General features: G+C 40.2%; 5 protein-coding genes and 1 pseudogene across 6 annotated transcripts in view; 4 read left to right on the top strand and 2 right to left on the bottom strand.

The window, feature by feature from the left end:
- Positions 1 to 2,549: 2,549 nt before the first annotated feature.
- Positions 2,550 to 24,228, top strand: LOC132110984 (collagen alpha-1(IX) chain-like). 2 transcript variants are annotated; one of them, XM_059518137.1, is made up of 27 exons: positions 2,550 to 2,688; positions 3,325 to 3,441; positions 4,085 to 4,208; positions 5,192 to 5,585; positions 11,640 to 11,717; positions 11,801 to 11,902; positions 11,981 to 12,034; positions 15,703 to 15,756; positions 15,834 to 15,887; positions 15,981 to 16,034; positions 16,204 to 16,257; positions 16,361 to 16,414; positions 16,511 to 16,564; positions 17,100 to 17,153; positions 17,237 to 17,281; positions 17,366 to 17,419; positions 17,512 to 17,565; positions 17,987 to 18,040; positions 18,184 to 18,255; positions 18,340 to 18,375; positions 19,865 to 19,909; positions 20,003 to 20,035; positions 20,325 to 20,471; positions 21,403 to 21,579; positions 22,452 to 22,542; positions 23,648 to 23,725; positions 23,855 to 24,228. In XM_059518137.1, the coding sequence occupies exons 2-27, from the start codon at positions 3,378 to 3,380 to the stop codon at positions 24,118 to 24,120; spliced, it is 2,346 nt and encodes a 781-aa protein (XP_059374120.1). In that variant the 5' UTR covers positions 2,550 to 2,688; positions 3,325 to 3,377; the 3' UTR covers positions 24,121 to 24,228. The 2 variants fall into 2 exon arrangements, with proteins under 2 accessions (XP_059374120.1, XP_059374121.1); XM_059518138.1 differs by lacking the exon at positions 11,801 to 11,902.
- A 5,561-nt stretch (positions 24,229 to 29,789) lies between these two features.
- On the top strand, positions 29,790 to 115,373 carry LOC132110985 (collagen alpha-1(XXI) chain-like). The gene is made up of 30 exons (XM_059518139.1): positions 29,790 to 30,075; positions 34,597 to 34,727; positions 35,008 to 35,568; positions 37,077 to 37,242; positions 37,331 to 37,559; positions 37,755 to 37,928; positions 40,379 to 40,456; positions 41,000 to 41,008; positions 42,004 to 42,087; positions 43,020 to 43,082; positions 50,247 to 50,300; positions 50,389 to 50,442; positions 50,954 to 51,007; positions 57,464 to 57,517; positions 58,097 to 58,150; positions 58,245 to 58,298; positions 59,224 to 59,277; positions 80,487 to 80,531; positions 80,727 to 80,780; positions 83,224 to 83,277; positions 85,016 to 85,069; positions 85,171 to 85,242; positions 87,925 to 87,960; positions 89,617 to 89,661; positions 90,453 to 90,485; positions 90,567 to 90,713; positions 90,872 to 90,926; positions 99,570 to 99,770; positions 112,101 to 112,178; positions 112,566 to 115,373. Exons 2-30 carry the CDS (start codon positions 34,628 to 34,630, stop codon positions 112,751 to 112,753), a joined length of 2,904 nt encoding a protein of 967 aa, XP_059374122.1. The 5' UTR covers positions 29,790 to 30,075; positions 34,597 to 34,627; the 3' UTR covers positions 112,754 to 115,373.
- A 1,089-nt stretch (positions 115,374 to 116,462) lies between these two features.
- Positions 116,463 to 140,732, top strand: LOC132110989 (bone morphogenetic protein 5-like). Its single transcript, XM_059518143.1, has 7 exons — positions 116,463 to 117,339; positions 120,766 to 120,958; positions 127,404 to 127,552; positions 137,957 to 138,154; positions 139,264 to 139,340; positions 139,446 to 139,556; positions 139,806 to 140,732. The coding sequence occupies exons 1-7, from the start codon at positions 116,886 to 116,888 to the stop codon at positions 139,953 to 139,955; spliced, it is 1,332 nt and encodes a 443-aa protein (XP_059374126.1). The 5' UTR covers positions 116,463 to 116,885; the 3' UTR covers positions 139,956 to 140,732.
- A 7,483-nt stretch (positions 140,733 to 148,215) lies between these two features.
- Positions 148,216 to 195,544, top strand: LOC132110272 (3-hydroxy-3-methylglutaryl-CoA lyase, cytoplasmic-like; annotated as a pseudogene).
- Positions 195,545 to 201,140: 5,596 nt separating this feature from the next.
- Positions 201,141 to 207,687, bottom strand: LOC132111215 (GDNF family receptor alpha-like). Its single transcript, XM_059518371.1, has 8 exons — positions 207,599 to 207,687; positions 206,908 to 207,045; positions 205,711 to 205,863; positions 202,832 to 203,159; positions 202,066 to 202,313; positions 201,765 to 201,962; positions 201,590 to 201,674; positions 201,141 to 201,468 (listed from the first exon to the last, which is right to left on the bottom strand). The coding sequence occupies exons 1-8, from the start codon at positions 207,627 to 207,629 to the stop codon at positions 201,387 to 201,389; spliced, it is 1,263 nt and encodes a 420-aa protein (XP_059374354.1). The 5' UTR covers positions 207,630 to 207,687; the 3' UTR covers positions 201,141 to 201,386.
- A 1,301-nt stretch (positions 207,688 to 208,988) lies between these two features.
- LOC132111214 (orexin receptor type 2-like) overlaps positions 208,989 to 227,998 on the bottom strand; it is a 64,673-nt gene continuing 45,663 nt past the window's right edge. Inside the window, exons 6-7 of the mRNA XM_059518370.1 lie at positions 210,778 to 210,899; positions 208,989 to 209,749 (exon numbers count right to left, since the gene is read on the bottom strand). Coding sequence (XP_059374353.1) covers positions 209,580 to 209,749; positions 210,778 to 210,899 — 292 coding nt within the window. The 3' untranslated portion in view covers positions 208,989 to 209,579. The remainder of the gene's footprint in view (positions 209,750 to 210,777; positions 210,900 to 227,998) is intronic.

The following is a 227,998-nucleotide window of genomic DNA, read 5'->3' as shown; positions in this document are numbered from 1 at the left end:
CTATTAGCTACAACTTCTTGCCTCAAACTTCTAATTATTCCTTATTAATAGTTATAAAGGCAGTTGTTAAGTTTAGTTATTGGGTAGGATTAAGGGATGTAGAATATGGTCATGCAGAATATGTGCTTTATAGGTACTAATAACGAGCCAATATGCTAGTAATATGCATGCTAATAAGTAACTAGGTAATAGTAAGAAATGGTCCCTATACTAAAGCGTTATTAAATTCAACAACTGCAATAAGGTAAGACGTGTTCTCTAAATAGAATTACAATAATGAAGTACTGTACATCACTGGGTGGAAGAACTGATTATTCTAATTGATCTAAATTTCTTCAATGTAAAGTGACGATATAAAAATTCCCGATTGGCTGGTTTCTAAGCAATTTCCAAAAGCTGCAGTGCAAGGTACTGTGATGATTTAATGAGTGCTTTTGAGGAGGAACTAATCAGTGGATTGGTAAAGTTGGCCAGGTTAGTGACATCAATGTGTCTGCAAACATCTGTAGCTCTAGACTCGGAGCACCCTGCTTGAGGCTCACGGTGGAGGGGTAAAGCCAGGCATTTACTAATCACTCCAAAAATGAAAAAGAATGTCTAGCTGCAGTATGGGGATGTGACAAGGTTTTTTATAGAGTACTCATATTCAGTTCATTTCAATTTTATTTATATAGTGCTTTTTACAATACAAATTGTTGCCAAGCAACTTTACAGAAAATTAATGTTTCTATAATACACTGAAAAAAAATTATAATGGCCCAAATTAAATTAAGTGTAATTCAATTTTGCCAGTTAAATCCATTTAAATTTAGTTTTTGATTTTAATTAATAAATATTAATTGGTTTTATATATGAATTAAATGTGTTTTAAATCCAAGCCATGTGAATGCAAAATGCACATTTTCACGGGCGCCAAAAGGAGTTTCATGAATAAGTAAAAATTGTACATTTTTCACTGTTTTCGAGTTGTATTTACACTGTTTTATGGTTGCTTGTGATGTTAGGTTTATTAACATACTTTTATGTGACACCTGGAGTTCAACAAATTATGAGATGCATTATTTGAATGTCTGGCCAAAGAGATGCGTTTTTAATCTAGATTTAAACAGACAGTGTGTCTGAACCCCAAACAGTATCAGGAAGCTAAACCATACTGTTTTTCCATGCAATCCTAAAAACCTCCAAGTTAGATTTTCTCCATTTGCGTTCAAGACTATGATTTTCTTTCTTGAGAGAGTGAGTATTACTGTTATTCCATGGCACAGTACGTTTTTCTCTAACCTTTTTCAATTTGATGGGGGCAACAGCTTCTAATGTATTAGAGAAGATAGTAATATGACATCCAGCTTTACTATCCAGACAGATCTTAAACTTCGGGTTGTTGACTAACAACAAGAACGCTGATGTGAAGCCCCTCTCAACACATGCTGCTGAGAATGATGCCGCAATGCTGCAGGAGAATATGCATCAGGAAAACTCCTGGTTTTTGGTTACAGTCACCCCCGTCATCTGTCGCTAGCATCACAGCTGCAATAACAACTTACAAAAAGGCCAAAAATGAATCAACGCATCTCAAGGCCTGTGTTCCATTTAAAATGATCCATGTTCAAAAGAAGATCCAGTGCTACAAATAGTGATTCATTATGTGAATACAGGCTGGCCTAAGTATGTCACCAATTTAGGGTTAGGGTTAGGGTTACCCTTCGTCGATTGCAGGTTCACATATTACTTGCCATAAGGTTCTAATAGCTACCTTTTAGGGGTAGATAAAGTGTAGAATTGATTTGAGCTCATAACAGTTTGATGACTGAACAAATATTTGAAAAATATGTTCTGATTTTCACAGTGAGCACACTTCATATAGATTTTCCCTTTAATTTGTGAACAGTTAATAAATGCCACTTTTAAGATTTCATTTAAAAATAGATAAAAAAGAAGAAAAGGTTAAATAACTGTAAGGGGGTTTATATTGCTGTTATAAATACTGCTATAATAAATAATATCTTATATACAATAATTCCCACTGAGGCCTTGTTAATAGTTTAGGAGAGCAGGTCAGTTTGTGGCCTGCAGAATGTTTGCAGAGCTCTACTAGTGCCTAACTGTGACATACTACATCTGTCTCCTAGTGCACTATGTAGACAGTGATCCACTGTCTGCTGTAAACTTAACAGAGATAGTTTGACTGTTCTTGTTGCTAGTGCCTATCCTATCTGAAGGTTCAGCAAGCAATTATTTTATTTATTTTTTATTTTTTGGTAAATAATGATTTTATCAGTCTACTGTTAACAATAAAATACAGTTTGAATACAATCTGTATTGAAATCTAGCCGTCATTTTTGGGGCAGTAGCCATAGAATATGCAAAAATTTGCATGATGCAGTTGCCTAAAACTGAAATGACCATAAACACACCAACATGCTAAAAACATCCCCAAATGGCAACATCTGACTGCAGAATGATTGTGTGAAGAATGTGGAGGTCAGTGTTTGCATAGGATAATGTGCTGCAGGGATGAAGGCCTGCTGGGTCCGAGGGTGGAGTGGAGCTCATGGATCACGCTTTCTTCTAATCAGGTTTAGACTGAAAGTCAATGTTGGGACCAGAGATGCTTCTTTAAAATTGCCTTTATATCACTGCAAGAACAGCCAAGGAACAATCTGCAGTGAACTTGCTTCAGAAGAATATGTAAGTAAAGGACGTATGTTTACTGCAGATAGAAAACTAAAAGTAAATGCTTTTAGGTTCATTTAAAATGTGAACTTCTGAAGGTGGATTATCACACTCAGTGTTAAACCATTATTATTTAGTGTTTGTTCTGTGCATAAATGATTTATGGCTTATATTGAGAAGTTGAATACAAATATACTGTACTGTTTATTCCATCAATGTATATATTGGTGTTTTTTCAGCACTGATTGTCCTAGATTTTCAAGCTCCTTTTAAGAAAAACTAAAATATTTACACTAAAAGAGTGCTTACAAAGAAATAATTTTGTGTGTTTAATCATAACAGAAATTCATGTAATGAGGTACAAGTAAGTTTTGGAGAAAATGTGAATTGCATCTTGCATCTTGTTATTTGACAGCAGAAATCTCCTCATTTAAAATGCATTTGGAATTGAAAATATCACATTTATGTTAATAGCAGAATTTTGCCTGTGCTGTATACTGTTGTTTTCCATTTTGTGAAATTTGTATTTTCAGTGGGCATTTACCAAATGTAGCAATTTTGTTGTCCAATTAAATAGTCTACTTTATATTGTATGTCAGTGCTATAAAGTTTGTGTGTTCAGTCTTTTTTGCAACCTTTCTCCCTTTACAGGCACATTTAAATTCCAGCCATCTTCATTTTCCAAAGATCCAGTTTTAAACAAAATGCTGGTTATTACAGTCCTGCTGGCTGTCTTTGGCCTTGTCAGATGTCAGGAATTACCTACAAGTAAGAATCTAACAGAATGCAAAATTCAGTACCATGTCAGAATATTGGTTTCATCGTAAATGAAATGGACCTCAGATTTGAAGAGAAAGTAAGATTCTCATGGCAATCAGACAGCAAGGTATCACAGTGAAATCAATACGACTATGAAAGAGTAGGGTTGCTCCTCTTATTGACCAGCAGAGGGAAGCATGGACAAGTTTACATCATTTTCGGCGCAGTAGGGCTGCTTGATGAAGATTGAACTCTGTCTCTGTCATTTTTTATTTATTTATTTATTCTATTTTTTTTGTGGAAACTGATCTGTCAGTTTAATTCCTAGTCCAGATTCAATATAAATATCCAAATGTTTCCATTAGGTTTTTCTTTCCATTTTTTTCTCTTTAGTGCCTATCACTAGAGAAAAAAAATCATGACTTAGACTTAAATTAATTTATTGCAGTTTTTTATTTTTCATTTTTACTGTCAAATGCCATCAAAGTTTTGTAGCTTAAGTAAATCCAAAAACTCTGTAAGACCACTGTAAATAATGAAAATCTTGGCCTCAGTTGCATTTACTGGTTTAAAATTCAGTTCGTAATATTACAGAGTGAAATCGGACTTACATTTTCCCACTTTTAAGCAGCCCATGTGCTTTTATTTTTAGCATATGACCTGTTGGAAGAGTTTGGCTTGTCCAAGTCTAGAGGGGTGAGAAGGGTCAATGGGTCTGAACCTGACGCGGTGGCGTACCGTGTTAACCCGTCCCTCCACCTCAAGAGGAGCACGAGGTATTTATATCGTGCTTCTGACATAATACTTTTCCACTCTTTCTGCTTTTCCACTGAGTGTAATCATGCTCGCCTCCAAACAATATCTCTCATTTCCTGATCCTGCTTCCCAGAAACTTCCACTACTATAATCTGAGGTTTGATTTGAATTTTATCAGATATATGCTCACAAGTTATATAGCATGGATACACCAAGCTGTCTATTCCTTTGTCCTGAAATGTTGCCATTATATGCACTTCTTTCTCAAGCATCAGCATCTGTTCCTGTGTGTCAGCTGTGGTTACAGCATGTGCTTGGTCTTTCCTTTTGTGCATGTGGGCCAACAATGCTATACGCAACTACCTCCCACTTACATCCCCTACTTGACCAAATAATCATGAGAAGTACATGACTGTAAAACAACCACCAAATGTCGAAGCAAAATGTGATCAACAACATCAAAAGAGAAAACGAGAGAACTGTGGAACCACACTGTGTGTAAATTAACATTGTTCTTGAAAACATTAACCTCTAATTTCAATAAACCGGTTCTTTTTAAAAACAAACAGGGGTAGAAAACTAAATTGGAAACAAATGGACACCATTTGGTTAAAATTAATGCAAAACTTCAAATAAGGTCACTGCGAAAGACCACTGTTAAACATAAAACGTACCAACATGTATCAAGTTATTACCATGTATATTAGCATAGTAACAATTCAGTATGGTACCTAAATATATATCACCATGTACCATGGGGTGTTTTGATATGTGTTTGCGGATTTCAAACATACTTTACACTAGTGTTGGGAAATTTTCAGTGACTCTTACAACTTAACGAGTGACTTAGTGAATGATTCACATCACTGCTTTGTGTTGTTTGGAGATGTTTAGCAGTTGATTCTTCTTTGACTTTGTTTGCCCTGAAATATCCCTTTTATTAATTTCTCTTTTCCTGTTTTCTGTGAACTGCACATACGTTCTCACCCATCTCTCCATCCAGCAACATCTACCCAGGTGGCCTACCATCTGACTACTCTGTCATCGCCACATTTAAAGTTCCCAAGGACACAGCTAAAACATCCTGGAATCTGTGGCAAGTCAGCAATCCTGAAGGCCGGGAGCAGGTGGGCCTTCGTTTTCAGGGCGACACTAAAACCCTGGACTTCTTCTACACCAGCCCGCAAGGCACACAGATGCTGCGGACCTTCCAGAGGGTAAAAAAACTCTTTGACAGTGAGTGGCACAAGCTGGCATTGAGTGTAAAAGGAGAGCGGGTGAAGCTGCTGGTTGATTGTGAGGTGGTCAGCGTGGAGCCTCTAGATGAGCCGCGGTCCGTGATCCATCAAGGCTTTACCTCCATCGTCAAGAGGGCAGTAGGTGACCGTTCTGTTTCGGTGAGTACCAGGGACAAGCTCAGGTATACCAGGAACAGGTTTACCAGGAACAGGTTGAGGGGAAATCCTGTCATTATTTACTCTCAATCGATCCAATCAATTCTGGGGAATGCAAAAATACTTTTTTAAAGATTTATTTGTGTCATTTTTGCCTTTATTATGATAGGACACTATGTTGACAGGAAGTGAAGTTGGAAAGGGAGAGAGAGAGAGAGAGAGAGAGAGAGAGAGGTGGAGGGGAGGGTGGGGTGGGGGTGATGGATCGGAAAAGGTTCGCGAGCCAGGATTCAAACTCGGGACACCTGAAGTGCAACAGTATATAAAAGAACATATTTAAAATATATATATATATATATATATATATATATTATTCCGCGTTTCCACCGAAATTACCTGGAACAATTGTACCAGGCACTTTTTTCCCAAGGAACTATTTACCTCCCAGACCTGTTGTTTCTGTGTTTCCACCGCGGTCTAAAGTACCGGGAAGATTAGGCAAATAGTCTGGTGACATCTCAATACAAAGTACGCACATTTTGGACTTGCATCCTTGGTACTGTAGTTCGGACTTTGCACATTCGTCTCAGGACTGTGATGTCCATGACAACGCAAGCTGATGCCGCACAGCCTGCATCAGCTTTTAGTACCATCAAGGAGTGCCGGGGGTATGGCCCCGAGCGCAGCTCGAGGAACTAGGGTTACATACGTAACCTAGAGACATTCCTCTTAAGGCACTCGAGCTGCATCGAAGCGCTACGGGGAACGATGTACCCACGCTGCCAGACTACCAAATCCCTGCCTAGTGTGTATCCAAAGAGCACAGCATAGGACTAGAGGACTGCAGCGCCTGGAGTGACTGGCATATCTAAGCCATAGAACTTTGCAAAAGTAGAAGGCGTAGACCACACGCAGCATTGCAGATGTCCAGCATGGACACACCTGCTAGAAAGGCCTTGGAGGCCACCATACCCCGTGTAGAGTGAGCCTTGGCTCACGACAGTGGGGACGACCAGAGGACTCATAGGTGGCGTTGATAGTCTCAACTATCCAACGACTAACAGTCTGCTTAGAAGCGACGTATGCATCCAGCCCTCAAACTTGGCACATACAATTTAGCTTCTCTTGGTTAGGCTCCCGAAAGGGAGGAGGACAGAAGGCATGCAGCACTACAGGTTGTGGTGTGATAGAGGGAACCTTAGGAACATATCCTGCTCAAGGGTATATGAATGCTTTGGTCATGCCAGATGCAAAGTCAAGATAAGTAGGGGCCACTAAGAGGGCCTGAAGATCTCCAACTGTCCTCAGAGAGGTAATGGCCGACAGAAAGGTAGTTTTGAGGGTTAGATGTCTGTCTGATATATGTTGTATTGGCTCGAATGGAGCTTTACAAAGAGCCTCTAACACCACAACCAAGTCCCACGGGGGAATACGGGACCGTACTGGAGGTTTCAGCCTCAGCGGACCGTGGAGGAAACGTGTAACTAAGGAGTATCTTCCCAAAGACTGACCATCAAGAGGGACATAGTAGGCCGCAATGGCCGCCACATAAACCTTCAGTGTGGAGTGGGTCAACCCTGCAGATAGCATGGCTTGTAGAAACTCCTGAACTGTACCAACTAGGCAGTGTGCTGGGTCAAGCTGGCGGTCTCTGCACCATGAGGTGAAGAGTTTCCACCTCAGGACATACAGTTTCCTCGTTGAGGGAGCTCTGGCTTGGAGTATGGTCTCAACAACCTCGGTTGAGAGACCGGATGCTATGAGTTGTGCCCCCTCAGGGGCCACACCCACAGCTTCCACAACTCCGGGTGAGGGTGAATTATCGTGCCCTGAGTAGGTCCCTGCCCTGACCAGGTCTGCGAACCATACTCGGCCCGGCCAGTACGGGGCTACTAACAATAAACGGACCCCGTCCCGGCGTACTCTCGCCAGAACTCTCGGGAGCAGAGCAATAGGGGGAAAGGCGTACAGACGAAGCCTCTGTCAGGTCTGTACCATAGCGTCCAGTCCCAGAGGAGCTGGATGAACTAGAGAGAACCAAAGGGGACATTGTGATGTCTCTTGAGTCGCAAAGAGATCTACTTGAGCTCTGCCAAAAATTCTCCATATCTGCTTCACCACCTCGGTTGAAGTTTCCATTCCTCGGGCCTCGGCCCCTGCCTCGACAGTCCCATATTTAGTTTCCCAGGAATATATACTGCTCTTAATGAGAGGAGTTTGCTCTGGGACCCCACGAGGATCTGGTGCGCCAGCTTGAACAAGGGGCGTGAATGCAGACCTCCCTGGTGGTTGATGTAAGAGACCACCACTGTGTTGCCGGTGCACACCAACACATGGTGACCTCTTAGGTCTGGGAGGAAGTGCTTTAGTGCATGATAAACTGCTAGCCACTATAGACAATTGATATGCCATGTCAGATGGCGACCACTCCACAGACCACGGGCAGGGTGGCCACTCATGACCACACCCCAACCAGTGAGGGATGGATCCGTCGCTAGTATAACACGGCGAAAAGGAGCTCCCAGCAACCCGCCCCCTGATTTAAGAACCAAGGTTTCTTCCACATTTCCAAGGCACGGAGGCAGCGCCGCGTGACCTTAATAGTTCGAAGTGGATTGCCCCTCGGGGAAAATCCCTTGGTCTTGAGCCACCACTGTAGGCGTCTCATTTACAGCAGGCCAAGAGGTATCAATCTCTGAAATTGTTTGACATTGAGTGACCTTCTTTGACTCTCTTGACTGAGATGAGGATCGATTCGATACGAGCGGGGGACAGACGTGCCTGCATCACGGTCGAATCCCATACTACGCCTAGATAGGTGGTTCTCTGAACTGGAGAAAGTACACTCTTCTTGGCGTTCAGTCTCAAACCCAGCTCCCCCATATGTGCGAGAACGACATCTTGATATCGAGCCGCAACCTGCTGACTGAACTAAAATCAACCAATCGTTGATATAGTTGAGAATGCGGATGCCCTGCATGCGCAGAGGAACCAGAGCCACATCTACACATTTTGTGAACGTGCGGGGTGAGAGTGCAAGGCCAAAGGGAAGTACTCAATATTGGTAAGCTTCGCCCCCGAAAGTGAACCTCAGAAACTTCCTGTGTTGTGGAAGGATGGATATGTGGAAGTATGCATCTTTGAGTATGATAAACCAGTCCTCGGACCTGATCTGAGCTACAACATGCGTGATCGTGAGCATTTTTAACTTCAGTCTCATAACTGATCGATTTAAGACCCACAGATCTATGATTGGACGCAACCCCCCATCCTTCTTTGGAACTATGAAATACCTGCTGTAGAACCCGGACTCCCTGTCTTGAGAGGGACCACCTCAATGCCCTATTCTCCTAATAGTGTTTCTACTTCTTGTTCCATAATCAGAACCTGCTCTGGGCCGACTAACATCGGAGTAACCCCATTGAATCTCGGCGGTGGAGAGCCGAACTGAATACGGTAGCATTTTTCTACTGTAAGCAGGACCCATTGAGATACATTTGGCAGTAGTTTCCACACTGCTAAATAATCTACTAAGGGAATCTGTCTCTCGAGACTGGTGTAAGAGGTCCCCGAAGGGGCGGCGAGCATCTCAGCTCCGCTACGCACGCGGGCAGAAAGAAAATGCTGAGGACATTGCTCGCTGGAGGTCGCTCCGCCCTGGAACTCCTGCCCCCAGAGGGCACTGAGGCGAGACGGGCACCGTGTAATGCGGTGTACGCCACTCTACTCCAGTAGGGGCCGCCCTGCAGTCGTGACCGAAACGTGTCAGGACTTCTTTGCAGAGGACCTCCCAGCCTGAAGTACGGCCCTCAGATCCACATTAGGTTGGGAAGACCCTGGCTCAGACGATAGACTGAGAGGGCTGCTCTCGCCCAGCAGCCCCTCCAGTATATATAATTTCTCAGAGTGAGATAAATGTCATTATATTCCTCATAATTTAATGCAAATAAACAATCAGATGAGTAAACACGGTCTGCCTTGTTGATATAATTCATATCTAACTTCTCATAGTCAGATAAATACTGAATTTAATTCCTCAGAATTAATGCAGTTAACCAATCAGAGGAGTAAAGACGGTCTGGTTTTGGTAAGATTCACATCAAAACTGAAAATGTTGTAATACACACGTTGCCTCGGCAGCACGCGAGCCGCTTAGTCACACAAACAGTGTTAATCTCCTCGGAGATTAGTAGCTGCAGCTGGGAGTTCACAGAGGGGGAATGAACCGCTGCGCGTGCTTCCGAACCTCGAGAACGAACTCTAGATCTAGGGAACACGGGTGGAGATAGGCAGAGCCGTCTCCAACCTGTCCCCAGATATGCGAGAAGCACAGTCACTCCCCTTATTTTTCCTTAAGTTTAGGCATAATATGCTTGTGAAACTGATGCTTTTGCAACTGTTGTCTGAGCAACTGATGTTTATGCAACTGCGAGCTCATCGACGCCCTCTGTTTCAATCTCCTCGGAGGAAAAAAGGCAGTGCGTCATGGCCGTCACTTGGGGGAAGGACCGCAACACTCGGGCTTCCGAACCCGGAGATCGGGCAGATCTGGCGGGTGAGATAGGAGATAGGGACGCACCCGTCTCCATACCCTCCAGCAGATCTATCTGCGAACCCAGTGAGTGCTGGCGCCGCTCTGCCTCGGCGAAAGCGGGACTGACAACGCGAGGAATGCTGGCGAAGACTCCCTCTCGAGAAGAGTCCTCCGGGATCAAAGCGTCCACACTGGCTTATACCAGTGCAGGCAGTTGGCTTCCTCAAGAGCTGAAACAGCGTGCCTCGATCCCAGGCAGACTGCGCACAGACCGTGTGTCACACTTGTGATGTAGCATGGAACACACAATCTGAAACGCGATCTGGATCTCGTCTTAGCTTTGCTATTTGACTATTGCTTACTCTTTGAGGAGCTAATAGTGACAAACAACAATAAATAAGACTTACAAGACAGAATGACATGCACACTGGGCGCTTGGTGAAAAAAAAGCTGATGCCAGCTGCATGGCTCGTGCCTTTATAGTTTCCTGGTCGCTTACGTCACCCCGCTCGTGACGTCACGTTCTTCTATAAAACAGATTAGATATGATATTCAGAGTCGCTCACGCTAAACGCATTCCCCGTAGCACTTCAATGCAGCTTGAGTTCCTGAAGAGGAACTTAAGTTCAAGTATATTTTCCAAGTATGCTTTATGTTCAAAGTATACTAGTAGTATACACAAGTGTACTATTTTTATTTTCATTGAGACTAAATTGGCCAACTTTTTTAGTTTATAAACATATTAGTGCTGTTAGATGATTAATCACATCCAAAATAAAAGTTTTGGTTTACATTATATTTGTGTGTGTACTGTGTGTATTTATTATGTATGTATAAATATACACACATGCATGTATATGTTTAAGAAAAACATGTTTTGTTTATATATAAAACATTTCTATTTATATGTAAATAATTATGTATGAATATAAATATATACATACATTTTGTAAAATATATACATGTTTGTGTATTTATATACACATAATAAATATAAACAATACATGCACATATATTATGTAAAGAATTATTTTTATTTTGTATGTGATAAATCGCAATTAATCGTTTGGCAGCACTAAAACGTATACATTTATGTGCAACGGGAGCAGACTTTGAATACACAACTATTTTACGTTAAATATGTACAATTGCAACTATACAAGTGAACTCTTAAGGCATACTGTTCATATTGTAATTGTAGTTTACTCACACTGTGGAATTGTAAATAAAATAAACCAAATGTACACTATAAAAAGAGTAAACGCAAGCCAAGTATACTTAAAATACTTAATTATACCTAGAATATCTCGATCATAAAAAACTGAGAACAGGTATAGGTCAAATATACTTTGACTTTTTTGTATACTAGTGTAAAGTCAAGTAAATATAAGCGAAGCATACTTAAATAAAAAGTAGACAATGTATACTCTCTTATTTTTAGTTTAGAAGAATTTTTGTTTGCAAAGGCGCACTAAGTAAAAGAACATTGATAGGCTATACATTGAACCTCTGTGCTTGTGCAGGTGGATCTGCAAAAGATGGAGGTCTCCTGTGATGCTGATCAAGCATACTCTGAAGGCTGCTGTGAACTTTCCAGTGTGGTGAGTCAGCTGCCCCGTGTGTGGGCTCTTGCCCCCTTCTGCATGAGCTTTCAGCTTGTTCTCATCAGCTTGTTCCTCAACAGTGCGGAGGATATGCTGAGATTGGTTTAACTGCAGGAAGAGGAAGAGCCACTTGTAAATGTGTAAACGGACAGCCGGGTGTCCAGGGACGCCCAGGACCCAAGGTGGCCAAAGTCAAAGTTTACTCTTCCTAACATCAGCCTCTGTTATGCAATCTCAACAAGTGTGTCCTTCTTCCGTAGGGTCACAGAGGCCTGCCAGGAAATCCGGGAGATCCAGGCAGAGTGGGAAACTGGGTAAGAATTCTGTCTGAAATCTCTCATCGTAGTGTGGAACACTGTAGTGTTTGAGTTGGACGAACAACAAGCAGTAGTCAATGGTCAATAGGGTTTAATAAGAGGGTATTAATGGACAAACATGCATAGTCAGTAATGAAAGCAAGCAGAGAGGATCGAAAGAAGAGGTTTAACGTGGAATAGATCCAGCCTGTGAAGTGAAGCTGTGGAAAATAGAAGTAGAAGCATTACTGAAGTAAAGAATGGTGGAAACAAGATTCAGGACTTGCTTGAGAAAATGGTAAACACTGTGGCTTGTCTCAGACAGCAGAGCATCCTGTGACAGATTTTTACTGACAGCAGCGGTAATTACTGTCAGTGATAGGCTGTTGCTGCAGTATGCTAGCTAAAGCCCATCATACATATTTTATGTGTTATAATTACGTGAAAGAATTAAGAATGTAAAAAGAACACCTGTGCACAGCAGGAGTAATTAAACCGATGAGGTCTATAATACCTGGTGAAAACTATGTTAGTATTGCCATTCATCTAAATAGTATTTGCTTGGATGGTGCAATTACAATTCGAAGCATGACATTTTAAACCTGCCATCTTCGGTCATGAAGTAATGAAGGTTTTCAGCCAATAATTTGAGCTGTAAATGTAATGTGCTTAATCACATTAACATGACATAGTAACAATGCCTATAGATTGATGGCACAAGAAGGTGGCCATTTCACACTTTTAAGAACCTAAAAAAAATAGATAACGGTAAAATATCTACTATGATAGAACTGATTAGATTATATAACCAGACTACATTTAATGGATGACTATAGAAAAAGGGTTAGCAGTAGCATACTAATCAGCCAAAACCTCCACACTTTGGGATAAACTCAAAGGTTTCTTGTCACTTATCTTAAATATGTCTAAATTCTAAATTTCTTGAAAGGTTCAACCATCTTTAGTTTTCTGGGAAGGTTTCTAAGTGCTTGTCTTGGCTTTGTTCAGAAAAACACTTTCAGCATATACTGACTCAAATCCCTTTAGCTGATTTTAGTCTGAACAGAAAAATACCACATAATATCCCAATTTTACAAACCTGATCCACACCATATCCATATGTGGCTTGAAATCTGATTAAAATCAGTCTTTTGGAAATCCTTCATGTCTTAATAGTTGGGTCAGATTTCAAACACACACACATCTCATGAGTTTAGCAACACTGTGAGATGTCATGATGGACAAAAGCAGAAGCAAAATTTACATTTAAAATTTAAGCAAAAATGTCAACTTTGACAGTGTCCCCAAAACAATTTGGATCAAAAACTGGAAATAGGAGCAGGAAGAACAATGCTACGACTTTTTTAATTTACTGTAAGCACTGTAAGCACATTGTAAATACTACTCATCCCATGCATTTGAAAGAACCTTGGTTTGTGGCTTCTAAAACACTAATTTCACAACTTAAGAGTTAATAGCAGTTCTTGAAAGGTTTGCGTTTTATCATACTAAAACAAATTCTATGTGGAAAAATATAACAGTATTTTATTTCCGGAACCCTACTGTTGCACTCTGATGGAAAAGTTATGACACACCATGTGTAACGTGAGAATAAAATATTTAAACAGCTTCCAGAATCATTATATTTATGGTACACCCGCTTGCTTTTGAGTAGCAGTGGTATAAATAAATAAATGGAAAATCAGTTGTGGCGTCAGTCTCCGACTCTCTGAGACAAACTCAAAGGGAGCAAAGCCATTAGAGTTCAAACAGGCCCTGCAAATATACAGTACAATTTCTGCCGATCAGCTTAATTAAAGGACATGGCATAGCGCATCAGGATCCAATTACTTGTATACATTTGGGCTATGTAAGCAAAGTTCAAGTTCGTGAGTGACCTTGGGTGGTAAACTTGAGTCTTTCCACTCCAGAGTTATGACTACTTTACATCTTTGATCTAAGTCCAGTTCTCAGTGGTGTGCTGGAATAATATATTTAAAAGTCAGCCCAGCAAAGTGTAACAGAGCTCTTTTTCAAGTATTAACATTGAAGATGCTTCTGTCAGTCAGTCATAGAATCTATTCTCCCTCTCTAAAAAAGCACATGCTCGTTCCTTCTTTTCTTCCTACATTCACTCACCCAGATACATGCCCACAACTTTGATAATCTAGTACAATTAGGCCACTGTAGGCATGGATATGTCTGATAGAATATGCAGCCAAAGGGCCACCATTGTGTTTACTACTGGGGGTTACTGAGTGCGTTTCCCCCTGCAAACACACTGTACATCTGCTGCCGTGTGTGGTCTCTTATGTACCAGGAAGAGTTTGTAAAAGTCTTAACTGTGTTTTGTGGACCCCTGTTCCCAGAGGTTACTCCACCAATTGCTCAGTGTGGCTGTAGCACAGAATGTAACGGAGTGAAGGAGCTGCTTGCTTATTATGTTAAGTGACTGAGCATTTGATAATGACCAGTCATTAGCAAAGCAACTTCAATGCAACAAAGTTCAGCCTTTTGCAAAAGAGCAGTGACAGAATGTGGAGACTAATGGAGACATATCACCCTGCAAGACTGAAGCTAAGCAGGGTTAAACCTGGTTAGTACCTGGATGGGAGACCTCCTGGGAAAACTAGGTTGCTTCTGGAAGAGGTGTTAGTTGGTCCCAATAACCCAGTGTAGTGACGGGGACACTATACTGACAAAAAGTACTTTCTTTTGGATGAGACGTTAAACCGAGGTCCTGACTCTCTGTGGTCATTACAAATCCCAGGATGTCCTTCAAAAAAGAGTAGGGGTGTAACCCCGGCATCCTGGCTAAATTTGCCCATTGGCCTCTGACCATCATGGCCTCCTAACCATCCCCTTATCTGCTGATTGGCTTCATCACTCTGTCTCCTCTCCACCAATAATATTGTGTGTGGTGGGCGTTCTGGCACAATATGCTTGCCATGGCATCATCTTGGTGGATGCTGCACACTGGTGGTGGTTGAGGAGATTACTATGTAAAGCGATTTAAATGCCCAGAAAAAGCACTATATAAAGGTAAAGAATTATTATTATTATTACTAATGGGAAGTGTGTGAACAGGTCTCACTCCCGAGCCACACTGGAAGCATAAGCAGAGCTGAGCAGAGCTTTCACACTGGCAGCGTTCAAGAAATGTATCCCCCATGATTCGTTCATAAAAAGCAGCACTTGATAATGGCTTAGAAAAGAAGGGAATTAAGTTATATTAAATGATTAGACCATATAAATCTCACTTCTGTAGTGCAAGAGCAGCTGTTCTGAAGCATAAAACATGTTGATAATACACTGTTGCAATTTGTGTTTTTTACTTTTTAAGAAGTAAATTAGCAAGGAAACAAACAGGGCTAATGAAGTTTAGACTTCCACTGTTTGCCTTTTAAATGTCTCCTGGCAGTTGTTCAGTTGTGTGACTAAGGATCCTGTTTTGTCAAGTGCATTTTTATACCAACATGGAGGGAACCATTTCCATTCTGCCATTCTGTAGCTCCAGGCTGTCATACAGTGGAACACATGCTGCCTTTTTCCAGCACCATAAACCAAGTTCTTTATGTCTTGGGACAACATTATTGGCCAATTAAAGTCTACATCTGTTGCCGTTGTTACATATTATTTACAATTACAAGCAATTGTGCAAGCATTCATCTCAAACCTTGTTGCAGGGGATACGTGGGAAAAATGGAGATTATGGGCATATAGGAGAACCTGGGCCTAAGGTAAGTGGCTTCATTGTACAGTCCCTTGGTTTGCATTGTTGTACAGACCCACTCAATGGATAACTTGCATTCCACAGGGTGAAGGCGGCATCAAAGGAGAAAAGGGCATGAGAGGACCTCGAGGCCGGGAGGTAATACATCACACGACTGCAGAGAACCATTTTGATGGCCTCATAGCTTTGCATTCAAAGGTTTGCCATAACAAACCTTCTTCTCTCTCACAGGGTGACAGAGGACCCGAAGGCCTGAAAGGGCTAAAAGGAGCTTCAGGTCATAAGGTAAAATCAGCATTAGTGTAGTCTACTAAATCACAAGTTGGTTGCACAAGCTTGCATATTGTGGTTTGTGTTCTAAGTAATTTTTTCAGAATTAAAAAGTAATGCAATTGCTCATTGCTTGAGCACATCAAGGTAACCAATGCAATGTATGTTGTGAATCTTATCAAAGGGAGTGCGAGGGTCACCTGGAGAGAGGGGTGAAACTGGCCAGCAGGGGGAAGTTGTAAGTTCTGTTGGAAAACACTTTGCTTCAATAAAATATATGTGAGATGGACTGTGTAATTGGGGATATGAATGACTCTTTCACTCCCCACCACATCTCCCAGGGTGCAGCAGGTGAACGGGGATATGAGGGGATTGTGGGCTATCAGGGCGTGAAGGTATGTTTTCTCCCTCACACTGGTTTGGTATTGTCTTTAAAACATTTGCTGCTGTTTAGTTGGAAATCTCACAATTCCCATTCATTCTTGGAACAGGGAAATGAAGGCTTACCCGGAGCTGAAGGATCTCGAGGGCCACGGGGTCGCCAGGTAAAAAAAAAACAGACTGGGGTCTTCTGCATTGTGCTGCGTGACATTTAAAACCCATGGACTTATCTTAAATGTAATGTGCGCATTTTTCTATTCATGGAGGTCAAGGTGAAATGAACTTGGTGGGTGAATCTCATTAAAAAATGTTTGGGTTTTATTTGATCTCAAAATCAAAAGAGAAAGGGGGGAAAAAACTTTGTAAATAAACAAAATAAAGACTATTATTATTATTATTTAAAAGTTACAGGCTGGTAAATGGAAGAAAAACTTCAGGGAAACACCACAAGTTTGAAATTCCTAATCTTTTGGGGTTTGAGGAGGAATGAAACTGTCTGCAAGGACACAATTTAAACATCAACAACATTGTTTACAAATGCCAGCTTTGAACAATATGGTGGTTTGAGGAAAATTAAAGCTCAATTAAATATTTCTAAGGTCACATACATATTCTAATTTATTTATTTATTTTTTTAAATCATACAAACGTCATGGGAATTTGACTGCATGTTTATATTCTTTCTCTGATCTGTGACAGGGGATTGGGGGAAATCCTGGAGAACGAGGAACACCTGGAGAAAAGGGAAAGCTAGTAAGTATTCTAGTTGTCACAAAATCATGTTGCTTTAAACAATCCTTTGGAAGTACTGTACATATCTTTTTTACTCTTCACAGGGTATTCAAGGCCCAAAAGGAAATGTTGGTGGGATAGGGGGAAAGGTTGGTTACTTGTCAACCATTGTGACAAATACTTTGTTGACCAATAGGTTAAAAGTCTAGTGCTGATTGTGTTGAATGTTTCAGGGTATAGTTGGTGATCCAGGTTTGCCAGGACGAGATGGAGATCCTGGAATTGAGGTACAGATAGCCCTTTCAGTTGAACATTTGTCGGAACTTCAGAAATAACTTTCCCACACTTTCATATGATCTCATGGTATTACCACGTGCAGGCTTATCAAGGACCACAGGGACCTGAAGGAAGACATGGACAAGTTGGTGAAAGGGTACCCTAACACTTGACATATATATATCCTCTGATACACACAATTGCATTTTACACTGCTATTTAGCTACTAAATGTACAGGACCACAGCAAAATTATGTTTAAGTTTAAAGTTTTAAGCCTGAATTTGATGAAAAAAAGACTGAGCAACACAGAACTCAAACTATCAAACAGTTATCTCCAGTGAAAATCAGTTAGAACAGTTCTTCACTTACTATATTGAAAATCGTTATTTTGTTTGTTTAAGTTTAAGATATGTAATATTATTAACTACATTTAAAAAGCTGAAAGAATCATCTAAGGAAATCAGCAATGGAAAAACTATTGCTAAAGTCCTTTATGACTCCCATCTCTATAGAAACATCTGTCTGATTAGGTGTAGTTGTGTGTGCTTATATAACATGCTTGAATATTTCAAACAGGGTGAAAAAGGTGAACAAGGGCCTCCGGGGGAAATGGGCCCTCCTGGACTAACAGTAAGTGCTCATGTGAAGACATGACCACTGCACTGAGCTATATGTGACTTCTGTAAATACCACCTTAATATTTTACCTTAGACTTTTATGACATAAAAAAATCCACCTTGCCTTCTGGTAGATTTAAGTGCTATAATCTCCAGGGGCTTCAAGGTTACAAGGGCTCCGCTGCAAAACCAGGAAGACCAGGATTTATTGGGCCCCCTGGAAGAACGGTGAGCTATATTCCAAATATTCCAAAGCTTTTGAAATAAAAGTTCAGGCCCTCCAAAATGCTAAAACATGCCATGTCTTTATAGGGGCACATGGGAATACCCGGCAGGCCTGGCCCCAAGGTAATGATCTCCACTGAATTATGAAACCCAAATATAATATAATTTTATCTCATTAAAAGGGCATTTTGAATCCTGCAAGAGGCTGCAAACAGATATAAAATGGCTACACATGGCTGGGGATGGGGTGTGATGTAAATCATATCCTATAGATCCTTGTCTTGCAAATCTAAGATATTTATATATCAGTTCAGTGCAGAAAACTGTGGATTTATAAGATCATGTGTCAGTATTGGCTTAGTGTAGACAGATATCCCAGGATCCAGAGTCTAAAATAAATTTGGGGGGAAATGAGGCATTTTCGGAGTGCTTTTGGCATCTATAGATATTGAATCACTGTGCTATGAGCATTCACAGTGACCAGAAAACCCTCTGATGTGTTGGACAACCATTTAAATACTTGTAAAATGTATACTAATACAACGTGTCATCACATTTTTTTAATCCTTGACAAATTGCTGCAACATCCTATTGAGAATGGGGAACTGACCCATTCACAAAAAAAGTGAATGGAGAAAAGCCATCACGTACCCATCGTCATCTGAAAGCACAGAACATGTTTTCACACTGTAGTCATGTCTGAGCAGCACAGCTCTTAACTGGTTAGCACAGCAGTCTTTGGCCTCTTATACAATGTCTTGGCTCTGGGTGCAGTCACACTACAAAGTGTGTTAGACTGAAACTGTTGGCTGCTCTGTTCTCATTCCAGCATCAGCCCTCCACTGATATCTAAACTTCTGAGAAGATCTCCACACTTCATTTAAACCTGTCACTGCAGACAAGACTTTTCATCAACATATATGAAAATAATTAAATATTCACAGGGGCATTAGTTGGTGAAAGATCACATGCCTTTTCCTTTGGTGGTCATCTGTTATCTAAACATTAGATAACCACTAGACATTAGATCGCCATAAGTACAGATGACCCTTAACTGCTGTAAAGACACATTTACCAGAACATATTTTGTGAAATTTGAACAACTGGCCATCAAGGTAACATCCTGATGCTGTATTAACATGTTCTATTATGTAATATGTAATATACATGGTTAGAAAATGGAAAGTATTGCTTTTGTTCCTGCCACTATTCTTTTTTTTGGGAAAAGAAATGGGACCTTCAATCTAGAGTTCAAATGCACACCCATCCAGAAAGAATTATAAAAATAGTCATTAGTAGCAGGAACATTGTAGAAAACACTTTGAACATCATGTTGTTTAGAGCATCTGTATAGTAGTTGAGAGCCAGAGTGCACAAAATTAGATCCCAGGCTAATGTGTCAAATTCCAGGGCAATTTTCCGATTAGGAAACATTACACCAAATGGTTTTCCTCTGAGTTTAACAGCTTTTGTTTCACACAAACACAGAGTGATGAATAGCATAACCATCATTTCAGGGTTTCCTCTCTCAACAACTAATTTTGAACTACAAATCACATTTATTGGATCAAAACCACAAGGCAACTGCAAATGTTGCTTTTGTATCTTCCAGGGTGAAACTGGCATTCCAGGGGTCCAGGGAAGCAAAGGGGAAAAGGTAGTTGTTGACTCAAATGCATTTCATTTCCTGTTGACACATTTCCATTATCATATGGTTCTAGTTTCTCACAACGCCACATTGTTTCCACAGGGTGCAAAGGGAGTCAAAGGACCTAAAGGCAGGGTAAGACCATCTCAGAGATTGTTCACATTTCTGTTTAATTAACACCATGGAGATGACTTCTAAGCATTAGCAACGATGGGTCTGGTATGTCCACAACAGCATCAAAAATCTAGTTGGATTACATTTACAAAGCTGGTTTTGGAAAGATGCAACTGATTGCCACATCAGTGTATTGTTTAAGTTACATATTGTATTTCTTTCCAGATGTTCTGTTGAGATATCATTGTGTACATAGTATAAAAGTGAACTTGCTTGTTTATGGATGTGTTTGTATTTGTTTGTTTTCCAGACAGGAGACGCCGGTGTTCCAGGGCAACAGGGAAGTAGAGGAAAGCGAGGCCCTGCTGGAGAATCGGGTAGAAAAGGCCCTGTAGGCTCCAAGGGAGTGAGGGGAGACGGTGGTCCAGTGGGCTTTCAGGGCCCACCAGGCCCACCAGTAAGTCTGAAAATCCAACTCACAACACATAACAAATCTTTTTCCTGTTGCATGCTATGGTCGGAAACAGTACAAAGAGGAAGAGACTGACCTTGTTAACTAGAGAAAATCTAGAGAAGACTTTACATGCATGAAAAGAAATTCTTGTCCCTTTTATTTCAAACAGCCAGTAAAGGCACTGCCTCATCTTACTGCTCTACAGTGTATAAGGGCTGGACAGTCTGGAGACAAAATATGTCTTTTTAAGCCAAATAAAAAATGCAGCCTTTGATGATATACAGCATTGGTAACTTTAGATGTTATGTTAGTGAAACAGAACCAGGGCTGGGTAGCGCCAACACGTTGTTATATGTCACAATACACTGCAATGCATTACAATATCATAAACTAAATTATTATAGTATACAATTCTCTGACTAAACATATTATTATGTTTCCACATACAGCTATCTCTTCATTTAAACAGATATATGGACTTACTCTATGGTCCACAAGCAACTGAGGGTGCATAAGAAAGCGAAGGTCCATACGAAAGACGGAATTCAACCTTTCCTCCTTATTTAAGATTAATTGAATGTCTATTTACGTTTGAATTTCACCAGCCGACTAACAAGCATCACCTTCAGACAAAACCTTCAAAACTTCTGGGAGATTCAGCCCTTGTGGCACTTTGCGTAGCATGCATGAAATATGTGGTAACCATTTTGGTGTCAAGATCGCTAGTAAACGCTTTCTCATTAGTGCGGCCTTCTCTGCAGCTCAGGGCAAGGTTTTCATTTAGTGTGGTTGTTAATCCATAATGAGGCTGGTGAAATATTGTTGGCCGTATTTGTTTCTCCTTCATTACACAACCACCCATTTTCAAACTACTACAGGCGAGAAGTGCTCTGATCTGAGCTCCGTGTTTCAATGGTAATGATCTCTTTCTTAGGGCCCCACTCTTCCTGCTCAACATGTTATCGAGGTCTGCAAGAGGGTGGTGCTAGAGCAGATGTCCACATTTGCCAACTCTGTGAAAAGGACTTGTGCAGCTGTGTGTCCGCTCTATGGAGACGTGCCAATGGGCGCTCCAGGTCCCCCAGGACCAAAAGGACCACCTGGACCTCCAGTAAGTTACCCACCTCCGAGAAGAATCCCCTCATAACAACCCGGGAACAGTCTCAATTTTCGCTAGACCTTGGAAACAAAAAGCATTTTGACGTGGTTTCTTTTAGACATCTCAGTTAGCACACGTTAAACCTGTTTTTGCCATAGTAAACTAAGGAAGAACATGGTCTATACATCATCTTTCTTCTAGGTCAAGTCTGATATGTACATAGTGTGAAGGCCTCTAGAGAGCATGCAGCAGTGTTTGGCAGTATAGGTTGGAATTACAACATTCAGAATTTCCAAGTCTCCGTGAAGACAAATAGGAAGTCACAGACGAGGCACTTGCTCTGTGTTTAATGGTTTTTGGAGAGAATCCCACCTTTACCAGAGTGGAAAGCCTTTCCATATTACTCAAGCAGACCTATTTTCAGACTTCTCGAACATTTTTTCTCAAGAGGGCCAAAGGCGAATAAAAGTTCACAGAGCCTCAAATTTTAAATATGCAAAATGTAAAAGGTTGTAAAATTTAGCGTTGTGAGAGAAAAAAAACAAAAACGAAACCTGCACAGGGTGTAAAGAGGTTTTCCTTTTTCAGAACTTCAGGATCAGCATAGCAAAAAATCTACTGACATTTTGACTCTAGAATTCTTATGGGATCATTCACCACTATCATTCACACATCTTCATGTCGTTCCAAACCAGTATGACTTTATTCCTTGGAACGCATAAGATGTTTTGCAGAATGTCTAAGCTACTATTTTCCAAATAGCAAAAGTAAAAAAATAACAAATTTTTCACAAAAGTCTCTTTCTATCCAATGAACAAGGCTGCTTCAGGGGGACTGCAAATAAGAAAACTTTGCAATTATTTCTGCAAATACCATTATTGTAGGGTGATCCTGGCATTGATGGTCTTAAGGGGGAAATCGGGCAGCAGGGATTCTATGGAGAACCCGGTGACCAAGGAAGACAGGGCTCAACAGGTAAACCATCTTCACACTTTAGTCCAAACGGTAGCTTATTGTACCAGTAGGGTGGTCCACCATGTTGGTGCCTCCACATTAAATAAATGCAGTTGCACTGATGTCAGATGGCATAATAAGTCACAAATTAAGAATGTGCCAAGATACAGATGAACAATAATGCTATGAAGGGTATTTGCCTGTTTTGCTCTTGGCTGTGTTATCGCACATCAGCACTAATTTGCATTGTAATTCATTGTAAATGCTGCATTTCTAGCAATTTCAGGATATTCTGTAATTGGCATACAAAGTTAAATCTTTGTTTATTTTTTATTATTCTTATTTTTCTTACTCAAATAATTCTTATTGAATTTTCTATTGCTCAAATAAATCACTTATATGATGTATAAGTTTCTGTTTCGTGTTTTATAATTGAAAAAAAACTATGCAGTGGTATGTTTAATGACTAAATAGTTTGTAGAAGCCTTCAATACAGTTGGTAAATATTTTGTTATATTTAGGGGGGTCGGGGTGTAGACAGGGTCTCAGAAAAATATTTACAGGAGTCTCATTTTTCATGATATCATATTCAGATTTGAAATAGAAACTCATGAGACATGTGACTTTCAACCCATTACTTTTCTAGATTGCTCCAGGACTCATTTCAAGTATTTTTATATCAAATAGAAAACTAGTGTGTTCAGTAATAAGTGTGTTAAAAAAATTATACGTGTCTATAACTTTTAATTATCAAATCAGCCCAAAGTGTCTTCTTTCCAAAGACACCAAAATTATATTTGTAACACACTGAAGTAGGAAACTGTTACAATTTTAAGTTAGGTAGAGCACTTTCAGCTGTGAGTCCCATAATGGGGGGTGCTGGCTAACAGGTTAAAACATGTGTCCTGTGTGACAGTGTCACACATTTATTCAGGAATGACCTCAGCACACACATTAAGTATAAAGAACGATTAATTAATTGTTCAATACGAATCACATGACAAATGAACAAAAGATTTGCTCACATAAAACAGTCAGTTAAATGATCCAATCTTCACATCACTTCCACCAACATCTATTAGCACTTGAGATGGTTGTTCATTTTAATTTAATTTGTTTGCCACAGGTGACAGTGGAGAACCAGGAGACAAGGGAGCTAAAGGCTATGGCCTTCCTGGCCATACTGGGGAGCAGGGACCAAAGGGTAACAAATAATAAAAACAAATTAACCTCTCCTGTCATAGAAACATTACATGAGATAAAATGAGAGTCTCGCTGGCATGTTAGTAGACTATGCAGCATTTCATTCATTTTTTTAACATATCATAACTAGGTCAGCGTGGGCGACCTGGCCGGGCATTTGATGGCCAACCAGGTCAGATGGGTGAGAGAGGCCATGTTGGCCAGCCTGGTTTGAGAGGCCATCCTGGACTACGTGGAGTTCCTGGAGTCTGTCTTACATCTGGGTGTGCCTTACTCAATGCTACTTCTAATGCACAACCACGACAAGCACCTCAGCAGACGCCCCTACAGGCACCTCAACAAACACCCCAAAGTTCACCTCAATGGGCATCTCAGAGGTCTAGAGGACGACAATGAATGCACCCTAGAAAGCTCAGACAGGGACGTGTGAATAGTATTATGGCAGAAGAATTAGAAACTGAAACTGTGACATGAATGGTAATTAATGTAAATATAAAACTGAAATGTGTCTGTAATGATAAACACTCCATAACTATGGGAAGAAGGAGGCGGGAACCGGCGGACAATCAACTGATATTTAATAATGACAAAATAAATACAAAACAGCGCGTCAGCCCCTCACGGACGACTGACGCACACAGATAAAAAGCAAAACACAAACTAAAACCCAGGCCTGGTCCTCTCTCGTCCTTCACTGTCGTCGCTCCTGTTTTATATCCTTCCATCTCCTCCGTGGGACTCGAGACCGGTGGGTCGAACAGGTGTCGTTCATCTCCAATCACTCCACCGGCCTCGCTCCTGTTCCCACGGCTCTCGGCCCCAACCCACTCGTCACAGTGTCCATCAAAAGAGACTGAAACACTTATTTAACTTTGAAAAATGCTGAGTTATAACAAACTGCAACAACTTGAAATTGCTAAGTTTCATTAGGCTAATACAGATAAAGTATGCATATATTATATTAGGAACAAATGTATATGTAGTTTCAAAAAGATTGGCAAATTGCTCAATTTTATTTTCAATAAATGCTGTTTTTATTAAAAATGAAACTAATTCATATAAGCACAATTCTCTCTCACTCTCTCTATATTGACTTATGATTGTAGTGTAACAGGTTATGTGCATTTGGGTCATTTGTTTATGGGAGATTCAGAACTAAATTTACCGAAACCATAAAGTTCAATATGCTGTCTGTAGTTCCATTGGTTTATATTTTCTTAATCCAGAACATGCTCCTTGACCGGATTTGAAATAATTCAACATTAAATGGGTCATGAATTGAAAAATTTTAATTCATCAATTTGCCATGACATGAATAAATTACATTTTTAAATATATTGAAATAGCAATTTTAACATCACTTCACAATATTACTGTTTTACTGAATTTTTTTTTTTTTTTTTTTACAAATAAATACAGCCATGGTGATCATAAGAGACTAAATAATTATTCCAAACTTTTGACCAATATTGTATTAACATGTATTATTAATTCCCAATTGTGTTACATGGTACAGTGATATACCTCAGACCCATATTTATATATAATGGTAGGTACACCATATTCTTATATATATATATATATATATATATATATATATATACAGTATATATTAGGGCTAATTATATTAGCTTTAATCTAATTAATTACATGATGTGGTGATTAATTAATCGCACACCAAATTTGGGTAAATTACTCTGAAAAGATCATTTAAAGTCATTGTTGTGCAAAACATTACAAAATGAGATTCAGCAAGAAATATTTTGTTTAATAAAATTTATTACATTATACTCTTTTGAACCATGTGACTAAATGATGACAGAATTGTCATTTTTGGTTGGGTGAACTATAACTTTAACAATTTATTTTCTTAATTGTGTTATTATTACTATGAAAATATTAAATTATTTCTGTAATGAAATGATACTCTAAATAATAAACTAAAACTATAGTTGATGGTAAATGTCTTAATGATTAAGTCATCGAGTCATTCATGTGATTCATGCAGGAGTAAAGTAAATATTTCTTTATGAATGGCTCACTGAATCGTTAGGCTTGTTTGACTTGAAGCAGATCATCACCATCAGACCGATCGGTGTGTAATATCAAAGTATGTCATACACCGATCGGTCTGTGCAGTGCCACTTCAAATTCAATGCACCAAATGGTTCACCCAATTGGTTCAAAACGTGAATTAAGAAATTAAATGTCGCTGTGGGTTGCTCGAGAATGAACAGTTCTGATTTGTCTTTATATTTTGGTTGGCAAAATTGAGCAAAACAGACAACATTTTGTCTAAAATTACAATATTAACTTCTTAATGAACTGATGTATAAGATGACTATAACATTTGCACTCGTGTGATATTGCACTTAGCCTACTTCTCATGTGATATTTCTTAACTAGTGATGTAAGTATGAGACAGAATTTCAAACAGTGCCATTTTGCCCCATATCTTAAATTTTAAGGATATTCTCTAGGCTCCATCATGCAGTAAGTTGTTGCTCTGCCTCATATTAGCTATCAACGGACTGTATGAAATGGCAGATGATCCACATAGGTCTGGGGCAGGGCAAGTGCGTTAAATGCATTAATAATTTTAACATGTTATTTTTCTCCATAATTAATTAATCTAATTAACGCGTTAAATTACCAGCCCTAATATATATATATATATATATATATATATATATATATATATATATATATATATATATATATATATATATATATATATATAGTTTACTAGAGCTTCTGGAAGAATGTATATAAATACATGTAACATTTATATACCAATGTACAGTATCAGTACAAATGAACAACTATATTTACCTACGTTACAGCATGTACATTTTGCTGAATTAATCAATTCACAGAAATTTACAAAATAAAAAGAACTGATTCACATTATCAGTGTTTTTTAAAATGAGGAAATTAAATAAGTGGTCTTAACCAGAGACCCTCCACAACCTTAACACGTCCATAATGTCTTGAATGGCAAAAGCAGTACAATCACACCACAAAACGTGTGTTACACATTCTATTTAATGATGCACAGAGACCAGAGTATGTGAGTGATGCAAAGTAGAAGCCAGGTTTTTTTCCCCCTGTTAAAGTCAGAGCGTCTGTGTTTTCACTTGCTCCAAAGATCACTCTGATGCCGTTCCATCACGTGCAAAACACATGTTAACAGGCTAATGTTAGTTTCAATAAAGCATAAGACTTTTCTTCAAGAAGTGCTTATGTATTTTGTTTTTTCAATCAATTATCTTGTGCTCAATCTTTCATAGTAAATAAATAAATGATGTTACAGTGAAGTAATAAATAATATTTGCTGACGTGAACACATATATGACACAGAACACAGATTCTTCCTGTCTGGCGTTAATATTTGTAATGACATAATTGTGAAGCAATAATACACTGGAAACTACTTGAATGACAAATATTTTCCTAAAAACAAAACAGGCTTTTCTCTTTGCGCAACAGCCGTTTCTCAGTCTACGTGACAGAGTCTTAGTTTTGTCTTCCTGTGGTGTTCCATTGCCCTCTCTCTGCACATGAGACCGTACACGCTCATATGGCTAGATGGTGTTCCCTCTCAAAACATTTCACCAATTCTTTCCATGGAAATTCTTATTGCCTCTGTCCTTCCGTCACTCTGTCAGCATAATCACTTGTTGCTACTATACACACCACACTAATCTCCCAGGCACACCACAGAAGTGATCACGTTAATTGCATGGAATTGTTAACCATTACAGTGCTACCGACAGCCTGCCAAAACAAAGAGAGCTCATTTATGTTCAAAAGTTCCAAGTGGTTCAACTAAAACAAAGACATAAAAACAGCAGACTGTTTTTCAGTGTTTTCCACAATTTCCTCATTTGATAATAGTTGGCTGGAGCATTGCAGACTACATAACCACACTGCAGTTCATCAAGCTTGCAATGACACCTCACTGCTGTTTTTTTTCCCACTCAGGAAACAAACATAGCCCTCGCCTCATGGATGTGCCTTTGTTTCTATTTTCCAAACCCAACCAAATATGAAATATTAAGAGTCCAGCTGTACCTTTCAATTACAAGAAGCCCTGTGGGATGATACCCATTACTTACAGCAGGATTCCCCCAGTCTTCCAATTGTTAACGCATCAATTATGGCCAGGGGATTCCCAGATGCAGTATTTTTCAAGCTAGGGACTGGTCTGGCATGTAATTATCAGCAGGTGGGCTTAGTCTATATTGTGTTTCCTAAAGAACTGGCTGAAGTTGAGGACCTAGATCAAGTCCAGATCAAATTTTCTTCACTTGAGGGTTTGATTACATTGTGGGTGTTGAATAAGGAGACATGCTTAATTTGCTTCCTGCGAAGCTTAGGTGGGTTTGAAGAACATGCTGACAGTGATGAGAATCAATCCAAGAAGATGTGGGAGTATACTTCTCAAAATTACAGATGTTGGAATCTCTGAAGCTCTGTGGGTGTAAAGAACAGAGCTTGATCATTCAAGACCTACCTACCAAATTGAAAAGGAATCGTTCACCTAACAGTAGTCATCATTCATTCTTCCTCATGTTGTTCCAAACCTGTATGACTTTTATCCTTTTGTGCAAATTTGGTTTAACTCTTCATGAACAATATAAGGTCATTATGCATTCGATTGCTTAGCTTTGACTCCTTAACTCTGACACTAAATGACATTTATCACAATTACATTATAATAATCAAATGTTGTTGTATATGCACAAAAATAATAACTTATTATTATTATTATTATTATTATTATTGTTTCAGATATGTATACTGCTGGAAATAAAAAGACTATATTTGGGGTTTTGTGAGGGGTTCATATATTCTTAGATAGCTTCATTATTACCTGAAGCTCCTTGATATCTAATGTCAAAATCATACTTGTACAGTGTGCAAAATGCTAAATTTGACAATAAATATTTTCAAGAGGTTAGCAGGTCTAAATTCAGTCACACACACCTTTACTCATGGTTTTCAATTCGGTTCAGTTCGGCTTGGCAGAGTTTTTTGTTTTTTGTTTTGTTTTTGTTTTTGTTTTTGTGCAATTTCACATTTAAAAAAGAAAAAAAAAACTCCAGTACACTATCATTGTCAGTCTTCCGTGCTTGTTATTTGGGGAATGAACCCAGCGCTCTGACTGGCCAAACTCTTCTTCTTTTTCTGTTGCTTGATTCGCGTGGACAGAGGCATCACCAGGTTTTTGCATAGTTTTGTGACAAATCGTACCAGCTTGCTTTGAAGTCAAAATGTGTACCTGCTACACAAAATGCTTACAGGTTGGCAGGTCTGTTTTTGATTAGATTTGATATACAGTCCTGCACTGTTCCACATAAAACAAACAAAACAAAAAAAGATTGACATGGTTGAAATAACCTAGTTTAAGGGAGTATTTAGAAGATTATACCAAGAAAGCATTATGCTTGACATAGTAGAGAAAAGCATAAAGATGTTCTGCAAAACCACAAAACACTAATGATTGTGAACAGCACACAGGTTACGTTTAGTGGCAAAAGTACAACATGCAAATGTTCAGCTTTCAAATTCATGAGTAACTCAATAGTAGGCATTTCCTGTTTCCAGTAACTTATCCACTTCAATAAATTTCACATTTAGGAGAGAATAAATGTTGTGTCTTCTATGATGGATTGCATAAATCTGCTTCCAATGTCTAAATGATCTTACAGTGGACAAGATATGTCCTAAACATATAAACTGTTTCACTAGCCTATATTTGAAATGGACTTTGTTTCAAGAAATGCAGTTTACAAGCAAAAGCATAGAATTTCTCTACCAATATGAATGACTTAAGGAAGTCCAAACATACTGAAAAAAAAAATGTCCAAGAAATGAATCTGAAAATAAAGAAAATATTGTATGAAGCAAAAACAGGCAACAACCTTCTGCCTCGCAAGTTAGACTCAGAGAATGTGAAAGTATTTTCTCTTATCTAATCTTCTGGCTCATTCCTAAAACCCCACTTGCAATATTTATCCATTCAGCTGTCATACACAATCCCAATTGGAAGAATATTGGAATTACTATAATTTTCCTTCTGCTTCCACAAAAAGGGGGCTGACTCTTCTATTTAGTGAAGTTCTCCTTATCTGCATCTTATTTCAACCTCTGTAACCAGGAGGGAGAGAGAGAGAGTGAGTTGGAAGGTGAATGGAGAGGGCAGGCTCACATCTGCAAATCTGCAGCCTCCTCAAACCCAGCTCCTCCAAGTCTGCGCTTTGCACAGCACTGACCATGAGAGACCAGGCAGTGTGAGTGAGAGGATTTTATTCAATAAGAGTCCAGCTCCCTGCACACCAAACTGTGGTAAATCTTTGTCTTTTCTCTCTTTAACCGGTATAATGCATTGATTCTCATGACTGTTGTATTATTTGTACTTTTTCCTTTGGCTCTAACAAGCATGCAGAAAATACTGTTTCACATCTCATTATCTTACGGGCTATCCCAACAGATGAGGTCATTGTGAAAAAAAAAATGGCTTGTCTGAAATTCATCCAGGGCTTCTTGAATATGGCACTTTTTTATTTGACGGTGGTGTGCTGTTGTCTGTTGAGGGTTGGGTTGATGTGTTCCTTTTTGAGAACATTTAAAAAGTTAAAAGTACATGCATAGACCGTCACATGCTTTGTTCTTTCTTGTCTGCAAATCTTTGGTCATGCAGACAATGAGCATGGTGAATTTATTAGTAATGGTTATCAGTTCCTGACTTGTGCCACTGTCATGAGTGAGGAATGAATGGAATTATTTAACAGGGCTTTATCCAGCACTAATCCGGGGTAAATGTGCGAATAAGTTATTCAGTCTAACTGAAGGAACAATGTAGCCTTATTTAACTCATAAGAGGTCTCTTCCCTTGTTGGTGATTAAAAAAGGCTGGGCAGACGAGCTGGAAGAGTATCAAAAGGGAGATTCTCCAACAGACCATTTGAGTAAGACATGCATGTTGATCATGTACGTAACTTGGTGGAAACTCCCTTGTAACAGCTCTGTCCTCGGTAGACTGCAGCCTTTACGGTCTTGATTATGTGAAACAATTTTAGTGGTCTTTCTGATATAATGTTTTGGCTCTTCCACTGAAGCCTGAGGAACTTGGCCCCCCATTTATTTTCCCCTCATGTTGGCAAACTAATTGAACATGCCTTACAGCAGTTGTTGATTTTGGTATTGAAAAGCACCGCATTACAATAGCACATTTATAGCTGTGCAATGGAAAACAAGCAAAAAGGGACAATGGCTGCCAGTTAGAAAACATGAAGATAACTGATCCAAGAAAAGCCATACACAACAAATCAAGAGTAACTACAGATGTGAAGTGAAATGAGAACCTTTCCTGGGAAACTGACTAAATCAAGCATACATATTTGGCACCCTTCCCGCATAGGATACAGAGAGGTTATCATCTCATCTGGAGGACAGGGATGAATCAGCTGTTCAACAACTGTTTCCTGCCTCCCACATCCAGTTGGACAAAATCCATCGATGTGAAATTAATCTTAAAGTATCAATACAAACACAACAAATTACTCTGAAATTCCACCGAGATTTAAATGTCATGTTTTGGAAGACACATGCTGAGGACACATTTGGCTAAATTTAAAGGGGCAATTCCTTTTCATAGTGTAGAATGTTTAAACATGGCGCATTCCAGCTACATTAATGGTCCAAAGCCTCCTTAGTCTTGACCTGGGACTGGAACCGTAAACTGTCTGGAGGTCCCCAATAACTTCCAAGGTCAATGAGAAGGTCATGGCGCAGAGAAAAGCCATATGGCTAAAGGTACAGGCTGGCAGACACACATGTCTTTCCAGTTTTTGTGCAGGACCTGTAGTCATTAATTCCATGAGAGTCATGGTGCATTATTTTTTTGGTTTAAAGTTGCTTTGGCTTTGTCACATGGATATGAGCTTGGTCACTGTCCACAACAACAATTTTGCTGGCAGAAAAATTTCCACTTCCAAGGAATAGTTTGTGTGGGGGCGTGGGTTTGAGTGCTTAGCATGCAGACAAGCTCATGAAAATCATGGAACGTTCCATATACCCCCCCTTGTGCTGAGCTTTGCAAAGCACTGGAGTGAGGGCTAGTTCCACCATGGCTGTCTTATGATACACCTCCTGGTCAAAGATTGGAAAACCTCAGTCATATAACTAGCCAAGGTCGCAGGATGTATAAAAGTTTCACTCGTGTTCCATTCATGCTCAGATGTCTCAGCTGGTGGAGATGGTAAATTGCATTGGGAATCTCTGTTTGACCACAGCAATCAGTAGGCCAAAAAACACCCCCACCCCTTCCAAAGGGAGCATTTCTGGTCTTCATTTATTATGGTAATTTTTTTTTAAATGTCTGCAGTTCTTTCTCTTTCTGGAAACAGCACACAGTTTCCAACAGCAGACAGAATTAGATGAAGAACTATTTCAAAATGTGACATGATTCATGTGAGAATCATGAGATTGTAAAAAAAAATATATTCTTATGACAGAAATATATTTTGTGTTCAATATAAGGAAAGTTCAATTATGATCACTTGTGGCATAGTGTTGATTACCACGAAAAAAATCATTTAAAAATAATCAATAGTATAGCAACAACATGCATAACAAGATGTTAGTGTGAATAAATACTCACCTAAAGGATTATTAGGAACACCATACTAATACTGTGTTTGACCCCCTTTCGCCTTCAGAACTGCCTTAATTCTACATGGCATTGACTCAACAAGGTGCTGAAAGCATTCTTTAGAAATGTTGGCCCGTATTGATAGGATGGAGTTGATGGAGATTTGTGGGATGCACATCCAGGGCACGAAGCTCCCGTTCCAACACATCCCAAAGATGGACTATTGGGTTAAGATCTGGTGACTTTGGGGGCCATTTTAGTACAGTGAACTCATTGTCATGTTCAAGAAACCAATTTGAAATGATTCACGCTTTGTGAAATGGTGCATTATCCTCCTGGAAGTAGCCATCAGAGGATATGTACATGGTGGTCATAAAGGGATGGACATGGTCAGAAACAATGCTCAGGTAGGCCGTGGCATTTAAACGATACTCAATTGGCGCTAAGGGGCCTAAAGTGTGCCAAGAAAACATCCCCCAAACCATTACACCACCACCACCAGCCTGCACAGTGGTAACAAGGCATGATGGATCCATGTTCTCATTCTGTTTATACCAAATTCTGACTCTACCATCTGAATGTCTCAACAGAAATCGAGACTCATCAGACCAGGCAACATTTTCAACTGTCCAATTTTGGTGAGCTTGTGCAAATTGTAGCCTCTTTTCCCTATTCGTAGTGGAGATAAGTGATACCCGGTGGGGTCTTCTGCTGTTCTGCAGCTTATCCGCCTCAAGGTTGTGCGTATTGTGGCTTCAAAAATGCTTTGCTGCATACCTTGGTTGTAACAAGTGGTTATTTTAGTCAAAGTTGCTCTTCTGTCAGCTTGATCAGTCGGCCCATTCTCCTCTGACCTCTAGCATCAACAAGGCATTTTCGCCCACAGGACTGCCACATACTGGATGTTTTTCCTTTTCCCTTTTCCTGTCCCTTGCCGCTGTCGCCTCTGGCTTGCTTAGTTGGGGTCACTTCATCTACAGAGATATCGTTGACTTTGACTATTGCAAATAAATGCACAGACACTATTTAACTGAACAGAGATGACATCACTGAATTCAATGATGAACTGCCTTTAACTGCCATTTTGCATTATTGACTCACTATTTTCCTAATGAATGTTGTTCAGTTGCTTTGGCGCAATGTATTTTGTTTAAAGCGCTATATAAATAAAGGTGACTTGACTTGCCTTTTCACACCATTCTTTGTAAACCCTAGAAATGGTTGTGCATGAAAATCCCAGTAACTGAGCATATTGTGAAATACTCAGACCGGCCCGTCTGGCACCAACAACCATGCCACGCTCAAAATTGATTAAATCACCTTTCTTAACCCATTCTGACATTCAGTTTGGAGTTCAGGAGATTGTCTTGACCTGGACCACACCCCTAAATGCATTGAAGCAACTGCCATGTGATTGGTTGATTAGAAAATTGCATTAATGAGAAATTGACCAGGTGTTCCTAATAATCCTTTAGGTGAGTGTAACTAAATAATAATAAATCAGTTACTTTCCCTGTTCTGTGTAAACCTATATGCATTTTTTTTAACTTTGTCATGTTGCCATGACAACAAATCATCTTAAATTGAGAACTGACCATAAAAATGATGAGAACCTTACACCTCAAGTAAGTAAGCAAGTTTTGATAGAGCAATGAATGAAAGTGCTTTAATAAAAATGTAAGCTTCACATTTCTGCTTTTAAATACTCCAAATCCACTGTGACACCGCTGTAAGCTCAAGTTTTTCTTTAAAGAAAGGAAAGCACAGGGTTTTAATTTTTTTTTTTTTCACAAATGCTGCTTATTCTGCTTAACTTGTATAGGATCAGTAAAGGCTTAATGTACAATTATGCCATTATTTGAATTTAGATGTTAAAATTATGAAGTATTGCATAATATGTTTGTTTCTCATTCCAGTTATTAAAAAAAAGGTGCACACATCCTTCATTTATGGTACATTCTCTGGTTTTCATATCCAAGCCTAGAAATGCACAACCATCTTCATTAGCATGGACCAAATTAACCACATTGTATCCTGTGTCGCAACCAATGCAATAAAATTGCAGTTCAACTGTTTTGGTTGAGATGTTTATATTGATTATGAAAAGCATGCCATTCATTTAACAAAACTATAAAAACTAAACATCTGCAAATCCAATGGCATTCATATGAAGACATCTATGAAATGCATGTCTTATCTTCATTTCTCTTCAGGTGCTAAACTGGAGCTTGGTACTTCAGGAACATGGGTTGCAAAATGAGATCCATGCATTTTGTGCTTTGGTGTCTTTACTTCATGCTCCTTCACTTGTTTTGCACAGCACAAGATGAGGACATGAAATTAAGTAAGCGTGCTTCTCTCATCTTCATTAGTGTATGTTGCATGAAGACTATTGACTATCACCTAATGATGCAATGTTCATTGTGGCTGTCTTAATACAGAGCAAATTTAACAATTTCTGAAGCTCCTTTAGACCAATTTGTTCATCCAATTAGGAACACAAGGCAGACTGTCAATAATTTTGATAGAACTTTGTCAAGGGTCTATACTGTGCCTTGCAGTGTGAGAAGGTCAAATGGTCAACTTATGCAGGACAAAATCTCATCTTCGTTCCTCAATTTCAGGTTGTAGGACAGCACCAAGTGATTTAGTATTCATACTCGATGGATCATGGAGTGTGGATGACATAAACTTTGAGATTGTCAAACGGTGGCTGGTAAATATTACCATGAGCTTCGACATCGGTCAGAAGTTCACCCAGGTTGGGGTGGTGCAATATAGCGATGACCCCTTCTTGCATATACCCCTAGGAAAACATTTTTCAAGCAATGACCTCATCAAGGCAATGGAGTCCATAGAATACATGGGTGGGAACACAAACACAGGGAAGGCCATAAAGTTTGCCAACGACAAACTCTTTGCCTTGTCTGAGCGAGGTCCGAATGGCATTGCAAAAATTGCTGTGGTTCTGACGGATGGGAAGTCACAAGATGAAGTGCTAGCTGCTGCAGAAGCTGCAAGGAAAAAAGGGATAATTCTTTTCGCAATTGGCATTGGTTCTGAGATTGAGGAGGCAGAGCTCAAGGCCATTGCCAACAAACCATCCTCAACCTATGTTTTTTATGTGGAAGACTATAAAGCTATTGTAAAGATCCGTGAAGTTATTAGGCAGAAGCTGTGTGAAGGTAAGTCTCCATGTACTGCTCCTCCATGTCTTTAAGCTTTCATATTACATTTTCAAATTCATTTGTGTAACATTTTTCACACGTGCAACAATGAAATGACACTGTTTTATGGTCTCGAGGTTTATGGCTTCTCCATGTTTGAGTTGCATGCATCGTTTTGGGCCTCACCAACGTGGCTGTAAATTGTCCAAAAGTGCGAAATCGGGATCATTGCTGAGTGTGTTTCAAAGATTGTGACATCAATTTCCAGCAAGCTTACAAACAAGCCAGTTCGATTGTTTGAAAGTTCTGCAAAAGGCCATTAATTATGAGATGTTTATACACTGCTTATCCAATTTTGGCACATATTTTTAACTCAAACCCTTGCAGACTGTCAATCATACAATGTAAGTGGACGGGATTCTTGGCTTTGAAACCAAATTAAACCCTGCGGCTCGTGACGATACATTGATTTGTAAAGACATAAAATGATCTGTCTGTGCAAGAAACTGAACAGTATTTAATTGTTTTTTACCTCTGATTTTCACTGCAATGTCTGAACTGTCCTGAGCACACACTGAGTGCATTGTCACTAGCTGGTGCCTGATGCGTCGTCTTCTTCTTCTTGCTTTACAGTGGATCGCAGACTTATAAGTGCATTACCACCACCAATCTCTCAAATGGGCAATTGACACTCTATCTACAATCTCGATTAGATAGGTGGCGGTAATGCACAAATAAAAGTATGCGATCCACCGTAAAGCAAGAAGAAGAATTTGTTTTTGTTATGTTTTTTTACTCTCTAAGCCGTGATTCCCATCCACTTACATTATATGACTGACAGACTGCAACAGTTTGAGTAAAAAACTTAATTTGTGTTCTACTGAAGAAACAAAGTCACTTATATCTTGGATGCCGTGGGGGTAAGCAGATAAACATCAAATTTTTAATTTTTGGGTGATCTGTACCTTTAAGTCTGAAAAGCAGAAGTAGCAGAAGTGATCAAATGCCAAACCTGATCATCATCGAGTCATGAAAAGGGGAGGAAGTATTTCTCAATGCACTTTTCTGATCTAATAATGGATCACTCTAATAATGGAAAAAAAACAGCCCTCCATAAACGTTTGCTAAGACTCCTGAAATTTAGGATAGAAAGTTCTTCTGGACACTGGAAAAGTTAAGGATTAAGGCACTTTATGAAAGAAGAGGTCATCTTTTTTCTGGTTTTTGCAATGGTGGGGACATTCTTTAGTTGGGCTGCATATTTGCACAATGTCCAGTGTTACAAGCCAAGGTCTTCCTACATTTTTTTTAGGCTAGCCTCCTAGCCAAATTAAATAAACCACTACATTCCATAAATAGTTAACCCTTTCCAGTCATTTTTCCCCTCACCATTGCACATGTTGATGTAATATTAATATTAAAGCTAATTAAATGAAGATAAATGCTTGGTTAGACTTATTTAGATTCATGCATTTTTTTTTTTTTTGTGGCAATTTATCTCGTTTTCTCCATTTAATGTATCATAGAGACTGTATGCCCAGCAAAGATTCCAATCAATTCTCGAGATGAGAAAGGATTTGACATTCTCCTCCATCTCAACTTGGCTAAAAAAGCTAAAAAGACACAAGGATCTTTTGATGGCAGCAATGCCTACCAGGTGACATCCCGAGTTGACCTGAGTGAGAGCACTAGGTAAAATTACTTTTGGTATCAAGCCTCTCTGTTCTAGGAAGTATACTTTGTTCAAAGTGAAACAGTGTCTTCATCTTTATCTCCATAGGATGTTATTTCCAGGCGGACTTCCACCATCCTACGTTTTTGTGGCCACGCTGAAGTACAAAGGCTCTGTGGTTATGGAGGAGTGGGATCTATGGCGAATACAGACTAAGGATGAAAAGCCTCAAATGGCTGTTACTCTGAATGGTCTGGACAGAACAGTGATTTTCACCACCACAAGCAACACACCAAGTGGAACTCAAACTGTGGTCTTCACTAAAGCACCTGCTAAGGTAAATACACCTTGTCAGGAGAAAAGTGAAAGAATTCATGAACTCTCAGTGCAGTGCTACTGATTGAGTTTACTGAAACATTCTTATCTTCCTCATAAAGTCACATTTATAATATATTAACTTAATGTAGTAATGTAAAAATTTGTTAATGGTATAAAACTCCATCATCTGCATTCTGCTTTATGTATTTTACAGAAACTATTTGATGAAAAATGGCATCAGCTGCGTCTTCTAATTACAGAGGAAGACATCACTCTGTATGTTGATGATTTGGAAATTGAAACTTTGGCACTGGAGCCTCCTGATGGTATTTTTATCAATGGAAAAACACAGGTTGGGAAGTATGTAAGCAAAGAAACAACTGTACCTGTAAGTACATTCTATAGACCAGTTATTTTTTGTTACAAGCACCAATAATATATACTTGTTTACTGAACATCTCACCTAAATCTCATTGAATAAAGTTATTGGTGTTATGGAGATGTGATGTTGAGATGATGCGTGCCCTTTCAGGGATACTGAAGAGTAATCAAATTTTTATATTTATTTGGATTTTAATAGTTGAAATTAGCTTTCTCAACATCATTATAAGGGAAGGGCAACATCAACCCTTTACACTTTGAGTACATCACTTGCAGATGCGACTATATTTCATGCACCATTCCTAGTGATCTCAGTGGATGCGCAATGTATTTGATGCACCATAAACTTTACTGTGTTGGTGCACGATTCACCAGTGCTCTTTGTTTCTCACACGCACACTACTGAGACCACATTTTACCCATAGGGAGGTGTCATGTGGAGATACTAAAATGGACTGACCCCTGAGGGGCAGTACTACATATGGAATAGGTCTCTGAGTTAGGTCCTACCTAGAGATGGAGTTACTACCAACCAAGATGGACAGAGTGGAATCTGTCCAGGGGAAGACATGGGTTTGCACAAGGAAAACCTTATTGTGGAAGAATACACATCTGGCATTACCCACAGGGAATCACACAGATGGGACACCTAGCCCAATACAGAGCCTGAGTGAAACTCCAGGCATGCTAAAACAAATACTGGGCATAACATAAAACTGACTGCCGGGGGAGCTGGAGGATGCACAACCAGGGTTCGCCTTCCCAGGGACTCTACAGTTTGAGAGAAAGGTTCTCACATCCCTTGTAAGGGTGAATGGTGAAGCTAGCATGACACCGAGAGAGTTCTTCTCACCACTTACCTATTAAGCATGGGAAGAGACTAGCTCTGTGTTTAGGTTGTAGAACCTTGAGAAGGTGTTTGGTGTTACTCCATACCAAGAAAACAGATTCTATTCACAAGAGAGAGTTTGCTCTTTTCCTATGTGACCAGATGCTGCAATTGGCTGATGTGCCAGAACACCAGGTAACTGTGAACAGACAACTGTTCTCATGACTCAGCCATGATAAGGATCCTAATGCTCACTTCCCGTAATGGAGCGAGGGTTCCCTCATTGACTTTGGTAAAGACACAGGCTGAATTAAGACTCACTGATCCAGGATTGGCCGAAGGCCAAGGCTGTTTTGGGCAGGATGAAGTAAGGGCGTAAAATGCCTGCTTCCTCTTGGCTGGACGGACAGGCTTGATTGCGCCTTTTGACAGTAGGATAGCAGTATCCTAGTGCAGCACAGGGGCATCTTTGAGGAAGTGGTGCATTGCTCACTGTCAACCCATGAGCCATATAACCCAGAGGAAGATGAAACTGTTCTTTTAATGAAAATGTGGGTACCACTGGCCGTTGAGCCAGTGGAGGAACAGAATGAAGAAGAAACAAAACATTATCCGCCTAGCCCACCTGGACAAGGAGTGTTGGTTTCCTCACCTCTGGTTTGCCCATGTCAGGGCCACCTCTTTGTCTTCATAAAGGATTTAGCAGCCTGGAACACGGGGGACGCCACTTTCCTGGAGCTCGACATGCCAGCTTCATTGTAGTCTCAGTGTAGTCCTTTTTTTTCTTAAACTCAGAGGTGATTGAGGCTCCCAAGTAAGACCCCTAATGTCGTTATGACTTAACTTGTGACCAACAGATAGGGAACCCAGCTTCCTTACTCAACAGTGCCAACCTTCTCAAAATTTTCAGCTAATTAGTTTGAGTTAACACAGACATTTTTAGTAGTAGTAGAATTCATAGTATTTCATTGTCAGTGTGTCGGTCATCACTCCTAGCTTATAAAAAAATATCAATCAGTTTGATTGACTGATGTTTGTAAAAAGTTTAGTTATGCTTTCAAATCATCACATATGAATGTATCGTTTTGAAAAGCTGTCATTTTGTGAAGAGGAGCACAATCCAAATAGTTCTTCATATATGAATGTATATCATTTTTCATTCACAGAGGCTGGTATAAAAAATAGTGATTCTATATTTACAAGGTGTGCCAAGAGGGCTGAAGAATAACATAATTTTGTGTATGTATCATGTGTAATTTAAATGTTAAATTAATTCACTATTCTTTCTTTGGACTACAGACATCACTAATTCAAACAAAAAAGTAGTAATATTATACAATTTTAGGAAGAACAATTTTTGGAACGGAAAATTTGGAATGAAACATTTTTGTAATGGAAGTTTTTGGAATGTTTGTGCGTTTGTGATATTTTGACAAAGAATAAACATAATATTGAATATTTTCAACATGTGCAGCTCAGCAGTGTTCCTGTGGAAAAGCAGACAGCATGTCATGTTGACACCAAATGTGTTTCATATGTAACAGGGAGCACCTTTTCCCCAGTCCCAGACCTTGATATTTTTTTTAAATTACCTGCATTTCTCTCTCTTTCTCTTTATTTCTGAACAGTTTGAAATACAAAAACTCAGAATCTACTGTGACCCTGAGCAGAATAACAGAGAAACTGCCTGTGAAATACCTGGAGTTGTGAGTACCAGAATCTTGGATGTTTCTGTTTTGGCCTATTCAAATATGTTCCACCAATTAATGTCATATCGTATTAAGAGTGACTTTATATTTAAAATATGAGAAGTAAAATAGTAAAAATATAGGTTTGTTCATTTTTTTTTGTGTGTAATTCCTATAATTCCAGTCCAACATGTTTTGGAATGATTTTAATGTACTTATCTTATCTAATCTGGCAAAATAAAATAATCTTTTCAATTTCATACGTAGCATGATATTTGCTCAGAAACGTTTATTAGAAAGTCAATCACATCTTTACGCAACAATGGCTTTGTCATTGTTCTCAGTTCACTAACTCAATTTGCTTGACCTGGCACTCACTTTTACCACTCTCTTTGATACACTGTTTAGAGTTGTAGGCCATTTATAAACACTGTGGCAAACACTTTATTTCACATCATTTTCCTTTTCTGCTTGCATGTTGCAGTAAAGCCTTGCAGCTATAAGCTAAGTTATGGTTTTTGCCCTGGCTCCTTCATGTATTTTTGCTCCTTTTATTTTTAGGATGGAGAGGTATGTACTTTTGAAGATGGCTTTGCTTGCTTTCAAAAGTTACTTCTAATCTCATTTTGAATCGCAGAGGTAAGATTTGCCTCATGTTTCTTTGGAGTGTCTAAGTATTGTCATACAGTAGCTTGAAAAATCTTTCAATGGACTGTCAGCAGCTTTGAAAATGTATGGCTGAAAGATGCTGTGGTAAACCTTCTCACTGACAAAAGCATTCAGTGAAACTGCTTGAATAAAACTACTATAGCAGCGCCATGCTACTCTACTGTACTTTAAAGCATATCATAGTACTAGCAAGGTACCATGTCCAAAAAATCATATAAATCATGATATTTTTTGGTGTATCATATGATGACTGCAAGTTGGCATGAAACTTGATATTCTTTTCTTCCCTATTGTGAAATATATTTCTGAGTCAACTGGCTTCTTGAAAGAGAGAAAAAATATATATAGGGCATGACTTGATCTTGTCCATCAGGAATTGATTGGATCACTGTTGTTTGTCAAATGCTGTGATCTCATATCAGTTACATTGCTGGAGGGGAGGGATTATTGTCCTGCCCTAATGCCAGTGCAAAAGTCATCAGAGTCAGAGAAGAGATGTTGTTGTGAAGGGAAGGATACATTATTTTTATTCAAGATAATGTGGTCACATTAATAAAATAATTATTATTTAAAAAAAATTATTTGTACATAATAATGTGCATGAGTAAAACATTTATAATAAAGTGCAATATTCCATTAAAATTAAAATGGTTTATTTTAATTTCATGCTGACCTTAAAGCTCCTAATGCCAATGTCAGGTTCAACAATTGTGTTATGCTGTATTTCAACTGCAGTTATTTGGCTATTTTAGAACTACTGGGCTGTACTGCTGAATGATTGACAAAAAAAAAAAGACAAAAAAGTGTGCTATGAACACAGAGAGGTAATTATGTCTGATGATTTATGTTTTATGAAATGCATCGTAGTAAAACAAGTTTTCTTGGTTTTTCTTCAGTGTACTTATGGACCAGGTGACATTGATTTAACACCAGAGCCATGCATCTGTCCACCTGGGCCACCTGGTACCCCAGGAATGAAGGTACAATAGTCTATTCCTCAATCCAATTGGTCAGTTTATACAACAGAACAGCTTTTGTAATCTCTTCATTACATAAAATGTCATTGCATTGCACATAAAAGTCTCCAAAAGTCAAGTTTAAGGTTTATTAGGTCAAGCCAATGCTTGAAAACACATGCTGCTTTTCAGCAGGTGATCACAGTAAAACGTCCCTGAACAGAATTCTAAATAGTTTACGGAAAGATTTCCTTGACTACATGTGGAGATTAAAAGAGTTACAGACAGATTGAGTACATAACTGTACTGTAATGTATACATTTTCATTTATTCAGTATTATTGTTATACTGTTAGTTTTCACATACATCATTTTCACATAAAAGTTATTACATTATGCAAAGCATTTATGAAAAAAAAACCTTAAAACTGTTCATGCAAAGAAGATTTTTCACAAGGTTAGTTTATAATGTTTCCAAAAAAATAAAAAAATAAGAATTTCTCCATCCTCATTTTCAACATGTATTTCTAATGCTCTGAGCTGCATTTCCCAAAAGCATTGTAAGCCTAGGTAGATCATAGAGATCACTGGTGGCAATGGATCTACAATCAACTTATCTCACGATGCTTTTGAGAAATGCTGCCTTGATCTTTAGGAAAGCTATGCAAAGTTTTTGGAGATGCGGTTTCTTTACATCCACTGACACAATAGTGTCTGAGTTTAATGGTCTTCACACGTTTATCCAACAGCAGTATTGCTCTTGTGATTGATGGACAAACATGAATTGTTCAGAACACACCTCGTTGATTACATAAGATGATGCATATTTAAGGGTGTGTTGAGGGGTAAACTGTGATGTCTATATATAATTATTATATATTTTTTTGTAATGAATCATAATTTTGCAATAAAATTATGTTAATACTATTTACAATGCATAATTTGTACATTCTCTAGGGAGAACAGGGGAAGACAGGAGATCCTGGTATACCTGGCCCAGCTGGTGCTGATGGTAAGCCTGTGAGTACTACACAGTTTAATACAACCTCAATTTAACTTGAGCACATATCGTGTTCAATGAAGTATCAAGGACTGCAACATGCATTATCTTCTCCAAAAGTGTGTTAGGATAGAAGAGCCCATGGCATTCACCATACAAGAACTCTGTCTGCTGTTTTTATTCATTTCATTTCAAAGTAAGAATGTTCAACATTTTGATCAAAGGTTGATGCTCTTCACTGTGTGGTCACAAGTCAATAAACACAGAATGGTGCCCAGATGTCAGAAAGCATTATTGAAGAGGTTTTTTTTTTTTACACTCTTTTCTAATTTACTTCAATTTCATATATTTATTATTGTTATTTAAATGTGCAGTATATTGTTAGAAATGTTTTGGTTTAATGAGTTAAAATTGAGAAATGCTGAAATGTGATTAATGACCTTAACAAAATCTTAAATATTTATTTCTCACTTTGTACAAACAAATAACAGGGATGTTATGTCACAATTTGATCCAATACACACAATACTGATCTCACAATTATATTTTTAATTATTAAGACATATCATGATGAACAAGTAACAAAAGTACTGTTTATAAAAATGCTAGATTTCGTATTACATCAGGTATGAACTAAAATGTACTTGGCCCTTCTCCTGGTCACCAAATAAACAGGGCAATGTTGACACCAGTATAAAATATTCATGATTCTGCTTAGCTAAAAATACTGAATTATGTTAAACACATATTCTCTGTTACAGACTACGTACATTTTAAATAATATACAATTTTTTATATAAGTATGGTTGCGTGTTGTGAGCCAGGAAGAACAAATCTCATGGTTTGAAGAAACCAGGTCAAATTGGACATTGAAGAATCTCAAAAGTATTAGGTGTCGACCATCCAGAAACTTTGCAGATGTCTGCTAGAGACGCACAGTGCGCCAATGCCCAGGAGGCAGATGGGACACAGCAACTGCGACTGTGCAGTCCTGTCTAGAAGCCACACATGGAGGTTCCAAAGATCTGGACACGGCTGTTGAATTGTACCCTGCCCCTGAAAAAGAGGGTTTTTCCTCAGGGGGATTTGCCAGGAAGGGGCTGTCAGGAGGAGCATCAGGTCAAAAAAAAACTGATCCAGGTGGGCCAGTAGGACACAACCATCAAGACCTGCTCCTCGTCCTCCCTGATCTTGCACATATTCCCAGAATATCAACTGTGTGCAGTGATTTGAGCCACTTCTGACTCCAGAGGAGGAGATGGCAGGTTAGTTGCAAGTTGCGACAGCAATGTAGGCCTGATCTGATGCAATGGTCAAAGGCTCTACAGCATTTTCCCAGTTAACCTGAAGCCCCAACCAACCAAGGTGTCAGATCACCAGGTCCCTGTCCAGAACAATGGGGCAATGGTGGTCTCTGGGATTTTGGTAAAGTGCGAGAAGACAGGAACAGCCCAAAGGGTAGGACCTTGTACTGGTATGCCCAAACCTCGAGGGAAACCAAAGAAAGGAGAATCGATGCACCCATAGAAGTGCAGTGTGATGGAGTGCTGAACCATGACCCAGGAGGCATAGTGTCCCGATTAACTTACCTGGCTCCATGGATCCTGCGAGGGAGTGGCTAGAGATTTGGGCTGGGAGTGATGAGGCTTTGTGTACCAGGTGTGACCCAGAGACTAAGGGAACTGCTCTTTCTTAGAGAAACTGGCTGTTAAGACAACAGCAGAATAGAATGAAACAGAAGACTCTCCACACAGCCCTCCTCTGGGGAAAGAAGCAGTGTATTCAACAAACAGCCCTCTGTGGCCTGGTGGTGGTCAAATGCTAGGGGACAATGGGTTTAATGGCCTCCTCCAGTTTTAAGTCTGCCAAGAGGTGCTGGGAAAGTCCTCCCCATAAAAGGCAGCTTGGGAGATGGGAGCGTCAAGAAAGAGCAATTTGTCCTCACTGCACATCTCTGCAAGGTTCAACCAGAGATGCCCTTCCCGGACAACCATAGTGTACATCACCTGTTCCATGCTTTTACCTTAGTCACCAAGAGGCAAAGTCAGTCACACTGCTTATACTTACTATGATATACCTACAGGATGGCCATCGCATGCAGGGCAGAGTTTGCCTGTTCAGTGAAGGACAAGTCTGAGCAGCTAAAGTTGACATTTGCTCATCTGACCTGGATCCAACTGAGCAATCAGCTAAGAGAGGTGATGCTCAGCTCAGCCTTCTTCCTCAGGACACTGACTCACCATCCGATGCAGCAATTGAAATCCGATCTTCCTTGGGAGCCCTGAATATCATGCTACATAGGTTTTGAGATGGACAAGCGGCATCACTTCGGAGAACAATGGCACATGTCACGCAAGAGGAGTGGGAGGTCAGTGGGGACGGGCCCAACAGAAAGCTCAGACAATAATCCTCTGGGTAGGGTTGCACCAGCCGTTCGTAAGTTCTTACTTAAACTGGAACGTAAAGTCCAAACTAGAGGCTTAGTAACTACTAGCTAGTTTATAACTAACTCTGTACTTTATTCGGTTGCACCATTGATTCTTAAGGCAGAACGTAGCTAGTAGGTCGTAAGCTCTCCGTAAAGTAATGCGTTGTCGCATAGAATGACGTCTATTTTTCTTAACCCAATCACAAGCCTTCTAATAGGTAAATAGGAAATAGTCTGAACAGCGCGTAATTTGAAACTCATTCTTGACTGGCCTAAACTGAAAGTTAAAAAAGACATTAAAGCACACGTTATCGAACTCAAAACATTACACTTTTAATTGAAAATATCTATCCCACACATGGAGGAGAAAAGAAACAGGAAGAAAAATTTCAGTCATGAAGAAATTCTTATTTTAATTGATGGATACAAAGAAAACAAAACACGACATCATCATAAATATCCAACGGATGATGTCTGTCTCGTAAAACTCGTTGACGAACTTGCGGCTCTTCATGATCAAATACGAGCTCATCAATGTGATCTAATCTGGCTGACATCTTATTCCGACCGTTATTCATGGACAGAGGCTTCCGTAAATATTTAGTTACAACGTATAGTTACGTTTAAACTAAGTTTAATGGTGCAACGCAAAAATATTTAGTAGTCTGTAAGTCGTAACTTAGTGTCCATTTACGTCAAAACTAGGCTAAGTTATAACTTACGCACAGCTGGTGCAACCGGCCCCTGATCTCCCAGAGGGATAGCAAGTGTGGCCCTGTGCATTGCAGAGGGATCGGGCTGAGTTGTGGCAGAGAGGACTCAAGTTTTCAAGAGGAAGCATTGGCATATGCTTTCATAAGGAGAGCATAAACTATCCATTAACACCATTTCAGATGATGGAGAGACATCTTTAAAAAGACGTTCACTGCCCATGTTGCTCTTTTAAGGAAAACTGTTTTTATTTTTTTTTTATTTGCTGAAGCGCCTGGGGGGAATTGCAAATACCGGCAAAACACTGCTTAAAGCACTGTCATTATCACAAGCATCAAGACAGTGTCCACTTTTCTTTTGCTCTTTTGCTCTAGAGGTGAACGGGGGAGTGATCGCTCAAACATGGGCAACCATTTGGCTCCGAAGCAAAAATCACATTCCATTCGCCAATGTTCATTGGCCTTTTTTTTTTTACTTCTCAGTGGTGATCGGGCCTCCCAAGTGAGACCCTTAACATCAGTGTTGACATAACGTTGAATGTGACTGACTGAAACATAACTCCTGACATCTGGAAACCCCAAGCATGAAAAGTTGCAGGGGTCTTATTTATTTATTTATTTATTTGTTAGAAAACATAGAGAGATTTAGGATACAAAGACTTTTTATTATTTAAAATACAATTTAAGTTTTTGTGATTAATATTGCAAGTTGATATAGCCACATTTTTCAATTATGTAGGTAAAATTAAATGCATTTTGCATTATGCATTTTATTTTTCATATTCCTTTGAGTATTAATTTCTAGTACTGGGGCTCAGTTACACAAGTTTGAACAATGGAAGCTTTTAAAACACTGGAGGAGAACACAGTCATTGTTTCCATAATAGTGCTACAAATCTTGCCAAAGGGAGTGAACTAGATAAAGCAGGAAGGAGTTGTAAATGGGTTTGTGGGCATTTATAGGGTTGCAATTTTGTCTCCAGATGAAGTTTTTCTAAGTTAAGTTGAGTTAGTTTGACTGAAAAATGTGTTGAGCATGAATGACGAAAAACCCACAAAAAAGCTCTGAAAGTTCAGTGAATGTGCAATAACGCAACACCTGGATGCCATACTTGCAAGTCTTCATGTCTTTATGAATGTGTCCACATTATGCACATATGCCTGTTCATCTAAACCATAAACAGCTGGTGTTTAGTGATGCAAAACAAGTTTCACCTCATATATTTTTATGATACGGGTAGCATTTAAAAAATAACCAACAGTTAATGCTCCTAACACAATGTTAAAGTAAATATTACTGTTCAAGCTACCTAAATCTAAATATCTTAAAGAAGCAGTAATATACAGCTTTTGGTACTATCCACCAATAAGGTAGAAGTAACTTTTAATTATAATTTTTTTTTTTAAATCAACTAATGTTCAGTCAAAGGATGTGTTTTACCTATACTCAGTCAACAATATTTTTTCAAAATAATGAGAAGTTTAATTTTATGTAAGGAAATAATTTTTTGAACAATTACAAATACTCACATCAAAACATGGCCTTTAACGAATAATTCAAGGGACTAAAATAAGTCAAGGGACACCAAAGTACTGAATAGCATGTTTGTGGAAAGATTTTCACTTTCTTTTGTGCCGATGTTTAAGATCACTGTAAGGTTAACGGTTTAAATAAATAAAATAATTCTATTGAGGAGAATCTTATGAATATAGTGCCCTTTCAGTTTTGGCAACTGTATACAGTCATATCATAAAAAGCAGAGAATTATGCAACATTCTCACATGTCAACAATATTTTTGATTCAAAACAAGAATGAATAAAAAAAACTGTGGGGGGTTATTTTTTGTCTCAAAAACAAAGACACGAGTGTCATCGTCCAGCTGGAGTTTACACCAATCTTTCATGTAGGCGTGTTCAGACTGCACTTATTGTTGAGTTTTTCTCTTTTTCTCATCTTTGTGTAAAAATGTCCTTTTCAAAAGATTTTACAGCAACTTCATAATCCAAACATAACTATTATAACTTTTAATACAGAAATTCCCATACCTTTGAAAAGAACCACTGGGAAATGAGAAGTGGTTATTATTAAGAAATTGGTACATAGAAAAAAAAAAAAAAAGGATATCCTCTAGGCTCAGTTATTCAAATGTGTATGACTTCCACAAATATAGACAGAGCAGTTTCTTGTTCTGCTATTCAGAAGCACCTCCACAATGTCAAATATATAGAACAAGCAGTGTCGTCCAATTCTAAACCTAAACCGAAGTTTCTGTTGACCACAAAATAATATGTTTTGAAGAATTTTGGTAACCAAGTAGTTGCTGGTAGCCATTTACTTCCACAGTAGAGAAAAAAAACTACAGAATTCAATGGTTACCAACAACATTCTTCAAAATACCTTCTTTTGTGTTCAACAGAAGAAAGAAAATCATACAGGTTTGGAACAACATTAAGGTGAGTAAATTCTGATAGAACATTAATTTTTAGGTGAACTGTCCCTTAAAGCTGCATTTCCCAAAAGCATTGATAGCAAACCATGATCTCAAGTTCCATCATTACAAACATAGCTCAACGTTTCTGTAATTTCTAATTAGTTTGATGTGAACCTAAATAGAACATGTTATTGAGCAAAATAAGCAGGATAGCATGCAATATATCTGTTATTCCAATACATATAATGTCATGTCATTATGCATGCATTACAAATACTAAACAAAACACCCAAGAGCACAAGGAAAATGCAGAAGAATAGCGAAACGAAACATATCTTGACAAGAACAGTCAAATACTGAACTTAACATGGGTTTAAATATATATAGGATAAACAAGAACGAAATTAGAAACAAGTGAATAAAATTAGAAACAAATGAAAACATACTTTGAAACCAAAGAAACAGGAAAAGAACACAGAAGCTAAGAACATGGATACCACAAAATACCAAAAAAGTCCTTGAACACAGAAACCTAGGTGCATCTTGGCAATATGCAAATTTACATGAGAGTGAATGCCTTGAGTGTAAGTGCTAAATATGATGAAAGAGACACTGTGTCAAACATCTAAAAGGAAAGGCAAACAACAGAGAGTTACACTGTTCTTTGGGAAATGTACCTCAGATCAGTTACTAAGTTAACCTGACCTGACTTGAATTGGTGTTAGAAGTTTTCTGAGTTTGACTCTTCTTTTGAAATATGTTGGTAATCAAACATTTGGTAACACCCTACCAACAATAAACCTGCCCTGTACAATGGAAGGGTAATGTTATTCAAGTTGCAAAAGTCCCAATAAACATATTATATATATATATATTCAATATAATCATTTTATAAACAAGGTTTGCACAAGGTTCTTGAAATGCTTGAATTTAACTTTTACAAATGTAAGGTCTGATATATCCGGAAAAAAAACAACATTAGCTGAGCAGTGCTTTATATTTAAAAGGAATATGTACTGTATATGCGATTTGCACAGAAAGGTATTAATTAAGTCTCTAATGTTATTGACAATATTGTCAGCTCAAACTGTGTTAAATAGATCACCCCGGCCCACCAAAGATGTATTTTAAGCATGCGAGCTCTTCAGAGTTCATGCTCCACTAAAAGACCATGCAGTTTGAATTTGAATGCATTACTGTGCAGTTACCTGCATGTAATCACATCCAAGATTAGTTAGTTTCTGAAACGAAATAAAATATATGAGCGAATACCTATTATTATTAACCTATACAGCAATTGATTAATGAGACAGCCTTATTTATTTTTCTATGTACTGTACAGTGCAGTTATTTCAAGAACTCAGGAGTGTTTTTTAAAGGTGCTAAAGGCAACTGGTTGTATATTGTATGTTTTATTTGTATAATAGTTAAATATCTATATAATATACTTTATATTAATTCCTTACGTAATGTAAGATTTTTTATATGATCCCTATATGGGAATAATTACAGTGTCGGGGGAAACCTTCTTGTGTTGTGTTCTCCAAACTGACATTTATATTAATTTGTATGACTGTGGGTCAGACTAACATAAGATTCTTTCTTTATTGAAGGGTGTCCCAGGTTTTAGAGGAAGTCCTGGAATTCAAGGCTCTCCTGGCATGCAGGTATGAATGCAAAAGTCAGAAATGGACATACCATATAAAACCTCATACTACACTTTATCATGCTACTTTTCTATCTCTGTTTGAGCAGGGGCCACGTGGAGCTGATGGACATAAGGGGGGGAAAGGAAGTCCTGGGGAAGCAGTAAGAAACTATGATTTTTTTTAAATCTGTCCCTTTAATCCATAAATGTTTACAATTTTCATAATGACATCATACTGAGTCATCATGTATCAAATAATGCTTTAATAAGCATACTTAATATGCAAATTTGTGCATGCAGATTATTTGACAAAACTACACAAGTAAGCTATAAAAATTGAAATTAAAGTTTAATATGAAATACAGCAAATTAATCTAAATAGTTTCAGTATATATATATATATATATATATTGCTTTCTGATCTAAAGAAGTGATATTTAAAACCAAGTTTTTGTCAACTCTATTGTCTTATTGGGAGCCCAGGTAATCTTAGTTACCTGGATTAGTTTAGATTTTGCTTAGAATTTTTAAATTCAGGTACATTAACAAATTATTTAACTGAATTTATTGAAATTATTATTGTTATTATTATTTAACTCTCTCTCTCTCTCTCTCTCTCTCTCTCTCTCTCTCTCTCTCTCTCTCTCTCTCTGTGTGTGTGTTTGTCTTTAGGGTGACAGTGGTATCCCAGGTTTACCCGGGCCACCTGGCAAACCAGGTGAAAAGGTCAGTTAAAAAAATTTGTTAAAAGATGTTTAATAAATATTGTAGATGGAATCGTTCACTAGGCCATTGCTTTTTTTTATTGCTGACGAAATATATATACGAAAAATATTTTTTTTTCTCTGGAGCATTGCTCCAAGATGCTTGTGTAAGTTTTAAAATTGGCCATAATCAGAGATATTTTGCAATTTTGCTTTAATTTAGTGGAAAATCTTTTAGGGGGAATTCTGTAGAATGGATTTAAAATGTATAAAAAGCAGATGATGAGAGTACTACACTTTTAATTCCAGTTCCCTTTCAGCCGACGAAATTTGGATATCGCTTCGATAGACCAATCTACTTAGAGTGTAAACTACTGTAAATGAGCCAATGCACATTGGCATGCAATTATTGCATCCAGCTGCTGCTGATCACAGTGTGAGTATAATAAGGCAGCAGGTGCAATGCATACCAGCTTTTTGCTTCGTCGCTGAGCGTTAGTATCGTTTTGCACAACTGTGTCTGCTGTGAACTACGAGTTCAGCATGCTCTCGGAAGCTTTGTGTGTTTGCGAGATGGCACTTCAGTGGTGGTCGTTCCTAAGTCGCACTAGGCCAAGGCACTGAGGGGGACCTGCACGAGGGTGGTCATGATCCAGAAGTTCTGAAAGACCTCCTTACCGCCAATGACTTTGCGCTCCGAGCGATGGAGGTCACTGCGTGTTCTCTTGGTCGTGCGATGTCCACGCTTGTGGTCCAGGAGTGCCATCTCTGGCTGAGTCTGGTTGAAATGAGGGTTGCAGACAAAGATCGGTTCCTTAATGCCCCTGTGTCCCAGACTGGCCTCTTTGGCGACGTAGTTGAGAACCTGGCCCAGTGAGGTAGCTGCTTTCTGGGGGATGGTGAAGGCACCTCTCCCTCCCCTGTAGGAGGGCCAGGCGGAGAATCTGGAAATCTCGATGAGAGAGTGGTTTTCTCTATCTCTGAGTCCCAGGGGGGAACGGAGAGTTGCGGACGGCCAAGCACCAGATGGCAGTAGCGGGTGGTTCGAGAGTGTCAACTAAGGTCCTCCTCATGCACCTTCTGCCAACCTGAGCAACCCGCTCACAAACCACCCGAGTTGGGTCCATGTGTTCAACCTCGTTGCCACACTGCGGGTACAGCTGTGGTTCTGATGGTCCTGCTTGTATGGTTTCTAAGCCCCTGGTCAGTGCTACCCAGCCTTGCTGGCTTCTACAGACCATCAGCCTCGGCTATGCGATTCAGTTCACCCGGCGTCACCCCAAGTTCAGCGGAAAAGCTGTGTACCCCAGCACTAAAAGAGCATTTCCTAGGCAGTAGCATGGGTGGTTTGACTGGTCAGCGCTTACCAGGCTGTCTCGCTGGCTTCTACAGACCATCAGCCTAGGCTATGCGATTCAGTTCACTCGGTGTCACCACAAGTTCAGCGGTATCCGCTTAACTACAGTAAAAGCTTCTGATGCCCCTGTTCTGCGGGTAGAGATCAAACTCTCGCCGATGCAGAAGATATCTTTTCTCGTTATGGAGTCGGATTCGGTCTATAGAGGAAAGTGCATGGTTGGTGCTGGTCTGCTTGAATACGTTCAAGGGCAGGACAGCGGTCCCACTGACACTTTTTCAGAGGCTCCTGGGGCATATGACGGCTACAGCGGCACTTACACCACACAGCCTGTTACATATGAAACCGCTCCAGCACTGGCTTTATGGCCGAGTCCTGAGGTGGGCGTGAAAGCGCAGCACTCACCAGGTCCAACTTACAACGGCCTGTCGCCAAACCCTCACCCCGTGGTCAGATCTTATGTTCCTCTGGGCAGGGGTGCCACTAGAACAGATCTCCCGTCATGCTGTGGTTTACACAGATGCCTCCACCACCGGCTGGGGGGCCACGTACAATGGGCATGTAGTCTCAGAGGTTTGGACGGGCCCACACCTGCATTGGCACATCAATTGCTTACAGTTGTTAGCAGTGCACCTTGCCTTGAACCACTAAGGTAGACCTGTTTGCTTCTCCAGAGACCTCTCACTGCCAGCTGTTCTACTCTACTCCCTGACAGATGCACTGGCATATGCACTGGTGCATTTCCCACTGGTGAGCCTTCTCACACAGACACTGTGCAAAATCTGGGAGGACGAGGAGCAAGTCTTGCTAGTGGCGGCGTATTGGCCCACTCGAACCCGGTTCCTCAAACTAGTGCTCCTTGCGACAGCCCCTTCTTGGCCAATTCCTCTGAGGAAGGATCTACTGACCCAGAGACGGGGCACCGCTTGGCACCCACGTCCAGACCTTTGGAAACTCCATGTCTGGTCCCTGGACGGGACACGGAGGTTCCAGGCAGTGGTGGAAAGAGTACAGAAAATTTGTACTTAAGTACAAGTACAGTTACATTGATGAAAAAATACTCAATTACAAGTAAAAGTACTGCTGTCAAAACAATACTTAAGTAAAAGTAAAAAGTACTAATTTAAAAAAAATACTCAGAGTACAAGTTACTAGTTACATTTTAGCTGGTGATATTTAATTACCAAAAAGTATTCATATCAAAGATCTATGTGGATGGATAATAGCAACTTTGAACAAAACCCACTTTTATCTTATTGACAAAGTATGTTAATTAGTGGTCATGATACAGGGATTTCTAACTTCAATACCTTGGTTGGATAGGAGTGGTTAAAGGGGTCCTATTATGCTCTTTTGCAATGTCTTGAATTTGTTTTTGGGGTGTACAAGAACATGCTCTCATGCTTGGTGGTTCGAAAAACAAATTATTTTTCACATCATTTACATTATTACAATACCTTTCTCCCCAGCTTGGCACAAATGTCTTGATTAGTTCTGGGTTTGATGAAGACCTGCCTTCCGAAAAACAACACGTGTTTTGATTGGTCTGCTGTCCCAGTGTGTTGTGATTGGTGAAGCAATTGGATATTGTTTTGGATAACAACGCTGCAGTCTAAACAAGCTGTTTATTGTAGTTCTTGAAAAGGGATTTAAAAAAATGAAATATCTCCATTTGGAGTGGACTTTGAGATTTGTAACTTTGTAGATCTTTGTTATGCCCAAACATACACAATACACACCGACTTAAATTCAAAAAGTGAAAAACGCATAGTAGGACCCCATTAAGAATATCTGCTTTTTACGTCTGACATCATCCTTCACCACTTCTGGGACCTAATGTTTTGCCAGACACCCCCCAAAAAACAACAAACTGATTCAGCTAACATATTAGTGTCTGAGAAACTGTGAGCCAGGAGACTGTAGTGTGCACAGCAAATAACGCTTAGCTTAAATACATAATATTAATGAAATAGTGTTAATAAATGGCTGCTGAGATAGTATTCTCAAGTGAAATTATAAGAGGCTAGGATTCGGGAACAGCTGTCCTAACATCATGACTTAACAAGAGGATTCTCCCAAGCCATCAAACTGACTTCATCAGAGCAAGAATGCCATTCTGGAAGCGACGGCAGACAATTTTTTTTCCCAGTATATTGACTTGCATGGTTCAATTGTTTGCTACAAGACTAGTACTGTGCACTAAAAAGTAAGTATAAAGCAAGGATCTGAGGAGGGGTGATGTTTCTAAGTCACAACAACTTCCTACTGGGGTTCCTCAAGGCTCAGTACTTGAACCACTTCTCTTCTCCATCTACATGACGTCATTAGGATATGTCATTAAAAAGCATGGCTTTTTTTTATCACTGCTACGCTGATGATACCCAACTCTACTTCTCATTCCAACCAGATTACCTGACGGTAGCTTCTCGCATTTCAGCCTGTCTGAGTGACATTTCTAGCTGGATGAATGACCATCACCTTCAGCTCAACCTTACGAAGACAGAACTCCTGGTGATTTCAGCTAACCCATTGTTTCATCACAACTTCTCTATGCAGCTGGGTTCGTCAACTATAACTCATTCCAGGACAGCCAGAAACCTAGGAGTTGTGATGGATCATCAGTTAAGCTTCACAGACCACATTGCTTCAGCGACCCGGTCCTGCAGATTTGCCCTATACAACATTAGGAAGATAAAACCCTTCCTATCAGAGCAAGCCACCCAACTTCTTGTCCAAGCTCTTGTTCTCTCCAGACTGGACTATTGTAATGCTTTCCTGGCGGGCCTACCTGCATGTACTATCAAGCCTCTGCAATTGATCCAGAATTCAGCATCAAGGGTTGTCTTCAATGAGCCCAAAAAAGCTCACGTTACCCCTCTCCTCATCAAGTTACACTGGCTACCAGTAGCCGCTCGCATCAAATTCAAGGTACTAATGCTTGACTACAAGACCACCACTGGCACAGCACCAACATACCTAAACTCACTGGTTACATCTTATGTGCCCTCCAGAAGTTTGCGCTCTGCAAGTGAACGTCGCCTTGTGGTGCCATCCCAAAAAAGTTCTAAATCACTGTCACGGACCTTATCCTGAACTGTGCCCAGCTGGTGGAATGAGCTCCCAATCTCAATTTATACAACTGAGTCTTTACTCATTTTCAATAAACATCTAAAGACTCATCTTTTTCGGCAGCACTTAACCAACTAATACTAGCACTTTTCCTTTTCTTGTCTTTCATATTTATAAAAAAAAAATAAAAAAAAAATCTGGCTATGCATTCTGTACTGGACTAACTGAGACTTGCCATGGCACTTGTATACTGTTGTTGTTCTCTTGTTGACCTAACTGCTTCTATTGTTCTCATTTGTAAGTCGCTTTGGAAAAAGCGTCTTCTAAATGATTAAATGCCCTGGCTTTGCTCTGTCCCGTCCGAGCATTGAGATGCTACATAGACCAGACACAAAGCTTCAGGACCTCAGACCAGCTCTTTGTCTGTTATGGAAGACGGCAAAGCAGAGGACGGCCCACTGGATTGTGGATGCCATAACCCTGGCTTATCAGCATGGTTTTGGTCTTGGTGGACTAGATCTGCTATGCTGCTACTGCTGTGAAGCAAGTAGACTTGCATTACATCCAATAAACTACTGTCTTGTCCTTAAAAATGTGCGTCCCTGTCATTGGATTGCAATCGGATAAGGGGCGTTCACAATATCTATTCTCAGTATGGCAGCCGCAATGGATGGATAGACTAACAAAACGTGAAATAGCGATCTGAAAAAATGGCTTAGCATCCGAAAGGGTAAGGATGAGGTGACCAGACGTCTAGTTTTCCCCGGGATTCACAGTTCATTGTCGATTAACTAAAAGTTAGTGTCTTTGTCTTTCGTGTAGAATATCTCACAACAATAAAGCTATGGATTAAGTGAAGGTGAACTGGTGGGTGAAAACCGAACATGTGTCAGTATTCCATGCATGCCTTCTTAAAGGGACAGCATTCTTAATCAAGTACCTATACATGTCATTAATGTTAACCAACAAATACTAAATAAATATTTTAAGTAAACCTAATGTATCTGAAAAAAAGAGTTTAATTTGTATGTATTTCGTATTTGTCTTATCTTGTTCTGCTTCTTTTTCAAAAAATTATACATTATTAAATATACATGAACAACTATAATTTCTTAATAAAGTTGCTCCCTTTTCACTACTATTGAAGGGAAAGTCATTTATTCAAGTTGTTCCAAATTCAATCCTTGATTCAAATTTATCATAGAGTACATAGAAAATAAATGTTGGTAACTGCAGTTTGACTCAAAGTAATGACTAAAAGTCGACAAAAAATACAATGACATTTCGTCAACTAAAACTAGACTAAAACTATATAAGACTCATATGACTAAAATATGAATAAGACTATTAAGCATTTTCATCTCATGATAAAGTCTAAGACTAAATCAAAAATCCCTGTCAAAATTAACACTGGAGCTGCTTAACATGTACCCAGTAAGAGTCAAAGTGCTAGTAAGAGGATATGCATTGCGTGCATGTGTGGCAAGCATGGAATGTGTCAGGTTTATAGGCACACGGTAATTATAATTAGAACCTGTTTGGTTGGGAACATAATTTTGAATGAACAAGTTAGAGCGCTGATAGAGTTTCATGGCTGAACTACTCATTTCTTTCAGAGATTCAGCAAAGAAACACTCAGCCATAATTGAAATAATATGGGTCATTTTATAAATGAAAAGGGAAGTGACACCAACACACACACACACACACACACACAAACACAAACACAAAGAAAAAGAAAAAAATAAAGAAAAAATAAAGAAAAATTAGAAAAATAAAATAAAATAAGGATTTGTGATGCTCAAAAACAAGTTAATTGAGGAATTCCTGGTCTCTCTGAATGATGAAATTAACTTCTTAAAATGTAAATGTAGAAAATATGAAAAAATAATAATAATAATTCAGTCGGGTCAAAAAAGACCCATGTTGTGCATCAAAGGGTTACATAAAGTCCATCCTGATTATTTATATTTTCTAAGGTAAAATAAAACATTAAACATTTTAAGATATTTTCACTGTAAACAAATTGTTTTCATTATGTTTTCTCTCTAGGGGTCTGCTGGCAATCAAGGCATACAAGGACTACCAGGCAAAGATGGACAAATGGTATGGATACTTTCCTCTTAATTTTCTTAACAAAAGCATAAAGCTTCCCATTTTCACTTCCAGTTCTCTTTGTTCTCAAAAATGGATGTTTTGTTTGTTTCTTTGTTTTTATCTTTAAGGATAATTTTGGTCACTGCTTCTCTGTGCATGCCACCACCTGACCAATAAAGCTTTGTAGTGTTATTTTAAGTCTGTTTGCTTAAAAAGTGACTTTGAATCTGTACTGTACCTCAGCTCTTCACTGGACGTCTTCTTAGCCCACTTCCTATCTATATTCCCTCTGGGATAATAGCTACTGAACAGTTGGGGTTTTGCTGATTTATTTATTGATTTGTTTTGCATGACCATGGTTATTTAACCATTGAACCACTTATTGAAGTCCCTGTGCTGAAAAGTACTGATATAATGTTTAAATAACACATGATTTACTATTTAGGGAGTTGCTGGTTTGGATAAATAAAACAATAACTCCACAAATCAAATCTTTTAATGGCTTGAACAGCAATTCAACCTCATTTGTTTGTTATTTTCGAATACTCTATAACTAAAACTCATTAACAGACCTACTGTCTATTTTAGGGTGAAAAAGGGAGTAGAGGCCCTGCTGGTCCACCTGGATATCCAGGAGAGCTTGTATGTTTACCACTCAATCGTTTCTCCACTTCAGTTGTGTAAGTTGCCAGTCATTATGTTTTGATGCCATTTTTTTGTGTGTGTTTTTATCAAGGGAGCACCTGGCAGGGATGGGAAAGATGGAATTCCTGGAGCAAATGGTCTAAAGGTCTGTACTGATACAGCTATTCTCATTGTAAAAGTCTGAACCTGTTTAATGGCTTATTTTAACTGTGAACATGGACCATTGAGAATATTTGGCAAGCCCATTTTGAGGAGGCTACACAGAATCCCAAGATGCAGTATTATTTGACAGAATTACTAACGCATTCTCATCCCAAGGCGTCATATACTGACACTCTTGACATTTCGTCAACATCCTACGCATATGGCACCCTCTAGCGTCAATATGAGACACAGATTATGGGTTAAGGTTAGGGTTAGGGTTAGGGTTAGACCGCTAGGAGGCGCCTTCTGGCCCATTTTTATCTGCTTCTAATATTGACGCTAGAGGGTGCCATGTGCGTAGGATGTTGACAAAATGTCAAAAGGGTCAGTATATGATGCCTTGGGATGAGAACGGTCTGGAATTACATGACAAATATGCTAAAACAGAATCTACTTATGGAAATCTATAAAAAAGGTTTGCCCCATCATTTTCTCTTTCATGCTGATCTACACTGTCTTTTTCCAGGCTTACATATGGCTTTAATTAAACCAAGCTTTTAGTCACCATCATGGTGGTTGCCTTTATGATAAATCCTTTTTATCTTATTATTATCTGATTAGTTTCAGATCTTTAAACATGCACTACTCCTTTAAAATTCATGTTTATTTCTTCAAGCCAGAGAAAAGCAATAAAGGCACCCTGGGCATTTTATCACTTACTCATTCCATGTTTAATAATGATTATGTAAAAAAAAAAAAAATGTTTAAGATTTATTGCAGCTTAATCATAAGTCATGATAAACCAAGAAACACACTGTTTGCTTCCTTAATGTTATTGCCAGCAGATTTAGTGGCATGCCATTTTTGTTCAACAACTTGTTTATTGTAAGTAATTTATTCTGACTATATGATCTTTGTCTCTTCAGGGAGATCCGGGACTGCCTGGAATTCCTGGAGTAGATGGAAGAGAGGGACATCCTGTGAGTATATTTTAAAACAAATAAGATAATTGCCAGGTGTTTTAGTGGGCGGACCACATTGAAGAGCAAGCTGTTAAATAATACCAGAGCGCATTTAAGCAGAGAAACTCATGAGGAATACTCCCTTTTTACTTAATCTAATACAACTCTCCAGTTTGGCTGAATGAAATCACATGATTTGAAGTCTTATTGGTGGTTAAGTCTTTGCACCTGGAATGAGCAGAAGAAAATGTCATTGTATCCTGGGGAAAACTGTGAGTGACTCAGCAATGCAGTTCAGGAGACTAGCAGTGATCTCACCTTTAAAGAAATGGGTCTAAGAGCCATAGATTTGTATAGCTCTATTGGGAGAATGTTTCCAGTATAATGAAAGCCAGCTAACTAAAGCCATCTAGCTGGTTTTGGGACAAATAGCAAACAGGCCAAAACTATACAAGGTATTTTCTTTAACTTTAGATGATCATGTTCATTACCAGCATTTGCTTTAGGACCCAGATTTTACACTTTTAAATTAACATTTTACATTAATCATACAATAGTAGCACAAATGTCCATGAAATCAAACATCTTCTTTATAGAATTATCCAATAATCATCAGCAATATTTTATCATGCTAATAGCCTTGCATACAGTACAAAAGTATTTCTGGAGAGGAAGATTAAAATTTAAATTAGAATATCATGGAATGTTTTTTTGTCTGTTATTAATATTTAATTGGTTCTCCCTTGTTTTTGTTTGTTTTCAATAAACTTTGTGCATATGTTCAAGGTTCAAGGTTTTCATTTGGATTAAGGAGCACTATCCCTTTGCTGGTGGCTTTGTTGTGTGCGTGGTGTGTTTGGGTATGCTGTGTATGACTTTTAATATCCTGTACAAACATTAACTAGTCTTCTTTGGTCCAGTGCTCTGAAATAAAACTGCACACAGCACAACCAGCAAACAAGCAATATCCTAAGTATATTGACCAGATTTAGCCATTTTGGTAATATTCTGCATGGCTGCATGAGGACAGATCTTTCCCCTTGGCCATTTTCACTAAAACCCACATTATAATGTCGATTAAATTAGCTAACACCTCCCACAGGGATTGACTGAATTAAAGGTTGGGAATAATGATGAGTACAAGTTTGTGTGTCAGCTTTTGCATCATCACAAATTAAACAATTGAAATTTGAAGCATTTACATTTAGTTTTACACCCCAAGTTCAACTGTGCAATAGGTTTACAAAACTGAAAACATTTTTAATACGTTTGAATACAGGACTAAGATGTCAGTTTTCCTAAAACAACTGACCAGCCACTGACAGCCATCACTTTTGGCCTCTATTGTACCTACAGTAGCTAGTGAGATTCTATTATGATTAATTTTATTAACTGAGTTTCGGCAAATTTTTATTGCTTAATTGACATTACAGAAGCATAGGAATAAGGCTAGCACTTTATTTTACAGCCCTGTTCCGCATGTATGTACTATGTGCCTATTATAACATTTACAATAACTGGGTAATAACTAGGTACTAACTCTGAACCTACTACTAAACCTAACCTTAACCCACGTAGTTGCCATATACTGCCATGTACTTTCTTGAGGAAGTACACTGGAAGTACACTGTATGTACACATGCTTTAAAATAAAGTAGAACCGAAATTATCAAGTTATCAAAGCATAGACAAGGTGATGATGCCCCCCTTGATTTTCAGACTGAAAAGTTCTGTGGGCTAGGTTTCCGTTTATCTAGTTTGGGAATTAAAATGAAGGCACTTTTTGCAACAAGTTTCCATGGTGTTTTACTGGTTCCTGCAGAACAAACTCAGACCAAACATCTGCTTCCGCTTATCGTGGAAAATGCACCAAGGTGGCTTTTTTGGATATGCCAAAATTTTAAAACATTGTTTATTTTGATGTTCATTCATAAATCACTGGACCAACTTTTACTTTCATATTCAACCTCTGAGGAGGCTATTTAAATGATTACTTCCATTAGTCTGTATAGAAAACAAACAAACAAACAAACTCATAAACACACAATGGCCCCATGTAGTATCTGAGCAACTGGTAACACTTATTGTCGGTTCATGATATCTTCATGATATATAAATTGATCTTGTATCAAAATGATATAAACTGTTACCAGACAATTAACAATTAAACATTTAAACACTTAAATTAGATTAATGTCATTGTATTCTGTGACAAAATATCAAACATATATGAATAAAAAATTTACAATGACGACCTGCTATGTTTTATTTTTTTTATTTTTTATTTTTTATGTTTTATTTTTTTTGCTATGTTTTATTTTTTTTATTTTTTTTTGAGTGTGTGTACTTAACAGACTTTTGACAGACGCAAAACACACACAAAAAAAAAAACTAAAATGTATGTCTGGTATATAAGACCTTTAGTAATTAGAGCTAAAGTGTGGCAACTATAAATTAATCCCATGTTTGTCTTAATAATATGAATTTGTCATATGAGATTATGGGCTATTGGTAGTGCTTGAGACGTTATTGGTTATTCAGTCTAATAGAAAAATAAAATTACTGAAATTTGACAGACTGCTGAGTTCCTGAATATGAGTCCTCTGCTTTCGCTTGAACTGATTTGCAGAAATTTGCTGTTTGTGTATTACCACCCATTACTGAAAAAAAATCACCTGTCGCTTCTGCTTAGCAAAGGCTTAAAGGCTTTATTTTACATGACAGACTAAAATAATGAGTAATTCCAAACACATTCAGTCATTTTAAAGGAATTAACAAGAAAGTAAGAATCTATTGCTTTCTGTCTGTTCACATATGTGTGAGAGAAAGAAACAGAAAACAAGCTCTCAGCTAAGCAACGGTGAGTCAAGCATGTGAAAGCATGAGGAAATCTGAAAATCCTTTGATATCAGTGTGCTGTCAAGACCCCCCCCAAATAATTTACATTTAGAATGAATCTTTTCAAGCCTTCGTAAATGAGCTCATCATTATTTCTTGTCGAAATCCCAGTCAGTATTCAAGTGCAGTGATTCCCAACCCTGGACCTCCACAACACTGCAAATGTTTCATGTCTCCTTCATTTAATACACTCATTTCAGGTCTTGGAGTCTCTGCTACTGATCTGGTGACCTGAATCAGGTGTGTATGATTAAGAAGATACTAAATGTGTAGTGTTGGAGGGCTCCAGGAACACAGTTGGGAAAGCAGTCACAGGACACAACATACACTGAAAATATATCTGCGCTTAACTGATTCTTAGTCACAAACTCAATCACTGCTGACTAAACTCAAAAAATGTACTAGCCAGTGGCTAATGACAGACATCGTTTGGTCTAAATTTAGTGATTTACACATGTAGAGGGTTGAATGAGGCTAGGGCTTTTTTTAGAACTTCTTGTACTAGGTTAATACAGGTTGATACTTGTTGTTTAATGCAATTGCATTCATATATTTTTAACAGTGTCTTAAATGTCCACTCCTCTGTATATTTTACATCTTCCCTCTGTGGATAATGTTCGAGGACCTGCTCAAAAAGTGCCTGCCAATAACAATTTACAGCATCAACATTTGCGGTACTGACATCTAAACATTGTACTTGGCAATAGTTGTCTAAATCATTTGTGCACTGATTCTTCTTTCACTCCAGTAAAACTATGTTCAGAGTCCATTGTTGAATCCTGGCAGATGACATCAAGACAGCTGTTTCTCAATTCATTTTCAGTGGAACTCACACTGCGTCCTCTAGTGGTCACTATGGGGAATGTTTTCATTGTGACCGGTGTCTGAAGCACGTCTAAACATGACAATAACATTGGCCATTGACTGCCATTGACAACACCACTGGTATATACGTGTAGTATAAAAGGGCACTGGAAGAGCATTTCATGTTGTTCGTGATCCCTTTCCGGGGGTGGGGGTCCCCTTTGTTCTGTTCCCAATAACGTTCTGAAGGTGGGGGTCCCCGCTGGTCTGTTCACGATCACGTTCTGGGGTGGGGGTCCCTGTTGTTCTGTTCACGATCATATTCTGAGGGTATGGTTCCCTCTAGTGCGGGGCCCGGTGCGACTGCAGCAGCTGCACTCCCCTAAGGAAGGCCCTGCTACTATGAAACACCCAGCTAAGTGTTTCATGTTTTTTGACACCTGGAGCCCGAAACGTGGAAAGTAATGAATTACATTTACTTGCATTACTATTATTGAGTAGCTTTTTTGAGTACTTCTACTTTTTAAAGTATTTTTAAAAATCTGTAATTTTATGTTTACTTAGGTATATTTTGCTTGAAGTAATGTACTTCACTACATTTTAAAACACATTAATTACTGAGTAAAATAATAATAATAATAATAATAATAATAATAATAATAATCGCTCCCTTGAAACTACTGCAGTAAATAGTGGGCAGGAAAATCACAAGAAATCGCTAAAAATCGCTAAAAATCACAAGAAAGATGGAGATAATGATGGACATAATGACTTTAAAAGCTAAAACTGTAGTCAAAGAACTAGTTAAGTTTCTTTCTACTTTTGGGTTACCAAGAGTCATCCAGACGGACCAAGGGACTAACTTCACTTCAAAGTTGTTTGCGCAGGTTGCAAAAGAGTTAGGTGTTAGTCATGTGCTTTCAAGCGCATATCACCCACAGAGTCAAGGTGCTGTGGAACGCTTTCACCAGACTCTTAAGTCAATGTTGCGTGCATATTGTTTAGAGTCTGGGAAAGAATGGGTTGAAGGCTTACCCTTGCTGATGTTTGCAGCCAGAGAAGCAAAACAGGAGTCAACTGGGTTCAGTCCAGCAGAACTGGTGTTCGGCCATACTGTGAGGGGTCCTCTTAAACTACTGCAGGAACAATTACTGTCTGCAAATCAAAGCCCCGTGTCTGTGTTGGATTATGTCAGCCGTTTTCGTGAGAAACTTCATCAAGCCCGCGATTTTGCTAAAAGTCACTTGTTAACTGCCCGCGCTAAAATGAAGACCCAATTTGACCGCAAAAGTCTAAGCCGCAGCTTCCAGCCAGGGGACTCTGTATTAGTGTTGCTCCCTATTCAGAACTCTCCTTTGCAGGCTAGATTTGCTGGTCCATACTCTATTAAAGAGAAACTGAGTGAAACAGACTATGTTGTTAATATGCCTGATTGTAAGAGAAAGACTAGGGTATGTCATATAAACATGCTGAAAGCATATGTTACATTAGCGAAGTCAAATACTTCTCATGATTCCAGTGTTACCCGTGTTATTGCTGCTGCTTGTTTACCTGTATACTCCCCTGCGCAGGATGGTTTAGGTATGGGCATTGAGAACGTGTCCTGTGAACGCCTCGAAAACTCAGCCATTTTAAATGGTCTACAGACCTATCTTGCTCACCTCTCTACAGGTCAACGTGAAGATATTGTGTGTCTAATTAGTAGGTTCCCTATGCTGTTCTCAGATGTCCCCAGTCAAACTACTGTCATTTGTCATGACATTAATGTTGGAAACTCCCCTCCTGTCAAACAGCACCCTTATCGGGTTAACCACCGAAAACGTGAGATAATGAGAGAGGAAGTGCGATACTTGTTGCAGCATGGTTTCGTTCAACCTAGTCAAAGCCCCTGGAGCTCACCCTGTTTGCTGGTACCGAAGTCTTACACTACGTATAGATTCTGTACAGACTATCGCAAGGTTAATAGTCTTACTAAACCAGACTCTTTCCCATTACCTCGTATGGAGGATTGTGTGGACCGAATTGGTGCAGCCCGCTACATCACTAAACTTGACTTACTAAAGGGCTATTGGCAAGTGCCACTAACAGACCGGGCCTCCGAGATATCTGCTTTCGTGACTCCAGATAACTGCCTGCAATATTCTGTAATGGCCTTCGGGATGCGAAACGCACCAGCCACCTTCCAGCGTCTGATGCACAGAGTGTTATCTGGAGTAGCCAACTGTGAAGCTTATCTGGATGATGTAGTGATCTTTTCAGATACATGGGAAAACCATCTAGACCCACTTACTGAGGTTTTTAGTCATTTGGCTGAAGCTTCGTTGACGTTGAATCTGGCGAAATGTGACTTTGCAAAAGCCATCGTTACATACTTGGGTAAGAAAGTTGGCCATGGTCAAGTTTGCCCGGTGGAGGCTAAAGTGTTGGCCATCCTGGACTTTCCAGTCCCCATAAATAAACAAGAGTTGCGTAGATTTTTGGGTATGGTAGGGTACTACAGAGGATTTTGTGAGAATTTAAGAAAGTCCCTTTAAGAAATTCCTATGGAGTGAAGAGTGTGCCAACGCTTTTGCTGCTGCAAAGGACATTATGTGTAATGCCCCTGTGCTTGCTGCCCCAGACTTCACCCGGCCTTTCCAGCAGCAAATAGATGCCAGTGCAACTGGAGTAGGAGCAGTTCTCCTGCAAGAAGATGCTTTTGGAGTGGACCACCACAGAATTACAGCACCATAGAGAAAGAGACTTTAGCTCTCCTCATGGCTTTGCAACATTTTGAAGTTTATGTTGAAGGTAGTTGTACCCCAGTGTTAGTTTATACTGACCACAATCCCCTGACCTTCTTATCTCGAATGTGTAACTCTAATCAATGCCTGATGCGCTGGTCCCTCGTTGTACAAGAGTACAATTTGGATATTCGTCATAAAAAGGGTTCAGAAAATGTCATTGCAGATGCACTGTCCAGAACCAATAGTGCAGACAGTTGACCTGTGGATACTTTGCCCCTTTGTACGTGAGTACATGTTTTGTTGAATTATTACAAATTACGGTGGTAATCTGTAAATTTATGGGTGGGGGTGTTACATCCTAAGACGTATGTCATTGTTGCTGGTAATACTGTGTGTTAACTCCATATGTAACTGTGCTTCATTGATGCCTGACATCCTGTTGGGAGTTGTAGTTTTTGCTGGTTTTCCTCTGTTCCTCCCTGTCCTCTCACAGAAGACCTAATTGATGTCACCTGTTCCTCGTCAGAGCTGTGGAGAGGAGCTTGTATTTAAACCGAGGGAACGAACACAACACCAGAGAGAGTTTGGCTGGTCTGTTTTCCCAGTTGGTGGTTTAAGCAGTGGTGCTGCTTTAAGAAAGCCTGTTGTATTTGATTGCTATTGTGTGATCAGGGCCTGAAGTGTATCTTCAAGCCTGTTGTACTGGCTGTAGTGATTAGAAATTTGTTTTTCTTTTTTCTTCTGCCTTCAGACGCAGTAAGGAGGTGGGTGCCACTTTTATTTTATCAACGTATGCTTTTCTCCTGGTTTCGTGGAACAGTGAGGAAGTCAGGGAAGAGACATGTTGTTGATTTTGATGTTTTCTTTGCTAGGTGAGTTAGATTACTTTGTATCAGTTAGCATCCCTTTTTTTGTTTGTTATTTTGGCCTTAACCCCCTCCTGAAGCTACAAGCGTCTTATTCTTTCTTTTTGAATTATCAATATTGTTAAACCTCTAATTTCCCCTTACCCTTTAATGGTGTACAAAGACTTTACATTGTAAATAAAATCTTGAAGAGTTTCCATGAGTGTGAGTGCTGGGATTACAGATAGTCAACTCTCTCTCACTATTTTGTTTGCAGGTTCAACGACACAATTGTTAATTTTTCTTAAATAGCATATGTTACTCCCCTTGTCACCCCTAGACACAGAGGGGGACGTAATATATTTGGAATGTGCAATGTATACCATCTGCGATAATATCACAATTGTTGTTTCCACAATGTGCAATTTGACATTATCAGGATTTTGCCAAAAAGCAAATAAAACACTATCTAGTAGACGGATAACAAAAAATTAAAATAAATAAATAAATAAAGATATAGGGGCATTTCAACAACAAAAATCATTCCAAACACAGCCACCATAGCACAGTTTTGCATCTCTGAGCAATGACGGTGTTTCAATCCTGAATTAATCAACTGTTTAAATAATTCGTTTCAACTGCAATGACTAACTTATTCACAGTGACTTGCTGCTACCTACTGGCGGTTTTAATTTCACATTTAAAGTATCTTTTTATTTATTTTTTTTTATTTCAAATGAGTATTCAACACTTAATGTCTTCTATATAAAAAAAAATCTGCATTTGAAACTGCAAATTAAATTTATTCATGTCCTGCGTAAAAAAAAAAAAAAATATATAAATTGTGTCATTAGCACCTTCAACTGACCACACAATATAAAATTGGTAACAGCATTACCTACTGTTTAAAACTGATAAACCATTTATATAATGCCATTAGCCATTAACAATTAAATAATAATAATAAAAAAGCAGTTTTGCGTCTGTTCACAAACATAGTTTGAAAATGGACTGTGTCCAAAATTGTCCAATGTGTCCATGTTCGCGCAGCTTCACCATTGCCATTCAGCAGCTGCAGCTGACGAGCTTTCACGTCAGCAGTCTCGCACTGGGGAATGAAGACTCCACCCCTAGTTGGTTCAGCTGATTTGGGAACGCTTTGGAGATGCTCAGGTAGACCACTTTACCTCTCCAGGGAATTCCCACTGCCAGTTGTTTTACTCCCTAACTGAGGGCACACTTGGCATGGACGCTCTGGCGCAATTATGCGTTTCCCCCTGTGAGCCTTCTTCCACAGACCTTGTGCAAGATCAGAGTGGACGAAGAGCATGTCCTTATGGTTGCACCTTTTTGGCCTGGCCGGACCTGGTTCCCTGAACGTGTACCCTTCCCTGGCCAATGGACTTTCTTTCTCAGAGATGGGGCACCCTCTGGGACCCACGTCCCGATCTTCGGAACCTACATGTGTGGGTTCTGGACGAGTCCAAGGTTTAGGTACCTTGCCACCTCAGGTGGTAGCTACCATCACTTTGGCTAGTGCCTTGTCTACCAGACACACCTATGCTTTGAAGTGGAACCTCTTCATCACTTGGTGTTCTTCACCTCGTGAAGACCCCTGGAGATGCCCAATCGTGTCATTGCTTTCCTTTCTTCATGAAGGGTTGGAACGAAGTAGGGCTGTCAAAATGGCTGAAAAACTAAATTCGAATTTGTAATTAAATATGATCAAAATTCGAATTATATTCATATTTAAAATGCATAATTTTAGTTAGGGTAAAGAAAAGCTTTTGGATTCTCGTCTGAGGCCACAAGAGGGCACATTGGGCAAAATATTACTAATGCACGTTTATTCTAAGCATTAGAAAATATGACTGTAAAAAAGTGCATAATTTTTAAAATAATGTTTATAAACCAATTATAATTATGTAGCTTAAAGAACTATAAACAAAACAGCATCATATGTGCATGCATAGTTTAATAGAAACTGGTGAAAGCCAATCACACAGAGTACATTTTTCATTTAGACACAAGATGCAGTGAGATGGGGGAAAACCCAACATAAAGTCTCGAGATATGTTTTTGAAAAAAATTTAACCCACCTTAATTTTACATGTTTTTCTTGTTGGCTCTGTGTGCTACATTTGGCTCTGTTGTGCTAGACGTGAGTGCAGCTTTGATAGAAGATATCCCTCTAGAAAATGCGTGAAATATGCGTTCTGTGTCAATAGCTTGGTTTTAGTTTTGACCTAAACAAGATCTTCTCCACATTGATGTTCTCTTTTTCTGCAATATTTTGAAAGAACATTGCAGCAGCGCTGCATCTAGTTTCTTCAACTGTATAGGTTTACAAAAACATTATAATGCAATGACACTTATATTGTCATTGCATCTCGTATGCCACTGATAAAGGCCAAAGTATTATTCGACCGTCCGCATCTGCGCGCCATCCGCATTATGTAAATTTTGTCATCAAGATGGCTTGCGGACAGAAAGGAGGACATCTAGTGGAAACCCAGGGACACAACCCAGACACTGTGACAGAACCCCCCCTCTACGAAGCGGCTCCCAGACGCTCCACGACAGACACAAAACAGACCAGGAGGGAGGCGGACAGGTGGAGGCTCAGGGGGAGGGATGGAGGGCCAGAAAAGAAAGACATTGGAAACAGGCACCAGAAAGTAACCACAAAACAGGAAGACCAGGAGGGAGGAGGACTGGAGGAGGTTCAGGGGGAGGGATGGAGGGCCAGACTACAGAGAGGAACAGGGACAGGAGTAAATACAAAAACAACAAACAAAAAACAACATGAAGCCCCCCAGGGCGGGGCAGAAGACCACCACGTCCTTGTGGTCGAGGCCAGAGTCCTCCAGGGCGGGGCAGAAGACCACCACAACCGTGTAGTCAGGGCAAGCGCCCCCCAGGGCGGAGCAGAAGACCACCATGTCCGTGTGGTCAGAGCAGAAGCCCCCCAGGGCGGAGCAGAAGACCACCACGTCCTCGTGGTCAGAGCGGACGCCCCCCAGGGCGGAATGGAAGACCACCACGTCCGTGTGGTCAGAACGGAAGCCCCCCAGGGCGGAGCAGAGGACCACCATGTCCTCGTGGTCAGAGCGGAAGCCCCCCAGGGCGGAGCGGAGGACCACCACGTCCTCATGGTCGACGCCAGAGTCCCCCAGGGCAGAGCGGATGACCACCACCCCCCTGTGGTCGATGCCGGAGTCCAACAGGCCCGAGCAGTAGCCCACCCAGTGACTTGACTTGACTCTGAACGTCCAACGGTGACCCGCCCTGACTCTGGAAGGTCATCAGTGACTGGCCCTGACTCTGGAGAGTCCACTGGGACCTGACTCGACTCTGGACGGTCACCAGGAACTAGCCCTGACTCTAGACCGGTCTTGGGCACCGAATCGGGAACGGCATCGGGCACCGCCTCGGCCTCGGGAACGGCATCGGGCACCGCCTCGGCCTCCGGAACAGCATCGGGCACCGCCTCGCCCTCCGGAACCGCATCGCCCTCCGGAACAGCATCGGCCTCGGGCACCGCCTCGGCCTCCGGAACAGCATCGGCCTCGGGCACCGCCTCGGCCTCCGGAACAGCATCGGCATCGGGCACCGCCTCGGCCTCCGGAACAGCCTCGGCATTGGGCACCGCCTCGGCATCGGGCACCGCCTCGGCCTCGAGCACCGCCTCGGCCTCCGGAACAGCATCGGGCACCGCCTCGGCCTCCGGAACAGCATCGGGCACCGCCTCGGCATCGGGCACCGCCTCGGCCTCCGGAACAGTATCGGGCACCGCCTCGGCATCGGGCACCGCCTCGGCCTCCGGAACAGCATCGGGCACCGCCTCGGCATCGGGCACCGCCTTGGCCTCCGGAACAGCTTCGGGCACCGCCTCGGCATCGGGCACCGCCTCGGCCTCCGGAACAGCATCGGGCACCGCCTCGGCATCGGGCACCGATGATCGGGGAACAATTGATCGGGGAACAATCAATTACCTAAACAAGGAGGAAGGTGACCAAATAAGGAGACAGGAAGTGATAAGGTGACAGACACCGTGAGAAAGGAGGACATCTAGTGGAAACCCAGGGACACAACCCAGACACTGTGACAGAAGTATACCCGGGGCGGGACTTAAAGGAGCCTCCTTAACACATACCTAAAATTCGAATGCAACATTTTTGCATTCAAATGTGGATTTTTATTTTAAATTCTACGAAAATTCGAAATTCAAATTTTTTTGACCCTGTTGATGGTAAGTCTCTGGTCATCCGGTTCCTGAGAGGGGCCAGGAGGCACAATCCGCCTTGCCCTCATCAAGTTCCCTTTTGGGACCTCACAGTTGGTTCTATCCGCACTGCAGAGGGCTACCTTTGAACCCTTGCTCTCACAGTAGAGCTGAAGTTTTTATCATTGAAAACTGCGCTTCTGATGGCTTTGGCTTCAGTTAAGAGGGTCAGGGACCTGCAGGCATTTTCACTTGACAAAGCGTGCCTGGAATTTGGGCCCCCGGCCTGGATACGTGCCCAAAGTTACCACCATTCCTTTTAGAGATCAGGTGGTGAACTTGCAAGCACTGCCCCCGGAGGAGGCAGACCCAGCCCTGGTGCTTCTTTGGCCAGCATGTGCACTCCGCACCTACCTAGACAGAACTCAGTGCTTCAGGACCTCAGACCAGCTCTTTGTTTGTTACGGAGGCCAGCAGAAGGGAAAGGCTGTCTCCAAGCAGAGGTTATCCCTATGGATAGTGGATGCTATTGTCCTGGCTTATCAGGCTCAAGACCTGCCATGCCCCCTAGGGTTGAAAGCTCACTCAACTAGGAAGCTAGCCTCCTCCTGGGTGCTGGCGCATGGCGCCTCGCTAACAGACATCTGTAGAGCTGCAGGCTGGGCGATACCTAACGCATTTGCAAGATTTTATAATCTCTGTGTAGAGCCTGTGTCCTCCCGGGTACTCGCCCCCTCTGGCCAGTAAAAGTATCTGCTCGGTGTCAATCCGCTTGCTGTGCAATTCCATTCCTTGGCGTGTATGTGCGCTATTCCCCTCAGGTGAGTTCCTCAGTTCAGAACCCTGGGTTCCTCCAGCACTGATGATGTCCAGCACTTGTGTGCATGCCCTATAGGTCAGCCCCTGTGTTGGACTAGGTGCCTCCATATGTTGTGATTCCCCTTTTTTTGGGCAATCCTACATGTGTATTTCCACAGCAAGTCTCTTGGTAGCATGTCTCTTTCCCTTGGCAAGCACCTTGCCAGTTCTGTCGTTGAAACATTCCACCCTGCGGTTGGGTACCTCAGATATTCATGTGTATCACCATCAGAGGGTTGATATCTGCCTTTGTAAGTCTTCCGTTACCTACTTCAGGGAACGAGGGTTACATAAGTAACCTAGACGTTCTACTCGCTTCTACTGCTCTCACAGCGCCTCCTGCTGGCAGACAATTAGTTAGCATTTTCAATAATAAGCCCGTCTCCAGCAACATGCTTTTGTTGTTGCTCATTTTTTTGTTTTTGTTTTCTAAAGCAACTCGGAGCATGTTTCATACTCTTTATACAGGTTTAAGAACGTTTCAATCTATAAGAATAATCAGCCTACACTACCAGTCAAAGGTTTTTGAACAGTAACATTTTTTATACATATTTTTTTTATAAATAATTATTTTCTGCTCACCAAGACTGCATTTATTTCATTTACCCCAAAAGCAGTAATTAAAAAATATATATATATATTTTTTACTATTAATAATAATTGCTTTCTATTTGAATATATTTGAAAATGAAATTTATTTATGTGATCAAAGCAAAAATTTCAGCATCATTACTGTAAGTCTCCAGTGTCACATGATCCTTCAGAAATCATTCTAATATGCTGATTTGTTGATTGTCAATATAAAAAACAGTTAAGTAGTTTTTTTCAGGATTCTTTGATGAATAGAAAGATCCGAAGATCAGCATTTATATTAAAATAAAAAGCTTTTGTAAAATTATACACTATACCATTAAAAAGCTTCAAAAGCCTTTTTCCCCTTTATTTTTATATTATAGAAATTAACATTATAGTAACTATTACTTTCATTTAGCAAGGATGCATTGAATTGATCAAAAGTTATGATAAAGGCATTTACAATTACAAAATATTTTTTTTCAGATAAATGTTGTTCTTCTGGACTTTCTATTCATCAAATATACCAGAAAAATTCCACTTAGCTGTTTTCAACATAACAATATTTTTTTTTTTTTTTTTTTTTTTTGAGTATGAGCTGTATATTTGACAGTGATTTCATATTTCTTGTTTGTGTGAAGGCTAAATACAAATAATAGGTCAACATTTATTCATTTGTTCATAAGTTTATAGATACAGACATCTGTTGTGCCCGTTCTTGGCTTTTTCAATAGTGTTCATATTAATATCGGAATTATATCGTATTGACCGAAATTAAGAAATATATCTTGATATAAATTTTGGCCATATCGTCCAGCCCTATTATAGTCTACATATTTTATTTAACAGTAAGCTTTTGTGTAGGCTAATGGCCAGCACACGTCTCAGTTTAAACACTGTCCTAAATGAGAATCACTAGCAATTGCATGGCAAAGTCTGGCAAAGTCATCAGTGTACTGAATCACTAAGGCATTTACCATTTAAAACACGTCATTGTCAGAGAAAAACAGCAGCAGACCAGCCCATATCAACTGTACACATTTTGCATCTCTCTCTTATCTTAGTAATTTATTTCAGATCTTGGAATCTTTACTAACAAGCTGAATTGAATCCTCTGTTTTATTTAGAAGAGTTTGAAAATGTGTAATGTTGGGTTGGGAAATCTTGGGCTTGAATCAGAGCTTGGAAAACAATCACTTGTAAAATGTAACAGATGTAATGCAGTACATTATAATTTAATAAACAGTTATGACAAACCATTAAAGTCGTTATCATTTAACTCTATTACTTTGACAATATCCTCTGAAAACAGAAAAAACGTCTCTAGGTTACGTATGTAATCCTAGTTCCTCGGGAGAACGAGACCTTGCGTCGAAGCGCTTTGGGGAACGCGTTCAGCGTACGCGACTCTGAATATCGTGTGTAATCAGTCCAATGGAAGGGCGTGATGTCACCGACGTGGTGACGTAAGCGACCAGGAAGCTATAAAAGCACGTGCCACGCAGCTGGCGTCAGCTTCGAGTACCAGCAAGCGCCGGCAGGGGTGCCGGGGGTATGGCTCCGAGACGCAGCGTCTCGTTCCCTCGAGGAACTAGGGTTACATACGTAACCTAGAGACGTTCCTCTTCAGGAACTCGAGCTGCGTCGAAGCGCTTTGGGGAACGAGTCCTAACGCCGCCAGACTACCAAACCCCTGCCTGGTGTGTATCCGAAGAGCACAGCTCAGGACAGGAGGACAGAAGCGCCTGGAGTGACTGGCATATCTAGGCCATAGAACCTAACAAATGTAGAGGGCGTGGACCACCCCGCAGCGTTGCAGATGTCCAGCATGGATACACCTGCTAAGAAGGCCTTAGAGGCCGCCATACCCCGAGTAGAGTGAGCCTTGGCTCCCGACAGCGGGGGACGACCAGAGAACTCATAGGTGACGTTGATAGCCTCGACTATCCAACGACTAATAGTCTGCTTAGAAGCAGGAGATCCCCTCTTGGGGGGACCGTAGCACACAAGCAATTGGTCAGTTTTTCTCCACAGGGCAGCTCTGTGGACGTATGCGTCCAGTGCTCGAACCGGACACATACAGTTTAGCTTCGCCTGGTCGGGCTCCCGAAAGGGAGGAGGAAAGAAAGCCTGCAGCACTACAGGTCGTGGTGTAACAGAGGGAACCTTGGGAACATATCCCGCTCGAGGGTATATGAACGCTTTAGTCATGCCTGGTGCAAACTCAAGATAAGAAGGGGCCATCGAGAGGGCCTGAAGATCTCCTACTCTCCGCAGAGAGGTAATAGCCAACAGAAAAGAGGTTTTAAGTGTGAGATGTCTGTCTGAGATATCTTGAATAGGTTCAAACGGGGGTTTGCACATAGCCTCTAACACCACAACCAAGTCCCACGGGGGAATACGGGACCGTACTGGAGGTCTCAGCCTCAGTGCACCGCGGAGGAAACGTGTAACTAGGGGGTGTCTTCCCAAAGACTGACCGTCGAGAAGGGTGTGGTAGGCCGCAATGGCCGCCACGTAGACCTTCAGAGTAGAGTGGGTCAACCCTGCAGAGAGCCTAGCCTGTAGAAACTCCAGAACTGTACCAACTGGGGAGTTTGCTGGGTCTAGCTGGCGGTCTCTGCACCATGAAGTGAAAAGCTTCCACTTCAGGGCGTACAGTTTCCTCGTAGAGGGAGCTCTGGATTGGAGTAGGGTCTCCACAACCTCAGTTGAGAGACCAGCTGCTACCAGTTGTGCCCCCTCAGGGGCCACACCCACAGCTTCCACAACTCCGGGCGAGGGTGAATTATCGTGCCCTGCGCCTGTGAGAGTAGGTCTGTCCTGATCGGTATCTCCCACGGAGAGCCGTCGAGGAGCGAGACTAGATCTGAGAACCATACTCGGCCCGGCCAGAACGGGGCTACTAATAACAGACGGACCCCGTCCCGGCGTACTCTCGCCAGAACTCCCGGAAGCAGAGCGATAGGGGGAAAGGCGTACAGACGAAGCCTCGGCCAGGTCTGTACCATAGCGTCCAGTCCCAGAGGAGCTGGATGAACTAGAGAGAACCAGAGGGGACATTGTGACGTCTCCTGAGTCGCAAAAAGGTCTACTTGAGCCCTGCCAAACACTCTCCATATCTGATCTACCACCCGTGGGTGAAGTCTCCATTCCCCGGGCCTCGGCCCCTGCCTCGACAGTATGTCTGCTCCCATATTTAACTTCCCAGGAATATATACTGCTCTTAATGAGAGGAGTTTGTTCTGGGACCACACCAGGATCTGGTGCGCCAGCTTGTACAAAGGGCGCGAACGCAGACCGCCCTGGTGGTTGATGTAAGAGACCACTGATGTGTTGTTGGTGCGCACCAACACATGGTGACCTCTCAGGTCTGGGAGGAAGTGCTTCAGTGCACGATAAACTGCTAGCATTTCTAGACAATTGATATGCCACGTTAGATGGCGATCGCTCCACAGACCACGGGCAGGGTGGCCACTCATGACCGCACCCCAGCCGGTGAGGGACGCGTCCGTCGCTAGTGTCACACGGCGACAAGGAGCTCCCAGCACCGGGCCCTGATTCAAGAACCAATGTTTCTTCCACATGTCTAAGGCATGGAGGCAGCGCCGCGTGACCTTGATAGTGCGAAGCGGATTGCCCCTCGGGGAAAATCCCTTGGTCTTGAGCCACCACTGTAGGGGTCTCATGTACAGCAGGCCAAGAGGTATCACGTTGGACGCAGCTGCCATCAGACCCAACAATCTCTGAAATTGTTTGACAGTGAGTGACTGGCCTTCTCTGACTCTCTTGACTGAGATGAGGATCGACTCGATACGAGCAGGGGACAATCGTGCCTGCATCGCGGTCGAATCCCATACTACGCCTAGATAGATGGTTCTCTGAGCCGGAGAAAGTACACTCTTCTTGGTGTTCAGTCTCAAACCCAGCTCCCCCATATGTGCGAGAACGACATCTCGATGTCGAACCGCAATCTGCTCTGACTGAGCTAAAATCAACCAATCGTCGATATAATTGAGAATGCGGATGCCCTGCGTGCGCAGGGGGGCCAGAGCCGCATCTACACACTTTGTGAACGTGCGGGGTGAGAGTGCGAGGCCAAAGGGAAGTACTCGATATTGGTAGGCTTCGCCCCCGAAAGCGAACCTCAGAAACTTCCTGTGTTGAGGAAGGATGGAGATATGAAAATATGCGTCTTTGAGATCTATCGTGACAAACCAGTCCTCGGACCTGATCTGAGCTACAACATGCTTGATTGTGAGCATTCTGAACTTCAGTCTCATAACTGAACGATTTAAGACCCTCAAGTCTATAATCGGACGCAGCCCCCCATTCTTCTTTGGAACTATGAAATACCGGCTGTAAAATCCGGACTCCCTGTCCTGAGGAGGGACCACCTCGATGGCCCCCTTCTCTAATAGGGTTTCCACTTCCTGTTCCATAACCAGACCCTGCCCGGGGCCCACTATCGTGTGAACGACCCTGTTGAATATAGGCGGCACGGAGCCGAACTGAATGCGGTAGCCTTTTTCTACTATATGCAGGACCCAACGAGATACATTTGGCAGTAGTTTCCACGCTGCTAAATAATCTACTAAGGGAATCAGTCTCTCGAGACTGACCTCTGGTGTAAGAGACCCCCGCAGGGGCGGCGAGCGTCCCAGCCCCGCTACGCGCACGGGCGGAGGATACTGAGAACGATGCTCGCCCGGGGCCGCTGCGCCCTGGAGCACTGGCAGGGTTGGCAGAACGACCCCTAGAGGGCACTGAGGTGGGACGGGCACCGTGGACTGCGGTGTGTACCGTTCTACCCCAGCGGAGGCTGCCCTCTGAAACCCCGGGCCGTTGGCGTCAGGGTTTCTTGGCCGAGGACTTCTTAGCTTCGATAACCGCCCTTAAATCTAACTTGGGCTTAGAAGACCTCGGCCTAGAGCGTCGCTGAGACTCTCGTTCCCGACGCGGAGGAGCACGAGAGGCGACGCTCTGTTTCTGGGACTCGCGGTGTGAGGAGCTAGGGTGCGGCTGGGGCATCTCCTTCCCAGATGCCCCGAGGGAGCGACGAGGGAGGAACTTATGGAACGCCGCCGCCTGTTTGCGGGCCTCCTGGAACCTGTCGACGACAGAATTAACTGCGTCGCCGAACAGGCCAGTCGGCTGGATCGGGGCGTCCATGAGGCAGACCCTGTCCCGTTCTTTCATATCGGACAGGGTCAACCATAAGTGCCTCTCCGCGGCCACCATAGCTGCCATGGACCGCCCAATCGCTCGGGCGGTCTCCTTGGTGGCGCGGAGGGAGAGATCAGCGGTCCTTCTTAATTCAGAAATATCATGGGACTTGATCTCCTCACCCTCATCTAGCTCCTTGAGCAGGTCGGCCTGGTACGCCTGTAACACCGCCATGGTGTGCAGACACGCACCAGCCTGACCTGCAGCCGCATACCCTTTGCCCACCAAAGCCGAAGTTGTTCTTAGTGGCTTTGAGGGCAATGCCGGGGCCTTCAGAGACGATGCCGCGCCAGGGGACAGATAGCTCGCAAGCGTCTGTTCCACCCGGGGCATCGCTCTATAACCGTGCTCTCCCATCCCCACTACATTTCCGTAGTAATCAGACGAGGGGATGTAGAGGCGGGCCGAGAATGGACGTTTCCACGACCTGGCGATCTCATCATGCAGGTCGGGAAAAAATGGAAGGCCCCGGCTGGGAGGTGGCTGACTCGCGCGCAGGAAGCGTTCACCCAGCTTGCTTCTCTGCGGTTCGGTAGACTTTTCGGCGGGCCAATCGATACTTAATTTGGCCACCGCGCGAGTAACCACCTCTAAGAGCTCCTCATACTGTAGCGAGTGGGGTGGCGAATCCCTGTCGAGCGACTCCACATCGACCTCCTCAGAGGAAGAGAGGCGGAGCGTCGATCCCTCACCCTGAGTGGAAGGAACCGCTGTGCGTGCTTCCGACTCTAGGGATTGGGTGCCGGATCTGGCAGAAGTGGAAGGAGATAGGGACTGGCCCGTCTCCATTCCCTCTACCAGATCGACTTGCGAACCCCACGAGTGCAGCCGCCGTTCTGCCTCGACAGAAGCGGGACCAGCACCGCGGGGAACGCTGGCGAAGGCCCCCTCCTCGAAGAGGGCCCTCCGGGAACGAAGCAGCCGCACCGACATTCGCTCACAGTGCGGGCAGTCGGCCCCCTCGAGAGCCGACTCAGCGTGCTTCGAACCCAGGCAAACCACGCACAGGTTGTGTGTATCCCCACCCGTTATATATCTCGGGCAGGGAGGAACACACAGCCTATAACGCGATTTGGAATCGCCATCTGAGTGCTTAACTTTCGCCTTGCTTTTTGGCATGTCTAGGAGCTCTTTTAACTAGACAGACAACAGTAAATAAGACTCACAAGACGGACAAATGACATTCACACACAGAGCGCTTGCTGAAAGACGCGAAGCTGACGCCAGCTGCGTGGCACGTGCTTTTATAGCTTCCTGGTCGCTTACGTCACCACGTCGGTGACGTCACGCCCTTCCATTGGACTGATTACACACGATATTCAGAGTCGCGTACGCTGAACGCGTTCCCCAAAGCGCTTCGACGCAGCTCGAGTTCCTGAAGAGGAACAACTATTAGTCAAATGAAGCAGTTACATTTAATACACTGTTACATTACATAATAATAAAAATAATAATAATCTGTGCACAATGAAAACTCTTCAAAAATAGTTAATGGTTAAGATAAGCCTGATGTTCACAAATCACTGTCAATATGACATTTAAACAATTTTGAACATGATAATATTTTTTTCTTTATGTCTTTAAAAAATGTCTTTAAATGGCTTACATTTACAAATCTGATTCCAAAAAATCAGAAACTGTACAAATTGAGAATAAAAACAGAATGCAATGATGTGGAAGTTTCAAATTTTAATATTTTATTCAGAATACGACATAGATGAAATATCAAATGTTTAAACTGAGAAAATGTATAATTTTAAGAGAAAAATAAGTTGTTTTAAATATCATGGCATCAACACATCTCAAAAAAGTTGGGACAAGGCCACAGAACAGTTTTCCACTTTGCCACAGTCAATTTTAAATGAGCCTTGGCCCAGAGAAAACGCCTGCGCTTCTGGATCATGTTTAGATATGGCTTCTTTTTTGACCTATAGAGTTTTAGCTGGCTATGGTGAATGTGCTCACGACAATGTTTTCTGGAAGTATTCCTGAGCCCATGTTGTGATGTCCATTACAGTATCATTCCTGTATGTGATGCAGTGCTGTCTAAGGGCCGAAGATCATGGGCATCCAGTATGGTTTTCCGGCCTTGACCCTTACGCACAGAGATTGTTCCAGATTCTCTGAATCTTTGTGTGATATTATGCACTGTAGATGATGATAACTTCTTGCAATTTTTCTCAGAGAAACTACTTTCTGATATTGCTCCACTATTTTTCACCGCAGCATTGGGCTAATTGGTGATCCTCTGCCCATCTTGACTTCTGAGAGACACTGCCACTCTGAGAGGCTCTTTTTATACCCAATCATGTTCCCAATTGACCTAATCAGTTGCAAAATGGTCCTCCAACTGTTCCTTATATGTACATTTAACTTTTCCGGCCTCTTATTGCTACCTGTCCCAACTTTTTTGGAATTTGTAGCTTTCATGAAATCCAAAATGAGCCAATATTGGCATGACATTTCTAAATTCAAGATTTGATATGTTATCTATATTCTATTGTGAATAAAATATAGGTTTATGAGATTTTTAAATTATTCCATTCCTTTTTTACTCACAATCTGTACAGTGTCCCAAATTTTTTGGAATCAGGGTTGTAACTCCACATACCTCATTTAGTATAGAAAGAAACCATTAATATGCTAATTAGTCCTTGCTGCAACTCAATCACCCCAGCTTGGACTAGCTCCACTTTTACTCTGTTAACTGAAGAGTAAACATTACACATTGGCAATGTTGGGTTAATGGTTACTGTTATGACATTCCTTGCAGTTTCGAGAATAATCCTTGAGTAAGTGAGCTGGTCCCTATATTACAGTAGTATCCGAATTTAACAACATCCTGTAAAAACTATTATTCTTTCTGGCTGACAAAACATCAAGATGGCAGGAGGGATGTTCTTCATATGTGATTAATCCAGACTGCCCCATGCATGTAAGAAGCCCACTCATTTGTGTCTGTAGAGCTGAAGTAATTAATGAATGTTAAAATCTTAGTGGTATTTCTTGAATATGCACATTGTTAAACAAAAATTGAGAAGCAAAAATGGCTTTTTTTGTCTTTTTTTTCAGGGCATACCTGGTATACCTGGAAATGATGGTCAGAGGGGAATGAAGGTGATTCTTTCTTTCTTTCTTTCTTTCTTTCTTTCATCCTTATGTGGACATTTTGTATCTCATTTGTTGTTATGCCTCATGCTCTTTTACAATTTTTTTTGAGCTGCATGCATTTTGTAGTTTATGTCTCACTACTATTATAACTTAAACTACCCTAAATATATTGATAATTTAAATTTGTTGGTTCCTTTAAAGGGTGAAACTGGCTTGCCAGGACCGAAAGGAGCCAAAGGTACACCTGGAGACTCTGTAAGTAAATCTAAAAATATAGTAAGTCCTTGAAAAATCATGATACAGAAATGTCACTGGGTTGTGTCCTTAATGGTTAAAGAGTCGGACTTGTGACCCAAAGGTTACAGGTTCAATTCTTAGTACCAAAAACAAGTGTAGGTGGGGGGATTCAAAGGAACAGTGCTCTCTTCCACCCTAAATACCCTTTACTGAGATGACCTTGAGCAAGGCACCTAACCCCGAATTGCTCCCCAGGTGCCGCAGCAAAAAAATGGCTGCTCCAGGTGTGTGGGTGTTCACTGCTGTGTGTGTGCACTTGGAGCGGTTAAATGCAGAGCACAAATTCTGAGTTTGGGTTTCCATGCTCGACTACCACTTAATTTAGAGAAAACTATTAAAAGGTAAAATAAATGGCATAATCTGTAGACTTGTCAAAGTGGACAAGATGCAAGTTAGCTAAAACTGTGGTGGCACTGAACTACACTGCTGCTCAAATCGCTTCCATTTCATGCAAACATAGGAGAGAGGAAACACAAGCAAATGTCTGAAGTCTGATTTTTGAATTCATACAGTATGGTAAAACATGTTTTAGCAATAGAAAATGTAAATGTCACATATTGACCTCTTAACTCAATACTCCTAATATAGACTTCAAATTTCCATGGTTTGCAGTGTTACAGGAGAACTGACTAAATGACTAAACTGACTGAATTTGTGATTTATCAGAGTATGCCATTCAGTTTCTGAAATCTATTACAGGGTGACCATGAATGCACAAAGTTAGTGTGCCTGCCTACCTAGTATTTATTGTTCAAAGCAATGTGCTGGTTATTGGTTCAGTCCCCAATAATAGGCTTAGTTGTGTATAATGTTTAAAGGGAAGGTGACTGTATTATGCACAGTGACAAGCTCAGTGAAAAAACATGTTTTATTTGGTGTGTTGGAGATTGTTTATGCAATTTAAGTAAACATGAAATAGAATTCACAACCTATTGTATTGTATACAGGTATTTCTGAGTGAAGCAAACTATTCAACAAGAAAAAAAATACACTGTCAGGAAAAAAAAGTACCCTTAAAGGGTTAGTTCACCCAAATAGCAAAATTATGTCATTAATAACTTACCCTCATGTTGTTCTAAACCCGTAAGACCTCCATTTATCTTTGGAACACAGTTTAAGATATTTTAGATTTAGTCCGAGAGCTCTCAGTCCCTCCATTGAATTTTTGAAGCATCTAAAATACATTTTGGTCCAAAAATAGCAAAAACTACGACTTTATTTAGCATTGTCTTCTCTTCCGTGTCTGTTGTAAGAGAGAGTTCAAAACAAAGCAGTTTGTGATATCCGGTTCACGAACGAATCATTCGGTGTAACCAGATCTTTTTGAACCAGTTCACCAAATCGAACTAAATCATTTAAAATGGTTCGCATCTCTAATACGCATTAATCCACAAATGACTTGAGTTGTTAACTTGGCTCGGTCTTCATCTTCAGTTCTCTCTTCACAGCAGTTCAGTCAGTGTACTGTTTGAGTAAATGAATTACTCCGGGATATTGGTTTGTTTTAACTCCGAGGGAGTGTCAGCCACATTAAAAAAGTTAACAGCTTAAGTCATTTGTGGATTAATGCGTATTGGAGACGCGAACTGTTTAAAACGATTCAGTTTGATTTGGTGAACTGGTTCAAAAAGATCCGGTTACATCGAATGATTCGTTCGTGAACCGGATATCACAAACTGCTTTGTTTTGAACTCTCTCACAACAGACACGGAAGAGAAGACAATGCTGAATAAAGTCGTAGTTTTTGCTATTTTTGGACCAAAATGTATTTTCGATGCTTCAAAAAATTCTAACTGACCCTCTGATGTCACATGGACTACTTTGATGATGTTTTTATTACCTTTCTGGACATGGACAGTAGACCATACACACAGCTTCAATGGAGGGACTGAGAGCTCTCGGACTAAATCTAAAATATCTTAAACTGTGTTCCAAAGATAAACGGAGGTCTTAAGGGTTTGGAACAACATGAGGGTAAGTTATTAATGACATAATTTTGCTATTTGGGTGAACTAACCCTTTAAGGTAGTAATTTGGTACTATTATGAACCCTTTAGGGGTAATCGAGGTACAAAGGAGCCCCTTTGAGGGTACTGTCCCATTGACAAGCCACTGTATCTGTAAAGGTACAAAAAAAAATATTCTGAGGGTGTAGGGCGGTATTTTATCCATCGGGAACTGATTCTTGAAAAGTAGACATTCCATACCAAAATGGAACCAGGCAGTTAGAGTCGTCAGGTTTTGAGGGCCTTTTTGTGACGTCAGCTTAAAAGTAAAAATGACTATGGTTCAGAAGGACTACATAATTTTGATGAAACATTACAAAGACACACAATGTGGTAAACTTTGATTTCATTTTAAAGTTCAAAACATCTTTTTGACTGTGTCTGTCTTTCTGCAGGGTGAGATGGGATTGACTGGAATGCCTGGTTCAAGTGGACAACCTGGCCCTAAGGTTTCATTTCTTGTTTTTGCCCTTTAAATACAAGATGTCCTTTGTAATTTTGAATTCATATGGAAAACATTATAGGTATTGATTTCTGAGCTGGAGTCACTAATTCGTTATTATAGTGATTTTAAAGCAATTACAAGACAGATGGTGAAATCCTTTTGTTCTGTCTGCAGTTTTTCTCAGTCGCCTTTCATCATCTGTGTAGACATGAATGTGGATTGCTACATGTGATGTGTATTTGTGCAGAACAAAAGCCATATCTTATAAATGGTTACGAGCCTTCAATTTTTTTCCCGCTTCAAATAATGTTTTTTTAGTTTGTTTCCAAGAAAAGAGACAACAGAGTATGTCCATATTTAAAGTCTAGTGCAGTTACCTTCAAACTTCAGAATGCTATCCATCAACGCTATTCTTTATTCTCATTGGCCACTTTATGAGACAAAATGGAAATTTTTCATAAAACAATGGCAGCAGAGGGAAGAAATATTTGCACTGTTACGTTGTGCACATAACATTCTGAAAACATCATATTCTTAGTGACTTCTAAAGCGAGATTTTGTACAAGACCAACAGAGGTCTGTACAATTTGTCAATGTTTTTTGAAAATGTATCTTCTGTTCTTCTTCAAAGCTGCATTTATTTCACAGTAAAACATTATTATTACAATTTAAAATAACTCTTTCTGTTACTGCATCATTACTCCAGTCTTCAGTGTCACATGATCTTTCACAAATCATTCAAATGTGCTGATTTACTTCTTTTTGTGGAAACTGAATTGTTTTTTTTTGTTTTTTTTCGTTAGTTAGTTTTAGATGGTCTCTCAGCCTGATCATCTGAGAAGTGGTCAACCCCACCCCCTCCACACACACACACACACACACACACACACACACACACACACACACACACACACACACACACACACACACACACACACACACACTAAAACTATCAAACTAGATGTAACTAGAACTGGAACACCAATCAACACCAAATCATAGAAACATTATCTGTTCTGCTTTAATCTATTTTAGATCCAGTTTTAGTAAAATATTTAATTAAGCAGCAGAATAATTAAAAAATGATTTAAAAATAAAATAAGCAAGACCTTTGAAATGAAGACTGGCAAAATCTGCATGAGTAAAACATGCTCTAAAAAGCAAGAGAAAACTGTTTACAGATTGAATATTTGTTCAGTTTCCATGCATGGACTCAGAGCCTGTCAGACTGTTTTATGCATCAATATGAACAGTAACTTTGAACCTTTCTCTTGTCATTAAAATGGATTTGACTCATAAATTGACAGTGCGGTGAGCAAACAATTAACCTGGTTCACAGATTATATCACCATCTGCAGTTGGAATTGCTTATCCTACAAATGCATGAACATACAAGGTCCTTGATTAAGATTTGAATATGTGTAAGAATTTTACAGTGAACAATTAAAGTCTTGTTAAAATGTTTTGCTGTTAAATATTAAGATCATGGTCAACAAGAAGTAATCTCTGAACTCTTTCAATGATCAAAACCAGTAGTTATTTATTAATTTGTTTATTAAAATTAAGGTAACATACTTTTTTCATTAGCAGATAGCAAAACCATGTCTGTGACATGAGATAAAAGCTTTGATACGTCCCGTCCTGATTTCCTGAACATTGTTCATCAAGTCTTTTCATGTAATCTTTAAAAACAAGTTATTACTTGCTAACTTGGACACTCCAACTCAAATTTCCATTAATAGGGCACTAAAGGGGACAGTGGAGAACCAGGTCAACCAGGACCTCCAGGACTAGAGGTAAAGGCCTATTCAAATTAATCAGATGATTGAAGGAAGAGAAAACATGTAGGATAGCCTGCAAGAGTTATTTACAAGTATGTATGCTTTTCTTGATCAAGGGTAAGCCTGGAGAACCTGGGGCAGCTGGCCAGCCAGGACATCCAGGAATGCCAGGATCACCAGGACAGAAAGCAAGTCTTTACTCACGATTCCATAAAGATTCCACATCATATTATATCTGGGGTTTGGATGTCTCATACTAAACTTTCAGAAAATGTTATGTCACTTAATCTAAATTAAATGTATTTCTTCTGATCCAACGGGAAAGAAAACTCTGACATTGCATTTCTGGTCAAGTCTTGGAGGTAAAAGCCCATGTAATGATGAGCATATTTTCCAAGAGTAGCTCTATTAACTTTAACCAGGTAATGAACATCGGCCAACAAATAAATAAATAAATGAATGAATGAATAAATAAATAAATAAATAAATAATAATAATGAAAATGTTGCTTGTGGTTTACAAGCAGTTGGCTGCTTTCAGTGAAACTAAATGAATAAATTAAAACAGCTGTTTTTAAATTTAGAGCTAAATCTTAATTACTATTGGTTTGCTCTCTCGGCAATTTTGTTACGAATCTGTCATTCAAAATTACCGTGTATAGTTTAGGAAATAATCTCAAATACGGTAAAACAGTAGCAGTAACTGCCCAACACATGGTACTGTACACGTGACAGACTTCATAGAAACTCATTTCTTCTTTTGAAGGTTTTCAAGTTTCAATTTAATTCAGTGATTTATGACACAAGTTAGATATACACAAATCATATGTATGGTTTGAAACCACTAGTGCAAAGGCAATATGTTTACATGTACATTTATTCATTTTGAATACTTTTGCCAAATACAACAAGCCATAATCCTAGGCAATAATACGTAAATAAATAAAGAGACGTGCTAGCAATATAAAGTTCCAGACACCATTTGAGAATAATGCAAGATAAAACAGGGAGGAATTAAGAAATGGTTATAGGATAGAAGAATGTGTTTTTTTCAGCAGGATTCAAGTGTTAAGTGCTGACAGTAGAGATAAGTTTTCAGCTGTTTCTTAAATATTGTCATGGATAGGATTAAGAAGATCATTCTATCAACAAGGAGCAGTGAAAGAAAATTCTGGAAAATAATTTAGTGCCTCTCTATGATGGTTCTATCAGGCGTCACTCACTACTAACCTCAGGCTTCTGGAGGGAAGGCAAATTCGTAAAAGTGAGTCAAAGTCAAAGTCAAAGTCACCTTTATTTATATAGCGCTTTAAACAAAATACATTGCGTCAAAGCAACTGAACAACATTCATTAGGAGAACAGTTTCAATAATGCAAAATGATAGTTAAAGGCAGTTCATCATTGAATTCAGTTATGTCATCTCTGTTCAGTTTAAATAGTGTCTGTGCATTTATTTGCAATCAAGTCAACGATATCGCTGTAGATGAAGTGTCCCCAACTAAGCAAGCCAGAGGCGACAGCGGCAAGGAACCGGAACTCCATCGGTGACAGAATGGAGAAAAAAACCTTGAGAGAAACCAGGCTCAGTTGGGGGGCCAGTTCTCCTCTGACCAGACGAAACCAGTAGACAACCAGTAGACAAATATTAGCGTAGATGCCATTTTTCTAATGATGTAGCAAGTACATAGGGTGTTATGGGAAGTGTTTCCGGTTCCGGTTTACCTAATTAATGCAGCCTAAAAATCCTTTAACGGATTTTGATATTAAAAGCATATTAGTATGTTATGTGTATGCCAGGTTAAAGAGATGGGTCTTTAATCTAGATTTATTTAAACTGCAAGAGTGTGTCTGCCTCCCAAACAATGTTAGGTAGGTTATTCCAGAGTTTGGGCGCCAAATAGTAAAAGGATCTGCCGCCCGCAGTTGATTTTGATATTCTAGGTATTATCAAATTGCCTGAGTTTTGAGAACGTAGCGGACGTAGAGGATTATAATGTAAAAGGAGCTCATTCAAATACTGAGGTGCTAAACCATTCAGGGCTTTATAAGTAATAAGCAATATTTTAAAATCTATGCGATGCTTGATAGGGAGCCAGTGCAGTGTTGACAGGACCGGGCTAATATGGTCATACTTCCTGGTTCTAGTAAGAACTCTTGCTGCTGCATTTTGAACTAGCTGTAGTTTGTTTACTAAGCGTGCAGAACAACCACCCACTAAAGCATTACAATAATCTAACCTTGAGGTCATAAATGCATGGATTAACATTTCTGCATTTGACATTGAGAGCATAGGCCGTAATTTAGATATATTTTTGAGATGGAAAAATGCAGTTTTACAAATGCTAGAAACGTGGCTTTCTAGGGAAAGATTGCGATCAAGTAGCACACCTAGGTTCCTAACTGATGATGAAGAATTGACAGAGCAACCATCAAGTCTAAGAGAGTGTTCTAGGTTATTACAAGCAGAGTTTTTAGGTCCTATAATTAACACCTCTGTTTTTTCGGAATTTAGCAGTAAGAAATTACTCGTCATCCAGTTTTTTATATCGACTATGCAATCCATTAGTTTTTCAAATTGGTGTGTTTCACCGGGCTGCAAAGAAATATAGAGCTGAGTATCATCAGCATAAAAACAGTCTTTAAAAACAGTTTAAACTTTTCCAGCCTGGTGTGCATGTTTGGTTATTTGAAAACTCTTTATCTAGTTATAATAATTAATTGATGGTTTTATCACTAAGCACTTCAAATGCAGTATGGACTCATAATATTTCTATTGTTATTGTATTTATTGTATTATATAAAACTTTTTTTGTCGTTGTTGGTGTTTCTTTAAACAGTTTTCTTAAACCCTACTGTGAAATGTTTTACAGGGTCAAAGAGGAGATGCTGGTGAAGGAGGAGTAGATGTAAGTTAACATTTACTGTAATAATGAACTTTTTTTTCCCCCTTAACTCTATGTTCTTACACTGAAAGGGACCCTTCACTTGTAACTAACGGAAAAACACTTTCTTACTCTTAAGATGAGTTCAGAAAACCATCTTACATTCCATGTTATATGTGATTATAGTGAATGTTGACAAATGACTTTTGCCTTGTATTCCCATTGAAAATGTGGCCATTTTTGAGTTCTACTTTGTAAAATTAAAAACACATCTGAAATGCAAAAATGTAAACTTTTGTCAGATTTAATTACAGTATGCTAAAAAATACATGCTATGTCTAAAATATTGCTTTGTGTAGCCTTGCCTTCATGTCACTGTAGTATAGCCCTATGATTTCTGATATGTGGAAATCCACATATCATCCAGTCAATAATAATATGGAATGCCATGGAATTTGACAAATTTTGACTGAATTCATCAAACATAGGGCTGTACACTTCAAATCATGAATATGAAATTGTGTTTGTCAATATTAAGCTGCAAAATAACTGCTTTTCAAAGATTAATTCAATTTTTCAAGTCTTATTCATTCATTCATGTGATTACAATATTTATAATACATTTTTATTACATTTTATTAAAACACAGAATCTAGAAGAAAAAAAAGAAGAAAAAAACATTAAATTGGGCCCAAATATAGTTAGAAGAACTAAAATAAATAAATAAAAGAATTTGAGAAATTTTAAATGGATTTTCTAAGACCCTACCATATCTTGAAAATGCTGTATAACCATAATAGAATTGTTGGGTATCTATGACAAGAAAGATTTACATTTATTTAAGAGAACTTGGTTTCAGTGAGCAATTGGCTTTTTTCAAAGTTTAGTCTGAGGCCACAAAAAGTCTTAAATGGTTGCCTACGGTACATCATGTCTTAATTATGATTCCAAGAGGTCTTACATTTGGGGATGGAAAGAATAGATTTTGCGATATAGCTTAATGTGATGATTAAACTTAAAAAATCTGTGATTTCACTGAATAAATTTGAGTGCTGCATGTCAAGTGTTGCACTGCATTGTTTACAGCCATTACCGGGGAAACCACTGTATTTCTAATGTTGTAAAAGTGCCACCTGCTGGCAGAGATTGAATGTGCATTGTTTTTGTTCAGAACCAATATGAAAATCAAGAGATGGTCCTCACTGCAGAACTCAAGATCCACAGGGCGTGGATGGATCCAGACCCAACTCCTCCCACCTAACATATACCTAAACCTACCTGTCTCCATCTCCTCCCCTAAACCTCTCCACCCACTAGATGTGGATTTAACCATGCCCCCTGGATCTTGTATTCTGCAATGAGGGGCTTTTGAACTGAAGTGTGAAGTTGGTCATTTTATAAAACATTTTGTTTTTGTGAAAACCCATATCTGAAGTGTAAATCATGAGTTTATAGTGACTTTACAGTTTAATATGTAACCAAAGACACTGCTATACTGTACTCATATGGTACTAATTGCATTTGTGCAGGTCTTAAAAAAAGATCTTAAAATTCTTAAATTTGAGCTTAAATTCTGCACATACCCTGTATTACAGTGTAAAATACAATGCTATGGATTTTTTTACAGCCTAAAATAGACCAATTCAAATTTTACTTAAACATGTTTTTGCAATTGAACAGGGGATGAAAGGTGAAAAAGGAGACTCTGGGCGACCTGGTGTTCATGTAAGTTAAGTGTGTGTGTGTGTGTGTGTGTGTGTCTTGTAAATAAAACCTACAGTACATGCAATTTTGCACAATCAAATAGATAAACTCTTTAATACCAAGGAATATAATTATTTTTTTGTATCTGTAATTATAGAATCAACCACAAGGTGGTACAGTTCTTCTTCATAGTAACAGAGTGCAAGCAACGTTTAATATATAAATGTAGACGTTTTTGTGTGTGTGTGTGTGTGTGTGTGTGTGTGTGTGTGTATGTGTGTGTGTGTGGGTATGTACATGTATAACTTATCAAAGTTAAAATATAAAATGTCAAGTTCCAGTAAAAGAGTTGTCCAGTATGTTTTAGGTGATAAAGTACAGTACAGAGGTCCCAAAACTAGATGTATAATATGACAACATTATTTCACTCAGTGGCTAAGTATTTTTTTTCAGGTATACGGAATTACAATGACTATACAAGATACTATACACTTTTTGTGTACGTACTAAAAAATGGTTATGTTTAGATGTATACGTTTTATTCAGTATCACTGAATAAAAGTCCATTTAAAATACTTTTTAATATGTCCTGTACAATCAAAATACAAATATATACACACTGTTTACTTTTCCTTGCATCACTGTGGCTATCTAGTGCATTTGCAGCATTTTACAGATGTCTAAAGTGTTTAATCACATACTGATTTAATGGCAGTTCTAAGAATAATTAGCATAATATTTTCGCAAATCAAACAGTTGCCTTGCAAAATATATTGTTGTTTTATTGATGTGACTTCTCTCTTCATAAACAGGGTTTACCTGGGCAAGCTGGGCAGAAAGGAGAGGTGGGCATATCTCTGATCTGAATGTACATTCATCATTAGCTGTACTGTGAGTGTGTTGAGTTGTGTCTGTGTGCATGTCAGGAAGGGACAGCAGGAGAGCCTGGTCAAAGGGGTCAGATCGGCCATCAGGGGCTCCCTGGACAGCAAGGACAGACAGGACCCTCAGGGCCCAGAGGACAGAGCGGCGAAATAGGCCCCCCAGGACCACCTGGACCTGAAGGACGACCTGTGAGTGTTGTGTTTCCATATAAGCTTAAAACTATTTAACACTGTATTGTACTGTAGTCTTCTTCTCCAATAAAATAATCTAGTCAGTGGTGGATAAAATGTTGCATATACAGTTAAATAGAAAATTTTCTTCCTATGATGGTATGCGTTTTTTTCAGGGCAGAGAGCTGTCTGAGCAACATATACAGCAGATTTGCAGAGATGTCCTTCGATGTGAGTACCCAAAGTGATTTCTCAGTAGTGCACAATAGAATTTTTAATAAATTATCTAAATAAATATGTGATAAAAAAACCGAAATATTTAGCTTTTTTTTTTGCATTATTTTCCTGAAATGTACACACGTTTAAATTTTTGTTCAGTATGAAAAGTGTTTAAGACACTGAAAACAGTGAGACTACATAAATACTGATATTACATTATTATTTTTATTATTATTTAGTAAAATTTCGAATCCATGGATAATATATACAAACATACTGTTTACACACAGTTATAAACATATACATGTATACATTATACAGGATAAATGAGTACACCCCTTCTGAATATAAAGTAAATAAATAAATAAAAATAAATGTAATAAACATCTACTTAATAAACACACACACACACATTTTACCGATGGGACAATAGTGCAACAAATGAGGAGAGGGTGGCATCTTCTCTCAAGTCAATGCAAACTGATTGACTTGGTGTCATGAAAATGGACTTCCCAATAGTCTATATTTTTGTAAATATGGGCTCTGGAAATAGTCAAATGAGTTTACTGTGCTTTGGCTACAGGAGGTACTTCCTGTGTGGATAAACAACTAGGGTTGTGCCAGTAGATGACAGTATTGTGTATCTACGATAGTCAGAGATATTAATAGTAATTAATAGTAGGGCTTATTTGTTTATCATATTTATTTTTCTGCATTTTTACAGTTTTGTGCGTTATAACCAATCACACAATATTCTGTTGAGTTTATGAATGCAGTGGTCAGTCAGAAGCGTTCAGATGAGTCATCGTTGAAACCCCAGAGTTTTAGCTAGTACATTGTTTTTTATTGTTTACTCGCCAGACTGATATACAGTACTTACTTAGTACACTCTTAACATCAGTCAATCAAGCATTATAATATGATATCTGGATAATCAAGTACTATTTAATGATATAACTTTAGTAATTATAATTAACTTAGTAACCATGTATGAATGCATAGACATTTTAACTGAATTTAGGACTGCTGGTGGTGCTTTGTTTTTCATTCAGTGTTTCTGTAAAAAAGAAAAGGGAAAAAATGAACAATAATTCTGATAAGATGATAATTATAATAATAATAATACAAATTTTACTATTAAGAACAGTAAAAAAAAAGGTTGAATGAGCTGCTGGATTTATGAATATTAATCAGGTTCTGTCCGTTCTGGGGAACTGATTTGCTGAAATCAAAACTGAGATGATAATAAGTGACCACCAGCCAATAAGACTGCTGTTTGCACATTAGTTCCGCCAACTTTGTGCATGAGAGAAAGAGACCGAGTCGTGTGCCTTCCTTCACACTAGTTTAAGGTACGCCAAATACACAAACACAGGTGTGCTGCCTGTCCATTGAGATGAACTGTAAAAATATCACAAATCGATTGACACTGAAGTGAAACTCTGCGCTTAGTCAGTGGGGAGTGAAAATGTATCTGTGCTAAACTTATACTTATCATCCAACTAAAACACTGGCGAGTAAAATCTGAGAATTTATTAGCCATTGGCTATTATTAGACATCATTTAGTTGTCAGAGTGAAGATTTAGTTGCATACGTGAGAGATTTACTCGCAATGTAGAGGGTTAGGATCTCAATGTGGTGTGACAACTGTTTAGAATCGGACCATAAGGCACTCATGTGAGTAGTGAAAATTGCCCAGAAGATCATTGCTGCTTAATTGCCAACAATAAAGGACATTTATATGAATTGTTTCTTTGGAAGGGAGAATAGCTTCATCAAAGGTGCATGCCATATCAACCATTATCGGTTCCTTTTCAGTCGGTCACATTCTACGTTACATCAAAAAGAGATTGACAAATGGGGTCTTGCCCGAGATCCCAATCACCTTAGAGTGGTAACAAAATGAGCCAATGTTACACAGTGTACCTTGGTCTGTGGGATTTGCATCGTGAGCTCCACCCCGCTGTGCGGGTATATAATGAGCAGCAACAGCAACTTTCGCTTCAGAGCCGTGCACATCACTTGCTGCTTTCACTGGAGTGGTTACAATGCCATACGAGTCAGCTGGTGTTGGTGTGAAGGCGCGATTCAGTGGCTCGTCTGAGCTTCATGCATTCTGAAAGAGCTTTTTTCTCTCTCTAAAAGATTAAATGGGTTTGCATCTTTTTAAAGATGTCATTCCGCCCGTGTGTTTCTGGGTGCGGACGATATATGGCTCCTCATGCCACGATCGCTGTGTCACGTGTCTGGGATTTCAGCACGCTGAGACTGCGTTCATGGATGACTCATGTTCTCACTGTGGGGACATGACCATCTCGGTGTTAAGATCGAGACTTCATTACCTTAAAAGGTATAGAGTCCCCTCTGCCACACCCCGTTCTAGCTTCTCTTCTCATAAGAGGGCTACTTCAGCTGGTGGCCAGGGTGATCTGAGGGTTACCATGTGGGCTTCCCCGACGAGCCAGCCTCTTTGGGCCACACCCCCCTCATAAACGCCGCAGTCGGTTGAGTTTGCGGATGAGTTCGCTGTACCCTCTCAGGCCCTGACATCTCATCCGGGGCTCGGAAGGAAGACCTAATGTCGATCGCCACATCACAAGGCGGGCTTGAGTCCTCAGCAGATGAGGATTTGGCTGCATTGCCTCCCTCGGGAGTGCCAGCGTTGCCTTTCTTTTGGGGGGAGAGGGGTGGGGTGGATCAGGAAGTGACCAGTTCATGGAGGGCACCTTTAACAGCTCAAAACTGTTCTGGTGCTTCCTTCGCCTTCACTGCCCCCGATGGCGGAGTGGCCAAGGGGTATGCTGGGATTCCCCCAGTGGAGCATTCTGTTGCACATTCTGTGTCCTCAGAGCACCTCTGCATGGCGTGGTGGTCCCAAGCTTCCATCCACGCTTGTAGCCAAGGCTTACAGAGCTGCGGGTCAGGCTGCTTCTACCCTGCACGCCATGGCCACCCTTCAGGTCTACCAGGCCAGAGTGCTCAAAGAGCTGCACGTGGGCAGTGCTGATCCAGGGGTTTTGCAGGACGCGCGAACTGCTACTGACCTCGCTTTACGGGTGACGAAGGTTACTGCGCGCTCCTTGGGTCAGTTGATGTCCACTTTGGTGGTCCAGGAGTGCCACCTATGGCTAAACTTGGCAGACATGAGGGAGTCTGATCAGGCTCAGCTCCTCAACTCACCGGTCTCCCAGGCTGGCCTCTTCGGTGACGTGGTGGAGAATTATGGCCAGCAGTTCTCTGCCGCCAAGAAGCAGTCTGAGGCCATCAAACACATCCTGCCCTGGCGGCCCACTGCTGCCTCCACACTGCCGCTGGCGCAGCCACCTCAGCCTGCCCGTCGCCGAGGGTGCCCCACTGCGGTCTCCTCCATTGCCGCTCGGCCACAGCAGCAGCCTTCACCCCGGCTGCAGCGAGGAGATGGCCGCAGATGGGCGGTGCAGCCCGTCTCTGCCCCTAAACCTGCCAAGCGTCAGCCCAAGCGGTGTTCCTCAGACGGGTGATCGGAGTTGGGGATGTCAGCACGTCAGGAGATGGTAGCAGGACCATTCGTTCCCCTGGAGGAGGGTCAGGGGAGAATCCTTTGTTTTCATTTTCTTTTCATTGACAGTTGACGACGTGCTTCCTCGCTGCTCTCGTCCCCCTCTCCCCTTGCCAGTTTCCACGCAGAGCCGGCTCGAGAACGCATTGCCTTCTCATGTCCTCTTTGTCACTCAGAATCAGACAAGTGCTCGCACTCTGCCCCCGCTAAGGGACGCTATGCTTCCCATGCCGGGGCTGTCTGTTCCACCTCACTGCCCCACTGTGGGTACACCTGTAGTTCCCTTGATCCCGCTTGATCGTTTTCTGGGAGCCTGGCTAGAGCTCCCCAGGCCATCCCGCTGGCTCATGCGAATAATCGGGATCGGCTATGCAAATCAGTTCGCAAGGCGTCCCCCCAGGTTTCGGGGTGTTCACGCGACAATGGTGGGCAAGGATTCTCCTGTCATGCGCGCAGAGGTTGCTACTGGCAAAGGGCACGATCCCTCCAGCAGACATGAAGCCCGGGTTTTACAGCCCCTACTTCATAGTACCCAAGAAAACAGGTGGGTTACGGCCAATCTTAGACATGCGTGCATTGAACCGAGCTCTTCACAGACTTCCGTTCAAGATGCTAACACCAAGCACATTTTCGAATGCATTTGTCCATTGGATTGGTTTGCAGCAATCGACCTGAAGGACGCGTACTTTCATGTACCCATTCTTCCTTAACACAGACCGTTTCTTCGGTTTGCTTTCGAGGGGCAGGCATTTCTGTACAAGGTTCTCCCATTCGGGTTGGCCCTGTCTCCCCGTGCTCACTCGTGCTGGCCTCACGACAGGGTGCTGTCACTCACACGGGTCACGGGAAGACAGCCATGTGCTTTTTTGTAAGGGACCCCATTCGTCAGTCTCTTTTTGACGTACTGTAGAATGTGATTGACTGAAAGGGAACGTCTAGGTTACGTATATAACCCTCATTCCCTGAAGGAGGGAACAGAGACGTTATGTGCCTTTGCGACATCGCTGTTCCACTGAATGGCCGGGTCACTGGGCTCGGCTCCTCAGCGAAGACTTAAGTGCGAGTTGCTCGTGCAGCTCCTTATATACCCACACAGCAGGGCGGAGCTCGTGATGCAAATCCCGCAGACTAAGTTACACTGTGTACCATTGGATTGTTATGTTACCACTCAAAGGTGATTGGGCTCTTGGGCGAGACCCCATTCATCATTCTCTTTCTGACGTATTGTCTCCTTTCCATCCTTTCAGGGAACGAAGGTTACATACGTAACCTAGATGTTCTTTCTCCTTCTATCTGGCAAGTACTATAGGGGCCTGTGGTCCCACACCAGCTGGCTCAGGAAGAGTTTCTCCCCCTGAGGCAGTGACCCTATTAAACTGTTTACCCTGAGACATTATTACCACTTACCACTGTACTAAGCATTTTTTTTTTTTTGCATTATCTGGACATCATGGTATCCATAGTATTTATTTATATTGTCAATCCATCCAGCTGGATTTTAAGTAAACCATGGGTCCTTAAAGTCTTAAATTTAGTTGTAACAAATTTAAGGCCATAAAAAGTCACAAGATAGTATAGTTCAGAAAGTTTTTTTTTTATTTCAAGATGTCTTAAAGGGTTAATTTACAAACAAATGAAAATTATCCTGTGTTTTCCCCTCCTATAGCATCCTACAGTAGATATATGTGACTTTCTTCTTTCAGATTAATCCAGTCAGAGTTATATTAAAAATAGTTCTGGACCCTCCAAGCCTTTCCATGGGGTAAGCAGGTGTAGGTTGTCAACAGTCCAAAAGATCTGAAATAATGTGCGCATACCTATAATAAAATGTCCCTCATACAGCTCTGTGGGATGAATAAAGGCCTCCTGCAGTGAATCAATGAACACTTTTTCTCACTTCAGCTGACTCTCATAAGCTGGGGGATGACATAAGATGTTGGCATTGCGTGATTAGTGACGAATGTGGAGTCAAAACAAAACAAGGATTTGTAAAGAAAATGTCTTAGGATTCTGATATAAGCCAAGAGGAGAGTGGTTGTCCTTTGCTAAAGTAAGGAAATTTTGTTTCCTTTGAAACAATGACTTATACGTTCTACGTCATCCACCTGCATGACTTCCATGAACGACAGTCAGCGGAAGTGAGAAAAAAAGTGTTTATTACGTTTGAAATATGGATATTTATCTTACAAAATGGATGTATTCGCTACAGGAGGTTTTATTATGGATGCACACAATTTATTTCACTTGTTCTGAACTGTTGATAACCAACACCTGCTTACCCCCATTGAAAGGTTTGGAGGGGCCAGGACAATTTTTAATATAACTCTGACTGGATTTGTTTTAAATAAGAAAGTCACATACACTTATGCCCCGTTTCCACCGCAGGAACTTTACCCAGGAACTAGGGACTTTGGCCTGGTACTCGGTGTGTTTCCACCACAGGAACCAGGAACTAAATAAAGTTCCGGGTAAAAAAATGCCCCTCAGAAAGTCCCTGCTGGCGGGGTGGTACTTTTTAAAAGTTCCTGAACTCTCGGGGGCGGGACTTTGGCGCTAAACATCCTGATTGGTTGAGTTCACGCAGCATTGGTTGAGTTCAACCACCATTTATTCGGATCAACATTTTCAAAATATTACTGTTATTTTGTCATGAAATGTAATTTTAAAAGTATTTTAGGCGAGAATGTAGTTGTTTAAAACTCAAATCTGTGGTTTATTTATAAAGACAGCGCCTATTTAAAAATGTGTTTCACCGATCTCAGAGACGGTGAACTCCACGTGATCAGCGGGAGCTCAGTGCTTATGTATCCGCCGAGAAGCAGCCTCTCCTCGGCTAGACCTTCTGATGTGTGCCGCTGGCTCTGATGTCTCTTTAGTGGTTAAACATAAAATATCATTCGTTTTGGGTAAATCTAACAGGTTTTCTTTGGTCTGTATTCATTTTATCTATATGCTAAAATGAAAATAAAAAAGGCAAATCTATATAAAATTTCGTTTCATTGTAATGGCTGTATATATACACATATCCCTGAACTAAGTACATTTCTGCAGCTGTTATTATGCTTAAATGAAAACGAAAGGAGGCAGTGGTATTTGATATCCTATTTCGTTTTATTGTAAATATACAGAGAGGAAAATAGCAGTAGCCATGGTCAGCTGACTGAAGTTATCAAGTACGCTGCTGTTTGCAGATTTACTGGACTTGCTTCGTCGCGGACATCACACTCCCGAGACGAATGCACAAAGTCTGAACTACAGAGGATGCACGTCCAAAATCAGTGTACTTTGTATTGAGAAACGCGCGCAGACCTACGTCACCAGTCTATTTGCCTAATCTTCCCGGTACTTTACACCGCTGTGGAAACGCAGAAAGCAACAGGTCTGGGGGGAAAAAAGTTCCTGGGAAAAAAAGTTCCTGGTACAAATGTTCCGGGTAATTTCGGTGGAAACGTGGCAATAGATTGCTTTGAGAGTAAAACACAGGCTAATTATAATTTTTGGGTAAACTAACCCTTTACATTTTGTCATGGAAAGACGATAATTGTGGCTTACTGTGACAATTAAACCCCAGAAGGCTGTAATTTCATTAAATAAACACAAGCACTGCACGTTTCAAAGTCTTGTGTTGTGTTGCTTTGTGTCCAGTCATTACAGAGGAAACCGCTATATTTCTGCCGTTCTAAAAGTGCCACCTGCTGGAATAGAATGAATGTGCAGTTTCAATAAGCCCTGCTTGTTTTTGTTCAGACCAATGTGAAAGTCAAGCCATGTTTTTACACAGTAAACATGCAGAGTTTTAAGTGTGAACTGGTGGATCGACAAAAAGATAATGCAATCTAAAAATCTAAACAATTAAGACTGTTAAATATGTTTATATGTTATTTAATTATTTTCATAATAAACACTAAACAATTGTGTAAATTTATATAATAATTACTACTTTTGACTCATTGATTTTCTTAATAATGTTTTAAAGACATTTTATTAAACTTTTTGTTTTTGTAAAAAGTGAAAGTGACGTGACATACGGCCAAGTATGGTGACCCAATTCGTGCTCTGCTTTTAACCCATCCAAAGTGCACACACACAGCAGTGAACACACACACACACACTGTGAACACACACCCGGAGCAGTGGGCAGCCATTTATGCTGCGGCGCCCGGGGAGCAGTTGGGGGTTCGGAGCCTTGCTCAAAAGCACCTAAGTCGTGGTATTGAAGGTGGAGAGAGCACTGTACATGCACTCCCCTCACCAACAATTCCTGCCAGCCCGAGACTCGAACTCACAACCCGATTGCGAGTACGACTCTCTAACCATTAGGCCACAACTTCCCCCCAAACCTGTATCTGAACTGTAAATAATGCTTTTTACAGTCATTTTATAATTTAATTTGTTACCATAATGTTGCCCTGCACTCATGTGGTATAAATTTTATTTGTGCATTTGAGCTTAAAAATCCTGCAGATACCCTGAAATCAGATAACTATTTAACAGGTTATGTAACATTTAAATGTATAAAAATAATTTTTTTTTTATTTATTTTAATAAGTAAATTTTTTACTTATTTTTGCAACATAACATTTTAGCACTTTAATTGGTCAGCCAGAGTTGCTGGAATATAATATATTCAAAGAAACTACAATATGTATTTTATGTAAAGAGAAATACGGAATTGATTAAATATTAGAGGGGGTTTACTCATTTATGCTGTGTACTGAATGTAAAATATACAATGTGTTTGAAATTAACACCTGCCAAAACAGTAAATGCGGGTGAAAATCAACTGTGGCGTGTTAAACTCACCAACCAAGTTGTGATTTATAAATTATGTCCTCCAACCAGAAGCATCCAATATTAGCAAAACAAAGAGCAAACAAGGATTTTTTTTTATAGTAAAAATGAAAACCATTCAATCTTTCAGAAGCAGAATAATAAATAAAATGTTAATAAATACGGTATGTTTAAATATAAAAAAATTATATGTAAAAATTTCTGATATTTGATTAAATTGGCTGGTGGGTAAAAAACAAAACAAAAAGTTAATTTCAAACCTAAAATGTACATATTCATGAGAAATAAAGGCCTGCCTGTATCTTATTATGTTTTTGGGTTACAGCTGAGATTCCTGCTCTTCTATTGAGTAGCCAACACAATCATCACAGAAGCTGTGAACGATGCTACACACAGGTGGGACCCCCAGGGCCTCCAGGGCCACCAGGCCCTCATGGCTTTCAAGGATTCCCAGGTTTATCTGGTTCTAATGGGCTGCAAGGTCCGCAGGGTTTATCTGGGCGGCCAGGTGTCCCTGGCATGAAAGGTATAGGCATTCTACACACATCACACCATGTCTATAGGGCTGTACATTGCCTCAGAAAGTTCACAGAAATTCATTGTTTTACAAATTTGTTTGTCAATGTAACAATTGTTCCCTGAGAAGGGGAATGAGATACTATGTCCTCTAGTTTTCAGTCATGGTCCTGGGGACACATTTTGTATGTCTCCCTTATATAACACACCTAATTCGGATCTTGTTAGGAAAGAGCTCCATGGACTGCACTACAATGTGAAGGATAAAAGAGATGCAACATGTGCAGAGTGGTGGGTCCCCAGGACCAGGATTGAAAAACTCCTTCCACTCCTTAGGGAACTATGGTTACATGCATCATCTAAGATGTTCCCTTTCAAATGGGAATTCACACTGCATCCTCTAGTGTAGGGGTAGGCAAGTTTAGTCATAGAGAGCCACTGCCCTGCAGAGTTTGGCTCCAATCCTGAAAAAAAAAAAAACCTTTACCTGTCTATAGCCTTAGTAATCCTGAAAACATTGATTAGCTTGTTCAGGTGTGTTTGATTAGGGTTGGAGCTAAACTCTGCAGGACAGCGGGTCTCTAGGATGGAACTTGCCTACCCCTGCTCTAGTGGATACTATTAGGAGCTAAATACCCACTCATCAAGTCATCTTTATACAAAACAGTGCACTTATACAATGCTCTTTATACAATACAGATTGTGTCAGATCAGCTTTACAGTATTAAATAAGAAAATAGTGTGTCGATAATACAAGCGGACAATAGTAAACACTCTATATTTCAGTTAATGTCAGTTCATCATTGATTCAGTGATTTGATTGTCCAGCTCAGTTAAGTTCATATAGAATCATATAGCAATCAAGTCAATAATATTGCCAGAAATTAAGTGTCCCCAACTAAAGAAGCCAAAGTTGGCAAGGAACACAGTGGCAAGGAACCAAAACTCCACTGGTGACAGAAATGGAAGAGAAATCCGGCTCAATCCGGCGCCAGTTCTCCTATTGCCAGACGAAACCAGCATGGTGTGGTTTAATTCCAGGCTGCAACACAAGTCAGAATTGAGCAGAGAACTCATCTGGTTCCTGTGGTCTTGTGCCGATGGCCAGTGAGGTGACGAGGTCTTCACAGTGGATCTGTCTCTAGGGTTTGTCTAGTTGACATTGTCTCAGCTGACATTCAGGGCTGTAGAGGTCATCTCTAGGTTCTCAGAGGTGTCTGCAGGTGTATTGCTGTATGCAATGTGCATACCATGAGCACTCAGACTGACCTGAGATTTGCCCCGCACATTTTTCAGCAATTATTACAGGCCTGTGTGTCCCATATTTAAATGTGACATGTATTGTGGAGAAGGTTGGCATAGGTGGGAGTATTACACTACTCGTGTTCCACTTTTTCAGTCCTCACAATATTATAGATTTTTATACTGCTTTAAGAAGATGGGCAGTATCGTCTCTTGCGTTCCCACTTCTTGTATATGTCATGCGGTAATATAGAGTGGATTACGCTTAGATCTGTGAGTTGGAAATTAAGAAGGTGGGCTATTCCGCTGCGTGCATTTCACTTCTTCCGCTGTGTTCCTTGTGTGACTTGTATGTTGGGTGTTAGGTGTCAAAGTAATGCAAGCTTTCCCACCAGTAGACCTGGCTTCTGGCCTCCAAGATCTGAATTTTGGAAATGAGATTTGGCCCACTCAAAGAAGCCTGGGTTTATACTGGGACATAAATCAGATACCTTCACCTTCAAAGTTACAACTAACAACAGCCCTACACTCACAGCAGAGTGCTCTCCACCGTGAACAGCATCTCCGACCCTTTGGGCTTGGTGGCACCTGTGACAATCCAAGGCAGAACGTTAGTACTGAGCTGGCTTAAAAGGTGCATGATTGGGACACAGCCCTTCCTGAAGAGAAAAGAAGTAAGTGGAAAGAATGGAGAACCTCACTTCAAAAGCAAAGCAACATGTACATCACACGCACATACCTACATCATTCACTCTTTGTGTCTTTTCAGATGCTTTAAACTGGGCCATAGGGGCAAATCTCAAAGGTGGATGCAGAAATCAGACCTTGTGTGATCAGCTTCATTACTCAAATTGACAGAAGCCACTTCTCAGAATGGTTTCAACACTTTTCAACCTGGGAATCTTTGCTAAGAGCTGTTTCCTTTCTGATTCATCAAGCATGTTCTCACTCGTCAGTTCCATCAGCACATCACATGTGTGCAAAGGATGGCATCAGTGCAGCGAAATATGCACTCCTGAAGAGCAGGCAACCGCAAAGAAACAAATTCTTTTACACGTCCAGAAAGACCTATATCCAGAGGAGTATGCTGCTCTGAGGAGAAACGAACAAGATTTTCATTCAAGTGGGCTGCGGAACCTCGACCCCTACATCTATGATGATCTTTTGAGTGTTCTTGGATGTCTGAGACACGCCTCTCTTGAATCAGAGGTGAAGAATCCAATCATCCTCCCAAAGCAAAGTCATGTTGCCAAACTGTTGGGGAATTACTACCATTCCAAAGTGCACCATCAAGGCGGACATATTACAGAAGGAGCAATCAGATCAGCCGATTTTAGGAGGAAAAAGACTGATAAACTCCATTCTTCATCGTTGTGTGACATGCCTCAGACTCAGATGAAAGCAGGAAGTCCAGAAGATGGCAGATCTGCCACCAGAGTGCCTCAGTACATCAACTCCATTTACCTACGTGGGGTTAGATGTTTTAGGTCCATGGACTGTGGTCACTCGACACACCAGAGGTGGGGTAGCTGAAAACAAAAGGTGGGCTATACTCTTCACGTGTATGAGTATACGAGCAGTACACATATAAGTTATAGAATCCATGAACACTGCCAGTTGCATCAAGGCTCTGCAACAGTTTTTCGCTTTCAGGGGATCTGCAAAACAGCTCAGGTCGGACAGAGGAACCAACTTAGTAGGAGCTAGCCAGGAATTGGGCATGGAGCCAACAAAAGAGAACCAGCCTAGTCTTCTGAAATACCTCCATGAGAATGGCTGTACGTGGGAATGCAATCCTCCACATGCTTACCACATGGGGGGAGCATGGGAACGCATGATCGCCGTGAGTTGCAGGATTCTAGATGGTATGCTGTTGCAGAAGAAACATGCTTGCTTGACTCATGAGGTACTTTGCACTCTGATGGCAGAGGTGTCCACAATCATAAATGCTAGACCTCTGATTCCCATCTCTTCAGATCCCTATTTTCCATGCGTACTCACTCCAGCAATACTCCTTACCCAAAAGCCAGGAGTACCTGTCCCAATTGAGAACTGCACTGAAAAGGATCTTCTAAGATGTCAGTGGAGACAAGTAAATGCATTGGCCAATGAGTTTTGGAGCCGATGGCGAAAAGAATACATCAGTACACTCCAACCTCGACGGAAGTGGCATGACACTCAACGAAACTTGCACATTGGAAATGTTGTGTTGTTGAAACAAGTTCAGTCTTCATGGAAGGGCTGGCCTTTGGGCTTAATCACATCCATCTTCCCGAGCAGTGACGGAAAGGTCCGCAAGAAAGAAGTTAAAACAAACTCAGGTGGTAACGTGAAAACATTCTTACGACCTATTTCTGATGTGATCTTACTCCTAGCTAAAGAGGACTAAGATTAAACGCAGACTGTTATTGTGGCATTAATAATGCCAGAGGGGGAGTGTTCTGCCTCTGTTAGAGGCTGTGTATAATTTCAGATGGACATTTACATTTATAAATATTATAATTTCGTGGTTGTTTAATATTATGTAAAAGTTTCATTTTTACCTGCCGTTATTATGCAAGTCCTATGTGAGGACTTTTATTTTGACATGTTTCCACGAGCAATGTGCAGTGGGTAACAGCAAATAACGAGCTCATGGTGCAGTGAATGCTTGAGAGATGTTTGTGTTGCATTTGCGTCAGTTTTTCTTCTAATCCCTGCCGTAAGCATTGGCCTTTTGCTCGGTTCATTGACCTGTGTTTTTGCCCATGTAAACTACAGTACCATTAAAGGAGCAAGACGCTCATATCCTGGCTCTTGAACAGAATTTGGCATGCTATTTATATATAACCACGCTTCAAAAGCAAACTTAAATAGAGAACAGTACATTGGTTGTATAAAACGCTTTGCAATAGAGTGCAATAGAACGGTGCAGCTTTCCTGTTGTATTGAAATTAAAGCTGTGAGATGTATTTGAAGAAGGTGGGCTATTCCGTGACTCACATCCCACTTTCTCAACTGTTACCCTCACAATGTTACAAAGTTGTATTATGATTTTAATAAGATTAGCAGTATCGCCTCTCGTGTTCTCACTCCTCATAATCTGTTGTGTTAAAGGACAGAGTGGCTTTAACTTTTTACTTTGCACTTAAGACTGTGAGGTGTGTGAAGAGGTGGGCTAATCCGCGACTTGTATACCACTTCTGTTGTGATCCTCACAGTGTGATTAATTTCTAAACTGTTTTTAGAAGATGGGCAGTATCGCCTTTCGCGTTCCCACTTTTTTGAATTTGTTGTGCAGTTATGTGGAGAGGGTTTCCTCTGTATTAATGTGTTTAGATCTGTGTGATGTATGTGAAGAGGGTGGGCTATTCTGCAGCTCGCATCCCGCCTCATAAACTGTGATCTTCACAGTGCTATGGATCTGTATTAAGAAGATGACCATTAATGCCGCTTGCATTCCCTCTTCTTATAACCTTTTGCAAAAAGGATAGAGTGGTTTTCCCTCTGTATTACGCTTAAGACTGTGAGATGTATGTGAAGGAGGTGGGGTAATCCGTGGTTCGCATCCCACTTCATCAATCATAATTTTCACATTGTTATGGATCTGCATTATGAAGATGGCCATAATTGTCACTTGCATTCCCTGTTCTTATAATCTTTTGAAAATAGGATAGTGTTTTTCCCTCTGTATTGCGCTGAAGACGAAGATGAGCTATTCCGTGACTCGACTGTTATACCGTTTTAAGAAGATAGGCAATGTTGATACTCGTGTTTGTACTTCTTATAATATGTTCTGCAAAAGTGCAGGGAGGATTTTCTCTCCGTATTGTGCTTAGAGCTGTGAGATGTACTGTATGTGAAGAGGGTGGATTATTCCGCAGCTCACATTCCCACTTCTTATAATCCATTGTGCAATAAGACAGAGGGGTTATCTCTCTGTATTTGGTTTAAGATTGTGAGATATATGTGAAGAAGGTGGGCTAAATCGCAGCTCACGTTCCACTTCTTCGGCTGTGATCCTCACAATGTCATGCTGTTTTAAGAAGATGGGCAGCATTGCCTCTCACATACCCACTTCTTATAATATGTTGTGCAATAATCCAGGGAGGTTTTTTCCATCCCTGTGATGAATGTGGGCGATTGTACAACTGGTGTCCCATTTCTTCAGCTATGATCCTCACAGTGTTATGGATTTCTGTGATAGCTGCCGATGTGTACCTAGGTCTCCTCTTTTTTGACTAATGCCAGCCAATAAGGCATTTATCTCTTCAACATGGTGGAGTGGGTACTCATCCCTCAAAGTTTCCTCTAGGGATGCAGTGTGAGTTCCCAGTCGGCAGGGAACATCTCCTGTTACGCATGCAATCGTGGTTCCCTGAGAAGGGGAATGAGACACTGTGTCCCCTGGCCATGCTTCAGGTATTCCTGTGCATGTCTCCTTCAGACAAGGAAGCTGATGATGTGTTTTACAGGTGCCCTTTTATACTCACGGTTGCACCAGTAGTACATCATAGACAAAGTGCATTTTAGTGTTTGTAATTCATTAAGTAAAAATTACCCCACAAGTGACCTACCATATTTCACTGATGATTCTGTCTTTTTCTTTTCATTTGATTAACATTATTAACATAAGAAATGCACGGGTCCATAACATTAATGCACAGATAAGATATTTTCGTAAACAATTACTTTCACTTAAGATATAACCAACCGTTTTTACTTCATATGTCATTGATACTGCCATTCTGACATAATTTGGTATTTGCTTACTGTCTGAGAGATGGCTTCAGGTGTGGGCACACAGTGCCAATTGACAATTGAACCCCAATGAGTTCGCTTTCATGCCGTCTTGCACTTGAATGGCTTAAAATCACTTTAATATTTAAACTGAACAACCTTAAAATACATGATAATGAAAAACTTTCTTGAGGAAGCATCACTGGACTAATTGTTCAAATAGTTTTAGGGGAGATGAGATCACAGATCTAAAGGGTCTAGAACTGCTACGTCACTATATACCATACAGATGTACAGTTTGCTGAAAGAGAAAGCTGAAAATACATCTGAAGAGTGAAAACAAAAAGAATAATTAGATGAAGATGGATGACATGTATAGCAACATGTGGTAATATCCGGGAGATAAGTTCATATCCGGGAGATAAGTCAAGTCAAGTCACCTTTATTTATGTAGCGCTTTAAACAAAAAAAATATTGTGTCAAAGCAACTGAACAGGATTAATTAGGAAAACGTCCCAGGTTACGTATGTAACCATGGTTTTCCGAAGGGAATGAGATGCTGTGTCCGAAAACGCTATGGGAACACCCTTCAGCATGACCGGCTCTTAATAACATGTGTAATCAGTCAATGAATGGGCAAGACATCATAGGCGGGTGACGTAGCGACCAGGAAGCTATAAAAGCACGTGAGGTGGAACGAGCATTAACTTCTCGGAATGAAGCGAACTCTGGCAGGGATGCCAGAAGTATGGCCCTGAGACGCAGCGTCTCGTTCCCTGTTTTGTGGCTGGAAGATTTCTCTTAGGGGACCATAGCATACAAGCAGTTGGTCCACCTTTCTCCACAGGGCAGCTCCGTGGAGGTATGTGTCCTGTGCGTTCAGTGCTCCTGGGGACACGAGAACGTACCGGAGGCTTCAGACTCATCACACTGCAGAGGAAACGTGTAACTAAGGGGGTATCTGCCCACTTACTGGTCACCGAGAGGGGCGTGGTAGGCCACAATGGCTGCCACATAGACCTTCAGGGTGGAATAGGTCAACCCTGCAGAGAAACGGGACTGCATGAATTCCAACACTGTACCAACTGGGCAGTTAACTGGGTCAAATTGGCAATCTCCACACCAAGAAGTGAAAAGTTTCTACTTCAAGGCATACAGTTTCCTAATTGAGGGAGCTCTGGATTGGAGGATGGTCTCAACAACCTCAGTTGAGAGACCAGAAGCTATGAGATGTGCCCCTTCAGGGGCCACACCCATAACTTCCATAGCTCCGGGCAGGGGTGGAATATCGTCCCCTCTGCCTGTGAGAGAAGAAATCCCTCCTTATATGAATCTACCATGGAGCGCTGTCGAGGAGAGAAATCAGATCTGAGAACCATACTCAGCCCTGCAAGAATGAGGTTACTAATAGAAGACAGACCCCATCCTGGCGTACTCTCGCCAGAACTCCCGGGAGTACCATCACCATCTCCGCACCATGGCATCCAGCCCCAGTGGAGCTGATTGAGTCAGAGAGAACCAAAATGGGACAGTGTGATGTCATCTGAGTCACAAACAGATCCACCTGATCCTGACCAAATATTGTCCATATCTGATTCACCACCTCGGTGTGAGGCCTCCATTCCCCGTGCCTCGACAGAATGTATGACACCATGTAATGCGGTGCACCTCGCTCTTCCCCAGTAGGGGTCACTGTCAGTGATCCTGGATGTTGAATGTCAGGACCGCTTTGTCGAGGGCTTCCTGGACTGAAGCACGACCCTCAGATCGGGCCTCACCTTGGAAGCCTCCGGCTTAGAGCACGAGAGGTGACACTCACTTTTTGCACCTCCCTGTATGAGGAGCTGGAACACGGCTGGGGCTGCTCCTGCCCAGCAGCCCCCTGAGCTAGAGAACAGTGAGGGAGAAACTGCTCTGCCGAACAGACCAGAAGGAGCAAGCGGGGCGTCCATAAAGAAGACCTTGTCTTTCTCTTTTAAATCAGACAGGGTCAACCTTAAATGTCTCTCCGCTGCCATGGACCGCCCAATCGCTTGGGCAGTCTCCTTGGTGGCGCAGAGGTCTAAATCAATGGTTCTCCTAAGTTCAGAAATATTTTCCTCTTTCACTTCCTTGCCTTCATCTAACTCTTTTAGCAGATCAGCCTGGTATGCCTGCAACACAGCCATCATATGCAGACACGATCCAGCCTGACCTGCTGCCACTTACCCCTTGCCAACCAGCGCTGAAGTAGTCCATAGCAGCTTGAAGGGCAAGACCGGAGCGTTTAACGATGATTCCACATCGGGAGACAGATAGCTCGCGAGCATCTGTTCTACCCCGGGCATTGATCTGTAACCACGTTCATCTAACCCAAAGTACGGGAAGTAGTGCCGAAGCACGATTCAGAATCATTATTTAATATAACTTAAAATGCTTACAAATGCTGCATTGCAGATGTCCTGAAGAGACACACCTACTAAAAAGGCCTTGGAGGCCGCCATACCTTGAGTCGAGTGAGCCTTGACTCCCAATGGTGAGGGGAGGTCAGAGGCAATAGTAATAGCATCAACTATCCACCTACTAAGGGTCTGTTTAGTAGCAGGATGACCCTTATTAGGGAGACGATAGCTTAAAAACAGTTGGTCCACTTCCTCCACAGGGCAGCTCTGATGCAATTAAGCTTCTGCTGGTCTGGCTCCATGAAGGGAGGAGGACAAAAGGCCTGCAGCATGATAGGCTTTGGTATAACTGAGGGAACCTTCAAGACATACCCTTCTCGAGGGTAGAGAAACACTTTGGTCATGCCGGGAGCAAAGTCTAAGTAGGAAGGGGCCACTGAGAGGGAATCTTCTGTGGAGGGCCATCGAGAAGGGCAATCAGGTCCGAGAACCATACTCGGCCCGGCCAGGGCTACTAATAAAAGACCCCAGAGCACTCTCTCCTAGGGCTGTGCAATTAATAAAAAAAATGTTTGATTTTGGCCTCCAACAATTGTGAAAATACAGTTACCGAAATAAAATGATTATTTTGACCATTCTGCCCCCTTTTGTAGCGCTGCACTTCCGTTCCTCCATAAAATCCCAATTTCCCATGCAAACCAGTAAAATCATGTAACATGACATTTGCAAAATACTACGTGCTTGATTTATTGAAGTATATTTATTAATGTTTTCAAAAGCGTTAAAGAGAACTTGCGCTGCTCCTCAGGAAGAGATATGCGCTTAGAGACTGAAAAAAACACAGATATGTAAAGTCATCTTCTAGCTCAAGGTGCGCCAAAATGGCCAAATGCATGAAAAAATGTGTCAAAATGCTGTGCTTAGTGATTAATCATATATACCTTAGTTTGTCATGTAAAAAATGAACGTAAAGACTTGAGAATGAAAATACGCGTGTAACAGAAATTTGGAACTGGATCACTCTTAAAGTGATGGCGGGCTTTGTTTTATTTTAAATTTGATTCTTCATTTCTGTAGTAGGCTGTACCACGCTACATGAACCTTTTCATATACACTCACCTAAAGGATTATTCAGACACCTGTTCAATTTCTCATCAATGCAATTATCTAATCAACCAATCAGATGGAAGCTGCTTTAATGCATTTAATCTCCTGAACTCCAAAAATCCACAATCTCCTGAACTCCAAACTGAATGTCAGAATGGGAAAGAAAGGTGATTTAAGCAATTTTGAGCGTGGCATGGTTGTTGGTGCCAGACGGGCCGGTCTGAGTATTTCACAATCTGCTCAGTTACTGGGATTTTCACGTACAACCATTTCTAGGGTTTACAAAGAATGGTGTGGGAAAACCATCCAATATGCGGCAGTCCTGTGGGCGATAATGCTTTGTTGATGCTAGGGGTCAGAGGAGAATGGGCCGACTGATTCAAGCTGATAGAAGCACAACTTTGCAGGAAAGCATTTGTGAAGCCACAACACGCACAACATTGAGGCGGATGGGCTACAACACCAGAAGACCCCACCGGGTACCACTCAACTCCACTACAAATAGGAAAAAGACGCTACAATTTGCCCGAGCTCACCAAAATTGGACAGTTGAAGACTGGAAAAATGTTGCCTGGTCTGATGAGTCTCGATTTCTGTTGAGACATTCAGATGGTAGAGTCAGAATTTGGCGTAAACAGAATGAGTAATTGGATCGATCATGCCTTGTTACCACTGTGAGGGATGGTTGTGGTGGTGTAATGCTGTGGGGGGTGTTTCCTTGGGGTGTTTTCTTGGCACACTTTAGGCCCCTTAGTGCCAATTGGGCATCATTTAAATGCCATGGCCTACCTGAGCATTGTTTCTGACCATGTCCATCCCTTTTAAGGGAAGTCGTGGCCTAATGGTTAGAGAGTCGGACTCCCAATCGAAAGGTTGTGAGTTCGAGTCCCGGGCCGGCAGGAATTGTGGGTGGGTGGGGGAAGTGCATGTACAGTTCTCTCTCCACCTTCAATACCACGACTTAGGTGCCCTTGAGCAAGGCATCGAACCCCCAACTGCTCCCCGGGCGCTGCAGCATAAATGGCTGCCCACTGCTCCGGGTGTGTGTTCACAGTGTGTGTGTGTGTTCACTGCTCTGTGTGTGTGCACTTCGGATGGGTTAAATGCAGAGCACAAATTCCGAGTATGGGTCACCATACTTGGCTGAATGTCACGTCACTTTCACTTTCACTTTATGACCACCATGTACCCATCCTCTGATGGCTACTTCCAGCAGGATAATGCACCATGTCACAAAGCTCGAATCATTTCAAATTGGTTTCCTGAACATGACAATGAGATCACTGTACTAAAATGGCCCCCACAGTCACCAGATCTCAACCAAAATGGAACGGGAGCTTCGTGCCCTGGATGTGCATGCCACAAATCTCCATCAACTGCAAGATGCTATCCTATCAATATGGGCTAACATTTCTAAAGAATGCTTTCAGCACCTTGTTGAATCAATGCCACAAAATTAAGGCAGTTCTGAAGGCGAAAGGGGGTCGAAAACAGTATTAGTATGGTGTTCCTAATAAAACTGGAACCAAACTAAAACTGAAATGAGACATCAATAATAAATAGTACAGTGAAGACATGAAATAATCATACTGCTTGAGACTTGCAAAAAAAAAAACCCATTAAAGCTCAATTTGTTTCATTTGTATCTTTTTATTCTATTGTATTTGTCCTTTACTTTTTTATTACTGACAATTTAATTATTTTAAATAATTTTTAAGACTTTTTGTTTGTTTGAAATTCCGCTGGTCTCTACAATGTAGATGTCATAGCAACCTTATTTACAGGAAATACATATTTGATATTTATCAAAATCTTTAAATAAATCACTCACATAAAGTTTTGGTCATATGGCCTCCTTATAATCATGTTAAATAATTGTGATAACAATACTGACCAAAATAAACATAATTATGAGTTTTACCATAATTGAGCAGCCATACTCTAGTTCTGGTGATGGGGAAAGGTGTACAGACGAAGCCTCAGCCAAGTCTGTACCATAGCATCCTACCCCAGTTGAGCTGGATGAGTCCGAGAGAACCAGAGGGGACAGTGCAATGTCATCTGAGTCGCAAATAGGTTCACCTAAGCCTGGCCAAAAATTCCCCAAATCTGCTTCACCACCTCGGGGTGAAACCTCCATTACCCGGGCCTTGGCCCCTTTCTTGACAGGATGTCTGCTCCCATATTCAGATACCCAGGAATATATAATGCTCTCTATGACAGGATTTTGCCCTGGGACCACACAAGGATCTGGTGCGCCAGCCTGTACAAGGGGCGCGAACACAGGCCTCCCTGGTGGATGATATAAGAGACCACCACTGAGGTTTTGGTGCGCACAAGCACATGACGATCTCTCAGGCCCAGGAGGAAGTGTTTTAAAGCTCGAAGTACAGCCAACATCTCCAGGCAGTTGATGTGCTAAGTGAGATGGCGACCACTCCACAGACCGCGGGCAGGGTGGCCACTCATGACTGCACCCCAGCCGGTGAGGGATGCATCTGTTGCTAGCGTTATGCGGCGACAAGGAGCTCCCAGCACCGGGCCCTGAGATATGAACAAAGGTTTCTTCCACATGACCAAGGCACGTAGCGTATACGTAACACCAATATTCACATTCAGACATGATACTATTTCTCAGTGGACCACTGAGGGTGTATTCACATGTCTTTTTTTGTTCAATTGAAACGAACTTTGGTTCGTTTCCCCCTTTGGTGCGGATATTTTTGGCAGGTGTGAATACAGCAATCGCACTCTGTTACGCACCAAACAACCAAACCGAGACCCAGGTGGTGAAATTTTTATCAGTATAGATTTACATATTTTTGTTAAATAGTTTTGAATACAGGTTTTTTTTTTTATGAATTATTTATCTTTTTTCTGGCTATCTTCAGGTGATCCAGGAGAAAAGGGTGAGAAAGGAAACCAAGGACGGTCACAAATTGGAGATCCAGGTCTCCCAGGAACACCAGGTAAGCAGATGTAGAACCATTACTAACATATATATATATATATATATATATATATATATATATATATATATATATATATATATATATATATATATATATATTATTTTGGCCCTGAGATTACATTATAATATAATGTTAATACAATTTTTTGTTTGTTTGCAATAAATATAGTTTTCCATAATAATTTCCAACTCTTTCTGGCCTTAACTGCCATGAAATGAGCAACAGTGCTTCACTCTACTTTTGTTGTCATGTGTAATATTTTTCAACTGTTCATTGGAAGATTGTAGTTTCCATAGTGCTTCAAAGTAAACTTGATAAATGAAATGGCATAGTCAAGTAATATAGGCAGTGAGGTTATTTTACAGACACATTATTTTGTTTCAGGTCCAATTGGTCCACCAGGGGTCGGAAAACCAGGCCACCCAGGTAAGCCGGGCCCACCTGGTCACAACGGTGAGGAGGGAAAGAGTGGGCACCCTGGCGAGCCCGGTCAACCAGGCGTCTGCCATCCTTCCATGTGCTACGGTGCAATGTTGCGAAGAGATCCTTTCAGTAAAGGGCCAAACTATTGACAAAGCTTTGGCTGAAGTGCAGACAGTCTGGATGTGGTGCTGCTCAGTGAATGAAAGAAAACGATAACAGCGAATCTTTCCAATCTCAGGATGATCATATTTTTCAAGAGTTTTTCTCACTCATGGACACATGAAGTACCTCTTTAAGTGTAAATAACAAGATGATGTTGCATTAAAGGGGTCCTATTATGCTCTTTTACAAAGTTTTAATTTTTTTGGGGGGGGTGAGAACTAGAACATGCTCTCATACTTGGTGGTTTGAAAAATTCATTATTTTTCACATAATTTACACTATTACAATAACTTTCTCCCCAGCCTTGGCACAAATGGCTCGATCAGTTCCAGGTTTGATGAAGGCCCGCCTTCCGAAAAACGAAATGTGTTGTGATTGGTTAGCTGTCCCAGTGCGTTGTGATTAGCTTAGACGATGTTTCAGTACTGCCACACCTCTTGTCAAAGCAGCAAGTTCTGTCTGCTCCGGTATAATTAAGAATGGCGTCAATATTGCCATATCAATTTGAGCCAATTTCAGAGCTTGAGAATAACGAACCTTTGCACATACAGATATTTCAATACATATTTGACTGTTAACTAGGGTTGGGCCGACAGACGATGGCATCATACATCGCCAATAGCTGATGGACATCACGTTGATATTTTCGGAAAGAAAATGAGGTGTATTCAGAACGCGAACCCCAAAAGGGAATAAATATGTGATGGGAGGAAAATATATATTCCAATATTTTATCTTGCAGTTATATCACTGGCTAATACTGTAGGCCTATATAAATTGAGGGCATCGGGGAGCCACTATAATGTTTGCCAATGAAACTGCTTTTGAGTGCATGATAGCTTTTTAGTTTCACTTTCACTTTCGAGATTCACAATCGCATGTACTCTGTTTATACTATGGAGCATCAGTACTTACCACACATTTAATGAGATTAGATGTTTTTTCAGTGGTTCTCAGAATCTACAAATCTCTCCTACTTACTCTGTTTATGTAGTAATTGAAATTTTATGTACTGTAATGTAACAGGCAACCATTAGCAAACGTTATTTGTTTTTCGTGCTTTCTGAATACAGATTCGCGCTTCAGCACACCCCCCACCTGCTGAAAAATAACTGCATTTTCTATGTTCAGATTAGTGCAATGGTAATATGCATAGTTTATTTCAGAAATTCAAAAGGGACTGTAAATATGCATTGCTGTCTATTTTAATAGTTATTTATGAATTACTTTGTATATTACAAAACATGAAGCACTTCTTCTTATTCGTCGTCTTGTCTGATGCACTCAACCAAGCGTTCTAACCATGAACTCACCTCTCCCCACTCCCATCCATTCTAATTTCCGTAGACGTTAATTATTTTCATATTCTAATGTACCTCTTTGTGATATCACAAAACCCGGAAACAACACTGTAGTCCAAATAAGCCATTTGTTGTAGTTTTTGACAAGGATTTTTTAAAAACGAAATGTCTCCCTTTTTAGTGGACTTTTACATTTAAAACTTTGTAGATCTTTTTTATGTCCAAACATACACACTACACACTAAAATTCAAAAAGTGAAAAAGCATAATAGGACCGCTTTAACACCACCGATTGTCCCTGATTCAATTCATCACTTGTCTTTCTGTGTCACAAGCTGAGATGTGCCATGATTTATTCATGCTGTTTGTCACGAGGCATGAAACACATCTGCCCTAATACTTGTGAAAAGCATCCAGTGTGAAAAGTTCTACAACACTAGCACTGGAAATTCTACCTAGACATCGACTTTACTTCCTCACTCTCTTGCTCCCCCAAGTGGCCTGCATCCATCACCAGCCAATCATCTCATTGTATTTATGATGCTAGATTTACTGTCTATTTTGCATTTGTGTTTATTTTTGGTCAGATGTTTCTTTTGCTGCTTGCAATCTTTTTAAGGGAGGTGTGCGAGTTCTTCTGTAACACTTCATGTTTTCTTTCCTGACTCTCTCTAAGACATCCATGATAATTCTTGTCCATTTAGGTGTTGCTACAAGGGTTCCCACATATTTTGACCAGTGAATTTACTTTTTTTTTTTAGGCATTTGTGTTTCCAGGAAACAATTTTGAAAATCTATCTTAATATTTTTAAGTCTATCCTGTAATATTTAGATATCAAGGTATATTCACTATAGAAATGTTTAAGATTTTATTCATTTCCACACCTTTACCAGGTCTGGGGTCACAATTTATAATTCTCTGATATTCAAGGTTTTCCAAATCTTTACTACACCTAAGTTTGCAAATGTGAGTATGATGAATTCATATCCATATTAAATATATATATAAAAATGTAAACTGACCAAATTTATGATATGTATTTTATTCCACCAGATTGTCATGAAATACACAATTCTGAAAGCTCTTTATCATTAACCCTTGGTTGATAAGGGTATGTAGGAGAGTGTAATAAAGCCCACCATCCCATAAATGTATTTTTTTGTTTGTTTGTTTGTTTTGTTATTTATAAGAACTGATATCAGTTATATATTCTCCTGTGAGAGCGCTTATTTTTGCAGTGATTTTTTTTAGAACTTTCATGTGTTTAAATAACTTTTGATAATATTAAAACTTTTTTAATTATTATTTTTGTTGTTGTTGCTTTGTGTTCTGTAACAAAAAGGCTATTACTTATGATGTGGAAAATTTTAACTCTAGCATGCGATTCGCAGCATTCTTATAATGTTCCTTAAGGTCATAAATTAACAAGTGTTTTATTTAAAAACTTAAATCTGTGGGGCACATTGGATCCTACACCTCTTTTTTATGTAACAGCTGATCTAATCAAATTATTCCGATTTAGTACTACTGTTAATATATTATGTTGAAATAGGAAAAATAAAATTATGAGAATGCATAAACTATCCATTAAAGGAAAATGCTACTAAAAACTAAAAATGCAATTCCACTCAGCCTGAGCTCCAGTCCTAGATGACGCTGTTGCTCTTTATTATATTTTGGATGGTCCCTAATATAAAGACTTTCCCTTTAGGTTTTCACCAGGCTTACCCATTGCATTTTTAAACTACAAGTCAGTTTGCAAACTTGTATTAGTATTACAATAATGATAATAAGAGCTGTCCAAATAATGGCACTGCGATAGCAAACAAATACTTGAAAAAAGTGCACTCGCCAATAGTACATTTTGATTGACAGCTTTTTTTAAAAGCCCGAACCCGTTTACAGCCCGACATTATTCAAATGTGCGCACACACACATCTATTTTTGTCTTTTGTCAAGAATGAATCATTTATACATGTTTTAACAAAATTTATTCATAACTAACGTAGACTAGACCATTAAATAAAGTTAAATAATTAAATTAAGATAAATTTTAAATTAAGATGGGTATTTGGCAATAACGAGGTAAGCCTCCGTTACACCTACTTAACATCCATTTTCGCATCTTTCTCGCGCTAATCGAAACACATTACATGACCGCTCGTTTGACTCGCAAACCGGAGCGCAAGCCCGAGCCCGAGCAACACTGAAATAAAGCTAACAGGTGTTTGCCCGCCTGGACTTTTCCTCTGACTAATCACGAAAGGTCTCATATCAAGTGTCTCTCATTTCATGGTGAGCTTGCATTCGTGCCTCAGGTCAACGATGTTTTATATACGACCGCTAGAGGTTGATGCAAACCCTACAGAGTGTGGGACGGACTAGTGCTTTCGACACTTTTTCAGGGATGTAGTCTTCTGTCGGTGCATGCACAACTTGAGTTAGTTCATGCACTCCAGAAGTTGCGCGTTTCTGCTCCCAGGCGGTCGGTGCTGATTTTAGTAAATGCACATATTGTAGAGTCCTTTGTAAGTTGTTTCTCTCTCTATTTTTACATTATATGTTTGATGCTAAACAATTAAATCCAGAATTCGATTCAGTTTCATTATAGAGAAGATGTTTCCTAAGTTAAGCAACAGCTGACCTGAGGCATCACCTTGAAGCCTAGGCAGGAATTAATTATAGGTTTGAGAGGACATACGGAATAGAGACTCGATTCATATAGATATTAAACAAAGATAGCTATTAATGGACCATGGAGAGCACCATCATCAACCCTGCACTCGCTTGGTGAAAGCATCATCCTGAGAGATAAAGATGAGAGCGCCAACATTTGGACTTCTGTGGAGCTGTCTCGGTTTTCTTCACGGCGTTCAGTGCGGTTTAGGAGACAACCATGTGCATTCGAGTTTTATTTACAGGCGGTTGCGTAACCACGAGCGGCGAGAGATCCAGAGAGAGATCCTCTCCATCCTGGGCTTGCCTCACCGTCCCAGGCCCTTCTCCCCGGGTAAACAAGCGTCGTCGGCACCGCTCTTCATGCTGGACCTGTACAACGCGATGACGACCGACGAGGAGAACGCGATACTCGGGAAGAAGCTCTCTGGTAAAAAGCGTAAAAGCGCATCTGGAGTTCCACATGGATACTCGAGCTCGCCGCAGCAGCCTTACCGCGCGGCGCCGTTGACCAGTCAGAGCCCGCCTTTGGCCACCGCGCACGACACCAACTTTCTCAATGACGCGGATATGGTGATGAGTTTCGTCAACCTGGGTGCGTATAGTTGGGTGGCAGGATTTTCTCTTAATGTGTCAGGTTCATTCTGAACGTGACATATTGTGTGTCATTATTTAGGTTGATTCTGGTGTTCTGTTCAAATTCACCTGAATGTTGTACGTGTAAAATATTAATATTTGTACTTTTCAAATTTGTTCCACTGACTTAAAAGCGCAGGGGAAATGGATATTCACCGGTTTTATTTATCTCTATACACTGATGCAATTTTCAGAAAGTGATTACTTTCCAGTAGCATGCTTTTACTTGGTGTCACACTCTATAAAAATAAAGGGAAACAAATACAAATATTTAGCTGGAATACATCTCTACAAGGTTTGTGCCAATCAAATAATTGAAGGATGTGAAAATGAATCGTTTTATGTTTTGAACCTACCTAGGAGTCTCAGAGATAATGAGCATATATATAGTTCCTGCGGGAGAATGTGAACTTTTGATTATAATTATTAGTTTTTATAATTATTATTAAGCAAATTAAGAAATGCCAATCTGATGCGTTAATAACGCGTATATTTTGAACTAAGGGCCTCAGACAACAGAACACGTTAAAACTTAAAATATGTGCTCGTTTAGAAGGAATGCAATTACAGCCTTGCTCCTGATTTTAAGTGGTTATTATTGATAATTGCCAGCTACCGTTTCGTTTGTCACAATATTACAGATTTAGTGCCTCACCAAGTTTATAAAATGTAAAATTATAGCCTAGTGAATTTAGTAGACGCACGGGAGTCTAGAAGGGCTGAGCTGAGTAAAAAAGCTTTTTACATGTTTTGTTAAAAAAAAAAAAAAAAAACTATATATATATATATATATATATATATATATATATAGAGAGAGAGAGAGAGAGAGAAGGGGGTGTCAATTTGCTGGTTATTGAAGTGAAAACATCTCATTGGAAAAATAAATGAAAAATAGATATTTTGAATGAATACATTATTGAAGTACATTGTTCAACAACAATGCTCTCAAAATGCCATCGATATAGCCTGTTTTTACTTTGAGGCCTTCTGATGATGTTGTGCACTTATGTGATTGTTCATTTCTAGCAAGTCTTATGAAACAGTTTTACACTATTGCTATGTTCTTGCAGACATCTGTGTCTTTGGTCCAATGGAATTAATATCTATGCCACAGTTCATTCATTTGATTTCAAATATAGTGCCTTGTTTCGAATCCAACAGTGTTAAAATAGCGAGGTGAATTATTATTATTATTATTATTTCATATTACTGGAATATAGTCCTCCACATTTACGCTGTCCTTGAAAACGCTATAAACAGTGTATATATAGGACTGTATGGTTACTGGAAACTCTGAGGCAATTGCAGGTTAGAGAGAAAATAAAAATGTGGCTATAAAGTGTGTCATTATATCAGAACATACTTCTTAGAAAACTTACATGCTCAAACTTTCGTGAAGTAGAAAATGTGAAGCAAATCATGAAGGAAGTGTACATGCAGGGTTTGTTAATATCCTGTCGTTAGTCATAAGTGCTTTTTGCTGTTATTTGAAGAATGCTGTGATAAGACGATAAGTAAACGCTGAACAGTACAACTTCAGAAGCTGTGACCTCTCACCTCACAGTTCATGTAAACTTATCAAGTGACTGTCTGACCTGAGGACAATTTGCCTTAATTACTTCCTGTTGTTGAGCAGAGGAAAGAGCTTGAAGAAAAGCCCCTTTTGGTCTAAATCGGGCAATCTGGTGCCAGTAGCTAGCCTTTTTTCTTTCTTTGCTAGTCTAATTTATGTGTTAGATGCTGGTTTTGCCATATTTTTTTGCTTGTTTTTCCATTAAAAGACATGTCTTTAAAGGTCACAGTTTTTTTATGGAGGGGATAAAATCCTACTCCCAGGTGAATCACAAAAATCTTGTATGCATTTGTTTTATTGATTTGTCAGAAAAAGAGTTCAGAATAAAGAAAGTTTGGGCCTAATAAACGTGTGTGTTAAGGTTGAGTCCCCCATCATCACCTTAACTGCGCTCCATGTGTTTTCACTCAGGAGGGTGAGGGCATGTACAGCGTCTTCTTTCAAAGCACTGCAGATCTTTCAATGTACAGTGAGACGAAAGCACTAAAAGGATCTTGGATACATTTCATCCTTGTGTTGATGCTGTAGTTCATGAGTTAAAAAAGCAGCTTGTCTACAGGAGAACGATCAAAAAGGACACTCATAGAAATGAAAAACAACAGCTATGAGTAGAGCAAATGGAAAATTTAGCCTAAGTCTCCATTCAAAGGTAAACACTGGATCATTGCAATGAAAGCAAAATATGCTTTAACTTCTCTATTGAGCTCTTGAAATGAATGCGCTGAATTAATCCCTCTCAATATCTCTGTATTGCCCGGAAAGCACTAGATCCCCATCCTCTGTTCTTAATTAGCAGCCAGGATGGTGAAGTTGAGTTTGGCCAGCTGGTGTAACTGTGGCCTGCCCTCTGACCTCTCCGTGTTAAGTAACTACAGACTTTCACTGTAGATAAACTATCAGAGAAGCCGAGCTGCACTATTTCACCGGCACCGCAAAAAGGAAACACACTTCAACTCCGCTGCTTCAAGAGCAGTGATGTATGTCTGAATATCACTCTGTATGCATATTTTAGGCAAAGCTTAAGAAAGTAGGCTATCAGACTACATGGAATTAGATCATTTCAACCCGTTTGTTCCTAGCACTTTGTAGTTCAGTAATTTACAAAGCCAGTTTTACAAACCCAACAGTTTCACATCTACCAAACGATTGAGTAGTCACACCTCAGTCGGTGCCCTACTGAATGTTCAGAGGCCTGTTCAAGGGTTAAAACACACATTGAGTGCAATGCTTGATCGCTGTCTGGCAGAGCAGTTTCTAGATATATAGAGAAAGCTTTATCTATTAGGCACATCCAGTATAGCAAAAATGTTTTCTCATTAAGGTTTTAACCATTTAGGACACTTTTAGGAGGTAGCACTAAATTTCTGACAATGATAACATTTCACCCGCATGGTATTTGCAGCAGATTAGAAAGGAGAATCTTGGGAGGTCAGAATATCGGTGAAGAAAGCTTGTGATTTAACTCGACATTTGTGTCTTGTTAGCTTTTCTCTGCTAACGCAGTGTGTTATTAGTGGAGGCCTGTTTTTCTTACCTGACAGCCCATTCATCATGGGCAGAGCATACAGGGAAGGGCTTGTGTAGCGGCTGCTACCTGTACTTAGATGGCTGCTTTAATGGGCTGGATACTGCTTTTGTTGGTCGTCCAGATGTGTGGATTAGGCTTGGAATGTTGACGATTTTGATGAATTACTTTTTAAAGAAAGCAGCTCCTGACACTTTACATGTGAGTGAAAGTCTTCCTCCCTCCTATAGTGTGAGACAAATGAGTCCTGTGCAGCTTCTCATGGTGCACTTTGTCTTTCCGTGCAGTCGAGCGGGATAAGGATTTCTCCCATCACAGAAGACACTACAGGGAGTTTCGTTTCGACCTGACTCAGATTCCAGAAGATGAGGCAGTGACCGCCGCCGAGTTCCGGATTTACAAGGATCAAAGTCACGTCAGATATGAGAACATCACACTCAAAGTCACCATTTACCAAGTCATCAAAGAATATCCAAACAGGTGAGAACTTTTCCCATTTTACACTACCGTTTGCAAGAGCAAATAAATGTTTCTCAGGACCCCGTTTCTTAAATTACTTCTTATAGAATAAATGCATTTCTTTACAAAATGAAATAAAATAACACAAAAAACACCTGAAAACAAAATGTCATGGTTAGTGGCCATAATTAATTCTCAGGGAATTCTCCACAACATTTTAATCAAAAGGAGTTGGAGCAGATGGAGCAAATTAAAAGCAGTCAATTAGTGTCTAATGCATACATTCTGAATTACTTTAAATCCATTTAAAAAAGCATCACAGCATGAACCTCATGAAGTTTGTTGGCAGAATGAAAAAGTTAAAATACTTCTTAGATCACATCTTCGTCACAACATTATCCCCATACTTGTGTTATTTATTTTTATTTCATAAGAATGAGTAAACATTCCTTTTGACAGGTGGTGTAGTTCCAAAAAAAAAAAAAGATCATGATGCTTTCTATTAAAAAATAATATTCCAAATATAAACAAACTCTCTCTCTCTCTCTCTATATATATATATATATATATAAAAAACCTTGGACTATGAATATATGGGCCCCATTCTGTTCAAAAGTTTCTCATCTGCTCACCAAGGCTGCATTATTTGATCAAATTAAAGTGTAAACAGTAATATTGTAAAATCTTGTTACAATTTTAAATAACTGTATTTTATTTTAATATACAGGTGCTGGTCATATAATTAGAATATCATCAAAAAGTTGATTTATTTTACTAATTCCATTCAAAAAGTGAAACTTGTATATTATATTCATTCATTACACACAGACTGATATATTTCAAATGTTTATTTCTATTAATTTTGATGATTATAACTGACAACTAAAGAAAATCCTAAATTCAGTATCTCAGAAAATTTTAATATTGTGAAAAGGTTCAATGTTGAAGACACCTGGTGCCACACTCTAATCAGCTAATTAACTCAAAACACCTGCAAAGGCCTTTAAATGGTCTCTCAGTCTAGTTCTGTAGGCTACACAATCATGGGGAAGACTGCTGACTTGACAGTTGTCCAAAAGATGACCATTGACACCTTGCACAAGGAGGGCAAGACACAAAAGGTCATTGCAAAAGAGGCTGGCTGTTTATAGAGCTCTGTGTCCAAGCACATTAATAGAGAGGCAAAGGTAAGGGAAAGATGTGGTAGAAAAAAGTGTACAAGCAATAGGGATAACTGCACCCTGGAGAGGACTGTGAAACAAAACCCATTCAAAAATGTGGGGGAGACTCACAAAGAGTGGACTGCAGCTGGAGTCAGTGCTTCAAGAACCACTACACACTACATGCAAGACATGGGTTTCAGCTCTCACATTCCTTGTGTCAAGGCACTCTTGAACAACAGACAGCATCAGAAGCGTCTCGCTTCAAAAAGGACTGGACTGCTGCTGAGTGGTCCAAAGTTATGTTTTCTGATGAAAGTCAACTTTGCATTTCCTTTGGAAATCAGCGTCCCAGAGTCTGGAGGAAGAGAGGAGAGGCACACAATCCACGTTGCTTGCGGTCCAGTGTAACGTTTCCACAGTCAGTGATGGTTTGGGGTGCCATGTCATCTACTGGTGTTGGTCCACTGTGTTTTCTGAGGTCCAAGATCAACACAGCCGTATACCACAAAGTTTTAGAGAACTTCATGCTTCCTGCTGCTGACCAACTTTATGGAGATGCAGATTTCATTTTCCAACAGGACTTGGCACCTGCACTCAGTGACAAAGCTACCAGTACCTGGTTTAAGGACCATGGTATCCCTGTTCTTAATTAGCCAGCGCACTCACCTGAGCTTAACCTCATAGAAAATCTGTGGGGTATTGTGAAGAGTAAGATGCTATATGCCAGACCCAAGAATGCAGAAGAGCTGAAGGCCACTATCAGAGCAACCTAGGCTATCACAACACCTGCGCAGTGCCACAGACTGATCGACTCCATGCCACACAGCATTGATGCAGTAATTCAGGCAAAAGAAGCCCCAATTATGTATTGAGTGCTGTACATGCTCATACTTTTCATTTTCATACTTTTCAGTTGGCCAAGATTTCTAAAAATCCTTTATTTGTATTGGTCTTAAGTAATATTCAAATTTTCTGAGATACTGAATTTAGGATTTTCCTTAGTTGTCAGTTATAATCATCAAAATTAAAATAAATAAACATTTGAAATATATCAGTCTGTGTGTAATGAATGAATATAATATACAAGTTTCACTTTTGGAATAAAATTAGTGAAATAATTCAACATTTTGATGATATTCTAATTATATGACCAGCGCCTGTATTATAAAATGTAATTTATTCCTGTAATCATTTTCCTGTGATCAAACCTGAATTTTCAGCATCATTACTCTAGTCTTCTGTGTCACATGATCCTTCAGATATCACTCTGTAAAGTGCTGATTTTTATGCTTTTTTGATTTTTATTAATATTTTTCTTGAAATGTCATACTTTTTTTTTTTTTACTCTAAGAGTTGTCATGACAGAAATGCCACTTTGCAAATAATATGTAATAATTTAAACCATAAAAAACTTACTGTAATCTAATTTTGAGCATTATAAAATACTGATTACAAATACTTGCTTTTTGGAATCTGATTATGTAATCCAGGTGATATGTAATCTTAGAAACCTTTTGTATGTGTTCTTGCTGAATAAAAGCAGTTTATTTTTTGAAAAGCAGTGTTCAAATGTTCTGCCTGGTCAGAATCAAAACTGTCTGAACATTTGCTAGGTGAGTTTAATACACATCTCATAGCAGGACTTTCAATAAATGATGGAGAAACATTATCAGAGAACAACCATTTTGATGGTACATTTATTTATGAACTGCATCCAAACTCCCATATATTAAATTATAAATTATGTGAACCTCAGATGATTTATAAAGATTTGTATGTCTTTACATTTGAACAGTAAAGTGGTGGTGCTTTTTTTCTTCTTTTTTTCCCCCTTCACAGGGCAATTTCTGCAGTATCAACATCAATAGCCTAACACAATAAACTAAATTATTATGAAACATACTTAACCACAAACCCAGGCATTTACAATTCACAGCTCCCTCATGTATTTAAGATGTACAGATGAAAAGTTAATTAAAAGTTAAGTACATAAAACACTACATCACATACTAATGATATTGTGTTGAAAAAGCTCTTTTACAGCTGAACAAAGAATCAGTGGTAGTTTTTGCCCCAGAGTAACATGTTGAGTTTAAATTAAACCTGACTTCCAATTAAAGCTGTGGGATAGTGTCTTAAAACTCTGCCTGGTCTGAAGAAACACTTTAGGCAGGCAATCATGCAGAAAATAAAAGGACATCCTGTTTACACGAATGAGTCTGGAGTCTGTCTGGAGGTTTCCCTTGTAGCGATTAAACTGAATGCGTCAGGATGTATTAAGACTGTAATTTGTCACCATTGAAAGAGTGACAATGGTACACAATGTTTCAGAAAACATGTGGCAAAAGTTAAATACATTTGGCTAATATTAATGTAACATATTTTGGAACTTTTTCCAAGGACGGTGTAACATGCTTCAGGAACACGTGTCTCAAGCTTTGCTTTTACAACTTCTGTAGGCTACCATGTTTACCACAGGATCTATTAATATGTAACTAATATCATTGCTTTTACTGAACATAAAAAAAACAATAATTCCAAATGGCAGAGTGGTATCTTTATCATTCCGAGTATTCCACAAAGAAGATTTACTTTATAAAGTTTTAAAGCCAAGGCTGAGGAAGAGCTAGTTCATTTGATCCTGTCAATCATTATGCAAGAGTATATAAACAGCTGCGTACCTCACTACCATGATGATTCTTCCAGCATCACTCCATCTCCTGCCTTATATTTATCCATTTATTACCACATCCATTATTATGTAATCTTCAGACTAGAGCACTCTATTTTGCACATAAAAGTAAAAAAAAAATAATAACAAAAAAATAACCCACTTGTTTTATGTACTTTTGAAAAGTCCAGGAAAAAATAAAAAATAAATAATTTGTATGATTTACAGAGGAATAACATTTCATAAGTTTTTAGATAGATGTTTATGCTATCTTAAATTGACTCAATTCCTCTACACAGGTTTTTTTTGTGGGGGGGGGGGGGTCCTTTTTATTTCAGTTCATTGCTCAAAATATTTCAGAACCAAGCTTATATTATAGATGTTGATCCTGTTACATTGCTCATGTCAGTGTAGCTCAAGAAGGTTTGACTTAGAATGGTATGTTAGAATGGTGGGGGGTCCAACCTGTGCCTTTGGTTCACAAAGAAAGATTGCATAGTCATTGTGAAATGATGTATAGAGTTTTTTTTCCTAAGAAAACTACCCCAGCTTTGCTGATTATTATTTATCATTTATTTTTTATTTTTTTAGGACATCTTAACAACTTAAAGATCATGACATCAGTTCAGCTCTGTTCTGTAAGGATCACACAACCTCTTGTCCGCTAGAAATAACACAGTTTAACCAGAGCCCATCCGAACCAAAGCAAAACTGTTCTTCCTCAGTCTCACCAGATATACTTCCTGGTAATGGGCATGGATAAAGCTTTCCATTAACAGCTCATTTGCAAGTTCCAGCACTTATGAAAGTCCATCAGTTATCACTCTTTGCCTATCTCGACTGCTTGTCGGAGCGCTTGCACCCCAGGCAGGGCCATCTGCTCTTAATAGAGGGCCTCCAGGTCAAGAGAAGCTTCTTAAAAGTGAATCTGTGTCTTCACCTGCCTCTTCACGTTTCTAACGCTCTTCTAATCTATACTGAGACCAGTGACTTATCTTGAGTCATACATGGGCACACCATAGACAGGGCCTTTTCTCACCATGAATGAATGCAGCTGAAACATTTAAGCAGAGATACAGCTCTCCTGGGGCAATGAAACACCTAGGGTTTATAATGGATTCTGCCATCAGAGGCCCTGGAACACTTCCCTGTGGCTGTGTTTATGAGGCGCCCAAGTCGACAACTTCATACATTCACTTTTGTGTCCACACTGTGATTTTCTTGTGATTAGTGGAAGTTAGTGTTTCACAGCTCAGCACCCAGTTCTTACAGCCTGCAAAAGTGTGCCCTCTGTGAGTGTTAAAGACACGGCAGTAAATTAAACTTTACACCTTTACAAAACAGTATTGTGGAGGTACAGTACCTTGAGGATTGGGAATAGAGAACCTATTCTTATTCAAAACTAGTTCAGTTTATTTATTTGAACCAGGTGACATTAGTTTCTGTTCAGCAGAGAAAAACACTGAATTTAATGAAAGCAAAAGACTGAGTGCCTTGACACAAGTAAATAGACCACATGCTTCTAGTGCATTGTCCTCTCTGGCTGTCCACAGTTTGATGTAATCCAACTCAAAGGTGACTGAACTGTTTTAATGAATTGACTCAAAAATCAGTCTGAAACTCACAGGTCCACTATTTGTTTGAATCAGTCTAATGACTCACTCACTGACTGAATCGCTGAGAGCAGTTCTTGAATTTTTCTGTCATTTCTTTTGTTGTGCCCAACTGGAAATGAACCAAGAACTTTTAAAAGTGTTATGTTGAAATGAAGGCTCATGAGACTTAAATCAGTAAAATTACCAACTGGTTGTTCACATGACAAAGTGTAACAGAAGATAAAAATTCAGAACAAAGTTTTTGACACAACAGATTGTCCTCTAATAAGAAGAAATAGAGAAAAATACCATTGTTTTTATTTGGAAAAATCATGATCAATAGTGGAATCAGAATATTTAACAGATGGTAACACCACAGTACTTTGATTTATACCATGGAACTGAATGATTTAACATTACCTATGGTATTTACATGGCACTCCATGAATTCCATGACACTTGGTGAGTTCTAAGAACAAGTATTGGCATCTGTTTTCATCTCTCCCTGTCTTTTGAGGTCAGTGTATATAACGCACATATAGCCTATTTTATGCCTACTTGGTCTCGCTGATGTTAAAAAAAGAAAATGAGAATATTGAGTTGTAACAGGGACACATAATGTGGTGGTGTGCTGTGCTTGTCCTCATTGTGGCATGCTGGGATGTGCCACTGTCTCTGATAATTCTTTCCTGTCTGCGAGATCAGGGCTGTCTCACTGTGTGGCCCATGTGCTGTTTTGGAACGTCAGTTAAGTAGATGGACAGGAATGGCTTGTTGACAGAATTGTGGTTGAGATGAAAAGGAAGGGTTGATAGAAAATTTGGTTGCACTCTTTTCAATATTTGTTTTTGTACGTTATAATCAACATTGCTAATTAAAATGCAGAATGCAATTAGCAAAATCTAACTCATTCGTCTCGGATTTTAAACATGTCATTACAGTTTAACATTCCTCTATTTGAAGGGGACAGTGAAATATTATATTCAAAAATATAACGTAAATCACATTGTCATAGTGCGTACTTATTGTCTCATTAGTGATGCCGAAACATTTCTCCTGGACTCCAAAAAGATCCACGCTACTGATGGGGGGTGGCTGGTGTTTGACATCACAGCCACCAGTAATCACTGGGTCCTGAACCCGCAGCAGAACATGGGCCTTCAGCTGTGCGTGGAGACCACTGACGGTAAGACAGTAACATTTATGCTTTAATTAATGGCACTCACACTCTGGGCTCTGTCAGAGATGCAGTCAGAGGATAGTACTGGAACCTGGAGTATCAGTACTTAATAGATTACTTACTGCACAGTTATAGTACATTACTGATTACCAGGGGCGTAGCACCAAATTTTGGGCCCTGGGTACAAACCATCTTGCTGGGCCCCCAATACCATAGTGATACCAATGGGTAAGGTATTGCATTTTTATCATAAAAACACTTAAAATGTAAACAAAATAGGCCACACTCTGATTAATATATTTTTGTTTTATTGTCGAAAGTACTACTTACTGAGATGACAAAAGGTCTAGCAGGTCCAAACCTGGACTAAATCAAATATACTGTAAAGCAGTTCTTAAAATGACCATACCAAATGAGAAAAACTTTGGTCTGAAACACAAACTAAATAATGTCAGTTTTTACTAAATGCCCATTGACGGGTCTTTGCATGCGCAAATTTGCTGATCAGGTCTCTAAAGTCCAGTTTTTTGGCCAACTGACTTTCTACAGAGAGTATGGCAAGGCTGTTCAGTCTATCCTGGGACATTGTTGATCTTAAATAGTTCTTTACAAGTTTAAGTTTACTGAAAGCACGTTCCCCTCCAGCAACAGTCACTGGTAGTGTACAAAAGATCCTCAAGCCAATGCAAACTTCTCCAAAAATGCTTTCTAGCTGCATTTTGTATATGGCATTCAGCAGCTCCAGTGGTGAATGAGTATTTGGAAATGTGTCTCCATGAATTGCTTTTAAATGAAGCATTTCATTTTCAAATTCTGCTGTAAGGTCTTTGTTGTATTTTTTTATTAGAGTTTGACACGAAATCTTCATCTGATCTTCTGTCATGTCAGTAATCTTGAGAAAAGCTGCAAATGTGTCACATACAGATGCTGTGGTCTGAAACCTTGCGGTCAAGTCACTTATAATAGAATCCAGTGCCACATAAAATATGTTATGTTTGAATGCTTGTTCTGCATTTTCTTCAGATGTATCCCCTTCTGTCTCATCATACATCCTTTTTCTTCTCTTCTTTCTTTTATCTTCACCTTTGAACTGAGTTGGGATCTCCATTGCCTGAGCAACCAGTGTGGCCTCACCAAGCAGGCTGTCCCATTCATTGCGAAGTGCTTGCATTTCCTCTTTTAAACTTGCGATGTTTGCAGCCTCCACATCCAATGAAATATTTCCTGCTTGAAGAATAATATTTCGATTCTCAATGCACTGCAGAATCTTTACCCATACAGTGAGGAGAAGAACTGCATCAAACTTTGAAAAATAATCTTTAAGACCATTTGCCTCATATTTTGCCTCATTGGTCAGATTGCAGTTGGCAATTACACTGTCTAATGCTTCAATAATTGAAGGCAAATGAGTCGCCACAACTCGAACAGCCGCAATACGAGCACTCCAACGAGTCTCTGACAGACGATGAAGAGAGCAACCAGTTTTGTCTTTCAAAATTGCCCATCGTTCTGGACTGGCGCTGAAAAATGTGTACAGACAATTAATACATCCAAAAAAAGTCGAAACCTGAGGACAGGACTGCGCAGCATGTACTCCTTCCAGATTGAGAGTGTGGGATGCACAAGGACTGTATGTTGCAACTGGGTTTTGTTGTAAAATCTGAGCCTGAACACCTTTCACTTTGCCTGACATATTCGCACCATTGTCATACCCTTGCCCTCGACAGTCTTCCAATGGTACGCCGCTGTCTTTCAACATGTCTAGGATCATTTGTGAAATTTCCTTGCCTGACTTTTTATTAAAGTCTTTGAACTGGAGGAATCTTTCTGTCATCTCCCAAACACCACTGTTTTTGTCTTGATGCACATATCTTAGTAGTAGCACATTTTGCTCTGTGTGCGATATGTCAGGTGTAGAGTCACAGATCACTGAGTAATAAATTGCCTCTTCTCTTTCTGCAAGAATGCTGTTCAGAACTTTTTTGCCACATAGTTCAATGAACTCATTCTGTGTTTCAGGACTAAGGTAATGAGTTAGCTGTGATGCCTTCTTCTTTTCTCTTACTTTTTCAAGATGCTCATGTAAAATGGGGTCATAATGTGCTAACAACTCAAGAGTGCCGAGAAAATTTCCATTATGGACATTGTCTAGTTCCAGGGTTTTGCCTCTGAATCCAAGATTTCTTGAAGCCAAATGAATGGTCACATCCAAAAGCCTCTCCAATAATAATGTGTTCTTTTCAATTTCTGTCAGTATTTGTCGTTCAACGTGACTATCCACACCTCCTGCTGCCAATATGGAGTGCTGAAGACTTTTCCATTTTAAATAGCACTGCTTATGGGGGGCATGTGTCTCATGTTTTGGAAACTTTTCATACATTTTTTTCCAGCTGACATTTGCTGTTTTAAGCCCATCTTTGCTATTTAGTGCACTTTTTGATGGTGTTTTCTGCTCATGAGAGAAGAGCAGACATGGGATGCAGTATAGAGCTTTTGCACTTTCACTATATATAAGCCAATCTCTTCTGATTTTCTCACGGCCATTTGCGGACTTTACATACTGAAGGTAAGTTGGGAATGGTTTGCCCTCCATATCTTTAGGTGTGATATTTCCAATACCAGGTTTTGCTCCACCTTCACTGGCTAGCATTTGAACAATAGTTTTCCTGTGCTTATCAGTAAGAGTTGTTGGCCATAATCCTGGGTCCTCTGACAATCCCTCTCCAGTATCCCTAAGTCTCTCATTCTCTTTTCTTTCCTCTTCAGCTCTGTCCTCCTGCTCCTGACTACCTTCATCACATTCTTCACTTTCCCTCTGATCACTTATATGAATATCAACCTCATCTTCTATTTCTGCCTCTGCTACAAGAGGAAATAATCAAAATGGGTACATTGTTATTGTACACATTTAAACTTTAAACTGTAAACTTTAAACTGTAATTAGTAATTACACTTTAAAGTTTAAATGTGTACAATAACAATGTACTAATTTTGCTTATTTCCTCTTAACACTTAATTACTAATTACTAAGTGTTAAAAAGCTCACCTTGTCTCACTGTCACACTCACATCCACCTCACTGTCACTGCTTTCACCTAGCCATGATGAGGGGCCTGCTGCTGCAGGGTCTGACTCTGAAACTGAAATATATGGCTTCAAATGGTTGCTTAAATATCCTTTATTGTCACAATACCTTTTTTTTAAAGTGTAGGCTAAGTACAAGATAATTGATGATTATTTGTCTGTTTAAAATAAATGCAGACTAGACTATAGAATCACAGGGTAAACTAACCGCCAAACTAGACATTCAGTCTTTGAATTATGTTTTAAAATAAGTCATTTTTCAATCATTAAGATGTGCATTATTATACTGAGAACAATCCTGTACTTAATGTAAGAGCGTGTGTGAGCTAATTTGCATAACAATGCGGTAAAATAGGCGCTAACGATCTGTGTTTTCGCGGGTGTTAGATTTTGACAATGGAGGGAAATATACAGTGTTTTCATGTAAACTTCTGACTCTGAGAGTGGGGAGAACTGCAGCAGAAGAGGAGACAAGCGTTTAGGCAGCTGCCTGGAGTGGCAGTGTGTTGAGCTCCGTCTGCTTCTCACTCCCTTTTATTTACGTAAGGGATAATGTATAACGTTAGATTACATTATCCTCCGCTTTATGTCGGGGTCCTGTTCAGCCTGTCGGGGTTGTTATTCGCTATAACGACCGCCTCTCTATACATTATCCCGCTTATTACATGGCTACCCACAAAATAAATAAATAATTTGCCACGAATTATTGATTTAAAAAGGAGTTTATTGATTTAAAAACGATTGTATTGCTTCCGCCAAAGAAAATAGTCCGTTCCGCGTCCATAGCAACACGCTGTTTTTCATGGCAACGGTCTGTTATACTTCGCAGCGGTCTGTTATCAAGAAATAACAGACCGCATTCTACATTGGAATTCAGCCAAGCCATGTAATAATCAGAAACATTGTTTGCTCGCTATGAACCCAGCTAGCAAAAAAGGCGCGGGGCTTCAGTGGCCCCATTAGGGCAAAAACACTCGGCCGAAACTCGGCATGAATCTAGGTCCGATTGCTCTGCGAGCGCTCGGTTTTGACGCGGCCCGATTATACACTCGGCCGATCCTCGGCAGGTCCGATTGCTCTGCGAGCGCTCGGTTTTATTGCGGCCCGATTATGACACTCGGCAGATTCTCGGCATGAACCTAGGTCCGATTGCTCTGCGAGCGCTCGGTTTTATTGCGGCCCGATTATGACACTCGGCAGATTCTCGGCATGAACCTAGGTCCGATTGCTCTGCGAGCGCTCGGTTTTAATGCGGCCCTATTGCGGAACCCCGAGTGAGAGGGCTTATTTAAACCTTATTTAATTCATTCATGTCAGGATAATAGCCTACTAAAATATCTTAGCAACCGTTATTTATGCATGATAAACTGAAAATAAAACAGCACAAGGAAGACAGGTTCATTAAATGCATTTTTTATTGGATCACACTTAATCATAGTCGGCTCATCACGCTTGCTCGCTCGCACACACACACACGCGTACGTTCGTACACACACACACACACACACACACCTTGGTCTATGTTGTCTGCCTGTTTGCCCTCTGGCTCCGGCCACCATCCCTATCAGAGGCTAGCTGCAGCCACCTGGTGATGAGGATCTCAATTTCCTTCTCTGTGGAATCCTTGGTCAGGGCATATTTTACTATAAAATGTCAAATTGTATTTTTAACCTCATTAATTGTCATCTTTTATGACAAATTCATAAATCGAGTTAGAATAATAAGACACAAGTTACCAATCAAATGAAATCAGTAGTGTTTGTAAGTTTTCCTCTCTGTCCTGCAGTTGCCACGCCCCATTTTTCTTTGCCACTTAGTTCCAGTTAAACAAATCGATTGAATATTCAGTGACAAAAGCAAGCGACTGTCTTTATGAATGGGTGATTGAATCATAGACTCACTAGATTAATATGAAAACGCATTCATTCATTAACGAAACACATTTGCTCAGAGATGCCCAAACATTTAGCTGTGATTTTGTTTTGAACTATTTTTGTTGAAACAGAGCAAAAATCTGACTACTGTCCCTAAAATCACAATTAATCCTTTATTTACATCATGTCTGTAATATTGTTATAAGATAATTTGCGATCTTGCATAACTAAACAAACTTGATTTTGACCGAGTTGATTTGTATGGTGACCGGGAAGAGACATGTTCGGTTCAATTAGTTTTGTCGTGGCCACAACATATAAACTTGTGGGAACCTGATATTAAGTCGTGGGAACGTCATAATATCTCGTGGAATATAATATAATTTTGATATAATTTTGAAAAGATAATTTTGTTGCGGTAACGACATCATGTTGTGGCCACACGATGCAAAGTCGTGGCCTCGAGATCTTATGTTGAGGGAACAATATATTTATCTTGTGGCATCGACTTCATATTTTGAGAAAACATCTATTACTTGTGGCCACGAGTTATGTTTAACCAGGTACACACTGTGAGCCTACAGCAGTTGGAGATATAGATGACTGATGAAACAACATTTTACTTTGAATTAGTAATGTAAAAAAAAGATATATTGCGGGTCTGGCATTAAGACATGCCACAAAAATGATTTAAAGCCTCCACTTATTAGGTGAACTGTTCTTTCTGCCTAAATATTAGCCTACTTGATTTTTTATTCATGAGGGTTATATTTGACATCTTATTCAGTTCCTTTTTTCCTAAATTTTTACCTGAGTGCGCCTGGCAAAAACGACCGAGCCGTGACCGCATCGCTTCCATTATGAGCGCGCTTGCTGCACGATATGAAATAAACTTATATGAACATAAACGATATAAAAAACTTATATGAACATATGAAATAAACTTGAGCGCGCAAAATAAACAACAATCATTGTTTTGATAAGAGATCGACTAGCAGAAATTAGTAGTCGTGCAACCCTTACTTTTTATTGACGTAACGCAACATTGACAAAATGTGCAACCAGATGTTGGAATGTGTGTTTTTTTAGAGGGAATATTCTAATGTCATTTGAGTAATTTTGACAGCCCTAGTGTGCACCCATAGAACCTGATCGGGTCAGTTGCACTGGTGCACCTACATACTTTATTCACTGTCGCTTGGAGTAAAAAACCATGGTCAGTACAACACATTTTACCGACACTTACCCAGAACCACATTTTTCAAAGTGAGCCCTTTGAATGCAGGCTTTCGGTTGGCCCCACTCCAATTAATGAGTCTCGCCAGTGAAGTGTTCATTGCTCTTCTCAGGACCCTTCCCACAGTGTCTTTAAGAGTCATGCCTCCAATCATTCCAAGGAGAACAGTCTGAAATAAAAGACATGTACCAGAGTGAGCTGCGGCCCACCACCGGCCCGGTTAACACACGCCGATGCCGAGTCTAAGCCGCAGGCGCCGCGGGGCAGCCGCGCTCGGGCCGATTATACATGCTAGCTGGGAAGGGTGTGATACTATAAAGTATTGGTATATTATTCATAAATGCAAACATAAATGTATGCTATTCTACCGGGAGTAGATATTTATGTTAAAACAATGTCAATGCTTGATGATGCATTTGGAGCTCACCTCTCTTTTCAAAAAAATTTGTGAGCAACTGCTTGCCCTCATTTGCCATTCTCTCTTTATTCTGCTTCTCTTTTCGTTTTTGAGCCCCTGATTTTCCTTTCTTAAGGAGAGACATGACTCTTCACGGCTCACTCCAGCTCCTGTCTCATCAACTGATTCAATCACCGCGGGTCCGCAGCAGAAGCACCTGACCTGCGGGTCGTACCATTTGCATTGATTCGAGAGGGGTGTGGGGCCCTGCACAGCATAAAAATGACTTTTTTATACCAAACCAGCGCCTAACTACAAGTTTAGTTTTGCACAGGAACTTTTTTAGTTGTACATAAATGCTATACAAATGTTAGTGCATGTATATGTATGTATAGAAAACTGACTTCTAAGGGCCCCCCCCCCCTGCCTCGGGCCCTGGGTACTCGGTACCCTTTACCCCCCCCAGTCCGACGCCCCTGCTGATTACAGATAACATGTAGTTAGTAATGTAATCTAGATTACTCTTTTTAAGGTGTTGAATTTTGACTACTTTTCAGATGGGTTTTTTTTTTTTTTTTTTTTTACTTGTTTTAAACGTACAATGAAATGTACCATATTGACAAAAAAAAAATCTAAGAAAAAGAAAATATATTACTTTTTTTTTTTATATCAGCATCATAAAATGCATTCAACATTACATTAAACACTAAACACTAAAATATACTAACATTAAAATATAGAAGTTGTCAACATGTCATTGTCAGTGTGACCATTAACTGACATTGGAGAACTGTAAACATGCAAAAAAAAAGTGAAGTGACATTCAGCCAAGTATGGTGACCCATACTTAGAATTTTTGCTCTGCATTTAACCCATCTGAAATGCACACTCACAGAGCAGTGAACACACACATACACACTGTGAGCACACACCCGGAGCAGTGGGCAGCCATTTATGCTGCGGCGCCTGGGGAGCAGTTGGGGGTTCAATGCCTTGCTCAAGGGCACCTAAGTCGTGGTATTGAAGGTGGAGAGAGAACTGTACATGCACTCCCCCCACCCACAATTCCTGCCGGCCCGGGACTCGAACTCACAACCTTTCGATTGGGAGTCTGACTCTCTAACCATTAGGCCACGACTTCCCCGTTGAAGTGTTGAAAATTGTTGTTAAATTATTGAAATATTAACCTCCTTAGAAATATTTCAGGTAAATATTTTCTTGAAACAAAGTGATTTTGCTGACAAAAACATTTCCATGCATTATATGAACAAACATTAGTAAATATGAAGAAACAATGACATTACACACCTAAAGTATGGAGCCCACATGCTATGCAGGGAAAAAATAATAGCCTAAATCATGTGCATGATTTACTAATTTGTTTCCTCAATTTATAAATTATGTGCACAGTCTACTAATTTGTTCCCTCTGTTTGATAATTTGTGCACACTATTTCTAAATCAAGAGAACAAATTAATAAACTGTGTGCATGATTTAGCAAATCGAGGGAACAAAATAGTAATTGTGTGCCTGTTTTAGTACACCAAGGGAATGAAATAGAAAATTGTGCAAACAATTATTATTATTTTTTCATGTCATGTGTGGGGCTCTGTACCAAAGTCTTTAAAAAAACAATTGTCCTGACTTCCAGAAAGGTCAATTACTAAAGGTAAGTGGATGAAGACATTGTGATTTACAGCTATACATCACCAGTGTTTTGTAACTTGCATAATTAATTGTTTCATACATGGTTTCATTGCTTGAAAGGTGTTTTTTTTACCCAAATTCAGAAGCATAATTTTACATTGCATTTACATGGCCATTCTATATAGAACGAATGAGGCATTTAAATGAATGAATGAATGAATGAATGAATGGATAAGAAATATATATAGCGAATATATTGTGACTCTAGATGGCCACATCTCTAGATGGTGCGAGCAGACAGTTTCTAATTAAATGTGATTATTCACATGGCCCAGTTGTTTTGTTTCTTTTGCATCAGCATCCAATGAGCTGCAATGTTGCTGCACAACATTCAAATATTTGGCTAGAGCTTGCTGTAACAGTTGCAGTGTGCTTTAGAAACCCTCCACCTTCCCCAGCTCCACCTGTATAGGTTATATATGGGGGTTATTAAATATATTCTGTATGAGCAGCAGCACTATTGTCTGCATGCTCACAGCAGCATGTCTCTGGATGTATTTGCAGCAGCAAGTCTGTGCTTACTCTGCCACAGCAGCGTAGCAGATCTATTACGCCAAGACCAAACTAATTAACATTTAATGTATATTACCATATTAAAACTGTCCAAGAGTTGTCATGACAAAACAGCCATTGTGCAAATGATATATAATCATGTAATCCATAAAAAAGTAACTGTAATCTGATTATGAGCATTATAAAATGTACTATACTGATTACGAATACTTGATTTTTGGAATCTGATTATATAATCCAGATTACATGTAATCAGATTCTACCCCGCTCTTTAGAATTTAATGCCGCTTCACAAATTATTCTCCAGTTTTTTTTCCAAATTACTGATGGAGTGTTTCACAGATATTAATGCGTATGAAATTGCCGTTGGCCAGTGATCACTAGAAGTCTGAAGTCTATTGGAAGTGATGTCTGTTGTATGTAAAAGTTAAAATTTTCCAAAGGTGTGCACTAGTCATGCGATATCTTTGTATAACAAATGTTATATACATTTTTGCACATTCAAAATTTGTGATGATGTGTCGCAATGACTTTGAGGTAAAAAGTGTTATTATATTTATTAGTATAGTATTAGTATTCTTATCCAGGGGTACACTCCCCAAAAGCATTTTTAGCCAACTATGCTCATGAGTTCCATTAGTTCCAACATAGTTTGATGATTTGGTGTTTCCCAAAACCATAGTTCCAAAACTGCAAGACAACATCACAAAAATGTGGTTGGAACTACAACTCAACTTGTATAGTTGTATAGCATATACTTGTATAGCATAGGGTCTTGTTAATATGATGTGGACTTAATTACTGAAGATCATGGTCTTGAGCACAATAAGTGAGATAACATGCAGTACAATCTACACGTTTCCTTCTATTTATATATAAACACACACACATTTTATTCTGCTTCTTTAAGTATGTGTGTTGTAAGAGGCAACTTGCAATTGAATCACACATCTGGAAATAAAGCAATAAAACAACAGATATTAACAAAAATCCCTTAGATGCCATGTTCATGACTTTCAGCAATAATTTGGCATCAGTTCAGTCTCAAACCAATTAATTAGCAGAGGTTATTACTCCAACTGTGCGGTATCATTTACAACACTTCTATAGTGTTGAATCAGTGTGGTCTGAATGTTGGATGTATGAATTACAAAGATTTGGGACTACCTAATTGAGTTCTTCAGTGAACAATTTTAATGTAGTGTTTATGTAGCGAGTTAAACTGTTTTATGGGAAATTCTAGTTTAAATATGTGTAACTGCAAATGTGGGATGTGTTTTGTATTTAGTGGACTTTACAATAAGCAGCTGGTTTCATTTCCATTCACATATTTATTATATTAGCTTAAAAACAGACACATTTACCAATGTGAGACTTCACAAAAGAATCATCTTTGAGTCACGACTAAGTTTTTCCTCTTTCTTAAATGGGAACCTGATGCCATGAAGCATTTTGGGATCAGTTTTCAGCCCTCAGTTTGACATGTTATCACTACAGTATCTGTGTGGACCATATAAACTGTCATAAATAGTTGTGGTGCTTTTGCCACCCAGGAAGACGTTTTCATGACTCGGGTGCATTCTTCTGTTTGATATTCAGGTAGAAGCATCAACATGAAATCTGCTGGTATCATCGGAAGTACCGGACCTCAGTCCAAACAGCCATTTCTGGTTGCTTTTTTCAAAGCCAGTGAAGTTCTGCTCCGTTCTGTAAGAGCCGCAGGAAACAAGAGGAAGAGCCACAACAGAAACAAAAGTAGAACACAACAGAAATCTTCACCAGCTCTCAAAAGTGGAGGTAGAGCAAAGTTTTTGGTTTCACTTCATTTTGATGGTCCCTTTAACACATTCTGTTTACTATAAGTAATGTTGCACCTACATGTCTACTAACTCTCATTAGACTTTTAGTAGAGTATTAGGAGACTGGTAGGGTTAGGGTAAGAATAAGTTGAAACAAAGAGTTAGCAGATATTAAGTATTGTACATGATGAGTCTGATGGGAGTTAATAGACATGTAATTGAAACATTACTTACTGACAACAGAATGTTCAAAAGGGACCACCAAAATAAAGTCTTACCAAGATTTTCAATATTTAAAAACATTCAGAGGAGCTGTAAGTAATGTTATGCATTTTACTAACTTCCTCTAGACACGGCCACAGAGCAGTTTCAGCTCACTTTCTGACATCTTCATGTACAAACATGTTACACAAAAAACTCAAAAGCAGTTTCTTGATCTCACAGCCTCTAGTCTAATCACTGGATCAAACTAAATGATGCTTGCATAAAATCTATTAAATATACTCAAGGCACATTATTAGAAGGTGCTTGTGGAGATTGTTGTGCTATTATATTATTATTATTAACCAGATACACCAGATAACTTTGTGCTTTCAAGTGTTTCAGATAAATCTAAATGAACTAAAAAAGATTCACATTAGTAGTCATTCAGATGGTGTTCAAGGCATTATTACAATCATGTTTTTAGGAAGCTCAATGTCCTGCTGTCACTTTTTTGGCTTTTGCAGAGGCTAGGGCCACCACAGAAAGGTGTGATTTCCTAGGGCTCCGAGTCATTTTTCCAGCTAAATCAGTCTGTGCAATCAATCTGTGCAATAAATCACTTACAAAATCGTTGATTTGCAAAGTAGCAGCTTTGCTTTTTAATCCACAGTTTTAGATGACTCACTTGAGGAATACCTGCTGAGCTTACCTAATGTTTTCTGAAAGTAGTTCTCTTAGCTTCCATCAAATTACTGAGTATTTACTGCATTCAGAGTCTGTACACAAAGACGTCCTGCCAGCTGCAAACATAGAGCACACTGAGCCCACACACCCTACTAGACTAAACATTACGACTACCTCAGTGTTTGAAGGGTTAACGTCTGTTTTGTTGCTATTATCTAGATCAGAACACTAGTGAACAGAGACAAGCCTGCAAGAAGCATGAACTTTACGTGAGCTTCCGCGACTTAGGATGGCAGGTAAACGCATGTGGCGGCTCGCAAGACATCAATCAATTTCAAGATTGCACAGCACGATTGCTTCATTCAGCCAGAGAATTCATCTCTGTCTCTCTGTCATTTTAGGATTGGATTATTGCTCCAGAGGGCTATGCAGCCTTTTATTGTGACGGAGAATGTTCGTTTCCACTGAATGCACATATGAATGCGACCAATCATGCGATTGTGCAGACCTTGGTAAGCTTCATTTGCTTTATCAAACAATATCTTTTTTTAAATGTTTATATATATAAATCAACTTGTAGTTCACATATTTCATGGTAAAATTAAGAAATACATTTCATTGTTTAGTTTGAAAGAGATTTTTGTTTGATAAACCATTTTTGTTTCTATGTTGTCTCTAGTTAAAACCCACTGGTTTTTAGTCACACATATCATACATTTCTCTCTCTCTCTCTTTTTTTTTTTTTTTTTTGCTGATCATAGGTCCATCTAATGTTTCCTGATAATGTGCCAAAGCCTTGCTGTGCACCGACCAAACTAAATGCCATATCAGTGCTGTATTTTGATGACAGCTCAAATGTAATTCTGAAGAAGTACAGGAATATGGTGGTGAGGTCCTGTGGATGTCATTGAGGACAGAGTGTCTGTGTCTGTGTCTAATATTGCTGGAATAACATATCAGAAGAAATAGTTTTTGACATTTGATGTGTACAGTATTATGTATATATTAGCTCATTATTCCTCTTATTTATTTGGCTTTGTTTTGTAACATTTTATTTTATTTTGTTAATATGAGAGATGTAGAGGAGTTACCACTCTTTACCACTGATCCATATCCAATTGCTATTTCTCTGAAAATATTTGAATAAGTTAGGCCAGTTAGAGAGAGTTTTACAGGACTGATTATAATTTCCTTTCTTTAGATTACATGTCAAATTCATAAGCAACCACTCCAAAACAGAACTGCTGCTATTTAACACAATAAATGTAAATGCCTTAAACTCTAAGTCACCTAAATACTTTATTTTTATTTCTTTTTATGTGGGGAAAAAAACAGCCATATTGGATTTTGCAAACAAACTAACGTTTTTCTCTGCTACTGAAATTAGTGTGGTGTTGTTGCAAAAGCACTGAGTCATAGGACTATACATATTTCCTGAAATAGTCCAAGGTATTGCAGCCCACAATTACTGTTCTACATTAGTGTGCTTTAGATATCAGTGGGTGGATATGCAAAATGAAGTAAGTTTATTATTATTATTGTTATTTTTTTTCTACAAGCAAATATTCTTCTTCTCTATATACACTTGTATTAGTACTCTGAGTAATATATTGTTTTGGAAAATATTGCATTTATTATTTTAGAACAGTGTTTGTATGTCATTAAATATATTTTCAAATAAATTTTCTGTGTCTGACTCTAACAGTTGACTCAACGTTATGTTGGTTGCAGGTTTTGTGCAAATTTGCTAGAAAACTCTATTACTCTATTAGTTGTTACTAAGCTAGCAGATATTTGCATGCAAGTCTATGTCAACCTCATCTGATCACATGATAAAGATTTTTTTTTTTTTTTTTAAGGAGAACGTTTTTGTTGAATGGCAGAAAATGTAGTGATTATATTTGACTTAATTGAAACCAGTGGTCAAGGCACCCAGATGTTATGTGGTCCCAATCTAAAAAGAGTGTTGATGTCCAATGAATAGTGGAGTCCACCTGTTAACTTAACTTCTAGCGGCGTGGATGATATGCATTCCTGCGGCCTGCTGCCCTGCATGATTACTCCTGCTGCTTCACAATCCCATCTACTGTTTAATATCATGGATTCCTTCCAATTTCACTAAATGTCTTCCTTTCTACAACACCAGGCCCAGTGTGAATGCTGCTATTTTAAGGAAATCTGTGCCAGTGAGTAGACTCCCTTAGTATAAGCCTGTAGCCACATAAAAGTGAAAAGGGATAATTTGCCATTGTGAGTATAGATGAATATACTGTCCCGTTCACTGCAGAGAGCACACACATGCACACGATCGATCAGTGTTGGCTTTTCAGAAATTTGGATGCTCGTTTGATGTTCAAACTAAATGATAGCATTTACACAGTTAATATCAGACTTTAGTCTGATGTGTATTAGCCCAATTTCTATAACTAGATAAAGCCAATATTCTGGTTTGGAATAAGCTTATGTGAATTGGAATTTTGTGTCATGATCTGCACGTCGAAATGAAAGTAATTAACAGTGCTACAACTCAAATATGTGCAATTCAAGCTATCCAGATCATTTTTAGAGCAAAAAGGAGACTGATTCTATTACATTTACTTTTTTTCCAGATTAAAGGCTTATTCAGACCACAGAGCTTAGTTGGAAAATAATATGCGTGTAAACATGCTTGTTGAAATTGTTAACAGAATTTTATGTTTTTTGAACCATAAAACAAGGGGACACCCACTGCACCACAAATCTGTTCCTCATACGTTTAGATTCTAGCTCAAATTGCTGCTCTGTTTCTGCTCTTTGACTTCATTGTAGTAATGAGCTTCATATGCTTGTTGTTTTGTGTAGTCAAAGGGTCAACTGTCAATCATATCCCTGTGTTTCACTCCAATAAACCTTGGTATGCCTGAAATGAAACCACAACCTACAGTGGACGACACACGAACACAGCTAAAAATGCAGTTCTGTTGTCCCATACACATGTACATGTTGTGGAATTAGTCGCATATTAGAATGATTAGGAATGTGTTTTATCTAGTTAGGTAAATATTTAGGCCACTACACCCCAAGAGAACACAATCTGAACACGTGCACAGCTTTGTTTAAATGAACGGGAAACATTATTTTTAACCCATGTGACATCAGTTGAAATATGTATAATACCTAAAGGCATGGACAAGTTTGTTTTTATATATCTTTGTGATTCCACACGGTAAAACTGACCTTTTTCTTGTTCTGTTTGTGGATCATTCATGACAACAAACAAATTAATGACACAAATAAATAAAATAAAGTATCAATGTTGTCATATTTATTTCTGAAATTCTTCTCCCATTACTTTAGCCTAGCGTAAGCTAGAACATTTTTATTTTATTTTCTCTGACCTTATAGTTTATTTTGAAAGTGTCCTCTTGCAGTCAGCCCACAACGCTGCTGAAACTTTATCTAATCAAAATGTTTTCCATTTTACTTTCTTCATCTTTCCACATACCCTTTTTCCAATTTGGGTTTAGTGGGTGGGCTGTAGACCGTTATTGCAGCTCAGTCAGACGTCCCTGAGCAAGTCAACCATCTGGGTCACATTTTTTACAAGCCCGTTACCAGGACAAGGTCACGGCATAGAATAGAGAGATGCTAAAAATGCTATTTGTGAGTGTGGGTGTGTGCACACTTGTTTTGGTGTAAAAGAGGTGAGAGAAGACTATGTTTGACCCCAGAAGTTTAAAACAGAACACCTGTATACTGCTGCATTCCCAATCACTGCCAGAGTGTTTCAGGACTGGACTGTGTTCACCTAAAGCAAAGAGCCACTGAGCCAGGTCATGCATTACAGTAATTTTGCAGGTACAGAAACTGAATAATCACATGTAGAAGCAGGCCTTATATTTATTATTATTATTTCACCACTGTCAGATTTTTCAATTTGTCTGTCAATTGCTGTGTAAAGGTGGCTATTTGCTTTTTAGTCTGTATTTAACCAGAGGACAATAATTATTCAGAATGACAAACATTTCTAAGTCAGTGGAGATCAAGCTTAAATTCCTTTAAAAATATTACAAAATATTACAACTACAATAAAACATAGTACACCTGTACTCTGCAAATCTAGTTTCATCCATAAATAAAAGATCCCATATGTCTGTGGCCCTTGCGTATTGAGCGTAAAGCCAAGACACCACAGACAAAAGTCCTTTCAAAAAGGGCAGGCAGAGAAAAATATTACCTCACATCCCATGTGGAAGGGTTCGCGTTTTTCCGCATTATTTACTTTCCCTCTCATGCTCGTATGTTTTCACTGCAAGTTGGGGTTGAGAAGGGACTTTCCATGAAAATCTCTGTGCCACTCTCTGAAACCTTTAGTCTTCATTTCATGCAAACAGCATCAATAAATTTGGTGGTTCACACTCATCAAAGTGTCGGTGCAGTTGAACTGCACTCTACATTTTATTAAAAAAGGGCCATATATTATTTTGAAGTTAAAGCTGGCCGACTGATTAATATTTGATCTAAATAATTTAGCACAGTCAGGAAACAAAAGTTTTCTATAGAGAATTACTTTTTGCAAACCTTAGCTGTCAGCAGCCATTTTTTTTCACTTTGTTCCAGTAAATTGAGTGCTGAAATATATCTGAAACCTTTTTGAACTCATTGGATTTGTATTTTGTGTGGAGCGAGCCAGGATCCCTCCACAATGCAATTAAAAATTCCACCCAAAACATCTAGAATCACATTAAAACATCTGTCCGCATGTATCAATGTCAAAATGTGTTAATACTTTGTGTTTTAGCGAAGTAATCCAAAAATCCAAAATTAAACTATGCGGCCTGTGCTGGGACTACATTATGGATAATCTGTGACATGCTGAACACAGAAAGTTTTTATTAGGTTCTTCAAAAGCTACACTTTCAAAATCCTTGATAGTTAATATTCTGTTAAAAAAAGAGCATTTGGGAAAGAAACCATATGAATAGACGGGTGAAAAGATTTAGCTGATTGTTTTACTAAAATACAAAGGTCAACACAAGACATCATCACAAATTGTGTTGAGTAATTTAAAATTAACCAAAGCTGTTTAAATGACATCTTATAGACATTAAAAGGTGCACCGAGAATGTGTATGTGAAGTTTCAGCTCAAAATACCCCATAGATCATGTATTATACTGATATTAACAGAAGCAAAAACATGCTGTTTTTGTGCAAATATCATGTACAGTATTATGCAAATGAAGTGCTGCTCCCTGTCCCCTTTTCTAGAATAGGGTTGCAATTTTACAGCTTGTGCCTGGCATACTCTGCCAAAACCAAACCAAAGAAGTTCTTTTTCAATAAGCATTGTCATGGTTCTAAAACCTTCATGCTCAGACCTGAGTGTCTATGAGAAAACATGGCAGATTTCAAATTCTATTCAGGGAGTCCTGTGCCAGCCAAGCAACTGCCATTGATATTACTGCTAATACTAACAGATTTCTCAAGCTATTTTTGACTTCCTCAGTGAGGACCACACTCATGTACAATTTATATATATAGACCACTGAAATCATTCTAAACAGTTGTCAGAAACAATCTTCACTGCTTTTGGTGTAAACCTGTGATGGTCTGTCTCAGTAACACTTTTTTTATTATCCACAAGCTCTGCTTGTACAGCCTGCAGTGTATGTTTCCCAAGAGTGCACACACACTGAACTTTTGATGTTGCAATCAAAGCCTGAATCTATTCTAGCAGTTTCTATGGGACGATTGAAATCGTATGGACGAAAATTGATCGAATCTGGCTTGAGTTTTGGGTAGTTCTCTATGTTTTCAGGATTTATCTGATGGCTTAAAACCTCTTTGATACTTCATCTAAACCTGTTCCCCATAAAGAATATTTCTCACATCTGTTTCCATCCTAAAGATGAAAAAGGGAAGAACTAAACTCTTTCATTGACATAATGGTACAGATTACGCCAGCACTCCAAATAACACATCCAAAGAAGGCTTCGTCACATCTGTGATTTAACTTTCCAAATCATCCATGGTGTGGAGCTCAATACTTCCCTCATTAAAGTCATCCCAAGGTCTAGCATTCAAAACCTGTCTTGCAGCGTCTTGCAGTGGAACAGCACAGCCTGTTGAGTGACTGAGTGTATGACTCACTGTAGTGTCATCAATTACACTCAGGGATGGACTGCGAATAAAAAACAGACTGGGAACCCAAACTATTGCTTAAATTCACAGGGCAAACTTTGCTTTGGGTGTACCCACAATGGCTACATTACACCTGGTTACAGGGCCAGGGCTGATATGACAACAGCCCTGCTACCAAGTTCAGTGGTTCTTTACTTGACAACTCATATTCCAATAGGGATCCAATACAGTGCAATTTTAATATTGTACAAAAGTCCATAAATACCAGCATTAAAATCCGCTCAAAACCACCTTAAATATATGATAGAGCACATGAATGCTGCCAGATAGAGAACATTGTGGATCAGCTACTTTGAGGTTTGACATCTACTCCCTTCCAAATCTTTACATATTTACTTTATATCTGAATTCAGTGTCAACAGTCAGCCCACTGATCTACTGACCTGCAGGAAAAATGCACCATTGCTCCCTATAGATAGTCCATCAGTGATTACATTACAAGAGACAGCAAAGCATAAATATTTGAGCAATTTAAGTTCACAGAGGCAAAGATTAATTCACGAGAGGCCCAGAGCTAACCAAGCAGGATTTGTTTGTGCAAAACATAGCCCATCGTATACTAGTTTGCTCCTAAATCATCTAAAATTGCAAGAGGAATAAGGTTAAAGAGGCGAACATCTGGTACGTCCAAAATAACCCATGCTTTCAGGTAATGGCTGATGAAATTGTGCTTTATTTAACATTTTATCCTCCTGATGTACTCAGTGGCTGAATGTTTATGAGAGCACATTTGGGATGATAAAATAAGTTCAGAAAAGCCCCCACACTCGCTCACCTGTGCTGTGATACTTTACATTATCCAGGATGCCCTGAAGGTGTAGCTTACCTCTTTGAAGTAAACCTAGACAGCTGGTATTTGTCAAGATGAATGTCCACTTTTTGTCCTTTTAGTTAGAGAGCATTCAAGGAAAGGAAATCCTAAATGGTTCGGTAGGGACCCAGATCTAATTCGGCTAACTCCAGCTGGGGGCAATTCTGAATCATACACACCCCAGCGCTGAATGTTCCAGTCTATACTCCTGGCTCAGTGTTTGGGTTGGATTACATACTTTCATGCACATATAGGAAAGACTGCAGATTTGTATGTGGACTATATATGTAAATGGAATTAGGAAGATTAATGGGTAGTCTTTGCAATTCATTTGGCTAACATGTCAGAGAATTTAAAAAACTTTGATTTCCAGGAAAAGTCCAAGGAAATGAATCAGATACTTAATGTGAATTGTGTAATTTCAACACTACTTGGTAATTGTAAAAAAAAAATAAAAAGAAATTGGCCGGGCAAATATTGCTATCACAACTTGTTTGGACACTAAAGAAGCCAAAGTTTACACATCGACCCATGTTTCCCTTGTGAAAAAGCAGTACAGTTAAAATAATACACTTTAGTGTTAACTGAATGTAATGAGCACTAAAATGTTAATTGAAATTAAATACATCCGGAAAGCTTAAATTTATACTAAATGCAGTTAGATGAACTTTAAAGGACTTTTTTGACCCACTTAAGTAGATTACTGTGTATATTTCTGTATAAAGTGTACAACCGAATGTCCTGACAAGCATTTATGAAATTTTATTAATGTATATGACATTGCAAATTAGTACATTTAACATATATTAACTTTAAATGTAATAATGAATAACACTATAGATACAATTACAATCAAGTACTTTACAAGCTTTATTATGTTGGTCGACATGTCAAAATAAGTAAAGCCCCCTCAAAATAATGAACTTTATAGTAAAATTGGTAGCACTTTACAATAAGTTTCTATTGCTTAATGTTAGTTAATATATTAACTAACATGAACAAGCAATGAAAAATTCATTTATTACAGTATTTACTAATATTTGTTAATGTTAGTTAATGAAAATACAGCCATTCATTGTTAGTTCATGTTAATTCAAAGTGCATTAACTAATGTTAACAAGCATAACGTTTGACTTTAATAATGCACTAATAATTGTTGAAATTAACATTAACTTAATGCTGTAGAAGTATTATTCATGCTTAATTCATGTTAACTAAAGTAGTTAACTAATTCCAACTATTGATCCTTATTGTAAAGTGTTACCAAAACTTTTTTCACATTATTGTGAAAAGTGCACTTAGTCTTAAGAAACATTGTAATTGATTACACAGCCTTTTATTGCTTTACTATTATATATATATATATATATATATATATATATATATATATATATATATATATATATATATAGATAGATATTAGATAGATATATAGATATACATTTTTATATTATTGCTCTTGTTCAGCATAAAACTTAAAACTGCTTTTCTTTTTATTCATCAAGTCACCTTGTGATTTATCATCTCACGCCATGTGAGAAATGCTGATACCTAATAAATGCAGCTCCTGGTCTTACCAGTTGCATTTTCCCCCCACGAGAGAGGCCAGACCCTCTCACAGCACACCAGCATCTTATTGAGGAAGAGCTTCCTTAAACCTCTCTATTGTAAGCACCTGGGCCAGGAAGAATGCCTCTTTCACAAGTAAATTGCAGCCCGGCTTTACAGAGAGATTTTATAACAGAGCACAGTTGACATTGGCAAGAGTGGCACAGCCGGCCATTGAAAAGCATGAGCTGCCTCAGTCACAGGAGATCAATCACGGCAGCATATTTCCCCGAAGCTGTAGATTTCCGCTGGGGAGGGGAGCCAAGGGCAGTAAAATGAGCAGCTTGTGGTTAGACTTATTGTAGAGCCTAGATTCCCAGCGGGTCTCTATTTCACATGGAGCTGTCAGTCTAAAGCTAACAAAATGCCGTCTAACGTCTTCCGTCAGTCTTCCCTCCCCTTCCCTACATTGCCGTGTACAGGCAGGGATGCTGTTGCCATGGTAACAGCTGAGTCATGCCATGCCCTTTTTGAAGCGATGCTCTCTTTTTGCTGCTCAGAAGTGCATGCACTCTGATCACCACAGGTGTCACCCAGGAACAGCACTGGGCTAGCAGACCGTGCTACCCAGATGGTTAACGTTTCAGCTGTGGTCAAGCACTGCTATGAAAGTTTCTTGCAGGATTATCCTTGGTTTCCATGGCTCCTGTGGGAAGAGAAGGTGGGGGTCTGTTTTTGCATGTGCAAGATTTATACATGGCTCTAGGAAATACAGCAACACAGAGAGAAAAGCAATCGCGTAAAGCTCATCCCATTATGGAAGTTTTAATAAAGGACCCTCATGTTACCCTCACCATCAACCTTCTGTGAGACTTGAGACTTAATGACATTATATGCATTCTTTGTGACTAAAAAAACTAAACAATAAACATGTCCACCAGAGCTCTCAAATATTGTTATTAATTTGTGGTTAATTACAAAATGGTGCTTTTCATCAAGCTACACCACATTATCTATGCCAAACGACATTGTTTCCCAGGCAGGCCTATACCCTACAGTTTTCCATAGTACACAGAGTTCATACGGGATGGAAACTACAGTGAAAACAAACAAACAATAAACTTTGTCTCAAATTATTATTTTGGCTTGGTTCAAACTTTATGTTTTTATTCAATATTAATCAGAAATAATACACTACAGTTAATACAAGTAAAGCAGCAAAGACATTCTCTTTTTTATGTACTTAGCCTAAGCAAAAGGTCCACTCTTCAACAAAATGTTAATTTCAATTCATAATAATTGAACATTATTTTTGCATATTGATTAATTTGCTCTACATTAAAGCAGATTTTTAGAGAATTACATTAATCAAAAGCAAATAAATCATATTTAGCAGAGAAACACAATTGTGATTACTGTACCATACTTACATACATACATTTTCTTTAGACACAAGACAAAATTATTGTAAGTGTACTGTTAGGTGACTATAATAATATTTTGGCTATCTGTAACTTAATTTCTTTGCAAAGAAAAGTTAAAATAGCTATACTATAAAATTGAATTTTCACCTAAGATAAAACTAAAAACAAATTATAATTAATGTTTAATTATGTTTACTTACTATAAATAAAGACATGAAAATTCACTAACATAGATAAATAAATTTATGAATTCACATTTGTTTATTTTAATTTGTACTCCGTGTTATTTGTTGTTTAGCCAAACTGAACAAAACAACTTTAAACTGGAAAAGTTAATGTCTAATGTTTATCAGACTAATATAGAAATGCTCTTTAAATAAAGTAAATGGCACCGTTGTTTCACTTCATTCAGCCTCTCTCCCAGCTTTGGCTTAACCTCTTGAAAATACCACTCAAAGCTAGGGGCCAGAAAGGTTTACAAAATACAGAGCAAAATCGTTTTGGTCTAATTTATTTCCTTGATAAGAAAATAATGCTTTAATTGATATTTCTAATGGGGCCCGTATTTCTGGTTTGAGTTAAAAGAATGAGTTTGATTTATGAGTGAAATTAATAGACTGTCCTAACTGCAGGTCTGGGGAGATAACGGGACAAACCACAATGGTTCTCCTCAGCCTACATAGCACAGACAGTCAGAAATTGCTTAAAAAGAAGTTTGTTATCATTCCTCTAACAAATCCATTTCCTCCCTCCATGACAGCACAATTAAATCAAACTCAGCTGTAAAGAAACTAGGCTGTGTGCAGTTCCTCAAAGCAATGGTTTCAGTATCAAGAGGCTGAGGTTTTATAGCCATTTAAATCTTCTACAAACACAGCATTGTCCCTTGGTAATGTAACTAACTGAATTCAAAGGTTAAGCTTTGGTTTTACAATTGGAAGAGAGGAAATGCTTGTTTCCAATGCACATTATGTCATAAATGACCTGGCAAGGATCTGAAGACCAGATTCAAAACATGATGTTGTACGCACCATTTGACAGAAAGCACTGGACAGAGGATGTGTCTTAATCCACCTTTCAGATTTTCCGTACAGCACTGAGAAATTGTTATATGGTCTTTCCTTCCTCATTGTTTTTCAAGTTGCAGTGCTCTGAAGCTTCCACTTGTGTCAAAATTGTGAAAAGAGATGGACTTCAAAACGAAAAGTGCTTGTAGCTTGGCATGTTTATGATGTTCATTCTTCTTTAAAAAAGCATCGAAACAAACTCAAAGACATAAATATAATAAGTGGCTGTGACATTTTTTGTTCAGTAATGACATCATTGTGAGCACACAACATACTATCATTGACGTTTTAATCAGACATATCTTTAGCATGGTTTAGTCAACGTAGATGTAACAATGTTCTTTCGTGGGAAGAAGGAGGCGGGAACCGGCGGACAATCAAATCAAGCTTTAATAATAAAATAAAGACAAAACAGTGCGTCAGCCCCTCACGGACGACTGCCCCACACAAACAAGAACCAAAACACAAAATAACACTTCACTGTCGTCACTCCTGTTTTATATCCTTCCATCTCCTCTGTGGGACTCGAGACCGGTGGGTCGAACAGGTGTCGCTCATTTCCAATCACTCCACCGGCCTCGCTCCATTCCCACGGCTCTCGGCCCCACCCCACTCTTCACATATCCCCATCGACCCTCGCAGGCTGGCGGGTACCCACGTGACTGCGCTCTACTGCCTCAGTAATCCTGAAGACATTGATTAGCTTGTTCAGGTGTGTGATGAGGGTTGGAGCTAAACTCTGCAGTCCAATGGATCTTTAAGACTGAACTTGCTTACCCCTGGTTTAGGTTATGGTTTAGTGTAGGTTGTACTTTATTTTGAAATGCGATAAAGCATTAACTTTTAGTGCCACTCACCGGACATTTTATTTCTGAACTGTCTTGATGCGTATGCTACACCAATCATGACACATTCAGCATCTGTTACATAAAAAAAACGAATGCAGTATTAATGCCACTCACTGAAATGTGCAAGAAGCAGTCTAATTTTGCAAAAGTGTTACCACAGGCACATTTTTAGAAGACACTGTGACTGTTCTATTGTATATGTTCACAGGAAAACAATTCATTAAGGGTTGGTGGAAAATAAATTATTCATCTCTATAATACAGTGCTGTTGTGGCTGTACACGCTCCCTGGATGTGTTCATAGAAACCTAAGACATTTTTGCCATTGTGTTTGTGCAGGAAATAGTGCAGACAGAGGTCAAAATCCGACTGATAGATATGCTCTCTCAGACCGGGCTGTCTGTCATCGAAGCCACTAGCTTTGTGTCTACAAAGTGGGTAGCACAGAATCCTCAAGAGCATATTGGCTGATATCCTGTGGCTTTTCTGTCCACACAAAACCACTGGATTTGGTATTCATGTCATAAAAACTGCATTTGTGCAAAATCCTTTGGGATAAAGTTTGAGTATAAATTCTTGTTGGTTTGCATTTTGGTTTTTCAGATGGCAGACCACACTGCAGCGTTGAAAGGGAATAAAAGGTCTCCTGATGTTAGATAACCTGTTCTGACTCCCAATACTCAGGGCTTCCAGGCAATTTTAAGTAAATATTTGCATCATTTACATTTATTTACAAGTGAGATTTGCAATTTACCTTCCATGCCAGGTCAATGATGTTTTTTTTGTTTAATAAACCCCTATATTTATGCATTTTCTCTGCCTACGCTTTCACTGCCCCTTATCTTTGCATAAGATCGTGACCTTTACATCTTGTAGCATTTATTTGTAAATGTTTAGCCTATTTCTGTTGATTGCTTTCCTTGCTAATCATTCAAGGTTGTGCTCAAAAGCCAACGTCTATAAGTACAAACTTGATTAAATGTTTCCTCTTAAAGGTTGCAGCAGGAGCTCCTAAAGTGGCAGTTTTTGGCTCCGCCTCAGAGACTTTTAGCAGGAAGAACATCAACTGCTCCATAGAGGAGAGTTTGCAAAGGTTTGAGCAGGTCATCTCTACAGCCAAACGGGAAGGCATACCAGTGTGCGGATGTGCTCCACAGACACCAGCTTCTTCTATGTGTTTTCTTTGAGATTTAGGCCAGTGCTCATTATGTGCACTAGTATCGAAAGGAAATCAAGTTAATGCCAAGTAATGATGCCGAATCAGGATGATGAAAAGATTGTGATTAAACAAAGGGGTGAAGGGATGTAAAGTGGCTAAAAGACCTGTGTCTGTATGTTTGATTACAGCCTTGCTTGGGAATAACCATGAGTAGCCTAATACAGAATTGACTGATTTTGGGGGACTATCCGTGAAATGGTTAAACATGCCAAAATGTGTAAATTGGAGTGTTCTTATAGATAGTATCCAGAAATTTTTAGGAATTAAAGTGTCTTTCAGTTTTTGCAAAAATAAATTTATCTGATAGGCTGCCATCGTACACATTTGCTCTACGGTTACCTGTACTGAGTCACTACTTAACTAACATTGAGCAGGAAAAATATCACTTGAAATGATTGCAGCCTAACAGGAAGGCATGGCTGTGTGCTATAGACCCAGTTTTGTCTTCAAGTAATAGGCCAGTGTTCATTTTGAGCACTTTCACACTTCAACACTAATTTTGAATGATAATCTGACCAACAATCTGCCAATGATGCAGAGACTGGCAGATTGTGTCGCAAGATTATAATTACTCAAAGAATGGTTGTTGAAAAGCAGATAAAGATCTGGACTGGCAAAGGGAAGGTTTGTAGTCAAGAATGTAACCTCATATTCAGGATTAGGGCTGACTTGACATAACCGTCAACAGATTCGGCCATTGAAGCCACCCTGGGAGGAACTTTGAGAATGAAAATATTTTTGAAATTGGCAGAGCTTAATACTGAATTCTGAAAATGTGAAAATTGGTTAATCAAAGTAATAATAATAATAATAATGGTGTGGCATACTGGATCATGGTCTGAATTACTTAATAGTTCCTCACTGAATTCAATGAGGAACTGCCTTTAACTGTCATTTTGCATTATTGACACACTGTTTTCCTAATGAATGTTGTTCAGTTGCTTTGACGCAATGTATTTTGTGTAAAGCGCTATATAAATAAAGGTGACTTGACTTGAATAGTTGAAGGTTTGAACCTCGCTGACATTTTTGAATGTTCTGCAGTGTGGATTGTTATGACTTTCCCTTCAGCTGAACTCTTATTGGTAGCTGAATTCTTAATAAAATAAGCTAAAATAAAATAATAATTAAAAAAATAAATAAATAAAAATCAAGGTTTACCTCTGAGCTGCCAAAATAATACCACTTAGTCAGACATTTGGTCCAGGTGACTGTCCCTGCAAATGACTGCAGCACTGTAATTTTCAGGAGCCAGTTGTTATATAAGCAAGTTCCAAGACTGATCTTTGGTTTAACCAGAAGGTCAGTGGTTTCTTTTATTGTACTTACATTTTTTTGACTGTTCTCTGTTGAGATTTTGAGATGCAGCCTGAAATTATTCCATAATTAATGAGTAAATAAGTCAAGTTCCAGATGTGCATGCAGTGTGGTGCTTTGTATCAGTTACAAGTGCAAGTCCAGATGTGAGTTTTCAGTCTGTGCTCTTTACTGAAAAAAAAAACCTTGATAGAGAGCAGTCAGTCTGACGAACTCATCTGGCAAATGTGACTCAATGCCTAATGTTCAAGAAGAGAATCCACGGAAATTCTGGTAGCACACAGCAGTATCATGTGACGACCACAAGCCCAAGAGAAACATTTTAAACTTTTCACTTGTTTGTTCACTGTTTCTAGCAGAACATGCTTCCTCCACATATGGAAAGCACATATAGCTTGCACGACACTCTCTAGCACCATTTCTCATTCCCACTGTCAACACTATTTGTAGTATTTGTCACAACCATTTGACACCGACCATATGTTTGGTCTGCTGCTGAACATTTTGTTTTATTCTGTGAAAGATGTAATCCATTGTAAGAGCCGTTCTGGCCACTGTGGACTGATCTGCTTGTGGTTGCAGTAAAACAGCACTTGGCATTATTTCACCTATGCTGCTTTAATGTAAACTCAAAGCTATATATCCTCCAAAATGTGCTGAACTTTACCTTTCAGTAGTTCTTTCACTTATTTCCAGGTATGTTTCCTGTGCTCTTGGCTGTCCGTATGAGGGACAAGTAAAACAATCACAAGTCACAAAGGTGTTCAATCTGAATAGAATTTTTCAGTGTATAACTGGTCTAAGCGAAATCAAATGGGCCTTCCAGTATGCGATAAATCTTATCGAGTGTTGAGCGCTCTGCATATTTTTTCTTCTCACAATTTTCGTAATCCCACAAGGCCCTTATTATGATGTTTGCTGAAAAGCCTGCATGACGCTGTAACACAGCAGTGCTTTTCTAACACTCAGAATAAGCTCTCTGTGTGCACTCCTTCATCTCGTTTATATTTCCAAGGGGGATGGTGTTTTCATGGCTTTTCTCTGTTCTGGCCCAGATGGCAAAGCGGTTGTTTGAGCTGGGCTGTTATGAGGTATCCCTGGGGGACACCATTGGCTTAGGCACCGTGGGCTCCATGGCCAAGATGCTGAGTGATTTGTTGACAGAGGTGCGCACTGGGGGTGCACTGCCATGACACTTACGGTCAGGCTCTGCCCAACATTCCCTTTGCTCTACAGGTGAGCGACATTGTGGTGGTCACAATCATGAGGTACCTTGTTCATACATGCATGAGGGTTTGGGAGACGGTGATATTGTAGCCAACCATCATATATGTCACCTGTAGTGTCATGTGTCACAATAAAACATAATGTGTGCACAGAACAATCTACATCAGGCTTTAGGAGCAGAATATATATTTTTGCTATTTGATATCCCTATTTAAATGTTTTAAATATGTACGATATGATACACAACTCTATGTCTTATTCTCTCCCAGGACTGGTCTGTAATTTATGAATTATTTCTAATTTGTTCAGATTTGCATTTGTATTATGCATAGTAATTTTTTAAGTCATTTTCACTGAATATTTTCTTTCAATTTCCATGTGCTCATTTTAGCTATTTTGACTGAAGTCATCTTGTTTGTGGTTGTGGATGATTGTATTCACAGTTATTTTTTAATAAGAAGACATTTAATAATGTTTTATAACTACAACAACTATATATATATATAATTTTAGGAGTTTTACACCAAAAATAAATAAATAAATAAATTCTTAAAACAAATAAACAAACGGCAAAAGGCACATAATCATATTTAAAACAAATTTCTCATTTGATTAAGCAAACTTCTGGTTTAAGCCCCACCCAATCCCAGTCTTTTTTCTGAATTCAAATACAAATCATTTTGACATTGCTACAGATATAGCTTCTGGTTCTGCACCACACCCCTGCATTGCATTTAAGGTACACATTTACACATTGCTATTTACATTGTACACATTGTAATCTTAAAATTTCAAAAGACAACTCTGTTGCCCCCTGTGTGCTGAATTTGTTAATGCCATAGTAATGCAAGGATCACAAAATAGGAATGTGACTTGCAGTCATAGAGCTCTAATTTTAAGACAGCTATTAAAAAAAGTTAACACTTTATAATTTTCATTGATAAATCATTAAGAAACATTATATAATGCTTAACATATCATTAGTTAATATATATGCACATATTACAGCTATAAATATAATATAATGTTCTTGTAAATGTTTATTAATGAACTTACTACATTACCTAATGATTAACATATGGTTATTTAATGTAAATTGAAATGCTTACAAATGTCAGTAAGCTTCAGTTCGTAAATGATCTTCATTTGTTGGTCTTTGTTTGCTGTGTTGTTGTGTAGACCTCTTTTTACACATCTTAACAAATAATCTATTAATTATTTGTTCATGTTTTTGCAGTACCCAATCCAAAGTGGAAACTATTCATCACTTGCAAATGTTTATATATGTCTAATAATCATTAATAATGAACAGTCATCTCGATGACAAAAAGTTTAGCAAGACTTTACCCTATTCACACATCTTTACTAATCATTTGTTCATGTTTTTGCAGTAGCCAGTCTAAAGTGGAAATCATTCATCATTAGTAAATTTTTAAAGTTCTTTTTTTTAAAGAAAATACTTAATTTTATCAAAACAATATGAAATAAACAGATTGAACCATGTTCCCTTCTAATGATTAAACTTACCCCTGTACACTGGTGACCCCTTAACCAACCCTAAAACCTACTCCTACCAGCAAACCTGAGCCTAACCTTACCCGTATCACACCTCGATAACAGCAAAAGTGGTGTGTGTGAACACAAGCTTTTAATCATTGTATAACATCTGTTAAAATTTGTAGATTTTATATATATTATATATTATATATAAACTAATGATCTTTTAAGCATTATTTAATGTTTGTTAATGATTTATCAATTTATCATTATAAAGTGTTACAAAAAAATATATTACAACAAAGCATCTAAAATCCAGTGCCAAAACACTCAAATACAAAACAAATGGTATGCATTTGGAACTAGTAATGAGGAAACATTAAATGTCTTACCACCTTACCTCACTCAGGCCATCAGGGAAGACAACAAAAGCTACTGAAACACCCTCCCAACACCCCTGGAGTGTAAGAAATAACAATTATTTATATATTTATTATTATTATTATTATTATTATTATTATTATTTTGTACTTTAACCTAAAAAGCACAGAACAACAACAACAGATACCACCCAAAATATGCTTACACAAAACTGCCAGGGGTATTTCAATGTGATGACTAAATGCTTTTATGAAACAATGCCTGCCTGTGGTTTAATTTTCTTGAACCTTAAACCTCAAAATGTGGCCGCAATTCAGAAATAACACTGGCATGGCTTTGTCATCTCTCCAGGGCTCTTTTTGAACTTTTTCTCAGTTTGTCTTCTCTCGCAGAACGCCGCTGCTCTTTGGGGGCTGGGTGGATCAGCAGAATGTTAAGGGTTGGACACAAAGGCTTACCTATTAGATGTCTGTTTCATATGACAGTGGCTTGGCCCTTGACAAAGCCAATGAGATGGAGGCTAGAGTGGGGCCCTTAGGGTCTCCAACTCATCTGTCGCTAGGGCCGTTGAACGCTGTGACAATGCTGCGCTTACAGGGCAAGGGGAAAATTATCCTTTCATCACTCGCTGCTAAACAGAGGGAGACTGGGGAAAAGGAAAACCCTGCGCTCTAGTATATTCCATGGTAACACTTTCTATGAAGCCCGTATTTATAATACATCATAAGGGTATACTTAAAGCATTATGACGAATGCATAATGCATTATGATAAAACTTATAATATTTTGTGTCATCTCATGAATATTCATAAGAACAGTTTTAATACACTATAATATTTACTTATTTGTGGTTATAGCTTTTAAGAGAATGATTATTTATAACTCAGTGAACACATTTCATCCACTTTTACAATGGATTATATTTCTCATAGTTATAATGTATTATAAGTCTCATATCTTGCCATTTTTCTTATGCTATTTTACTTAAAGCGGTCAAAGACCACTTACAGTATAAGTAGTAGTAATAATAATAATAGCAACAATTTTTTTCTCTCTCAAACAGTCATAAGATCACATAACAGATCAGATGAATGTGTAATATGTTATGTATATGTTATGTGTTATATATGTCATGTATTCAACCATTCTTGAGCATATTAAAGCTGCAGTCCGTACCTTTTGACGCTCTAGCGGTTAATAAACAGAACTGCTTGCGTCTTGCGGAATAACATTGTAGCCAGAGCAACTTCTCTCTGTTTATGTCTATGAAGGATCACAAAGGTACTGGGTTACTCCGCCGCAGTAACCTTGAAGCAATCTAAAATAGTCAGAATATATTTTAGTGTTTAATATAAACACTTATTATAGGTGTACCCTAGTGATTCAGGACAGGCTAAAAACATGGTTTGGAACATGGATTCATGGTGTACTCGCTTATTATATACATTTTGTAAATTTTGAACACAAAAAAAGTTACGGACCGCAGCTCTGATTGGTTGTTTCTTACCGGGAGCGGTGTATTTCTGCAAATGGCAGTTGGACCACTGGGAGGAGCCAGAGGAGCTTGATTTTTTCACAGATTATGATTTGTCTCATATTCTACTGTCTGGACATAATGACAAGTTTAACAAATATATAAAAAATAAATTTTTACAAAAGTTACTTACTGCAGCTTTAATACTCTAATGAGAGTTAGTTGGCATGTAGTGGCAAAGTCGCATATAGCCGACTTTGCCGATTAAAGGTACAATTTGTAAGATATTTGCAGTAAAAGATCCAAAAACCACTAGGCTAGTGTTATAAATTTTGTCCAGCCGATTACTAACAATATCACTAATGTTTTCAACTACTTGAAAATCATGAGAAAATTCCCATTCTAAACAGTGACACGGGACAGTGCAGTCGCCTGTCAGTTACGTTAGTTACCCTTTGTTACCGCCTTTACTGTCGTAGAAACCACATGACAACAGTGTCGTGGACAAATGCGGAAGTAGCTTCGCGACAAACTTCAACTAGAAAGAGATGCTGATCTCGCTTGTTTTACTCGAAAGCTGAGTTGTTTTGATTCGTATCTTTACAGAAAGCGTATGTTATTATAACGATCAACAAGATTAGTATTATGGGGCATACACGCCAAAGGTGGGGCATCGTCTCTAGACCCACGCGAGAACGCGTCTGATCCATAGTCTGATCGCATCTTTGCATTGCAAATAACACTCAACATCTAACCACTAACAAGCTGTAGTAAGATACTGTTCAGATATCAGAGGTGGGTAGTAACGAGTTACATTTACTTCGTTACATTTACTTGAGTAATTTTTTGGGGTAACGAATACTTTTCGGAGTATATTTAAAGATGGGTACTTTATACTCTTACTTGAGTAAATTTTTTGGGGGAAAATCTGTACTTTTACTTCGTTACTGTGGGCGACGCTCCTCTCGTTACTTTATCTTAATGCAATAAATGTTATAATGCTTCAGTTTATTCCAAACGCGCCGTCTACTTTTCTCTGGGCAATGAGCGATGCCCATTCGCAAATGATTCATTCTTTTGAGTCAATTCTGTTCAAAGGCTTGATCAAACCAATTGGCAAACGAGTGAATTGGTTCATGAATCAGTTTGAATGATTCGTTCAGTTCCCTGCCGCACGCGCTGAGCGTCTGAAGTGGTTCACTCGGAGTTGTAACGTTTAAGAACAGAAAGAGCTTTGAAAACGTGGCTGGAACTGCACTGAATTGAAATCTGCAAAGGTTATTATTTGCTAGCGATGGAGATCCTTATTAGATGAACACCGCGTGTGCTGTCTACTGTTTAACAGGTAATAACTTGGGCTACATTCGATTACAGTACACGATACCACTGTGACATTAGTTTGTTGTACGTGTGTGGCTTATAACAGAGGGGAGTCAAGTTGAATGCAGCTTCCAAAAGACAAAAAATAGCCGATTAAGATTTTATTAATTTTAATACAATCACACTGGTGCAAGTACGTTCAGCGAGTCATATTATCAGCTGCTAAATTCAGATCTGTGATTGCTTGCTGGCGCTTAGCCAGAGATAGATGTGTTTATACAGCGCTGCGCATTATAACAAATCACACATGATTCTTTTGAGCTTATTAAAGCATTGGCCAATCAGAGGCGTTCAGATGAGTCATCGCTAAAATGCCGGTGCTTCCTTCACTCGCTCACTGACTGAATACCTCTTTCTGGCGAATTCTCTCGTCAGAAACAACAAAGTGCAGATGTGTGTACGAATCTTTAATTAAGATATTGATTTCACAGTGTTAACAGTTTCAGTGATTTTAATGGGAGTTTCTGAGAGTGATTGAAATCTAGACTGTCAGTGAAAATTATCTTTAATAATGTAAATGTTATTTGCTCTCTTTCTGAACAATGAAGGATTAGTAGCAATATTTATATCACATTAACTTTCAATGTTAAATTCACATTTAATATAAAGTCAGTCGTATTAAAAATATGTTATGGCATGACACCTATATCTGTTACTTAAGTAAACAGACAGGGTTTTATAATAAATTACATAAATTGGAGTAAAGGCTGATGAAATATATACATTTATACACACACACATACATTACATACATTTTATCTATATATCTAAATAAAAATAGGCTCAGTATATATGACCCAAAGTAACTAGTAACTAACTACTTGAGTAGATTTTTTATCCGATACTCTTTTACTCTTACTCAAGTAACTATTCAAGACTAGTACTTTTACTTTTACTTGAGTAAATATTTCTAGAAGTACTTTTACTTTTACTTGAGTACAGTTTTTGGGTACTCTACCCACCTCTGTCAGATATTAAATAAACAATGTCAAGATATGACACAAGTTTCTCTTTTTGTGTGTGTGTGTGTGTGTGTGTGTTGGGGGGGGGGGGGGGGTTGTGTGCCATGAAAGGAGGTTCATTCTCATAAGATGGAACATGAGACTGAGACTAGCTGAAGTACTCTGAAACAGTCTCAGTTACATATGTAGCGGAGATGACAGAACCTAATAATGCCATGTAGACAGAGAAGAGAAGTGGTCCAAGAACTGAACCCTGAGGCACCACAGTAGTTAGATGTTGTAACTTGGACACCTCACCTATCCAAGATACTTTGAAAGACATCTCTGATAAGTAAGACTCAAACCATTGGAGTGCGGTTCCTGAGATGCCCTTTGCCAGTAGGGTTGATATGAGGACCTGGTGGTTAACCATGTCAAAAGCAGCGGACATATCAAGCAGGATAAGTATCTGAGCATTAAACATTTTAATGTCCAGCAAATAAGCATAGGGACATCCGTTTAGGTGCATATGGACTTGGATTGAAACCCTCTTGGAAATGGCAGAAGTCTGCCGGGGGGAAACATGAGCTCTGCCGGCCTCCGTAACAGACAAAGAGCTGGTCTGAGGTCCTTAAGCTTTGTGTCCAGTCTATGTAGCATCTCAGGGCTCGGACCAGAGAGAGCAAAGCTAGGCCTGGGTCTGCCTCCTCCGGGGGGCAGCACTTGCAGGTTCATCACCTGATCCCTGAAGGGACTAGTGGGAACCTTGGGCACATAGCCAGACCAGGGCCTCAGGATTACCTGGAAGTCAGCCGGCCAAACTCTAGGCATGAATCGTCGACCGAAAATAGGTGCAGGTCCCCTACCCTCTTGATGGAGGCCAGTGCAAGCAGGAGCAGAGTTTTCAATGAAATAAACTTCAGCTCAACTGAGTTCAAAGGCTCAAATGGGCCCTGCTGTAGTGTTTTAAGCAGTAGAGACAGGTCCCAAGAGGGTATGGAGGGGTGGTGGGGAAAATGTAACCTTCTGGTCCCTCTAAAGGAACCCGATGACCACGTCATGCTTACCTACCAACTTCCCTTCCACTGGGTCATAGTTAGTGTGGAGGTAGACAGCCATCCCACAATGGGAACATGACTCTTCCACGAACGCCACCTCAGGGTGTTTAACGCCCAGACACGTGAGGCAGCGATCGTGACAATCATCCATCGCCAGGTAAGATCCAGAAATATGCCGGGTTTTTTTTATTGTTATATGAGAACACATTTTCTAGTTTGTCATCTATTAAAAACTGACAGTATTTAACAATGAATTTTTTTAAGTAGTAATTGGCTACACTGTAGGCCCAAACAAAGAAATATTTAAGTTATAAAGGGGCAATATCTTTGTGAATATATTACTAATGATATAATATAGAGAACAAAGACATTGGACTACAATAGATACATATACACTAAATGCCATTAAAAAACTGAGGGCAAAATGTAATTTCTGCAACACTAGTAGAATTGCAAAATACCTATACTTATTATTTATCCATTGCTGTATTTTTTATTATTGTCATTGGTCAGAGAAACTGATATTTATGTCCTTAACTCATACCATTTGTTGAGCAATTGCTTCTGCATTAGGGTATCTAAGCTAGAAGTATTTAACATTATTAATAATAATATCATGCCTAACGGTTTCATTATAAAATAATTGTCAGGATATACTCAGGACTCAGAGGTAAGGAATTCAGAACAGTGATTTATTGAGTGATATGTACAAGTGCGGTGAATCCTTGTACACAAGTGCTCGTAGAATCTCCAATGAAGATATATGTGCTCTGAGTCTCACATGGAATGGAATGGAATATCCAGGCAGGCAAGTTCGCTAGGTTCTTGTAACGTCAAAGCCACATTTAAGATCGCTCACTGGCGTTCTCTCAGTCCTTAGATGCTGAAGACAGTAACTACATCAGGAGAATCACAGGAGATTTCAGAATTTGAATGATATATTATAAAGTCAAAATGATATACAGTAATATTTTGAAAACATTATTATACCGATTAAAGGTAGTCAGGGAGTAGAAAGAATTCCCCAAAACTGCCATTAACAAGACCACTTTGTCTATGACTAGGGTAATATTTGTCCAGGAATCTGCAACATTCTCTTACTGGTCTTTAGGGCCTTTATGTGTGTATATATATATATATATATATATATATATTTTACTGGTAGTTGCTAATGGAAATTTTGACTTGTTCAGTGTTCCCGCTAGGGTATAACTGTGTTGGCTGCAGCAACTGTCGTAACATCAAATTAAATATATTTGACAACAATGAGAGGATACAGAAACAGCTACAAATACAAAGAATCAGAATCAGAATGAGCTTTATTGCCAGGTATGTTCACACATACGAGGAATTTGTTTTCGTGACAGAGCTCCGCAGTGCAACATAACAGCGACAGAACAAAAAACACAATAAGGAATAAAAAATACAAAAAAATACAAATAGGTGGGTAAGGATTGACAATATACAAATTGACAATGTATGGCAGGTATATTAAAAAGAGCATTTATGTATGTACATGTATATTATGTGGAAAAATTGTAACTGTACGCTAAATATGTGTGTTTGGATAAATAAGTGTATGTGTATATAAATATAAATATAAGTAGTATAGTGTGTTCCATGTATGTACATGTATATTATGTGCAAAAGATTTACGTGTACGCTAAGTATGTGTGTTGGATAAAAAGTGTAGTGTATATAAATATAAATAGTGTAGTGTGTCCCACAGTTATTATCAGCTGTTCATAAGATGGATTGCCTGAGGGAAGAAACTGTTCCTGTGTCTGGTCGTTCTGGTGCTCAGTGCTCTGTAGCGTCGACCAGATGGCAACAGTTCAAAGAGGGAGTGTGCTGGATGTGAGGGGTCCAGAGTGATTTTAACAGCCCTTTTGCTCACTCTGGATAAGTACAGTTCTTGAATAGATGGGAGGGTTGTACCGATAATTCGCTCAGCAGTCCGGACTACCCTCTGTAGTCTTCTGAGGTCCGATTTAGAAGCTGAGCTGAACCAGACAGTTACTGAAGTGCAGAGGATGGATTCGATGATGGTGGAGTAGAACTGTTTCAGCAGATCCTGTGGCAGGTTAAACTTCCTCAGCTGGCGAAGGAAGTACAACCTCTGCTGGGCCTTTTTCACAATGGAGTCAATGTGAATGTCCCACTTCAGGTCCTGAGAGATAGTGGTGCCCAGGAACCTGAATGACTCCACTGCAGTCACAGTGCTGTTCATGATGGTGAGTGGGGGGAGTGCAGGGGGGTTTCTCCTGAAGTCCACGATCATCTCCACTGTTTTGAGCGTGTTAAGCTCCAGGTTGTTGAGACTGCACCAGACAGCCAGCTCTTTAACCTCCTGTCTGTAAGCAGACTCGTCACCGTCCTGAATGAGGCCGATGAGTGTGGTGTCATCTGCAAACTTCAGGAGCTTGACAGAGGGGTCCTTAGATGTGCAGTCATTAGTGTACAGGGAGAAGAGCAGTGGGGAGAGAACACAGCCCTGGGGAGCTCCGGTGCTGATTGTACGGGTGCTGGATGTGTATTTTCCCAGCCTCACTAGCTGCTGCCTGTCTGTCAGGAAGCTGTTGATCCACTGACAGACGGAGGTGGGCACAGAGAGCTGAGTTAGTTTGGGCAGGAGGAGGTTTGGGATGATCGTGTTGAAGGCAGAGCTGAAGTCCACAAACAGGATCCTCACATAGGTCCCCGGTCTGTCTAGGTGTTGCAGAACATAATGCAGTCCGATGTTTACTGCATCGTCCACAGACCTGTTTGCTCTGTAGGCAAACTGAAGAGGATCCAGCAAGGGTCCAGTGATGTCCTTCAGGTGGGCCAGCATCAGTTTTTCAAATGACTTCATGACTACAGACGTTAGAGCCACAGGCCTGTAGTCATTTAGTCCTGTAATTTTGGATTTCTTTGGGATGGGGATGATGGTGGAGCGTTTGAAGCATGAAGGGACTTCGCACAGCTCCAGCGATCTGTTGAAGATCTTTGTGAAGATGGGGGCCAGCTGGTCAGCACAGGATTTCAGACAGGCTGGTGTAACACAATCTGGGCCTGGTGCTTTTTTCCTTTTCTGCTTCCTAAAGACCTGGCGCACCGCATCCTCGCTGATCTGTATTGCAGGTGTGGGGGAGAGGGGGGATGCAGGAGGTGTGAATGGTGAGAGCGCTTGATTGGAGAGGTGTTCCGGGTGGGTTGCAGGAGTTGTGAGTGGTGTGAACAGTTGTTTGGAGAGGCATTCAGGGTTGGTTGCAGGAGTTGTGAATGGTGAGAGCGGTTGATTGGAGAGGTGATCAGGATGGGTTGCAGGAGCTGTTAATGGTGTGAACGGTTGTGTGGAGAGGCATTCAGGGTTGGTTGCAGGAGCTGTGAATGGTGTGAACGTTTGTTTGGAGAGGCATTCAGGGTTGTTTGCAGGAGTTGTTATTGGTGTGAACGGTTGCGTGGAGAGGTGTTCAGGGCAGGTGATGGGTGTTCTTTCAAACCTGCAGTAAAACTCGTTCAGATAGTCTGCCAGTCGTTGATTTTCCACAGTGCTGGGGGGTGGTGTCTTGTAATTGGTGATCTTCTTTAGGCTTTTCCACACTGATGCGGAGTCGTTCGAAGTGAAAGGTGAATCAGCATTGAACCTATAGATCACAGACACCCCAAGTGCTCTGAAAATAATAACTGCCATCATTTGTCTTCCTCCACTGACCCCCTAGCAAAAACTGGTGGAAAGAGAAAGCTTTTATCATAGTTTTTCATTAGGGTTTGCCAGTCATCTCCACCACCAGCTGAGCCAGAAATTAATTCTGTTAACCCTGTCAGCTCAGAGTCACCCCAGCTTTTGTTCAGGATAAAGACATTATAGGATCTTTGTATGGCTTTTCTCTGGGAGTTATTGAGGAAGAAAAATTAACTCAGATAGTACCTTAAGATAGTAGATCAAATAGGCTTGGTCTGTATATTTGTAGGCTTTCAAGAAAAAGGGTGAAATTAACTGTTGTGAAGTTTTCGTATTGTTGCTAGAACTCTGAGCCCAGACTGCTCCAAACAGGCAGATTTGTGCCATTCTTGCTCCAGTCTGACAGTTTCACTGACGGTCAAGGCCAGAACTAGTGTTCCTTCCTGACACAGAGGTCATCCAAAGAGGTCATCCAAATAAGCCATTAAGGCACTGGAACATAATGGAAAATTATAAGGATTCAGTCATTATAGTATTTTCTCAAATTTGATCTTGACGTTGCTGGTTGATATGCCAGTCGTCTTGGATTTGTGTCAAGCATCTTGGAAAGTTGCCACAGTTCTTCTATTGCTTCTGTCTCTGAGTTGATGATGATAATGAGATCAGATCTCTGTCTGGGTCAGACCTGCTGTTCCATGATTTCATGTTCAAACAAAAAACTCACTGAAGTGTTACAATATTACAAAATCAATGTTTGTGAATACCAAAATGTATGTATCCTTCTCACACACTAAAGCAAAATATGTAGATAATCATCTTACAAATGTGCTTTTGTAAAGCATCTATTAATACAGTATATGTATGTGCCGAATACTCCTCCTCCTCAGATTTTTCCTGAGAAAAAGACCTGAGGTGTTTCCTACTCTTCATTTTGGAATAAACATTGCACATCTAACTTTTTTGATGTCTACAAATTGTCAATTTCATGAAAAACATCAGAGACTAAGTTGATATTATGCTGAAATCTCATTAAAAAAACACAACTTGACCCCAAAGAAGTAGTTAATTACAGACCGATCTCAAATCTCCCTTTTCTGTCCAAGATACTAGAAAAGGTAGTATCCTCACAATTATATTTATTCTTAAAGAAAATTTGTATCTGTGAGGATTTCCAGTCAGGATTTATACTGTATCATAGTACTGAGACTGCTCTCATTAGGGTTACAAATGACCTGCTCTTATCATCTGATCGTGGTTGTATCTCTCTATTAGTGCTACTGGATCTTAGCACTGCATTCAACACAATTGAACACAACATTCTTTTGAATAGACAAGAAAAATTGCTGGCATTAATGGAAGTGTATTAGCATTAGGGCTTGCATAGACTAGTCGAGTAGTCGAGTGATCGACTACTTCAACCACTAGTCGGCGCTGTCGGAAACAATCGACTACTCGAGCATGCATTAACCATAATGCATGCATACAGATTGCAAGTACACTTCAATTTTAGGATTACAATAATTTGTGTAGCTGTTACTTTCTATGACATTATCTATGTTGCATGTAAAATTTAAATATGTAATGTAATAATTAGGGGTGTGCCCGAAGCAGAATACTTTATTTGGAATGGCAAGGATAATGTCTACAAAAACAAGGAATAATTCTGCCTGAATATTTGGCTGAAGCTGGCACAGTCTAGTGTTTGCTAGATAACAGTTGAGGGGATCAGCGGAATATTATACACAGACCACTAAAGTCACGTAATAAGTGTGTGAAGTGAATGAATGCAAGCTTTATGAATGAAACAAGCGCAGTTAAAACACAGCATTGCTGTTGCCTCTCTTTGCATCTCTCAGAAATCAGAGCTTGGCAAGAGTAATATCACCTATAATAATACATCATACATGTTCTATTATTTATATATACTGTATTATAACAGTGTCCTTGATCTCACAATGGTATTAGTTATAACTCTGTTTTTATAGGGTGGAATCACTAACTATGTTTCAATACGACCTTCACAAGCCTGTAATAAAAAAATAAAAATAAATAAATAAATACTTCTCATTCATTTGCATATTGTTTTATCTTTTTAGACCCTTTCATTGACACACACAGAAATCGTACATGTTTTTACCCTCAAAAACCAACAGCATAGAAATATAAGTCTTATCTGTTCTTGGGTGACGATGTTGATGATGATGACGATGCTGACGACGACGATAATGACAAAGACAATAATCCTGAAAGTCCATTCACCACACTCTAATCCATGAATGTCCACGAAAGCTCATGTCCACGGTGTACATCCCAAAGTTTCCACGTGCAAACCTTTGTGTTAATATCTAATCACAGTAAACCCAAGTCTTCAAAATCACTAGTGTGGCACAATCCGGTTTCAGGATCCACAGCAGTATTTCACATTGCCTCTAGATTCACTTCATTGACATGTTTCAGACAGGCATGTAAAAGAGAAAGATGTCTCCCACAGAATGTGGAGTCCTTCTACAAAAAGAATCACATTAAATAGTTATATATAACTACATAAATAACAGTCAACATTTAAGTAGATATAAAAGAAACAATGCTTACTTCAGATTGAGCATGAAACTCTAAGTTTCCCAATCAGGACCAATGTGTGTTTGGAGCCATAAGCCATGCTTATTCCTCCATTGCCAATCTACTACCTCTACTCTCTACACCAGTTTAATACATCAGAGTATTAATCCTTGTTGCCCCCTCATGGTGAGTAGTAGAGGTACAATGAAAAAATACATGTTAACAGGTTTGACTGTTACTTATGCACCCCCTCACTTTAAGACTCGACATAACCATGGCAAGTCTTTAGATTTTGCACATGGTAAGTATCTATCGTTGCAGGGTCGGTAAGCAAAGAAACAGAGTAATTAACAGGGCCTAGACATTTAAGTATTCTGGCTGGTCCCTTCCATCTACCAGACAACTTAGCTATAAAACCCTCCTCTGCTCTGGACAAGGGATGAGCAAGCACCCAAACTACATCTCCAACTTGGTACTGGTTTTGCTTGCGGCGAAGGTTGTAATATTGCTGCTGTTTAGCCTGTGCTTTTTCCACATTTTCCTTCACCTGGCGAAGAAGGTGCTGCTGTCTATCAAGCACTGAATAAATGGAACTATTTGGATCAGGTGTTCTGTGTAATTGAATTGCTCTTTCTACTGGACCTTTTAAGTTCCATCTAGGGCAATCTGAGCTGGAGAATGGACGGTACTCTCCTGCCAAGCAGTAATTATTGCAAATCGAAATTCAGGTACCCATATGTCCCACTGTCGATGCTGCTCTTCCACATAAGATGCCATCATTGTTTTCAGAGTTCGGTTAATGCGTTCTGTGAGATTAGTCTGTGGATGGTAGGCGGTTGTGAGCCTTTCCACCACTCCCCACTGCTTGCACACTTGGCTAAGCAGATTAGAAGTAAACTTAGCCCCTCTGTCAGAAACAAGGTAAGCAGGAGTGCCCCATCTTGTAAAAATTTCATCTGTCAGAATCTGAGCAATGCAGGGTGCTTTGGCCTGCCTCAATGGAAATAACTCCACCCATTTAGAGCAATAGTCAACCACCACTAAGAGATATTCATTTGCCTTATGCTTTTTGGAAATGGCCCCATGAGATCTACTCCAATCATATGGCCTGGTTCAACGATGGGTGTGGATTGGAGATGACCAGATAATTTGCTGCAAGATGGTTTGTATTGTTGACACGTGATACATTCTTTGCAATGCCTCCAAACATCAAATCTTACACTTGGCCAGTATACCATATCCAGTAATCTGAGTAAAGTTTTAAGTCTTCCCAAATGTCCACTCATAGGGTTATCATGGGCATAGTGCAAAAACTCTTTACGTAGATCAGAAGGAATGACGAGTTGCAGCTTTTGACCTGTTTGTCTGTTTGGCACGCTCCGGAACAAAAGTTCATTCTCAATTAGATAATGTACTCGAGAAATGTCTTGGGCTGGTTGTGATATTACCTTTAAGATAAGCTCTTGAATCTTTGGATCCTTTTGCTGTACTTCAGAGACACTGGATAGATCGACTGGCAAGTTGGTTGGTAAGTTACTGAGTTTTGAAACTCTTACCACTGCAATTATATCTGAGGCTAGCTGCTCTGGAGATCTGGATAGCACATCAGGCAGTTCATTGTAATGGCCTTTACGATATTTGACAGTAAAGTCGTAACCTTGTAGCCGTATTGTCCAGCGGGTAAGTCATGATGAAGGCTTTGGATGTTGAAATACCCACGAAAGTGCATTATGATCAGTGATGACCTCAAATGTTCTCCCTTCTAGATACGGTCTCCATTTTTCAACTGCCCAGACAACTGCTAAACTCTCCTTTTCAGATACCGAATACGACTTCTCCGCCCCTCTGAGTAATCTGGAAGCATACGAAATGACTCTTTCTCCATCCTCCATTTCTTGGGTAAGTACAGCACCCAGTCCTATCTCACTTGCATCTGTTTGCACCCGAAATGGTTTATTGAAATCTGGCGGTAAGAGAACTGGTGCTTGACTCAAGTCCTTTTTAATGGCGTTAAAAGCTCTTTGACATTCTTCTTCCCACATCCAGGTGGATTTTTTCTGCTTGAGGGCATGTAAAGGTGCTGCTTTTGTGGAAAAATGTGGAATGAAACGATGGTACCATCCAGCTAATCCGAAAAATCTCTGCACATCTGTGGAACAGGAAAGTTGCTGATGGCTGAGACTTTGTGGGGATCCATCTTGACTCCCTCTGCTGAAATTATGTGACCTAGGTAAGTGATGTTGCGTTGAAGAAATTAAGTTACATTTTCCAAGATTAAGGGTAAGTCCAGCGTCATGTAAGCATTGAAATACGCGGGTGAGATCGTAGATGTGCTCCTCTTCGTTTTTGGAGTACACTACTACATCATCTATATACACCAGACAACACTTGCCTTCAAGCGGTCTCAATACAGTCTCCATAAGTCTCTGAAAAAAGGCAGCTGAGTTTTTGAGGCCAAAAGGTAACCGCAAGAATTCAAATAAGCCTGACGATGTCACAAATGCGGTTTTCTGTACACTATCCTCCTCCATCTCAAGTTGCCAGTAGCCACTTTTAAGATCTAGTGTACTAAAAACAGTAGCACCATGGAATGACTCCAATATTTCCTGGATTTGTGGCATGGACTATGCATCAAGATGGGTTTTGGAATTTAAGCCTCTATAATCAATGCACAACCTAGAACTTCCATCCTTCTTGGGGACAACAACAACTGGAGATGCCCATGGGGAAACAGAAGGTTGTATGATATTTTTGTCCAGCAGTTCCTGGATTTCATTGTCAACATACTTTTGTTTGTCCATGGAGAGTTTGTATGCCCTTTTTCTGACTGGGAGTTCATCCATGGTTATAATTCTATGCTTAACTATCTTTGTATGCCCAACCTCTGTAGATCAAACAGAAGGCCAGTCCATCAACAAATTTTCCAATCTTTCCTTGAATGGTGGTGTAGTTTCTCCTTTACTTGTTAAAAGTACGGTGTCATCAATGTTAGGTGTGGGTATAGCCAAGTAGACTGAAGAACTAGAATCTAGTGTCACAATTGGGAAAAACTGGTTAGTGCCCTGGCCGCTTGCAGAAGGTAAACCTACTGGGCTTTACTAAAATCCAAAACAACCCCAGACTGTGACAAAAAATCCATTCCTAAAATTACTTGTACAGAATGATTTCTGTCTTTCAGGATAAACAGTGTTAAGGTAAATGGCTGACCCTGCACCTTACCTTGCCATATCACTTTTCCAGTTGCTGCCTGCTTCTGCCCATTAGCCAACATAAAGGTTTGGCCCTTACTTGACTGACTTATTTCACCCTTGTTCAGTTGTTTCCAGACTGATTCTTGGATTAAGAACAACGAACTACTAGTGTCTACCATGGCCAACAGAAAACGATCTAGTAAGATAATAGGTATGTTGACTGTCTTTGTTACAGTCGGACACTAAACTTCAATAGACTGCATCACTCTAGTACTAGCCGGCGTTTGTTTTCTCTTTTGCTCTTCAGAATGAACCTGATTCTAGTATTTCTTGGCTTCATCAAAATCACATTCAATTTGCGTCCCAATTCTGTTCAGCTCATCAACATTTGCCACAGTACCTCTTAACAGACTAGCCAGGCGAGGATTGCAGTTACGCAATATGGCCAGTACAATGTCCTTCTCCAGCATATTCTTTCTTTATCTCAAACACAAAGCTTGATAATGAAAAGCGAAGTCTCTTATGCTTTCTTTGGCCTCTTGTTTTCTCTCCACCAATCGTCTTGATGCCACATCCTCATAATCTTCACTCAGAAAAGATCTTAAAAAAACACCTCGCCGCCAACTATTCACTATTTGAGTTTTGCCGGACTTCACAGGTATGATGCTGACTTGGTCCAAAATCATGAGCTCCACCACAACTTTTGGACGTTACTGGTGTGGACATTGGAGTCAATGATTTGATCTTGGCTTCAAGCTGTACATCCCTTCTCTTTAGACAGTCTACCATTGACTGACCGAGTTCCTGTACAGACCTTTCCACCACTTTCTTGACTCTCTCACATTCACGCTTCACACGATACATCAACCGATCTTTCATCCCTTTACATTTATTCTGGAATTCTTCTTGTGAAACACAGCCACTCATCGTCTTGATACTGTCAGCAACCTGTCCTTTCAGCGCATTGACTTTATCAGTAAGTTGTTCTATCAGGTTGGTAATGGACTCCGGAAGTGTCTCTCTCTCTACTGCAGGTGGTGGGGGTAGTGGTAAGTTAAGGTCTTCATCTATGCTGGCTTCACTCTCATTTTCAGAGAATATGTATAGATCACTAAAAGTAGTTATTAAATCTTTGAGGGGTTCTCTGGGATTGGTAAATGAACCAGTGGAAAAATCCACCTCTGGCACGCACTGATCCCTATCCAGAGTTGCATGACTTTCTATCTTGTGTGGACTATTCTACTTTCTCAACAAACAGTTAGTGTCCCTGTCCGGGCGCCATTCTATAACCGTGTCCTTGATCTCACAATGGTATTAGTTATAACTCTGTTTTTATAGGGTGGAATCACTAACTAGGTTTCAAAACGACCTTCACAAGTCTGTAATATAAAAAATAAATAAATCAATAAATAAATTCTTCTCATTAATTTGCATATTGTTTTATCTTTTTAGACCCTTTCATTGACACACATAGAAATCGTACATGTTTTTACCCTCAAAAACCAACAGCATAGAAATATAAGTCTTATCTGTTTTTGGGTGACAGTGATGATGACGACGACGACGAAGATGATGATGATGATGCTGCTGATGACGACGATAATGACAAAGACAATAATCCTGAAAGTCCATTCACCACACTCTAATCCATGAATGTCCAAGAAAGCTCATGTCCACGGTGTACATCCCAAAGTTTCCACGTGCAAACCTTTGTTTTAATATCGAATCACAGTAAACCCAAGTCTTCAAAATCACTAGTGTGGCACAATCCTGTTTCAGGATCCACAGCATTATTTCACATTGCCTCTAGATTCACTTCATTGACATGTTTCAGACAAGGTTTCAGACAGGCACGTAAAAGAGAAAGATGTCTCCCACAGAATGTGGAGTCCTTCTACAAAAAGAATCACATAAAATAGTTATATATAACTACATAAATAACAGTCAACATTTAAGTCGATATAAAAGAAACAATACTTACTTCAGATTGAGCATGAAACTCTAAGTTTCCCAATCAGGATCAATGATTGTTTGGAGCCATAAGCCATGCTTTTTCCTCCATTACCAATCTACTACTTCTACTCTCTACACCAGTTCTATACATCAGAGTATTACTCCTTGTTGCCCTCTAATGGTGAATAGTAGAAAAAAACATGTTAACAGGTTTGACTGTTACAATATTTAAAAAGCAATGATTTAAACCTCAGGCTACGATATGATACGAATGAATGTAACAAGCAGCGCACTCACCAACCAAACCAGTTCTCTCTCAAGAGCAGGCTAATAATCAACTTAGATGCGGATACATTTTCTATTTGGCCTACATGTTTGCATCTTTATATTTTGCTGGTTTGCCTGGCACATGCACATTTGTTTAGTGATGTTCACAAAAAGACTCGCTTAAAGAGTTTTGCGTAATGAAAATGTGATTTAATTGATTCAGTCGTGTTCAAATGATCACTAAATATTTTTCATTTTTTTTTAATTTGTATTATTTACATATGTAATTAGGATATCAATTAATGAGCATTTATTGATAAGAACTATTTCTTTTCATTTACAGTAGCATGAACAACGAGTAGTCAAGTAACTTGAGTATTTTTTAAATAAGAAATCGACTAGCAGAAATCAGTAGTCGTGCAACCCCTAATTAGCATGTTTTAAATCATACTTCTATGACCGCCATCAATCCGTAGCAGTGAATGAAGAGATATCATATCGATCACAAGTGTAGTATGGAGTACCTCAAGGCTCAGTACTAGAGTTGATACTTTATACACTTAATATGTTACCCCTCGGAGATATTATCAGGAAACATAGTGTTAGCTTTCACTGTTATGCTGATTGAACATACCAATTTGAAAAAACTAATAGAATGCATAGTAGATATATATATATATATATATATATATATATATATATATATATATAAACTGGATAACGATTAATTTCTTACTGCTAAACTCTGAAAAAAAACAAAAAAACAAACAAAGACAGGTTTTAATTATCAGACCAAAAACCTCTTCTTGTGATAACCTAGAACACTGTCTAAGACTCGATGGCTGCTCTGTCAATTCTTCATCATCAGTTAGGAACCTAAATATGCTATTTGATAGCAATCTTTCCTTTGAAAGCCTCATTTCTAGCATTTGTAAAACTGCATTTTTCCATCTCAAATATATATCTAAATTATGACCTATGCTCTCAATGTCAAATGCAGAAATGTTAATTCATGCAATCATGATCTCGAGGTTAGATTATTGTAATACTTTATTAGGTGGCTGTTCTGCACGCTTAATTCTCTGAGGTCTAAGGGTATTTTGGGGGCCTGGAGAAGTTTTGTCAGGCCCTGACATTTTGTCCCTGACCGTGCTTCTTTTTCATTTGCTTTTTTTCATCTAAATAGCTAAAGTCTAATATCACTGTAATCAGCACAAACTGGGCTATAATGATATGTGAGCAGCATGTATGTACATGATTGTGTTTTTGAGAAAAAAAATGTTATGCGTGGTTAGTGAAAAACTAAAAATGGCATCATTCTATCATGAATATCATTGTGATTTACAGCTGAGAAGACAAAGGCCTGCATAATGAGCTGCATAATGAGCCTTTCAGTCAACTGTGTGACTGAGAGGGAAGAGTTACAAGAAAGAATGTGAGGACAAAATAAAGCTATATAATTTTATGTTTGTAGTTTTAGAATATATTTAATTATCCCACAACATAATTTAATATTCACTTGCGAGTGCAGTTAAACAGTTTACTAAGAACAATCAAAGCTGACTTTCAAAGCAGAATTTTTTTGCATCATTACTCCAGTCACACAATCCTTAAGAAATCCTTTTAACAATCTGATTTTCTAAAAAACATTTATTGTTATTATTATTCATATTATTACTATTATTAATATTGAAAAGAGCTGAGCATATTTTTCAGGTTGTTTTTCATTGTTTGTTACTGTCATGATTATTAGCTGGAGTGCCCATGAACTTCAGTAGAGGGCACTCCACTCAGGACCATTCCACCCATCAACCACCAGATGTCACCATATCATCACTTGGACACTAGCACCTCTCATACTGTTGCACCAAACCCGAACTACATCTCCCATGAGTCACTGCATCACTAATCACCTTGCCACACCTGCACCTCTTTCATCAGCTAATCTCCTTGTCACACCTCAGAGGACCACCAGGACAAGACCACAGGAAACAGATGATTCTTCTGCACAATCTGACTTTGCTGCAGCCTGGAATTGTACTACTTGTTTCGTCTGGTCAGAGGAGAACTGGCCCCCCAACTGAGCCTGGTTTCTCCCAAGGTTTTTTTCTCCATTCTGTCATTGATGGAGTTTCGGTTCCTTGCCGCTGTCGCCTCTGGCTTGCTTAGTTGGGGTCACTTCATCTACAGCGATATCGTTGACTTGATTGCAAATAAATGCACAGACACTATTTAACTGAACAGAGATGACATCACTGAATTCAATGATGAACTGCCTTTAACTATCATTTTGCATTATTGACACACTGTTTTCCTAATGAATGTTGTTCAGTTGCTTTGACGCAATGTATTTTGTTTAAAGCACTATATAAATAAAGGTGACTTGACTTGACTCGACACCTGCACCTCATTTACACACACATTTAAGCAGCACTCACACACAGACACTTTGTGAAGTCTTGTTTAGCCTGTCTAGCATTGCCGAGCAGTTTCCCTTGTGTCTGTTCTTCTCGTGTCTGATCTTGGATTGTATATTTTGACTCTGATTCTCTGTTGCCTGCCCCGATCTCTGCTGGGTTCTGTTTTTGATTCTGGTTACCCCTAACATACCTGACGCCATTCCTGTTTTCTGCCTGTCCGACCATTCTCTGAATAAAGTTCTGCACATGGATCCGAACGCCTCTGCATATCATCTCTCCCGCTCTATCATTGACCCAGTAGATCAGCTATTTCACCTTCGTCAAGGAGCCCTATCTACTGAAGATTATGTTCAACAGTTCTGTGAGATATCATATCAAGTACAGTACTATGATGAAGTTTTGTTTAAGGACTTGTTCCGTTTTGGACTCAATGAACCAACTAAATCATTGTTACCTGGATGGGAGTTTAAGGGCAGTTTAAGGGACATCATGGACTATACACTGATATTATGTGACTATCCGTTCACTGTGGGAGAGGCGGAGGACAGCATTGAAGCCCCATAGTCTCTCCACAAAATGGCTGCCAGCCCGGAGACTGTTCACAAGATGGCCACCAGCCCAGCGCCACTGCACAAGATGGCCGCCAGCCCAGCGCCGCTGCACAAGATGGCCGCCAGCCCAGCACCGCTGCACAAGATGGCCGTCAGCCCAGAGCCGCTGCACAAGATGGCAGTCGCAGTTGATCTTCCAGAGTCAAGTCAGGTCCCCGTTAATCAGGTCCCTGATAATTTTACCAGAGTCTAGTCAAGTCACAGCTGACCATCCAGAGTTAGGTCAAGTCACAGCTGACCATCCAAAGTCAGGTCAAGTCACTACTAACACCCAATAGTCAAGTAAAACAACAGTTAAACTTCATGAGTCAAGTCAGGTCCCTGTTGATCAGGTCCCTGTTGATTTCCTGGAGTCTAGTCCGGTCATCGTTGATCAGGTCCCTGTTGATTTCCCGGAGTCTAGTCAGGTCACTGTTGACCATCCAGAGTCAGGTCAAGTCACCATTAACAACCATGAGTCAAGTAAAGCCACAGTTAAACTTCATGAGTCAAGTCTAGTCACCGTTGATCTCCATGAACAAAGTCAAGTCACCAATGATCTTTGCGAAACAAGCCAAGTCACCATTAATCTCCATAAGTCAAGTAAAGCCACAGGTAAACTTCATGAGTCAAAGCAAGTCACCATTGGTCCTCATGAGCCAAGTCAAGTCACCCATGATCTTCATGAGCCAAGTCAAGTCACCAATGATCTTCATGAGCCAAGTCAAGTCACCATTAACCTCCGTGAGTTAAGTCAAGTTACAGTTGATCTTCATGAACTAAGGCAGGTCACAGTTGATCTTCATGAGCCAAGTCAAGTCACCAATGATCTTCATGAGCAAACTCAAGCCACCTCGGTGAGTTAAGTCAGGTCGCTGTTGATCAGGTCCCTGTTGATTTCCCGGAGTCTAGTCAGGTCACTGTTGACCATCCAGGTTAAGTCACCATTAACACCCATGAGTCAAGTAAAACCACAGTTAAACTTCATGAGTCAAGTCAAGTCACCGTTGATCTCCATGAGCAAAGTCAAATCACCACGGATCTATCAGAGCCTTGTCACGTCTCAGCTGAACTTCCAGAGCCTTGTCACATCTCAGCTGAACTTCCAGAGCTTCGTCACATCTCAGCTTAACTTCCAGAACTCTCTTCCTTTCCTGTCATGTCCATGGAAGCCATCTACCAACTCACTGTCTGTCCTGTCACTGCCACGGACGCCATCCATGAACTCACCGCCTCTGCTCCACCCTGGTTGGCTTCAGTCTCATCTGCTTGGCTTTGGTGGTCCACTGCTCCGCCCTGGTGGGCTTCTGTCTCATCTGCTCAGTTGTGGTGGTCCTCTGCTCCACCCTGGTGGGGTTCTGTCCCGTCTTCTCGGCTGTAGTGGTCCTCTGCTCCGCCCTGGTGTGCTCCAGCTCTACCTGCTCTGCTCTGGTGGGCTCCCACGCCACGTGCTCTGCCCTAGTGGACCCCTGTTCCCGAGTTAAGCCCACGGCAGGCTGTTCCTGAATTAAGCCCTGTTCCCGAGTTAAGCCCTCTTCCCGACAACCAGATGTTGACACTTTATGAAGTCTTGTTTAGCCTTTCTAGCATTTCCGAGCGTTTTTCCTTGTGTTTGTTCTTCCCGTGTCTGATCTTGGATTGTGTATTTCTACTCTGATTCTCTTCTGCCTGTCCCGATCTCTGATTGGTTCTGTTTTCAATTCTGGTTACACCTAACATACCTGACGCCATTCCTGATTTCTGCCTGTCCGACCATTCTCTGAATAAAGATCTGCACATGGATCTGAACGCCTCTGACTCCTCGTTACAGTTCCATTTGTTACATTTACATTTATTTGTTACATTTATATTATTTACATCAAGCTTTTGAATGGTATAGTAGTGTATATTGTTATTGAAACTTCATAATGTTTCACTTGATTATACACTTGATATTTAGTCAGGAATTATAGTTTGGAAAAAGTCTAACTAGTAAAATGTTTACACATTATGTGAAAACTAGTACAAGTATATAAATACAAAAAAGAGACTTACTCATGTTTATTATTTCTGCTAAATAAAGTGATTCATTCTTTTTTCTGAGGAAATCCAAAACTCAAATCCTGAGATAATCCACATCATCTTCATCATCAATCTTTTTGGGGTGAATTATGTCTTATTCCTCTCATTGCGAAGCAAACAGTAAAAAAAAAAAAAAAAACCTTGAACAGTCTCCCTCCGTTGTCTTCTGTTGTATGGGCATATTTAAGCCGCACGCTTCAATGAAACATTATCATCTCAAAAGCGCGTTCAGCTCATGGGTGTGGTCACATTAGAAGATAATGAAGGGAGACGTGAAAAACGGACATCTTGTCTCTTTGTATAGTATTCACTGAGTTACAGTTCATTTTAATGACGCATTTGTAAATGAAGATCAGCGCAGACAAAGGCTGCAGACAGCACACCTTGTTTGTTGTCTTTATTTTATAAATGCACAAAGTTTTGTTGTTATTATGTCTGTATACAAAAAAAATGTAGACCCTTTACAAATTCGATTGATGTATTGCTCTTATCTGTACAATCAAAACTGAAAGTGTAATTTAAGTTCTTTTCGGGGTTATCAGGAGAAATTGCCTCATAATGTGTTTACGCGTTAATCGACTCCAAATTAATAAACAAACTCCAGCTGGTCCAATATGCTATGTTTGACAAACTCTTCACAGCTTTGACTAAGAGATATATTTGAGAACATATATCTGAACTGGTTAGGGAGCTTGTTCTCGCAGGAGGTGGCTGACCTGATCATGAAGCAATGACCTGTGTTTATGCAGCCATGATCTGAAGTGTGGAAGGTCAGCAGACAGACTTCAAGCCATCCCAGAGTTCCTGTGGTCGTGGCTTGGAAACAAAAGTATTACAAACATACTTTCCCTCTCTTTTGAATGTAATATGAAAGAGGTAATGCCATTTTATCACAGATGGATGCGTCAGTCCTCTTCCATGTGAAAATGACTGGAGTAAATTAAGCATGATACTACAGATTGGAAAAATGCATCAGTTCTTCACCCAGTCATACCTGGAACAACGCCTAGTAGTAAGGTCCAAAATTAACACAATCGCCAAATTGCCAAATGCATGTAAAAAATGTTGTTACTCACCAATTGGCTGGTAGCTAATGATTGAAGCAGAAACATACTTGAAACATATAACAAATGTAACATCTAGTCCAACTCCTTAAAAAAAATCCATCCAGAAAATTCCATTAGTACTATGATGATAAAATGGATTTTTCCCACATAAGTAGACAATATCTGACACTAAGACAACGAAACAAAGGATATGAGGAATAACGTGATATGTTTTCCTTGGAACAATGTTTTTGTGACAGGTGCAGTTACATGTAGAATATTTGTCCAATTATGGAGAAAAATATCATAATTTAAAATAATAATAATAATAATAGTAATAGTAATAATAAAATTATGTTATATATGTGCAAACACTTTAGTATGTATTAGCTGCAATTGTATTTGCTCTCTACATTAAAGACCCAGTTTGTCCTATGATGTCAGATCTCTGGACAGCACAACTAACAATGAAAAGAAAGAATTTATGAAAGTATACTGTAATGCAAAAATGTAATAATGTATTATTTATATTGTAAGTCAAATTCTTGTATTTGTTGGACTAAAATTACATTGTCACATAAAAATTCCCATATTATTATTATTTTTTTTAAGAAAAATAAATTTAATACAAAAATAATTAATATATTTTCTTAATGTAATGCAGTAAATATTACTTATTTGCAGTGATAAGAAACTATTGAGAATTACCATAAACTATGATAGATAAATAATTAAATTAATAAATGAAATATAATTTGAAAATAAGTCTGGTAATGAGAATTTGGAAGGAAATGTGTATATAATAAAAACCTAATTCAAAATGCAAGCAAACAAATAAGTCAGTCAGTCTTTCCTAAATGCTTGTGCCCATAGCGAGAGGTCAGTGAAAAGGTCACGTGCTAGAATTTAAAATTTGGATTCTTTAGCCACAGGCCTGAGGGCAGATCAGCTCTCCGTAGTGTAAAGTCATGTCAGGGCAATGATGCACTGCTCAATTAGAGACCACATTTCTATGAACGATAAAAAAAAAGAAAAAAAAGAAAGAAAGGTATTTAGGAAAGCTTTACGACATTATTTCAGTGATATTTTTTTCTGTAAAGTTGCTTTGAAACAATTGTGGAAAGCCCTACAGTATACAAAAAAATAAAATAAAAAATAAATAAAAGAAAGTCTCCCGAATGTATATGCATTTTGTTCAATCCCAGTGGACTTAATGGGGCTCACCTACAGTATGCATATATGCAAGTTCACCCTCATGCAATAGCATGTCATACAAAAGAAATGTTGTCATCCACACCCATGCCAGCAAATGCACTCGATAGAGGTGTTTACATGAGTCACATATATTCAGGTGATATGTTCTTTACCTTGGCGCTGAAACCATGAACCATAGAGGCCATTCATGCTGAAGGGCCCTATGAAATATAATTTCCATCTTTACTTTAAAAAAGGTCATTTATTTTCTATTTTGTCTTTCTACAGGTCACTCAGAAATCTGTTACCAAGGGAAAGCTGTGTCTTGCTTTTCTAAAGACAGCTTTATATATTTATTGCATGGAAGCTCTGTCCCAAATCGGAAAGCTGTCAGCACACTGGGTTTCCCACAAAATTAACTCTGTTTCACAGAAAACAGACCATTCTGCATTGTGCCTTTCAGACTTTTCATTCATACGTGCAAGAACGCATTGGCTGAGGTGGTCATTGTTCACATCAAATTCTAGCGTCCCCCAAAATTCCTTGTCTTCTTTAACTCATGAGCTTTCCGCCCACGCCTCCAACTACACCACAACCTTTGCAGGGCTCCAGTATGAAGACTCTTGGGCCAACAGCGTGATCTGTGATTTTAACCACATATGGTTTTCAAGCCAAGCTAAACTAATTGAATGGTTTCAATTTGGAGTTCCTGACCACTGTTAGCTGAACGTCATGTCCTTGCACAGTGTTCAGAGTCAGCAAATCTGGAGCAAGTCCCTGTATGCTTTTGTCGGTTTCAGGCCCTCTGCCTTCTCACAGTGGGTGGACGCAGAAAGACCTGGCTATGTAGCAAACTACCACTCCATGTTTATGCAACAAAGCTTCTGCCCTGCAGAATATTTTGCCCTGACGCAAAAAGTCAAAAGCCCATGTCTGGAAATCTGCAGTACAGTGCAAAGCGGCATGGGTTCCTTTCTCCTTGCCAACAAAAACAACAATTACAAGCGACTCAGACGGCCCAGCTATGAAATAGGGCCTTGTTGCTGAGAAAAGTTAGCAATTAGGGGCATTGTTCAGCAAAGCAAAGCAGATTTTATTATTATTTATTTTTACTTTTTTGGTTAGTCATGCCCCAAAGGTCTGCATGGTCTGAATTTCACTTCTTATTGATTTTCAATACCGCTATATCGAGGTCAAAAGCATGATAGGAGCGTTACTTTCACTGTTCTGTTGGATTCCATCCCCACTTCCCCCCTCCTGACATCTGGCTTTGCCTGAGAAGCTGAAAAATGTCTTTAATATTCTCATGACAGTCAAGACGACATATGGAAAACATTGTAATACCTTAATCTGCAATACTTCTTAAGAGAGATTGATAGTAGGGGGGGTATGCAGATAGATGCTTGGCTTTCTAATTTGTAGGTTTCAGAAGTTCGTCTGGGTAGCCAGATGTCATACAAGACCAGAGACACGCCAATATACTGTCGATTACTCACTTATTTTCCACACCTGCCGATAGCTAGTAAATCAAAACTACTGCAGGGAATAAGCTGTCAACTGATTTAAAGTGGTAATTCAGCCCAAAATGTAAATTCTGTCATTTACGCACCCTCACGTTGTTTCAAACCCATTTTTCTTATTTAGATTACAAAGGGTGAATATTTGAAGAATTTCTTAGCATTGTTCTAGAATATCCATATGGACTACATTCTAAATCCCCTGAAGCCATAGGATAGATTTTATTTGGGGGTGGTTATAAACTTTTATTGTATTATTGTAAATTGCTGCTTGAAAGCACATTTATTTAGCATCTAACAAAGATGTTGTTTGTCATCTTGGGTGTTCACTGTAGGTCCATGTTTTGGTTCATTTACACTTGAAACACAAAGTGATTTAGGTTAACTTTTCTGTTAAGGGACATTTCTGCAAAATGATATTACGCTGCTTTTTGCACATTTTGAGACATTTTTATATGGTAATGTCCAGTGAGTGGCACTAATAGTGCATTTAGTTCCCTTTCAGTTGGTCACTCTCGATGTCACATCGGATGACCAACGAATTGAGATCTCGCTTGGAGAGACCAATCTACTTAGAGTGTAAACTAAATGAGCCAATGCACATTGGCTTGCAATTATTGCAACCATCTGCCACTGATCACAGTGTGAGCTTAAAAAGGCAGCAGGTGCAACGCATATTCAGCTTTTCGTTTTGGAGCCAAGAGATCACATCGTTTTGCACACATAAGGCTGCACTACCCACGTTTGTGTTGCAGGTGGCCATCTACCCTGTGCGCTTCAGCATGATTAAATAGCTTTTTCCCTAAAAGAGCATTCACGGGTGCGTCTTTTTAAAGATGACATTGCTTGGCAAACTCTACATTGCATCTTTGAAAAGATGATGTGGGTCTTGCTATAGGTGGTATTTGTAGACAGGGACTACTTCAGGCAGTAGCACGGGTGGTCTGAGGGTAACAGTGAAGGCAAACCCTCCAAGGATTTAACCCTCAGGGTACCATTGCTCCTGTTGCACTCTGCAACCAGTTGAGCCGCCAAAGCAACATGCTGGGCCCTCTATAAAGAGTGTACCAGCAGTATCCTTTGGTGCTCCTCCCGACAACCAGATGTTGATCACTGCATCGGAGGGAGAGCTCTTTGGAGAGAAAGATTCGGCTGTGGTGGTAAGGCCTGTATCAGATCTGGGGATGTTGGCTATGCCTTCCCAGGGCCACCTGAAGGGTTGGATTCCTCCTCCCTCACCACCTTCGACGGCGGTGCAGCTAGAGGATATATGGTGGTCCTCAAAGTCAAAGTCAAAGTCACCTTTATTTATATAGCGCTTTAAACAAAATACATTGCGTCAAAGCAACTGAACAACATTCATTAGGAAAACAGTGTCAATAATGCAAAAATGATAGTTAAAGGCAGTTCATCATTGGGTTCAGTTATGTCATCTCTGTTCAGTTAAATAGTGTCTGTGCATTTATTTGCAATCAAGTCAACGATATCGCTGTAGATGAAGTGTCCCCAACTAAGCAAGCCAGAGGCGACAGTGGCAAGGAACCGAAACTCCATCGGTGACAGAATGGAGAAAAAAACCTTGGGAGAAACCAGGCTCAGTTGGGGGGCCAGTTCTCCTCTGACCAGACGAAACAAGTAGTTCAATTCCAGGCTGCAGCAAAGTCAGATTGTGCAGAAGAATCATCTGTTTCCTGTGGTCTTGTCCTGGTGCTCCTCTGAGACAAGGTCTTTACAGGGGATCTGTATCTGGGGCTCTAGTTGTCCTGGTCTCCGCTGTCTTTCAGGGATGTAGAGGTCCTTTCTAGGTGCTGATCCAGCATCTGGTCTGGATACGTACTGGATCCGGGTGACTGCAGTGACCCTCTGATCTGGACACAGACTGGATCTGGTGGCCACAGTGACCTCGGAACAAGAGAGAAACAGACAAATATTAGCGTAGATGCCATTCTTCTAATGATGTAGCAAGTACATAGGGTGTTATGGGAAGTGTTTCCGGTTCCGGTTTGCCTAATTAATGCAGCCTAAAAATCCTTTAACGGATTTGGATAATAAAAGCATATTAGTATGTTATATGTATGCCAGGTTAAAGAGATGGGTCTTTAATCTAGATTTAAACTGCAAGAGTGTGTCTGCCTCCCGAAAAATGTTAGGTAGGTTATTCCAGAGTTTGGGCGCCAAATAGGAAAAGGATCTGCCGCCTGCAGTTGATTTTGATATTCTAGGTATTATCAAATTGCCTGAGTTTTGAGAACGTAGCGGACGTAGAGGATTATAATGTAAAAGGAGCTCATTCAAATACTGAGGTGCTAAACCATTCAGGGCTTTATAAGTAATAAGCAATATTTTAAAATCTATGCGATGCTTGATAGGGAGCCAGTGCAGTGTTGACAGGACCGGGCTAATATGGTCATACTTCCTGGTTCTAGTAAGAACTCTTGCTGCTGCATTTTGGACTAGCTGTAGTTTGTTTACTAAGCATGCAGAACAACCACCCAATAAAGCATTACAATAATCTAACCTTGAGGTCATAGATGCATGGATTAACATTTCTGCATTTGACATTGAGAGCATAGGCCGTAATTTAGATATATTTTTGAGATGGAAAAATGCAGTTTTACAAATGCTAGAAACGTGGCTTTCTAAGGAAAGATTGCGATCACATAGCACACCTAGGTTCCTAACTGATGACGAAGAATTGACAGAGCAACCATCAAGTCTTAGACAGTGTTCTAGGTTATTACAAGCGGAGTTTTTATCATCTGGAGTCATCCAGTTTTTTATATCGACTATGCAATCCATTAGTTTTTCAAATTGGTGTGTTTCACCGGGCTGCGAAGAAATATAGAGCTGAGTATCATCAGCATAACAGTGAAAGCTAACACCATGTTTCCTGATGATATCTCCCAAGGGTAACATATAAAGTGTGAAGAGTAGCGGCCCTAGTACTGAGCCTTGAGGTACTCCATACTGCACTTGTGATCGATAGGATACATCTTCATTCACTGCTACGAACTGATGGCGGTCATATAAGTACGATTTAAACCATGCTAATGCACTTCCACTGATGCCAAAAAAGTGTTCACGTCTATGCAAAAGAATGTTGTGGTCAATTGTGTCAAACGCAGCACTAAGATCCAATAAAACTAATAGAGAGATACACCCACGATCAGATGATAAGAGCAGATCATTTGTAACTCTAAGGAGAGCAGTCTCAGTACTATGATACGGTCTAAATCCTGACTGGAAATCCTCATATATACCATTTTTCTCTAAGAAGGAATATAATTGAGAGGATACCACCTTTTCTAGTATCTTGGACAGAAAAGGGAGATTCGAGATTGGTCTATAATTAACTAGTTCTTTGGGGTCAAGTTGTGGTTTTTTGATGAGAGGCTTAATAACAGCCAGTTTGAAGGTTTTGGGGACATATCCTAATGACAATGAGGAATTAATAATAGTCAGAAGAGGATCTATTACTTCTGGAAGCACCTCTTTTAGGAGCTTAGATGGTATAGGGTCTAACATACATGTTGTTGGTTTAGATGATTTAACAAGTTTATACAATTCTTCCTCTCCTATGGTAGAGAATGAGTGGAACTGTTCCTCAGGGGGTCTATAGTGCACTGTCTGATGTGATACTGTAGCTGACGGCTGAATGGTTGCAATTTTATCTCTAATAGTATCGATTTTAGAAGTAAAGTAGTTCATAAAGTCATTACTGCTGTGGTGTTGGGAAATTTCAACACTTGTTGAGGCTTTATTTTTCGTTAATTTAGCCACTGTATTGAATAAATACCTGGGGTTATGTTTGTTTTCTTCTAAAAGAGAAGAAAAGTAATCGGATCTAGCAGTTTTTAATGCTTTTCTGTAGGATATGTTACTTTCCCGCCAAGCAATACGAAATACCTCTAGTTTTGTTTTCCTCCAGCTGCACTCCATTTTTCGGGCTGCTCTCTTTAGGGTGCGAGTATGCTCATTATACCATGGTGTCAACCTGTTTTCTTTAACCTTCCTTAAGCGTAAAGGAGCAACTTTATTTAAAGTGCTAGAAAAGAGAGAGTCCATAGTTTCTGTTACATCATCAAGTTGTTCTGAGGTTTTGGATATGCTAAGGAATTTGGTTACATCAGGAAGATAACATAAAAAGCAGTATTTTGTGTTAGAAGTGATGGTTCTTCCATACTTGTAACAAGAAGTAGAATTTACAATTGTACAATCCTCCCGGTGGAGCAGTCAGTTGTGATGCAGTTGTGTCCTAATTTTGCCTCCACCCGGCAGGGCAAACCGTGACTCCCCTCCCAGGTCTGTAGGTACTCAACTGGCCAGCAATGCTTATATGGACTGTGAAGAAGCTGCCTCCGCCTTACATGCTACGGCGTTAAGGTTCTTCAGGCTAAGGCACTGCACGAGGGTGGTCACGACCCAGAAGTTTTCAGCCAACAGATCTACTGACCTCATGCTACGAGCAATGAAGGTCATTGCGTGGTCTCTGGGCCATGCAGTGTCCTCTATGGTGGTCCAGAAGTGCCAAAACTGGCTGGGTCTGGTCGATATGAAGGATGTTGACAAAGTTTGGTTCCTTAATACCCCTGTATCCCAGACTGGTCTCTTTGGCAATGCGGTCGAGAGCCTTGCCCAGCAGCTCTTGACCTCCAGCAAGCGGCGCTGTGGAGCTGGGCATAGGCAGGCCACCCCATCTTTCCGGGCCCCTGTCAAACCTGGCAGTGAGCAGAAGAGAAAGAGGCCCTGGGATGGGTGACCAAGAGAAGGAGGAATCTGCTCTTGGGGGATGAAGGCACATCTCCCTCCCCAGGAGAAGGGCCGGGTAGAGAATCTGGAAAATCTCAATGAGAGATTTTTCCAGGGTCACGGGAGGGACCAACACTGGACCACACTCATCCTCCTCCATCACCAGCAGGCACCAGCAGGTGGTTGAGAGCGTCAATGAAGTCCCTACTCATGCAACTTCTCTACCTAGCCCGTCTCGCTGGCTTCTACGGACCATCAGCCTCGGCTATGCAATTCAGTCCACCCGGCGTCCCCCAAATGTCAGTGGTATTCGCTTCACAACAGTGAAGGCAGCTGATGCTCCTGTCTTGCAGGAGCAGAGATTGCAGTCCTACTGGTGAAGGATACGATAGAGCCAGTACCTCCAGCTGATATAAACATGGGGTATTACAGTCCCTACTTCACTGTACCCAAGAAAGGCACCAATGTTGGACATACTTGTCTTAAACTGTGCCCTTCACCTCTTACCATTCAAGATGTTGATGCAGGAATGCATCTTCGGGATCAGTTGTGCAAACACAGGGACTTGGTGCTCTCGCACCTCAGCCAGTTGGGACTTCAGGTCAACTGGGAAAAGAGCAAACTCTCCCCGATAATTAAGTATCCCCAACTAAGCAAGCCAGAGGCGACAGTGTCAAGGAACCAAAGTCACTGTCAGATTGTCAGAAGAATTATCTGTTTCCTGTGGTTTTATCCCGATGGCCTTCTAAGAGACATGGTCTTGGCTGTGGATCTGTCTCTGGGGCTCATCTAGTTGTCCTGGTCTCCTGTGACATTCAGGACAGTAGTGGTCATCTTTAAGTGCTGATCCACATTCTGCGCTGGATACATACTGGATCCAGGTGACTGCAGTGACCATCTGACCTTGATACAGGCTAGATCTGCTTGCTACGGTGACCTCGGAATAAGAGAGAAACTGTAACGACTGGAAGGAGGGGAGTAAGCAACTGCGAGTTAAAGATGATATTTAATGAACAGTCAGACAAACAAATAACAAGCAGACAGGAGGCTGGGTGAGTGCTGAAGGTCTGGTAGCGATCCGGGGAGTGACAATGTTCAACGGTGATCCAGAGCATGGTGGTGAGTAGGCAGCAGGACAGCATGACAAAGGAACTGCGGTGAGCGAGCCGTGAGGGCGATGCGTGAAGTCCATGGAAGGTGAGGAGTGGATGGGGTTCAGAGGACGAAGACAATACAGCGACGAGAAGAAACATGAAACAGGCACGAGAGATCTGGAGACAACAACGGGACTGCATTCAACGCTCTGACAAACACAAGACAAAAGACAGGGCAATATGTAGGGATCGGGTAATGAGTAGCAGCTGGTAAAAATGAAATATTAACGGAGACGCCCACATAATATAATCAGTGCTGACGCAAGACACACACACACTCCACCCACATAGAGCAAAACCCGAGGCCACGGTTTACCAACCGTGACAGAAACAGACTAATATCTAATAGCGTAGATGCCATTCTACAATGCACGAACTATCAAGTACATTGTGTGTTAAGTGAAGTGTTCCCGGTTCCAGATTTTCCTAATTAATGCAGCCTAAAAATCCTTTAACAATTTGAATATTAGAAATGTATTAGTGTGTTATATGTATGCCAGGTGAAAGAGGTGGGTCTTTAATATAGATTTAAACTGAAGAGTGTGTCTGCCTCCCGAACAATGTTAGGTAGGTTATTCCAGAGTTTGGGAGCTAAGTAGGAAAAGGATCTGCCGCCCACATTTGATTTTGATATTTGGGGTATTATCAAATTGGCAGAGTTTTGAGAATGCAGCAGACGTGGAGGACTATAGTGCAATATTATCTCATTCAGATACTGAGGTGCTAAACCATTCAGGGCTTTATAAGTAATAAGCAATATTTAAAAATCTATGCGATGTTTGACAGGGAGCCAGTGCAGAGTTGACAGAACCGGGCTAATATGGTCATACTTCCTGGTTCTAGTAAGAACTCTAGCTGATGCATTTTAGACTAGCTGGAATTTGTTTATAAAGCATGCGGAACAATAAAGCATTACAATAATCTAACCTTGAGGTAATGAACTTATGAATGAATGTTTCTGCATTTAACAAACCTAGGTTCCTAACTGATGACGAAGAATTGACAGAGCAGCCATCAAGTCTTAGACAGTGTTCCAGGTTATTACATGCAGAGTTTTTAGGTCCTGTGATTAACACCTCTGTTTTTTTTTTTGAAATTTGTAGTAAAAAAAATACTCCTCATCAAGGTTTTTATATCAACTATGTGTTCAGATCGCAACCACGATCAGATGATAAGAGCAGATCATTTGTGGCACTAAAAATTTACTGCTTTAATGAACTTGAAAATAACCCCTACCACGTACACAAAATGCTACCTTAACCATAACCAACAATTTTAACAAAATAAAACTTGAGATAAAATCACATATGCTGAAGGAACCATGCCATTTTAGCTTGCTTATAGAAGTCACTGATCTCTTTATCATGATTTTGTTTCACAGCACATCTTATGATTTTTTTTTTACATGATAAGCATGATCAAAATGTAGTGTGTTCAGTTCTAATATGTAACTTTTCTTTTTCATTTTATATAGAAAACAAAGCAGTATGTAGATCTACAGTTGTTTTATTCAGTTTAAGCTGAATATTAATTATTTTATTGAACTTGTGCTGGTGCTTATTATTCTTTTTATAATGCATAGTTTAGTACCCTAAAATATGTCTGTTACAGTATCTAGCAAATGTCATTGAATTCAGTGTGTATAAATATCACAACTATAATGTCTTGACTTTGTCCTATAATGTAACACAACACTAATTGTGCTCAAATAAGAACAAGAACAAGAATAAGAACACTGAAACAGTAAATAGACAATGGATTCCCTGCCACAGCTCAAAGTGAATCTTAATGCGATCTGAGACCACTTTTGGGTCCTGAGTTTGGTTCTTTCAAGAGGGCTCCTGATTGTAACTCGTGTTCCCTTTCAGTCGGTCACGTTCTACGTTACGTCAGAAAAAGACTGATTAATTGGATCTCGCCCGAGAGCCCAATCACCTTCGAGTGGTTACAGAACTAGCCAATGGTACGCCGAGTACCTTGGTCTGCGGAATTTGCATCATGAGCTCCGCCCTGCAAAGCGGGTATATAAGGAGCAACTCGCGAGCAACTCATATTCAAGCTTTCACTTCGGAACCGAGCACATTGTTTGCTGCTTCACCGGAGTGCCAGTTGAGTTTCCGGAAGAGTTTGCTGGACCCTCTCAGGCTCCTGACATCTCATTCGGGGCTCGGGAGGAGGACCGTATGTCGATCGCCGCATCACAAGGCGGGCTTGAATCCTTGGGAGATGAGGATTCGGCTGCGTTGCCTTCCTCTAGAGTGCCAGCGTTGCCCGAGTACGATCCCAAACTGACGGCCGTGCTTTCCAGGGCAGCGGAGAGCATTGGGCTTGAGTGGAATCCTCCACCCTGTCCCGAGCGCTCGAGGCTGGATGATTGGTTCCTGGGGGCTGCTCATGCTGACCGCCAGCACCCCCCTCTGGACCCTTTCTTCCCGGAAGTGACCTTTAACTGCCCAAAACCGTTCTGGTACTTCTTCCACCTTCACTGCCCTCAATGGCGGAGTGGCCAAGGGGTATGCTGGGATTCCCCCAGTTGAGCGATGCAACTGTTTCCGCAGAGCGCCTCTGCTTGGTGTGGTGGTCCCAAGCTGCCCTCCAAGGCCTGTAAGTTCTCATCCACACTTGTGGCCAAGGCATACAGATCTGCGGTCCAGGCCGCTTCTGCCCTGCACACCATGGTCTCCCTTCAAGTTTACCAGGCCAAGATGCTCAAGCAGCTGCACGGGGGCAGTGCTGACCTGGGGGTTTTGCAGGAGGCACGCACTGCTACCGACCTCGCTCTCCGGGCGACGAAGGTCACTGCGCGCTCCTTGGGTCAGGTGATGTCCACTTTGGTGGTCCAGGAGCGGCACCCATGGCTAAACCTGGCAGACATGAGGGAGTCAGATTGGGCTCAGCTCTTCAACTCCTCGGTCTCCAAAGGATGGCCTCTTCGGCGACGCGGTAGAGAGCTTTGCCCAGCATTTCTTTGCCACTCAGAAGCAGTCTGAGGCCATCAGACACATCCCGCCGGCGCATCCGCCTCAGCCTGCTCGTCACCAAGGGCGCCCCCCGTGGCCTCCTCCACTCCTGCTCGGCCACAGCAGCAGCCTTCACCCCAGCCGCAGCGAGGAGACAGCCGCAGAAGGGGCAGCATAGCCCGTCTCTGCTCCAAACCTGCTTAATGTCAGGCCAAGTGGCATTCTTGAGATGGGCGACCCGGAGTTGGAGATGTCAGCTCGTCAGGAGATGGTAGCAGGACCACTTCTTCCCCCGGAAGAGGGCCGGGGGAGAATCCTTTGCCTGAGACAATTCGAGGGTAAGAGAGCGGTTCCACTGAAACTGTTTCAGAGGCTCCTGGGGCATATGGCATCCGTGGCGGCAGTCATACCGTTCCGGTTACTCCATATGAGACCACTTCAGCACTGGCTTCATGACCGAGTCCCAAAATGGGCATGGCAACTGGGCACACTCCAAGTGACCGTCACTCCCCCTAGAACCTGTGTCCAGACATGTTGTTGTGTCAACAGATGCCTCTGCCATGTGCTGGAGTGCCATGTGTAACGGGCATGCTGCGTCAGGCTCCTGGATGGGACCCCGACTTCAGTGGCATATCAATTGCCTCGAGTTGCTAGCAGTACAGCTTGCTCTGCACCGCTTCAGGGCCCTGCTGAAGGGCAAGCACGTTCTGGTCCGTGCGGACAACACTGTGACTGTAGCGCACATCAACCATCAGGATGGTCTACGCTCCCGCTGCATGTCGCAACTCGCTCGTCTTCTCCTCTTGTGGAGTCAGAAGCATCTGAGGTCACTTCGTGCCATTCACATTCCAGGCTCAATCGTGCAGCTGACGAGCTCTCACGGCAGCAGTCTCACCCGGGGAATGGAGACTCCACTCCCAGTAGGTTCAGCTGATTTGGGAACGCTTTGGAGATACTAAGGTAGACCTGTTTGCCTCTACAGAAAATTCCCACTGCCAGTTGTTTTACTCCCTGACCGAGGGCACCCTTGGCACGGACGCTCTGGTGCACAACTGGCTGCTGAGTCTGCGCAAGGATGTGTTTCCCCCAGTGAGCCTTCTTGCACAGGCGTTGTGCAAGATCAGGGAGGACGAGGAGCAGGTCCTCATGGTTGAGCCTTTTTGGCCCAGCCGGACCTTGTTCCCCGAACTTGTGCTCCTCGCGACAGGACCTTCTTTCTCAGAGACGGGGCACCTTCTGGCACCCACGTCCCGATCTTTGGAACCTACATGTTTGGGTTCTGGACAGGTCATGGAAGGTTAGGTACTTTGCCACCGCAGGTGGTAGCTACCATCATTTCAGCTAGAGCCGTGTCCACCAGACACATCTATGCTTTGAAGTGGAACCTCTTTGTCACTTGGTGTTCTTCATGGCGTGAGGACCCCTGGAAATGCCAGATTGGGTCAGTCCTTTCCTTTCTTCAGGAGGGGTTGGAACGAAGGCTGTCTCCTTCCACCCTCAAGGTCTATGTGGCCGCCATTTCGGCTCACCATGACCCTGTTGAAGGTAAGTCTCTTGGGAAGCACGATCTGATCATCAGGTTCCTTAAAAGAGCAAGGAGGCTCAATCCACCTCGCCCTCAGCAAGTCCCCTCTTGGGACCTCGCTGTGGTTCTCTCAGCACTGCAGAGGGCTCCCTTCGAACCCTTCCTCTCAGTAGAGCTAAAGTTTCTATCTTTGAAAACTGTGCTCCTGACGGCTTTGGCACCTGCAGGCATTTTCAGTTGACGAAGCTTGCCTGGAATTCGGGCAGGCCAACTCTCACGTTATCTTGAGACCCCGGCCTGGGTATGTGCCCAAAGTTCCCACCACTCCTTTTAAGGATCAGGTGGTGAGCTTGCAAGCATTGACCCTGAAGTAGGCAGACCCAGCCATGGCGCTGCTCCGTCCAGTACGTGTGCTCCGCACTTACGTAGACAGAACTCAGTGCCTTAGGACCTCAGACCAGCTCTTTGTCTGTTACGGAGGCCAGCAGAAGGGAAAGGCTGTCTCCAAGCAGAGGTTATCCCACTGGATAGTGGATGCTATTGTCCTGGCTTATCCGGCTCAAGACCTGCCATGCCCCCTTGTGGTGAGAGCTCACTCAACTAGGAGTGTAGCTTCTTCCTGGGTGCTGGCGCATGGCACCTCGCTAAAAGACATCTGTAGAGCTGCGGGCTGGGCGACACCGTGTCCTCCCGGGTACTCGCCCCTTTGGGCCAGTAAGGACCTGCTCGGTGTCAATCCGCTTGCTGCGCCATTCCACTCTGCGGACTGGATGCATGCGCTATTCCCCTCAGGTGAGTTCCTCAGTTCAGAACCCTGGGTTCCTCCAGCACAGTTGACGTCCAGCACTTGCGTACATGCCCCTTCGGTCAGCCCTGTGTGGGACTAGGTGCCTCCATGTGTTTTGATTCCCCTTTCTGGGCAATCCCATGTGTGTCTGTCCACAGTAAGTCTCTTCTCAGCAAGTGTCTTTCCCTTGGCAAGCCCCTTGCCAACTCTGTCGTTGAAACTTCCACCCTGCAGACCAAGGTACTCGGCGTACCATTGGCTCGTTTTGTAACCACTCGAAGGTGACTGGGCTCTCGGGCATGATCCCATTCATCAGTCTCTTTCTGACGTAACGTCTCTGTTCCCTCCTTCAGGGAACAAGGGTTACATACGTAACTGAGACGTTTCACAAACTCATATAACCATAAAAGCAGCTTGACAGAGTTTGTCGAGGTCCATTTGAGTTCGGTAACAGGACTACGTCTAATTCTTTGCTAAGCAACAACTTCTGGGTATTTGGTTTAGCGCTCCAACAAAAGCAAAGATATGCAAGACTGGCCCAGAATGCATCATTAATTCTCTTATGGAGGCCAAACACTTGTGGTCCACTGTAAAAAATGCCTTTTTTCCATACCCTGTTGAAATTCTACAATTACTCTGATTATGAACATTGTGCAATCCAAACTGCCGCTGTGCAAGTTCATGGAGACAGTAGACACATTTACAGGTGATTATTTTTGCATATGTGAGTGCTGTATTTATTCAGGACAACTGAAGACTGAGGCATTGTACTCAAGGTTAAACCATAGTGCCGCAGCGTGATTAACACTGAATTATTATGTTGCTTTGGGTTCAAACGGTTCTCCTTTTTGCCAAAATCAAGTATATTTCACATAAGGAAGTCTGGTTTTAGAAAAGGGAGTGCTGCCCACCAAAGGTCATTTATGATTGTTTTTTTCCCATTCCGTGTTATCCCTTGCTCACATTCAATCTTGAAGGAACACATTTATTACATTAAAATAAATCACCTGATTTAACCTCATGTTTTCCTTAATAAGTGATTAACAACCAGACTAGAATTACTGTATCATCATATTCGGCTTCAGATAATGCCTGTTTAAATGGGACTTCCGAGAAATATGTAGTCCAACAGAAGGTGCATGTACTCCATAACATACCAGATATTCTGTATATATCTCCTGGAAAAAGAGTAACATGTAAATACCTTGAGATAATGCCATTGTTTTCAGATTTAACACCCCCTAGGTCTCATAGGTTGGTTCTCAACGGTCTTGTTCATTTGTGTGTGGCAGATGGGGGTTTCTGTGGTTGACTCCTTGCTTGCAGGCCTCGGAGGATCCCGAATGGCAAGGGAGCATCTGGCAATGCTTCTACTGAGGATGTTTTATATATGTTACATGGTCTTGGAACCGTAAGTCTCGGTTTTCACTGTTTATAACTAAGAATTTATGTGAATAAACAATGACACTTCTGGGCACTTAAGAAACACCAAAAATGTCTGAATGTCATTTGATGCAGAAAATCAACTTTTCTCAAAACTGTTTCTGCATTAACCATTCATTTTACAATTAATTTTTAACCAAGGACATTAACCATTAATTTTACAGACATTTCTGTTCATTCTAAAAAAAACAAAGCAGTGTTAAATTATAAATACAGATAAAACACTTGTAAAAAAAAAATGTGGAAAATCCCTTCACATTAATACAATATATTGTGCCATATTTTCACAGATTTTATTTTTCAAAGTGCAGTTCCCCTCACATGGGAATTCAGATTGTTAATTTATTTCTACTATCAGAAAACATGTCTAATGTATGATTTTATTAACCATCTCTAACCACCTCTTTATGAAATATTTTGCATGAAATCTGTTTAAAATAAATGCCACTCAGATATTTTATTACATCATGCAAATATATGAACACAGTTTTGTTTGACTTTTGCATCCAAATACTTTTTGAGGCAACTGTATATGTTTGTACACACACTTCGACAACACTCCCAGTTTTTCCATTAATCAGTTTTTCCCATTGTCTCAAGGACAATGTTTGTTTTAGTATATGCACAACATTTACATGGGTGTGTAAAAGGGTGTCTCTAGGGTATTATTTGGGTAAAAATGTGGAAACCAGTCCAAATATATCTGATATTCTGGTGGTAGTACATTTGCAGTAATTATGTACTACAGTTTCTAACAATTATTTTTTTTTCTATATCCACATACCTTAACTGCCTCCTCTTCTTAATCCTCACACAGATAACATCTCAGAAACACCAACCCCAGGCTTGCAGTTTCTTTTGCTGTTGCGCCCCCTGTTGTCTGTGTGACTGGTTCCTCTTTGTGGCTGTTTGTGTCTGTGATGCAGGGGTGGACCTTTTGAAAGTGATGGAAGCAGGAGTATTAATCTGCTGAGCCTTAAATCGTAAGATTAATTCCAAGGTCAGCCAAACTACTAAAACCATCCAGCCTTTTCATTCTAAGTGAAAATACATACAATATGGTCCAAAAGTCTAAAACCACATTCAACTAATGTACTGCAAACCTCGTAAAAATGCTTTCAGACTTTTGGCCTCTGCTGAATGCTGTTACTTTGTTTGCCATTTTAAGAACTGCTGATGCAGTATTCAAATGAATAATAGCTACAATATACTGTGCCTATAACCAGTGGTCAAATTGTAAAAAAAAAAAATTAGAGGGATGGTGTGGTGAGTTTTTTTTTTTTTTTTTTGTTGGGGATGGGTTGTGTGTTTGGGGTTTGTCACATAACTAATTTTACACAATGATTACAAAATTTGTCTAAAAATCTTTTTTTTTTTTTTTTTTTATGAAAAATTAGCCATATAAAACAAACTATTGGGAGATGGTGGGTGGTAGCACTGTATAACTGATATAGGATTATGTTTATTTATTTTTTATTTTTTTTTATAAGAAATATTTCCAACTATGTTAACTATATTTAACTATATTCGGAAATATCTAGATTCTCAAATATGTGTAGCCTATAATGCGTTTTGCACCTTTATAGATTGTTATTTGATCAATAATTGGTGATGGGCAAAGAAGATTTAAGCCCTATTCGCATGTGATAAGTATTTTCTAGGGACCTTGTGTAATCCCCCCCCACACACACATCTGAATTTCATGTGGTGCATTCACACGGGATAAGCAAAACCTGTGATTTTACTCAAATTTACTGACTTGTCTCCCGAATACATATCAAGGCTTTGAGTGACCCGTTCTATGTTCCAGATTGATTAAAATAAATAAATAAATAATATAGTTTCTTGTGCTGTGTCATTTACATTTCGCCAGGTTAAAATAATATCTCAAGCTTTATGCCTGATTTATTTGTAACACATTAACCTCAAAACCTTTTCAGCTTTCTCTTTCTGAAAATTGTATTGTGTAGCGATATGATGACAGCACCCAAAATATGAACACTCCAACGCAGCTCCATTTTTCACGAAAGATGGATAAAAAGGAGCACAGGAAACAAAAACCTCGAAAGATAATATATGACCCGCTCTAGAAGCCAGCTCGTAATCTTCTGGTGAAGCTCATTTTATATAGGCTATATAGGTAGAGACTCTCACAGAAACCTCTCCTGCCTCATTGGAGATGAGCGACACCTGCAACACTCGCCGGTCTCGAGTCCCACGGAGGAGATGGAGGGATATAAAACCGGAGCGACGACAGTGACGGACGAGAGAGGACCAGGCCTGGGTTTAAGTTTGTGTTTTGATTTTTATTTGTGCGCGTCAGTCGTCCGTGAGGGGCTGATGCGCTGTTTTGTCTTTATTTTGATTATTAAAGTTTCATTGGATTGTCCGCCGGTTCCCGCCTCCTTCTTGCCGATGATTTTGAAGGTTATATTGTGACAGTGGTGCCGAAGCCCGGGAGAAGGAGGGACGCGCTGCTGAAGATCCCCCGCCGCTGTGGTGAATCCGCGGTGCCATCGAGCTGGCGAGGAAGTGTGCCGCCATGGACGCTCGAGGCGGTGGGCTGGAGTGAGTTCCCGGGGACGGGCGAGCTCGCTGCCGGCCGCCTGTGATGTGGAGAGACGGCTGCCGTCCGTGAGGGAGCGGAGGAGTCGGCGCCGTTCGCCAGGGGGCTGGAGCCTGCTGCCTCCATGAAGGAATCCGGAGGAGCAGGGAACGGGGGACTCCTGCCGACTGCCCAAAATCCGGAGGAGCCATCGCCTTTCACCGGGTGGCGGAGGAGTGTCGTGCCGTCCGCCGAGGGCCGTCCAGTGCCACCGCCAGGCACCGCGGAGGAGATCACCCATCTGGTGGAGGGCCGAGCAGCAGTGCGTCTGGGAACCGGATTTTTTATTTTTTTTTCCTCTCTCCCCTCTCTCGTCTCTGTCGCTCCTCCTTCCATCTCCTTTTCTCTCGCCTCGTCTGTCCTACCCCCAGGTTCCCGCAGGTCACCGTGAGTGGTCCCCCCGGAGGGAGGGGGGGGGAGTAGAGTACCCCCCGGCCTGCGAGGGGCGATGGGGGTATGTGGCGAGTGGGGAGGGGCCGAGGGACGTGGGAACAGGAGCGGGGCCGGTGGAGTGATTGGAGATGAGGGACACCTGCGACACTCGCCGGTCTCGAGGAGGAGATGGAGGGATATAAAACTGGAGCGACAACAGTGACGGACGAGAGAGGACCAGGCCTGGACTTTATTTTGTGTTTGCTTTTTATTTGTGCGCAACAGTCGTCCGCGAGGGGCTGCTCCGCAGATTTGTGTTTATTTTGATTATTAAAGTTTCATTTGATTGTCTGCCGGTTCCCGCCTCCTTCTTCCAGATGAATATGAAGTTTGTATCATTACAGTATGAAAACACTATAAGAATATTATATAAGCAATGAATGACTGTAGAGGGCAAATAAAGGTATGTGTTAAAATAGTTCAATTTCCTATTAATTCAATGGAATATGGAATATTGCCAATATGGTGGCGCGGCGGCTTCACTTTTATTACATCATTAGCAATCCAATTCTCTATTATAGGTCAGTGGGGTAAACATTTCATTGAATTAATAGGAAAGATGAATTTGCAATTTATGTGAATTTTAATAACAATATGGTAAGTTACTAATTATAAAACTTTCATTTTACTGAGAGTAAAAAAAACATACATTTACATGATCAAAAACATTTTCATTCAGTCTATCCAAAGAATTCGCCAGATAATTCAGTCAGCGAGTGAACAAAACATGGCGTTTCAGCGATGTCTCAACTGAACATCTCTGATTGGCCATTGTATTCATAAACTCAACAGAATCATGTGTGATTGGTTATAATAAAGCGCTGTAGAAAAGCGTCTGTCTCTGGCTCATCGCAAGCCAGCAAGCACAGATTTGGATTTAGCAGCTGATGCTGTGCCGCACTAGATCTAATCAAAGCGGTGTGGTGTGTGTATCAAATATATATAAAATATATAATTTGTCTATTGGAAGCTCCATTCAAAATCCACTTGGCTCAGAAATCTTTGAATGCTCATGACGCCTCTGCATACAGCACAAAGACATTATGTCGGGAATCACCTTCTGTTGTCTTCTCTTTAAAGAACTTCAGTTCAAAAGTTGCACTTGAACCATTTTGCACGAAAAATGAAGAGAGTTGCTTCAGCAGAGCTTGTCAAAGTGATTTAGTTAATAGAAGTAAAAAAAAAAATTCCATATTTTTGAAAGCATCCTTACTTTACAGCATATTTTTCACAAGTGCCTAAAACTTTTTAAAGTACTCTAGCTTTGGAGGCAAGTTTCTTAAATTTTTTTAAAACCATAAACCATTCATGCTTCATTCATACTTACATTCTTGTTTCACGTATACATATGTTTTAACTATGTTTTTCAAAACATACATATTCTGGGTTTAAGGCACATATATTTACGCTTCCACACATATATATTCTTTATTCTCACATACCTATTTTCTAACTATATAAACATATATATATATATACAGTTAGAGGAATTAATAGATACAAATAATAAATAAATAAATAAAAGATGAGACATGAAAGTGACTATATACCTGAATATAGTCACTTTCATGTCTTATCTTTTATTTTGTTTTTTATTGTTATTATTATTATTATTATTATTTGTATCTATATCAATATCTTTTACAGCTTTTTAACCTGGGAATGTTTGAACGTTTTTTGGTAATTTTGTGAATTTTTTAAAACCATAAAACATTCATGCTTCAAGCTGACACTGATAGGTTCCAGGGTGCTTTATATTTCTTTGGATCTAGATCTAAATACAGGTGGGATGTGCTCTGTGTAAACACATTTCATTTTATCACTTGTGGTCTGGTCTTATTTACTCTCCTCTACATGCCATGCTTATCAAGTGCTCAAATGGTTTTGGGTGAGTGTTAAAGCAGAAATCTGTTTGCCTGTATTACCTATATTTGAGAAGGTAATAGATATTCAGCCCTTTTCACTCTCAGGTGTATACAAACGAAAGCAAACAGATGGACACAGCTGTTTATTATAGCACACTGCCATGACTTGATCCCCAGATGATTTAATAATTGAAGGCAAGGCCAAGCCTATTATAGAAAATGCAGAATTACATTGACATAGCAAACTGATGTGTAAATTTAATTTATTTTCTCCCCCATTCCATTGTTCCCCCGTCTTTTTGTGTTTTTACACCTGTCTTCTTTATCTTTTTCAAATTCTTCTCCAGTGTGGCTGTATGTTTCAAGCTTTTACAATCAATCCGAGACAACAGAAGGTCTACTGTGTGCCGTGGAATATCTAATATAACAGATAACAGATTTATTGCAAAGATGACATTTTATCACACTACCAATTTAGAATTCACTTCGCTCTTCAGAATGAGCCTTTTTTTTTTAAATGTTTGTAAATGCAGACTGCACGGCTTGATTTTACACACTTGTGGCAATGGGTCTGATTGAAATTCTTGTACGCCTACTTACAAAATAATATGAGAGGCTGAAGCCATAATTCATTCTGGCACTCTAACGAACTTACATTCTTGTTTCACATACATATGTTTTTGCTTACACATTTATACACTTTTACTTTTCAAAACATACATATTCTGGGTTTCAGGCACATACAGTATATTTACGCTTCCACACATATATATTCTTTATTCTTACATACCTACATTCTAACTATATATATGTAAATACTTCATGATCAAATAAGTATATACACACACTTTATAAATTAGGCCCCTGTATTCAGTAATTAAGAGGTGTGCCCCAATGCTTTTGTCCGTATGTATGTATATATAAAGAGTACAAAACAAATAAACTACACCCATTTTCTTGTTGTATTATATGTCGTATATTAAACTTAAAAGGTGTAAACATGAAGAGATACTGTAAGGTTACCTATTAGGATGTATTATAACTATGGCTACATTTATGAAAAATAAAATTCATTAAAATATGTATTATAATGTATTGTAAACACAGGCATAAATTAAACGTTACCTAAGCACATCCTAATGAAATATATAACAGTGTGTTGTTGTAAAGTCAAATGAAGACACCTTTATTTGTATAGCAATTTATACAATACTGATCGTGTTAAAGCAGCTTTACAGTGTCAAACAGGAATAGTTTGTCACTGATGCAAGTAGACAAGTAGACAACAGAGTATTTTTATTTTTATTTTTCAACTAAAGTCAGTTCATTGATGATTTAATGATGTCATCATTCAGTTCAGCTCTTTTCCAATAGTGTCTGTGCATCATCTTCCAAAGCTTAGTTAAATGAGGGAAAATACATCACAGATGCTGAATGTTGCTCATTAAGACTTTATTTATAGTTTATGCCCTGAAACAGAATTAGACACATTGCACATTGCAATATATATATATATATATATATATATATATATATATATATATATATATATATATATATACATATAATGATATTTTGCAACATGAACTACAAAGAGCACAATGAGAGTGTTATTATTACATTTATTACACAAGACAATTAATTTACAAGCTTATTTGTGAGGTCTGAAACTTGCTATACACATATGTATCTTCAGTACAATGGCCTCTTATATGTCGCAATATTAAGAAAAAAACATTGTTATGGCAATAATACCAAATGACAACAATTTTGAAGACAAGTATTTTTTTTATAATTATAAATAATAAAAATAATCCAATATATGCTGTCAGCACCATGTGGATAAAATCAAGATGGCCTATGATTTCTTTTTTCATCCAATATAAATAATATATCAGAGCATCAGCCAGAATATTTTAAATTCACAGTGAAAGATGTAACTACAATACGCAAAGATCATAAATATCACTGCCGGTCCACGTCACTCAAATAATAACAGATGACAACATCAGAGACTTTGACTGATGGTCCTCAAAAGTCGGTTTACTAGCAGCTTTGTGTATTCTCCTAAAAGAAAGGCCATTAAAAAAAATTATTAAAACATCTGCAAATAATTTTAATGTTTAATGTTTAAATAATTTTAAAATTATTAAAACATTTGGGATGCATAGCAATAATGACAACTTACCACAGTCTGTGCAAAACAAGGCTGACGATGAACAACACCACCACCATCAAAGCAGAGATATATATCAGTATGTAAAACAATTGATCTGTTAAGCAAAGATGATACATTTAATTACATCAGCAATAACGTAAGGAAAAAGGAAAAGTGATCCTGCATGATAAGTGAGTCAACTCACCACTAAACCATTGCTGCTTAATGCTTGATTCATTGGTTGGTCGCTGTCTATTACTTGAATCATCGAATTGTCCATGTTGGACATTTTCACCACGTAACCACTGCTGCCCAGTGCTTGTGTCACTGGTTGGCTGTTGCCCAGTGTTTAATTCAGAGAATTCTCCTCCATGTCGAAAATTTTCTTTGGTCCCTGAGAGTGCTATGATTTCAGTGGTTAAATCAGAATACATTAATCAGAATAAGACTATGCAAATGCAGTAGTTAAATTGGCCAATAACCTTTTAATTTGTGAAAGTACTTACTGAAGAGGGACTTGTCTTGGAAAATTTGTTTCAACTCATTGCACTTATACTGATCATGGTGATGTAATCCATCACAAGTGCATGGGTGATGAATTATTGATCCCATTGTTTCCACAAATGCAACCCTGCATTGGAGGTCGTGCCCAAGAAAGAAGTCAGGGTCCAGACGACTTAGCCATTCACTAGTCGTATAAAATGCAGATTCCTTTTCCCCAAAACATTTGGACAGGTACCTGCTAAATATCTGCCTGCGAATAGTAAAGAGTTGTTTTTATCAGCAGCAGTCTGTATAAATCTTTGGTACCAGTGTTCCCACAATACCACTTAACTAGTTACCTAAAACATATTCAGTCAACCAGAAAGAGTAAGACCTTCTAGTCAACTTCATTATCTGGGGAACAGCACATCTGTACCAACACACACTCAACCTTTGAGTATTTTACAATTTAGCTCATTTGTAGTGGATTTATGTGAATTTGTACTTTCTCATTCATTTAACTAGTTTGTATAACTGACCAGTTGACTGCTTACCACAATAGATGCTGTTCCAAAGTAAAAGCCAGCAGTAAAAGCCAAAGTTGATAGTACCAAAGGAAACTGCCTAAGAGGCAGAATGTGACTCCCCACCCCCTCCCCAAATGCACAAATACAGCCCAGAGAAAAAAAAATACCTGGGCTATAACTGGTTGATAGAAATTATGTTCTATAAATATATCCTATTGCAAATTGTTTGGTCAATGCTATGCAATCAATGTTCAGGGCAAACCTGCACAATATATCTTCAGAGCAGCTGTCCAGAGCCTCCAGGCAGGTCCATGGTGTCTGCAACTGGTCATTCACACAGGATCCAGAGTGTAGAGAGGCCTTCATCTGCTGGCATTCCTGGTCTTCTCTGTCACATTCACAGAACACCAGTTTCTCAGCCACATTGTGAGGAAGAGCAGAGTAGAACTGCCTCAGTCCCTCTCTGCACTGACTGGCGTTGCATTGGTAAGCATTGCATTCCTGGACAAACGGTACCATCCTGCTGTTACAGGCTTTCTCCCCAAGACAAGCCACTACCTCTTCAAGACAGGATCGGTTGGAGTGATGCACTGGATTGAGGGTATGAGAGTGTACAATGAGGGAATCACAGCATGCATGTAATTATGAGTTTACAAAAGGATTTGGTGCTCAATGTAGAGACTAAGGATTGTCTAGTGGTGGCTCGTGGGTGGCAACGGTGAAATTACAATAAAGAAATACGCATTCTGAAGACATTAGGTTAATATGAAATTGTAACATTAGATTTTATTAACATTAAATTGTAATCTAATTCTTCAATTTATTTATTTATTTTTTCAATTCTGAGTAGGCTGTGCCTCTCTTGCTTCCCCTGACAAGCCACCACTGACCATGTGCTTTGTGATTACTGGCTTGCTGTTCTGCCTCAGGTTGCGTTTTGTTGTTGTTATTGTTGTTGTTTAGCTAGGAAACAATATGGGAATAGTTTATTGAGAATTCCGTTGGCATGTAATCTGCCTTGTGTCATTGCAAACCTGTAAATTCTTATTCACTGATAATATTTCCTTCTGCCAAAGCACAGAATTCTTTCAAATTAAAAATGACAGTGACACATACATCATACCAAGTCAGTTTTGGTCTGTCCCACATGGAAAAAACCTATATAAACATATATGTTTCAATATAGGTTTTGATATAGGTTTTTAATATATGTGACATATATAAAATTGGCCGTTTTCCTATATTATATGTACATATTTGTACATATATGCAAACATATATTTACACATATATGTACATATATATATATATATGTGCATACATATACCTATATAGGTATATATATGCACGTATGTATATATGTACCTATATGTTCACCTATAATAGTAAAATTAAAATCCATAGCTGCTAGGCAACATAAATAAAAGTCCAAAATGTAGAAATGTACATTATTTATTTACTCAAGATCAATCAAATAGTACAAAACAAAAAATATAGTACAAGAACAAAAATAAGACAAAAAACTGAACAGAATAAAAAATTATCTTTATTATTCTTTGAAGGTCTGTCATGACGCGCCTCATCATACTCCTCCGCCGCCTCCTCCTCCTCCTCTTCCTCTTCCTTCCTGCACTATCCAGTGACATTTGATAGGGTGTCCGAGACTTTTATTTTTTCCTCTTTTTTTTTTCGGCGCACAAATTTTTTAGCGGATAGGCGTTTTAGTCCACACGGATCTGGCGTTTTGGAAGAATGAAACCGATGTTTTGAAAGCGGGTCCCGGAGTGGATATATTTGAAAACGCCGCCTTTGCGTTTCTTCTCGATGGCGAATCCGTACATTTTCTGAAAATATGGCATCATCAGCCCACGTCTCGCCCCTAGTCAAACACCACTACATCACGTAACAGCAACAAAAACATGAACAAACACTGAACGCTAACATTAACAAGGATTAATAAATGTATTGTTCCATGTTCGTTTGTGTACCACGCGCAGCAAATCCATGTCTTCTTCTCCGTTTTAAGTGTATCTCTGTGGCAGAATTACAGCGCCACATGCTGGTCTGGCATGTATACTACATCGGTTTTGTGTGGACGCAGATATTTCTTGAGACGAGGGAAAAAAAGATCGGGGGTCCGTCTCCGTGTGGACGGGGCCGAAGAAGTAACGGGTACTTACGGTTATGGATAGAAATGTAACGGAGTAAAGAGTACAATATTTGCCCCTCAAATGTAGTTGAGTAAAGTCATGAGTACTCCCCAAAAATGATACTCGAGTAAAGTACAGATCCCTCAAAATTATACTTAAGTACTGTACTCAAGTAAATGTACTCCGTTACTGTCCGGCTCTGTATATCATGTTAATATATTGCCATAGTTAAATTCCATAACATGCCAACTACATGTGATACCAATTTCACATGTTCACACATACATAAGTTCTTGCATAATTTTTTTCGTTAATTCTTAGTTTTTGCCTTGATAATAGAAAATATGAGCTAGGCATCATGTATGACACTCAAAAATGGAATATGAGCTACAAAATGACCAGATCCTGCCATTAGCTATATAGAAGACATATCTTGAATGTATAGGGCTTACATGTGGATATGAAGAAGCAATACAGGAGACCTATATTTCCTGTATATGCACATATATGCACCTCAGTTTTGCCTATATGTGGCATATATACGCATATATGCAGCATATATGCAGTATATATACGCATATATGCAGTATATATATGGCATAAATGCAGCATATATGCAGTATATATATGCATATATGCAGCATATATGCGCATATATGCAGCATATATATTATCATATATGTGCATATATGCAGCATATATGTGCATATACACTGCATATAGGTTTCATATATGTGCATATATCCACATATAGGTTCTTTCCATGTGGGGTTCCCTGGAATAGGAACTTGTATAATACTTTTATGATTCGTGATTTGCATGAAAACAACTAAATTAAGATTATTCAAAATCCCCCCTTTTGTATTCCACAGAAAATAACAATTAAAATAATAATAATTACTATCCCTTTTAGCGTGTTAGTGTGCATGAAATTTTTGCATGGCAAATTGCATGATAAATTGCAATATTTATTGTGTGTGGTATACAGTACCCCAATGATGCTGGCACTGAGAGTACAGCTGTTGTAGAGTGCTGCATGGATCCAGCCCAGAGCACACACACTGACCCAATGCAGGTGAGCGGCTTAACATCATCTGAAGAGTGGCCTTACAGACCTTTGCGTCAGTCATGTGGCAGTCTCCGTCTTTCCACAGAGATGAAAAGAGACAAAGCAACCTTTACTAGAGGCGATTTCAACGTTACTGCTTTGACATGAGCTTACCATCAGCTTTTAATGAGTGAACTCTGTAAATCTGTGTCTCAATGTGTGAATTAATTTTAATAACTGAAATTAATGTTAATGTTTATAAACCATGCAATCCTTTAATTGGTTCTTAAAGTGAAGCATATAATTATCTACAATTTTAAAGTGTGCTACGAATTTCCAAAATGGTTATCATGGTATCATGTTAAAATGTATCAAGATGACAGTAAGTAGCATAATGTGAATATGGACTGATGATCTCATAAATTGTTCGCTTATATCCTTCACTTCCCTGACGCCAGTGTGTTTTTTTCCCTCTCTCTCTCTCTCTCTCTATCTTTTTTTTTTTTTTTTGATTTCAGGCACTACCAACAAACAACTTCAATATCCCCTCAAGCTAGACCTTTCTTCTTCTCTGGATGGACATACAGCCTCATTTTGAGTCATGCAGTTTGCTCAAGGCTATTGCACTTAAATCCAATTATTGCCCACAAAGTGATGAGACATTTCACAAGGTAGAGGAGACAGGTGTTGCTGACAGCATTTTCTTTGTTGAATATCTTTGTCAGAAATTTAAGATAACCCAGCTCAGTTGAAATAGCAGCATTGTTGATTTAAAGTTGGAAAAGGCATGTAAAGGTGGGGCTGTTTTATGTATGCCTGTCTGTGTATATAGAAATAATTTGCTATAAATGATTCATTATTATTATAATACACTGCACGTGGCACCCAAAACCTTGAAAACCAGTGTGCTGACTGCCCCCACACATACTCATTTGTGACAAATTGAAAAGTTGTCCTCACCTTGAAAGATTTTAATTTTTAATGCCTTAACAGGATCAGTTTGAATGGATCAAGAGGGCAAACATTAAATTTTTTGTGAGAGCAGTTATTAACCCAATGTGACCAGCCAACCCAGGTCCTATCCCATTAAACAAAAAACAATTGATTGCCCTCACAGAAGTTTAAATAAAAATGCTGTACCTTTAAAATGACAGACATTTCTGAGAACAGCCTGTTCACTTTTGCAGACGTGTGGAGAAACACAAGTATCCATGTGCGAAATGCATTCTGTAGATCTCGTCGTTTCAATGCAAACTAGCTGGTGCAGCAAATGAGACACTGGAATGGAAATAGAATTCATAATTGGCTCATCCTGACTTCAGCTTAATGCAGTGAAAAATGACAATCTACCTGTTATGCATGGATTCACACAATATTTACTACATAGTCTCATGCTTTTCAAAGCCATTTGGCTCCAAAAGTTTTGTAAAAATGTTTCCTTTGAAAATATTATTTCCTAATATATATATATATATATATATATATATATATATATATATATATATATATATATATATATGTGCAACACTTGCACATGTAGGACAAAACTTCATGATCCATATAATCCATTATGATTATGAGAATGTTTTAAAGAGCATCTTTAGCTTGTTATTTGCACTTGTTATTGCACTTACACTTAAGTAAGAACAGATCGATTTGATTCCACTATATTTTAGACCGTTTTACTCCAAGAGCAATATAGAAACACCTGGCAAATGTTTAGGCACGCACATGAGAAATCAATATCAATAACTCAGAAATAACTTCCAAAATCAATGAAGCACTGAACTGCTAAAAGCTCAATAATCCTTAAAAAAGATTCTCTACTCACCAATGAGAAATGCTGCTTTCATGGCCTTCATGTGTTTATGACGGGGTGTTGGTGGAGTATCGGTGTTAAGCACCTGTGTGAGTGAACAGCTCCGCTTCACCGCGCTCTATTCACCCCAGAGAGACGTCACGGTGCTAATGAATAATCCCTCTCAGGTGTGACGCTCTCTGTGTTGAATGTCACTCAACTGCACAGCTCACTGTCACATCATGTGCTCTAGTCAGTGCATATCCTAGCCATCTGTAACTGTGTCTTAAATAAATGTTGAAATGTTTTATAACATGAAATAAATCATTAACTATTACTGTAATTAAAACTAAACATTTACCACTGACCTTAGTCTCAGCCTCAGACAAGCACAATAGGTTAAAAGTCCTGACACCTAACTCTGTGTATAGTCAAACTGTTGGCCTTATGACTACAACTGTTACAAAGTAGAATGATATCACTAAAATATTTATAATAACGGCACAAAAAGGCATGACAACCCTAAACAGAACATCATATATTTCCATTCTAGTTCAGAATATATTATACATGTTAGTGCTAGTTTAGTGCTGGCAAAAAAATTAGCAAAAAGCAATTACTTGTGTTGCTATTGTTTATTTATATATGGATTTCACCTAAATAGACAAAAGTAATTCACTTTTTCCTTTTTTTCTGTGTGAACATGGTTTAAAGGTCAGCATTTATGAAAATCACATTCAGTGTATTTATGAATAAATGTCATAAGTAACAGCAAGTACACATTTTTAATAAGTTACACAAGAGCTCAAAGCAAGCACCTGAGAGATATACATCATAAGTAGTTCTATGCCCTGCTGTTCACCTGTTTGTGCTTGTGCTTGTACCACACTTGAACAAAGATGCATTATTGTGACCTTGTTATGTTTTATGACTAGTAATTTGACTAATAATAGTCATGACAGCCAGCACACCAGGCTTCCTGACCCAACAAGCAAACACTCAGAGCAAATAATTACTGCTGGACCGTGCAAAACATCCAAACGACTCCTTTAGAAATAAATGCAAACACCACACAACACAGATGCTTAGCACTGGAAATAAAACAGACTTTTATCTGTAAGCATAATTACTGTTTTTTTGTTTTGTTTTTTTGAGTACCTGACCAAGAAATTAGAGCGGACTGTTCTTGAAAAGATGACTAAAAGAATACTTATAGAGAAAAAAATAAACATTGTTTAAACATTGAACAAAAAAAAAAATATGTATATACTATATCAATTTTCACAAGTACTTGAAGCAGTTTAAGCATGCATTGTGTAAAGTGTCACCTGTTCTATGAAGTGTGTTATTTCTGCACTGCTAGGGGATGAATTCCAAAAATACTGTTTGATTTCAAACAGGCTTCCTGAACGAATCTGCCACTGGCCATTCAAACAAATAGTAACATCCAAAATTCACATGACTGATGAGCCAGTATCACTGTGTTCAGCTGGTTAAAGGATGCTCAAAAATAAAGAGCAGTGGTGCTGCAGTCTTTACACATTTTAGATAACTCGCAAATTACTTCGTTGTCTCTACATGAGATTTGATAGGAGAGTATTTTAACACTGGAAAAATGACACATCACCATTATGCATCCCTTCTATCATCATTGGCTTTTAATCTTGAGATGAGGAATGTAGTGTGTTTCAGACACATGCCATTATTTGTATGCACATCATCTCTTGGGATTGTGGGTACATCACCTGTTGCGGTGAGCAGAAAAATAACCCCTTGGCTCAGAGGGTTAAAAAATTTGATTCACTGGAAGGTTCATGTGTTCCCACAATAGATACACTGTCATTTTCAAAAAGGGTGGGGTAATTCTCAGGGGATAATAGGTCTATTCAATCCTTCCATCCGTGCTTCTCGCAGGTCAAAACATAGGGCACATCTGTGTTCTTCAAGTCGGTGGTCATGACTGGTGAAGTGGCACTCAGTAGGATTAACCCAGCAAACCCTTCTCATGATGGAGCTACACAGCATGGTCAGAAATCCTGGAGATGTTGTCAAAATGGTTTACTTGGGTAGACAGTGATTTGCGGCTATCTGTACTGGTTCTCACTCTGACTCTTTCCTTGCGTGTCTCATCTCTACCGCAGCAATGACAGATGAATGCTGCTTTGAACTCCTCTCGAAATTTACCTGTAAGGAAAAATATTCAGGATTTGATTTATAGCATCAAATTAACCATAAGCATTTTAGTAATCCATTAAAATCCACATTATTCACAGATAAGTGAGCACATGCCGTGGATTACACTGGCTCATCCATCATTCCCAGATGAACATCAGTAAAAACACCTACACTTCAGTGTAAATTACTGTTAATAATTTAACATTGTTTTATTTACATTCACAACTGTGATCACTGACAGGTTTACATGGCCTTTGGGCATGCTTATATAAGCCAGAACAAATAACAGACAGATAACAAGCAGTCTTTATACTTCAACACAAACATAATTTTTCAGAAAGAGTAACCTGTAAATGTTCATCACCCATTTTAATTTGACAGTTTTTATAAACTATCAGAAGACAAATTACAAAATTGTACATCTAAGGGTGCAACAGCCTGTCACTGGCGCAGTACGACAAAAAGTTCTGATTGTCGTACTGAAAAAAAAATTCTGATAATAATAATTAAAATAACTCTTTCAAATTCAAAATAAATTTTGCTCCCCTGTTTGACTGGTGGGATTAAATGTATTAATTCATTTTCAGTGGGCTCTAACTGACATCTAAAGCGTCCTTGACCAGGTAATGATGTACTCAGTATTATCAAACCTGTACCATGGTGCACAAAGAGAATATTGCAATGCTAATGAGGAAATAATAAGCATGCTCGTTTTGAATGAAAAGGTGCAGGATGTTTCTGGAGGGCAAACGACATTTCAAAGCTTTGAAGTTTTCTCTGCGTTTAAAGGCAGTGTAGGGAATGAAAGGTGCAATGCTTTAGTGTGGCCAGCAGATGGAGGAAATGACATGTCGTGCAGCTGTTCTCAACTGTGGTCATCTATATGTCCATTTTATATGATACAGCCAAATCAATTCACACAGCTCGCTTCTAAAATGATGGTGATTTCAGTCTGGTGTGTAATAAAGAAAGACACTTTGCTGTGGGTCTCCAAAACCAGAAACTTCTGATGTAGTGGAAAGGTGTCAAATACTCACCACTGAGGAAATTGTAGATAATTGGATTGGCGGCACTGTTGGCGTATATAAGCCAGTGTGAGAATGTGAACCAGGCATAGACAGTCTCTCTGTTGTCTGTGTTCTTAAAAGCACCAAATACTCTGCAGACAAGTGGACAAAAACATAAAATGCAACCATCAAAAGCAGCTTCTAAACATTTTGAATAAATAGAGCATTTATTATAGAGCTGGTGCTTTCAAATACACTTGGACCCTCGTCTGAAAAAAAAAAAAAAACACTTAAAAGGAGCAGATTTTTATAGACATTTAAACCAATGAAGGGAAAATACTTGCCCATGCTAATATGTTAATTTTTTTATTTATTTTATTTGTCAAAAACATTACTATATTAGAATTGATTATAGATATAGATTATTGGTTTGAACAGAATTCAGAGCACGAAGGGCCACATAATTAACAAATATTATTTGAACAGTCTGTTCACATACTTTGTAATGTATACCTAAGTGCAGAATAGTGAATCTCACAAATAAATGCCTAGAACTAATTTCACCCCAAATTCAAATGAAACTGAAAAAAAAAATTGTGTAAAGAAATTGAAGATAATATTAGCACCATTTTACTTTATTTTATTTTGCCCACAGCAGTGTGACTGGGTGACTGTGAAGCAGCATAGCCGTGGGTCAAAAGTCAAAGTCAAAGTCACCTTTATTTATATAGCGCTTTAAACAAAATACATTGCATCAAAGCAACTGAACAACATTAATTAGAAAAACAGTTTCAATAATGCAAAATGATAGTTAAAGGCAGTTCATCATTGGATTCAGTTATGTCATCTCTGTTCAGTTAAATAGTGTCTGTGCATTTATTTGCAATCAAGTCAACGATATCGCTGTAGATGAAGTGTCCCCAACTAAGCAAGCCAGAGGCGACAGCGGCAAGGAACCGAAACTCCATCTGTGACAGAATGGAGAAAAAAACCTTGGGAGAAACCAGGCTCAGTTGGGGGGCCAGTTCTCTTCTGACCAGACGAAACCAGTAGTTCAATTCCAGGCTGCAGCAAAGTCAGATTGTGCAGAAGAATCATCTTTTTCCTGTGGTCTTGTCCTGGTGCTCCTCTGAGACAAGGTCTTTACAGGGGATCTGTATCTGGGGCTCTAGTTGTCCTGGTCTCCGCTGTCTTTCAGGGATGTAGAGGTCCTTTCTAGGTGCTGATCCACCATCTGGTCTGGATACGTACTGGATCCGGGTGACTGCAGTGACCCTCTGATCTGGACACAGACTGGATCTGGTGGCCACGGTGACCTCGGAACAAGAGAGAAACAGACAAATATTAGCGTAGATGCCATTCTTCTAATGATGTAGCAAGTACATAGGGTGTTATGGGAAGTGTTTCCGGTTCCGGTTTACCTAATTAATGCAGCCTAAAAATCCTTTAACAGATTTGGATATTAAAAGCATATTAGTATGTTATGTGTATGCCAGGTTAAAGAGATGGGTTTTTAATCTAGATTTAAACTGCAAGAGTGTGTCTGTCTCCCGAATAATGTTAGGTAGGTTATTCCAGAGTTTAGGCGCCAAATAGGAAAAGGATCTGCCGCCCGCAGTTGATTTTGATATTCTAGGTATTATCAAATTGCCTGAGTTTTGAGAACGTAGCGGACGTAGAGGATTATAATGTAAAAGGAGCTCATTCAAATACTGAGGTGCTAAACCATTCAGGGCTTTATAAGTAATAAGCAATATTTTAAAATCTATAAGATGTTTGATAGGGAGCCAGTGCAGTGTTGACAGGACCGGGCTAATATGGTCATACTTCCTGGTTCTAGTAAGAACTCTTGCTGCTGCATTTTGGACTAGCTGTAGTTTGTTTACTAAGCTTGCAGAACAACCACCCAATAAAGCATTACAATAATCTAACCTTGAGGTCATAAATGCATGGATTAACATTTCTGCATTTGACATTGAGAGCATAGGCCGTAATTTAGATATATTTTTGAGATGGAAAAATGCAGTTTTACAAATGCTAGAAACGTGGCTTTCTAAGGAAAGATTGCGATCAAATAGCACACCTAGGTTCCTAACTGATGACGAAGAATTGGCAGAGCAACCATCAAGTCTTAGACAGTGTTCTAGGTTATTACAAGTGGAGTTTTTAGGTCCTATAATTAACACCTCTGTTTTTTTCAGAATTTAGCAGTAAGAAATTACTCAGATAAGAGCAGATCATTTGTAATTCTAAGGAGAGCAGTCTCAGTACTATGATACGGTCTAAATCCTGACTGGAAATCCTCACATATACCATTTTTCTCTAAGAAGGAATATAATTGTGAGGATACCACCTTTTCTAGTATCTTGGACAGAAAAGGGAGATTCGAGATTGGTCTATAATTAACTAGTTCTTTGGGGTCAAGTTGTGGTTTTTTGATGAGAGGCTTAATAACAGCCAGTTTGAAGGTTTTGGGGACATATCCTAATGACAATGAGGAATTAATAATAGTCAGAAGAGGATCTATGACTTCTGGAAGCACCTCTTTTAGGAGCTTAGATGGTATAGGGTCTAACATACATGTTGTTGGTTTAGATGATTTAACAAATTTATACAATTCTTCCTCTCCTATGGTAGAGAATGAGTGGAACTGTTCCTCAGGGGGTCTATAGTGCACTGTCTGATGTGATACTGTAGCTGACGGCTGAATGGTTGCAATTTTATCTCTAATAGTATCGATTTTAGAAGTAAAGTAGTTCATAAAGTCATTACTGCTGTGGTGTTGGGAAATGTCAACACTTGTTGAGGCTTTATTATTCGTTAATTTAGCCACTGTATTGAATAAATACCTGGGGTTATATTTGTTTTCTTCTAAAAGAGAAGAAAAGTAATCGGATCTAGCAGTTTTTAATGCTTTTCTGTAGGATATGTTACTTTCTTGCCAAGCAATACAAAATACCTCTAGTTTTGTTTTCCTCCAGCTGTGCTCCATTTTTCGGGCTGCTCTCTTTAGGGTGAGAGTATGCTCATTATACCATGGTGTCAAACTGTTTTCCTTAACCTTCCTTAAGCGTAAAGGAGCAACTTTATTTAAAGTGCTAGAAAAGAGAGAGTCCATAGTTTCTGTTACATCATCAAGTTGTTCTGAGGTTTTGGATATGCTAAGGAATTTGGTTACATCAGGAAGATAACTTAAAAAGCAGTCTTTTGTGGTAAAAGTGATGGTTCTTCCATATTTGTAACAAGAAGTAGAATTTACAATTTTGGCTATATGAAGTTTGCACAGAACTAAATAATGATCTGAGATATCATCACTTGGCTGAATAATTTCAACACCATCAACATCAATTCCATGTGACAGTATTAAATCTAGAGTATGATTTCGACAATGAGTAGGTCCTGAAACGTGTTGTCTAACACCAATAGAGTTCAGAATGTCTATAAATGCTGATTCCAATGCATCTTTTTCATTATCAACATGGATATTAAAATCACCAACTATTAAAACTTTATCTGCAGCCAGAACTAACTCGGATGTAAAATCACCAAACTCTTTAATAAAGTCTGTATGGTGCCCTGGTGGCCTGTATACAGTAGCCAGTACAAACATAACAGGGGATTTATCATTAACATTTGTAATTCAGTAAGATTGTTATTGATGTCGGCACTAATGATGAGACTTCACCAGTCCAAAATCACTAAAAATAACAATCAAGAGGTGTGTGAACTGTGTGTCAGGCATTGTAATATTCTCTGGTCCCTTCCCTGCTTAACGTGGTGACAAGATACATAGCAGACTGTCATCACTAAATGGATGTCTAAATGGTGCCCGCAGAATAACATGGGTTTCATGGACAAATGGCTCAGCTTTTGGGGCAGACCTGACCTGTTGAAAAGAGGTGGTCTTCATCCCTTCTGGGGTGGTTCCGTTCTTCTCTTTAGAAATATGGCACATAGTCTTAGAGTTTGCACTTGACTAACTGGGGCCCAGGTCAGGAAGACAGACTGGCTAAACCGACCATCTACTAGCCGCCTCACATCACAGAAGTCAACACAGAGACACTTTCACCTAAATATCATACTATATAGACTGTTCTGCAGTGGTGGGAAGTAACAAATTACAACTACTCACCTTACTGTAATTAAGTAGTTCCCTTTCAGTCGGTCACTCTCGACGCCATGTCGGTGACTGACAAAAAAAATGGGATATAGCTTCGATAGACCAATCTACTTCAAGTGTAAACTAAACAAGCCAATGCACATTGGCATGCAATTATAGCATCCAGCTGCCGCTGATCACAGCGTGAGTATAAGAAGGCAGCAGGTGCAATGCATACCAGCTTTTCGCTTCTAAGCCGAGCGTTAGTATCGCTCTGCTCAACTGTGTCTGCTGTGAACTACGAGTTCAGCACGCTCTCGGAAGCTTTGTGTGTTGGCGAGACGGCGCTTCAGCGGCGCTCATTCCTGTTTCGAGTGGATTGCACACTTCAGGCTGCACTAAGTGAAAGTCAAAGTCACCTTTATTTATATAGCGCTTTAAACAAAATACATTGCGTCAAAGCAACTGAACAACATTCATTAGGAAAACAGTGTCAATAATGCAAAAATGATAGTTAAAGGCAGTTCATCATTGAATTCAGTGATGTCATCTCTGTTCAGTTAAATAGTGTCTGTGCATTTATTTGCAATCAAGTCAACGATATCGCTGTAGATGAAGTAACCCCAACTAAGCAAGCAAGAGGCGACAGCGGCAAGGAACCCAAACTCCATCGGTGACAGAATGGAGGAAAAAACCTTGGGAGAAACCAGGCTCAGTCGGGGGGCCAGTTCTCCTCTGACCAGACGAAACCAGTAGTTCAATTCCAGGTTGCAGCAAAGTCAGATTGCGCAGAAGAATCATCTGTTTCCTGTGGTCTTGTCCTGGTGCTCCTCTGAGACAAGGTCTTTACAGGGGATCTGTATCTGGGGCTCTAGTTGTCCTGGTCTCCGCTGTCTTTCAGGGATGTAGAGGTCCTTTCTAGGTGCTGATCCAGCATCTGGTCTGGATACGTACTGGATCCGGGTGACTGCAGTGACCCTCTGATCTGGACACAGACTGGATCTGGTGGCCACGGTGACCTCGGAACAAGAGAGAAACAGACAAATATTAGCGTAGATGCCATTCTTCTAATGATGTAGCAAGTACATAGGGTGTTATGGGAAGTGTTTCCGGTTCCGGTTTACCTAATTAATGCAGCCTTAAAATCCTTTAACGGATTTGGATATTAAAAGCATATTAGTATGTTATGTGTATGCCAGGTTAAAGAGATGGGTCTTTAATCTAGATTTAAACTGCAAGAGTGTGTCTGCCTCCCGAACAATGTTAGGTAGGTTATTCCAGAGTTTAGGCGCCAAATAGGAAAAGGATCTGCCGCCCGCAGTTGATTTTGATATTCTAGGTATTATCAAATTGCCTGAGTTTTGAGAACGTAGCGGACGCAGAGGATTGTAATGTAAAAGGAGCTCATTCAAATACTGAGGTGCTAAACCATTCAGGGCTTTATAAGTAATAAGCAATATTTTAAAATCTATACGATGCTTGATAGGGAGCCAGTGCAGTGTTGACAGGACCGGGCTAATATGGTCATACTTCTTGGTTCTGGTAAGAACTCTTGCTGCTGCATTTTGAACTAGCTGTAGTTTGTTTACTAAGCGTGTAAGCCAATAAAGCATTACAATAATCTAACCTTGAGGTCATAAATGCATGGATTAACATTTCTGCATTTGACATTGAGAGCATAGGCCGTAATTTAGATATATTTTTGAGATGGAAAAATGCAGTTTTACAAATGCTAGAAACGTGGCTTTCTAAGGAAAGATTGCGATCAAATAGCACACCTAGGTTCCTAACTGATGACGAAGAATTGACAGAGCAACCATTAAGTCTTAGACAGTGTTCTAGGTTATTACAAGTGGAGTTTTTAGGTCCTATAATTAACACCTCTGTTTTTTCGGAATTTAGCAGTAAGAAATTACTCGTCATCCAGTTTTTTATATCGACTATGCAATCCATTAGTTTTCAAATTGGTGTGTTTCACCGGGCTGCGAAGAAATATAGAGCTGAGTATCATCAGCATAACAGTGAAAGCTAACACCATGTTTCCTGATGATGTCTCCCAAGGGTAACATATAAAGCGTGAAGAGTAGCGGCCCTAGTACTGAGCCTTGAGGTACTCCATACTGCACTTGTGATCGATAGGATACATCTTCATTCACTGCTACGAACTGATGGCGGTCATATAAGTACGATTTAAACCATGCTAATGCACTTCCACTGATGCCAACAAAGTGTTCAAGTCTATGCAAAAGAATGTTGTGGTCAATTGTGTCAAACGCAGCACTAAGATCCAATAAAACTAATAGAGAGATACACCCACGATCAAATGATAAGAGCAGATCATTTGTAACTCTTAAGGAGAGCAGTCTCAGTACTATGATACGGTCTAAATCCTGACTGGAAATCCTCACATACACCATTTTTCTCTAAGAAGGAATATAATTGTGTGGATACCACCTTTTCTAGTATCTTGGACAGAAAAGGGAGATTCGAGATTGGTCTATAATTAACTAGTTCTTTGGGGTCAAGTTGCGGTTTTTCGATGAGAGGCTTAATAACTGCCAGTTTGAAGGTTTTGGGGACATATCCTAATGACAATGAGGAATTAATAATAGTCAGAAGAGGATCTATGACTTCTGGAAGCACCTCTTTTAGAAGCTTAGATGGTATAGGGTCTAACATACATGTTGTTGGTTTAGATGATTTAACAAAGTTTATACAATTCTTCCTCTCCTATGGTAGAGAATGAGTGGAACTGTTCCTCAGGGGGTCTATAGTGCACTGTCTGATGTGATACTGTAAATGACGGCTGAATGGTTGCAATTTTATCTCTAATAGTATCGATTTTAGAAGTAAAGTAGTTCATAAAGTACCCCTGTCATGTTGCAAGCGGGCAATTCCCCTGTGCGCCTCAGGACTAAAATAGCAGATCTTGCGTTTCTCCGGGCAGGGGTGCCCCTAGAGCAGATCTCCAGGCATGCTGTGGTTTACATGGATGCCTCCACCACCGGCTGGGGGGCCATGTATGACGGGCATGCAGTCTCAGGGGTTTGGACGGGCCAGCAGTTGCAGTGGCACATCAGTTGCCTAGAGTTGTTAGCAGTGCACCTTGCCTTGAACCGTCTCAAAGGTCTCTTACGAGGCAAGCATGTGCTGAAACGGTGCTGTGCTGGAACGGACAACACGGCGACTGTTGCGTACATCAACTGACAAGGTGGTCTGCGCTCCCGTTGCATGTCACAACTGGCCCGGAAAACTCTGCTCCTGCTTGCACTGGCCTCTATCAAAAGGGTAGGGGACCTGCATGCATTTTTGGTTGAAAATTCCTGCCTAGAGTTTGGGTTGGCTGACTCCCAGGTAATCCTGAGGCCTCGGCCTGGCTACGTGCCCAAGGTTCCCACGACACCCTTCAAAGACCAAGTGGTGAACCTGCAAGTGCTGCCCCTGGCGGAAGGCTACACTGGTCTGATGGTGAATAATTATCAGATGAAACCAACCTCTGAGCGCTCCTCCTTCCAGCAGCAATTCACAGCCAGTGGGGCTGCCAAGAGAACAGGCTGGACCCTCTCATGTGGTAACACTTGTATTTTTTGATGCTCCCCCCCAATGATTGGATGCCGATCACTGCATCTGTAGGTGAGCCAGACCTTTCGTGAGAGGATTATCCGGCAGCACTGCAACCCTCTGGGCAACCAGCTGTGCTGTATTCGGACACGGAAATAATGGCTTTCCCAGGGTGCCGAGAGCATCTGGCTCGAGCGGAGACCTTCACCATGTCCCTAACCCTCAAGGCTGGATGATTGGCTTCTCTGTGTGGCTCACGCTGGTTCTCAGGACCCCACTCTGGTGCCTTTCTGAAAGGGAACGTCTCGTTTACGTATGGTAACCCTCGTTCCCTGAAGAAGGGAATGGAGACACCACGTCCCGTCGCCATGGTTGCTATATCGCCACTGAGCTGCGGGGTTTTCGGCTCAGCTCCTCAGCGAAAACCTGGTATGCATTGCACCTGCTGCCTTCTTATACTCACGCTGTGATCAGCAGCAGCTGAATGCAATAATTGCATGCCAATGTGCATTGGCTCGTTTAGTTTACACTCAAAGTAGATTGGTCTATCGAAGCAATATCCCATTTTCCGTTGGTCACCGACGTGGCATCTCCATTCCCTCCTTCAGGGAACGAGGGTTACCATACGTAACCGAGACGTTTTTTCGGGTACTTGTACTTTTTTGAGTATATTTTTAAAGCTGTACTTTTACTTGTACTTAAAGTACAAATTAACCAAAATAATCTACTTCGTTACTTTTAAATCACAGTTCGTTACTGAGTACGCCCTCAATTTGAATTGATGTTCACATTTTTGAAGGCACTTTAGCAGCCAATAAAAACATCTGATCGTAAACGGACCAATCAAAGCGCTGATATCTGAACCGGGAAAAGAGCCGCTGCAACAGGTGAAGAATTGATCAGACAGAGATGGAGCTCAGCGTCTTTTATGGACTCAGAGCTTGGAGAAACAAACTACATGGTAGTGATATCATAAATATCTATATTTTGATACCGATACTGAAATATCTGACACGGTTCCATTACTAATTTTCCACAGTGTCTGAATATACACAGATACAATCTGCTTCTCTCTCTCCTCTCCGAGTGATCGTCCGTCTCCTGTCAATTACAGTCTGAATATCTGCAGGGGATTGCAGGTATTCCGCATTATTATAATAATTCCCGCACAAATGTGGCGAGCGCTTTATTGTAATATGAGAACACTGTCATGTAATCGCAGAAAATGTCTAAGGTTACGTACGTAACCCTGGTTCCTCGAAGGAACGAGTCGCTGCGTCGAGAACAAATGGGGAACGCGTGACGTCTCTGAATAATGTGTATAATCAGTCCAATTGTAACCCAGTTCATTAACTCGGGTCACTAATATTAATGATTATTATTCTTTTATTTATATCACTATAAAATTAATAGTAAGAAAAGAAGGACATGAAGTAAAATTTATTTATTTCATTACAAATAATCCAAAACATAGAAATTGAACTAAATCCTTATTGGTGAGGTGAAAGGTTAGCTCCGTCATGGTTGGAAAGTTTCCAAAAAAGATCGCGTACAAGCAGAGATAAGAGAGAGTGAGAGAGATTGCGAATGACACAAGAGACACGAGAGATACCGAACGACACGACAGTGATAGTAGATTAAATGATTTGAGAATAGCTGTTTAATAATCCAGCTATAGATCATTCAAAAGTGAGAAGTAGATTTATGTTTAAGCTTTGAGAAGTTCGTTGTGAACTTGAATGCGACGAGAAGATAACACTAACGTGATAGGATCAATCTTGCGATCTTTTTCCTTGAAACTATTTTTCTTTTTTTTCTTTTGTTCTCTGATTTATATTTCTTCTTGGTGAGTACAAATTTCTTCATAAGAAATGTATTTTGGAAATGTGGATACTGTTTTTGTAATCTCAATGTGTAAAATACATTTGAAAAATGATGAGTGATGTAAAAAATTAGTTTGAAAATGCTTTAAGTGTTTCTGATATAATATGTGAGGACATATAGTTATGTTTAAATGTTTGAAAGACATACTTTTTGTTGAGATTATATTTTTCTCTATTGTAAAGTGTGTGCCATGCGGTGCTAGCTTTGCTAGCTCTGCATATAGAATCTAGTGTGTTGATTAAGCACATGGTGACTGGCATGTATTTGTTTCTTGTATCCAAATAATTGAAACAGACATTTTAGTAATTTGAAACTGTTTATTTGAATGAGTTTAACTGATGATTGTTTTGGCTTTGTTTTTGCAAGTTTTTTTGTGTTTCTTGTTTTATTTCTCTCTTTTGTGAGCTTCTGAATTGCTGCTGTGATCTTGAATTCTGTCCTGGCTGTGGAACCTTATCCCTGGTTTGGACTGGCGAACCATCCCATATTCTCGTACCTGGAAACCGTGCAAAAGAGTTGTGAGAGTTGCAAGAAAGAGTTTTCTGATTGGTAGGACAGACTGCACACATTACGTTTAAGTTACACATTACGTTAAGCAAATTATCACGACCGGGATACAAAGATTCACGGAGAGAGAACCAATTGCGAGTACGTCTTTATTTAGGGATAATCCAAAGAGAATAAACAGTCCAGGCAGGGGTCGATATCCAACAAATCCAAAACCTAAACAAAACATGAACACAAGGCAAGGGCACGACTAGATGACGGACATGAATTAACAAGGACTCCGTGACACATACTAAGACAGACCGGGTTAAATACACAGGGAGAGACAAACGCTAATGGGAAATAGACAGCGTGTAATGATTGATAACCCGTGACAGCTGGTGCAATGATTTAGGCAGGGACGTGAGGAATGTGGCTAATGAAGTGACAGACACCGTGGGAAAGGAGGACATCTAGTGGATACCCAGGGAACACAACCCAGACACTGTGACAATACCCCCCCTCTAGGGAGCGGCTCCCAGACGCTCCACGACAAGGCACAAAACAGAGACCAGGAGGGAGGCGGACAGGTGGAGGCTCAGGGGGAGGGACGGAGGGCCAGAAGAAAAACATGGGGAACAGACACCAGAAGTGTAGACACAAAACAGGGAGACCAGGAGGGAGGTGGACCGGAGAAGGTTCAGGGGGAGGGACGGAGGGCCAGGAAAACAGAGAGGAACAGGGACAGGAGTGAACACAAAAAAAAGCAAAAAACAACAACCAAAACACAGGAGATCAAAAAATGTTCAGGCACACCGGGTGGAGCAGAACACCACCACAGCCTTATAGTCAAGAAGGCAGCCCCCCAGGGCGGAGCAGAAGACCACCACAACCATGTGGTCGGGACGAACGCCCCCCAGGGCGGAGCAGAAGACCACCACAGCCGTATGGTCAGGAAGAAAGCCCCCCAGGGCGGAGCAGAAGACCACCATTACCGTGTGGTCAGGGTGGAAGCCCCCCAGGGCGGAGCAGAAGACCACCACGTCCGTGTGGTCGAGATCGGGGGCCCCCAGGGCGGAGCAGAAGACCACCATAACCGTGTGGTCAGGGCGGAAGCCCCCCAGGGCGGAGCAGAAGACCACCACATCCGTGCGGCCAGACCAACAGGAGGACGAGTCTGGTTGGACAAGTCTGAAACTAAGAATCTGAACAAGTTTAGAGTGGCCTCCGTGGCCACAACAGGATCAGTCGGATGCTCATAGAGTTCGACTGAGACCTGACAAGGTTCTGGAAGTCCCGCAGAGGCATGGAGAGATTCCGGTAATCCAGCCGAGACGAGGAGAGGCTCCAGTAATTCGGCAGAGACAAGGAGAGGCTCTGGTAATCCCATGGTGTTTAGACTTGATTCCAGAAGATCAATGCTGACTTGACTCTGCTCCTGAAGATCCTTGGTGGTCTGACTCTGCTCCTGAAGATCATTGTTGACTGGCATTTGTTCATGAAGATCATTGGTGACTTGCATTTGTTCATGAAGATCATTGGTGACTTGCATTTGTTCATGAAGATCAATGATGACTTGCCTCTGTTCTTGAAGATCACCGGTTACTTGACTCTGTCCTTGAAGATCACCGGTGACTTGGTTCTGTCCCTGAAGATCACCAGTGACTTGACTCTGTCCTTGAAGATCGCCAGTGACTTGATTCTGTCCTTGAAGATCACCGGTGACTTGACTTGACTCTGGAGGGTCAACGGTAACTAGCCCTGACTCAGGAAAGTCAGCGGTGACTAACCCTGACTCTGGAGGGTTAACGGTTACTAGACTTGACTCTGGAGGGTGAACTGGAACCTGACTCGACTCTGGAGGGTCATCGGTGACTAGCCCTGACTCTGGAGGGTCATCGGTGACTAGCCCTGCCTCTGGAAGGTCATCGGTTACTGGCCCTGACTCTGGAGGGTCATCGGTGACTGGCCCTGACTCTGGAGGGTCATCGGTGACTGGCCCTGACTCTGGAGGGTCATCGGTGACTGGCCCTGACTCTGGAGGGTCATCGGTGACTGGCCCTGACTCTGGGGGGTCATCGGTGACTAGCCCTGACTCTGGGGGGTCATCGCTGACTAGCCCTGACTCTGGGGGGTCATCGGTGACTAGCCCTGACTCTGGGGTGTCATCGGTGACTAGCCCTGACTCTGGAAGGTCAATGGTGACTAACCCTGACTCTGAAGGGTCCACAAACACCTGACTCGACTCTGGAGGGTCCACGAGCACCTGACTCAACTCTGGAAAGTCAACGGGCACCTGCCTCGACTCTGGAAGGTCAACCGGAATCTGACTGGACTCTGGAGGGTCAACTGGAACCTGACTCGACTCTGGAGGGTCAAGTAGAACCTGACTCGACTCTGGAGGGTCAATAGGAACCTGACTCGACTCTGGAGGGTCCACGAGCAACTGACTCGACTCTGGAAAGTCAACGGGCACCTGCCTCGACTCTGGAAGGTCAACAGGAATCTGACTGGACTCTGGAGGGTCAACTGGAACCTGACTCGACTCCGGAGGATCAACTGGAACCTGACTTGGCTCTGGAGGGTCAGCTGTGACTGTCCTCCTGTGCAGCGGCGCTGGGCAAGCAGCCATCTTGGGCCATGACTCTGGACGGGTGGCCATCTTGGGTCGTGGCTTTGGACCAGTGGCCATCTTGGGTATTGGCGCTGGGTTAGCAGCCATCTTGTGCTGTCGTGCCGGGCTGGCGACCACCTGGTGTTGTGGCGCTGGGCTGGCGGCCATCTTGGGCTGTGGCGCTGGCTCAGCAGCCATTACATGAACAGTCTTGGGAGTCTCTAGGATCTTTGACAGCGTGGAGAAATAATCCAGAAACGTGTCAGCGGCCATTTTGGGCGTTGGCGCGGAGCTGGCGGCCATCTTACACCATGGCGCTGGACTGGTGACCAAGTGGTGCTGTGGCACTGTGCTGGCATCCATCCTGCCTCGTGGCGCTGGTCTAGCGGCCATCCTGGGCAGTGGCGCCACCATGGCGGAAGTGCGCTTCTTCTCCCCTCTCCATCCGCCATGGCGAGACGGTGGCTCTGATCCATCCCACACGAGCCCCGGGTCGAAGGGGGGCCATGGCTGAGAGCGATGCTGAGCGTCCTCTCGACCACTCCCACCTCGGCGACCTCCCCTGGTCCCCCAGAAAACCACCAGGCGAGTTCCCTCAAAACCATTCCTCCCCCGCTCTGTGGCTGGGGAGGAGACACAAGCAGACATACCGCTGGTTCTTTGTGTGACGGAGTCCTTCTGTCACGACCGGGATACAAAGATTCATGGAGAGAGAACCAATTGCGAGTACGTCTTTATTTAGGGATAATCCAAAGAGAATAAACAGTCCAGGCAGGGGTCGATATCCAACAAATCCAAAACCTAAACAAAACATGAACACAAGGCAAGAGCACGACTAGATGACGGACATGAATTAACAAGGACTCCGTGACACATACTAAGACAGACCGGGTTAAATACACAGGGAGAGACAAACGCTAATGGGAAATAGACAGCGTGTAATTATTGATAACCCGTGACAGCTGGTGCAATGATTTAGGCAGGGACGTGAGGAATGTGGCTAATGAAGTGACAGACACCGTGGGAAAGGAGGACATCTAGTGGATACCCAGGGAACACAACCCAGACACTGTCACACACATTACATAAGTTTTTCCTGGATGTATCCTGAGGACATTTTTTTTTTCTTCATGGACTGTACTCATTAATTCATTTTTGATGAACATTCCTATTTCATTTTTTTTTTTTTTTGGAATTTGAAATTGAGATATTGAACTTGAAATTGAGACACTGAGGTCAAATTTCAGAAACTGACGTTTGGAATTCAAATTCTGTGTTTATCATTTATTTCAAATACTGTGTGTTACTGTTATCCATTTGTTTTTATTTTGTTTTATTTCATTCTGCCAATTTCAAAAGATACAACATATGCAAGACAACAAACAAAGAGAAAAGAAATACACTTACCTTTTAATTAGCTACATTCCAGTATTCCGAGTGGTTCATTTATTTTATTAATTTTTACTATCATCTTTGCTAATAATTGCTTCTGTGAGTCGATCCGAAAATCTTCCTGTTTCTGGTCCATGGTTTTGATTTTGTAGGATCTAGTATCGAGCCGTGTGCTACATAAAACTTGGCGAGAGCCAGCCAGGAGCAAAATTGCAGCAAAGTGTAAAAGTTAAAACTTGATAATCACATATAGACAATAAAGAGTTTAAGAGAAAAGTAAAGATTTAGAAATAGAAGACTGCCTGCTAAAATATGGGTCCATCAAATGCAACGTAATCATTGACAATCCCAAGTCAGAGTATCACCACAGTGCTATTGTGGAATTCTCACATGAGTCTGCCATGCACAATTTAGAAGCCTCACTGCCCTTAACTATCAGAAGCACACTAGATGCTAATGTTGTGTTCCAGGTACGCAGCCTGAGTAGTGTGTACACTTCTGAAACGGGTGGAAACATCACTGAAGAGTACCTGGAAGAATTGAAGGCCATCGCCAGAGGCAGTGGAAGAGCTGTGCAGGAAGTGCTCCAGTGCGAGCTGCAGAAGATATCTGTGTTGATCTGCAGCTTGCAGATGACAGTAGTGTGCGAGTGATTACCCCCACAAATTTGAATCCGGAATGTCAACTATCTGTTAATGCGCAACATGGACAGGCAGAAACAGCTGCAATACCCTCACCAGAGATCTTTCCATTATTGAGTGTTCCAACCCAAGAACCTGAAAACCCAGCCAAGGGGAGCACCCTGGCACAGTCCTCTCATAACATACGGAGTTCTGACTCCAGTGTTGCAGAGACCATGTCCTTGAACCTACCTGTTAGTGCTTTGAGTCCACCAGGAATCCAAGGAGTAGTGATGGAGCATGTGGTGAAGACCAGTGAATCCTTGTCCTCTTCGCATGCTACTTTCCGACTGAAATCCTTTTCAGGAAGAATCCCTCGCCCAAGCCATGAACCAGACTTCGACACCTGGCGTGCGAGTGTGGATTTCCTACTGAATGAGAAGTCTCTCTCTGATCTACACAAGACTGGGAAGATTCTCGACAGCCTACTGCCTCCAGCCTCGGATGTCATCAAGCACATCGGTCCATATGCCCTGCCACTAGAGTGTTTGGAACTGTTGGAGTCAGTATATGGCTCAGTGGAAGATGGAGATGAATTGTTTGCGAAGTTCATTGGCACCTTGCAAAATCAAGGGGAAAAATCCTCCACCTACCTTCACCGTCTTCATGTAATGCTGAGTGTTGCAATTAGACGAGGTGGTGTTGCTGAAGCTGAACGGAACCGTTGCCTTCTCAAGCAATTTTGCAGAGGTTGCTGGGACAACAGCCTAATCACTGAGTTGCAGCTGGAAGGAAAGAGAGTCACATCCCCTTCATTCGCTGAACTGGTAGTTCTCATTCGTACTGCAGAGGACAAACAGACTTTAAAAGAAAGGATGAGGAAGCATCTCAGAATAACCAGACATTCTACTGTTCCAATTAAATTACGAACAGCGACCCATCAACAGGTTGTGTGCTGCAGTGATGTATCTGAAGATTTCACTGACGAGGTGTCAGGCCAGTCTAGTGAAAAGCCGAAGTCAGCAAAGTCCAAAAGCAAAGCTGAAAAGTCTGAAGTCGAAACCCTGAAGAAGGAGGTTGCAAAACTCCAAGCCCAGATCTCTGCGGTGAAACCAGAGCCAGTTAGTAAAGTAAAGATCAGTCCTACTGTTGAGGAATTCTCTGAATTGAGGCAGCAGATAGCTGAACTTCAAGCTCATCTTGTCCCAAGAGCGCAGAGGGAATATAGAGAGTCTCCAGTTTTGAGTACTTTTCCTGAAAAGTACCGACCCAAGCTGATGGAACCTGAGATGGATAGAAATTCAAGACCCACCTGGCAATCACACAGCAGACCCTGCCCTGGCTATTGCTTTCATTGTGGAGAGGATGGACATCTTGCTGTTACCTGTGAAAATGAACCAAACCCTCGCAAGGTTGAAGAGAAGCGCCGTGAGTTAAGAGAGCGACAGGCCAGATGGGATCTGAAGAACGTCTCCAACACTAAGCATTTAAACTGAAATCCGTCTCAGTTGCGGGGCGGACAGAGACGGGAAGAAGAGAACAATGCCCTAAGAAGAATGAACATCTGTTGCACCAGCATGCTCATGAATCTCCACGTTGTGAATTACCTACCGGATTAGTAGAGACCAGGTGCACCACCAGGATTCGAATTGAAGGGAGGGAAGTGAACTGCCTTCTGGATACCGGGTCACAGGTGACAACCATTCCCAAGTACTACTATGATAAATACCTGTGCAGGCACCCTATGAAATCCTTGGAGCATCTTCTTGAAGTAGAGGGAGCCAACGGACAAGCCGTACCCTACCCCAGACCTGAGAAACTTACCACAGATTCTAATTGGTACCAACTCGCTTGATGTGTTATATGCCGATTGCACTCAAAGGGGCACGGGTGCTATCAAGTCACTTTGTTATGGCTATCAGGCTGTGATAAATGTGCTGCAGAAGAGGAAATTGCATGCTTACGTTGGAACTGTGGGATGTGTGAAGTTGAAAGGGAATCAACAAGAAGTTGTACCAGCAGGGTGCACTGTAGTTCTGGATGGAATAATTCATGTGAAAGGCCCTCTCTTTGAAAAATGGGTGTCAGTGGAGCCACCTACAACGTCTTCCTTACCTGGTGGTCTTTTGGTGGCAAGCTGTCTGCACAGTCTACCTTCAAGGCAACGCTTTGCTCAGTTACCAGTAGTAGTAGTAGTAGTAGAGGAATGACACTCAAACTGACCTAGTAATTCCCTCAAAGGCTGTGATAGCTGAAATCCATGCAGTCCAGCGAGTGATGAAAAAAGATTCTTCTAAAGTGGATACTGGAAGTGAGAAGACAGAGCCACATCTGTCAAAGATTCTAATTGACTTTGGAGAGTCTCCATTAACGCCAGAGTGGAAAGCGAGAATAACATCACTGTTGAATTCGATGCCTGATGTCTTTGCATTACACGATCTGGACTACGGACACACTGACCAAGTGAAGCATCGGATAAAGTTTAGTGATGAGACACCATTCAAGCACAGAGCCAGACCAATTCACCAATTCGTCAGACAGACGAAGCAAAACAGTATTTCAGTCCGAAGGAGCAGTTTGGTGACAGATGGACGC

The sequence above is a fragment of the Carassius carassius genome, chromosome 30, assembly GCF_963082965.1.
Source record: "Carassius carassius chromosome 30, fCarCar2.1, whole genome shotgun sequence".
Classification (NCBI taxonomy): Eukaryota; Metazoa; Chordata; class Actinopteri; order Cypriniformes; family Cyprinidae; genus Carassius; species Carassius carassius.
This window is presented reverse-complemented; position numbering and strand designations above follow the sequence as displayed.

What these genes read in the sequence shown, in the direction of transcription:
- LOC132111215 (XM_059518371.1), bottom strand. Translation starts at nt 207,629, where the DNA reads ATGAAGGCCATGAAAGCAGCATTTCTCATTG. An exon ending in GAAAGCAGCATTTCTCATTG is followed by an intron (nt 207,046 to 207,598) that starts GTGAGTAGAGAA and finishes TTTCCATTCCAG; the next exon opens with TGTCTCATTTGCTGCACCAG. An exon ending in CCAAGACAAGTCCCTCTTCA is followed by an intron (nt 201,963 to 202,065) that starts GTAAGTACTTTC and finishes CTGAAATCATAG; the next exon opens with CACTCTCAGGGACCAAAGAA.
- LOC132110989 (XM_059518143.1), top strand. Translation starts at nt 116,886, where the DNA reads ATGAGAGCGCCAACATTTGGACTTCTGTGGAGCTGTCTCGGTTTTCTT. An exon ending in ATCAAAGAATATCCAAACAG is followed by an intron (nt 120,959 to 127,403) that starts GTGAGAACTTTT and finishes TTGTCTCATTAG; the next exon opens with TGATGCCGAAACATTTCTCC. An exon ending in ACCAGCTCTCAAAAGTGGAG is followed by an intron (nt 138,155 to 139,263) that starts GTAGAGCAAAGT and finishes GCTATTATCTAG; the next exon opens with ATCAGAACACTAGTGAACAG.
- LOC132110984 (XM_059518137.1), top strand. Translation starts at nt 3,378, where the DNA reads ATGCTGGTTATTACAGTCCTGCTGGCTGTCTTTGGCCTTGTCAGATGT. An exon ending in GAGGGCCACGGGGTCGCCAG is followed by an intron (nt 16,565 to 17,099) that starts GTAAAAAAAAAA and finishes GATCTGTGACAG; the next exon opens with GGGATTGGGGGAAATCCTGG. An exon ending in CTGGAGAAAAGGGAAAGCTA is followed by an intron (nt 17,154 to 17,236) that starts GTAAGTATTCTA and finishes TACTCTTCACAG; the next exon opens with GGTATTCAAGGCCCAAAAGG.
- LOC132110985 (XM_059518139.1), top strand. Translation starts at nt 34,628, where the DNA reads ATGGGTTGCAAAATGAGATCCATGCATTTTGTGCTTTGGTGTCTTTAC. An exon ending in TCACTAAAGCACCTGCTAAG is followed by an intron (nt 37,560 to 37,754) that starts GTAAATACACCT and finishes TGTATTTTACAG; the next exon opens with AAACTATTTGATGAAAAATG. An exon ending in AAGCTGGGCAGAAAGGAGAG is followed by an intron (nt 90,486 to 90,566) that starts GTGGGCATATCT and finishes TGTGCATGTCAG; the next exon opens with GAAGGGACAGCAGGAGAGCC.